We start from the raw sequence: 256,500 nt of genomic DNA on the forward strand, positions 1-256,500 counted from the left end.
AGGGACTAAAAAGTCCTAGGAACTTTTGGTGGAAACCCGGCTTTTGTCACAATAACCCAACATTAAACAACCACTTACCCACAAATCCTGATTCATATTTGATCAGCGCTGCCTAGTTTGACTGTTTGATCGGAGTTCGCAGTTTTATGAGCAGTGATTGACAGCTGGCCAGAGACTGCTGCGCTCTGATTGGTTGTTTCTGTTCAGGTGTGGTGTAATGCAATTAGGAGCACTAGGAGAAGGACCCTGATTTTTTTCACAGATTATATGTCTCGTGCACTACTGTCAGGATATAGTGACAATTTTATAAAAATAACTTTTGATCATATTTGCTCAAAGTTACCAACTGCAGCGTTAAATGCTATTCATAGTATTCTACCCTGTCTATTGTATTTTTTGACTTTGTCCGAAATCGCATACTATGCACTACATACTCAATATGTGTACTATCGTTCAACATACTTTTGTGTGAATAAACGGTAGTATGTATGTTTTTGTACGTACTGAGCAGTAATTTACGTCGTCACTTCCTGAGAGCCTCCTTGCTGGTTGGAGATGTGTAACCATGGTAACCCGTGCCAACCTCATGTGACCAAACAATTATTTGTGAGAATCAAATTCTGAATAAATTAAAAATATATATTACACCAAGCAAAGTGAAATTTTATACTTACTTTTAAATTGTGGGATATTTATGCAGTCGTAGTGTTCAGTGTTGCATACTGTCATATTTCACCGTAAATAGTATGCAATTCGTGTACTATTGGTTTCGTACTAAGGTTTCGGACATACAAAAATATCTCACATACTGTCTTAGCATACTAAATAGCATGTAAGTATGGAATTTCGGATGTAACCTTTATGTTTTGTTATAAATTGTTGTGCATAACTCTACATTTCTGTTTGTCCTGAGGGTAAAATATTGGAATCAGAGAAGAGAAGCGACACAATGTGTTACAGGGCAGAAACACATGTAGGAGGTAGACAGATTTTGAGTGAAGGGGCAATCAAAATCAAATTAAGACATCAAAGAATATGCTAAACATGCAGCTAAGAGAATTTCTCTCAAAGCATTTGCGTGTGCCCTGTTGGCTGCCTGCCTGTGGTTTGAATGAAAATGAGCCAGCAGCAGCTCCAGGAGTCTATTATGAAGCAGACGTGGTGCACTGTACTTTTTGAAGGCTGCAGCGTACAGCTTCCAGTGGGGCGAACATTGTGTGTGTGTCAGCCGTGGTGCCTTAGCCACCGTTTACATCCAATAAAAAAAGAATTCCTCATATTTAGTCGAGCCGGCCCGTTTCCATGGTTACTGGCCAGGGGTTTTCATTCTTGATTCACTTCCTCACCCTGAGCGCCCGTTTTTTCTTTTTCTTTTTTTCTTTCCCCTCCCTCGCTGACATTACTACATTTAACTCCAGTTCTCTCCTCACGTGATTTCTTCTCCTCTTTGGGAACATTTCTGCTCCTCCTGTTTCCTGCTCAGTGCCACCCCTGCGTTTATGTCGCCCCCACAAAGCCTCGCTCTCTCAATGAAATCCAGACATACACACACTGTACTCTTGCTCAGAGTCTAAAGAAAACAACTCCTGGCTGTAGCTAGGCAACTCCAAATATGAGTCATCTCACTGCCGCGCCCATCATCAACTGATCGTCCCTCCCCCCCCCCCCCCCCCCCCACACCATTCACACACACAGCTTCAGATCCTCTTTATGAAGTGTAGTTGTTCGAAGCATTCAAACTGTGCGGCCGTGGTGGTTCATCTAATTCCTCGCCGCTCTCCTCTAACCTAGCGTTGAGGTAGAGGTGGAACGACAGCCCTCAGAAGTGAGTAACCGTGAGAACATTACCAATCTGCCCTCAGTAGATAACATCATGACCACAGTGTGATGACTGATCACAGTTTGGCAGAGTCACACTAATTGTCAGATAGTGGAGCTGGCAGCAAAGCAACAATGCTCCGGTTTCTTGGCGGTTTAGTTGCGTACAGTAGTTCGCAGACGATATCTGTCTTTTTTCTCACGAATACAAGGAGCATTTAGAGTTTATTAGACTTTTATTAGATGCATTTATTTCCAGGCCAGATGGTAGTTGGGAGGAACACTGGCAATGGAGATTTCATTTCAGTTAAGTGTATAAAACCAAACAATGAAATGCAAATTAATGTAAATGATATTCAGGAGTAAATTAATCTTCCAACCTGACTTACTGTACGACTTATTTTCTATTTCTAATCAGATGATATGTTCAGCTTGACACAACAGAGAGGAAATTATTTAAAAAGAGGTCAAAGGTCAAAGGAGCTGAATGTCAGGGTGGTGTGAGATCTAGCAGAAGGGCAGATATGTATTTGAGTTAAAGGCAGGGTGGGCGATCTTGAGAAACTAGCAAGAGTACACTAGATTTTTTTAAATGATCCAGACAAAAAAAGACAGCCCAGTGTTGCCAATTCTTTTTCAATGAAAGCTGCTAGTAGCACTAGCTGGTCCATAAAAAGTCCATAAATCTATCAAGACAGTTGCAAAGTCTGCAGCACTGACGGTACATTGCTTCAGGCCTCCCTCCAAAGCCACTCCCCCACAATTATCATTACGAACATAATCATATCATAATGAACGTGAACGGCGAACATGACTATTGTTAGTACTAACAGCTGCCAAGTTAGCAGCTTGTGGAAGACTCTAGTGACGCGCAATGTGCACGCAGGTAGGTAGGTAGGTAGGTAGGTAGGTAGGTAGGTAGGTAGGTAGGTAGGTAGGTAGGTAGGTAGGTAGGTAGGTAGGTAGGTAGGTAGGTAGGTAGGTAGGTAGGTAGGTAGGTAGGTAGGTAGGTAGGTAGCCCGTCCAATCATTTCATTTGGGCCAAATGAAATGATTGGACGGGTTTATTAAAGTCCTGCAACAGCCACAGATACTGCACTACTAAACTGTTTGATTTATTGATTGCTGTCAAGATGTAAATAAGAATTTCAACTAATATAACAAAAATGTTTCTAAATCTTTACCAACCCTGCCTTTATTACAGGTGTAAATGTCTTCATTTTTTTAAGAATAATTAAATTATTCATTATGGTAAACAGTATCAAACAGATGAAAAAGTTATTTTCAAGATAAATATTTGTTGAATAATTTGTGTGTGTGGATGAGTCTAACATGATTTATCAGTGAAAATGACACTCTCCAGTTGCTGACTTAGTGCAATGTAGTACCGCCCTCTAGTGGATAGAAAAGCAGATTGTGTTCAAAGTTTTTTAATACTCAATGGGTTTCAAAATCCTACTAAAGTAAACGTACTTATGTAGAAAACTGTCCCTTGTGACTGATCATTTATCATATTTTACATTATTAGATTATTTATACTGATTGAACATTTTACTGTTGTAGCTGGTCCAGGTGGAGCTGGTTGGCCCCCCTCCAAAAGGTCGCAAAATAAATCTAAGGGGGTGACAAATCTATATTCTTTGTTTTGTTTTTACTTTATTGTTATCTTTGCTTTTTTTTTTTTGTTAAACTTTGTATAATTTTGGAAGCTATTTAAATAAGGCCCTCTGACGTTTAGAGGGTAAATCTGTCTTTAGAGGATCTGCTGCTCACGGACATCTGAAACAAGACAAGCCAACCAGACAATGTTGTTTTGTGAGGAGTCACAGGTAAGGAATCACTTGTTTAATCTTTAACAATGCACTATGTTTTTTTTGGGGGGAGTTTTTCTCTAAAATCTAAAAACCTTGTCATACTAGTCGCAAAAGAGGAAACTAAATTTTGGCGAGGAAAAACTGGCATGGCCATTTTCAAAGGGGTCCCTTGACCTCTGACCTCAAGATATGTGAATGAAAATGGGTTCTATGGGTACCCACGAGTCTCCCCTTTACAGACATGCCCACTTTATGACATTCACATGCAGTACCTGTGGGGGTTTCTGGACAATATTTGTCATTGTTTTGTGTTGTTAATTGATTTCCAATAATAAATATATAAATATATACAGTACATACATTTGCATAAAGCAGCATATTGGCCCACTCCCATGTTGATAAGAGTATTAAATGCTGGACAAATAGTGCGTATATGTGTATGTATGTATATATGTATACAGTATATATATAAATCGATTTTATTTTATTTTATTGTTTTAAATTGTATTTCTTTTACTTGTGTATATTCTTTTTACTCATATATCTATTTTTTGTAAATAATATGTTTTTCCTGTATCTATGCTGGCTTATTTTATATTAATATAAGGTTTATTAAGTTTCTTTGTACCGGGAATGTTATTATTGGGGACGTTTGTGAATGTTTGTTCTGTTGTTTCAAAATGAACAAAAATACAATAAATATAATATTGAAAGAAAAAAAAAAATACTGGACAAATCTCCCTTTAAGGTACATTTCGAACAGATACAAAAATTAATTTGTGATTAACTATATGCACAATCATGCGATTAAATATTTGAATCGACTGGCAGCACTAGTAGGAACTACATCTGCCAGATAAATGTAGTGGAGTAAAACGTTTAATATTTCCCTCTGTAGTGGAGGAATAGAAGTGTAAAGTAGCAGAAATGTAAATATTAAAAATTTCAATAGGCCTACTTGAGTAAATGTACTTAAAATCACTTCATAATTTGATTAATACATTTGAACCTACTGCTACCTTTTGCGCATGCGCCGCCTTGCTCAATTAAGGCCAATTAGTGAACAGGCGTGTTGGCAGGAAGTCTACTAAAACACTGTCTGCTACTGTTCCCTCCTCTGTGCCAGTGTGTTGGTGCACAGAGATAAACTCTTATTTGAAATGCATTTGAAACAAACAGGATACTGCGTCGGTGTCCTTCTCATTTACTCCATCACAACTATAACTTTACCTTCAGGGAGCTGGTGTGAGACACGGACTGAAAGGACCTCTGGAGGGCCTGAACAGACACTCAGACCCAGAATGGCGTCCACTTCAACTAACAAAAACCGGAACAAACCGAAGCCAAACGAAGGGGAGTGGATGTATACTTCACTTAACCCGCCAAATGAAGACTGTAGCAAAGGGAGAGTTGAGCATATCATCCCAGGGACGTTTTATATTACTGGTCAACTGGAAACACGCACTAATGTGGGCTACCAAGCAGATGCTGCTGTTTCAGGTAAGCTCAGCTAGCTGGGGTCTGCTCACAGTTTCCAGGTTCAGAATCAGGTGTTGTGTCCAATATTGTTTCCGGGTCAATATATGTACCCTCCCTACCTAAACCTGTACCAATCCTAACATGAGGGAAACACTATTCAACGGGGAACAGACTAGAACATAACACCTGTTTATTATTGCCAAGTAGGTTTTCACATGCAAGGAATTTTCCTTTGGTGCATAGACAATAAACATAAAACAAAGAATAGAAAAATAATAATACAATAAAAATACAACAAATACTATTTAAAAATAAAGAAATATGTACAATACAACTGTTTAAAAAGAGAGAGCTAGGCAGGAATGTGCAAGAATATATACTAGACCAGGGGTCAGCAACCTTTACTATCAAAAGAGACATTTTAGGCTCCTTTCTGGAGCTGCAAAACATTTGCGCACTGTGATGAAGGTAACACAGTTTATAGTCTAAGTATATAATATATAAGTCTAATGCAGTGAGGGCCAAAGAGAAAATGTACTACGGAGTATTAAAGCCACATTGAGGGGGGAAAAATCTGAGATTTCCAGAATGAAGTCATAATATTACGAGAAAAAAGTCATAACTTTACAAGAAAAAAAGAAAATAACATGTAAAAATGACAACTTTATTATATTATGACTTTATTCTCATAATATTCCGACTTTTTTTTCTCGTAAACTTCTGACTTTATTCTCATATTACGATTTTTTTTCTTGTAAAGCTATGACTTTATTCTCGTAATATTATGACTTTATTCTCGAAATCTCAGATTTAGTTATTTTCCTCAATGTGGCCCTAATACTCCGTTGTACTGTCGTACCATAGACCTACAACAATGATAAATAAAAATGAAAATGTAAACAAAAAACATTTATTCATTTCCATTTTTAGAAACCCACAGGGAGCCACTGGAGAGGAGCTGAAGAGCATAATGTGGCTCCGAAGCCGCAGGTTGCTGACCCCTGTTCTAGGGGAATTGCAAAGGTTCACAGTATTAATAATAAAAAGAATATGCAATGTACAGAGATAATGGTTCAAAAAGATATCTGTTAATGTATGTTTAATATGTAATTTTTATGTCGAACCTCCCTAAATGCAGGGTAGAAACTTTCATCAAAACATCCTTGCATATTCTTTCACTTACAGGGATTGTATAACTGTTTTTTTGTACATGTTCATTACAAATTCTAATCTCAATATGATATTTTTTCCTGAATCTGAAAAAAACATTGCAGTCAGTGATTCCTTTACTGGGAGGCACTGTGTCTACATTGTGAACTCCTGAGGTTGTTTGTTTTTGTGCACCAGTCCAGGCTCAGCGAGGTCAGGAGAGGACCAGAGGTCAGCTGGTCAGCGGCTCAGAGGAGAGCTGGCAGAGGCTGCAGCCCGTGGTGGCGTGTGGAGACGATGCCATGACCCTCACTGTCAGGAGGAGACGGGCTGTACAACTACGGCTGGACCGAGGTGAGGATACAGCTTCTCCATTTACTAATATTCCAGCTGTATGTCTGGGATAGAATTGTTATACATAGCTTGAATTTGGAGATATACTACACTGTATAGTAGCAGCTGGTGTTGACTCGAGTTTAGACATGAATTTATTTTCCCTTTTTTTGTCTTCAGAGTTAAATTTAAGGTTTTGTTTTGGTGTCTTTTTGTGTCTCAGTGAACGAGTCATCTTTGCCCCTGTCCCAGCTACCACCACAGTGTGGCTACTCTGTTCTGACCACATGGAGAGACCTCAGTCTAATGGTTCAGTATGATGCCTGTCATGTCACACAGGAGGTATGAGGCTGTCAATTGATTAAAATATTTAATCACGATTAATCGCACATTTTTTATCCGTTCAAAAAATGTATCCTAAAGGGAGATTTGTCAAGTATTTAATACTCTTATCAACATGGGAGTGGACAAATATGCTTGCTTTATGCAAATATTTGTGTATATTTATTCTTGGAAATCAATTAACAACATAAACCATGACAAATATTGTCCAGAAACCCTCACAGGTACTGCATTTAGCATAAACAATATGCTCAAATCGTAACATGGCAAACTGCAGCCCAACAGACAACAGCTGTCAGTGTGCTGACTTGACTATGACTTGCCCCAAACTGCATGTGATTATCATAAAGTGGGCATGTCTGTAAAGGGGAGACTCGTGGGTACCCATAGAACCCATTTTCATTCACATATCTGGAGGTCAGAGGTCAAGGGACCACTTTGAAAATGACCAGTGCCAGTTTTTCCTCGTTTGCAAGGTTGGAGCGTCCCACTACTAATCCCACTGTAGCCTTTCTGTTGATCATAGTCTTTACACTGAGAATGACCGTTCCCTTGCACCAAACACAATATCTTTTTAGTAACAGGGTTGAGATGAATCATATATTACAACTGAAATGACTCTTACACTGTGATGTCATCTTGACAGGATAGTTCGGGACTTTCATGGATTGTTGACTCATGTTTTTAATGTTTATGTAGTGAGGAAAAGTTTGTTTCTTGATTATAGACATGTCTTCTCTAGTGGATGTGGAATGTTTTAGCCAAAAGCAGTAAAAGGTATAAAAGCATGCTGTTTAAAACATGTTCAGGATGACCGTTACGTGTTGCCTCTGCTGTGGAGGGGGACTCCAGTCAAGATGTCCTGTCCAGCTTCTCAGATCCATCCTCAGGCCTTGGGCCCTTTCTCTCTCTGCTGCTCTCTGTATGGTATGACCGTCAAAGTGCAGGGACTCTACGCTACAGAGGAGCTGAGGGTAAAAGGTAAACACAAACCAAATTTCCTTTTTCATTCTATTAGCACTCAGTTCACTCTGTGGTTTTCCACAATTTTTCAAATACATACGACTATTTTTTTTTCCCTTTTCACTACAGTCAGAGGAGAATGGACCCCTCTGGTGGTGTTAGCTGAGCAATGTGGCTACACACTGGACAGACAGGATGCTGAGATGGTTATCACTGCTCCATTCATTGCGTGTGGCGTCACAGTAAAAGTGAGTTTCAGAAAAGTCACTATTCATGACACATTGAAATTACATTTCCAGTATGTGGAAGAGCACAAAGTGTCTTTTTTTATGTCCCAATAGCACATTTATCCTAATATCTGTAGGAAGTTGAGGAGTTTATATAAGTTAATACTAACGACTCAATCAGCAACTACTTCACAGTGAATGGTAATGCCAAAAGTCTGTGACTGATGTCACATGATATCGCACTAGAATTACCACCTTGTGGTTCACTAACTGTCAAGATGCAGTTTACATCCATGTCTGTCCAAAATGACATCACTTCATCATCTTATCCTGTTAAACATTTGTGTGAAATTTTCATAATTAGCATATGAATTCTTGAGTTATGGCCAGAAGCATGTTTTGTGAGGTCACAGTGACCCTGGACTTTGACCACTTAAATCGAATCTGTTAATACTTGAGTCCATGTGGACTTTTTTGCTAAATTTGAAGAAATTCCCTCAAGGCACTCCTCAGATATTACGTTGAGATGTACATAGAGATGGACAAGCCGAAAATATAATACCTCCGGCCACAGCTGTTGCCGGTATGGAGGCATAAAAATCTTGTTTATATTTATGTAAAATTTAAAAACATGTTGATGGATGAGTGAACAAAGTACAACTTCTGAGGAAATATTAAAAAAAACTATATATATATATATATATATATAATATAAAATTGCTGTAATTGTTATCTTGAATGACTAAATACGCTCTGTCATATGACTGGCATCTAAAAATGCCACAAAATATTACAGTTGTTACTGCATCTACTTAGAATAGAATAGAAAACTCTGCTTTTTGCGTACAAAAGGCAGAATTTAGTCTTTGGTTTGCATGCGCAAAAAGTGCTATTAAAAAGGATACATTACAACACAACATATCACATCCAGACAGGACACATTAAATCACATTCACATAAAAACTGAGTTGAGACATTTATTATCCAGTCCTAAATGTGATTATTTTCTACACAGTCTCACACAGAAAACCTCATCTTTTTTTCAGGATGGAAAATACACCCTTTCTCTTCAGATGGGAGAGAAGACGTTCACGCTGGCCTGTCCTGAAGAAGTCCCACTCACCCATCAGCCTCTGGTCAACAGCCCTCAGCATCTAACCAGAGGGCCAGCTGAGCATGTACCTTTACCATGGGCTCCACCTTTCTACCTGGCCCCGCCTTACTATCCCCACCCTACATATCACCACAAGTATCCCAGTCCTGATGGACATGATGCGTATAACCCTCCTACTCCCTCACCCTTGACTCCTGATCCTACATCTGGCCCACAGCCTCTCTCTCCTGTTGATTCCCAGCGAGACTCTCAGGACTACTACCCCGACCAGAATCCTGTCAGGGAGTCTTATAAACATTTCCACAGTTCGCTGTCTTCTACGGACGATGCGGAGGATTCAGGTCGGGTGGATCCAGATCTGCAAGAACCTCCCGTCTTAGTTGTCTCTGAGATGCCCAGTGCTGCACATCCTCCCCCCTCAGATACAGGCTTACTGAGTCAAGTTGAACCACCTCGTCTCCAGCCCCCGAGCCACGCCTTCAATCCATACTATCACTACTACCATCACCCTAAAATCCCTCTTCCTGGCCCACCTCAAGACCCTGATCCAGGTTCTGAGCTTCCTAGAGAACTGTCTTTAACTAATCCTCATCACCCTGAATATGTAGTGTTGCCCCCCAGCGTGCAGCAGTCTGAGGCTCTCCGCAGAGTTAACTCACACCAGTTCCTTCAGCCTACGCCTGAGGCTGCCTCTCATCCTTACACCCTTCCGACAAGTCCTCCCAAAACCTCCGCACATTATACACCTCATCCTCCACAGCCCTATCCGTACCACTACTCCTATTACTTTCCACATATTGCTAGGGGCGAGACCAAGCGACTGGCTCCTCTCAGTACCGACACGGCTGCAGAAAGAAATTTGTCTGATGATCAAAACACAAAGTCAAGCATCTTTGTTCGTCCACGTCCTCACTCATCACAAGTTCATGACAAATACAATGTAAATCCTTACACTGATTCACAAAACTCAGATGAAATGATTGACTTTCAAAAAACCAGCCCAGAAGGGATCAAACATCCACTTTTTGATGATGATGTAAAAGCAGAGCTGGATGACAAAGAGAGACGCTCTGCCCCTGAGACTCCCCTCCCCCCTACTCACCCTCCTGGACCAGATCCTGCTGCAGCTCCTCCTCCTGAACAAACCTCTCTCCCCAATCCACCACCCAACCACAATCTCCCTCCTTACCCACACTACCACCACCCGTATTATCACTACTATCAGATGTATTATGGACCTGAGAGTTTACTCAGCGCTGACAATCATGTGTCTCCAACCTCATCCAAAGAAGCTTTAGACCCTCTGCCGCATGCATCTTCCTCCCCACCACCACCACGGCATCCGCCCTATCGCAAACATCAAACCACTACTCCACCCACAAAGCCAATGTATGATGCTCACAATGGCCCCCTACATCCTTACTACTACTATTACCACCTGTACTACCAGCCTGAAGTGTCGGCGCACAAACAGGATGTACATCCTGCAGGCAGTATGAACTCTGAAAGAGCATCAAAATCAGACGACCGTGGGATGGATTGGATGGTTCACGCTGCTGAGGAAGGATATCCCAGCATCCCTCCGCTATTGCACAGTTCCTTTCACAGCCTCAATTCCCATTATATCACTCAGCAACATCCATATGATCCCCATGGGCGTCCTGGTGGAGAAGAAGCAGAAGAGAGGCTCGATACTGAAATGAAAGGTGACAGAGAAATCCGAGCAGCTATAAAATCTTGTGTTGCCTTTGTATAAGTTTGACTTCAGATGACCACAAGGGGGCAGAACCTTATTCAGTCCTGGCTAAAGGTCTAGCATCTGGTCCTGGCTGTAACTAGACACCAAAACCAATTCTGACTTTATGAACCTGTCATCTCTCATGTGGCTGAATAGAAGCATTCAAGTGTAACTGTCTCTCCTCTCTTTGTTTACTCTGTGCGCTCAGATCACCTCAAGGCCAACTCGTCCACTCCCTCTGCCTCGCCCTGTGGCCTTGGCCTCGTGTCAGATTTAGACTCTTTGGGCTGCTGCTCGTATTCTGTGAAGGGTGAGTCTCTCCCAAAAACCGATCCTGTCAACACACGCCTGACAAATGAATTGACAATGAAGAAAATCTGTAAATTGGATGATTGATATGTGATGATGTGTGGGTTTCCAGGGTAGAAGCCCATGCCCAAACCACTCCATTCAAAAAATTTATTTTTGCTTATGCTTGAATATTTATGCTTGGTTTTAATCAGTGTGTTTTGTTTTTTTATTGTCAAGATCAAAACAGTGCAGCTCAGGAATGACTTTTGTGTGTGTGTGTGTGCCAACAGACTGTACAAAGGGACAGCATTTAATCTTCGCGGTGCCAGACTCTGTGCTGGAGCCCACAGTGGCCCCCCCTGCTCATCCCTTTGAGCTCAGTAATGTGTCCTGCATGCTGCAGAAGCTGACCTCTGACCCTGACATCTACTCTGTCCCCCTGGAGGGCTGTGGAGTAAACAGATATGTAAGGAACACTTCTATGTATACTACAGTTATTCAACTTTCATGTGGCTAAATAGAGTGATGAGGCTTTGGCTGATCTCACTTCTGATCACTTGCAGTTGACGGGAGAGACATGCATCACATTGTTGCTTTGTGAAACGATGGAAATAATTTTTCCAATATCATATCATCCTTGTTAGGTGTTTGGTCAGACAGTGGTTCATCTGTTGGAAGTCCATGGTGTCCACTCTCTTCAACAAGACCACAGTTCTGTGCTTGAGAACTCTCCTGTCAGGTATGGCATTACTGTCGAAGGGAAACTTGAAATTAACTTTTTTATATAAACATTCAGAGTAATATATTAACTTTATTTTAAAAGGGCACCTGTTGAGACCCTTTATTGTTTGGGAAATTGTTTTTCTCTCTCGTTCAATTATTAAGTCAAACATATGCATTGCAAACATTGTACTAGAGGCAGGCCTTTGGTTGGCTCAGCTCTGAGCTCTGTTTTGATTTTTTCTTTTTTACCATATTGATCATTTTTGATTGTCTTTTACAGGCTGACATTTTTCCTGCTGTTGGCTTTGTGGCCCAAACTATTACTACTGCTTTAACCCTTCTGTTGTCTTCGGGTCAATTTTGAGACTTTTTCAAACTTCATTATATCATAAATATGAATGTCTTTCACCTAATTTCCCCCAAATTACATGGATGGTTCCCTTATGGTCTTTGGAAACTGTCACTGTCATTAAACATTTTTTTTATGTTATAATATTTGTAATATTCTGACTAAACGTTGACATTCACCGGTCTGATAATCCATCTACATTATTCCTCCAATTTTGAGTATAATCTAAATAATTCATAATTTCTGCATTTTTTGCTAAAAAATGAGGTTTAATTTCATATAAATGAGGTTTATTGACCATGAATTCCAAAAAAAAGTGTAAAACTTGTGGTAATGAGTTGGAATGAAGTTGGCCAAAAAGGTGTAATACAGAATTGGGTGATAATTTATAATGTATGCTTTAAAAACAGTCAAACCAGACCAAAAGTTGCATGGTCGACGGGAAGACAACAGGAGGGTTAAAGCTGTTTATTCCATTGTTTTAGATCACTGAAATGTTTCTTTTAGTCGGGGGTCGTCAGTTTATTCAATGATAGAGAAGAGAAAAAGGTTGGGAACCACTGTTTTAGATCAAATTTCTTTTCTCACCCAGAACACACTAGAATGAATTCCTCGGCCAAGGACTTCCACAAATCATGTACAGATTGTACTCTGCTGGTGTGTTAAACATCGAAATGCAATCAGTCAAATGCATGAAACCTAACAGAAAATGGAAGGAAATTAAATTACACAAAAAACCCATCCATATAATATATGGTACCTCAAATGCTACAGGTATTTACAGATGCATGCAGTTACCCTGAAATCACAGCTTCACAATCTCAAAGTGTCAACTACCTACACACAAGGTTACTAAAGTAATTAGATTACAGAGCTGTAGATGTGTTTGATGGGAGGTGGAAGGCACAAATAAGCATTGTCTGATTTGATCTGAGGAAATACAGCAGCAATCATTCAAAGCAGCTGCTCGCAAAAAAACACAGAGCTGCAACATTAATGGATAAATGATAATCATTGTTTCAAATGAACAAGATGTGGCACATAGCCATATGACATATGAAATATAACTGTCAAAGATGCTCAGCTTAGTTTGAGATGTTGACACACTCTGCATCCACTCTGTTGTTAGATTTGTTTCTATGACCCACTATCTTCCGTGCGTCAGCTGCCTGTGTTGATCCACAGGTTGATGGTGGAGTGTAGTTCCTCTCCAGGTTCTCCAGGTGAAGTGAGGCTCCATGTGATGGATCGACCTCCACCACCTCCCGTTCAGTCTACACAGGCCACCATCGCTGTGCAACTGAGAATTGCCACAGGTGATTGTCTTCTCTGTATTCTCTTTAAATAGCACATCATACCTTTGGACATTTTCATCTGGTGTTCAAAATCAGCAAGTTGATGTCTGAGCAACAACATTTTATTAACGTTAGAATATTCTTTAACTCGTAGACGAGTCCTTCACCAGCTTCCACCCTGAGCCTCACCTGCCTCTCAGCCTCATGCGAGGCAGACTAGTTTATGTGGAGCTGAGCCTGCTGGACCCCCCAGAGCCCGGCCTGGTGCTGTTGGTTCACTCCTGCCTGGCTTACACTCAAGCTCCGGACCCCAGCTGGATGCTCGTCTATGACGGGTATGTCATACAGACATGAATTGAATTGTTTGTATTGTGATCAGTCTTGGCAGTTTCAATCGTGAGCGTTAAACACAGACTAAACAAGATAATGATTTGACATAATCCCATGAAACGATTATAGCAAGTTGTACTCAGTAGTTGACTTTGTGTTGTTGTTGTTATTATTATTATTAATAGTCTGTGCTGAGTCCCCCTGAATGTTGCATTATAGTTGCAAATAAGTTTTAAGAACAACCAACCAATTAGTTTATCCCCTTTGGCTGGTTAAATATGTAGCGTTAATACTTTGCATCGTTGAGTGAGTGTGTTATTGCACTACACCAAGCTTTTAACTTTATCCATACAGTATGTCGTATAATGTGACTGTTTGAATTTCACATGCAGCTGCAGGAGTCAACAGGCCATGTCAGTATACTATAATCTATTGTCCTTCATTTACCAATATAGTTTGAATTTTCAATGAATTTAGATGAAATCTGAGCAGTTGGCAGAAAATTATGGAAATGATTGTTGTCCCTCTAATAATGGGCCTAATCCCAGGATCAGACTACACAGTATCAATGTGATAATGGCCTGATCTGACAGACGCTGGGTGTAAACCTGATTTTTGACATCTATTGGCCACATTGCCATGACATTTGGCATTTACGATCCTGAGGAGATGATTCATAAAGAATTTGGTAACTCCCTTTTTATTCATCACCATAGTCAAGTCAGCATTTCCCCTATAAACTCTTTCATTGTGCCAAAACATCTCCAAAGTGTACCGGGGGCATTAATGGTGGATGGATCAATCCTAATGTTCTGGAGAAATGTAATGAAATCTAATTGGCAGATGATCAAAATGACGGGTTACATCTCTGCTCATACTCCTTTTGATTTAAAAATCTCATGGCCTCTTCTCTAGAGCCAGGGTGTAAGTTATTGCAGCAGTAAATCCAAAGGAGTAAATTCTGCTTTTTGCACGTTTCTTTTTGTAGAGATTTTCAGTTGTAACTGTGCTTTCTCCACTGTGTGTCGTTCAGCTGTCCCAGCCCGGGTGATTCACAGCTACTTCCTTCCCCAAACCCTGACCCCCACCACATCCGGAGGATCGTGATCTCTGGCTTCCTGTCTCTGCCCGCAGAAAGTCCCTCCCACATGGCTGAAGGAGGACACGCTCACCTGGAGGACCCAGAGGTACCTCCCACTTACCAACCTTCCTCATACAAGTAAACATCTATTGTTGTCTTGGGAGTGACTTATAATGTGGCTGTTAAAATAAAGACCATCTTTAATGGTGGAGACGAGGATTACTGTAACTATTATGTTGTAAAACCATTTAATTTTTTTCCTCCCCTCAGATCTACTTCTTGTGCTTGACAGAGGTGTGCTCTGCTGCAGATGGTGACTGCACTGTCGGCTGCATCAACAGTAAGTTTCACACAGTGAAAACACACAGGAGAAACAAGGTTCTTAATTAGAAATACATTCATTATAATTTGAAGACGTGTGGGTTCCACACTTGAAAGGTCTGACTAAACAAAGATTTTGTCCCTTCCACAATTAATCTGATTCACTGAGCATTTACTACACAAAAGCTGCACAGATGGGTTCCTTTTGAATGTACTAAATGTATTGTGGCTACAGTTTTCCTTCCCATTACCCAATTAAGTCATTATATTTCACTTTGTATTGCATAATTAATTCCAAAGAGCTTTACAAACAACATGGTCTGCTAGCAACGGGCTCAGTCAGTCTCGAGGACTCACAACTGTTTTTCTCCTCATAGGTCCCAACAGTGACGTGTGAGCAATGAAATAAACACTTAACACAACTGCACTCTTGTTTTGTTTCATGGAAATAACCAAATCACAAGTCTTTAGTGAAGAGGAGGGGAAAATCCCTCTATGGAACATTTATTTAAAAACTTGTGAACGTAAAAACAATAGTGCAATGCAATAGTTGGTAGTACAGAGAAAGAAAACACAAGCAATTCTGCTGTCTCCTTTCTATAAAGGACACTTAATACACTTCTATTTGGTCACAGAAGATATTGGCATGAAGCTTTTCACATGAGGGAATGAAAAAGATTAACTATAATGTCAAAGGGGAACTTTGGTATTTTTCAAACTGGACCCTATTTCTTTATGTAATTGTGTCTAAGTGACTAACGGAGACAACACTTTTTTTAAATTGGTCCATTATTGAAGGAGAGTGCTGTAACTGGGAGCTGCTATTCAAGCTGTAATGTAATCCTATTGGGGCAATCTGGCACCGTCATTTACGTCCACTAAAAGTGCTTGTTTTTGCCACCGACGGGCTCAGATTGTTATTTTAAATGTCTGATAACAATATGGAAAGGACCATATAGAGAAATTAAATGTTTTTGTTTTTTTACCTATTGCTTTCCGTTTGTCATTGTCATGTGAAGACAATGGTGGAAACGTAAGTGAGAGAGTAGGAGGGACACAGTTGTTGTCAGAGTTTGTTGTGTTGGACTATAGAAAGCGTAGCTTATCTAAAGGGTTTTCAATGTCCTGGCTGAATATTTAGATGATTTCTACAATGTGGATGCAACGTGAGATTTCAGAGTAAGGCTTCTCCGAGACTTCTTTCAAGCGAAAGGTAAGAAAAACGATTTATATCTCTGTAGGGTCCTTTCCATAACACAAAAACATGGGAAAATAGGGTCCAGGTTGAAAAATACCGAAGTTATCCTTTAATGTTAGTGTGCTTGTCTGTATCAGACCAGCGTTTACAGGAAGGCAGCACTTCACAGCTCTAAACAGCCACTTTAAATGTTTATACAGTCGGTTTAACAGCCTCAAACAGTACCTGATGACTACAGAATATTTCTGTCACACTCGAGAAGGTCCTTGACTTTACTTTCTGACCCGTGGCCCTCTGGGTGCACAAACATGAACAGAAGAAATAAAGTGGAATGCAACTTTTGCAAAACTATAGCAAAGGAAAAATGACTGGCGTAACATTGCACCTCTAGCATAAAAATTATGTAACAATAAGGAGAAAGTGATGGTAAAGTAAAGCTCTCATTTCAAGGCGTCAACACGATCATGTGACCTAACCTTAAATGAACACTTGAAATGGCTTCAATGATTTAAAGATTTTTAAAGATCCCTTTTGCATTTATATTAATTAAAAACCGTGATATTTGCCACTGGCTCAGTGAGTATTTAACTCTTCCACATGTGGCAACAGACAAAAGCATAACACTTAAGCAGCAATGTCATTATGGTACAAAACACTGCTTATTAACATAACTGCTGAAATGTGTAACAGACACATGGAAGTTAAATTTAAACAAAAAGTCGCCCATTCTCTTCCTAACAGTTTGTTAATAACCGGATGTGTCAGATTACTTATCGTATGCCCACAATGATGTAGAGGCCCGTCAGGCCAGAACGCACTTGCTGTCTAGCTGTGACTGTTTCTAGCTAGATGAATAATAGCTAATTATAAAGCAACATCCATTTCACCAAGAGTTACTGCAAGACTATTTACGAAAAAAAAGTCACAAAAAAATATGAATGCTGCTCACAATGGGTTGAATTATTAGTACAGTGTGATGTTTTAGGATATAAAATAAAATTCTAGTTCAGTTGTAAAACTAGTGTGATCAGTAGTTCACATATAGACAAATCTGTAAACGTTTATTTGCTGGTTGAGCCTGAATTCCAGCGATGGTCTTTGTCGTCGATGAGGCAGAGGAGGTTAACGGTTGAATCCTCTTGTTAGTACACATTGGAATAGTACGCAGTGACCTCCTGCTGGTTTCTCTTGGTCTGTTGCAGGAGGATAATGGTGCAGACCAGGGCAATGATCTGTCATGCAGACACAGGAGTAGGGGAGGTAAAGAGCAGGGTTGGGACAAAAAGCCTGCTTCCTGCTCCTTATCACCTCTAGGATTAAACCAGCCACTGAATGAGATGGTGTGAGAGAGGTACCAGCCAATGATTTCAATTTGCATGCAGCTATGCAAAGAGAGGCTTGTGTGGAATTAAAAAAGAAAGCCAAAAGGTTCAATGAGGAATAAGTAGACACTTGAAGGAAAAATCCAACCCTGGATTTGTATTCTTTAACTGTAGATATACAGATTAGGGCTGTTAACGCAAAAATAAGGCGCTAACGCAAATTTGTTTTATGCCACTAATTTCTTTAACGCAACTTGTAATTGTTAGGTTTTAGCGGGCTCAGTTTTAAATCTACAGTGAAGATACTGGTATCATGTGGAACTACAAAACTTAATGAATCTATTGGTACCAACCATGTCATACTAGCTTGTTGCGAATGAGGCTAAATAACGCTCCAAACTTGACCTTGACCTCAAGATATGTGAATGAAAATGGGTTCATGGGTACCCACGAGTCTCTCCTTTACAGACATGCCCACTTTATGATAATCACATGCAGTTTGGGGCAAGTCATAGTCAAGTCAGCACACTGACACACTGACAGCTGTTGTCTGTTGGGCTGCAGTTTGCCATGTTATGATTTGAGCATATTTTATATGCTAAATGCAGTACCTGTGATGGTTTCTGGACAATATATCATTGTTTTGTGTTAAGTGATTTCCAATAAAAAATATATACTTTCGCATAAAGCAGCATCTTTGCCCCCTCCCATGTTGATAAGAGTATTAAATACTTGACAAATCTCCCTTTAAGGTACATTTTGAACAGATAAAAAATGTGTGATGTGTTTCAGGATGGATTTTTCCTTTTTAAAAGGGAGACACCTGCAGTAGCCATGCAGAGAAGAGAATGGATTAAATATTAGGGCTGTCAAACCTAACGTGATAACGCAAATTTGTTTTAACGCCACTAATTTCTTTAAGGCATTAAAGCAACTTGTTATCTTTAGGTTGTAGCGGGCTCAGTTTTAAAGCTAGAGTGAAGATGATTTGAGCATATTTTTATTTTTATTAGTACCTGTGAGGGTTTCTGAACAATATTGAATTGATTTCCAATTATAAATATTAAGCATATTTGCATAAAGCAAGCATATTTGCCCACTCCCATGTTGACAAATCTCCCTTTTAAGATCCATTTTGAACAGATAAAAAATGTGCGATTAATCATGGACAATCATGCGATTAATCATGATTAAATATTTTAATTGATTGACAGCCCTAATAAAAATATATAAAATGTGTATTGTCTATGCCAGAGCGTAATGGAATAAAATCAAGACAGCATGACGGTGAGAGTAAAAACATACAAGAGCGCACTAAGCCTGAGCCACAGGGATGCTGGTCACAGAGAGAGGGGTGAAGAGAACCGGATCCTGGTAAGGGTGGGAGTAGGAGGTGGAGGCCAATTCATGCTGGGATTGTTGAGGGTTAGCCAGGACAGATGTGGCGTGAGTCAGGATGATGTACTGAGCGGATGAGGCGGACTGACGGATCTTTCTACTGAGGGTTGTGCTGCAAATCAGAGCTATGATCTTTGGGAACCAATGATGGGGGAGAACGAAAGGGTGAAGGAAGAAAAATATTTTTTTAAAGCAAGACAGGGGGAGGACGGGAGCATGGATTAAAACAAACAGAGGGGTGTAGACTGATTAGAACATGGTCATTAACTTTATGAACAAGAGCAAAAGTCAAAATTCAGCTTGTCTATATGCAAGAAACTGAAGGGAGCTATTTTTTCACCAAGATATAAGTCTCACTTTTCCTCCTTGTCCCAACATCAGTCAGTTGTGACTAATTTAACGCGAATTAAACGCTACATAGTCTTACATTATGTACTGTGTTGTATGCAGTGAATGTGTACGTCTGCAATACAATATTAATAAGGCTCATTGTTTTTGTTTTTTAGGGACGACAATTTTCAAAGCACTTTACAGTGAACAGGAAGAGTTGTGGTGAGGCGTGTCAGACTATGGTTTCACTTATAACAACACTAAGAGTCTACAGCTGTGTGAGACTGTATCTAAAGTGCGGGTCCATCTGTGTTATTTTCAAGTTTTTTTTTTCCAAATGGAAACGCCACTCAGCCGCGAGCAAAAAGCGGTAAGTAGGTTACCAAAGTAAGCTAATCAATAAGGTTATGAATAATGTGAACACTAGCACTAGCTGAGTCGACGTTAGCTGTGCTAAGTTTGGAAATAACAAAGGGTTAGTTTGTATTTTTTGAAGTGGGGTTGTATATAGCCAGTGTTCTGTGAGGTAAAATTACTGTTTTTATGAATGTAGTCTGGTGGCTTTGAAGACAGAGATAAAACGGCAGTTCCCCGTTTGAAAGGGCCGTCCGATGGTGAGGTAAAGCAGTATTTGTATTTTAGCCACCTAAAAAAATCAGTAGCAGTTCAAGTGTACGCTATATAAAGAATATTTCACCTCGCCGTCAGACAGCCCTCTCCGACGGCGAACTGAAGCAGTTATATCGTTGTCTTCAAAGCCACCAGACTACCTTCACGAAAACAGTACTTTTACCTTGCAGAACACGGAAGTTGCTGGTCTACCGCCGCATCAATCGGTTAGTGTGTGTTGTGTTATTACAGTATGTATAATACTGACAATAAAGGATGTGTATATATACTGTAACTTATGTAGCAGGGTCATCATGCAGAAATCTTTGTCAGGTCACGTGGGAAAAGGTTTTTAGAAGGGCTTGAGAAAATTACATTTTGATGCTAAAACATACATACTTTGACCCAAACTTGAATTTTGGGATTTGAATCCATAAGGAACACCACTGCGAAGCTACAGAACAACATGAACATCTGAAAAACTAAACAAATAATGGACCCGCCTTTTCAGGCACAGCAGTGCTTAGAGCTAAATGCTAATGTCAGAATGCCAACATGCGCACAATGACAATATTAACATGCTAATGCAAAGCAGGTATAATGTTTATAGTGGTTATCATTTTAGCGTGTAGGCACGCTAACAAATATTAGTTGGATTGCCATGAAATTTGGTAGGATACAGACATTCATGGTTCCTAGAGGATGAATCTTATGACTTTGGTGACTTTAGTGAAATGTCTTGACAACTATTCGATGGATTGCCGTCACTTTTGCTACCGATATCCAAGGTCCCTAGAGGATAAGTTCTAATGTGACATCTAGCACCACTGTCGAGTCAAAAATTACAATTTGCCCAATACTTTGGTTTATGACTACATACCTGCAAAACTAATGACATTCCCGACAGCCTCAGCTGTACTTTGTATTTAATGAGAATTAACTAATGTTGGTATGCTTACAGGCTAAACTAAGTCGTAAACATGACAAATATTATACTGATTAAACACTTGAATGTTAGCATTGTCACTGTGGCCATATTAGCATTTAGCTCAAAGCACAGCTGTGCCTCCAGTCTCACAGAGCTGCTAGCATGGCTGTAGACTCTAAGGCTTATTAATAATTGGATTAGCAATCAAGGTTTTTGTATATATATATATTTTAGTTTTTGTATATATAGTTAAATTAATAATATATTTTAATTAATAATATTTAAAAGAAACAATACATTATTTAATTTTTTTTAATTATAAAAACTCAAAATAATGAGCCATTGGTATGAAATGTTTGAATGTAGAATCTGATAGCTCCTCCAGATAATGTTTTTGGAGAATAACACATTGCCTCAGTCTTCGTCTCTGCAGACCGCTGTGTTTTATCTACGAGCCAATCAAAGCACAACAAAGCCAATTATCTATAACTGGCTGCTGATTGGCTGTCTGATTTCGTGGCTCTACACAATCCAGTAGCATCTACAGTACATCTCTGCTCTCATTTGCATTTTGTTGCACTTTCTAAATACAAAATAGCAATGAAAATGGGCAGAGTGATATTTTTACATAAAACATAAAAATGTAAATTAATAATTTTTTGGGTAAATAATAATTTTCCTTTCATCAGCTAGTTCAGCCGAAACATTAACTTCATTAACTGCGTTTGAGTATGGAAATGTGCAACATGCAACACATTTGCTTACCAAAAGAGCTCCAGTTCCAACGAAGACGCCCATCACCAGTGGTGCTTTACTGTCAAAGACACTTAGGATGATCCCAGGACAACTCTGTAGGAAGACAGGAGAAACTGTTAGCATCCTCTATACTGTAGCTAACCCAGAGTCTACAGAATACAGCAGTTCAGTTTCCAGAGATAGGAACAAGAAAAGGGGTCACCCTACATCCTACTAGTGTCTTAAGTGAACACAGTAACGCAAAGATGAACTCAAAACCATACAAATTTTGACACATATACCCTCATTAGAACAGATTTGTTTCTTGGCAACAACTTACATCCATCTTGATGTGCTCAAAAAATCCATCTGGTTTCGGGCAGGTTTTTTGAGCCAACTCTACCAACGAGATCCCTGTTAATCCACAGCAGTGAAGCTACAGAAGGGAGATGAAGAACACACTCAAAATGAATAACCATTTTTGATATTTCATTTTATATCATCAATATGGAGCCCTAAAGTGTTAAATATTATATAAAGAAATTAGTAATTATTAGGGCTGTTAGCAAAAATTTATTTTAAAGTCACTAATTTCTTTAATGCATAAACACAATCGATCTTTTGGAGGTTATAGCTGGCTCATTTTTAAAGCTAGAGTTAAGATACTAACCACGTGGTACCAATGGCTAGTGGGAAGGAGGCTAAATAACGCTCCAAACTTGGGGCTGTTTGGAGCCATTTTCAAAGGCCATTTTCAAAGGGTCCCTTGACCTCTGACCTCAGATATGTGAATGAAAATGGGTTCTATGGGTACCCACGAGTCTCCCCTTTACAGACATGCCCACTTTATGATAATCACATGCAGTTTGGGGCAAGTCCTAGTCAAGTCAGCACACTGACACACTGACAGCTGTTGTTGCCTGTTGGGCTGCAGTTTGCCATGTCATGATTTGAGCATATTTAAAAAAAAAAAAAAGTCATATTAATTAATTGTCCAAAATATATAAATGAGGCAATAATTTAAGTAATTTAATAAATTAAAAAAAAACTCATCACTTTTCACTTTGGTGTTGTCACTAGTCACAACTACCAGATTTAGCCAGTTAGCACCGGTTAGCTAAAACAACAGACAAATTAAAGTTACTTTGAATCAACTCGCTGCTGCTGCTGTAAATAAACACATCCCTCTTTAGCTGGTTAATTCTGAGTTTTAATTGTGATTAGCATTTCAGGCTCCCTCGTCTCGAAGTCAGTGGGTTTAAGAGGCCTGAAATAAGGTCTGTGGTTAATACAAGCTTAAGAGATTTTAATGTTTTGTGGTACCATATAAAATACGTCAGTAAATATCCCACTCGTGCATTTTGAATTCTTTGAGTCTTAAAAAAGGCGGTTGCTAACAAGTGGCTAAATGAGATTACTAAACTTCACCACGCTGACTCGTCTGCCTTTACATCCTCGTTGTGTATACTTGCGCTGATGTAACCGTGGTGTAGCTCGTTTATAGCCTAACGTTCGCTTTTTACTTCTGGTGATTGTATTCACGCTTCAGAAATCATAAAGTGGTGTTTATTTGTGGAGATTATCTTGCTGAACAAAATGTGTAAGTATCATAAACCTGTGTTTGCCACAGAACTTATTTTCTGCAATAATCCAAAACCCAATGGAAAAATCCCATTGGGTTTTTGTTGAGGGAACCAAGGCGATGCTAACTTCCAGGTTGGCCTGCAAAGTACGTCATCCCTGCACCACTCTATAGGAAGGAATGAAATAGGGTTTGTGCTTACCGTCTTGTGGATGAATGTGAGACTGACACCAATGACCGGGTCTCCACCGTTAGTCAAATACAGGCCATACATGCTGATGTAGAACTCCGCGAAATTTGATCCAACCTTAATAATAAAACACAATATCATGATCATAAATATAGGGTATTTACTTTTTGATGATTTTATTTTTGACTATTTTTCATCCTATTTTTGTGTCCCTCTCTTCATCCCTTTCCCTCTTACCACATCCCTTCTGGAATATGCAAGCACTCCAACAGCAACTAACGCCAACGCCAGAAGGGTCAGAAGAACGGAGAACTGAAAGGAGAAGATAAGGTAAATAAACCTAATTAGAACATTTTAATGGCACAGGTTAATACACAGGAACAAATATTCAAACAGCATAACTCCACAACACACCATTTTCTCCCACTATTATGCATATGCATAAGAAACAAGGATCTGCAAATGTATGCTTGTTTTTGTTTTAACCGGTAGGAAGAACGCTTAACATTGCACTTCACAAAATATTAGGGCTGCCAAAGTTAACGTGATAATAATGCTAATTTGTTTTAACACCACTAATTTCTTTAACACATTAAGGCAACTTGTGATTTTTAGGTTGTAGCGGGCTCAGTTTTAAAGCTAGAGTGAAGATACTGGCATCATATGAAACTAGAAAACACAAAGAATCCATTGGTACCACCCATGTCATACTAGCTTGTCGCGAAGGAGGCAAAATAACGCTCCTAAATTAAGCTACATTTTGGCGAGGAAAAACTGTCATGGCCTTTTTCAAAGGTTTCCCTTGACCTCTGACCTCAAGATATGTGAATGTAAATGGGTTCTATGGGTACCCACAAGTCTCCTCTTTACAGACATGCCCACTTTATGATAATCACATGCAGTTTTGGGCAAGTCATAGTCAAGTCAGCACACTGACACACTGACAGCTGTTGTTGCCTGTTGGGCTGCAGTTTGCCATGTTATGATTTGAGCATATTTTTTTTTGCTAAATGCAGTACCTGTGAGGGTTTCTGACCAATATTTGTCATTGTTTTGTGTTTTAATTGATTCCCATTAATAAATATATACTTTATATTTGCATAAAGCAAGCATATTTGATAGCCCAAAATAATATGTAAAACAATTACTTAAAGAGTAATATTTTCACCTCTTTCATAAATCATCTATAAAGGTTGGTGGCTATCATAAAACATGTTGAGGTAATCTATTCATTTCACTGGCCACTGAGCCATGTAACTCTCAAGACTCTGAAGTGCAATAAGTAATGATTTAGAGCCTCTAAGACATGTTCAGGCCGATACATTTCATAAAACATATACAGAGAAGTTGGCAGTTTCATTGTGTTATTAGTTGACTCGAGCCTGAAATCAGCTTCACATTCCCAATTCGAAATTAAGCGTCGCAATTTGTCGCTGTTCAAAGCGTCTTTGCTGCATTACAGTTCTACATTGTGAATCAAGAGTTTTCAACAGTGACTCAGCCTGTTTATTCCTACAGCACACAAGTCCCCTCAGCCTCCCGCCCTTGCGCTACGTAACAGTTCAGAAATGCCTCTGAACTTTCCTACAAGGACACTGAGATGAGACTGAGATAAAACTGGAAAATACCATTAAACAGGAAATCAGGAAAAACACTGAAGCATTGAGCATTTGATTGCGAGACATATTTGAACCCCACTGTTTATAGTTTAATGAATTAATTAATAGTTAACTATACCCACATTGTTGGGGATATAGTGTTGCACACCAGACTCTGTATTTGTGCATGAAAAGAGCATAAATCTTTTCACTTGTAGAAAGGAGGATGAATGAAAAGGAGATTGCCAAATCAAGACGAAGGCCAAAAGTGCAGTTCACCCGAGGCAGATCTATGAGTAATCAAAGGATCTTTTTTACATTTCCCATTCCTCCCTCGCATTCATTAGTTTCCCACCACTGTGCTGTGGGGGTTTCTCAACATGAAACTTAAGACAGTTTCAATACTTTGTGGTTACAATTCTGGAGAAAATATGTCTGCTAGTTTAGGGCTGGGCCAAAACCTTCTATCCTGATCATCCTTTCATATCTCAATAACGATATATATCACGATATGGCATGTTTTCTGGTAGTTCAATAAATGAATAGTCTATATGAAATAACCTATTGTTGTATACTCCTGTGTGAATTGAATACTTGACAAATAAAAAGTATGAGTATGAGCTTGTTATCAATTTAGACGAAATTTGGTATCACGATACCTCGATATTAGGGCTGTCAAAGTTTATAACACATTGACTCAACTTGGGATTTTTAGGTTGTGAAGATACTGGCATCATATGAACTTGGAAAACCTAATGAATCTATTGGTACCAACCATGTCATACTAGCTTGACAAAGGAGGCTAAATAACGCTCCGAACTTGCACTAAATTTTGGTGAGGAAAAACCGTACTCCCTTGACCTCTGACCTCAAGATATGTGAATGTAAATGGGTTCTATGGGTACCCACGAGTCTCCCCTTTACAGACATGCCCACTTTATGATAATCACATGCAGTTTGGGGCAAGTCATAGTCAAGTCAGCACACTGACACACTGACAGCTGTTGTTGCCTGTTGGGCTGCAGTTTGCCATGTTATGATTTGGGCATATTTCTTATGCTAAATGCAGTACCTGTTTGTCATTGTTTTGTGTTGTTAATTGGCTTCCAATAATAAATGTATACATACATCTGCATAAAGCAAGCATATTTATCCACTCTCATGTTGATAAGAGTAGTAAATACTTGACAAATCTCCCTTTAAGGTACATTTTGATATATTTTGATATGGAAGTACAATAATGAGATCATTTTAAGCAGAAAGTGATGAGATTAAGTGGTACCAAGAGACAACTGACACTAAGAATTTAAACTCCTCCATGTTACTTTAACCCTTTGCCCTTAAAAAGCAAAGAGGGAACAGAAATGTTCTAACAGTGTGTTCAGATGTTCGGCTGGCCTTATCTACTAGATAACTCTGAACACTTGGCCTTGAATGAAAAATAGGCTTCTGTTTCTGAAAAGAAAGCAGCTCACCAGTCTTCTTAAAAAGAGCCCTGCCTCAGTTATTTGCTTATCACTTGAGAAAACGTTATGTAAGACCTGCTAGCTCAATGAACTTGTGTAGACGAAGTCATCTAAGATCTGCACTTGAACAAGTATCTAGTAACTTTTTATTTTGCCTGATTGTTGATTTTAAAAGACAAGAATAAGCATGTTGGTTGATGTGGTTTGTTGTGCTCAGGTTTTAGTCTGTTGAGCTGTTCTGAAACATCACAGGACTGATCAACTCGCCCATGTCACCTCCACTGACCAGCACCTATTAATCACTGCTACATATCTTAGCCTTCCAGGTGAACTGACAAATCTTTGACTGTCTGACATTTAACCAGTCTGCTGATGAGGAGGCAGGGTGAGCATAGCAGTGACTACATTATTTAAGCTGCAGTTGGTATCTTTGATCAAATATGAAAAAAAAGTTATTTTTATTAAACTGTCACTATATCATGACAGTAGTGCATGACACAGATAATCTGTTAAAAAATAACGTTCCTCTGTGTCCTCCGGTGCTCCTAATGGCATTTGCCATGTTTCACCGTGCCCGAATTAAAAACAACCAATCAGAGCCGAGGAGTCTCTACAGCAACTGTCAATCACTGCTCGCAAAACTCACAAACTCTGATCAAATGGTCAAACTAGGCAGCTCTGATTAAATATGAATCAACATTCTGTTACTGTAATGCTTATTTCTCGTCTCAAATTTTAGTTTACTGTTTAGTGTTTAAACTATGACGAAATATGTTCCTTTTTCCATGACTAAGACGAGACGATGACGAGACATCAAACACTACATCATTAAACACAAACGGTGACGATATCAAACATGCAATCTTGTTGACGAAATAGGCATTACAGTAAAAGAATATTGATTCAAATTTGATCAGAGCTGCCTAGTTTGATCAGAGTTTGCGAGTTTTGCGAGCTGTGATTGATAGCTGCTGTAGAGACAGCTCGGCTCTGGTTGTTTTCCTTTGGGCACATCGAAATCTTGCAGATGCCATTAGGAGCACCGGAGGACAGAGGAACATGATTTTTTTTCAGATTATCTGTCTCATGCACTACTGTCAGGATATAGTTCCCTTTTTATAGAATAACTTTGTCACATTTGCACTTTCTAGCGGCTGTTCCTCAAATTTTAAAGATTTTTCACATGAACACAAAGTTAGTTTTGCACTAGTTACAGTAATAGAATTGTGAACCGCAGGCTATTGTAATCACATAACAGGAAGGCGGTTACCCAACCTTAGAAGGAAGTTATTGTGTAAAGACGTCTCACCACTTGCAGAGAACATCTTTTCTCATTGCAGGCACCGTAGTCTCCAAACACCACCACAATCAGCATCAATGCGCCGAGAGCTATCAGTACAGTCACAACTGATAAAAAAAACAAAGAGACAGAGACACAGATCTATGATTGAATATGTATCAGAGGCAAAATGTCTTCATGTATTTATTTTGGAGAAATGACACAAATGTGCGTAACATAAGTACTGACCTATAACAAATCCACCTGAGTTGAGGTCTCCTATTTCGAAGATGCCTCTGGTGCTACCGCTGAACCTCAGCCACAGGCCGAGACCCAAAAAGGCAAACCCCAACACCTGCCAAACCACAGACATAATAATAAAACCAGTTTCACTGTGCAGTACGTCAACATTCCTGGTTACACGGTTTCACATCTTCAAAACTATAATGTTCTGTACGTGGTCGAGTCCGATGTGGTATTTTCGGTGGTGAGGCAGCTGAAGATGAGTTTTTAATACACATTGTGTAAAATAACAGGTGGCGTGTAGGTGAACAGACAAAAATATTATTTCAGAGAACAAAGTGCAGAATGAGAGCAACTGTGGGACAGCTAGGTAAATACCTGTCAAACAACAGAAATACACTGAAACACAATGCAACAGTTGACAAGACAGCACATGAAAAGCAGAAAAGGGCGGGTTAAAGAGGACCTATTGTGTTTTTCCCCCCTTTCCTTTAGTGTGTTCTACTGTTTTTTGTGTAGGGATGTTAATAATTAACATGTAATAATTAACTGTTAACCAACAGTAAGAATTTTGACCGATTAACTGGTTAAAAGAAATATTAAACTAGACTCGGTCAAAACCGAGTATATGTCTGGACAGTCTATGGTCAGTCTGTGAATTTGTGGCTAAATTGTTACACAAATAGTCAGTGGTCATGTCTATAATGTTAAATGCGGCGGTACATGTCCACCATATCCGGCGAGGACACTAGGAAATGAAAGTAACCCGAGTTGCTACTCTGCAGAAACGAAACCTAATGGGAGCCAACCGAACTACACTGGAGCTTTTAATTTGACCAACAACAAAAAACTACAAATAAACTATTTGGCTTTTTACCCCATGGGAACTTACAAACACCACAATACTGTATCAAATAAGATTAAAAATATATAGTTTTTCCCCCATTTTTTGTCAAAACTACGCAGTAGACTACTAATGACCTGACAGACTTACCGCAAAGACGATGTTGAAGATGATGAGGATATATTTGCAGACGAGGCCACATCCATCCAGAGCCATGATGACCAGCGGGTTGTTGAGCTGCGTGTACTTGAGAATAAGTCTGTAAAGGTGTATAAACGCATTACCTCATCACTTGTGCAGGCCGTGGTACGCTGTACTAAGCCTATAATAAACATACACACATGTACACACACGTACTACAACCTTTATATTTCACATGTAACGTTAAGTAAACGCTGTATTAAGCAAATTAAACATCTTAACAGCGCTCTTTCTTTTAAATATATCAAAGTAATATGGCAGCTATCCTACACACGATATTATCTGCAAATAGAATAAATACCTGTACGTGTTAAACGGCTCTTCAAGCTGTTAGTGGGTATATAAACATCTACAGGTTATCAGTGTGACTGCGTGCTCTCCTTCGCCTTTTTAGTGCCCAGCGTTCGGAATGTCCCGCCTCCTTGACCACGGTCGGTCATTTCATTGGCTGAAAGAAATGACTGACACGAGGATACACGTATGAGCAGGCGGTGACGTATCGAGGGGGAGGGTCCACAAGGACATTACAGCAAGAACGAAACTTTAGGAAATCAGAGCTGATGATTATGTAACGAAAGACAGTAAACTACCGGAAAAGCTATGAATATAAGTCCATGTTTGAGTGTTAAACTGATTTGATGTGGTTACAAATATCATTATAGACGAATGCAGGGTCAAACAGAGCATTGAAGCATATTGCAATTCTTTATAATAGCCTACATAAAAGCAGTTTTGATTAATTGTAGGCTAAATGAATGAAAGACTTTATTTCGAACATAAAAATAAATAAAAACAGATACAAAATAATAACAAACACAACAAGAGTAATAGTGTCCAAAAGGAGTAGGTAGAAGTAAAACTTATATTTCCCTATACCCCTTTCTCACTTCTCGTCTAATAACTCATATATCATAGAATGATAGAATGATAATATAATATAATATATAAACTATCCCAGATTTATTTACATCCCAAATTTAATATATGAACAGCATCCCAAGTTTATTTACAACCCACATGTCCATCCGGATTTAAAAAGTAGATATAAACCAACCCTTAACACAACCCTTATCACAACTCTTCCTCAACCATATACCTCCCAAACATATCTTTTTTGTATAGCTTTTTAAAGTGATTCATATTTGTGCTCTGCTTCAACCCATCACCTAACCCATAAATGTGAAACTTAAACCCCAGCTGAGAACGAAGAAAGGAAACAAAGGGCAGGAAATGTGTTGTGAATCTCTCCCTCCCCTCTCTCTCTGTACCCAGTTACACAATTCAACAGGATGCATTGCACCCTTGCAAAACAGACACACTTTGTATGAGAGACCCTGATTGTATCTCAGGGACTAGTGGCCTATCTTCATGCAAAAACTCCTGTTGATTTACATATTCTGCACGTCATACAATTATTTTGAATATATTTAAACTACTGTAATCCTACCTGCACTACCTCTATCTTTTCTTCTACAAATGTGTGAATAGTACAGATAGACACCGATAGACACACATGGTTCTGCAGTACAGATAGATAGATGGATGGATAGATAGATAGATAGATAGATAGATAGAATTTATATATATATATATATACTGTGTATATACTGTGTGTATATATATGTATATATATATATATATACATATATATATATATATATTCTATCTATATAATAAAATATATAATTCATAAATAAATATATAATAAATAATTAAATTTGAATATATATATATACAAATACAAATACAAATTTTTTTATTTGAAAAAATAAACAATATATATACTGTATATTCTATCTATATAATAAAGATATATAATAAATAAATATATATATAATGAATAAAAATGAATTGTATAAATATATATATATTTTCTTTGAAAAATAAATAATGTATATATATTCTATCTATATAAAATTATATTCTATCTGTATGTGTGTTTAAAATGTATTTGTTATATTGTGATTACTTCTTGTGTGAAATGTAATAATTCATTAGTACGTAATTTAGCTTTTGCAATAATGTAACCAGAACATTCATGCCAATAAAGCTTATTAGAGAGAGAGAGAGAGAGAGAAACAGAAACAGAAACAGAAACATTTACTTTGACAAGTTCAGCTCTGTAATTCCAGATTTCAAAGAAGTTAATGACCTCTCAAAATTAAAGAGACGAGAAGAGGATGCCACATGCCCAACACATCACTGGGTGCGAGCTGCCCAGCCTGCAGGAGCTGTACACCCAGCGGTGCCTCAGGAAGTCCCTTAGGGTCATTAAGGACACGACACACCCCCACAACAGCCTGTTCTCCCTCCTGCCCTCTGGTAGAAGATACAGGACCCCCAGAACTCACACCAGCAGACTGAGGAACAGTTCTTTCCCCCGGGCCATCAGACTTTTAAATCTATAATTCATTCGACACATTCTTACACAAAAATATATCCTATACTGTATATACTGTATATATTCTTAATACATATGTTCTTAATATGCCCTTGTATAAAGTATTTCCTTTTATAATTGTAATGTAAATGTAAATGTAATATAATTTATTATTTTAATGGAGCTTCCCAGCAAAAAGTATTTCACACGTTTGTACCTGTACAACCGGCGTGACAATAAACATCTTGAATCATCTTGAATCTTGAATCTTGAATCTTGAACATCCTGAGGGAAAGTGAATGACCTAAACTAGTGGTTCCCAAACTTTTTCATGTCAAGGACCCCTGAACTAACACACATTAGACCGCTGACCCCCATTTGATAAGATTTTGTCACAAGGTACCCCATCTGATAGTTTTTTTGCTTTTAGATGTGTTATTACTAGGGCTGTCAATCGATTCAAATATTTAATAATGATTAATTGCATTTTTTATATATTGAATATCTCCCATTAAAATACCTTAATGGGAGATATGTCAAGTATTTAATACTCTTATCAACATGGGAGTGGACAAATATGCTGCTTTATGCAAATGTATGTATTTATTTAATATTGGAAATCAATTAACTGTTATGTTCTGGTTCAACAATGGCATGGACTCAAATGCAGACACAACAAAAGTCTCTTTAAAGGTGTAACAAAAATATTTATTTATAAATATGAAATGTAAGCTGGACAGGGCTGGGGTTCCTGGAGGTCCGAACGTGGCAGTAATAATGTCAATACTTAGTACACGGGACGGGGGGCACGGGGAGGGGGTGTCCAGGAATCCTTCCACTGCCAGGTGGTATAATGACATTACCAACACAAAACAATGACAAATATTGTCCAGAAACCCTCACAGGTACTGCATTTAGCATTTAAAATATGCTCAAATCATAACATGGCAAACTGCAGCCCAACAGGCAACAACAGCTGTCAGTGTGTCAGTGTGCTGACTTGACTATGACTTGCCCCAAACTGCATGTGATTATCATAAAGTGGGCATGCCTGTAAAGGGGAGACTCATGGGTAACCATAAAACCCATTTTCATTCACATATCTGGAGGTCAGAGGTCAAGGGACCCCTTTTGAAAAAGGCCATGACAGTTTTTCATCGCCAAAATTTCCATGGTTGATACCAATGGATTTCTTATGTTTTCTAGTTTAATTTGATGCCAGTATGTTGACTCTAGCTTTAAAACTGAGCCTGCTAAATTAAATTTGTTAAAACAAATTTGGATTAACGCGTTATCACATTAACTTGTGTATGAAGTTAAGTGTGTGAACCCCATGACCACAATAGTCGCACATTCTGTTATTGTGTTACTTGTCGATGGAATTATAGTGAAAATAAATGATTCCCTTTTTTGCTGGGGACCCTCTGGAACCCCCTTAAGGACTCCTGGGGGTCCCGGGACCCCACTTTGGGAATCACTGACCTAGACCCTGTGCGTAGGAAGCATTGAAAATTTGGGTGGTCCTCCCTCAGGAGTAGATGTCGTTTCCTGTATCCTGGTGTTTTTTTTACAGGCGGTTTGATACTTAAAAAGAAAAGCATGAGAAAAAGTATGGGTACATTTTGTAATTTCATCCAGAGGAAGAGGTTAGCCCCAGATCACATATTCGAAGATATTAGAAAGCTAAAAGAACAGAAATTGATTTGATGAAAAATCATTGTCTTGTTTTAAAATAATGTGGACTGGTCCTCACAGAGGCTGTTGCTGGACAGCACCAGTTTTATTTCATGCAGTGGGGGTTTTCAGAATCAGGATCAGATTTATTTGCCAAGTACGTGTGCACAAACAAGGAATTTGACTGTTTGCTTTTTGGGGTTTTTTTTTTTTGCAACTCTTTCAATGTACTAACACGGGAGTATAAATAACAGCTAGAAACAAGGACAACAAAGCTGGACAAATAAAAAATAGACAGCACTGTTACAGTATGTACACAAGTATGTGAAAAAAGTGACGCATATCAAAATATTATATTATATTATAAATATATTAAATAAATATATATATAATAATAATATATATTATATTATATTATAAATAGATTATATTATAAATATATATAAAAATAATAATAATATATATAAAAATATATATATAAATATAAATATATATAAAAAGCACCAATGGCCAACAATAAAATTAAAATAAAGCATCGAATATATGTACATATAAAAAATATTTGCATTAAAGACTGTATAGTTTTTTTTAATTTATAACATCAGCAGCTGATATTTTGGTGTTAGTGTGTTATTGACAGTGTATGACTGATTTAAGTGTTCATCAGAGTGATGGCCTGAGGGAAGAAAGGTTGTGTTCAGGCAGTGAGGGGTCTGCAGTGATGCTTCCTGTCTGTTTCCTGACTCTGGAGGTGCATAAATCCTGGATGGAGGGCAGACTGGTCCTGATTGACCTCCTCCTCCCCTCTCCTCTCCTCTCCTCTCCTCTCCTCTCCTCTCCTCTCCTCTCCTCTCCTCTCCTCTCCTCTCCTCTCCTCTCCTCTCCTCTCCTCTCCTCTCCTCTCCTCTCCTCTCCTCTCCTCTCCTCTCCTCTCCTCTCCTCTCCTCTTCTCTCCTCTCTTTATACAATAGACAAGGGGAAATAAAAGTTAACATTTCAAGAGAATAAAGGTGAACAGATTAATAATCCATCTGTATCAAAAAATTATTTAAAGAAATGTATATTTGCCTTTTACATTAGAGGATTCACGCTATCCCTCCTCTCCTCTCCTCTCTTTATAAAACAAATACAGACAAGGGGAAACAACAGTTAAAAGCTTAAGAGAATAAAGATGAACAGATTAATAATCCATCTGTATCTGAAAACAATAAAGAAATTGATATTTACCTTTTAAATGAGAGGATTCACGCTCGCCCTCCACCTCCTCCTCTCCTCTCCAGTGTTTTTGCACAATGAACATGACACATGGTCATTCATGCTCGCACCTTATGAACGTGGTGTAGAGAAATAGGCATTACAGTAACAGAATATTGATTCATATTTGATCAGCGCTGACTAGTTTGACCGTTTTATTGGAGTTTGTGAGTGATTGACAGCTGCTCAAAGACGGCAAGGCTCCAGCTCGGCTCTGATTGGTTGTTTTCCTCCGGTCTGTGAAATCTTGCAGATGCCATTAGGAGCACCGGAGGACACAGAGGCACATGATTTTTTTCAGATTACCTGTCTCATGCACTACTGTCAGGATATAGTAACTGTTTTATAAAAATAACTTATTTTAATCATATTTGCGCTAATCTTGCCTACTGCTGCTTTAATTGATAATGAAATAGTTTTACATTTTCTGCTGATCAACTAAGTGTTTCAGCTCTCAACCAAACATTTTGTACTGCGCACAAACACACACTGATTCATTATGAAAAACAAGACTAGAGGACATAATGATACCAGTAAAGTGCGCAATGTGAATACTACAGGAACTGCAGAACAGATACACAGTCCCACTATAAAATACAGATGTTCCTGCAGATACAGCGGTGTATTTTTCACAACCAACATCTTCTCATGACCCGTGGAAGTCTGCGTCGGTAGGCTATAAAAGAGAGTAATGGCTCCTGCGGCTCTCACAGCCTCCGTCAGTGAAACAGGCGCCTGTGTGGAGTGATGTGACCTCACTGACACCGTCCATCATTGCAGCTTCAGTGGTTGGCGGAGGGACAGGTAGCAGGAGACAGACACAGGTTGATAGAGTGAGTGACTCAGAGGGAGAGAGAAAACACACACACACACACACACACACACACACACACACACACAATACACTCAGCTGCTCATATGCACACACATTTACACACATTTACACACCGGCAGTCGGCCTAAAGTGACAGCAATCATGTGTTCGGAGGCAGGCAGGTGAAGTGAGGAATCAGATTTTATCACATAGGTGTGTGTGTGTGTGTGTGTGTGTGTGTGTGTGTGTGTGTGTGTGTGTGTGCGCGTGCGTGTGTGAGACAGCTGTGACACAGTATCTCTCTCTTTGATGTATCCCCCCCTCTCTGTTATTGCAGCTTTGCCACTATAAACCTTTCTACACACCAGCAGCCCTATTTGATTGGTGTTGCTTTTGTATGAATTATATGACAACAATTTCACAAGAGAGTAGTGATTTTTTTTTTTTTCATTCAAGATGGAAATGCCCTTCCCTTCCCTTCAGACGCTCTGTCATATAAGACCCACCAGGGGGCGCAAAAACATTAAAAAACATGACTGCACTGTATTTCATTCCTTCAAACATAATAATCCAACCCACTGAAGGAGCCAATTTGCTGCTCTTTTTGATTTATGTTGATTTGTATTTTATTTTTGTCTTTGAAGCTTTTGTTTATTTATTTAGCCTAGCAATAAATAACAAAAGTTGACTTAGCCATGCTCCAAAAATACGCATACAAACTACAAATATAACTGAATGTATAAACTGAATGTGTTTATAGATGACTGAAGAATGTAATCAGATACATATGTAAAAACATTAAATAATTTTTTTGTGTGTGTTTTTGACACACCAGATACATATTGTGTTATGATACTGCCTTGCATTTTTATTATTATTATTATTATTATTATTATTATTATTATTATTATTATTTTACCACTTCATTTTGAAGCATCATTCATTTTTCGATATTATATTTATTGTTTTTTTGTTCATTTTGAAACAACAGAAAAAACATTCACAAACGTCCCCAATAATAACATTCTCAGTACAAAGAAAACTTAACAAACCCAATATTAATATAAAATAAGACAGTTTAGATACAGGAAAAACATATTATATATAAAAAAAATAGATGAATAAGTAAGAACAATATACACAAGTAAAACAATTAAATTAAAAACAATAAAATAAAATAAAATCTATTTATGTATACATATATATCCCTGTGTACATGTTATTATACGTTATTTTGTCTAGGCAGTGGGGTTGAGAGAAAGTGAAAATGTTCTATGTCAAATAATTGTGAACAATACCCTTACCCTTAATTTAAAAAAAATTATACTGCGGTTCAGACCTTACATGTAAAACAATAAATGTATAACTCATCTGCTTACGTATATAACATACAATATGTAAAAAAAACAAAAAACCTCTTTGAGTCCTGTGGTAAAATGTAGCCTTTATTTTATTTAGCCTACTTTATAGTTATCTGTCTTGTTTGTGGAAATTTTTTTCATATATATACCACTATTATTTAATTGTTCGGAAATATTTAGTAGCAAATGTTAGTGTTTTGAGCAACAAAATAGTAAAATATTAATTCTAATTGGTTTAAACATTGTAAATACGTGAGGATAAAAAAAACAACCTCTTTGAGTCCTATGGTAAAATGTAGGCTTTATTTTATTTAGCCTACTTTATATTTGACTTTTTGTCAATAATTTTCATATATATCATTATTATTTAATTGTTCTGAAATATTTAGTAGCAAATGATAGTGTTTTGAGCAGATAAATAGTAATATAATTATTGTAATTCGTTTAAACATTGTAAATTTTGCCTACTTTATATTTGTCTGTCTTGTTTGTGGACATTTTTTTCAAATATATACTATTATTAGTTAATTGTTTTGAAATATTCAGTTGCAAATGTTAGTATTTTGAGCAGCAAAATAGTAATATATTTATTGTAATTCGTGTAAATAGGTGAGGATAAAAAAACAAACCTCTTTGAGTCCTCTAAATGTAGCCTTTATTTTATTTAGTCTACTATATAATTGACTTTTGTCTGTCTTGTTTGTGGAAATTTTTTTTTCATATATATATACCATTATTACTTAATTGTTCTGTAATATGTATCTATTTTTATATCAGACTGTAATATTTAGTAGCACATTTTATTGTTTTGAGCAGCAAAATAGTAATATATTCATTCTAATTCGTTTAAACATTGTAAATACGTGAGGATACAACAACAACAAAAAAAAACTTATTTTATTTCACCTACTATATAATTGACTTTTGTCTGTCTTGTTTGTGGAAATTTTTTCATATATACCATTATTATTCAATTGTTCTGAAATATTTAGTAGCAAATGTTAGTGTTTTGAGCAGAAAAATAGTAATATAATTATTGTAATTCGTTTAAACATTGTAAAGTTAGCCTACTTTATATTTGTCTGATTTGTTTGTGGACATTTTTTTCATATATATACCATTATTATTGAATTATTCTGAAATATTTAGTAGCAATTGTTAGTGTTTTGAGCATCAAAATAGTAATAAATGAATTATAATTCGTTTAAACCCTCTTTGAGTCCTGTGGTAAAATGTAACCTTTATTTTATTTAGCCTACTATATAATTGACTTATGTAAAAAAAAATGTCATATATACCATTATTATATAATTGTTCTGAAATATTGAGTAGCAAATGTTAGTGTTTTGAGCATCAACACAGTAATATATTCATTGTAATTGGTGTAAACATGGTAATAAATAGGTGAGGATAAAGGAGGGAGGGGTTTTGTAGCTCTGGTGGTGGTTGGTTGTTGGTGGTTGGTGGGAACTATAGGGGGAAAACACGGAGACATCCAGGAGGAAGCGCAGACCTCAGACCAGCCCTCCTCACCTCACCGTCCTCTCTCTCTGCTCCCGGTGTCCGCAGACGAATCTGACCGCGGATCAGCTCCAGAGTCACACACCAACCGGGACTCAGACTCAGACACCAGAGGAAACCGTGCAGCCAAGTCGTCAGTCAGGCACGCCAAGACAAGACACACATCATCCAGAGCAGAGCAGAGCAGAGCAACGGACGAACCGGACTGGAACCTGGTAGGAACAACACCGGGGGTTTAACGGAAACACGTTGAAGAAGAAGGACCGCCTGGCTCTGTACAAGGAGAAGTAATACACGAAGCTAATTTCCATCTATTCCTGGCAGCGAGGAGAGGAGTGTACGCTCCCACCCCCGAGAGAGAGAGAGAGAGAGAGAGACATTTATAACCAGAGCTAGCGGAATGTAATGCTAGCGCGCTAGCTACTGTTAGCTAGCTAATTAGCTTGTCAGTTATCAAAGAGTCCGGATCTTTTATTGAAATAGGTCACTGCTGTTTGGCGACTTTCTTTTTCTGAGGGGAAAAAAACAGCTGTACTTAATGTGCTTCTTTTGTCCAGAAACATAATGTTCAGCCTCGAATAGTTAGACACTAAACAGTACCAGCTGCTTATATATATTTATGTAAACCAGTTTTTTTTGGGGAGAAATCCAGTGTGACTATCGAGAGCTGAGGACACATCCTAAGAAGACTTTTTTTTGACTGGTGACTTGTCTGTCTGCCGTCCAATGTTAATGTCGACCGACGTTGCTTCTATAATGCTCCCCGTTAGTCGGGGGATAATGGAGAGAGACATTGATCCAGCAGCAGCAGCCGGAGCGATGGTTGCAAACAACGCGGCCGGAGGTCCAGCAGCAGCAGCGGCGGCAGCAGCGGCAGCAGCTGTCCGCGGGATGAAGCGAGGAGACCCGGAGCCCGACGCTCAGACAGCCGTTGTCCTCACTGACTTAGCCGGGGCGGAGTGCAAAAGACCCAGGATAGACGGCACCGGGGCTGTTGTTGTTGTTGGTGACATTGGACAGGTAAGAATATGCAAATCTATCTATAGTGTATTGTGTAGTTTCCATTTGAGCTCCCATGTGTGCAGCTTTTGCCACAAAAGTATAATCTGCCCTCCCCTTTCTTCTTCTTCTTCTTCATCCTAAAAGCTTTTGTTCCCAAAAGCATCAGCCATGGGAATGATGATAATGTTTTTTTTGACAGGCCCATTTCCCCCCCCTCATCTACAACATAATCATGCATCATTGCAGCAAATAGTCCTTTAATTGAAACCAAATGAAAGACTTGGAAGTGGCTGTAATACTGTAGCTGTAGTGCTCCTGGAGCTGCTGCTCAGTGAGGGAGCATGACCAAGCCAGACAAAGGTAATATGATACAGGCTCCATTGCTATGACAGGCAGCAGCAGCAGCACAGCAAAGATCAGACCCATTCATCATGCCTGTCTCACAGAGAGTAACCCAGTGCTTTTCTCACACTGTATTTTTGTTTTATTCACGTGGATGAAATCACCCAGACCCCTATGATGATAATTTACAGTGAGTCATGGCATCAAATCCTGATACACACAGCATGTGCCATTTATCGCCCCCCTCTCCTGATTGTCGCTAGGTGTTAAGAGAGAGAGGCAGACAGGGATTGGGGGAGGGGTCACCACAGTGAAAGACAAAGAACAGAGCCTTTTTGGTGATGGCTGAAGGAGCAAGGGGGCTCAAGGGGGGCCCTCCTTAACACGGGTCTTCCCTTGCTTTCATGACTCCACTGCTGAGGCAGCATCAGCAACCGTTCGTGCCTCCTGCCGGACTAATCTGTGTGTATTACAGTAAACCAGGGGACTGCCGAGGCACCGGGTGCACCTCTCACGCTTGCTCTATTACTATTCATCTCTCTCTCATAAACACATGCACTACACATCGTTCTTACACCTACACACACACTAGCTTTGTTTGAAGTATCCATAATCCGACAGCACAGGGGAAAATTTTAGCTGACGTGTGGTGTTTTAGTCCGGTGGAAACAGCACGAACAGTAGTCGAAGGGCAGGCGGACATGGTTTGAGGTCATCTGCAGGTAATTGAATCCAGGGGAACTGGTAAAATACTTTAATTGGCTGTAGCGGCTGACCTGCTGCAATGACAAATAGGTCCGTGATGCTCGGCGAGCCTCGCAGAGGATGGATGCTGATGATGGGGTAAGGTTAGAACCCGCCGGCAAAGATGACGTGACAATGAGTAGCGTGGCGTGGGGAGGATTCTCGCTGCCCATCAGTGGTATTGATCGCTGGGCACTGGTGGGGGTTTGGGGGGGGGGGGTCAGGCTGGAAATAGGATGAAGAGGAGGAGCAGAGACGGGGAGAGTTGATGGATGGAAAGTGATCGGTGGATGCACATGGGAAGAGAGAGGGGGCGAGGAGGTGAAGGACAAAGAGCAATAAAGAGTGGGGTTTGAATGGACACAATATTATTTGTGTGTATCACAGGAGGCTCAAACAGATAGTGGCCTTGATGGATTAGATGTAGGGAGAAATGAAGGGTGGATGCAAGGAGAGAGCGGACAGAGAGGAAATCAGAGCCATTAGTTTACATCCAACAGGGACCATGATAAAGGATGAGAGGAACGTGATGGATGGCAGGAATGACACCATCAGTTGGGCTGGAGGAGAGATAAGCAGGAGGATGGGCTCCCGAATGATGAATTGTTGAATAACACTTTATGCAAAGGGTAAATAAATAAATAAAAAAAAGAAAATGACATTGAAGGCTAATGCAGTCATGGTAGTTGCAATGCAGTGTCTCGCTGTGCGTGCTCAGGATGAGGAAGAGGAGTTGAGCGGATGCTCCCCATAACTAACCCAACAATTACCATAGTTCTCCCATTGAGGGCTGGAGGTAGTAGATTGCTGACCTTCCAGGCTGACTGTAAATCAGGACTGTAATAATAAATGAGAGTGCTGCCTCCTCTCCTCTCTTTTGTTGCTCCTGCTCTCCTCCCCCACTCTGCCTCATAGACCCCCTCACACCCTCCTCTCCCCTCCTAGCTGTCCTCTCATTTCTCCCCCAAGCATATTTCCAGATTGCTAATTGACTCCTGGTTCACAGGGCTTACAGTGTGCCAATGAGGTGAACCCCCCGACCTCCATTCCCATCTCCCCCCCACGCCGTCTTTGATTAGCCTTCCCATTCTCGGTCCACCTCCCATCATTCAAATCTACGCAACATCTATCACTGTCTCTTGTTTTCCTCCTCGTCTACTTCTCATCTATCCCCTCCTCTATCAATCCATCTATTTTAATTTTGTATCCCACTCTCTCTGTAGTATGATGCTTCCCCTTGAGGCAGTGCTGTGGTCCACTCAGATGCAGTGGCAGATCAGTTTATAACTCTCTCTCTCGGCCCGTCTCTCTCTCTCTCTGTTTCGGAGAGCCGATTTGTCCTATCGTTGGCAGTAAAGAGGCTTTGTGTCGCGCTAACGAGATCAAAGCTCATTTAGGAGAGGGCATTAACCAGACTGATCGCTTTAACGGGCCAGAGCAAAGGGAGGGGGTAGGGAGCAGGCGAGGGGTGCGTTGATATGAACGGACAGATTACTGAGATAGCTTATTACCAGACCAGTAGTGAGTTTTAGTTTCGGAGGGCCCACCACAGTTTTCTGAGTGTTTCTTTTTTCTGTAGAAGACTTATGTACACTTTTTTTGTCCGCCCAGGAGCCCGTTGAGAAATTTAGTGTGTCATATTGGTCGCTAATGAGAATGTATTGCTGCTGACAGTCGGCTCCAGACCACTTGCCTTAGAAAACAGCCATTAAAGGATGCTCTGGAGATGTGTCTTGACTTTTTTCATTGGTGCTAGAAGTAAATTGCACCTAAAATTTAAAATAGTTTCTGCTATTAAGTGTACAAAATCTCATTCTCTGACAGGAATATCTCGTTTTGATTTTAAGCTCATACAGTATATTATTTATTTTTACAGTAAAGTCAATAGAAATACATCAGTGACATTTTTTTTCATAATTGATTGATTACTAAAATAATTTATTAAAATATTTATAAAAGGAATGTCACGATACCAGAAATTTAGTAGTCGATAGCAATACCAGTGAAATTCCAAGATTCTCGATACCAATACGATACCACGGTAAAAACGACAGTAAAACAATACATCCCATGTATTTCAACATTCACTCCTTTATTACCGTTTGCATGCTGGTTTTTGTTAGGAAGTTAAACAGGTCATAATTCCCTCTCTATTATCTATTTTATATTGCTGACAAACAACTGTATTTATTCAAGTTTCTCGCAAAAACAACATTTTACAAGATTACATTTGAACACATCATGATAATGTTAGAATTTACCTCCGTCCAATACTCATTTTTACTGATTAGAGCCTGAACGCATCATAATGTAAATGGAACCTCCCGTGTTGAAATCGGCAGGGCGAGAGCAAGTTAACCTTAGCTGTTAGCAGCCGATGAGCTGCACAGTCCTGCACGGAGCTAACAGTTAACGTTAAGCATTATCAGAGAAAAAATAGGGTGCGTCCCCTGGACACGTGAATAGTACATTTACTGCGGCCCAAACACATTTAATATTGTCCCCGGGGCGACGGGACAACGTTAATCTCAAGCCCCGACAGTACCTACGATACTGTAGAAAAACGAGTACCGCCACAGTTTCAGAATTTCGGCCTCGGCTTGCCACCAAAGTATCTGTTCTTGTGACATCCCCATTTTATAGATGTGAAAAGTAGGTTTTTATCAGTTTCATATATTAAAAATCACTAACTAACTAATCACTAATTAACTTGTATTTGACTAGTTGGACAAACTGTACAGCATAAGATATCAATTTGGTCTTTTTGATGGGCGTTTATTATTTTTGTCATGTTATAGACGTAGCAAACTAAAGTTACAAAATAATCGTTGCTCGGTGTCCCTAATCATTGACTGTAAAATAGCAATATAAAAATGCTATTGCTGCCTTTACTCATAATTGCCGATAAGCCCAGTGCAGAGCTCCAATAGTACCGTTCATGTACCCAGAGAGCCCACGTGTAACTGTAGCCTAAGAGTCCTTCCGAAGTCAGCCGCCTGAATTATTCACAGAAAAGAAGAAAAATCCACAGAAGGGGAAGAGTATTACAGCAAGGCAGATTGTGTTAACAGTGGTTACAGAGGGTCGTACACTATACTCCCTCGTCTCACGTTGTGCTCTCTACTGCTGTTTAATGATTGCTGTTAAACTTTGAGCCGTAGCACAGCGGCGGAGTCACCCTTGACTTTTGAACTGGCAACGATAAGCTAAAAATTACCCACGCAAAGTTGCTCAACTCATATTTTTTCTCTCTCTTTCTGTGTATATGTGTGTGTTCAGTTCTTTTCACGGTGCTTTATTGTGCAACAGCCGTATTGTCAAAGCATAAAGGAATAATCAGATTAAAGAAAAAAAACGAGGAAAGGCACCATTCATAAAAAGAAAATCGAGCAGATATCTCTTGCTGTACTCTTGTAAAGCACACTGGTCTCAGCTCCTTAACATGACACTCGCATGTTAACTCTCCCTTTATGGTCATCATGTCACCACTCCCCCCACCCTTCATGCCTCCTCCCCACGGCTGCCCCCAAACTGTCACATGTGCTCCCGTCTCCACCCACCCACAGAGTGAAATGTCAATTCAGTGTTTCCCTTACATGGGGGTCATCTGTGATGCACTGCCTCAGTGTTGTCAGCGGCCACAGCGGCATGAATAATGAAAAATTCAGTTGTGAAATATACCCGGATCCATTAAGTTGTGTGTAATGTGTTGTCCTCTTTAAGGTCAGCCATCAGCCATGTCTAATACAGAGTCAGAATCTGTGTACCAAGTTCTTCATTAAGAGGATCAGTTGATGCTAAGTACTCTGATGTGACACATTACCAACTAAGTTTACTACTGGCTGATCTGTTAGAGCATGAAATGAAAACCTCACATAGACGTGTGTTCTCGTTTCAATTATTAGGCCCCGTAACATAATGCAAACTGAAATAATTAGATCCGACAACAATCAAGCAGCCTGTGCAAGTTACGGGGTAAAAAAAAAACAGACAGACAGCATCTCACTTTTTAAATGACGTAAAATGTGGAAATACAATAAAATAATTAAATTAAATAAATAAAACACACTGCCAGGATTTTAGTTGAAGGGCTGATCCATTATTCAGTTGTTTTTTTGGGGGGAGGGTATTTACAGTATATCATTCTGTAGCTTCCAACATTCAAGTTTTGGTCGAAGTATGTATGTTGTAGCGTCAAAATGCTAGTTTCCCAAGCCCTTCTAAAACCTTTTTCCCCACATGACCTGACGTAGGTTTCTGCATGATGCAGTATATATACATCCTTATGTTCAGCGTATTAACGTTACATACAGTAACTTAGATGGCAGCCTCACCATCAGACAGCCCTTTCCGACAGTGAACTGAAACTGTGACATCGCTTTCTTCAAAGCCACCAGACTCCATTCACAAAAATAATAATTTTAGCTCGCAGAACACGGGAGTATACATCTAACCCCACTTAAAAAAATTCGATCCAACCCTTTCAGTTAGTTCCAAAGTTAGCACAGCTAACGTTGACTCAGCTAGTGCTAGCATTTACATTATCATAACCTCTCTGATAAGCTTCACGAAGTTATTCAGGTATTCATACTCACAGTAAAAGGTATTTATTCCACAAACGACAAGTGATTAAGGTGTCGTGATATCTGAAACAGGCAAATTAATTAGCCAGTGCTGACTACTAAGAAGCTACAGTATATTGCAGTGAACTCTGCTATTCACAATTGCAATTGTAATGTTTTTTTTTTCTCACAAACATTTTGGAAACAATGCAGCCCAAGCAGAGGTGACTGTCTCCTGCTGTAGGAACCCTTGTAGCTATGTTTAGGGTGCTGCAAGTAGGTGTAGCCTACTCACCTTCCCACTCATTCTTAACTCCAGATCATCTGTTGTTATTAGCAGGCCACACAGTCATCAATAAATCCATCCAGCTGATGCCCTACAGCCACATGTTTTGTCAGTGTCAGATTGGAAAAACTAACTTGTATCCTGTTCATATCAGAGGCATCCAACACTCCTACTGTTTTAGAAAGAACATAAACTATAACTAAAAAAGAGCGAATTTAATATAATCCATCAATCTTATTTCCTTATATGTATGTTGTATATACAGTTCCTTTTGTAAACATCTTATTTTGAATACTGGACGTAGTCACACGTGTATACATCCTCTAACTTCTCCAAGGTCTTTGCTAGCCTTCCTGTCAGCTCCGTTCTCTTTATACGTCAGCTATGATGTCACTTTACTCTGATTGCAACAATAAAAGCTGTAACTTCCCTCTACCTCCACATAGACCCAATTGAAGCGAATATATTGATTCTGACATTAAAAAAGAAATTTCAAAATGGTTAAAAAAAAAATCGTGATACATATGTCAAACGATTTTTTCCCCCACCCCTAGTAGTTGTAGCTTTCCCCATTCTGAAAAAGGTTCTGTCTTAAGAAATATGCTTTCTGTCTGAGGTGAAACACTGCAATTCTTGGCTTTCTCCCCTTCCTCTTGGTTGTCTTTATGTCCCCACATATATCTCCATTGCATTTGTCATTTTCAGCTTCATCATTTGGCTTTGATACCTTTTTAGAGCAGATCACATTGATAAATCACATCCATCACTTTTGTGTCCTGTGCCCTTCAGCCTGGTCTCTTAATTCCTTCAGTTTCTGCATTTTATGGTGGCTCTGTTTGATCCTCTCCAACAGTGTTCATCTCCATTTGTTTCCCACTGATTTGTTGACTTCATAGAGTAACACTTGATGGATGAATGGTTTTCCATGTCTCAGATCCTCTGATGTTAGTGAGGCTGTTAAACAGTAATTTGACCTGATTCTGGCTCCTAGATCTCCCATCACACCTTCTGTTTAGGTGAGAGAGGGTGTCAGGATTTTGGCCTGTTGGGTAATGATGGGTTTGTGGTGGCAGGTGGGATTTTTCGTACATTTGGTGATGAGATTGAGGCCATAATAAAGCCAAACCCAGTCCACCTCCTCAGGCTGTTCTGTTAGGGACCACTGGATGCCTGCAGCAGTAATTACCCCGCTCCCCTCCTCCCTCCGTCCCCCTCCCCTCTCACCATCTGTTGACCTCATGTCATTTTGCCTTCCTTCACCACTGCTGCTCCTTTTTTCTACCCCTGCTCCGAGTCCTACCCGTTTGCTCCAGCAACTCCACCAACTTCTTTTCCCTTCTCCTCCTAAAATAGCAAGTCGGAGAGAGTGAAAATAAACAAGAGAGACGCCCTTTTAGTTTTGCCCTCCGTGGAGTCGGAGAGGGGGACAGACAGCAAAAGAGAGAGCGTGTGTTTATGTGTGTGTGAGACTGGTTTTCTGTGCTTTTGCTGATCCCTGCCAGTGTGCCAGTCTGAAGCGCTCACCGTCAGCCAGCCGGCCGGCGCCTTCAAAGGCTCCTCCTCGCTCACAAACTATATGGAATTAACTTAATGGAAACTTGCAAAAAAAGTGCAGCGCAAAAGCCCGGCTTTCAACCGGGACAGGCTTAGTGCAGCATGCCGTGTTCGTTTGCCATTTATTTATTTAAAAAAAGTATGGCAGGCATAAATGAGGGTGCCTTTTGTACACTTTTCAAGGCATGTAATATACTTAAAAGCAATGCCATGGAGCAGAGGGTGTGTGTGTGTGCTTTAGTGAGAGTAAATAAGAGTCTCTAAAAACTAGGTATCAAGTTCAGACCCCCGCTCCCCTCCCCCTCCTCCACCCCTTAAGAAAATATAAATCACATGGCATTCCTCACTTATGACTCATTGTCTCCATTTCGCAAACGTTTTTACTGCTTTATATTTCTCTCCCCTTTCTTGGCTTTGGCCGTCTTATTCCCCACATTCCTCCACCTCCTGCGTGTGTCTGTCTCTGCCTTTTATTTTCATTCTGTTCTTTCTTTTCTTTCTCCTCTGTCCTCCCCCAATCCATCCACCCTGCTCCCTCCCTCCTCCTTCTCTTGCAGACAGATTGATTCCAGATGTTGCTACCCTACTCTCCCTCCTGCTCTGCTCTTCTAACGTAAACTCCTCCTCCTCTTTCTCTTTTCTTCTTTCCACTCCGTCCACTGCAGAAACAGTGACTCTATAATTTGATGGTTGGGTATAATTTTGGTTTAGGTTTCACTGGCGTTCCAGGTTTCCTCCCAGTTTTTCTAGCTAGTGCGGCGCCTTCGCCCTGACTGCAAATGTGATAAAAACACTGAACATTTTAATCACCTGCTGCAATTGTACTTATTTCAGCTGCTTTGGCCCACCAGTACAATGTTAAGCTCCAGTTTTTGGTACACTGACTGAAACCAGAGTGTCCGTTCAGTCCTATTTGAAATGCAGTGTTGGTAACTCCCAACATGCATCTCTTTTTTTATTTGGAATAGGAAGAGTTTTCTCATTCCCGTTGACATTGCCCAAGGCTTTGTAGACGTGAGATTCTGCTCTGAACAGCCTCCTTTCCATCTGTGGCGTGGCGAGCACCAGCAGCTTCTTTACACAGTCCGTATTTCGCTGAATATAAGCTTGTCCATTCCCCCCTGTAATTGCGGCGCACCAAGGAGAGCGTTCCCCCTGGGGACGAGGCACGAGGGGGAAATTGGTTCCAGATGAAACAGGAAGTGGAGAGTGGAGGAGACAAAGAAAGGGCTGTTTGAGACAGGGGGGGAAAAAGGAGGACAGCCCCCCGAGTGTGGACACAAATACACACAGAGTCAGAGTTTACTGCATCAAAAGAAAAAGTCTCATCCTTACCTATTGTTTACATATGAGCCCGTTTTTTTCCCCCCTCATGCTCTCATTCCACTTTGGCTTCCCTCTATCCCACTCCGTCTAGACACTCCTTCATTCATCCATACACCATCACCACATCTGTTTTTGCTCTTAGCCAACACATCTCCGAGTTCTAGGCTGTATTAGAGGCCACATACTATTCTAGCAGTACGTACTGATTTGGCCAAAATGTACCATGTAGTATACAGTATGTGAACAAAAGCCAAATCTACAGTATGCCAAAAATGCCCGGCTGTCATACTGACTTGGAAAAAATCTCCAGTATGCATCGGACCAGTCTACCTCACCTACTGTATCCCATAATGCAAAGCGCTGGAACGGTAAAGGCTACGGTTATAACAGCAGCAGAAAAAAACGGCTCGTTTTTTACATTTTTCGTAGCTATTTCATCACTAAATTAACCTCTGAAAATTTAGGCGAGAATTCAACTGTATAGATGTTGAATATTGGCAGTTTTACAATATTAGTTGGCGAATCGAACATTTTCGGAACTTAGTGGCTCCACAAACTGCCGTGACAGCTAGCTGGCGCCTGCCGGGGTCGCTACCTCATCAGCCGGGCAGTCACACTCACAGACCGCTATGAGCTGGCTGGAGCTCTCTAGAGACCGGTCTCGTAGACGAGGGGCTCTTATTTCCTTGTTGACGGATGGTTTGTTTAAATATCACAACACAAATGTCCATTATAAAATTAAAGGGAACCTGTGATTATCTGCCTTTTTGGGGTTGGAAAGCTCCACAATCGCCCGCAGGCTTAGCGCGCTGGAGAGCTGGTCAGACACGCTCACAGACTGGCTACAGACTGGCTACAGAGTGACAAAGGAAGAGGCGAGGGAAAGAGTCGACTCTGACAAGGCAGAGAGATACCTGCTGAGACAACATGACCCTTTTTTAACATCACTCTAATATTTGTAGGGATATCATTCCACTATTTTGTTGCTGTAACTGAAAAAGCGATTTTGTGGAGAAATGTTTTATATGTAGGGCCTACTGTCTCTCTTTGTCTTACTTCACCATGAGCTGTTAGAATGTTTAAGGGGCTGTTTGAGGGGTGGTGGAGCTAGTTAGTAGTATGCAGTATGCAGTATGCAGTATGTGGTTTTGAATACAGCCCTAGTCTCTCAAAAGAGTCGCAATGCATTTATAAGCTAGCTCTTTGGGATCAGCTTTGATAGCCATGCGTATGTTTAGACAAACAGTGTGTCATTCTGCCGTCGCCGTGGCCCTCCGTCTCAGACACTTGGCCTTGATTGGCTGGATGAATGTTATCAGGAAGTGATTTCCGGCAGGAGGCAGCTCGAGGTCAAGGCCGGGAGGTGAACTGTGTTGACACTCTTCAGGAGCCAAATCTGCCCCTCTCATTGCCGCGGCATCACGCAGCCCACTCTCAAGCTGCTTGCTGAATGGAGGAGTGCGTTCAGGCGCATGGATTTGAAACATTTCGTCCGCTCCTCGCAGTCCCGCAGATTAACTGTAATGAAAACATCAGCAGTTCTATGGGACTACCACCCCATCCCCCAACGCATATATATACACACATCTTTCTTTCTCTCTTTTACCCCCTTCAGACCCTGTCTCCCCCTTCCCCCCCCCTGCTCGCCTTGTGATGCCTCAAGGAGAGCTGAGGCATGAGTCTCGCTAGGCGGTCATGTTTTCTCTGCGAGGCATGCCAGCAGGATAAACCGCGCCGGTGTCATCTCTCTCCCCCTCTCCCTCTCTTTCTCTGCTGTCAAAATATCATCGTTTGGTTAACTTTGCCCATTGTTCCAGTCCTCTTCCTGCTCCCCCTCTTTGTCTTTTCTTTCTTTCGCCGCCTCCTCCTCCTCCTCCTCCTCTTCACCTAGCTCTGCAGCAAACAATGGCCGCTCGCGCCGGGGCAAAAAAAATGACACGGAGGGGAAAATAATAGTCGGAGAGAAAAGAGACAGAAATAATCTAATTAAAAGTAATTACAGCGCAATTAACCACAACACTGGTTTCTGGGGCAGGGTCGGCGAGGGATGGGGGGGCTCACCCTCTGCTAGTGGATTTTGATTGGTTCGTGCGGCTGGATATGAAAGCTCTGTCGTAGTGGTTCACCAGTCACGGCATCCACACAGACTGCTGTTAACTGTTAACTTAGTTCACTCCTCAGGGAAGTGTCTTCTGCCCTTGTTTGAACTTTATTCTGCATTTTAGTTTTTCATAATCGTGGGCGTTGAAAAACCAAAGCATTGTAGTAATTATTGGAGATTGTTTAAGGTTTTTGAAATGGTTGTGAATTGTAGTGAGTTGTGCTCAGATACATTAATACCTCTCGCTTTTTCTCTAGTTACTTAGAAAAAAGCTAGATGGATATTTTTTTGTGCATTTCACCCAAAATGTAAAAGTTGCCGTGCTGCAGCCACTCATTTTTCAAAAGCACTTAACACCGCTCTCTCCCCTCCTGTTGTCTCTTGCAGAACAACGAGCCTTTAAACCCCGGTTTCCATGGCTACCCAACTCACAGTCAGGTAAGAGATTAGTGATGGCTTGCAATACCTCTGTAACAAGAAACCTTAAAAAATAATAGAACACAGAAACCTTGAGTCACTTGAGATAGTTTTCAGCCACCCAGCCCCCCTTTGAATAACCATAAATCAAAAGCTCATTGAGTTTTTTTTCTCAAGAGATGTAAAAGAAGATAGAAAATTGAGACCAGCATGAAACCGTGAAAGGATAGTAGCACTCTTGATAGTCTGGTTCCTCTCAAATTTGGAACAAAGTGGCATTTTTTAGTGCCATTTTTTTTGTGTACAGTATAACGTGCATACTTTTAGTAACCAACAATTAAAGGGCGGGTCCATTCGCGTTCTTTTCCGGGTTTTTTTCAAATGGAAACGCTCACTCAGCTGTTAGCAAAAAGCAGTGACGTAGGTTACCAACTTAAGCTAATCCATAAGGTTATGAATAATGTGAAGCTAGCACTAGCTGAGTCAAAGTTTGCTGTGCTAAGTTTGGAAATAACTGAAAGGGTTAGTACAGATTTTTTGAAGTGGGGTTGTATGTATACTGTTACTAAAATTGCTTCTTTTGTCAATGGAGTCTGGTGGCTTTGAAGAGAGCGCTATATTTAGAGTATTTTAAGCGCTTTACATTGCCATCAGACAGCCCCTTTTCAACGTGGAGCTGAAGCCATTCTGTACTCTCTTCAAATCCACCAGACTCTATTGACAAAAGCGGTAATTTGACCTCACAGAACACGTGAGTTGCTGGTCTACCACTGCCTCGATCAGTCGTGTTATTGTGTGACTTTTGGATCCAAACTAACATGGCGTCCACAGCAGTATATTGCTTAGCTTCCGTGCTGGTACTCCAGTCTGCTTCTCCAAACTGGGAGCGTACCGACCGACATGTAAGTTACTGCCTGTAATACACTGGCTATAAAGATGTATAAATACTGTACATGTAGCAGCGTCATCATGCAGAGACCTACGTCAGGTCACGTGGGAAAAGGTTTTTAGAAAGGCTGGGGAAAATAAAATTTACGCTAAAACATACATACTTCGACCAAAATGTGAATGTTTGGATTTGAATACATAAGGAACACCACTGGGAAGCTACAGAATGATATAAAACCCTCAAAAAACCCAAATAATGGACCTGCCTTTTAATTCCTCTAGGCCAAGGGAACCTAGTGTTGTCGTCCATCTAGTCCTGTAGCAGACTGTTACACTACCACATCATTATGGAGACAATTCTGAAGTTCTGGTCTTTTATGTTTCCTCTGCTGCATATAAATGATGGCTGTTGGAGGAATTGATGAAAGGAGAGCTGGTAGTGATTGAGCTTCTCTTCTCAGAAAAGAGAAATTAGGCTATCACCTTCTTTAAACTAAGCTCTGCACGCTCTGTTTGCAGCACCGCTTCACGATACCGTTTCTATCCTCTCACACTTTCCCTTTTTTGATGCCTCTCTCTCCGTCTCTCTGTGTCTTCCTCATTCTGAGTGTCTCTCCATGCATATTGCTCTCAGTAATGAGTGCCTTATGTGCGCAGCGCAGCAGCAGGGTAGCTGACTATTTTCTTATCTACCTCCAAGCAGCAGAGCACATTGAGCGGCTCAGACCAGCTCAGTACTCGCGTGTGTCGAAGCCCATTCGAGTGTGTTTTTGAGAAAGGCCTGTGTATCTGAGAGCTGGCGTGCGTGCGCCTTTCGTCTCTTGTTTGTGTGCATGCGTGCATGTGTGCATGTGTTACGTGCGCATCTAGTTGGTGTTTGGGATGTGCAGCTCTCTGGCAGTGCCACAGGAGGGGAGTGTTGGTCTGTTCGCCCCAGACTCCATCCCCAAATCACAACATGGGAGATTCTCACAGGCCTCATCCCCTCTCATATATTCTCCAATCATCGGCATCCCCTTTCTTGGGAACACAGCTCTCTGAGAGTGCGAAAAGGAGATTCAAGGAGCGTTTGGCTTTCAGGTTTAAAGTTAATTTTATGTAGATTTCAATTTGTGTCCAGTATTTTGTTTGGGTGTTGATCTGACATCAAAAAATAAAGATTGAGAAAGAGAGAGATTACAGCCGAAAGAAGGAATGTGAGGATGAGGCAGAGAAGTGGAGCAGAGGTAAAACAGAAATGGAAGCAAGTTATTTAAGATGGCTCGCCTGCAGGGCACAGAATCATACAATAGTCAGTTACACAATCGGAGCAGACTTATATTCCAGTCTTGGCCCGACCTGGGTTCATCTGCTCATAAGACAAACACCTGGGAAGAAAGCACTTCTGATCTGCAGTACGTCTGAACTCCCCCTTGTCATCGGTTAAATTCAAAGCCAGCGCACACCGCTGCTGCATTTGTTTAATAAATGATTTAAAAAGTCGTCCCTGCTAATGTATTCTGCCCTTGAGCACACATATTAGCAGACTCCTGCACTGTAGCTGCTGGTTATCATGCAAATGGAGCTAGCCCAGTCTCGCTTTAGCTGCCGGATTGGCTTGTTCATTGCTGCAGTACATTTGTCTTGGTAATGCTCCTGTCTAGTGTTGTCTAATGTATGCATTGTTTGAACTGCCTGCAGGTCTGCCTGTGTCAATATGAGTGTGTTAAGTGGCGACAGGCTGCTGTGGGTCCCTGCTGCTGCACACTGAGGGGTAAATGTATGTGTGTGTCAATGGCCATTTTGACCCCTGGGGGCCATACATGTCAGTCACATGTTGTTTAGGTCACAGAAATGATCAGGGTTACCAACAAACACACACACACAAACAAGTCATATACCCTTTTTCCAGCAAAATTAGCACAATATGCCGATTTTTTTAAAGCCAGGAAAACCCACTAAAATAAGCGATAGACTCCTTTCCCATTGTGAGTATGCCGTTGCACTGGCCTTTCTGTTGTGATTTTTTCTGGCGTCTCGCTCGACGTCACAGAAACAGGAAGCAGGATTAGTAAATAGTAGAACGTTATCGGCTATTTATTCAGTCTCTTTCAAACTCTCAAACCAGAGTTGGTGATTGTTGGAAAGACTCACAAAGATGGTTTTGGTGAGTTTTATTTTGTTTCTGTCGAGTTTGAATAATGTGTGTTTTACCACAATCAGCGAGGTCAAATTACTGTTTCTGGCAATGGAGTCTGGTGGCTTTGAGGAGCACATAAAACGACTGTTTTTTTTCCACATCTAACTTGGTAAATTAAGGGTTTATTTCGACAAAGTGAGGAGTTTTAGTTTGTTTCTTACTTTTGAATGAAGTGTGTTTTACCACGAGGTAAAATTACTGTTTCTGTCAATGGAGTCTGGTGGCTTTGAAGAGCACATATAACGGCTGTTTCTTTTCACATCTAACTGAGAATAAAGTGTTTTTTTTTTCAACCAAGTAATGAGTTTTAGTTTGTTTCTTCTTTGAATGAAGTTTGTTTTACGACGATGAGCGAGGTAAAATTACTGTTTCTGTCAATGGAGTCTGGTGGCTTTGAGGAGCACATAAAACGGCTCTTTTTTTCACATCTAACTCTGTGAATTAAAGGTTTATTTCGACCAAGTGATGAGTTTTAGTTTGTGTTTTCCTTACGCTTGAATGAAATGTGTTTCGATGATCAGCAAGGTAAAATAAAATGACTGTTGTCTGACTGGAGTGTGGTGGCTTTGTGGAGGAGCATATTACTTGTATGTTTTGTACGTCAAATTATAACAATTGTTCAAATCCCATTGGTTTTATGTACTATATATTCACTTCAACAGGGGTGAAAATTAGCATGTCCACCTGGGTGTCATGTTTCTATCACTGCCGATCGGAGCTGGAGCCGATGAATACCCATGACTGCTGCAGAGTCATTTGTCCCGGGAATGATGCTGATAGTAACCTTTCCCACTAAAGACAAAAGCCAGAAGTCAGAGGGTGTTAGTGGATTTTTAGTCCAGTAGGGAAAGGGGCTATAGAGGCTTCACACTTGAGCATTTGTTTTAGAAAATAGCAATACTGCATTAAAATCTAATTGCAGGTCATGACCCTCACATGGGTAATTGGAATTCTCCCATAGAAAAGTTGAGACTGCCCTATTGATTAACTGTAGATGGTGTGTTTGAAGGAGCAGGCCTTTGTTTGAATTAGCTGATGAGTGTGTGTGGTGGGTATATAGCCCTTTGTTTGGGCCTGTGTGTGTCTGCGTGCCAGCCAAAGTGCAGCAGCATGCATATGATCACAGGCACATCTTTGTGTACATTATGTGCATGTGTTTGTGTGTGTGCGCGACTGCGTGTGTTTATCACAGTGTTCAGTCTGTGCGCTTAATCCTCAGATCATCCCCTATTCATCCTCTCATCCTCCTCACTTACAGTCCTAATCCTGTCATCCCTGGCTCTTTTTTTCCACCCAGCCCTTTTATCCATTTATCCCTCTATCCCGTTATCTCTCGCTCGCATCCACTGCCCCCCCCCCACTGCGGCCCAGCTCCCTTCTCTTGCCCCCTTTTTCCCCCCACCACCTCCAATCACTTATCTTGCCCTTCCTCCATCCCTCCATCCCTCTGGACCCAGTTCTCGCCAACCTCAGCAGATGTCTGAAAGCTTGGCATCATGGCTTTTTTTCCCCGCAGAGTTCAGTCCCTCCCATATGAAAATGCGGTGCAAGGAACTGCACTCTCATCTCTGCAAATTAAGCGCCTCCTAACAATACGGTGGTGGGAAGTGGAGGGATCTGAGCCCGAGCCAGAAGGAAAAAGGCGCAATGCAGCGAAATACAGATTCATGTGCAGGTTGAGGTTTAGATGCTGGAGTCGGGGGGGCTGGCGCTCTCTCAGTTTTGTGAGACTTTCCATCTGTGTGATGAAGGCGGCCGCAGCAGAGAGCTGGTGATCTAGGAGCCTACCCACGCAGCTAGCTACCTAGCTGTCTACCGACTTACCTACTTACCGCTGCTTTTTGGAGCTGACAGGCTGCCACGCAATAAATAAATCATCAAAAAAAGCTGCAATGCAGTGGGGGTCGCATTTGTGTTCTGTACTCTCAGGCAGCCAGTGCGTGGATAGAGAAGACAGCACCTCCTTCCTTCCTGTTCCTTTTCTGTCTCCAGGGGTTTGAGGAGACGGCAACAACCGCTTTCTGACTCCATCCAGAAGCAGGGTTAGGTGGCTACATGGAAGGATGGATGCTTTTGATGGATAGGAGGGACTGAGGCTGAGAGGGAGGGAAAGTTTTAAAAAAGAGGGGGCGGGAACCAGAAGAAGCAGAGGGGGAGAGAAGCAGGACGTGTAAGGCGAGCGTGTGAATGACAGACGCAGAGCAAAGAGAAGGAAAGAGACAGGAGAGAAGAGACTCGGGCTGTCAGGAGGAGAGAGACAGAAAGGCCCGAGGGGGATCAGAGCAGCAGGGCCGCGGAGACGGAGAAAAGCGAGGCTGAGGAGTGACAGGCTTGCGTGCTGGAGAAGTGGAAGAAGGGAACGCCGGCAAAAAGGGGAAGGAGGAGGAAGAGGGAGTGAACGAGGGAGAATTTGAATGTGCGAGACAGACGTGGACTGAAGCCACCGTCGGCTCATGGTCTTAGAGCACAGGCAAAGCAGAGACACACGGGGAGAGAAGGAAAGTGGAGAGCTGGTCAGCAGTTGTTCCTCTAGATCAGACAATGATGGGGCTGTACTACCAAGCACTGCTACCGGTAAGTTACAGCTTCTTTCTATCAACAACTTTGTGCACATGTCGAGAACTGCGAGACCAGAACTAGATAAACGAGATAATTAATGATATAGTTTCATTAGTTTAGTTGGCTCGGCGCTGTTTATGGTTTGGCCTTGTTTTCGGTTCGCTGTGTCTTGGCCCAGGTGAGGCCTTTTGTCACATAGTTGGCAGGGCATCAGATTAACAGCAGGGCTTGTCCCTGCAGCTCTGCTCCTTTCACTTTTTAGCGCTCAAGTTGTCTTTAATTATTTTGAAGGAAATCGTGCTAATGGCTCATTATTACCACTCTGTAGTCATGCAACACTTGTGTCGCTGCAGTGGAGACGATACGCGGAGAAGCATCGGTCGAGTTGTGCTGCTGACATTTGACTATATTAAAATACACTGCAGCGTGTAATGTTTACAGTTGATGTGTGCTAGGCTGCTCTTAGCATATGGTGGGCGTGTCTGTGCTACTTTAGCTGAGAGACAGCCCGAAGGATGAGAGCTGTTCTCTGGCTCTGTTCTAGCACGTCTGCTGGTCGCGGGTTTCTTTGGGCCTTTCGGGAGTTGTTGGGGTAATAGAGCTGTGTATTGGCAAGAATCTGGTGATACGACACGTATCATGATGCAGGGGTTACGATTCAATATATTGCGATACTGTAAGCAACGTGATGTATTATAATAATTTTTGTATCTAATTTTAGGAAAACTGTCATAGTATAAAGAACACCACCATATGCATAAAATCTGAGTTTAAAAAGTTTGCTTTTTTTATGCAATCAGAACAGTGGGATCTACATTTGCATTTATCACACTCCCTGTAACATCCAACATCACAGCACTACTTTGAGAGGGCACATACACTGAGAGTGTGCATATCTTTGTAAATGAAATCAAGTATTGACTTAGTTCATCTTTGCATGTAAACTATTTATTAGACATCAATGCATTATTTTTGAGAATCGATACAGTATCACAAGACATAATATCGCGATATTCGATATTTTCTTACACCCCTAGGTGGTACAGGGAGGTACATGCAGACACGAGGTAGCAGCAACCACCGCTCGGAACGGGGCGCCCGCGTTGACGTGCATGCACAGCTGGCGTTGCATGCTCTCGCCATGCTGACTGCACACAGTTGTCATGTTATATTTCTTATGTATATGTGCGTGTGTCATGTCACGTCACGCACAGAGGACGGAGGCGGAGGCTGAGGTTTTGTCAAGCGTTTCAACGTTGTCATCCAAGCTGTCCATGCCGTTTAAACTTCATCTGCGTCTGGAGTGAGGGAGACAGGTGTCAAGGCACAGTTGTTTCTGCGCTCACACATACAGCAGTTGTTGCCCAGAATACTTAACTACCCCGCCCCCCTCTCTTATGGTACAACGGACACATAGATACTATAAATGAATACACACAGCAACACTGTCTTTTGGGAACCGACACACACTACCTGCATTTGAGCAATTCATAGGACATTCTCTCATTGGTTAATCCCTTGCTCATCTGCGTTGACGCATGACCCGCAGTACCAACCAATACTAATAGTAGCCACTGCAGTGTTTATACTTAAGATTCAAAGGATAGACAGTGGTGCAACTTTGTAGAATATTATTCTTTATTTGTTACACAACTACTTCAACATGGTGAAGTAGAGGTTGTTGTTCTCTTTTCACTCTCCCTCTTACCCACTCCCCTGCCCCCAAACCCCCCCCCTGCAGGCGAGAGCAGCTGTAAGCTAAACACATTATTCGTCTTCAAAGAGAATGACGCCAAATGGAGGATGGCGGTGGTAACTAGAAGGGTGTAAGGGGGTGGGGGCCTTAGCTCCATATGGGAATGCACTTTGAAGGTGACACACCACCAGTCACACCGTCCTCCATAAAACTTTAAGGGCACCGTCCTCTATTTTGGGTGACACAGCTCTATACTGTAGTCACTGTGTTATGTTTACAGTGGAAACCACTTATAGTGATAACGGTTACTGCGATCAACCGCCTGGGACTGAATCACTCCTATACAAATGTCTTCGTCATCTCCGTTCTTCATGCACGCTCGCGCTGCAGAGCCGGCCAAAAACTGCAATGCCTCGCCCTCGGTGAGCCAGTAAATAGCGAAGCGGTCTGTTTCATAACTTTGTATTCATGTAATAAATATACAAATGTCAATTAGCTAGATGTTAATCTGCATGAGAAATGATGCAGACAACAAAAATTCAGTTACACTAATCATTCACTCATCTATTTGACCCAGACAGATGTGATCACAGTAAGCGGTTTCAACTGTATTCATGCAAACATCCAACACCCTAGGTGCAACAACTACTTTAGTCTGTGTTGCAATGGCAACACATACAGTAAAGTTCCTATTGTTACAGGCGACCCCTCCGCCAGCTTTCTCCTCATCCTGTTTCTTGCGCTCTCATTGGTTGTAGCTCCCCAACAGTTCCAGATATTTAGCATGCTAGATAACACAAATGTGTTTTTATGTTGGATCATCGGCTCGCATCTTTGAGCAGTTCACACATAACGCTCGAGCACCGATGTGTGTGTGTGCTGAGCCAACGTCGATTTGCCCCTGATCTAGGGCTTTTGTCGGGGCTAAAGTCGTGTAGTGGGAACTAGTCATTACCCTACTGTGGAATTTAGGGCTGGTTGATGTATCAAATTAATTTGATTCATTTAAATTTTGGTTGTTGCAAGATGTGTATCTACTAGGGCTGCACAATTAATCTGAATTTGATCTAAATCTTAGTATGGCTTACTGCAATTTTCAAATCGCAGGAGGCACAATCTTTGTTAAAGGCCAAATGTGTGGCAAAATTCCATATTAAATTAGATATTGTCGTGATGCAGGGATGTCCTGGCCTACACATCATATTCTACACATCTTTGTTTGGTACACATCCCCGCAAAAATCCTACCATAATCATTCATTTTTATGTTTTTCAATGAAAATGAGAATAATGATGTAAAAATGATCATATCGCGAACCATAACACCATTACAATATCAGTAAAAATAATCGTAATTGGATATTTTTTCAAATGTGATCCTGTAAAATGTAGTTTTTGGCGAGAATTATGACCTGTTTAACTTCCTAACAAAACCCGGTATGCAAACGGTAATACAGGAGTGGATGTTGATGTACACGGGATTTACTGTTACTGTTTACCGTGGTATGGAATTGGTATCGAGAATCGTGGAATCTTACTGGTATTGGCATCGACTACTAAATTTCTGGTATTGTGACCTCCCTAGTTGAGTTGTTCCAGATGTGGTGTGATGTTGGGACTGTGTGGAAGCCCCTCATACTGGGCTGGGGGTGGACATTGCTCCATGTCCCGCTGATGTGCTGATTCTGAAAACTCCTGTTTGCCTGCGTATTTCCATTCCTTTCTTTCTTTTCTTTCTTTCTAAATTTCACAGTTCAACAACAAAACATGTCAGCGTTACCGGTTGCCAGAAATCCTGTGTGCACACTCAGTGCACTAGCATTTTATCCCACGTCTCTCTCTCTCTCTCTCTCTCTCTCTCTGTATTTGTAGATGTCCAAAGTTGTTGCATCATCCCTATAACCCACCTGCTTAGCGCTGAGCCCATGAGGAAAGGTGTCAAGCCGCTGTCACACCGAGTGCTTTTGCAAGGCACCTAGTGGCATCTGAGCGTTTAGGCTGCTTAACTTTTCCACCTCCCGTATTATCTCCACAAGACTGCTCGGTTAGCCAGCGACAACACGGCAACACGACAACAGGCCTTCAAGGAATTTGCAAGGGATCCACACCCGGGTCTTTTACCCTCAGGGTGCTCTGTGTTTGTGAGTATAGCTGTACAAACACGAGTATTGGACAGAGTTGTGCAGCTGCACTGTCATAACAAATTGACAGGTACCTGTGTGTTTTGCTGCAAGTGTCATGTTAAAACAGCACAAATCACTCACAGTTTAACCAACAGTACATTTAGCTTTATTCATTATAATTATCCTGTGGGATTATGGGTGTTTTCTCTGTGTGTAGAAAGTGACGGATACGTCCGATCTTGCAGAAACACAGTCAGATAGAGCACTAAACCAAAGGGCAGAGTCCTCAGTATTGGTGGTCTAATGCACTGTGTGCCACTACTCCACCTCAGGGTTAACCGTTCTCCCTCTGCCCATACAGCCATGATGATATTGTCCGACACTAACGCTGCTCTAAACTGCTACTGCCCAAGGCTTTATGCAGTGGGTCGAGGTGTGAAAACACTTACCTCACACCAGAACGCACATAGATACACAACAGAAAGGCACATTGCGAGCGATGCGATGCACAGACGTGGTGCAGCAGAGCCCTAAATGTATGCAGTATCTCTTCGGATACCTACTCCTGCATGACAAGCAGCACTGTAACGTTGTACCTCTGCACACACACGCTGTACCCTATCTAACACTGCAGCAGCAAGTCAGTGCCGTTGGGTTTTTTGATTTTAAACTTCTTCTGCAGAAGTCGTGACAGCAGCAGTGTACAAAAACCCCATCTTGGTGCATCTACTCTAGAATTAGCAATGCAGGATTTTACCTAACGATTCCTCTTGCGGGACTGGCAGCGCAGCAAGCATATTAAACCATTCAAATTCTGTCTTTAGTATTGGTTTTATGGATTCTTGGCGTAAATTAGTCTGGATAAAAATTGGGGAAAAAGTGTAAATGTAGGTATGAGCGGTGTGGATGATAGTGAGCACAAGAGTGCTACAGATGTAGTCCTTCACTGACACATGATGAAACGTCATGCCTCTGTTAGGTCAGGCTGAGAACCAGAGGGAGGTTAAGTGTATTTGGACTGAGTTTGCCCTTTTCACCATTTAGTTCAAACATTTTAAGGCACTTCATCATGTTTCAGCTGAGGGTTGTCTGCATCCTGTCAGGAATATTTAGCTTCTCTAACAGCTGTTCATAAGTGCCTCTAGCCTGGTACTCAGCCTCACCATAATATATTAGTAACTGACTGAATTAAGCCTGATAAAGAAGGATTCTGTGTTAGTCCATTTTACTGTATTTGTATTTGTTAGTTCTTTTTTATTTTGATTTAGATGCGCTTTTGAAATTTTGTTATAGTTTTTATTTAAATTAACCTTTTTATTATTTTTTTAAGCCTGCTACAGTTGTCATCATCTATAACTAACGATTATTTTCATTAATGAGTAATCTGCTGATTATATTCTAAATTAATGGATTAATCGTTTTGCCTATAATATAATAGTAATATATAAATGCCAGTAAGGCTGCCTCCTCTTAGCCGATTAGTCGACTAATCGGTCGTTTTGGTCTCAGTTAGCTCAGATTTCTTTAGTTAATTAGTTGTTTTTTATGCTTTTTTCATGCTGAATGACTTATTACCAAGAGACTTATGAGCACATCTCTGGTAAATACAAGATTTAAAGTGGTGCTTTTGTGTGATTCTTTGTGGAGAAACTCAGTTTTACAGATCTGTCGATTAGTTGACAAAATTGTATTGAGTGTTGAGTGTTAGTCGACTAAGAATTTATTTGGTCGAGGACAGCCCTAAATGCCAGTTATAATTTAACATCCCAAGAAACCTCTTTAAATATCTTGTTTTTTCCGACCAACAGTTCAAAACCCAAAAATATTAGACAAAATATAGACAAAGAAAAGCATCAGATTCTCACATTTGAAAAGCATGAATCAGCAAATGTTTGACTAAACAATTATATGATTATTGGGGCTGACCCGATTGCTTTGAAGCTTTGGCCGTTGCCATGGTATTCAACCTCCAAATTACTATTAGAATGCTTTGTTTTTAATTAAAAAAGAAAAAGGTATATAAGTATGTAATAATAATGTATAAATCCCCAAATAGACGATGAAATAAGGAATAATTCCACAACATTATTCATATTCAACATTAATTATTATTTATTATTCTCAAACGGATATCGTACAGTATCAGCAATATGTGTACAGTAGTGCAGCAGCGGCGCTGAGACGGGGGAGATGGAGACAGACAGCTTCAAATATATCTCTCCAAAGCTTCGAAGCCCAAATAATGGTATTCAGGACAGCCCTAATGATTATCTAAATCATTTCAGACCAATTTTCTCTCAATCGATTAATCGACTAATCATTGTAGCACTAGTAATAACCGTGGTCTTTATACATAATTATGACAGCAGTACGTCTCTACTCATCTCGACTCACTCTTTTTTTCGGTTTTCTATTAGCAAAAGTTGTGGCTGGTACCTGGTACCTGGTACCTGTTACTGTTTTTGGTACCACCGCTGAGGTTCTATGCGAGCTGATGTGAGCCGATACTAGAAGGTGGAGTTAAAACACTGCAGACCTCTGATTGGTCAGAGAGAATGGTCATGGGACATCTTGCACAAAGCCACCGTTCTCAAATAGCCAAGATACTGTCAATAGTATTCACTCGACCCAGATACAAAATGACAGCCCACAAAACTGCACCATACAATTGACGAGGTGCAGACATTCCTCTGTTTGGTTGCCAATAAAAGGATTCAGCGAGTGCCACGTTGAAGATGATGTCAAGGCTGGGATGTCACTGAGAATACCTGGTACAAAAAGTGAGTCGAGTTGAGCCGACCCCTGCAGTGGAAATGAGACAATGGTTCCCTAAAACATCTGGCGTGGTTGAGAGTCTCCCCCTGTCTCTGCCCTGCTGCTCTTTTATTAGCAGCTGTCAAATAAAGCCCGAAAAATGATGACAGCCTTGCAAGCGGTGCCGTTCTTTTGTTATTCTATTGCACAGGCAAGACGTGTTGCTACTAAAAACGCAAACCTATAATTAGTTTTATTTCTAATGATTCATGTAATGATGTTGTAATTGTTGTAATTTCTCACAAAATAATTAGAATTGTGCACGGGGATTTTTATTTTTCGGTCCTATTGCCCTGCCCAAGGTGAGCCAGAGTGTTAGAGAAAGGGCTGTCAGTGTGATTATGATCATGATGCTGATGGTGATGATGATCTGAACTGTCAAAAACAGACGAGCTGTATGTCACAGATCTCAGCACAGCCACAGAGCTGCTGACACTGACAAACGGCATCGGGACTGCCTGTAGTTTAAATGGGAATGAAATAGGGCTGAGTATTTGCGATAATCTAGAGATATGATAGGTATCATGATACAGGGGTAATATATATAATATATCGTGATACTGTAAGCCAGGCGATATATTGGGTTTTTTTTATACAATTTTGGGAAAACTGTCACAATATAAAGAACACACTACCATCTGAGTAAGAAAGTCACTATATGAAATGACTACTATGAGCACTAACATCATCACACATACAATTGAATACTACTGGGCTCATTGGATCCACAAGAGTCAGAGACCCAATTCATACAGTTCCAATACTGTTTAGGGACCCCAGTATGCAGGAATATTCAAATACACCATTTTTAGAATAGGCCAAGTTAACACGTTTATACTACATGCAAAAAACTGCATGTGATTATTATAAGGTGGGCATGTCTGTAAAGGGGAGACTCGTGGGTACCCATAGAACCCATTTGCATTCACATATCTTGAGGTCAGAGGTCGAGGGACCCCTGTGAAATCTGGCCATGGCAGTTTTTCCTCGCCAAAATTTAGCGTAACTTTGTAGCGTTATTTAGCCTCCTGAATGTATGACATGGTGGAAACGATGGATTCCTTAGGTTTTGTAGTTTCATATGATGTCAGTACCTTCACTCTAGCTTTAAAACTGAGTCCGCTCAGCCTCCAAAAAACTGAATAGCGTCTGGGTCCGCCGGCGGGCCGTCAGATTATAATTAAAAATCAATACAGTGTTTTGAAGAATCCGTACAGTATCGCAAAACATAATATTGTGATACTCATGTATCGATATTTTCTTACACCCCTAGAATGAAAGCATTTTAGATCCCCGTTGTTACATCATGACATTCATCTTTTTGATTTGAGGGAGGGACATTTTTAAGTTTTATCATTGCCTACAGCGTATTAAGAGTGTTCTCTGTCATTTTTCCTGCCAAATGATCATCAATGTGTCCTCTGGTTCTGAGCCACTGAACTACTGATGTATCTCTAAAGACTCGCCTTTCTGTAATCTGATTGGCCCGCAGTCAGGAAAGAGAGAAGGGAGCCTCTGCACAGAGGCGACCGTATAAGGAGATGGGCGGTGGCCTACGCTTTGATGGACATTACGGTGCAGTAGGAGCTTTGAGTGACTTGAGGGGCGGGTGTAGGTGGTTATAAAAGAAGAAGAAGAAGAAAAAAAATATCTCCCTCTGGCTTTCATCAAGTGTGGCAGGCAAGCATGGAGAGGGAAGGGGAAAAAGGAGGGTGTGTGTGTGTGTGGTGTGTGTGTGTGTGGTGTGTGTGTGTGTGTGTGTGTGGGGGGGGGGTGATGCAGGCATACTTAGTCCTCCAACCAAAGGAAAAGAAAAGAGACGGATTGCAGAGGGAGAAGAAGCTGTAAAGAGAATTTCTGTCTTCAGCCAGGCAACTTTACAGATAGTTCCAATAGACAATTTGTTATGAATATTTGCATGATTGATGAGTTTCAGTATCATCCCCACCACTTGGCTGTGTCTCTGTGGCTGGTGTGTGTTGGATGCTTAGAGGCTAACGTCAGCAGACCGACGTAGACAGACGCACGCTTGAAAGGTTTGCCGTGAAAAAGGCCTCTCCTCCCCCCCGTCATCCTCTCCGTGTATGGAAAAACATATGGTGTCTCAGGTAACACAACTGCTGCGGGTTTGTGTGCGTGCATGCATGAGGTGAGAGTGAAACCGTATGGATGAATAGGTCCTTCTCCAGATGGTCCTTTTTTATATTTGTAATATCAGATACATTTCAGTCGATACTTCTTCTGTTTTCAGCTTTGCTCCGATCGCTTTTCTTGTCGTTTTTAATACGGAGCTTGTTTAAATGTATCATCCAATCCTGTATCTTATCTCACAATGTCAAAATTCAGTCTGGAAAGTTTGGACCAGATATAACTCTTAATAGAGCGCGTCATTATTTCCCATAATCCCCTTCCCCCCCTCCCCCTGTTTCTTTTTCCATTATTTTTTTTTTTTCCTTTCTCCCCCGCTCCGTTTGACTATATGATGCTGCCATGTAGGGCAGTGCTGCTCCTCAGTCTGCGGGTCAGGAATGCCTGTGTAGACTTAAGGGGGTACTGTTCTCATCTTCTCAGCTTCCATTCGTCTGCCTGTTTATGAGTTCATCAATTAATCCGATTCAGTATTGTTTCGCTAAAACGAACCCTCAAATGAAAATGGTCACAAGCACCATGTCTGTGTTCTTTAAACCTCTGCAGTAAATATTATAAAATGTTTTTGTTTTTTTCACATGACTAATCATGCGGGAGCATTGTGTTGTGAGGTCTATTCCAGTTGGCTCAGACTTGGCAGTGCTTTATTCAGCTGGGAACCATGTGGTAGAACAAACAAAGTTGCTTTTATGAACCGCGGGCTGCTTCTTCTCTGGTGTCCTAAAGTGGTCTCTGAGAAGCACATGATGATCAGCGTTAATGATACGGCATCTCTGTTAATGAAATGTGTCAGTTCAGGGAGACCCAGTCACTGACAAGTCGAGTCAAGACGTCAATTTTTATTTACATAGCCCCGTATCACAAATCACAAATTTGCCCCGAGGGACCAGCTCTCCTTGACTCTCTCTCTTGTTCTGTGAGAATTAAAACATGGATGAGCACTCTTGTTCATACACGATAAGGTCTAATCAAAGTGCTAACCTTCTTGTTCTGTTGTCACCCTTTTCTCTAATTCTTTTACTCTCTCTAATATCCCTCTGCCTGGTGTGTGTGTGTGTGACTCAGCCCTGGGCTACGATATGCATATAGGGACACACCCTTTAGTGGCTTAACACAGGCTGCTGCATGTTTATGAGCTCACATGCCCTAACAAGTACATTTAGGCTTTGATATATACTAGCCTTGGTTGGTTAAGGCCTAACCACCAAGTCTCTTTTTGAACAGGATTTTGATGGTTCCACTTTTATCACTTGTACGGGTGTAAGAAAATATGGATACACACGAGTAACACGATATTATGTTTTGCGATACTGTATCGGTTCTCCGAAACTCTGTATCGATTTTTTAACCTCTTAAAAATCTGATAGTACGCAATTCCATCTTTCGGAGGTCGTAGCAGGCTAAGTTTTAAAGCTAGAGTGAAGGTACTGGCAACATATGACACTAAAAAATCTAAGGAATCCATTGGTACCAACCATGTCATACTTGCATGTTGCATAGGAGGCTAAATAACACTCCAAAGTTGCGCAAAATTTTGGCTGTCCTCAAGATATGCGAATGAAAATGGGTTCTATGGGTACCCACGAGTCTCCCCTTTACAGAAATGCCCACTTTATGATAATCACATGCAGTTTTGGGCAAAACAGTGCAGTTTTTTTGTGCATGCAGTACAAATGTGTTATTTTCACCTATTCTAAAATGGTGTATTTGAATATTTCTGCACACTGGGGACCCTAAACTGTTTTGGAATTGCATTAATTGGGTATCACTGTAAAGCTAAGACTCTTAGATTTTATACATATGGTGGTGTATTCTTTATACTGACAGATTTCCTAAAATTAGATTTGAAAAAATCACAATATATTGCCTTGCTTACATTATCGCATTATATTGAGTCTTTACCCCTGTATCATGATGCGTATTGTATCGCCAGATTCTTGGCTATACACAACCGTAATCACTAGATACCGTAGCAGATGGGAAACACAATCAGCTTTCACACATTTTTCCCTAACATACATTCAGCCTCACCACGGCGAGAGTGGCAGCGGACGAGTTTCCCAGATTTTTTTCCATCCTGTTTTTTGGATCGCGCAGCACTCTCTCTCTCTGATGCCGCCTCTATCTTTTTGGGCCAGACCCCAGAAGCTGTCTGTCTTGCAGATGGGGCCTTTTAGCCTCAGCTGGCTGTTTACAGCCAATGCGGTAGACACTGCAGAAGAACAGCGAGCAAGTCAGGCTATAGGATTAGAGAAAGGGAGCGGGAGAGAGAGAGAGAGAGAGAGAGAGAGAGAGCTCGTTTGCTTTGCGGCATCTTAGTTACTCTGTCTAATTAAAAAGGCTGTCTGGAGACCGAGTGTCTCTAGGCGTCACCCAGCCCACGGCAGAGACCAGACCAGTGGTTAATGGTGCTGGATGCTGCGTGTCATGCTGCCTGGCCTGGTGTGAAGGGAGCAGCCTTGACCCCAAACCCACTCGCTTTTTCTTCCTTTTACAGCTTACCTATTCATCTCTCTATCCATCCCTTTCTTTTACTCTTTGCTGTAAAAAGGATTTTGTGAAGTCCAAGATGCCCTTGAGTGTGTGAAATGATTGAAGCAAGCAGCAACATTGCAGAGTCACCACACACACACACGCAAACACATACAAGATAAGGTGTGTGTGTGTGCGTTGTAGCAGCAGCTATAATAATCTGTGGACGATCCTGCTGCTGATAGAGTTGTAACAGCGCAGAGAGAAAGAACCTGAGGCTGAAGTCCCAGCTGATACACAGTTAATCTGAATTATAGATGGCCTCTAAAAGAAATCCCCCAAAAAATACAGGAACAAGCATTCGCACAATGCAGCAGCAGCTGTAAACATGTCACGGTTAACATGGCACAGTTGGTGTTTATCTCCCCGCGTGTCCATCCATCCCATAAGCATCTTTGTATCTCAAACCGTGTATCGAATTTTCTGACTCTTAATAATAGATGTGTTTGCTGTAAATATTTCATGGTCGGCTGACTGAAAACTCATGCCTGTCAGAGATATGGAGGTAGAGGGAGGGGGAGAGGATAGCAGGGAGTGGTGAGGGAGAGAGAGTGAAATTTAATAGGCAGGATTTTAACCCCTTCATTCTGCTTTCATCAGGAAACACTGCTTACGGAGTACATTTGTTAAATTGTCTCCTCTCCTCTCCTCCCCCTCCCTCCCCCCGCTCCCACAGGGCTCTCAGGATTCGACAGGAGGACAGGAGGGATTGGTGGCCCCACCCTTTTCAGCGTTCCCCCCTCCTCCCCCTCCTCAAAACGGGCTACCAGGGACAGAGTTTGGCCCCGGGGCCATGTTTGGTGCTGGGGGCCAAGTCACAGCAGAGGTAGGGGTTGGTGCTAACGGAGCCGCCACCACTACCACCAACAACAACAACAATGTAAGCACTGTCTTTATAAAGCTAGTTTAGTAATGTCAGATGTTGAGGTATTTTTCCATTATAGTTTGTCGTGTCTGTTTTTCTCATATTTGATCTTGATGTCTTGAAGTTGTGAAGGAACTAGGGCTGCACAGTTAATTGAATATGAATAGCAATCACGATTTTGGCTTCCCCCAGTTAAATGAACATGATCGACTGCGATATTGACGTTTAAAATGCGTGCTCCGCTGCATATGAAACGCACACTGCAACGGCAGCCTTTGAAAAACTTCATTAAATGTTGCAGCTGCAGTCCAGAATATAAGAGTAGAAGAGAAATACACTGTATGTTACGTATAAAATGCACTGAATTCAGGTGAAGAAGAACCTTATTTTAAGTCTTATTTTGATGCAAAGATTTGTTAATTAGCATGGAAGTGAGAGCGGTGCTCTGTTCATTTAATTTTGGGTAATGTGATTATTCAAATGTGAAATTATTTTGTCCCTTAAATCAATGAATAATCATGATAAATAATCGTGATCTTAGTATTAATCAAAATAATTGTGATTGTCATTTTGGTTATAATCGTGCAGCCCTATAAGGAACTGTACGTTTTTAAATAGTTTTATTCAATAAAATTGCAGTTAAAGTCCTACACTAATGATAACAGTCCTTACTTTACCTGTAGCACCTCAGCAGGTTGACATTTTTATTAGATAGTGAAACATCTGAATAGATTGGCATGAAATCTTGCACAGGGAGGGCGAATCATAATGACTTTGGGGATCCCTTTTTTGTGTGTGAAATATCTCAAATACTTTTGAATGGATTGCCATGAACTTTGGTAACAGTCAGTCACAATCCCCTCAGGATGAATTGCAACTTTCGTAATCCCTTCACTTTCCAAATAGCGCTGTCATCAGGTCAAAATGTTGTCCAGTACTGTTGATGACCAAACACCTACAAAACATTCCCATCAGCCTCAGCTGCACTTTGTGTACTGATTAGTAATTGTTAGCATACTAACAAGTAGGGGTGGGAGTCACTAGAGGCCCCACGATACGATATTATCACAATACAATCTTATTGTGATTTTAAACATTTTACGATATGCTGAGTATTGCGATAATATACAGTATATTACGATATATTGCTATATATTACCTTTTGTCAACTGCAAATTAGGCAGTTTGGCCCCTTTTGAAAATGTACCTGCCAGTTTTTCCTCGCCAAAATTGAGTGTAACTTTGGAGCAATATTTAGCGTTCTTCCCAACAAGCTAGTATTGTTTTCTAGTTTAATATGTTAACAGTATCTTCACTCTAGCTTTAAGACTGAGCCCACTACAACCTCTGAAAGTCAGAATAGCATCGGATTGTTAAGAGGTTAATAGTATCTGTGTATCGATACAATATTGCCACGCAAAATATTGTCATACTATGCTGTATCCATTCCCCTCCACCCCTACTAACAAGCTGAACTAAGATGGGGAACATGGTAAACATTATACCTGCTAAACATAAACATGTCAGCATTGTCATTGTGAGCTATTAGCATTTAGCTCCAAGCACCGCTGCTAAGTACAGCCTCACAGACCTTCTTTTCTCCCCCCCTCCCTCAGGGAAAGACAGAGGAGGCGTCCCAGGGTGAAGCGGGAGTACAGTGCGGCACAGGAGGTTCAGGAGGAGGCTCTGTGGGGGACCCCTCAGAGGCCAAAGGGACCCCGAAACGCCTCCACGTCTCAAACATCCCCTTCCGCTTCCGGGACCCTGACCTCAGGCAGATGTTCGGGGTAAGACGCTGGGAATGTTTTGGGCCTCTTTTTTAACGGGGTGAATAAATCAGTCTAGACTCCCAGGTCTTACACGGAAGGGGCGCCTCACGAGGGGTGTGGTTTATAGGGAGAGATGAAATAGTCAAACTACCACAAAGTAAAAGACACTCATGGGCGTTCTCTTGATTCATGAGGAGCTGCTATTTGTATCAGTGTGTTAGCATAAGAGACGAAGTGAGAGGAATAAGGGTATGGAGGATGGAACCTGCAAAAATCAAAAATAGATAAATAAATGTCATTAAATGTAGCAAAAATAATATTAAAAATAAATGTTGCCATTAATTAATTGATAAAATGATTAATTGATATTTCTGTTTTTATTTTATTCTTTATGTATTTATCTTTGTATTAATTTCCTTATTTATTAGATTTTCCCTTTTATTTATATATGTATTTATTTTTTAAATAATATATACATTTAAAAATGAATAAAATATAAATATCAAATATATATATATAAATAACAAGAATTATTTTTAATTAAACAGAATAGTAAATAAATAAGGAAATTAACACAAAGGTAAATAAATAAAAAAGCAAATTAAAACAGAAATATCAATTTATGTCACATTTGATCAATTAATTAATGGCTACAAATATTTTTTATATTTTTGATACATTTAATGAGTGAAATCGAGTCATTTATTTATTTATTTATATATTAATTTAGTTTTTATTTTGGCAGGTTCCGTCCTCCATTTAAGGGGACAGAGCAGAGTTCAGGGCAGAGGGATAGAAGGAAGCACATTGAAATGTGGGAAGTCGTCTTTTGTGTAATAGTGACACCTAGTGCTGAGCAGTGGTAACTCACACAATGTCAGAAGCTTCTGATTTTGTCCTAAAAGACTGAGATGTTAGGATCCTGAGACAACTCAGAGATGTCATTGACCACTTTCTTTGCTTGTATATGTTTGCTAATTTCTTCCCTCACATTTATTTGCAGCAATATGGGAAGATTCTGGATGTAGAGATTATTTTCAATGAGAGGGGTTCAAAGGTAAGTGCACAGATTTGAGTCCCTGAAACTACACTAGAGTTCTTCCTTACTTTAGATGCTTTTTCTCTGTAAATGTGATGTGGTATCAGCACGCCACATGGGGAATCTTTGTTATGAAACTCCAATTATCTCTTAAAGGGCGGGTCCATTATTTAATTTTTTTTATATCATTCTGTAGCTTCACAGTGGTGTTCCTTATGTATTGAAATCCCAATGTTAAAATTTTTGTCAAAGTATTTATGTTTTAGCGTCAAAATGCTATTTTCCCAAGCCCTACTAAAAACTGCATCATGACGCTGCTACATGTACAGTATATATACGTCCATATAGTCAGTGTATTACCTACAGTAACTTAGATGACAGCTGGCATGCTCCCAGTTTGGAGAAGCAGACGAGTAAGCAATGTACTGTTGTGGACGCCACGTTAGTTCAGATTTGAAAGTCACACAATAACACAAACAACCTAATCGATGGATGCAGCGGTAGACCAGCAATTCCTGTGTTCTGCAAGGTAAAATCTAAATTTTTATGAATGGAGTCTCGTGATATATAAGACGGCGATATAACGGCTTCAGTTCCCCGTCGGAAAGGTCTGTCTGATGGCAAGGTAAAGTGATGAGAATATTCTAAATATAGAGTACACTTAAACTGATTTTGATTTATTTTTTTCGGTGGCTAAAATATGTGTACGTCCACAGCCGCTTTACCTCGCCATCAGGCAGCCCTTCTCGACGGGGAACTGAAGCCGTTATATCACTCTCTTCAAAGCCACCAGACTACATTCACAAAAGCAGTAATTTTACCCCGCAGAACACGGGAGTATATTCAGAAAATACGAACTGGCCCTTTCAGTTATATTCAAACTTAGCACAGCTAACGTTTCCTCAGCTAGTGCTAGCGTTCACATTATTCATAACCTCATTCATTAGCTTACTTTGCTACCCTACGTCACTGCTTTTTGAAACGGCTGAGTGGGCTTTTCCATTTGAAAAAAACCAGAACAGAACACAGATGGACCCGCCTTTTAATCAATGTCAGAGTGCACCCCAAGGTCTAAGGATTCAGTCCCTTATGATGTGCCCCTCCACCAACCTCTTTAACCTCTGCCGTGTACTACAGGGTTTTGGCTTTGTGACATTTGAGACCAGCGCAGACGCAGAGAAAGCCAGGGAAAAGCTCCACGGCACATTGGTGGAAGGTCGTAAGATTGAGGTAATTTTCCTCTCCCTCTCCCTCTCTCTTCTTCTCCTCTATCTTCTCTCTGTACTTGTAATTCTGCTTGATGACTGACTGCTAGCTAGCTCCCATCCTCCCTGTAGTGATATGCTCTGATGCAGCCCACTGGTATCCCACTCCCTGGTCCTCTGCAATATGTTTTAAATTTCAAAAGACTTGTTTCCTCCTTTTTTTGTTGTTGTTTTTGTGGTGGGAATGATCGGGGGTGCAAGAACACTACATAAGGCATGCTGGGTACTTTTTTCCTCTGCAGCATTTTTATTTTTTCATATTGAGCTGTTGCCTCTTCACCTTTTATTTCCCCCCCCCCTCACTGATTCGCAACTCGTAGCCACACTGACGTTACAACTTCTCCCCGCAACATTGGAATGATGTTTGTGTAGTCGGCACCGGAGGGCACGAGAGGAACGCAGTGAAAGGATGATGCATGGCAGATTGCTGTCAGATGCTCTTATTTTTCTCCCCTAGTGTAGAAATCCTTCTGTGTTCCCCCCTCTCTCCCCGGTGCTGTGGCTAAGTGGTTGTGACAAGCTTATGGCTCCTGGTGCAACAGCAGCATGCTGGGAAATCACAGCAACACTGACGCATGTTCACTTTATGGAAGTCTGGATTCTTACCAAAGATCTGTGCACTTTTTTTTATGTATGTAAAGTCTTTTGTGTGTCGAGGTTATTTTATTTAATATTTGTTTAACTGAAGCATGTGAGTTTTTGAAAGCACTTTTCTTTTAATTGGGGTGTCATTCAGCCAGTTGTGTCCATATTGGATCTTTGACCCACGTCGCTGTAAGCCAGGATTTCTGCATGGGCTTACTGTGGTGATTTCCTCGTGGTGTGTGTGTGTGTGTGTGTGTGTGTGTGTGTGGGTGGATGGGTGTGTGCGAGTCCTGCATGATGGATGAGGCTGGCTAGTTCTGTACTCTCAGTTTTGCTGCAGTGTGGTGGAGAATGAAAGACAGCCACCTGCATCCACCACTGGTACAACATACTCCCTCCGTCCACCTCCACCTTCAGTCAATCAGCAAGCTGAATGGATACTGATGGAGCCAGTTTAACCCCGCATCAGTCTCGCTCCTTGCGTTCAGTCAACAAACCTGTGTTGTCCCCTGGCATCGCTGTAACCTGATTCTCTTGTTTCTCTCCCAAACCTTTTGCATGATATATCAGTCACTTATCAGCGAGTAGTATGTCTTTGTTTCCAGTCGTCACTTTGCATGTCGTGCTCCAGTAGTGGTGTCGGGCTGATAGCGAGTCATGCATCGGCTGCATGGTGGGGCCGGGAGTCTGTAGAGTGTGTCTGTTCATGGTGCATGGGGCTTGAAGAGAGACAAAAGGCTGGCGCAGGACAAATCGCGGATTTGTGTTTATACATTCTTTTCAACTGAGGAGAAAGGGACGGACATTTCTGTTTGAGGCAATGCCATCTGGCGGTTCTCCTTTCTTGCAGATGTTGCTGCATTACTCTGGCTTTAATCGGTCCTATCATTTCAGAGTTTGTTGAATTATGTCTTTAGTAGGGCTGTCAATCGTTTAAAATATTTAATCACGATTAATCGCATGATTGTCCATAGTTAATCGTGATTAATCGCAAATTAATCACACTTTTTTTATGTGTTCAAAATGTACCTTAAAGAGAGATTTGTCAAATATTTAATACTCTTATCAACATGGGAGTGGGCAAATATGCTCGCTTTATGTAAATGTATGTATATATTTATTATCGTAAATCAATTAACAACACAAAACAATGACAAATATTGTCCAGAAACCCTCACAGGTACTGCATTTAGCATAAAAAATATGTTCAAATCATAACATGGCAAACTGCAGCCCAACAGGCAACAACAGCTGTCAGTGTGTCAGTGTGCTGACTTGACTATGACTTGCCCAAAACTGCATGTTATTATCATAAAGTGGGTATGTCTGTAAAGGGGAGACTCGTGGGTACCCATAGAACCCATTTTCACTCACATATCTTGAGGTCAGAGGTCAAGGGACCCCTTTGAAAATGGCCATGACAGTTTTTCCTTGCCAAAATTTAGCGTAAGTTTGGAGCGTGATTTGCTTTCTTTGCGACAAGCCAGTGCGACATGGTTGGTACCAATGGATTCCTTAGGTTTTTTAGTTTCATATGATGTCGGTATCTTCACTCGAGCTTTAAAACTGAGCCCGCTACAACCGCAAGTTGCATTAAAGAAATTGGTGGCGTTACAACGAATTTGCGTTAACGCCTTATTATCGCTTTGACAGCCCTATTTTTTCGGGAAAATGGTAGAAAAACAACGATCATATATTTGTATAATAATTCAGAAACTCTGAAATATAGGCCTATTGTATACCATGGTTATACATAAATACTTGGCTATTATTGTGTGTGACTGTGTTGTTCACTGCTATCCACTGGCATGAGTTTAGTTGATGTACTGTAGGCTGCATGGTTGGCATTTTAGTATGGTAATATAATATGTAGCCTAACTGAGGCAGTACTGCTGGATGTTTTTTTCTTGCATGTTTATTCTGTACAGTTATTTGTTGAGTTAGTTTTGGTGATGGGACTGTTAACTTACTCGTTCAGTTGGCATGAAATCAGTTGCACCTGGGTGCCTCATAGTCTTGCTCCACTCACTGAGAGAAAGGCTGAATTCTTAGTTTTCAGTTTGTTTTTGATTGAATGATTTATGAAGGTACGCTGAACTTCGAGTGCTGCTGACATTTCTTATTCTTTGTGCATGCCAATGGGAGTCAGTTTGTAGTTCTTCTCATAGCTCAGCTGCCCCATAGCGTGCATGTGTTGTGTCTAGCCTCTATGAAACAGAAAGAGAATTGTTGTGCTTAAAGTTATACTGTACTTCTCTTTGTCTGGAATAAAACTCTGCGCTTTGAAGAAGTCAGTTTCCTGTGTGCTTCCAATGTATCCATGTAAGTGGCCCAACTACAATTCACTTTGTCTCTACCTGCTTCTCTGTGACCCCATCTCATCACCATTCATTCTATATATAGAGTCCTATAGGCCTATATATAGGTGCAACAGTGTGTATCACAAACATACACACCTCAATGCATCTCCACCCACTCATCATGGCTGTCTCTGTGATTGTGCGTATGCTCTAACATAAATGGTTGAGCAGTTCTCACTCATAACATCTTTCTGCCTTGGGCGGTAACATTTTGGCATCATTGACTCCTGTTACTTTGACTGTAGGACACCCTACTACAAAGAGAATCTCTCCAAACCATTTAGTCACATATGTGTAGTCACATATTTCATTCTTATGCTGCAACGACTAGATGTACAGAAAGTGCAGTAGGGTCCCTGCATGGTCTCATTTGAGCAGCCGCATATCAGGAAATCATTACGTTTATGCTGCATAACCTTAATGAAATTTAAAATAATGCAGTCGGTGATTGCGCCAGCTGCGCTTCTTACTGATGATCGAGTCCTGCTATGCGGAGAACAACATTCTTTTGTCCAGGTAACACACTTTTAACATTTCTATACTTGTTTCACAATAGGTAACAATTTGAAGGTAAAGATGTTTGCTGGCTAGTAGGGATGTCACAATACCAGAAATTTAGTTTTCAATTTACCATGTCACGGCAGCTGGATTCTTGCAATGTCACAAGATCATGGGAGAATCGCAGGATCACATAGCAAACAAAAATCCATCTTGTCAGACTTCAAGTAATGCGTTTGTGTTTGGCAAGCCAGAGCACGGATCAATCGGAGTCCTATGAGGATCTGTGATACAACACAGAGAGGTGACTGTTCTGAACAACAATAGTGACTCCTGAAGGGGTTAGCGTAGCTGCTGCAATAGCATCAGTTATATCAGAACTGGAGTGTTTCTATATTGAAAGAAGAGCAAAGAACGACACTGAAGGCTTTTCTCGATGGAAAAGATCTTTTCGCTCTTCTCCCGGCTGGCCTCGGCAAGAGTTTGATTGACAGCTGGTTCAGCCAATCACCTGGCAAGTATTTTTTTGAAAGTGCCTGCCCTTTTCCAAACAGTCTTCAAGGACGGCTTCTCAGATGATCCTCTGTAATAAACTAATTGGCAAGTCAGGTTAGTAATCCATACCAATACCAGTGAAATTCCACGATTCTCGATACCCCATTGGATACCACGGTAAAAAACAAATACAAAACAATAAATCCCATGTACTTCAACAAACACTCTTTTATTACCATTTGCATACTGGTTTCTTGCAAATGTATTCTCGCCAAAAACAACATTTTACAAGATTACATTTGAACACATCATGATAACGTTCTAATTTACCTTTGCCCAATACTCATATTTACTGGAAAGAGCTTGAATGCATCTTAATGTAAATCAATGTAACCTCCGTACGTTAGCTGTTAGCGCTCTTATTTAGCCAAGCAGGACTGTGCTGCTCACTGGCTGCTAACAGCTAACGTTAACTAGCTCTCCTCCTGCCGATTTCAACACAGATATCTTGTTCACAATGTAGCATTATCATGGACATTTTCTATCCTACCCGGGACGCCGTTAGTCTCGAGCCCTGATCCTCGGCACATGCAGTACTGTAGAAAAATGTGTACTGTCGCGCTTTCAGAATTTTGGCATCGACTTGGTACCGAAGTATCCGTTCTCGTGACATCCTTACTGGCTATTATAATTGAAATTTATCATACATAACCAAAATAGTTTAATTCATTTTCTCTGGGAATGCAAGGCAAAATAAAGAGACTATAGTGAACACAGGTTTTTTTTTAATCTAATCAGCACCAAACAGTCAGCATTGCACAAAAGCTTTACCTTGTTTTACACCGATTTCCTGGGTAGTTTTCTGGTCTTCTTGCTGTAGATGAGTGCACAGTGCAAACTACCGTGTGGGAGGGCTATGGCAAGGACAAAAGCACAGCAGTTTGTGCTTGTCAGTGGTTGCAGACAGTGCGCACACGGCCAGCGAGGAGATGGTGCTAGGGCAGGCACAGAGACCATGCTAAACCCCTATAGACTCCCATTCACTAACTCCTGCTCTAAGGTTGTGTGTCTGTGGTTGATCCGTGTGGCTTGAGTGTTACGAGAAGTGACTGCTCCTCCGCAGCGCAGAGTTTTAGTCAGACGTTTGGACACAATAGAGCAGAATAGCTGAGGTGTGTGTGTGGTGCAGCTCTGCATGCAAAGGGGCGGGGGGAACTATTAGATTAAAGAGTGTCATCATCAGTGCATGGATGTGTGCGGTGGAAAAGGATGAGAGGAAGTTGTGCCTGTGGTTCTGCATGCCCAGTGACCATGCACATCCTCACCAACCACGCACGCCTCAACGGGACACAGTTGGCCTTCAGCTCACTCTGGCCTGGACCTTAAATCATTTCCATAAACACTCTGAGCCTTTTGGATGATTGTATTCAGTATTACTATTGTTTGAATTGGTATGATAGTGAGTCGCTGGATGGGCGAAGGCCTGAGGTGAAGGCTTACCAGCTCCTTGTGTCCCAGTTTCATAAAGATGACCCTCCCCCCCCTCCCCCCGGCTTTGGATTTGACCGGTCGTGTTTTGTTATCGGAGCTTTGTTACTGCATGATTTTAACCGATTAATGAATGAAATGTTCGAGTATCCACGTGTGTTTGCTTTGTACATGAGTGAAAATGTAGAAAAGGTTGAAAGTAAAGGGGAAAGAGAGTTTGCACTTTGCCCTTTCCAACCCTCTTTGTGTGTCTCTCTCTCTCTCTCTTCCTTATCACTTCATTCTCTTGTTGCCAGTCAAGTTTGTCTTCCTGTCCTTTTGTGTTTAATCTGAAAATAGCTGTTTTTCTAACTTTAACCTTTTTTTTGCCATCATCTCTGTCTGCCTTATTCATGTTTCCATTTACCGTCATCTGTTTTGTTTTCTGTCTTATTTTTTATTGTTTGACTATCAAACAACCTTCAGTATGTTATTTTGTGGTGACAACTGGAAATTACAGACGCTCTACCCACTACCAATTTCCAAACACGCGCTCTTCTCTTGTGGCTTAACCTTACCACACAAGAATGAGTCACAACCAAAATACGTCCACTTATCCTTTTTGACTGTGATAGATCCAGACAGCGCTAAACCAACCTTTTACTATTCTGCTCTTATGAAGGAGGGTGTTGTGTGTTTGTATCTGCTCTTCTGACTTTGTCATTGGAAGTGTTCCAATTCGCTGTACAGGCTAGTTTTTTGGGGTTAAGGCAACGTTGCCCCATGTTTCCATTCTCCTTTTGTTCTCTAGAGCACCGACTACCTTCCTGTCACTGGTCTGATGATGTTCTGAGCTCCGTTAGAGCTAGCATCCTCTCTCCCTTTTCTTCCTCTTTCTTCTCTCTCTTATATTCTGTTCTGAGCTGTAACACTGCTGCTATCAGGTTTTTATTTCACATGGGGCAAGGAGGAAGAGGAAGAGGAGGGGGGCATTTAGGTTTCTTTTGTTACCCGGATTATTTGTTCCTTTATTTATTATATTTTTTCTGTTTCCCTGACGACTTCTGTGTGTTGTTGTCAGTCTCCACGGTAACCACTCGCTGTTTCTACGGCAACGGTAAGTTGTGTACAAACATCTATCACTGAACTGATCCCCCTTCCCACCCCACCCCTGAAATGGGCATTTGATACAGTAGTATGTACAGTACAATATTTATCAACTGACTCTAATGTGACGGGCCCACGCAGTGTAATGCCCTAGAAAAGCTATTGCTGTTATGTAACGTTCCAGTGCACAACACAGTATCACAGGCACACAGACAGACGGACACAGCGTCTTTCAACAGATTGGATCTTTTAGCAGTAATATTTTCTCCACATGCCCGTCCCCCCCCCCACCATGTCATTAACACCTCACTGGGAATGACCGAATGTAATCACCCTCCTCTATGCAATGACACGGCTATCCACAATCCATCTGATTAATTCTCCATTTGGACTCAATGTATATGGTATTCATTTTCTTTGATTAACAAATATAAAAAAAATCAACATAAATGATATGAAGCTTTGCTCCCCGTTGCTGCCTACGATTGCTTTGAGTGAATGCAGGCCCCCCCTGAGCTGCAGGGCTAATAACGCCGCTCTGGTTTTGAATTTATTTTTATTTTATTGACATGCCTGCTTTTAGCTCAGTGTACATTTGTCAAATATTAGCCAATTGGACTCAATGTGCATTTGGAAAAATGTGAGTTAAGACATCACAGGTTTAGGTAAGGAGTGTATTCGGGCTTTGAGCTAACGAATGCAGTGCCCGTTCAAAAACATGCCTGTTCAGAACAGGCTGAATTCTTCGCCTGTGGTGTTGCTGCTTGCAGCTTTCTCGAGAACCGCTCATACAAACAACTTCACAACTCGACTCTGCACTTCCTAAGCAATACACCTGCCATGACATAGTTGCATCACACACCCAAGTTGCGTCAACTCACGGTCAGAAACACCAGTGAAATACACTCTGGTTCACAGAAAAGAACACACGGTGAAATACACTTAGTGGAGGTAATGTGAAATATGTGAATCAGTTGCTTGCTTTGACATAACCACTGCGGTTATAAATTAGAGCAGGGATTTGATTAGCAGAGGTATTTTGCTGGCAGTAACGTTATTAATGTTATGTAGTATCAAGTCTTACAGTGGGGAAAAACAGTCTTACTCAGGGGGGAAAAACACACCCAAGTCACGCAAGTCGTACTGGCTGTAACATCGGTGAAATACACTTAACCACCGCGGTTATAAAGTTGAGCATACATTTAATGAGTGGAGGTATTTTGCCAGGGGTAAATGTTATATATTTGGTATACTAATATTTATATGATATTATAACATTATAAGTTAATGTGGCAAAAACGTACACAATTTGAGTTGCAATGGCAGAGTGACGCTGTTCCTGTTGGCTATCCGCTCATGAAGGTTGATTCCAGGGAAGTGAAGAAAAGTTCGGTTGTAACGTTATCCAGCATCCATGTAACGTTAGCCAGCTATATACAGCATCCAGCAGCAAAAGCGAACTGTAGAATGAGCTGCAGTCTGCCCACTGCAGATGATACGCTCAATGCAGCCGGCGGAGCCCTGAAGCCCCGCCCCCACTGCTGCACAGATCTCTGTCCGCATGTTTATTCAAAGTTCATTCATATTTAACTTGTTGCATGTCCAAATTGCACCAAATTTGGCACTGCACGTTCTTGGCTCCCCAGCAATGCACCCGGCAAGTGTGAAGTAGATCGGATGAGCGGTTCTCGAGATAAGTGAAGGACACACACACATACCAATAGACAGACGGAGATTCCTTGCTTTAGAGTTAGATAAAGAAACGTTCAGCCTGTAGCTAGCCAGCATCCTGGCATACCATATTGCAGACTGTTAAAGGATGCTATGACGCTCTTGTCTTGACTCCCAAGACAAAGACTTTCCAAATGTACATACCTAAACTTGCAAAAAACATCATTTTTTGCAGTACCATTAAAAATTCAACTGGAACTGTTATTTTTTTATTTTTATTTATGTAATAATAAAAACCTGTTTAGAAACCATGCTGCTTCAGATGTGGTCACTTATCAAATCAGTGTCGCCAGTGTTGTGTAACCATATGCATTTCTAAACCGATATGGGGTTTACCTTACTGTGTTTTGGGTCTCTATTATGCTGCCATTTTGTTTTTCTCTTTTTTGGTTTGGTTTTCTTGTAGTGGATTGTCTGTGTACTAGTAGTTGTAGTCGTAGTCGTAGTGTACTGGTCTTAGTTTGTGACACACAGTTCTAATGCCTGGCATAGTGTCTCATGTTTATTTGATTTCTCTCCTTTTTTGGGAATGAGGATTGCTCTCTCTCTCTCTCTTTCTCTCTCACTCTCTCTCTCTCTCTCTCTCTCTCTGTTCCCTCCATCCTTTGGTGCTCTGTTTCTCAACCCACCACATATAATGAGATTTTCAGGAGAATGGTCACCAAATCTAATTGCTTTATTTGAATGATGCACCTTGGGATATATGTTTTGTTTTACAACAGTTAATTGTTATTAGTTATTTTTTTGTGTTGCTCATGTAAACTTTCTCCCTTTTTTCTCTTTCTCTTCACTCCATCTTTATGTTCTCCTGTTTTTTTTTGTATATGGACTGGCTCTGTCTCTTTACTTCTCACCTGCATCCCTTCCTCTTAACTTATCTGTCCCATCTTTGTCTCGTATGTGTTCGATGTGGGAGTGCTGCGATTGTTTTGATTGGTCTCTATGCTGCATCCGACGCTTGCTGATTGGCTGAATTTTTTACTTTTTTTGGTTTGTTACTCACTCTTGGTCATGTGTTGCGCCCATATTTGGCTGCGTGTAATTTCTGTGTTATATAATTATTAATTTTGTCAAACAAATGTTTTTGCACCCCCTCTTTCTCTCCCTTGTATTTTTTCTTTTTTCGAATATTTCTTTTTAGGTATGTAAACCCCACAAGTTTGGTTTCATATGGAAATGTGACTTCATTTTGTCCTGGTTTATTGTTCAGGCTGGACTGGGAGGGCAAACGTGGGATGAGAAAGGCTGAATGTTTTATTAATTATTAACACTATGAGATTTGCCTTCCATATTCTGTTGATTTGCATGTGTTCCTGTCAACCGTTTACCCAATTTCATTGATTGCACATGACACAAACACAGGTTAATACAGTTTACTGTACACACTCAGACCCAACATTAACATAAACTAAACTCTTCATTATCATTAACTGTTACTAGTCAACATAAAACTTCTTACAAGTCTGGATGAAATGTCACCATGACACAAAAAAGTTAATTAGTTTTATTCATTAACTTAACATTTCAAAATGTCTCCTCTCGGACGCCCGCAGACAGTTGTGTTCATACAAGTAGAATAGGAGTAGAACGGACATTAAACTGTTTTTCCGTGGTCATTTGACTAGTACAAAATAATGGTGACAACACATGCCGGAGATGGATGGCTTGCTGGTTAGCTAGGTAGCTTGATCTTCTCCGGAGCCAAAGAACATACTGTATATTGCCAAGAGTGAAAGTTAATTGTTCGTTCCATTGCAACATCAGCGCGCAGCAGCAAAGCTACGCTTCCGCCATTTTGGACTGAAAGTGACTACTGGACGCCACTAAAACGTCCACCTAAAAAGTGCCGTACAAAAGTAAAACTAAATTATTTCTATTTTATCATATTCTGTCACATTCTACCAAAATAACCTGTGTTGAACAATAAGATATTATAAATATATTCAGTCCAAAATGGCTGTTGTCAAAAAGACACTGGAGTTCCGTCTCTTGGCTTTTATACTCTTTGCCGCAGCAGCAGGGAATGAGGTGGAGGGACTGCCGCTGCCCACCAGCACATTTTCTGTAACCACTGTAGCATTAAAGAATGGCTGAATTAGTAGGCTAGCCAGCTAACTGGAGGACAGCGGGCTAGTTAGATAGCCAGTTAGTCACTTAGTAGCTAGTTAGCTAATAGCACTAAAGCAAGGTAGAATTAGCAAAATAGCCAGCTGTCCGCTAGTTAACTAGCTAGCTAGCTACACTGGTTACAAAAATGAGCTGAGCAAAGTTGTCACTCTTCTGGCGATAGCAGTTTGTGCATGAAGCATTAAGTTGTTACATCTCTGTTTCATAATGCGATATAACTACTCCACTGCTCGTGTGAGTTGTTACTGCAAAACCATACCTTAGTGAGTGGGTTTAGTTTATACAGAAGTTAGCCCGCTACAATGGTAGCGATGGCAACAGTACGCATAAAAATAGCCTAGACTCTGACCCCCCGTGCTACGTTGATTTGAACGTGACTGTCTGTTCTATTCCTGTTCTATTTCTATGGGTTAAACTCTTCATTATCATTAACAGTTAAACGGAAACATAAAACTTCTGACAAGTCTGGATAAAAGTTGATTAAAAAAAACGTTACCTCCACTCGGACACCTTCGGACAGATAGATAGCTAGCCAGGCTAGGCTAATTGAATCATTTGCCACTGACCTTGTCATTTGCAATGAGGGAAAAATGAGGTAAACCTCATTTCCATTTGAATGAAGCTCTGCAGATAAAGACCATGACTCACTGAGAGAGGCAGCGCGAACGGCAGTCTCGGCCTTAATGGTCTCCTAAATGGGAGTGCAGCGTGTATGTGCACACACAAGCACTCTCATTCCTCAGTCGCTCTTTCTCTCCTCCTTTGTCTCACACGCTCTCTCCCCTCATTTAGCCAAAAGGTCATTAATCTTTAGCTCCCCGCACAGTCAGATGCAGAGCTTCAACATCACACCGGGATAGTACGGGTTATTATGGAGAGCTACAATCTCCTTCTCTTAAAACCCATCAAAGGAAGATGAGGATAGATCAAGGGACCGGAGTGTGAGCCTTTGAAGCTCAGAGTGGAGACTATCAGCCATCTTGGATTGAAAGCCTATAAGCATTAGACTGAAATGTCAGCCAGCATGCGCAGAACATGTAAAAAAGCCACTATACTTTCACCTGTGCATGCCAAAAAAATAAATAATAAAATACTCCTCAGTTTCTTCTGCTGTGCTCCCATCCCCCTTTATGTGCAGTCACAGCTGCAACATAACCAATGTCACCCATGGCAGCCCTTATATCTCTCCACAATGAATCACCAAATCTCTACTGGGCTACTTGCTTTTAATTGCATGATGACTAAAAAAAATCCCCCTTAACAGCCCCCACCCACTTTGACACACAAACACAGAACACTGAAAGAGTTAGCAGCCATGTCAGGAGTTAAATTAGTTCACATTGATCACACCGGTTAAGTTTAAGTCACGTTTTATTCTCTTTTTTGTGCGCAGTATTATACACATGACGCCAACATTCAAGCCAGCTTTTACGCTGCCAAGTGTGCATTTTCACAATAAAACAAGGTGGTGTGACAGATTTTATTATGTAGGGTAGAATGATGTGTAAATTAGATTTTGACACAAGTAAATGGGCAAAAACTCCAAATGACAGTATTCACTTTTAATGACCCAGTAATTGTTCACAGATAATAACATTGTCAACATAGGAGATGCACGAGTACAAAAATGGAGGCAATAATCCTAGTAATTCTACAGTAAAAACACACACACACACACACACATATCAGCCTTGTTAATCTAGTCCCCTGCGTTTGAGTCTGTGTTGTACTTTTTTACTTTCCTGTGTCGTGTCGTTGTGTCTGCGTCTTTGACCGTCTGCCCCTCCGTCCCCCAGGTGAATAATGCCACCGCCAGGGTGATGACCAACAAGAAAATGGTCAGCCCCTACCCTAACGGAGAGGCTCTCAGCACGCTGCCTTACGGTAACAACCACACTGACACACACTAACAATGAAGCGCGGCCCGCCTCATAGTCCAAACAGCATAGGTACACACAGCGAGAGGCAGATGTGTAGGCAGCGTGAAACACACAGTCCAGCCACAGTGTTCCCTCCCCGCAGGCTCTGCTGCAGACCACATTATGTAAGGCCGCCAGCAAACCAATCTCATGCAGTTTATTTTTATTTTTATTATTTTTACCACCAGCCATGATGTCAGCTGAGAGAAAGAGGTTTTGTTAGCTTAACCCCAGTCCCCCCTTTTTAGCATTTTAGTATACAAAACATGTAATAGTTTATAACACACTGTAATGTAGATTCATCATGCAGCTATAAGGACATGTTTGAATGTTGATTAATATATTGTATTTGTCAGCAATTATAACTTCTCCTATGTAGACATGTTTTACATCATTACAACTGTGTTTTACTACTTACTTCTTATTACTTACAACTACATTAAAGTGTGTTGTAAAACGTTTATTAAAAGGCGGGTCCATCTGCGTTCGGTTCCTTTTTTTTCCAAATGGAAACGCTCACTCAGCTGTTAGCAAAAAGCAGTGACGTAGGTTACCAAAATAAGCTTATAAATAAGGTTATGAATAATGTGAATACTTGCACTAGCTGAGTCAAAGTTAGCTGTGCTAAGTTTGGAAATAACTGAAAGGATTAGTTCTTTTTTGAAGTGGGGTTGAATGTATACTGCCGCGTTTTGTGAGGTAAAATTACTGTTTTTGTGAATGGGGTCTTGAGGCTTTGAAGAGAGCAATATAACGGCTTCAGTTCCCCGTCAGAAAGGGCTGTCTGACAGCGAGGTAAAGCAGCTGTGGAAGGGAGCAGCAGAAAAACACATTTTAGCCACCTAAAAAATAATTAATATCCGTTTAAGTGTACCCTATGTTTAAAATATTTTAACAACTTTACCTTGCCATCAGCCAGCCCTTTCTGACGGGGAACTGAAGCCGTTATAGCGCTCTCTTTAAAGCCACCAGACTCCATTCACAAAAACATAATTTTACCTTGGAGAACACAGGAGTTGCTGGTCTACTGCTGCATCGATCAGTTAGTTTAATTAGTGTTATTGTGTGACGTTTGGATCCGAACTAACGTGGCGTCCACAGCAGTACATTGCTTAGCTCCCGTGCCGGTACTCTAGTCTGCCATCTAACTTACTGTATGTAACGTTACTACACTGACTATAAGGATATACTGTACATGTAGCAGTGTCATAATGCAGAAACGTCAGGTCATGTGGGAAAAGGTTTTCAGAAGTGCTTGGGAAAATAGCATTTTTACGCTAAAACATTCATACTTTGACCAAAATTTGAATACATAAGGAACACAACTGTGAAGCTACAGTATGATATAAAATCCTGAAAAAAAGTCCAATGGATCCATCCTTTAAATGTTTATATACTGCTTATAAATGCTAAATAGAGGGGGTTAAAACTAAGTCTTGCCAACGTTGACCTGCTCTATCTGACCAGGTCGTCCAGCCTCCCAGCTATTCCTCTGTCATGGCCTTGCTCATTTGTACCATCTGTTTGCAAGACAACACACAGGCCCTTAACAAAAAGAGCAGCCAGAGCTGAATCCAGTGTCTGTGCTGCTTCACCTCGCAGATTAACATAGGCAGAGCTTCCAGTGTAGTTTAGAGTTAGTCTTGCAGTCTTAGTCTTATGAAAAATAAGGTAGCGCTCTGTTGGGCAACCTCAACACAAGCAGCCTTTACAATCAATTTTTAAAGAAACGCTGCTCTGTGGTGCTCGACTATTGTCCTATTTCTCCTTTTGTGTCGCCGTGATTAAACTGGTCTTTAAGCACCTGGTGAGCTATGAATGCCAACACATAAAGGTGAATGACAGCGCTAATAGTGTAGTGAAATGTGTTCCTATATAAAGACTCCATGTAAGTGCAGCAGGCATATACTGTAGGGTCTTTGTGAACTGCCCATATTAATGAAGTTCCTCTCTGTGTGACTATCAGCGGGGTGGAAATTGAGTCCTATGATGGGAGCCATGTACGGACCAGAGATCTACGCAGGTAAGGCCTGTCTCCATCTCCCTCACACACACTAAAATCTGTCTCTACAGCCTACTTTACATTTTAATCACATTCCCATCTGTAATTTATATTAATGCACTGCTTGCCTTGCATTTCTCCTCGCTGACACTTTTATTGATATCAAGCCCTCGAGGCTGCAGCGGGATTATTCACCTTCTCCCTTCGCTCTTTCTCTCCTCCTTAATTCATCCTTTTTTTCAATTCACATTGTCCTTTTCCTGCCTACGTCGTTATCTTTCTTCCCTGAATCACTATCGTTCTCTCCTTATCTCCACCTCCTCCTTCAGTCCCAGGGTTTCCCTACCCTTCAGCAGCAGCGGCCGCCACTACAGCGGCAGCGTTCCGCGGCGCCCACCTCCGGGGCCGAGGCCGGCCCGTCTACAGCGCTGTGCGGGCCGCCGTGCCTCAGCAGGCCATCCCTACCTATCCTGGGTAAGATACGCCGCTTATAAACGAGAGTGATTGACTTTATATACATTGTAGTACGGATGTCACAATACCGGAAGTTTAGAGGTCGATACAGATACCGGTGAAATTTCACAATTCTCGATACCAATTTAATACCACAGTAAAAAACAACCCATCCCAATCCCATGTACTTCAACATACACTCCTTTATGACTGTCTCCATATTGGTTTTTGTTAGGAGGTTAAACAGGTCATAATTCCCTCTCTATTATCTATTTTATATTGCTGTGAAAACATCTCCTTCAAACAACCGGATTTATTCAAGTTTCTAACCAAAAACTACAATTTACAAGATTACATTTGAGCACATCATGATAACGTCAGAATTTACCTTTACGCAGTACTCATTTTTACTGAATAGAGCCCAAACACACCACAGTGTAAATCTATGGCACCTCCCGTTAGCTGTTAGCTCCATGCAGGACGGTCTCATCCTGCAGATTTCAACACAGATTTGTTGTTCACTATGTAGCATTATCAGGGAAAATATAGGGTGTGTGAGTTACTGCATCCAAAACACATTTTCTATCATCCCCGGGACGGTATCTGCGGTACTGTAGAAAAATGAGTACCGTCACATTTTCTGAATTTTGGCATTGACTTGGTATCAAAGTATCGGTTCTCGTGACATCCCTACTTTGTAGCTGCCCCTGGTCTGCAGTATGCATTTTATACAACCCATTTTAGAAATAAAAGTCAAGATGAGTTGTTTAGTTTAGTATCTAGTAAATCTATTGAGGAGCACCTCATGAATACCAATTTCCAGATCCTATTTGACCAGATTCATACACTCCTCATGCTCGCACATTACTCACTCTCCTCAGCGGTCCAACTGGCACATTGTCAGTCGGTTCACAAGCTATTCAGCAGAGTGTGACACACTGATGGGATTGCACCATTGAGGGTTCATTTGAATAAACTCGCAGATAACCGCCATCAGCAGATTTGCATAGACACACACACACACAAACCTCATTCAGCCATTATGCAGAAGCAGTCACCCTGCTCACACATTTGCTACCAATTATTCACGTCGACTGTGATCTGTTTTTTGTGTACCGTGCATGTCGTCGCTGTGCTGTGATGATTGGCTAATGGGGTTTGCGACTGCAACGATATTCAGATCAAAGCGGGATTGATTGGTTAATGGGCCTCGCGGCTGCTTTACTGTGATGATATTCAGATGACGCTAAACAAGATGAAATTGCGGGGCTGCAGGAAATACCCCTCTCCATATCTGCTCCACTGAAAAACTCTCAGACATCATAAACCGATCCATTCAAAGCACTCTTTACTGCCTCATTTTTCCTTGTAGCTGGGGAACAATAGCACTTTATGGTCTCATTTCAGCTCAGTGAACTTAATCTATTAGCCCCGCGAGTCTATTGTTTAATGGTTTTAGTTTCAGTTGTGGAGCTTAAATGGAAGTTGTATTTCCTCTGCATGCTGCATGGGTGTGAAATAACTATTTTTTCTCTCTCTCTCTCTCTCTCTTTCTTTCCCTCTCTTCCTGTTCCATCTTTTGTTTTTTGCTGTGTTGTGACCTTCATCCACTCTGGTTTTTGGGACTGTGCACCACTCCGTTTGCACCCCCTCCACAACACCAACCCCCCTACTCCTCTTCCCCCCCCTCTCCGCCCCTCCCGTTTTCTTCTTCTTCTTCTCTCAGCGTGGTGTATCAAGATGGGTTTTACGGAGCTGCCGACTTATATGTAAGTAAACTCACCTCCCACCAACACACCCTCTCTATCCCCCCCCCCCCCCCCCCCCCTCACGGCTTTCTCCTGCTCTGTTTTTCCCTCTCGGGGTTGATTCTGCATGTGCGTCCAGTCATGCGCTGCACAGAGCTGCCTGCATAAAGGTGAATGATAAATGCTGTTTTCTTGCCAAAAACATCCCTTATTATATAGTTTGAACGCAGCTCAGGTCAAAAATAGGTCGAATTGATTTATAAATAGCTGCGAAACCTTAATAATGATAGGATGGAGGGTGTCAAACACCGCTATAAGGGCTGCTCTGTGGGCGGATGCGGCAGCGTGCGTCAGTGTGTCTGAGCGTATGAACAAGAGTGTGTGTGTGTGTGTGTATCCAGGTTGACGACGGTTGTTTCTGTTCTCTCTATAGACTAGTGTTTCAGGACTCAGTCCTTAGTCCCAGATTGCCTCAGGTAGGGTCAACTCAACACCAAACCCACAGTGTGCATTGTTTTACTGTACTACCTCCTCTGATCTTATGAATCATCTTCTGATCTGATCTGGACCATGTTGTCTTTTTAGTTGTTTAAAACAAAATTACCACTGCTTTGAATTGTTTTCTTTATTTTTTCTACTAACTGAAATGTGCACTCTTTTCGATTGTGGGGAGGGGCTTTGCTTGTTTGTTTACTAAACTACTAAATTGTATTGAGTGTGTATTTGTTTTCCTACCAGTTTTGTACAAAAGAGAACCTGGTCTCTTTTGTGTTGTCGGCTTGTTTTGGAGAAACTCCTTATTTTGTTCTCTTGTCGGCAAAAATGACAATACACCTACATTATATACATAGAAATACAGGAAAATACAAATTGGATGCAACCATGATGGTTTATTCTGAATTATAGGTTTCCTGCATCATTCCTTTAAAGGGATAGTTTGGGTGTTTTGAAGTGGGGTTGTATGAGGTACTTGTCCATAGTCATTGTATTACCTACAGTAGATGATGTTCGCCACGCCCTCAGCAAAGCAATGTGCTGCTGTTTGTGCAAAACGTATTTCAGCCACCTAAAAGAAAGATCCACCAAAAATATCATTATCAGTTTAAGTGTACGCTATAGAATATTTTCACAGCTTTACCTTGCCGTCAGAAAGCCCTTTCTGACAGGGAACTAAAGCCGTTGTATCCATCTATGCTCTTGCCAAAGCCACCAGACTCCATTGAAACAAAACAGTAATAAAAAACAGTAATTTTACCTCACAGAACACGCAAGTTCCTGGTCTACCGCTGCCTCAATCGGTTAGTTTGTTTGTGCTATTGTGTGACTTTGGGGAATCCGAAGTCACACAATAACACAAACAAACTAACTGATCCAGGCAGCGGTAGACCAGGAACTTGCGTGTTCTGAGAGGTAAAATGAGTTAGTTAGTTTTTTCAATGGAGTCTGGTGGATTTGAAGAGAGCATAGATAACGGACTCAGTTCCCCGTCAGAAACATAGACTGTATAGCTGTCTCACGGCAAGGTAAACTAGTGAAAATATTCTAAATATAGAGTACACTTAAGCTGATGTGGATTTTTTTAGGTGGGCCTTTCTTTTAGGTGGCTAAAATACATTTTGCTGACGGCCCCGTCCACAGCAGTACATTGCTTTGGTTCTGTGCCGGTAACTCCTGTCTGCTTCTCCAAGCTGGGGGCGTGCCGACCTTCATCTACTGTAGGTAATACACTGACTATGAATAAGTACCTCATACAACCCCACTTCAAAACACCCAAACTATCCCTTTAACATTGGCCCATTTTTGCAGAAAGGGTCCAGTCAGTGTTAGCCCGGGATGTGAGATACTCCTTCAAGTTGAAACGGAGAACATGGTCTCTTCCTGAATTAACCACCTCCCGACCCCCTCCTAGGATGATTACTGAAGCATGTGCTGATCAGCTGCTGCATGCAGACATACTGTACTACTACTCCACGTCCTCCTCTCCCACCACTCACCCAGAAGGCCTTGCTCTCTCTCTCTCTCTCTCTCTCTCTCCCTCTCCCCCTCTCCCTAATAACATCCGTTTTCTCTGTCCCGCCCCTCCGCCGGTGTCCTGCAGGCGTCTCGGAGAATGCCGGAACCGTTTCTGTTGTTTGCTTTGCTGTGCTCTGTTCTGATCAGGCCCAAATGCAGTGGTGTTGTGTGCTCCTTTTTGAGTAGGTTTGAACTTTAATTTGGGCTCATGCATGCGGTCTCAGTGCAAGGAGATGATTTTTAGTCAGCACAGGCTTGTGTGGGTGTGTTTGTGTGTGACTTCCCCCCCCCCCCCCCCCATCTTCCTCTCTTTTTTTCTGTCTCCTGAATCCATGTGTAAGAACACAAATAATCATAATAATAATAATAATAACAAATGCAGTTATTTTGTGTCATAAATGTGTTTCCACTAGAACTTTAGTTTCCTCAAACTGTAGGCGCTCTCTTGACATATCCAATCATTACTTTAATCTTCTGTCCTGACGAGACAATGAGCTTTCTATGCGGCCTCAGCTGTGTGAACATTTTGTCTTCCACTGTTTTACCTCCCCGTCTCCCGTAGTGGTAATAATACAATCTAACTCAACCTCGACAGTCCAATTTCCTCCCTCTGTCTCACTGATAAAGCACTCCTGTCCCACATCCAGCACCACGCCACCCCCGTCTTTCCCCATACAGAAATGCAATATACTGACACATGCTGTATTTCAGTTGTGAATGTATATATTTATATGATAAACAGGTTTGGGCATACATACAGTATATGTAAGGAAATGTTATTATTAAAGTTATTTTTTCACTGAACACAAGGAAATGTGTAATTTATATGCGTTATTTTCAAATTTTATGTGGAAATATACAGTAATTATGTTGTAATATCTACAGAATTCATTCAAAAAAGACACATAGTCACAAATATTTGCATATATATAGTATTTCTTAGAATGAAATGTCAGTATATTCTATCTCTATATGGCGCCCACCCCTCCCCCTCATTTACACACCTTAGCCCAGGTGTCTTCCTCCTCAGAGGCACGTGACTTAGTTGTGTTGCGTGTGTGTCTCTAGGGAGGCTACCCTGCTGCTGCTGCTGCCGCCGCCGCCGCCTATCGCTACGCCCAGCCGACCGCCGTAACCCAAGCAACCGCCGCTGCTGCCGCCTACAGTGACAGGTGAGGTCAACCCAGGACACACACACACACACACACACCTGACTGTACAACAGAGCTGCTGAGATGCAGACTGTAAAGATCGTCTTTAGTGTCAGAAATGTCTTTCAGTACAGATGCGAGCCTGATTGGCTGAGGAGAATCTGAAGATGAATCCAAGGCCCCTGGGTTAATACATCATGCCATGGTTCTTTGATAACAGAGAGACAATAGTGGTAATAGAATTAATGGATGCATAAGGACGTTTATGTTCAGTAAGCCACTAAGTACTAATGGATGGATACTAATGGATAATGATGAGTGAAAGCCAGCAGGACTTTAACCATTAAATGTACTCTTGTATGTTAGAAGATTGGATGCAGTGTTGCATTTACCTGAATGGCAACATGATCAGGCAGCCAAATTAATGTATTTGAATGATAACACATGCATAATAACCTGATTGAAACCATATCAATTCTTAATAGAAAAACAGCATCTTCTTTTAATGGGCCTTCTGGAGCAGCATTTTGTGCCAGTTGCGCATAAGAAACCACAAAACACTGAGTTTAATACAGGACAAAACAACAAAACTGCATCACAGCCAACATCTGGTAAGGAGTGTGACCAACAGCTCAGCTGACCAAGTGATTCTTTTATGGTTACAACATCATCTGACAAAAGCAACATAAATACAGGTTAATGGCAACTAGGAATGGGTAATCGTTAAGATTTTATCGATACTCCTTATCAGTTTGGTTCTTTATCATTACTAAATAATTGTTTTTTAATATATTATTTGAAAAACAGGAATAGAATTTGTTTTTATATTTTAAATACAACTATATGTTGTTTCTAGAGCAGCAACATGAATGTTAACAACAGCAAATCATTATATAAACTCAATAATATCTTACTGGAAACAAATAAAAACAATAATCAATAATAATAATAAACCATAATCAGTCAGTATAAGTCCTTCCTCCTGTCCTCTGTCCTTCCTCCCTCTGCTGATGTGATTCACTGCCTGTAGAGAGAGGAGGGGCTGCTTTGTCTCAGCCAGCTGATCAGTTTACAAGAATTTGCCAAATTTTTAGATACGTGGCAAACTACGCTAAAGAGCTACAGTTACAGTTCCTGAGTTTTGGTACACATCCCTAACGACAACAGCTGCACTGTGTGATCGGCGCTATACATAAATAAGTTTGAGGCGACAGAAAGTACTTCTTAACTCTACTACCACATAGCCTCTGACTGCTCATGTTATTGATTTGCAAGAGCTCACACACTGAAACACCAAGTCAACATTATAATATGTACACACTCAGTGTATCACATCACCTGCATGCACTTACATGTGCATCTTCTCACTCATGCATCATGTAAACAAACAAAACGTGTACCCAGTCATAAAGCTTTGCTCCACAGCACTAGTAGTGGTCAGAAACTCCACAAGGTACCTTTTTAATCATTTCATTTGTTTTAACTCAAATGTATAATTTCTTCTTGTCTATTGTTTGTGTTTCTAGTTACGGCCGGGTGTACACTACAGATCCCTACCACGCTTTATCTCCAGCTGCTGCTGCTTACGGAGTGGGAGCCATGGTGAGTAGAGAAGCTCTACAAAATCAGCCAGCGTGTAACATATTATATAAGCTGTATTTTTAAAGATACCCATCACTCTCTTTATTGAGAGGTTCTGCATATGTTTAGCTCTTCTTTGGATCCACTATGGGACTTTGTCTTGTATGTCCTCAGCAGGACATTGCAATGCAAGTGGTTCCAGACAAAATGATGTAATTTTATGGATTTGTAGCACAGCTGTCTACATTTAATAGATCCCTATATTTTTCACAAAACAACAATAATATGTAGCTGTAACGTCATTGTTTCCACTCCATGACTGTGTTGTCCCTTCTGTCTCTTTCAGGCCAGTTTATACCGGGCAGGATACAGTAGGTTCGCTCCTTACTAAAACCACAAAATCACACCCGAGGAATTTCACAACGCTCCCAAAAACCCTTTTTTCAAGCTCTTTGTTTGGCAGCAGCTCCCCTCCATTTCTCTGCAGGCGGACTATAGTGACAACTCATGTGTTTTTTGTTTTTTTTTCTTTCTTTTTGTGGCGAGAGAGAGAGGTCATTTGCCACATCATCAACTCAAAGTCTCAAACTTTCTCTACTCTTCTGTCTGTCGCTGACACGGAAACAAAGACAAAAACTGCCAGCGAGTGTCTCCCTGCGTAGAAAGCCGGAGCCTGCTACTTTTGAACTACGGGGCACAATTTAGGACGGTTTTTAAAACACTACGGGACCTGGAAGGAGACAGACTGCTGTTCTTGTGTGATCCTGCACACCCTTTTTTTCCCCTATAAGTCTCTGAACTTACAGTATATCCACTGCCCTATCAGACCTAATCAGACCTATATTACACTCAGCACCAAGTATACGGTTTCCTCTACATCTTCCTTTAGTGTTGGCCTGCACACAATGACGCCACAGCACAGCGTTACTATAAAAAGGTACTTCTGTTTTTAAACACTACATTGACGTAAAGCTCCTGTACAGCAGAGACGTCCCTCTGGTTTAGCATCGTGGTATAATAATGACACTCGGACTGCTCAATACAGAAGATGTAGGAATTATTCTTGTTGATTTTTGTAAAGCTGGAACACTTAGCCGGAGGGAATTTGGAGCATCTGGCCTGCAGAAACCACTGTTGTCCTGGCAACAACAAACACGGCATGGGAAAAAAAAAACTCCAGCATTTCACAACTTCCCCCTCCGAATTTAAAAGGAAACACAAAAAATTCAAAAAAGCGTGAAAATGACAAGGAAAAAAAAAAACAAGTGACTTTTTTTCTGCATTACCTCAGTTTCTCTTGCATCTATTTAGTTTCGCTGTTATTGATAAGAAGAAGTTGCATAGAAATGTCATTATATATAACGTGGACGCGTTGAAACTGTCCATTATCTTCAGCGACGGAGCCGTTCGTTTGTCCTTATTGCTGGTCCACACATTTATTACTGTAACTGTAACACTAAGATGGGAGTCAGTTTGAACTGACTCTATATTACGTATGTCCATTTTGAGAATTGAGTGCACCTCCCCTCTAAACATCCTGGATCTGCTCACAGCGCTTCTTCCAAAAAAGGACTCGGCCCATTTCTCTCCGTCTCCTAAAACCGTCAGACATTCCAGCTGCAGCAGCAGCAGCAGCAGCGATGCGGCGAGTGTACGGGTCAGATGGACAAAGAACCCAACGAACACAAATGAACTAGATTTAGGAACACCCACACGGGATACTAATCATCTATCTGCCAGTCAGCCAAATGGGAATCCCTCCTGGCCAATTGAGATATTTCTGCCTCCAGGCTTCAGGCAGTGCCGCTCTCTCTCTCTCTCTCTCTCTGTGTGCGTGGAAACTCGGCAGATCCCAACAGAACGGCCCAGATTAGAATACGTTTGAAACAAGTCGTGTAATGGAGTCTTGAAGTAATGAGAATTTATCAGTTTTCTATTTATATTCATCATTTTTAATGTCCACATCATTTCGTAATTTTAAATCCTCCATTATGCTCTCTGGGATTGTTCGAATAGTTTTAAAGTTACCCGTCTGTGTGAAGGCATCATAAAACGACCTAGAAGTCTCTGTCCTGTATGTATCACATCTCCATATACTCTCACTACGTTGTTATTACTATTATTTGCCTTTTTTTGGTTCCAAAGATTTTTCTGAAGAAAGCACATTTTTTTTTGGTCCTGATGTATTTCTTAGTTTTGTGGTTGATTTTTTTTTTTTTTTTTTTGTTGTGTGTGTGTGTGTGCCTTTTAATTTGTTTTTAATCTGTGGGTTGAAGCTGTATTTTTCAGTACAGTGTTGAAACAGCAGCCTGGGAAATGCCATTGAAGCAGCATCTACAAAAAGACGAGAACACATGTAAACGGTCGGGGAATTCTGACCCACAAACACCAAAACAAACCCGGTTAAATTGAATTCAGTTTAATTTATTGGCTTTTTTTTTTTTTTTAGTTAACACATGAAACACGCCGTCGATGCAGAGGTGTTTGCTGCAGACAAGGGATATCAGAGCAGACGGAGTCATGAGGGATATGCAGAAAGACAGGAGCGGATATTTTGAATTACATTTGCCATTAGGGCCAAATTACAGGCAAAGTAAATGGAGGGAAGCATCCACACAATGTCGAAAGCGCCCCGTGGCCCAGCGGCGGCCAGCTTTTTGAACAATGAAACAATGTGTGGGTGGTTAGCGGAGGGACATTGTGGCTGTGATGGTGAAGGTGAGAAGCTGAGCCATTAATCATTAGCTGACAGGATAACAACGTCCCCTGCTGTCTTTTCTTTTTTTTAATTATTTTTCAGGGGGGGTACAGTGCGCTCAGGGTGGAGCGGACAGTGCGAGGAAGAGGAGGATGGGGGGGGTAATGATGTTTTTGTATGATTGTGAAAACTGTGTGCAGTAGGTCCAATGAGTATTTTTGACGCGCATTACCTCTTTTTTTGTCTTATTATTCCTTACAAGTATTATCAGAAGTGTTGCTATGCATGCTTTTGTGAGAGAGGAAGGGTGTCAGTCAAGAGAATCCTTTTTTTTTCCCGTTTGTGCATGAATTCAAATCATAGTGCTGGAGGAGGAAGATCAGGAGGAGGATGGGGGGGTGTTTACATAGCAGGAGGAGGAAAGAACTCGGATGTGATGTGATGGGGACAGCACAGTCGCACAGCGGTTCGTGAAATAGTCACGAAATGTAATGTTTTGATTCGTGTACATAGACACAAATTTACCATGTTTTTTCGTGATGGTCAGCACAAAATCAAGTTGTATGTAATCAACGTGACCCGAGAAGTATAAAGAGAACAAACGCAGTGTACGGTGGATGGGTGGGTCAAAAATAAAAACCTGGACTTTCACCCAGGAGGCCGTTGTTCGTGTACCGTGTGAAACCATAACTCAACATTGATTTATTTCTCGCATAATTTCTGTACTTAAAGCTACATGCGGTGTTATTTTAAGATAAACCATGACCTTTTTTCTAAAGCTAACCCAAGTAGTTTTTGTCATGTAACTTCCGTACTTAAATTACGCCACTTCCGGTGTTATTTAAACCCGAACCACAATCTTTTCCCAAACCTAACCAAGCAGTTTTGTTTTGAAAAGACTAGAGCACAAAATCATATTAGTAAGAAAACACATGAAAAGTACATGGTTGGAAATTGTGCTGAGCGTCACGAAAAAAAGAAAAAGGGAAATTCTGACATATACGATTAGATTTTGTGACTATGTGACGAACTGTCGTGAGACTGTGTTGGATGCGAGGTGATCGGAGTGATCTCAGTGAAGGTCCGGTAGAGAGTGTCTGGGTGAGGAGGGGAGAAGCAAGCGGCCCGCAGTCCGCTTTATGGGAGCCGATTCGGTCCGCTTCAATAACCCGGGTTATCGCTGCTCTGTGCCTCTGTAGTCGCTGCGGTAATCACCAGCCGTATCAGATGCGTAAAGTTTAATTTGGTGTGTCTGGACCCCCCGTGGTTTGCTTTTATAATGACAATAAAACCCCGAAAAACATTAACGACACCTAACGATAACTCAGCTTTTAAGATGTGAAAAGATCTTGCATGCAGAGACCGAGGCTGGTGATGCGGCAGCAGCTGCTACAGAGCGTTTATTAGGAACCCGCCCCACAGAGATGCTCATTTAGCAACGTCTCCACCTCGCTCATCCAGTCGGCAGAAAAAAAGCGTTGCATTGAGGTGGTGTAATAATCGTTATTGAGCAGCTGCAGCGGCTCCTGCTGCGGGGTTGCCTTTGCTTGTTTTTGTCTCTTCTAATTGGAGTAAATCTCATTTGGAAGGCTGCAAAGGTTTTGCTGGAGCAGACACACAAGCAGAAGTTCTCCTCAGCAGCTGACCCCGACTCTCCTGCACTGTGCTCAAGTCAACCCAGTGGGAGTTTAGTTTTTTTTGTACAGGGATTTCATAAATGAGTTTGAATTGCATGTGGATTCTTTTTTAAATGTCACATGCTCTTAAAAGCTCATTTATCCAAGTGATTTTTTTTTTTTTTTCAACAAGTGACATGTATATTTCTCACATTGTTTTATTTTTTGCCATCCTTGTGTCTGCCTTTCTGTTTATTCTCTTCATTATTATTGAATGTATATAATAAATAAACTGTTTGGTTTTTATACTGGTCTGTGAATATTCTATTATTACCTGTGCTTGTCATTGTGCACTCGTATATCAGAAGGCGATAGAGCACACTACCCAGATATGTCTTGATTTTGCAGCTGGTAACCATTATGGTATTTCCTTCCCACCATTGTGTTCAGGCTTATCATTTTCTTTTCCAGTGTTTGGCTGGAACGAGGTTATCCAATCAGGAGAGAGGCCGCTTTGAATAGACACCCAAAGGAGATAAAGCTGTTTGTGATTAAACGCAGTATAGGAGGTGTGAGGAATGTTGCAACCTTTTGATTAGAGGCTTGCCGAGAATCACTGCTCACACTGAGCACAAACTTCTCCTCAGACAGTGTGAGTCAGATGATTGATGGGAGGCAACGGCGATTAACGCCGCTCGGCTGGGCTGCTCTGACCAAAAATCTACTGTGCGATAAGCTCTTCTGCCACCTCCAACTTCCTCATCGCTTTGGGCCGGGGGGGGGGGAGACACAATCTGGAACAATCTTTAATTGCATCTGGAGTTAATGGCCGTAAATGGGTTGGATGTGGCGGGAAACCTCATATCCCTGCTAATTGCTCTAATGCACAAGAGGCCAATTGCCAATTTGATGGCACGCTCTGCTCTGAGTAATTGAAGTCGGGCTAATTGGAAGAATAGATTGAAGGCTGTCTGATAAGAGGTGGGGAGTGTGTGTGTGTGTGGAGATTGTATCTATTGAAGTGAGGAATTGACCTTTTGTGGGTGGCAGGGTCACTACAGGCAGGCCTGCCGTCAGGGGGGGATCAAGTACAACAATTTACTTACTGACCTATATCACTGACAATAGAAGTTAAATGTATTTACATGATAAATAAATGTATTGTTATCATTAAAACACCTTTCAACTTGTCATCTGACACCCCAACACCCTGGTCGTAACTCGACCCGGGAAGCAGTGAGGTTTGATAGAGGGATGCGCACCGCACAGAGGAAAGTGAGAAAGAAGAGTGAAGAAGCACCTGGTATGACAGAGTCGGGGTGGAAGAGGGGCTCAATTTGGGAAGTCTGTCCCCCTGTCCATAATTCCTACAGGCCACTGTGGGAGACTGAATCTATCTTAAATTATTCCTGCTGTTGGATCTGAATAATGTTATATATTCTTTATTGTGTAAATTATATCATAGGCAAGAGGTGTTACATGGTATTACACTGCTACTATTGCTTAAACACTCCTATTCTTTCACACAGTATAAGTTTGGCAGTCTCTTCTGACTAGTTTTGTCTTGGTATGCCTAAACACTGCCCCCTGCTGGTTAAAGTGTGGTACTACACCTCTGCTCCCTGTGGTTGTATAGGCATGGCTGAGCCATCTGTGCAGATTGTGAGTGGGATAAACAAAAGGTTTGAGAATATGACAAACATCTTTTAAAGACAAACCTTTTATTGATAACACCAACATGTGTAGAAAGTCATTACGTATTGCCGGAAAGAGGCTCATACACCTGGTATCTTTCTATGCACAGAACACATCCATTGTTTTTTCGGTGCAGCAGCAGCACCAACAGAACCCAGCGACTGTAACTTTGAATATGAAGATGTTAATCAGTGGTGGCACGAGCCTCCCATGGTGCTGACAGGTCTCCTGTCCTATCCTCCTCCTGTCTTGTCGCATCTCATCTCATCTCCCTTCCTCATCTCTCTCTCTCTCCTCCTTTCATCCCTCCTCTCTCTACGGCTCACAGATGCCTCTGCTCCGCTCAGCAGTTTGGCACCTTCAGAGTGACAGTTTCACGCCTCCTCCATCACCTCGGGGCTATTATATACCGTCTCAGAGCAGCACACACACACACACACACACACACACGCACACACACCATCATAAAGACTCACTTCTACTAAGCATTTGTTATGTGGATTTCCCGCCAGAAGAAAGCTGGACTATCTGAACCCATCCAGCCTTCATGATGAAACTCCAGCAGATGAGTCATTCTGCTGAGTCTTTCTTCTTTTTTGGAGAAGAGGATTTTTCACATCCTTCTGGCACATTTGAAAATAACAGTTCTTACAAAAATATTTACATTTGCACAAGAAAATGAAAACATGTGCCAAGTACAGATTAGTGCATGAGTTGGGTCACCCCCGGCTTTGGTTGATGTTGTATATCAGGTTATGTGTGTTTGTGTAAGAACCAGACATGAAAATTAATTCAATCAAAATTCATCATAAGGTTCCAGGAAGTTGGTGGTCTGCGGGCGAGGGATGGTGTAATCTCTTTCAGGGTCAATGTCCTGAAACGCACACAGAAACATGGAATCACAAATTCATCATGTCAGTGCGGTTAATTCCCATCATACAACTGTGCTTTCATTAACCTTACAATATGACTTGGCTATTAATTGCCTCCAGTATAGTGAAAGGTCACGGTGCTTAATTGCAGAGCGTGTGAAGTGGGATTGTTAATCCTAATGGTTTATTACTCACTGTCACGGAGAATTCAGACTCGTAGGGTGATCGCAGCGATTGCTCATTCCTCCTGCCTGAGGGGGAGACACATGATGCAGTCGGCTAATTATCGGTTCATTATATATACTGTTCATCATATAGACCCGCAGTGAGAGCGGAGCTGACTGATAGTGGAATTCATTTTGTAGTTTTGGACATCGGCTCTGTATTCATTCTGGCTTGTAGTTATAATTCAGCATAAAAGATGTTTTTCAGCGCATTTAAAACACTTCTGCATAACCAGTACTCGTCCGGACTCGCATGGAAGAGTAGCGCGTCTGCACAAGCGTGAGACTGTTTATGTGGAAATGTTTTAAACTGTAAGATTTTGGCGAAGTGTGTGGGAAGTAATGAGCACACGACTGGATGAATGAGACTTGGATTATAGTGCACGAGTTGTGTGAGAGTTTGTAAATGCATGTTCATATAGTTTTGCTGTTGTTAAACGCGGCTCCCCATTCACTTCAATTCATAAAAGCTCTTCTCCATTTTTGGATTCATTGTTCACCGTGAATACCAGCAAGAAAAACAAAGTTTTCTTCACAAATCCAAGGTAAGGCAGGGTGAGTAATTGATGTACTAATTATAATTTTGGGGGTGAAGTATGCCTTTAAAGAAGCAGTGTTTTGCAACCGACTTAATATCCCTCTGCTCACCCCTCGCTTTCCAAGCATGTCGGAGAACTACAGTGGCCTTCAGGTAACTTAAAAACATGAAAGGCTCTCTCTAGAGCCAGTGGTTTGTCCACTCTGGGCTACTGTAGAAACATGGTGCTGCAACATGGCAGACTCTGAAGAGGACCCGCTCCCTATGTAGATATTAAAAGGCTCATTCTAAGCTAACGGAAAGACAATGATTCAGGTGATTTCTGACACCAATTCCCCCTAAACCCTACACACGGCTCCTTTAAAGCAAGACTGAAGCAGAAGGAATAAAACATTTTTCCTTTACAAATGAAAAGTTGAATTCATAAGTAGTAAAACACACCAGTGCTGAATTTAATACACCCAGGGGTTTTCCTGCTACAGCCACTTGGTCTGGTTTGACCACTAGCTCAGTGGTTCCCAACCTTTTCCTAAAGAGACCCCTTTCTATCATTTGTCGTCATTGAATAAACTGATGACCCCTAACTAACATATTTTATGGATATTTAATATTATATTCAATGCATAATAATAACAGTACACAACAACTGATAAATTGTACAATTAACTCAAATACTAAAAGCAATAACTGCAGGGAAGTTTGTGTAAAAGGAGCGATTTGGTTGAATTTTGAGCAGATTATTTCTTCTGAATATTGAATCAGAGACGAGTTTTCCCGTTATTTTTAAGGACTTTTAATACAATTCTGTTTTTTTAAAAATATTTTTTAACAATCATGCAGATTTAATGGGCTTCGTTTTTGACAAACGCGGTGTTTTCTTCTCCCTGACACTTGGCCATTGTTCTATTAGCTCTTTGGTTGTTTGGACATATATACGTGTATATGTCTATGGTTTAAACTGCAAATTTCTTCTAATGCAGGACGAGGCTGCTTAGCTAAACTTCAGATAGATATTGCTGTATAACTGACAGTACAGTCAGTTTGTGAACTCTTCTCTTGTTGTGTTACTGTTTTATGTACTTTTATTCCATAATAGTCACTTGTGTTCACAGGTCAGAAAAAAAGTTACATAGTTTTAAAGTCATTAACGCAGTGGAAAAAAAACTTCAACAAGACGGCTTCTACTCCTGTAGGCCCTGATCAGACAGTCTGGGGCGGCTTGTTTTCAATGACAGTGAAGGGTTTTGCGTGCTGCTTTTTAGTGGAGCGGATAGTGGAAAAATCATGAAAATAGTGATACAAGCACAAAATTTGGCATGATGATTCCTGAGGGGACGCTTAGCAAATATGAACGATTGGCCACTTGAAAATCCCTGAAAGACCGGATAAGCAGGAATATGACAAGCTCCATATCCAACACCAGGTGCTAGAACTGGAACTGTGGACTCTCAAGCCGCCAAAACCACAAAGCAAAGACACCCCCGAGTACGACCAGAAAGTAAGACGAAACTTACCGCAGGATGTTAAAGCTGTAAAAATTAGATCAAGCAGACAAAAAAACATATTACTATACATCAGACATTCAAATTGACCAAATACATGCATTTCCTTAAGAAAAAAAGTAAATTTGACAGCCATCTTGAAAAATGGCCGCCACATTGCAGTTAGAAATTGTTAAAATTATCAAAATTAGATCCAGCATGCCCGAAAACATATAATTTGACACCAAGATCACTCAAATCGATCAAGTAGATGAATTTCTATGAGATAAATAAGTCATTATCAGCAGGTCAATTTGGCGGCCATCTTGAAAAATGGCCGCTATCTTGGATTTTCAAGTGGCCGATGGTTTATATATTGCTTAGCGACCGCTCGGCAATCATCACGCCAAATGTGATGCTTGTATCACTGTTTGCACGATTTGATTGAAAAATGGATGTTATCCGCTCCACTATTTGTGTTGTTGCTGAACGCGTCTTGTTTTTACCGGAGCCCCTGAACGCCTCTTGTTTTTACCGGAGCCCCTGAACGCCTCAAGTTGAAAAAAAATGCGGGAAAGCGCCCTGACGTCATTAACGGTTTGTTTTTCTCTCATTGTGGTGACTTAGCTACCAGGAGCTAAAAGACTTCACCAACCGTAGCTACCATGGTTTTAACAGAAAGCAGCAGGCATGGAGGCAAATTAGTGCGCTACTTGAGATTTGGGGTAAGTTGTTTTCATTAACTAAACTGTACTATTAGCTATTAGGCATACAGGTCAGGGTTTGTGCTAATGTTAGCACTCATATGGTCATTAGCATGTTAGCATTCAGCTAATGCCAGTTTGTCGTCATTGTGCCGGTATTTACAGCACATAAATGATTAAGTGACTTCATTCTATGAGGTGTTACTATTATTATTGTTAGAGCTGAAACAATTAGTTTCTACATTGAGTAGTCGATAAGCGGAAAATATCCCCAAATTCATTGGTGCTGCTACAAGACTGGTTTCTGTGCAGCGTCATCACCGAGATGCGCACGCAGCCAGGGGTCAGGCATCAAGCCCCCAGGAAGTGTGCCGGTCGACGATCCCGACTTTCGTAGTTTCACTTCTGTGTTCGTCACGTGATGCCTTGGGCCAAAAAATACTTTTTCCCATAGACGTACGTGGGGAAAGAGACGTCTGTAACTCAGCGGATCATTATTTTTGAGGTGAATCAACTTCCCAGTACCTTATTTAAAAAATACGTTTTTAAAGTTGTAAAATGCACTAATAGCTGAATCCAGAGTTATTTCCCTTCCTCCGTTCATGTGAGTGAGACCCAGACCGAGGCTGGAGCGCAAGCCGTGATGACGGCGTGACGTAGGGACCCCGTGACCGAGTCATGTGACCGAGCGGATGCTACTGCGCATGTCCTAGTTGCCCAAGATCCGCCAAGATACGGTTACTTTTCCAGACGGAAGTCGAGCCATTTAGGCTTCATGCGTCAATGAGCAACTCTCATAGGAATGACCGGGGCCCCGCCTCCAACGCTGTATCCAGTTCTTTTAATACATCCATGGGTAAACTGCACCAACCGCAGAAAAGATGGATTGAAAATGTTTAATAATCTGAAGGGATCACGTCTTTGCTAAAAACCAGAAGGAGATTATGGATCCAGGCTTGATGGGCAAAAGCATTCTAGTCACACAGCGCTAGCAAAGCTGCAGGCAGCCGCTCCGCTTCCCTCGTGGTCACAACAACAAGCGGCCTTGGAAGCTAACGTTAGCTAATGTTCATTTACATTTGATTCGGCCATATCTGCAATATTGTATTGACTTTTGGTGTTACATTTCCGACATACAAAGAGCTGCTGTGTGACTGATTGTACGAATAACAAGACAAAAATCCAAGTCTCCAGTTTTATTTCAACGTTACACCTGTTGAGGAGTCGCTAAGGAAAAAGTGTCTGGCAACGGCCATCAAGAGGGACTCACGTAAATTAAACTCTGACCGGAATGTCAACCAAACAAACACAGATCCCCCAAGACAAATCACACTTATGTCTGATCTAACGTTACCCATTTCATAACGGGTGATAATAATAAACAAATCTCATACTAATACATCATATGATAATGGTATCTGGTCGTCGGACTCTGCAGGGGTCTGGTATAGTCAACAAGAATGTACAAACAATGTGAAATCTACGTTGATTACAACGATTGCCAAAGCGGTTTGCCTCCTGGGAGCGCACATGGCCAGTAATATTTGTATACAAGAAACCCGTCTATGTGATAGTTATTTGGACTGTTGGTTGAACCGAGCCAGCAATGTGAAGATGTCAACTTGGACTCTGAGAAATGTGATTGAGATTGTGTCATAATTTCTTACATTTTATCCACCAAATCAAAATTGATTGATTGATCGATTGAGAATAGAGTTGTTAGTTGCAGCCTTAATCATTTTCATCTAGCTTTGCCCCTTAGCATGATTCACAACCTTTCAATAAGCACCACTCAGTTTGGCTAATGAGGACAGACAGCCTCTCACCTGTCCCGTTCTCACCGTCACTCTCAAAGCTCCCGTTTTCTCTCCCCGACTTCGGGCTGGCCAGTCCTGGGACTTCAGCGTTGGGGCTGGTCCAGCCTGCGAAGCTCAGAGGGATGTCCTTGGACTTGGCCTCCCCCCTGCAGAAGAAGGCGATCTGGGCCAACCCGTGCCCCATCAGCAAGACCCAGCCATTCGCCACCAGGGCAATGCTGAGCACTGGGTCGTCCCACTGTGGCCGGCGGTCCAACTCGGGGTTCCCCCTGATGAGCATAGTGATCCACACCACCCAGATGAAGGCGGAGAGCAGCAGTGTGAGGAAGAGCAGCGTGGCCTGTCCTCGGCTATGCTGGCGGGCGGCAACCGTGTAAGTGTAGCTGAACGTGAAGCAGGAGCGGTGCAGGAAGTGTAGGGAGAGGATCAAGCTGATAGCCAGCAGGCACAGCACGTAAATCTGCAGCATGACAAATTCCTCCTGGCTGTAGCCGCACGGCTTCTTGTCCCGGACCAACACGAGGATCATCCACTGGGTAGAGATGATAACCTGCACGGTGAAGAGCCCCAGGGCCAGGGCGGGCTCCCCCCAGCCGCGGGCCGCCGCGAAGCCCAGCAGAGCGAGGCAGCGAGCCAGCAGGCAGGAGAAGGCCAGGGAGAAGAGCACGCTGAAGAGGAAGAGCCTGGTGGGGCAGGTCTGAGGGGTTAGGCGGACGATGAAGGCAAAGGTGATGGCGAAAATCCCAGCCGTGGCCAACAAGTACATGGACATGCAGGCTACGGTGCCGCCGATGCTGCTGTGCTGGTTCTGTGATGAAATACAGATCCACAGGGACCAGATCAGCAAGCCTACGAGGAGAACCATGCTGAACAGGAAGCCTGAAGAGGCCAGGGTCTCCAGTACAATACCCCACGCTGCCCGGCGGTCACACAGGTACCTATAAATGGGGTTCAGTCCTCTGCCGCAGCCTCGCACGCCCTTCATGGAAGTAACATTTGAGGAAGTGGATGGGGTGCTGGTTGTGGTTGTGGCATTGATTGAGCTGCTGTTGGTTGACTGGCACAGACAGGTGAGAGGGACGTAGAGGAGGAGGAGGAGGAGGAGGAGGGGGAAAAGGGTTGTGTGCTTCTCGGATGAAAAGGCCATATTCATTTTAGCAATCCCCGTGGGGATTCAGTCTTTCCTTTTTATGTGTCCTTTGATATAGAAGATCCTTTTCTCCTGAGACAAAAAAGCACAAAACATTTCAACGACATCAAATAGAAGTGTCCTTAAGCACGTTAACAGCGCACTGACTGACTGCGCAAAACAAGCAGGATGAAATGGAAGACACAGAGGTCACAGCGTGGAGAAGAAAAAAGGGGAGAGCGGTTTGACAGCCAGAGTGAAGAGCGCAGGAGGAGGGAGTGCGTAAACATGCCAGAACAAGGCAGAGGAGTGTGTTAGACCAGGGTGAAGAATGGAGGGAAAAAAATACTGCAACACGGAGGTGAGGCTGGGACAGAGCAGCAGACATGAAAGGCAAATCTTGTGCTGCATCAGCTCATAAAACTGCCACAGACATACAAGAATACACACACAACAGGGGGGGTTGTGGTTTATATGCTGTACAGGTGAGAGATATTCACTCCTGATAGCTGATTGCTACTTCCTCCAGCCTGTAACAGAGCCTTTGTTTCAGCATCAGAGAATCAAAGATGACCTTTAGTCGGATTAATCACTCATTAAATATGACCCACGCCCTCAACTTTGGCTCAACACTGGCCTTCATTTGTATAGACAGGAGATCACATAGTGGGGAAAGATTTGTATAACAATGGCTGCAAAGCACACCACTTAAGGAGATTATTTCCATCTTATTATGAGTTCCCAGAGGCTTTGATTAGCCTATTGTAATGTCATTTTTATGCTGATTATCAGTTAATTATAATCGCAGTTATTAGACGAAACCAATAACATAGAGTGCCCATAAATTCCAGAAATGTCATTGAGTGTTATAAGGAAAATAGATGTACATGTTTGGTGACGATGACTTAAATCAGAGGTTCCCAACTTGGTGTCCGGGCCCCTCTTAGGGGACGACAAAGATCACGGGGTGCGCCAGGATTTGCCTGAGTTGTCACAATTAGATTTGCTCATGTATAACTAAAATCATCATAACACACTTACTGGATAATTTACACAGAAGTGTGTACATCAAAAACTATTTGAGAAAAGTATTTTTTCCTACTTAGTGGCAAAATCTAATGAAATATTCAGTTTCAATCCATATTTGTTGGCATTTAGCCTTTCAAAAACAAAATTTTCACTGCGGTGAAAAACCTATTGACGCACCTGTGGGCTGGGCGTTCTAGCAGCAATCTAGCAACATCGTGAATTACATTTATTTAGCCACAATAACAAAAAAATCTGTTTCGGCTCTAACACTATTATAGTAAATTAATTAAATCGTAAAAAAGACAAATCCGTCAAGACGTCATCACTTTATTCATGTTGACAAAACTGATGAGTTCTATTCATCAAAGAAAGTTGATTTAATAAAAAAAAGACTAACTCATTTAATATTTAATACACTGAATCGACTTATTCAAATTGAGGATCAGGGGCTCAGTTTTTCTTAGACACAAGTAGGGGCGGCTTTAAAGAAAATAGGTGGTGAACCACTGATTTAAACTATTAAAGCTACACCCGACAATAAGAGGCCATCTCCAAAGCTGGACCAAAAGTTTATAATAAAAACAATGGAGCTTACCTTTTATCCTTTGGGATGTGAGAGTAAACACTTCCAAATCCCACTGCAAAAGTCTAGAGTCTTTCAAGTTTGGCTTGAAGTGTTGCAATAAACGGCTTAATGCGCCTCCTAACCTAACGATGTTCCCATATCTGTGCCAGGTAACAGGAAGAGCACGCAATGAGGAAGAGCGGGAATGAGATGGAGTCGCTGAGGTCCAGAGCCACCGGGAAAGAGGATTGCTTTCACCTTACATAAACAGATTGGGTAAGAGCAGAGAAACCTGCAACTCCACTCATACCTTCCTGTCAGTCAGACCCCTCCTGTGTTTCCATGCCCCTCCCTCAGACTAAAGGTGGGGCTCACACACACCTGGAGGTGATGATACACACAAACACCCACGGGGAGGGAGACTTCACTCCTCCCTAGTTATGAATTCATTTCCTATAAGAATTTGCATCCCAGCTCTCGATAACGTGTGCACTTTATGTGGAGCAACCAGAGTGTGAATGAGATATTCACATGCTCAGAAGGGGTGAGGGGCTTGTTGTTGTGAGGGAGTTAAGGTGAGAATCCGACTGACTCATCCCAGTCTCATCGGGATACAGAACAGGATTGGCCGTCACCTTAGTTACTAGTAAATCACAGCAACAATATTTGGAAGTGTTGAGTTAGCCTCAGGGGATGCGTCAAGAATGGAGAGTGCTTTCGACTGTTGCCTCTCACAAGGCCAACTCATGCCTCTACACGTACAGAGTTTACAGGGTGTGTCCGGTTAAGTCACTTTTTCAACTGTAAAGTCACTGTACTGCTGCAAAACACAGCTTTATGTTTTTAATCATCAAGCTTGTTTGCTGCAGGAGCAGAATGAATGCAGGTTTTGTATATAGTATGTAACAACATTAATGTCTTAATTACTGAATACTTCAAACCTTAAGTCTCCCTGATGTGTAACCTAATACCAGAGGTATTCAAGCATGACATAATTTATTTGGAATGTCCCACACAAATCCCCGTCACTATCTTTAGGTTGGGCTGAAGTGGAAAGAAGTGAAATATTTGTGTACAGTTTCACTCAGTGCTGATAGCACGTCATTATTTTGAAAGAGAAACCATAGCAACCCAAGTGTCTGGGGAAAAGCTGTCGATGGACAACAGTGTTAAAGGATGTTGACAGAACATCCATGTGTTAGTGTTTCTGTGGTGAATTTAACAGCTTCAAATCTTCATTTTTCCAACCTGTTTGCAACCAGATTTCTGTTTTTGATGTTTTAGCAACGCTAGCAGCATCACTGTAGTCCAGTGGGTAACCTCCAGGTCTGAAAAGTGAAGCCAATGTGGAAGTGCCTTAAATTTGCATTCTTTCTAACAGCCAGCAGGGGGCGACTCCTCTGGTTGCATTTATGTCCACGTCAGGGAGTAAAAACGTTGGTGACCCCCTGACCTTTCGTCTAGCGCCATCATCAGATCAAATTTTCAATTTGTCCAATACTTTGGTTCATGACCAAATGTGCGCTGTGTTTACTGCTAATTAGCAAACTTTAGCATGCTAACATGCTCAACCAAAATGGTGATCATGGTAAATGAAGCATGTTAGCATTGTCAGGGGCTATAATTAAATTAATATTGAAGAAAGGATCCATTTAAAAAATCCAGGACCGTTCCCCAAGCATTGAAACAATGAGTAAAAACATTGCAATAACGTAGCTAGATTACTAACGTTAACTAATGGTTGCTAACAGTTAGCTGGCTATGGCCCGCTAGCTAACGTTAGCCTTGTGTGTGGGACAGACTGTCACTGTGTGCACCTGCAACTTATAACATTAGTTTGTTTGCAACTGAGCCAACCAGTATCTGTAATTTAACTACAAAGCAAACACTGATGGTGTCACCTACTATTTTAGTCGGTTTGTAATATTAGTTAGTCTCGGGTCAAGAGGTCTAATGGACAGGACGGGCTGGCTCGCTATCTGCAGCGTTAGTCTGATCTAACGCTATTTTGAGCTGAGAGCGAATCTGGCAAGAAAACACACTGACAAGTCATCATTCTAACAAGTGAATTTAAAGGGGACATATTTTGCTCATATCCGGGTTCATATTGGTATTTTGGGTTTCTTTTAGAACATGTTTACATGCTTTAATGTTCAAAAGAACATTATTTCTCTCATAGTGTCTGTCTGAATATACCTGTATTCACCCTCTGTCTAAAACGCTCCATTTTAGCGGAAAAGCCCAATCTGCTCTGATTGGCTTGTGAGGAAAAATATGGTGCACGTTTGCAAAGACAGTTGTGTTTTCTGTTCTAGGCCGCCCACAAAAAACTGACTGGGTTGTCTTATTTTACAGAAAATTATTATATTATTGTATATAACATCTTAAATATCATATTTTCAACAGAGAAATATAACATCATAAGTCCCAGGGCTTACTGTTTGAATACCATGAGGGGTTTGATTTGTGAGCTAGATCTTATACTTAGTAGATAATTTATTTTCCTTGTGAGAAGAGAAAGAACACAGTTCATTGTTAATATCATGATTTGTTTTCTTTTTCCAAACGAAGAACCTCGTGGGAGCGTGTTGCTTTCAGGAAGCCTTAAAATGAGTGGTAATTATTATTAGACAGCATTTCAGATAAGACACAGAAGTCATCAATTTGAGTTAGGAGACTGCTAGGAAATGTTTGAGAGTATTGTCATTTTGTTTCATATTAGTGATATCAAGTCATGATTGTTGTTTGTTTGCCTTTGTTTGACATATTTTTGCTTGTGATTAATTTCAAGACTGCCATGATTTTTTCCATCTTTTATTAGGTGTTCCAGAAAAGAAAGAGATGGACAACATGTGTACTAAAATATACACATTTTACTGCAGCTATCGGGACATGCCAGCTCACAGTACAGCTACTGTGGTATTGTGCTTGCAACGCAAAACATTGAGTATCATCCTTTTGTTTTCTCTAAGGAGGGACGTGGGTTCAGATAGCAGCAAGGAGAGAGAGATGGGATAAAAGGGAGTACATCCTCCATGATCACATGAAAGAAAGTGCATTGTAGTTTTCACCATCACAGCATATTGCACACTCTCCTCGCACCCCCGTGGTGTTTACAGTAACCTTGTGCACAAGGAGTAGAAAATACAACGCAAAAATAAAAGCGGGAGGAAATACAAAAGGTGGGACGGGAGTCAAGGTCAAAAAGTTCAAACGCTGAGAACAAAATATTTACATTTTAATAGACAGCTAGAAGCAAATACAAGCTAGTCATAACTAGTGTTTTGCTTGCGTCCATTGCCGTGGGACAGGAGTGGCGGGGTGAGAGTGGGGAGTCCGAATGAGGAGGGAGGGAGAAGACTATCATAGATGGATGAAGGGGAAAAGGTATGTGGAGTTCTTTTTCTCGTCTTCTCATTTCAAGTATATATATATATATAAACAGTATCGTATAATCATATAAAAACATTATTATGCTTCCTATCCACTTAGTGGAGTGCAGCATGAGGTAGATAGACGAGAGGGCATTAGGGGGTTTGCTGGCAGCCTTATCACGGCGTGCCGAGCCGGGGCGGAGAGAAGGCCGGGCAGAGAGGATTAGAGGTGCAGGCAGGTCAGGAAGGCAGGAGGCAGCAGGTTTAGATGATGCCGTATTTGGCCAGGTCGCTGAGCTCCATGTCGCCGAAGGCTTCCCATGGGCACACCACTGTGATGTCTGTGCCGAGACCCTCCATGCCTGGGATGTCGTCGCCAAAGCTGGAGGAGAGAAAACAGCGAGGTCAGTGGCCTGATTTCATTGTTTGCATTTATGTATCAATATAAATGTTTTTGTCTTTACCCCTTCTGGCCTGGCTTTGGGGCCTTGCTCTTGAATGTACGGGTCTGCCGCTGCTTGAACTTGGGTGGTCCCTTCTTGGGTGTGGTGGGGCCGGTCGATCCGCCGGGGGCCAGGGCGCTTCCCGCAGGGGGGTTGGCGTTCATTGCTGCTGAGGGTCTCTAAAAAGACAAGAAGGAAAAAAAGTGTCATCAGACACACAGAGATCACAGTTTCCTCTTGTGGCTTCCTCTTTTGTTTCTCTGCCCTCTTTCTCTCTGTTGCCCTCTGCTAATCCTGTTTCCTGCCAGCTCTTAATGCCAATCAGTGGAGATCATGCAGATTAGTTTAAACAACCAGATTAGCTCTAATCCCGCTCTGATCCGCAGCGGACTAATTGCCCTTCTTGAACAACAGGGATGCCAAATGGGACCTCAGACTTTTCCATTAGGTCATCAATTTAGACACACATTCACACACACTTTAGATATCTCATTTTAATTACTAAATTATTAACTATTCCAGTCAAAGAAATTCACTGATCACACACCTGACCTCTCCTTTAAGTTTCTACTCATGTCTTTGAAGACTCTTTCTTTGTTGTTGTTTTAAACTATTGAATTTCTTAGTCACATCTGTACTTCAACCTACACTTTGCTAATTTTTTATCCACTTTTTTAGCTATTTAAAGTGCCACATCAAACCACGTTGCTAGCACAGGATACAGGATGAACATGTCATAGTTTTCAGTCATTCATCTTCCTTGTATCAGTTTAGAGTTTTAGCTAGCAATGCACAAATGCATATCTACGTTAAAGCCATCCTAACCATCAAACTATCATCTGAATTCATGCATTGTCTACTAGTTCAGCGCTGACATGACTCATTTGATTTATAACCAGTCCACAAGTAGTTACTATTACCATGGAAATATTATAAAAGCTGCTAGGCTATAATTAAAGGAGTCAAGTCAATGAGGTTTTTCTCACCTGTTGTCACAGATATCCCAAGAGGCTACCGCCGATCTCTGCTCTGAGAGATTGCTTCTTTGTTCTTCTTGAGTTTGTGAAGCGTGTTGTCCTCCTTGTGCTTTTATACCTCCATCTGTAATCTCCACGTCCTCCTCTTTCCAGTCACATGGGCCCTGGAAAAAGGTCAAACGTCTCCACCAAAGCCAGCATCTTCTCCCCCCTCCCACCCTACCTAACTCTAATTGTCCTTGTTCTCATCACCCCGCCCGCCGCAAACCTCCCTACCTGGGTAGACGGTGTCAAAGATCAATCTGGAAGGATTTGATCAGGCTTATCCCTCTAAACCTCAGCACGCCTGCATTCAGCTTAGCTGCGAGGAGACGACCTGCTGGTCGCGTTTCAGGTCCATGTGAGATGCTGTTTTCACGTGTTGGATGTTGGAGCCACCATTGAACAGTGGTCAACACTCTTATTAGATTACTTCCGTTATATGAAAGATTATAATCTCCTTTGACTTTTAATTTGATAAATATTAAAAGTTCAATAAAAGTAGCCTCTTCTTTCTGCAATATAAGTTACGTCTTTCAATTGTGAATTAGAGGACGTTTTAAGAAAGTGTTTTGATAAATCATTGCCTTAATCGGGTTTTGGCTCTGAGTCGAAGTGCCAAGCTGCATCTCTAGATGTGTAAACGTTGTTATTGTTACACCAAAAAGTGTAGGTGACCTGCTTCTCCCTCCCCCATGATGCCAAACAATGTCAAACATCACATTTTTCTGTTCACTTTCAGCTTTAAGTAAGCTTGTTTTCAAAGTATTTCTTCCAAATTCGAGTTGATTACATGTCTATTTGTGTCTGAGCTTCACAGCATGGGTTTTGCACCCGCATGTGGAAGGGCCAGTGGTGCAGTGATTAAACGGATTAACACCAGTCATCTAACTAGAAGTGCAAAATCAATCGCCACATGCACCTGGAGTTTTAGCAGGTCCAGTTGCCTTCGTCTTCAGGCCTCTAGATAGTTAGCTACTCCTTCCTTGAGTGAGGTGAATGAAAATCCTCAAAAAACAGTATTTTTAACTTCCTTGCCAGTATTTAAGGAGAGGTAAAATAACGCGTTTAAAGGGGAGCACCACCTAAATTAAGTATTCCAATATATTATTTCCATGGCCTAGTAAAGTTCAATCAATGTTAGTGAACATGAGCTCCTCTTTCTCAAAGCCAGAAACCAGAGAAGTAAGTCTCAAACTTGTGATGTCATCAGGGGAAAGTCTGGAGCTGCTCTATAGACAATGAATGGGAGACATTGCATGTTTGTTTTATTTTTTATACCCAAATTAGGTTTATTCTATTGTAGTGTTCACAGTTGTGAAACAGAAAATGTTCCCATATACTCATGACATTCCCCTGGGTGCTCTCAGTGTCATCTATAACACCTCAACCAATTCATCGTCTGTGGAGCAGCTCCACACGTTATACTTGATGACATCACAAGTTTGAGTTTTAGCACTCTAGTTTTTGGATTTGGGAGAGAGTTCATGTTAAATAATATTTTTTTTAACTGTATTTGACCATAAGATCAACATGTATGAATTTTGAAAATTGGCATAGTTCCCCTTTAAGATGTCGAATAATATTAAAATGTACCACGCCTGATTGGAACAGTACATCTAAACTGGTGTGATATAATGATTGAAAGTTGTCTCTTAATGGTTTGGCCGCTGCGTGTGGAACATGTTGATCTAGAGGGAGGATCCCGGATTAGCTTGTTTGGATGCGGGACAAGTACCGAGAAAGAGTCATGACACAACCACAGAGCGCTGATGGGAAGTTATGTAAGCAGGCATTTTAGTCTTCAAATTATCAAACAACCATTTTTTGAAACTCGTCAGTCATTTACAGACTTAGAGACGTTAACACTAACTCACATAGACACAGAAAAAACTCCTCACAGAAGGCCTCAGTTTGTTCCTTGTTTCATTCTTTTGTTCTTCATGTCTTTTATTCATGAATTAATTGATTTCTCCTCTCATTGCATTCTATCTTGAATTATTATCTTATATATTCTATATGTTTTTAAGGGAGATGAAACCGAGGTGACAGCATCACATCAAACTACAAACGTGCTATAGCCTACATGACACTGGACCTGAGAGATGACAAAAAGGTGAGGTGTGATATGATTTATATAAATAAATTGAATTGAATTGAATTATTTAGACACAGCGTTGCTGTAATCTAAATGCCAACATCAGCATGCTACCATGTTCACAATGGAAATGCTAACATGCTGATGTTTAGCAGGTAGGCCTATAGCCTAATGTTTACCATGTTTGTTTAGTGTGTTAGCATGTTAACATTTGCTAACTGAAAAGTCAGAAGATCTCCAAAGTCATTGGGATTCGTCTCCTGGGGAACATGAATGTCTGTACAAAATGTCATGGCAATCTATTGAGGATATTTCAGCCTGGACGGAAGTGGGGGACCAACTAACTGACATTGCCAAAACTGTAACAAAATGAGCAACTTGTTTAGCAATGATCTCCATGAAATGCTTTCCAACGGGTGATAGCATAATGCTCATAATTACAGCTACATCTTTAAAGTCACTACGAGGAACTTTAATTTTATGTTGATTTTTGCGGTCCCTGTGAACAAAAGCGATAGTGTTTCTGACCTCCAGAGTCCCTTTAGATCAGTGATTCTCAAAGTGGGGTCCGGGGACCCCCAGGGGTCTGTGGCACTCTGTCAGGGGGTCCGTGAAATAATTTGCCATATATTAAAATTGTGCTGTATCATTAAAAAGTACACATCTACAGATGGGGACTATTTCCGCCAATAAAACATGCATATTGTGTGTCCATTACTCCCACCCATGTTAACTTTCGACCAATAGAAACTCTGAAATGATTGTGACACATTACGTCAAGTCATGAATCAGTCACTTTACTCAGGGCAACGAACTGTTCCTGCTGCTGCTTAGCGTGACTTATAAGCTGGCAAGCATGGAGAAATATATGAGTCAGTCCACATCGTCAAGTCACGCTAAGCCCAAACTAGCTAAATTGAGAAAATATGACGACAGTTATATCGAGTTTTGTTTTATTGAGAACAGTGACGGGAGACCAAAATGCGTTGTGTGTTTTCAGGTGCTGGCGAGCGAAGCCATGAAGCAAGCCAAGCTAAAACTACATCTAATTACAAAACACCTGGAATATCAGGGCAAAACATAGTGATATTGACATGATTCAAACTGAAATGTGGTTCCGTTTATCACTACGAAACAGGTCTGAAGTATTTTGTTTGGAAAGTTTTAGAATAGTTCCAATGGCATCTAAGAGTACAAATGGCATAATGCTTAATCAGTGTTACAATTACGAGGGGGTTCTTGGCAAATCTTCTCCCTGTAAGGGGTCCCTGGCCCCAAAAAGTTTGAGAACCTTTTTTCGATAACCTTTCATTTTACTGCAACAGGGTCTGACAGTTTGCCCGTCGCAGTCCTGGCTCTGATTCTCCTGTGCCTCCGTCCCCTCCAGCGGGCCCAGCAAAACGCCCTAGGTCTCCAGCAGCATGGTGTGTGTGGCGCAGAGCTCTCTACTTCCCGCCGGAGCTCCGACTGCAGGTCTGGATCTGGGTCTGTCCACGGCGGGCTGTTCGCTGCCGGAGGCCCCACTGGAGGCCCCTCTGGGGGCCCCACTGGAGTCTGAGCTGAAGGAGTTTCTGGTGAACCTGTAAGTCGTTTTGTCTGATTTTGTTTCATTAAGAATAACTACAGTACATAGAAAACGCCAATATTCTTGCTGATGGTCTTGTTTGCTTCTATAGGTCATAAAGAGGCATCAGTATTAAATTGAGAGTGTTTCATAACTAGTTAAAAGTTCTTTATAGTAACTTTAAGTGGCTCTAATCATACTTATTAAATATCTATTTAGTCATGTATTCTCTCCAACTGATTAACTCAAGTGTAATTGGAAGCAAGGGCCACTAAATGGTGATTAGAGTTATCTGTTTTTTTTAAATAATGATGAAATGGTTTTCAAATTTCAAATATCCTTTTACAATGAAAACATTTACACTTATTTTGCGATTTTTTTTATCATTTCATATTGGTTTGGGATAGGGGTCTATCATATGCTGCACATTGATCGGCTGAGGTTTTGAGGGCAAGATGGGCATCTGGTCCCTAAAGCAGCCCAGGACAATGACTAAGCCTCTTAAACAGTATGTAGGCTGGAGGTAGGACAGAGCTGGCTTCTTTAAGTACACAGGCTGTTAATGTAAACTCTGGATTATCAGCCTATAGGTTGGGAACCACAGTTATGAGCAACAGGCCTGTTTCATCAATGTATTCACATCACAAATCTACTATACTTGCCAGTATGCTGAAAATGTTTATGGAGACTTTCCAGAAATACTTCTGTAGGTACAGTTAACTCACCTAAGCTTGTCGCCTCTTTAAGTATGCAGGCAGATAATTAGCATAATACTCCTCAGTAATGAACTGGGCTGAACTGTACCCTGTGCAGGGTTGAGTGTAAGTCAATATGTCAATCCTGGAGCCCACTCTTCTTACGTCGGCGTAGAACACGCTAATGCGTAGGCTACTAATTAGCTTAACAGAGGGACTCAGAGTTGAAAAAGCAATATTACACAAGTGGTACTGGGTTTGTTCAGCTTCACAGGCAGCATGTTACAGCTTGTCAAACATCAGCTAAGTACGACTTCAACAGACAAATCTGTTCTTTCATGAAGCTCATGAATCGCAGTGTTTGTGTGTGTGTTCAGAGGAAACCATACTCTTTTTACGTCCAAGCTTTCTGGCTCGAGGACCGTCATATACAGTGCAGGCATACAGTAGCCAACATATGGTCTGTTGAATGTATGGAGGTTTGCTTCCCACCCCGCAAAAAGCTCAAAGAGACCATGAATGACTATTCTCGGCATATAAATGCACCTTTTTTTTTTTTTTTTAAGCGTAAAGGGTCTAGACGGGACTGAACCACTGTCTCTACTGTCACTTTGGATTCAGATGCTGAACTCACGCTTTGTGTCCAAGACAAATTTATATGTGTAAATTCTAAGCCATCTCCTCCAAAAATAGGAAAATGTGACCATTAGCACAAGATTTAAAGATAGAATTAAGGTTTTAGGGAAGAGACCCCAGACACATTAAAATTCACTCAGCTTCAAGTCGACCCTTTACTGTGCTCTGATCCTCTCTGCACACACTAAGGGTGAAATGTAAACTGTATTTCCAGCAGCTTTGTATGGCTAAATAATGACCCATCTACAGTGTGGTTGATGATGTTTGTGGTTACAGTAGGATAGAGGAAATGGTCTTCATAAAGATAACTCTATTAAATTATGGGTGGAGAGAGATTGTATGTTCCAAACACTCATAACCCAATATTTCTGCATGCTGGTGGACTTGGGGGTGTGACTGCCCACCCTTGGTGCCCTCTTGAATTCCCCTGTGGTAGATAAAACACGATGCAATGCCCTTTAGGGTGCCCTTCCAGTAGAGGAAATGTGATGAAGTGCCCTCTAGGGGGCCCTTAAATGGCGAAAACATGATAAAGTGCCCTCTAGGGTGCCCTTCCAGTAGAGAAAGTATGATGAAGTGCCCTCTAGGGTGCCCTTCCAGTAGAGAAAGTATGATGAAGTGCCCTCTAGGGTGCCCTTCCAGTAGAGAAAATGTGATGAAGTGCCCTCCAGTGTGCCCTTCCAGTAGAGAAAGTGTGATGAAGTGCCCTCTAGGGTGCCCTTCCAGTAGAGAAAATGTGATGAAGTGCCCTCCAGTGTGCCCTTCCAGTAGAGAAAGTGTGATGAAGTGCCCTCTAGGGTGCCCTTCCAGTAGAGAAAGTGTGATGAAGTGCCCTCTAGGGTGCCCTTCCAGTAGAGAAAGTGTGATGAAGTGCCCTCTAGGGTGCCCTTCCAGTAGAGAAAGTGTGATGAAGTGCCCTCTAGGGTGCCCTTCCAGTAGAGAAAGTATGATGAAGTGCCCTCTAGGGTGCCCTTCCAGTAGAGAAAGTATGATGAAGTGCCCTCTAGGGTGCCCTTCCAGTAGAGAAAATGTGATGAAGTGCCCTCCAGTGTGCCCTTCCAGTAGAGAAAGTGTGATGAAGTGCCCTCTAGGGTGCCCTTCCAGTAGAGAAAGTGTGATGAAGTGCCCTCTAGGGTGCCCTTCCAGTAGAGAAAGTGTGATGAAGTGCCCTCTAGGGTGCCCTTCCAGTAGAGAAAGTGTGATGAAGTGCCCTCTAGGGTGCCCTTCCAGTAGAGAAAGTATGATGAAGTGCCCTCTAGGGTGCCCTTCCAGTAGAGAAAGTGTGATGAAGTGCCCTCCAGTGTGCCCTTCCAGTAGAGAAAGTGTGATGAAGTGCCCTCCAGTGTGCCCTTCCAGTAGAGAAAGTGTGATGAAGTGCCCTCTAGGGTGCCCTTCCAGTAGAGAAAGTGTGATGAAGTGCCCTCTAGGGTGCCCTTCCAGTAGAGAAAGTATGATGAAGTGCCCTCTAGGGTGCCCTTCCAGTAGAGAAAGTGTGATGAAGTGCCCTCTAGGGTGCCCTTCCAGTAGAGAAAGTGTGATGAAGTGCCCTCTAGGGTGCCCTTCCAGTAGAGAAAATGTGATGAAGTGCCCTCTAGGGGGCCCTTAAATGGCGAAAACATGATAAAGTGCCCTCTAGGGTGCCCTTCCAGTAGAGAAAGTATGATGAAGTGCCCTCTAGGGTGCCCTTCCAGTAGAGAAAATGTGATGAAGTGCCCTCCAGTGTGCCCTTCCAGTAGAGAAAGTGTGATGAAGTGCCCTCTAGGGGGCCCTTAAATGGCGAAAACATGATAAAGTGCCCTCTAGGGTGCCCTTCCAGTAGAGAAAGTATGATGAAGTGCCCTCTAGGGTGCCCTTCCAGTAGAGAAAGTGTGATGAAGTGCCCTCCAGGGTGCCCTTCCAGTAGAGAAAGTGTGATGAAGTGCCCTCTAGGGTGCCCTTCCAGTAGAGAAAGTGTGATGAAGTGCCCTCCAGGGTGCCCTTCCAGTAGAGAAAGTGTGATGAAGTGCCCTCCAGGGTGCCCTTCCAGTAGAGTAAATGTGATAAATGGCCTTAAAATTGAGAAGATGAGATGCACTGCCATATAGGCTGCCCTACAAGCTAGACCCCCACCGCATGCAGCTGGTGCCCCTCAGACAGCCCTAGCCCATCACTGTTTCTGCATGTATTTAGCCATATTGGAGAAAATACAGCAGAGAAGTGGATTATGCTGGAAGAGTGATTTCGAGAGGTTTTAATGGATGTTTTTTCTAACATGAAAACCTGACACCATTGAAACCTTTCAATGACCGAAACTACAAAGTTTTAACAGCCACCTTTCAAGCCTTCGTGGGGTGAGTGTTAAAATATCAGTTTAAATGTGTGTATAATGTAGCATAGACTAATAATAGTCTTGTGCATGAACCACACGTATCCTAACATGTCTGCACCATATGAATAGGGGCAAAGAGTTCAGACTGTCTGCTGGTAAATATGAGGTCAGATGGTGGTGGGCCAGTATTGGTGTTGACAGTTGTACAACACGTTCAGAGAGCGACGTACAGCAGATCACATGCACACGGGACACTTCCTAATCCCATTTGAACACTTGCTGACGGGACATTGACAGCCATATTGACCTCTGACTTCACACTGCACACTCATACGCTAAGTCAGTGCTTCCCAACCTTTTTTTTTTTTTTCAGATACACGCCCACAGCACAGTCAACTCAAGTAGCCCTTCAACAACACCTCCAGTCATGATCCAGATATGTTCATTTAAAATCATTTAAACATTTCATACAGTTGAGCTGTTAGTGGTTGTGTTAGTCAAGTTTGCTTTCGTTCTTCTACTACTACCGGCAGAAGCTTGACATTTTTTCGAACATATACTTTTAGCTAATGTTTCAACCATTTACCTACTTATTAATTATTAATTATTTAGCTAACTATTTCAACTGTTTATCTATTACTTTTAGCTAATATTCTAACTGTTTTAATTATCACTTTTAGCTAATAAGCCCATTTCAACCATTTATCGATTAGACTACTTTAGCTAATATTTCAACCGTTTATCCTTCAGACTACGTTTAGCTAATATTTCAGTGGGTACGTAATGTAATCGGTGTGTGCCCGACCGCCGTGTAACCCCGGTAACACCGACTACCGCGACAAGCCTAGTACACGTCACATGTACGCAAATGTCACTACAGAAATGTAACTTTAAAAACAAAACGCTGGTCTCCTGGTTGAAAGTCCTGTGTTTGTTGGACCCGCTCGCCATAAGCAGTCTTTCTCCCTTTTTATTCTACGTCACTAGCTCTGAGCGTAGCATATTCACACGGATGCATTTTGCAGACGGTACAGACTACATGGCATACAAATTGCCTAAAACAAGAACAGCGTTCTTATTGCCCGCTTTTGCCTAGAGCGTTATCATGTCATTCATATGTCTTCCCCCTGTTTGGGAATCATCGGTGACACACTTCACAAGCCTACTTGTGGTCACATGCATGCACACTACACAAACAGTTACTGTACATGTATCACAGATGCATACTCCTGTGTTTGTGCTGTCTGTGAGTATTTTTTATGCTATTCAGTTTAGGCTGATCCCTCATACGGAGCTCCTGTTTCACATGAGACACCGCTGTGACTCTAGTAAGGAGGCTTTCAACCACATGAGATGGGAGCCTATCTCCTCTGGCTGGCTGGTTCTGGATTCAGGATCTCCTGATCCTTCAGACAGACTCAACGATGAGGCTAGTCAAGCTTTTTTGGTCATGGCTCTGCAACTCTGAAACAAAGAGTCAGTAGTATCATCCTGTTCAATCTCTTCGTAAAAACTACTCATGTAAAGTTTCTTATTCTGTTTGATCTGCCAGATCTGTGATGTTGTTTTTTTTCCATTTGTTATGGCCTTGATGCCGCAATCCTCTATTTATTCTATTTCATATTTTCATATTGTGTACCTAGTTGTTATCCTGATCTATGTCATCTGCCACCTCTTTTATATCTCTTGATTAGGCTACTTTGTAACTGCTTTCAGATGCGCCACATACATTATTCATAAGAGATCACCGCTGTTTCTGTTGCATTAATATTAGATATTAGAATCTTAACAACCCTGCTTTGTATTTTACATAAGTCATTTTAATTTCAGTTCAGTCAGTATTCACGGGCCTCTCCTCTCCCGTTCAATTGGAATTCTATGGCATGGCTCACAGAAATTCACTTCAAATGCAACTAATGATTTTACTCATTCATGCAAACACATTTTGCATTTCCATTTCCTATCTGCCACGCTTCTTTAAGCTTTGAAGTGCAAAATCCCTTCAGTTTTAGCCTAAATCTTTTACTTTCATGGCATCTAGCAGATTTATTTTACATAGGGATTTGCCTGTAGTAAATATAATCATTTTCTATTTGATTAATTTAAATTTTCCTTTTAAAAGCATTCCAATTTCTTCGTATTTCTCTGTTGATGAATAAGCATTAAAAAAAGAACATGCTGGCATTGCCTGTAAAGTCATAGTGTTGACTTGTTAGCATATTGATTGAGGTACTTAGCTTTCAGCAACTTGTGGTTTTATTTGACCAGTTTACCTTGCAATAGAGACACATATTTTTACTGCAGTAATAAAAAGACGAGTTGTCCTTTTCATTGTTATTGCTAATCTCTATTTCTGTTCCTGGGATCGTTCCAGGGATGCTGGGAATTTTCCTTTGTGTGTGTCAGTGTTATGTAAGACTTTAAGAAGCCAGCTTGCTGAACTAATTGGACACTGGGCAGAATTCTCTGAAGGGCAGATTGACCTGAATCTCATTTCATTGGCTTATGTCGCTTGTCGTCACGAGGCGTTCCTCAAAACATTTTCAGGAACTGTTTAAGTCTTGTTTTCCTCCTTTGCAGAGCGCAGGTTGTATTTCTATGTCTTCGTGCGTATCCTTTCTGTCAGTGTATTTGTCCATGACACAAAGCTGTCAGGTGAAAATCATATAGAAGACATTTATGAAGTTATTTATCGCAGGGAGAATTTCTGCAATTGCTGCAGTTGTGTTTGTTTGATTTTTGTGTAACGTTAACACACAAATGTCTCATCCATCAACATGCTGAAAATTGTCATTGAGAATTTGTTGCACTCCTATCCCAACCCGGTCTCATGAGAAAGCGTATAAATGGCACAACATTTTACACGGACAGTCCGCGTGTCATGAGGACGCATTTTAGCCATTCCGCATGTCATTTGTGCGCCACGAAACAAAACTATGTTAACGCCCGCAGTTAGGTTGAGGCAACAAAACCACTTATTTTAGGAACAACTTCATGGATGGGCTTAAAATAAGTACGGAAACTAAGTAAAATACCTGCGGAAACAGCGTAACATAACTACAGAAAACACGTCTCAAACGTAACTTACAAAACAAAAACACCGTCTCCTGGTTGAAAGTTGTGTGTTTGTTGGACCCTTCCAACTCCCCACCCATCCACCATCTTACTTGCTTTTTATTTTGCGTAACTAGCTCTGAGCGTAGCATGTTTACGCAGATGCGTTTACATTGAACTCAGTACAGACTACTAGCTAAAGACCCAGCTCTTTCATGAACACCTCCGCACCTAATGACATTGATGCTATTGATGATATTGATGTTATTGATGATATTGATGACATTGTTGATGTTGTTAAAGCTTCAGTAGGCAGAATTTTTTTTGGCATCATTGGGCAAAAATTACATAATAACCTTTCAGCATATTGTAATTCAAGTGAGTGCTCTGGGAGAAAACTAGACTTCTGCCCCTCATCATGGCTCTGTTTTCAGACTTTTAAAAGTGCTTGGTATTTCTTCAACTGATCTCAACATGGCTGCCGGGTCACAAACTTTCTCATTTTACAGCGTAACAGTACACTACAAGATGTTTGTGAAAACATTTGAGGTGAGAAATAGACATTACAGTAACGGAATATTGATTCGTATTTGCAAGTGATTGACAGCCGGCTCTCATAGATGGCAGCTGGACGGCAGACTCCAGATCAGTCTCATGCACTACTGTCAGGATATAGTGACCGTTATATAAAAATAACTCATTTTAATCATATTTCCTCCGTTTCTACCCACTGCAGCTTTAATGATGATGATGATGACAAAAAAAAATCTGCTTCTATACACCCTGTGCACTGCCTGTCGGCACCTGTGTCCGATCTTGAAGCTGCTGTTGGTACTTACTCATGTTGCTCCCTCCTATCTAGATCCTTGTTTGTGTTGTAAGAACTCTCAGATGTACGTCGCTTTGGACAAAAGCATCTGCTAAATGAAATTGTAGAATTGTACATGGCGTACAAATGACACTCCAAAAGCAAGAAAGGCATTCATATCACACGCTAAATGCTTTGCGCATTAACATGGCATTCTTACACCTTTTTGTGCGAACGGGCTGCCTGTCCGCCTGAGGGGGGAAAAAATCAATCTTACCGTTTGACTCTCCTGTGTGCCCATGCATTTTACATACAGCTAAAGTGTTCTTCCCTGGCAGGCACTTTGCCAAACTATCCCACTTTTCTTCTGAAGCTCCTCAGCGAGTCTCAAAAAATTGGGATTACGCTGCAGAAATGCAGAACTTCTCACAGAAGAGTCACAGCGAGGCCCCCTCTGCCATAAAATCCTGTTATTTTTCGCCTCACAGACCGAGGCGAGCTGTGAGCTACATGTGCAGCAGCAAGTGTGTGGGTGTGCAATTATTAATATGCCATATTTCATTTGAGGCAGGAATGAAAACATTGTGCAAAAGGAGAGGAAGGAGGCAGCGGACGACTTTGCTATCCTGCAGCCATTATAGCGAAGTCAGAATATGAAACAGGAGAATAAACATTGAGATTCATGTTGCACAGCGTACGCTGAATACTATTTGTTGAACCCCGACCTTGGCTTTGATGTTATATGAATCAGAAATTAAAGCAAGGACAAAATGAGAATTTCTTCAATGGAAAACGTGCGCCTCACTGATTGTACAGTGTTGCATCCGTCCACACAACGACCGTTTTCATAAAGATGTAAAGATGAGTAGGCTGAACTGATGTGAGGTCGGACATGAAGGATGATTGGTTTCAGTCTCGGTGAGAGGAAAGCATGTTATTGTCTGAAATTCAACACATAGTATCACACAAACTTCAAGTAGTATAGAGAGACCGAGAGAAAACGGATGCAAATGTGACCTTGGCTTTGATGTGATAGAAATGATAGAGGAGAAGCAAGATAAGATAAGATAAGAAACACTTTATTGTCTGTCACAAGTAACTAGAATTACACAAGTAATTTGTCTTTGACAGGCTCAACAATAAATTGATAAAACACATATAAGACATAGCCAAAACAGAGATACACACTTGCCCATAGGGCACGATATACAATTATAACTGACAAGAACAGTGTGAGAATAGACAAGAGTTAAGTATGTTGCCTATTTTAAACTGTTCAAGGTGATGATGGCAGTGGGAATGAAAGATCTTTTATGTGTATTTTTCCGGGCCAGCGGCACTCTGTAGCGGCGACCTGATGGAAGTATATACAGCTGTTTAGGATGCAGACTGAGAAGTCCAGACATTTCTAGAACTATTTATATGTGAAAAACGTTTAAGTATATATTATGTATAAAGCCTTTTGTGGCTCCAGAGGGAGCTGAGTGAAGTCTGATACATTGCCTCGGGTGATGTCACTTTAGTCAGCGGCAGTTGGGTTTGAAGACCACAAGTTACCACACCTCTGTAGCTGACCCCTCATCTCTGCTTGAGGTTAGCAGCTCGAGGCTACATTAGCCGCTACTAGCATAACACACCTGAATCTCTGAACGAACCATCGGCGTTCGATTTGTGTCGCGGGTAACGTAGGTTTTGACATGGAGGAAGAATGCCAGCCCTGTCTCCTAAAAATGACGTTCCCCTACAACGAAACTGTTGTTGTGAACAATTGATTAATTTGTTACAATATATAACAGATCATTTGAAGAATACTCCACCAAGTATTGTGCTTTTATAACATTGTCAGACTTGTATGTAATGTATTTCATACGTTGTTCTTCCATATCAAAACATTACCCACGATGCAATTCGACCGACGGTTCATTCAGAAAATCCAGGTGTGTTATGCTAGTAGCGGCTAATGTAATCTCAAGCTGCTAGCCTCAACCAGGAGCAGCTACAGCAACCCTGTCTCCTACAATATCACATTCCATACAACTAAACTGCATTAGTTGCAGTCGCATTTGAAGAAGCAAAATAAATCGGAGCCTAAATTAAAGGCAGAAGCAAGACAAGTTATAATTACACATAGCCACGCTATTATTAAAAACAAAGGTCTAGGAAAGCAAGTAGCTCACTACAACTGAATAAAACGCCTTTCTGCAGATCTTTTGGCCTCATCAAATGCCATATACACACAAACTGCAAAGCAGTTTACAAAAACATGAGATTGAGGAGGGTTCTATACAGGTGAAGAGTCACTGAGGAGAGAAGCACACCAGAAAGATGAACTAACTAAACTAGGCTTACCCTGCCCTCCTCTCTGTTTAAAGATTAAATCATTTACTGAGCAGAGAGGAAGATAGTCGCAGGAGTGGATAGGTTTCTTAACAAATACCAACATCATTATAAGTAACGGCTGTTTCATCTGTCTTCCTCAAAAGCTTCCCAGCCTCCTATGCATTTTTCATGACTTTAACCCCCGTAATAACAAATGAATCCGCTTTCCTCATTACTTACATTTGAATTGATTACTCCCTGAGGGACTGTATATAGCTGCAGTGAGAAACATGAAAACCCATTTACACATAATGCTGAGGAACATCTGCATCATACGCATGAGGTGTGCATGAGGCTCAAAAAATGACTGCAAAGATGCATAAAATTACAACAAAGAGACACAAAAATAACTGCAAAGATACACACACTGACCTAAAAGATACAAAACATGACTACAAAGAGACACAAAATTGCAACAAAGATACAAAAAATGACCACAAAGGGACAAAATTACAACAAAGAGACACAACATGACCACAACGACCACATTTGAATTGATTACTCCCTGAGGGACTGTATATAGCTGCAGTGAGAAACATAAAAACCCATTTACACATAATGGTGAGGAACATCTGCATCATGTGTGCATGAGGCTCGAGAAGGGGCCAAAATGTGTTCAGAGATAAGAGAGACAATCACTGAGAATAAACTTGACCTGACAAGGGAAGCGTTTGTATTTTTTTTCATCCTCCTGAAAAACCTCTTTCACACTTCGGGATGCCCACGTTGTGATAGTAGTCGAGCCAACTGCTCAGAGTGGGTGTAGAGCAACGGAGAGAGGTTTAGAAAGCAAAACAGTGAAAGTGAGGTACAGTAGATTTGAAAAGAGAGGGAGCGGGGAGGTTGGGTAAGGCTGTAATCTGGGCTTTAAGGCTTCCATTGGTATTAAGGGAGGATACTTATTAGATTGGAAGCGGCGAGCGTTTTCTCCTCAGAGGGAGAGACTAATTGGATATCACCAAATCAGAGAGGCTGACGTTGTCATGACACAGGACAGGATAGAGAATGGATGACGCTCGCACGGGCTCCAAAGCAATGGAAACGGCATTTATGGCAATTAATAGAGGCTGAGGCAACCCAGAAACAGAAATACACACTAACATGCACGCACACACACTCATGTATATGCTACTGTAGCACAAGTGCTTTATTTTATCACATTCACACATATAAGAAGGAACATGTTTAGAGATTAATGTGCGTCTCTGTGTGTTGGCATGCGCACCACGTCAGGAGAATGAATGCTTTCGCTGTAATTAGGTTCCTCACTGCCTGCCTGCATATCACACAAATCTCAGGCATCGCGTGCAAATCAGTCCACTACACTGCTGCAAAAAGCTGCGAGGCAACCAGGAGAAGAAGAAGAAGAAGAAGGAAAAAGAGGTGGGAGCAAAAGGGCAGAGCAGATAGAGGATGGATTCTGCGCGTCTGAATGCAGAAAGGAGCGCTAAAAGATTAAAGGAAGCAGGTTGAATTGAGGAGAAATGAGGAAGCAAAAAGGTTATTCAGCGTAGCAAGTGCTCAGAGACATCCCTCTGAGGCTTTTGCACACCAGGGGGAAATTAGTCCTTTGAGTTGATGTGATGTGATTTTACATTCGGCGGTGTCACGCAGCCGTGTTTTCAGTCTTATATCGCACGCTGTGAGACTAGAACGGCCCCCGCATCTCTGTTCCCTTTAATTTTACATTGTGCACATGTTTCCTGCGTTTGCCTGCAGAGCTTATAAATGCTGCATTCATTTCTGGATTGGAATGAAAAGGAATGATACATGAAAAGGAAAAGCTTATTCATGAATGTTTTTTATTTTATTTCCAAAAGCCTCATATTTACTGTATATATTAAAAAAAAGATAGGAAAAATTAGAAATTAAAAAGTTTCATTGCCCATCTGTCAATGCTATATACTGTATGTTTAGCATTAACAATAAATGTAATTAATTATTTTACTGCTCTAAACATCCTAGGAGCTTTTAACGGGAACATTGAACTAGTGTTCAACAGATTTTCAAAAAACACTATTGCACTATTACAGTCCGTGCAGTTTTTGTCGCACAATGACTACAAAGAGACACTGAATGACTACAAAGAGACACTGAATGACTACAAAGAGACACTAAATGACTACAAAGAGACACTAAATGACTACAAAGACACAAAATGACTACAAAGAGACACTAAATGACTACAAAGAGACACAAAATGACTACAAAGACACAAAATGACTACAAAGAGACACTGAATGACTACAAAGAGACACTAAATGACTACAAAGAGACACTAAATGACTACAAAGACACAAAATGACTACAAAGAGACACTAAATGACTACAAAGAGACACAAAATGACTACAAAGAGACACTAAATGACTACAAAGACACAAAATGACTACAAAGAGACACAAAATGACTACAAAGACACAAAATGACTACAAAGAGACACTAAATGACTACAAAGACACAAAATGACTACAAAGAGACACTAAATGACTACAAAGAGACACCAAATGACTACAAAGAGACACAAAATGACTTCAAAGAGACACAAAATGACTTCAAAGAGACACTTAATGACTACAAAGAGACACAAAATGACTTCAAAGAGACACACAGACTACTAAGAGACACAAAATGACAACATAGAGACACTAAATGACTACAGAGAGACACTAAATGACTACAAAGAGACACTAAATGACAACAGAGAGACACTAAATGACTACTAAGAGACACAAAATGACTACAAAGATACACTAAATGACTTCAAAGAGACACAATGATTACTAAGAGACACAAAATGACAACAAAGAGACACAAAATTACTACAAAGAGACGAAAAATGCACTTATTAAGTAATTCATTATTTTACTCCTCTAAACATCCTGGGAGCTTTTAACAGGAACATCTGTTTGAACTTGTGTTAAACACATTTTCAAAAACACTATTTAGCTATATCAGCGCATGGTGTTTTTCTCTCACACCAGAAATACCAGTGCCTATTTTTGCCGCATAACTTGATATACTGTTGATGAACACGATTAATGCTTATTTATATGTTTATGTCTTCGGTCGCAGACCATAAATTCACAATCTGTTCAGCTTCATTATTCAGTCCCATGTGTGCGTACAAGGCAGGATACGCCCTTGGCTAGCTAAACATCCCATTTCCAGCCCACAGTGTAGTAATGTACTCATTAATACTTAACAGAGTCTGTAACAATGCGATGCGGTGATTGCCGCTCTTAGGCAGCCATTAAAACCCAGGAAGCCGAGGAATACACATTATAGCTCCTATAGGTTGTGAGAGGCTGTGAGATAATAAAATCGACAACATGCCGAGTATTTTAGAACAGAAAACAAACCCTGTGACCTCACAAAGCACACTTGGAGTTTAGTCCATAAAGGTGTCTCTCTGCTCAACAAAAAGTTCTGCCTAGAAGAAGCCCCTGAAGAGTCTGAGAGTCTTTTAATACTGAGTGTGCCAACCAAATCCAACCCAATATTTGTTTTTGTTTTCAGAAGTCAGAGCGTCTCTCTTCATCTCCAGTGTGCAGTTCTTTTTTCAACCGACAGCAGAACACGATAGTTCTGCTTCACCTGCAAAATGTCACTGAGAGAGATTCAAAGTGACACAAAACGACAACAAAGATACACAAAATGATTACAGAGACAAAATGACTACAAAGATACACAATATGACAACAAAGAGACACAACATGACCATAAAGATACAAAAAATGACTGCAAAGAGACACAAAACAACCACAAAGACACACAAAATGACTACAAAGATACACAATATGACAACAAAGAGACACAACATGACCATAAAGATACAAAAAATGACTGCAAAGAGACACAAAACAACCACAAAGACACACAAAATGACTACAAAGATACACAATATGACAACAAAGAGACACAACATGACCATAAAGATACAAAAAATGACTACAAAGAGATACAAAACTACAACAAAGAGACACAACATGACCATAAAGATACAAAAAATGACTACAAAGAGATACAAAACTACAACAAAGACACACAAAATGAATACAAAGAGACACAAAACAACCACAAAGACACTCAAAATTAATACAAAGAGACACAAAATAGCTAGAGATGCAAAATGAACAAAAAGAAACACAAAAGAACCAAACTGAAAAACGTAGCTCCCAAAAACGTGATATTAAAAAACATTTTTATAATGCCAAAACCTTCTACATCAGGCCTTCCATCCTGCGCTATGACTTGTTATTAAAACAGCAGCAAGAATTTGAGATCAATGTGTCCATGGGGACATTTTGCTGTATATTTGTACAGTTTGTTAAATGGCTCAGACATAAATCTGCTACAGTATATTTAGTTTCCTGTACACTACAGTGAACTTTGACAGCCTCCTCTGCACCTAGATCCCAGCTGTAAGGCATGTGGAGCCAAGGTGGAAGTTTCACTTTAGTCCATCACCCACTCACACTGTTACAATGTGCAGACACATGGCAACAAAAGAAAGGTGGAGTGAGAAAGCGATCCTATAGAAAAACCAGGGGGACAGAAGAGACGTTAAGCTATAGGAGAGGAAAGAGTGAGGGGAATAAAGAAGAGATGCTACAGCTTCCTACAACAGTGAAGGGAGGTAAATCTTCCGACGGTGCTCGGAGAGAAGAGAGAAAAGAGGAGAAGAGATAAGGGAATAGCACTCTCCCCTGTTACCACTGTCAGGGCTAATATCTCATTACCAGTCTTAGCTGGCGGCTCTCAGGCAGTCAGGGAGAGGTCAGGAAAGCTCCAGAGAGACAGGCTAACAGTGAGGCTCTCATTGAGCTTAATAGCATAAAAGTCCAGAGACATGGAAAGACTCAGAGGAGTGGTCTCGAAAGAGGATTCATGAGCAGATGCTTTTCATATAGCTAATTGTGGGAACTAAAGTACATGCAAACACTCGCATGAATATACCCATTCATATGTTGCTTTAAAATGAGCGGAAAAGCCAAAAATACGTCAAGAAAATGGAGACTTCTCATGCCCACTGGTGTCTATCGTACTTTAAGGGACATGTTTGACATTTCATTTGGCAGGAGAACCGGTGCAAGAATACAGAAAATGAAGCTTTAAGTGAAGAGTTACTGCGTTGGCCACAGATCCGAGACCACAAGCAGGAGAAAGAGACAAACAGGGAAGCCAAGAAATCCAAATAAAGGAGTGGCCCTCATGAAGTATGAACTCACTCGTTTGGATAAGGGCTATATCTTCTAAACGATTACATATATACACGTATGCTTATATCAGTCAGTAAACAATAGCGTTTGTTAATGCATGCATGTTGGTGTCATTACCACTGGTAATCACTCCTTTACACCTGCAGGGGGCAGATGAGTCTCACTGTTGCAGCCATCCTGCAGGTGAAAATCTCTGCTTTAGTTTAGAGGTTGAAAGAGGACAGATGAGGTTTCACACCTCTGTATATCTGACCACAGCTCAGCATCACACAAACTCCATGCATACCAGTCAGCTATGAATAAAGTATGTGGTATAGCGCTCTCTGTGTGTGGACTTCTAATCCTCTGCACAATATTATGTGGGCTTTAGCTGCAGTGGATAGAGGCTCCTCTGCTAAGGCCTGAGCTTATGCATAATTGCTTTAGTTATAATATATACCAATACATGTTGGTACAGACCACGCCATGCTATATTCCACTGTGTAAACCTGTAATTGATTTGGTTTACGACATACAGCCCACGTATTTATGCTATATCTGGTCAACTAGTTTCTATCTTTGACCTCAAGGGGGCAGACAAACTTGAAAACAAAGTCAACAACATAACTTGATATACAATCAGCTTATTAAAGCTAGGGTTGGTAATCTTCTTCAAATACAATTTTTGTTATATTATTGACTCATTTAATTTGAGAAATATTTGATTGACATGAGTTGTATTCAGTTGTGGTTAGGGATAACGAAGGACCTACTCACCTTGACGTCATCATCATTGACATGAGAATTTGTGTATTTGGTTGTCTGACTGCACTCTTTGTGGGTTGCGATAGCCTATTTATCCAACATGTTATCTTTTGTTATTTGATGCAGATGTGAAGCCTTCCATGCTTACGATGTATTTTCTATTGTGCATAATGTTTTTACTCTTTTACACAGGTTTCTAGAAAGGTTGTGATTTGGGCTGGTTTTTATTGAATTGGGCGGATTTTAAGTCGTGATTGGGCTGGAAACTGTCTGATCTGGCAACATTGGCTATTTAATTGGAAACGATTTGGCAACACTGGGCTTGGTTTTTCGGTTGGATATGTTTTGAAATCTAGCGTACTCTTGCTAGTTTCTTAAAAAGACCGACCCCAGCTTTAAGTGCTTATGTGCTGTGTTATGTTATGTATCTGACTAATGTCCAAAGTCCAATGTTTATTGGCGTTTCAACTCGTGACTGTTCACAGAGTCCGTCATGTTTCTCCACCATGTTTCTACAGTAGCGCAGAACGGGCGAACCAAACACTGGCCCGAGAGAACCTTTCACGTTTGTACGATACCTGAAGGCCACCGTAGTTCTCCGACACGCTTGTGAAACTGCGGTAATGTGACCCGCAGAGTGCAAAACCGTGGTACCGCCAGCTGCCGTCTGACTTTCGTTGCTCCTAAAGTAGTGTTATTATGGTAATGATGGCCAACATTTTTAAAGAAAATATGTTGAACTAATATTCGATTTATATTAAGTTCAACCGGTGAGGCTGCAGGAACCAACCTTGTACCAATTTCAAATGAATAAAACTTATTTTGGTCCCTGATCTCATCTGTAACTTACTAGTAAGGAACGGGCTGCTCAAGATTATGCAACTTTATCATGACACGTCCTGCCTTGGTAATTCGGGGATGGAGGTCTTGTAGGTTTTTTTTCTCTGAGACAGTGCTACCCTAAAATAAGATGACAGCTGAGAGAATGTGAGCCTGAAAGAAGCTGAAGGGGTTGTAGGGTGCAACTGGCTCCCTGTCACTCTGTACACTGGCTGCCTGCGTGTCACCACTCGGTTGCAGACGATGTGTTGGTTCGTCGCTCGGCCTGTTGTGTTAGTGGCTGCATACATGTGATTACGCTGACCGCTTTTGACAACCACAAAGGGAGAGAAAAGATAGAGGGCTGCAGAGAGATGAAAAAAGTGGCAGATAAAGAGAGGGCGACACACACAAAGAGATGACAAGCTGAAATTTCAGTAGCAGAATATTGACAATATGACAGAGAAGGGCAAAATTGTTTAGGACAGGTACTGTAGCAGCCTTTAAAGGAATACTTCACCCCCAACATGACAATTTGTATATCAATTCCTCACCCTGTGTTACCTTGAATTCTTGAAGAAAACTTTATTCCTCTCGCATGCCTCCACGGTGAACGGAAAATCCAGGAACAGAGAAAAGTCTTGATGAACTGAAGTAAATGGGGTCCACATTTAACAACAGCAAAACTATATCAAAACAGCCGTTTACAAACTCACACAACTCGTGCAGTATAATCCAAATCTCATTTATCCTGTCGTATGCTCACTACTTCTCAAACACATGCATCTTTGCTAAAACCTTACTATTTAAAAAATCTTTGGACTTGCACGGACAAGTATCGCGCCTGCACAAGCGTGAGACTGTACACTGCAAAGTGTTTTAAATAGTAAGGTTTTAGCGAAGATGAATGTGTTTGGGAAGTACTAAGCATATGACTGGATAAATGAAACTTTTGCAGTACTGTAGGAGAGGACACTGTAATTTGGGCTGGTAGTTGCTTGTAGACAAGAGATGGGGTGAAAAGGTCAGCCTTTGCTTCCTTTTTTCTCCAATACTACCTACTTTTGGTTTGAATATAATAATATAGCCTATGGTTATTTATGGTAGAGGCAAAGCTATTAAATGAAGGCTGAGACACAGTCTCTGACCCCACCCGATGTTGGAGGGTTACAGCAGACGGCGCTGGAACTAAAGGGATGGTGTCCACTCAGATGCTTTCTGGGTGAACTCGGCCTGACAGAACTTTTTGGGTACGCTCGAATGAATGGTGGCCATTATAGACATATCTTTATTGTCGTATAAAATATATTTCGACCCAAGGCTGACTACAGACGCCCCGGTGAAACGAATCAATCATCTCCATGTTCTATGATCGTGTGCCAGCCTTTCGGCAAGTGCAGACAAGATTTTACTGCCCAAGTGTTGCACCCCAATGATATGACGCAATATGACGCTGTGACTTCTCCTCTATTTAAGCCTCATGGGATGGAGGAGAAATAACAAACAATCCCTTAGTGACTACTCGCTGGGCTACTTAAACTCCCGTAGCTGGAGAGCCAACCACTAACGCGATAGCCAGCAAGTGCTCGTCAGTTACAACAGCTCTCGGAGCGTCTCTCTATTGTATCTGTAGCCTATAGGGGGCCATTCCCCTGACATTTGTTCACCATTGTATACCATTTTTGTTTAAGAAAAAGTTATTTCAGAGGAAATTAAAGGAGAAAATAAAGGTATCCAAACTCGTTAGCTTGTTAGCTTAGCTTGGTCACTAAAGAGACGATACGTTAGGGTTCAGGTAACTGTCTGTAAACCATTCCTGGAGTAGTTTATACTCTGACAGAGGAGGTTAAATAAAAGTGCATGGTGCAACACAGCTAATAAGCTACGATAGCGTCCTTCATTTTGGACTGTCCGGCTCTCAGTTCTCTCAAAGGGTCGTGTCTTGAAGGTAACCCGCAAATTGTGAAATCTGATCTGAGATCTGCAAAAACTCTCGCAAGACTCGCTGCTCAACGACCTGTCCTAAACTTAACTATTCAATGAGATCAATGCCTGACCGTAACCATCTCGCAAGAGTTTCCCCAATTAGCGGGTTCCCTTGTAGACACTATCTAGCACTGTCAAGTCCGCTTGCTAGTGGTCAAAGGTGCAAATTTGCAAGTCCGAGTTTAACCACGTTAAGCTTGACGCGAACATTTTGTTCAGTTTGAAATGCTGGTGTGACCAGTTCACGGACACATAAACCCGTTTACATACTGTGTCTGGCTGCACAGTCAGCTTAAAGCTGTAACGTTTAAGTTTAGAATCCCAAAGAGAACCGGTGAGGAGTCCAAGACTTATGGGTTTGCATAATTGGCAGGAATACATAGCCAAGAGGAAAAGATGCAGAACAACAACGGACAACGACACTGTTGTGTTTGATGGAGAGAGGGGGAAAGTTGTTAAGATGATACGAAAGATAGAAGGAAATGGAATGAGAGACTTTGCTAAAAAAGGAAGATGGAGAGGAAAGGAGCCAGAAAGAGGAAAATAGAAGCTGTTTATAGATGAACAGATTGCTGCAGTTAGTGAGTTTGTGGCCGCGCATAACAATCACTGTGGGGATCTTGGTTCGTGGAAATTCCTCCACAGCAGAGCAATCTGCCGCGCTTTCATATAACTGCGTTCGTCTGCCTTTCATAAACGGAGTCCGCCGTCTGCGATGGCTTGTTTGTGCTGTCTGTTTGTGCTGTCTGTTTGTGAACGCTATCTGATGCGGTGCATTTCTGTGTGTGAATGTGTGTGTGAGATTCCTGACAGGAGTAGGTGGGCGCTGGTCGCATGCCCTGCAGGTCAGTTTGTTAGAGTTGGCACCACAGAAGAGCAGTGGGCCACCAAAGCAAACAGCACATAAAAAGAAAAAGTTGGCTAGTGCTCTTATGAGAAATAGAGGCAGATTATACTAAAACACGTACACACACACACACACACACACACACGTGCAGCGTCTCCTGAATTGGCCCCTATTATTGAAGCATTGATTGAAGACATACTTTAATAATGAAGTCTGTGTAAAATTGAACAGCTCACATGCCAAAGCCAAGCACATCCAAATCCTGGTAGGGTTAAATGAAGACTTCTAGATAGACGTAAAATAAGGTTTAAAAACAACTATGCACCTGCGTGGGCTACAGATGAACGTAGAACGATCTTGTGAAACCAACCTCTCACTGAAGATTAAACCCAAAATCATGCAGGACTCAACCTGATGCCATTTTTCTCGCACTGAAGCAAACTATTTCCTAATTGGAATTATGTGTACTTATGTGATCTCTGTGTAATAACAGGTTGACTGCAGCAGTGTGAGATTAGAGGAGATGGAGGGAAAGAGGTGAGACGGTGCACAGCGTTTCAGCAAGCTCGTTCGCTTATCCCCACCACCAATCAGCTTGACAGTTAGAAGATTTGTTTGGAGAGAAGGATACTCTGGATCATGAGAGTGTTTAAATATTATGAGTCATTTGTGGCTCGAGATCCAAAATCCACCTCTAAACCTCGATTCAGCCAGAGGAATTAGCGATCCAAATTTATTTCTACTCAGTCATGTAACAGCAGGAATTACGTTAATGAAATGATTGCCGGAGTAGAAGCTGTTCTTTATCATAAGCAACGTGCTCTGGTTAGCACTGCATTGTTACGTTTGAGGAACATAGGAAAATGTGGTTGATTTTAGGACTGATGGGCAAGATGCAAAGGTGCATGAATAAAAAAGCAAAGAAATTGAAAGGAATCGTTCAACATTTTGGGAAATATGCTTATTCATTTTCTTGCCAAGAGTTTAAGTACAATTCGGCAAATATGAAGCTGCTGCCAGTTAGCTAATCTTAGACTGCAAACAGGGGCAAACAGCTGGCTTGGCTTTGTTCAAAAGTGACAAAACCTACCAGCGGCAGGCAGCAACCTCAGGGTCTGAAAAATGAGGCCAATGCAGAAGTGCCTTAAACTTGCATTCTTTCTAATAGCCAGCAGGGGGCGACTCCTCTGGTTGCAAAAAGAAGTCTGATTGTATAGAAGTCTATGAGAAAATGAGCCTACTTCTCTCTTGATTTATTACCTCAGTAAACATTGTAAACATGAGTTTATGGTCTCAATCGCTAGTTTCAAGTCTTCTTCAATACAGCATGATGTTCATTTAGTAAATGATGGTCCCATTTAGAGTCAAATAGACCATAAAGCAGGGGATGCTTTAGGAGGTGGCTACCTTGTGATTGACAGGTCGCTACCACGACGTTATCCGGTCTGGGAGTTGTCCGTGTTTTTGTCTTACAACTTTAACCCTTTCACAGTGTGTTTTCAGTTCATGAAAGTTAATTGTAACATTTTGGTTGCCTAAAAATGAGTCTTATTCAGCGTTCGGTTGTACTTAGCTCCACCCTCTTGTGTCACTTCTTGCTGCAAAAAAAACAAGAGGGCGCCGGCCAAAATGCCGAACTTGAGGCTTCAAAACGGCAGTCCACAAACCAATGGGTGACGTCACGGTGACTACGTCCACTTCCTATATACAGTCTATGACCAGCGGGGAGATTCTTTTTTCGTTTTTTTTGTGAAAGGTTAAGTTGCCCTCCCCACCTCAAGAATTTGTGTACAGTCCCTAATCAGCTGCTGGCTCCAGCTACATATTTACCGTCCAGACATGAGAGTGGTATTGACCTTCTCAACTAACTCTAGGCAAGAAAGCACCGAAGCGTATCTCCTAAAATGTTGAACCAATCCTTTAAGTCTATGCAGCTTTTCGTGAAGAAAAATTTCAACTCCAAGTTTAAGAGGTCAGTTTTGGTGTCCAAGCATAGAGTATGTAGGCATGTAGGTAGGACCCGGATGCATGATCCTTGTTCATCACATACTTACACTGTATGTGTGCCCTGGATTTTGTTAATCGGTGATGAGGCCTTGGAGAGACACCAAATGGAAAAAAGAACTGACGGGAAAAGACTGCCTTTGGTTTCAAATGACTTCCCGACAAGAAAGATAATGAAACAATTTATCTCTGCGTGTGCAAATTCCACAGATTCAGATCAAATCAGTCAATAACAAACAAGCAGACTTGAAGATCCATGCCAGCGTTATGCAACAGTCATAAATCTGCACGATGACATGTCGACATTCATGTGTTAAAATTCACAGCCGCAGGACAACAGGGCCATCAGAGGCTGAGCGAAGGAGGACAGTCCTGAGTAATGTCTGTCCTCTGTCTAGTCTGGCCATCCTCCTCCATCCCACAGACAGAGTTTACCTCACATGATGTTTTCTATCTGAGTCACTCACTCCTTAATGTTTCGGTCTACTGTTTTCAAATAGAATTCTTAAAAAGTGAATCACAGCAATGAGAAAATAAGACGTAAAAATAGGGGAAAAATATCTGGGCTTGCCAGTTTAGGGCTAAAAAACGTTGTTTGGGAGTTGTTGTTGCATTACTGTTTGTCTGCGTTCTGACCTACAGCCACGGAGCAGCCACAGCTACACCTGCCCAACCACTGAGGGAAATACGAGCCTGCCCAAACAGGTTGCAATATGTGTTTTTGCAGACATTTCTTGGGTAGTTTACACATTTGTGGTCATGCCCTCCTTATGAAATTCATGCACTTTCCCTCACTTTTTTTCGCATTAATTCTCCCGCCAAACGCTCATTCTTTCCTTCCATTCCTCCGTCTCCCATCCACACCCTGCAGTTCTTCTTCCACAGACTCTTGCTATCAAATGTTGACCCTCAATAGAGTCTGATCCAGTAATTTACCCGCCTCCAAGGTCACATTGCTTACTTGAATTCCTGCTCCCGTAATGTAACTCTCTCTTCAGGCCAAGTCCAGATGTACTGCACAGGTGCTCTCTGTTAGTCACAACCATCATGCTCATATCCGCTGGGCGTATCCCATCCTGTTTTTCCCTTCCCTCTGTTTTTCATTTATCATTTATCTGGGCCTCTGGCACACTTCACTGCTTACAAAAAAACATCTAACACGCATTCATAACATTTCTCAAGAGCTGGATATCGTCTCGCATCGAATAGACGTGGAAAGGCTGAGGGGGAGTCTGGTCATAGCAGGACGTTGACTGCATAAGAGGGAGTGAGAAAAGGGAAAAGTACTGAAGAGGGGGATGCAGATGAGGAGAACAGCAGAAATATGACTTTAGAGAGGGCATAAATAAAAGAGAACATATGGAGGAGAGGGGTGAAGACTCTATTTGACTATTTTTTTCCATGCAATCACCCACTCCACCTTTCAGTTTAGGAACAAATTCAAACTTTAAAAATCTTGACGAAAACAGTCCCTCTCATTCATCCTTCTTTCCCTCCTTTGTTTTGGTATCTGCCTGTGAAAATTTTACATCTAATATCTGCACTTGAGGACCAAACCGCTGCTCAGTGGTTCCAGAGTTAACAACCTAATACAACCACATCACTGAATATGTCTGCAGCCGCAGCGCCAAAAACATCCAGTAACATGTGCTTTCTTTCTCTCTCTCTCTCTCAGCTCCGTCTGAATGTCTCTCTTATCTGACAGAGGGGTTTATCTCCATCTTTATGTCTGTCTTCATGTTTATCTCTCTGTCTGAGTCCAGCTGATTCCTGGCATGGCCCGTCCTCCTATTCTGGTTTGTTTACTGTTGGGAGAGAGTCTGCTTTTCACGCAGCTATTCACAGATGTTTTACCTCAGCCAAATGTGATGTGGTGTAACGTAACTCCTAGATATAGCCTACACCATGGGGTTTGTTGTTTTGTATGTCTACTTTCTCTTCAACGTAGGTGCACTAAAGACTTGCTGAGTCGTTAAAAGGTTAGTACATTCCAGAGAGTAAAGTGTCCAAAATGGTGTTGTGTTGTGTTGCTAGAATAGCAGCAGTAATACAGTGGACTTGCATGTTTTTATCAACCCGATCCCGTGGGAAGACGTATAAATAGCACGACATAGAGCGGTGCAGGGACAACATATTTTTGTAGGCTCAACCAGGAAGTTAGAATCGCACTGCTTCCCTCGACAAAAAGCCAATGTGGATTTTACCGTTGGGTTTTGAATTATTGCAGAAAACAAGTTCTGTGGCAAAATGATACTTACACATTTTGTTCAGCCAGATAATCTTCACAAATTAACACCACTTTTATGATTTTTGAAGCGTGAATGCAATCGGCAGAAGTAAAAAGCTGACGTTAGGCTGTAAACGAACTACACCACGGTTGCATGATTTCACGTCGCCACCACTAAGCTAAAGGTGGACTAGTGCTCGCCGTGATGACGTTTTGTATTCTCATTTAGCCACTTTATATCATAGAACAAAACGTTATAATCTCTTAAGCATGTGTTAATCACAGACCTTATTTCAGGCATCTAATTAAACACCCATTTAAAAAACCCATTGACTTCCAGACGAGGGAACAGGAAAGGCAAAAATGCTAACTCATTTCCCAACACATCCTCACTCCCAACTCGTCAAATACCGCCGCTTTGTCAGTGCCCCTCGGCATCGGAGACCAACGCACGGGGTAACCCTCTTGCGTTACTTTTGCACCAGGGACGGCGTGTCAATACACACCCGTTACACGCATAGTGTCCTTTCAAAATAAACTTCAGTTTTCACAGGGAATTAGGTTTAGGCAACACAACCACTTAGTTAGGGTTAGCAAACGCAAGAGGTTTTTGACGAGTTGGGAGTGAGAACGGGTTGCATTTCCAGGTTTGTACACCCCTTTTCACGTCATTTGTGCGCCACACAACAAAACTACAGTAACATCCGCAGTTAAGTAGGTTTAGGCAACAAAACTGTCATGGTTTGGCTTAATATAAAAACATAAACTAAGTAAAATATATACGGAAACAGCGTAACATTAACTACCGAACACACTAACGTAAGTTACAAACAAAACACCGGTCTTGAATAAAGGTCTCCTGGTTGAAAGTCCTGTGTTTGTTGGACCCATCCACTCTCCCTCCCGCCCGCCATAAGCAGTCTTTCTCACTTTTTATTCTACATCACTAAAGCTCTGAGCGCAGCATATTTACACGGATGCATATACATTACAGTCAGTACAGTCTACATGGCGTACAAATGATACACGAAAAGCAAGAAAGGTGTTCTATATTGCCTTGCGCATTAGCGTGTCATCCATACTCCTTTTCCTGCAACTGGGCTGACTCCCAAACTGAGTTCATTGCCTAGATGAGAACACAGCTTCTATTCATGAATGTTAAAGGGATAGTTCCCTCCTTATCTGCCTTTAAACAACGGTCCGTGTTCTCTGGAGAACAAAATACCAACCCAAGCTTTGCTGAGACATTCGGGGTCAAAAGGTGTCAGTCAGTCCGTGTTGTGTGTGTATGGATGGTCTTTTAATATCATGCTGCCGTGCTGGCAAACAGCAGCGAATATTATCATGTACCTGCTACGAAGCAGGTTAGATGTCCCCGTGCCAGCCTTACCCTCACCCTCCTCTCTGTTTACCCCCTACTTGTTTTTCCCTCGAATTCCTCCATCTCGCCTTTCCGTCACCCTCTGTGTTTTTCGGTGGAGGGAGTGGGAGTCTGGGAGAGAGTGAGCTAATACCCCGGTCTGATGAAACGGTGGAAAACAGGGGCTGATAGTATGAGGAGGGAGGAGAGAGAGGGCGAGGGCTAAAGGGGGAGGGAGTCGGTGGGTAGAAGTGAAGGGGTGGGGGGAAGAGAGGTGAGTATAAAAGTCTCGCTGTGAGGAATTAGGGGATATTCCTTGGGAGAAAAACACGCACAGAGAGATATTTCCAAGACTTCTCACTCCATAATTACCTTTTCACGGTGAGTAAAACAAATCATCTCAACGGCAGGTGAAAAGTAGAAGTTCTTTTTAAACAAGCCAAACTTAGGCTGCTCACTTTATTTATTAGCTGATGCATTTTTGTAATGTTGTTGTATAATGCTGCACTCCTCATAGCACAATAGGCCTATACAGTCTGTTTGTGTGAAGAGTACTTAATATGTAGCCTCAGGTTGGTTGTGTGCGTGCCCAGCATCATGCCTGTGGCTTTTTCCAATGTGGTGGGCACATTCTGCTCGCAGGGTATACGAACCCACCGGGACCCCTACTAAGACTCAGACAGGCGTAAAACTCTGTAGACACTGTTGTCAGCACCTCTCTCACTCACACACACACACACACACACACACACGCACACACACACGCACACACACACTTGTCTAGATGTCTCTGCCAGTCTCTGTGAACATTTGGGCTCGAGGCTCTCTGTTTCTTCGCCCGCCGTGAGCCTGGGTACGACTGTAAGCCAAGATATGCCTGAGGGGCTGATGTTATGCACAGCGTATGTGTGTGTGTGTGTGTGTGTGTGTGTGTGTTTATGCATAATGAAAGCTGCTATTGACGGTGAAAAGGAGGGCTGCTGAAACAGAATCCCATCCAAATCCCACAAACAGAAGACGGGGATGAAAGCTTTTCTGGAGTGCAGGCATGCGAGTAGCGTGTGTGTGTTGGCCTGTTGCACACATCTGCCGTTACTGTTTGTACAGGTGTCACACACACAACTTACCTTAGGTCACTTGTGCATGTGATTGAGTGCAGATGTGTGTGTGTGGGTCTGCCTCTCTATAATTACCACTTATCTCCCTGTGTTAAGCTTCAGTCTTTGTGGACTCTATTAGCTGTTAGACAGATCTTCTCTTGTGGTTGTTCCCTAGAAACTGAGATTACTAGAGATTCAGTGGCGTTTGTGGCCCTGGTCTTATGAATATATATATAACTTTGGTTTGTCCACTGCAGTAACTCGCCAGCATGTATAGATGTATATATACGGGTCATATGCACAAAACCACAGGCACCAATTTAGAAACGCTGCCACTTTCAGGCATCTGTGGTTCTTTCCTGTTTACCCTCACTTTCAAAACCTGAGCCTCTTTCTCTCTCTCTCTCTCTTTCATTTTTCTCCTTCTTTTCCCATATAACTCTTAACTTCAGTGCCGACATGACTCACATGAAACACCTTTCTCCTCTCTTCCAGCACGACAGACACATAAACAAGCCCCAGGATGAGGAACCTTCTTCAGTTTCTGGCACTCTTCGCCGCGGTCTCTTTCTGCGTCTGCTATGGTACGGATCCCTCCGCCGACATCCTCACTTCTCTATCATTCATCTATTCATAACATATAATATACATCTCATTCATCAGTCATTTATGATTAACCTGATTCCATGTTTTTCCCGTAGACTCTAGTGAAAGCTCAGAATCCGCTGAAGGTGATTAAACGTTGTCTCTCGTTCGTGGAAAAACATGCATGCAATTCTAACAGTTAGACACCGCCTGTTTATACAGTATAAACCCTCACTAACATACCCCCTACCCTTAACTCAGATCAGTTGCACGATGGGCATGCCTTTAGTCGATTGAAATAGGGATTTTTTGTCTAGTAAACATTTGTGGTTCCAGATCTGTTTGTGCCTCCGAACCGAGCCAACTCGTTCATCACGCCGCAGAGGGGTAATGTACAGAACCCACCCAGAGGGAACGGCCACAACCATTACAACTTGATGAGGTATAGACGACACGACCACAGACATGCATACGCAGCACATAACATATGTAAAACCACAGAGAGGCACAGACATTATAGTAAGCCATTAAGGCAAAACCTAGTAATTACACTATTAAACGTCTACATCCTAGAATGAAAGAATTTAACCCTAACCCTAAGAAAGGCGACAAAACAAAAACACAAGCTGTTTCTGATTACAATCCTCTTCCTTCTCCTCACCATCCTTCCCTCTAACTATCTCTGTCTAGCCTTTGTGATGTATATCTGTCCTCCCCTCTTGTCCAGGAAGATAAAGTCTCCGCAGGAGAGGCGTGCAGAGACCTGCGAGGACCACTCTCCCTGCCGCTTCTACGCCTATAACCACGGCTTCCAGCGGGCCTACCAGAGATACTTTGGCGCCCAAACTCAACCCCAGAGACCAGCCGCGACCCGTCGATACTGAACAGAAAGCATCTGTCTGTCAAACGCAGAATCATCGTTATCGTCTGCGCGTTCCTTCATTCCACATATGACGACTTTTTGTATAATTTATGTGGCTGTTTTTGTGGCCTCTTCTGGACGACTCCTAGAAGAAAACACATTTTTATAAACACAGTGTGGCTTGCAACCCATCATTACACCCGTGTAGAGAATTCACGGCCCAGCTCTTGTGTAATCTCAAGATAACTTTATATCCACTATTATCACACCTTCACAGCATTTATGAGCTTTATGTGATCTGTGCACGAGTGAAGTGCTTTTTTTCCGCTCACTATCCACTAACCGTTTCTCACATTATCCACTTTTTTTTTATCCAGGCCGGCACTGCTGTCAGTGATTATTTACACTGCTTTGAAATGATTCAATAAAATCCCCTTTATTGGGTTTTCTCTTAATCCTGTTTATGCAATTTCTTTGCCACATGGGTGTGTGTGAGAACATGTGGCGTTCAGTGTCAGTGTTTGCAATGCGTGGCAGATGTTAGAATGATAGTATTGGTCCAATTTCTGTGACTGCTCAAGATAACTTTACAGCTCCATGTGTTTTAAAGGCCACACCAAGAATAGTGTTGAATGGGTAAGTTAAGCAAATAGATTTTATAGGGCTGTCAATCGATTGAAATATTTAATCACGATTAATCGCATGATTGTTCATAGTTAATTGCAATTAATGAGAAATCAACCGCACATTTTTTCTGTTCAAGATGTACCTTAAAGGCAGATTTGTTAAGTATTTAATACTCTTATCAACATGGGAGTGGGCAAATATGCTGCTTTATGCAAATGTATGTATATATCTACCTATATATCTTGAGGTCAGAGGTTAAGGGACCCCTTTGAAAATGGCTATGCCAGTGTTTCCTCGCCAAAATTTGCGTTATTTAACCTCCTTTGCGACAAGCTAGCATGACATGGTTGGTACCAATGTATTCCTGAGGTTTTCTAGTTTGATACCAGTATCTTCACTCTAACTTTAAAACGTCTACTAGTTTAATCAGCCCAGTTGCAGGTTAAAGGGTTATGAAAGACACGGTAATCGCAAGTCATTTTGTGTGTTATAAGAACACCATTCTCGCTTTTGGTGTGTCATTTGTACGCCATGTAGTCTGTAATGACTACAATGTAAACGCATCTGTGTGAATATGCTACGTTCAGAGCTAGCGACTTAGAATAAAAAGTGAGAAAGACTGCTTATGGTGGACGGGAGAGGGAACAAACAGCACTTTCAACCATGAGACCGATGTTCGTGTCCCAAAGTGTTGTTGAGTTACTTTGAAGTTACGTTAGTGACGTGTTTTCTGTAATTCTGTTACGTTGTTTTTGTACATATTTTACTTAGTTTACGCACTTATTTCAAGCCCTAACATGATGTTTTTCCTAAACCTAACAAACACAGGACGTTCAACGAGGAGACGGTGTTCATGTCCCAAAGTGTTGTTGAGTTATTTTGAAGTTACGTTAGTGACGTTTGTGACATGTTTTAGAGGTTAGTGATGTGTTTTTCGTACTTCTGTTACGTTCTTTCCATACGAATTTTATTTAGTTTCCGTACTTATTTTAAGTCCAACCATGATGGTCTTCATTAACCTAACTAAATGGTTTTGTCGCCTAAACCTAACTGCGGCTGTTACTGATTTGTTGCGTGGCGTAAAAATGCCACGCGAAAAGCCTAAAGAAAAGCCTAAAATGCCATCTCATGGCACGCGGAATGTCCTTGTAATCTTGTGGTATATATATACGCTTTCCCATGAGATCGGGTTGGGTTTAATCTTTAACAATGTATTTTATCTTATGAACTGTTGATGTTTTTAATGTAAAATCAAAATCTGCAAAGTAACTAGTAACTATATTTTTCAAATAAATGTAGCACAGTAAAAAGTACAATATTTACCTCCGAAAGCAACTTAAAAGTACCTCAAAACCGCACTCGAGTATAGTACTGAAGTAAGTATTTTATTTCGTATCCAACCTACTGCTGATTTTGTAGTGAAGACGTGGTTGATTGTAACCTCAGGAGGAATCTGCAATGCATCCTCGCTGCTGCTGCAGACAGTCACACAAACAAAGACAGGTCAGCACTCAGTAGACGTCAGCATGGCACCGTCCTCAAAAGACTGGATGTTTGTTTGTTCATGTTGCCACAAGGCCGCAGATGTGCACAATTAAAGTTGAATCCTTGAGGTCCGTCGAGGCACCGACGTTGACCCAGACAGTCAAATTACACCCCGGTAGAATACTGTCAGGACCGGTCCAGAATCTAAATATCCAGTCAGAAAAAGCAACAAGAAGAAAATCTGAGAGGACATTTTCACATCATAAATCAAGGAAGTTCTTAAGTTTTTGGAAATGTAATAATATGTTGTAAAGTGAGTTGTGTCCTACATTTAGCATCAACATCCCTTTCTAATTAACCAATAAAATACAAAAGAATTACATGTTTTAATGAATATGTTCCACTCCACTGTATGAAGCTCTCTCTGACACTTCATTGGCAAACCACCCTCTTGTTTTGGGTAAAAATAATATTTCCATTTCAAACTGCCCTCCCACAAATCTTCAAACACGTTGGGGTTTTTTCTCTAAATGTTGCTTTTCTTTCTGTAGGAAATCGCAGCGGTCTGCAATAAAACAGAGAGCCCTCGGATTCAAATCATGTCACATCGTGTGGGACTGCGGTTTCTCCCATTCAGTTTGCCTTACATGCTTTTCTCTGCTGTGTGCACTTAGTGACCTGCATGTAAAAGTGTGTGGGTGCGCTGGAAAACTCTGACCTCTCCAGGCTGCCAACTGGCATTGCATCCCTTATATTCAGATTCAGATTCAGATTCAGACGACTTTATTGATCCCAAGAAGGGCAATTCAATTCACAGCTTACCCCATCACAAACACACACAGACAGACAACATCCAGACAAACATACAAAATGTAATGTCAATCACAGATCAGTAAAACTGACAAACAGAGGTCGGCAGATAAGTTAATAAAATATAATAAATAAGTAATAAAATAGATAAAAAGAGAAAAGAAATAGATGATAAATAGACATTGTTACATTCCTAAGATTTCATTCAATGTTTTATTACTGACAGCGAGTATTTCACATCATTCTACATCTTTTTAAGCATTTCTTCTTTATTTCTTTTGCTACTTTTCTTTCATCTTTGTACAAAAAAACCTTCCATTTCAAGATGTAGAAGAAGAAAACTGCACAAGGACGATCTGGTTTCTCAGCAGCTAAAATGACCTGAACAAGGTGTCAAATGTTTTTCTTTGAAAGACACCCAGTGGCTGATATATTTGTGGCTGTGATTCACCCACATTTTATTCCTCATCACCTCTGCTTTAAAACAAATACCCACCTTTTGGAAGCACACATTCTTTCTCAATATGCGTTTACTTGTGTGTCCATTTATGCAAACGGATACATTAAATCAGTTTTTGCGTACGTGATTTTTGTGGAGCTTTGTGTCTCTGCATCGGCGTGGGTGTGTGATACATGATTCCCTAACCAATCGCATACCCACGTCACAGTGAGGGCCGCATCTATAAAACCACTGTGTATTTATGCATAAATTTGAGAAAAGAACGAGAGAGAGAGAGAAGAGTAACAGAGCTGTTGAACTTTGCTGCCTGATACTGCTGACGCTGAAGAAAGAAGCTGAAAGATGAAGACTTTGGTCATCTTGGTTCTCTGCTCCCTGGCTGTCATCTGTCTGACTTCAGGTAAGAAGTAGAAAAGATCATTATTATAGTGTATTATTATATTATTTCAAGTATATCTGCAAACAAAGTTTAAAAAATACTACTACTACTAATAAAGGTCCGGACAACTGACTTGTTATTCATATTTATCCCCTCAGATGCCTCCACCGGCTCCCAGCCTGCTGACAGCCCCGCTCAGGAGGGTAAGATTATGATTCAGCAATATTGTTTTTGACTGTTTGATCAATGTCACATTAATATGTGACATATTTGAGTCAGTTTGAGTGGAAAACGTTTCCACATGAAACAGTAAAATAATTTAACAGATTATTAGTTTAACATTTAGTTTAATACTAATCTGATTTCTTAAATTGATGGTTCATTTATTTTTTTATTATTTCATTGTTTTGTGATTATAAAATTATTTTATGTATGATATTCAGCCATGGCACCCGTGAGACCTCGGTCTCAATGGGTCTTTTGCTAAATAAAGGTTTAATATATATATATAATCTGTTCAAAATGTACCTTAAAAGGGAGATTTGTCAAGTATTTAATACTCTTATCAACATGGGAGTGGACAAATATGCGGCTTTATGCAAATATATGTATATATTTATTATTGGAAATCAATTAACAACACAAAACAATGACAAATATTGTCCATAAACCCTCCCAGGTACTGCATTTAGCATAAAACATAATGTTCAAATCATAACATGGTAAACTGCAGCCCAACAGGCAACAACAGCTGTCAGTGTGTCAGTGTGCTGACTTGACTATGACTTGCCCCAAACTGCATGTGATTATTATAAAGTGGGCATGTCTGTAAAGGGGAGACTCGTGGGTACCCATAGAACCCATTTTCATTCACATATGATGAGGTCAGAGGTCAAGGGACCCCTTTGAAAATGTCCATGCTTGTTTTTCCTCCCCAAAATTTAGAATAAGTTCTGAGCATTATTTAGAAGCTACAAGCTAGTATGATATGATTGGTACCAATGGATTCCTTAGGTTTTCTAATTTCATATGATGGCATACATTGACAGCCCTAATATATATACACACACAAACTTATAGAATATTGATAAAGACAGTTTAAACATATATTTCAGTCTTCCACACGCTGCATTAAATCTACATTAATCCATATTTTAACACTGATTTCTGCTGAGTTGCTAGGTTGAATCTTTCACATGCATTTGATTTAAGTTGATTGATAGACATTTTGTGTGTTTAAATACAATTAAAAAAACAGTTATGTTAAATGTGCAGGTCTGTTTGTGGAGAGGGAGCAGGCCTCCGAGGTGGTGAGGCAGAAGAGAGCTGCCGGACAGTTATCCCTGACTCAGCTGGAGAGGTACAGTGTGTCCCTCCAATAGCATACAGCATGTGCTTTTTAATCTAACGTTAATCTAACATTTTTGACTCAAGAATTACACAGAAAGTTCTCTATGTATAACTTGAAGAACCGTCTGTATGAATAGCATCTATGTTGCCTCTCTGTGGTCGTGTCACTTTCTCTCTGTCTCCACTCAGCCTGAGAGAAGTGTGTGAGGCCAACCTGGGTTGTGAGGACATGATGGACACGCAGGGAATCATCGCCGCCTACACCGCCTACTACGGACCAATCCCCTATTAGACGCCAAACCACTGCAACTGATTTTCTTTGCAGTTAAGCCAAAAAAAAAAAGCATGAGTAAACAAAAAAAAGTGTGCCAGTATGTCAAAGTCTTGCACAAAGTGAGAAAAGTGGGGATAATATCTGCATGGGAATTTTATGTTTCCATCCTGCACATAATTGTCTCTGTAATTATATTATTTCTGTAAGTCTGTAGAGTAGTGTGATGAAATTAAATAAAGATGAATAAAGCTCTGCTGTGTGTGCTCTTTTATAACCTGGGACTCTGGATATAAAACATGCACTTACTACTGGAACTGCTTTGACAACTTGTGGCCACTAGATGTCCCTGTTGATCATGACATATCATAAAGTGAAGAAGCATTTACTGGACTATAAGAGATACATATTACTCACTTTTGTCCTCAAGAAAATCAAAAATATGCCGACTTTGTCTCCTTGAGGTTTGCTTGGTTGTGAAGTGTCACGTAGTTCACATAATCTGTTTTCCTCCTGAATATTTGTAAATCTGCCAACTCGAGGAAGAGAGAGAAAACAAGTTATCAACTGTGCAACTTAAGATCCTCGGCTTCTAGATAAGAGATTAGAATCAAAGAATAACAGAGATAAGAAACATATGAATCAGGCCAACATCAGACCTCTTTCTCTCACTCTTCTCTGTTTTCTTCCTCATGTAACAGGGTCATTATGAACCCTATATCTATCTTGTTCACTGGTTTTTATAATTACACAAAATTGATCTGGTTACAGTTTATCTTGACTGAGAGAACCTCCAAACTCCAGTATATGTGAAGTTCAGAGCCCCTCCTCCATTTCTTCTTCTGTGGTCCCTGCTATAAATCCCCGCTCCCCTTTTGTGCAGTTATCCTGTGGGAGAGGTGGCTGTCATTTGTTTTGGTCCATTTATTATCCTTATCCATCCCATTAATTATCGTACTGTTTTGTTTATATTTTTGTTTCCTATAATGTTAAAAAAAAGGTCTATCCAAACCTGTCAATATATTGATTTCAACGAACTTGCATTTAAAAATAGTTGTTTTAAGAGTAAATGCTGCTAGTTTAAAGTTACGGCGAGTTCAGCTAACTTCCGTTTTGTATACTGTAATCGTGTATGTAGGAGCTGTAGCGGGTGGTAGATTTAACATGGAGGTTTTGTTTTCCTGTGTGTTTATCTGGTATGTTTTACTGTATATTTGACTTTATTCCAGGGTTAATATTTTTGCCACTGTGCTTGCCCTTTTGTACAATTATCCTGTGGGAGAGGAACTTGAGCGGGCGATAGATTTAACATGGAGGATCTGTTTCCCTGTGTGTTTATCAGAATGAACAGAGGCCAACTATGGAGAGATCCCGGTGTCACGGCAACTTTGCTATCTAACCAACACAACGCAAAGTCCACCGGTTACACTTCTGCACCTGAAGGCTTGGACCTTTTCATTGTGAAGAAATAAAATGTGAAAACAATAGATCTGCGCCTCTTGACATTTGTCCGTCTAGAGATCTTACGTCCTGACCCGTCCTCGGGCTGGTGTGATGCGCACGGCACAGTGCAGGGCAGATGAAAAAGTGTGAGAAAGAGTTACATGGGTGAAAAGTGTATTTCTTTCTTTATTTGTTCATTTGTTACCTTAATGCAGAAAATGAGATTTTTTAGAGGGGGACCAGCGCCCCCCAGAATATGGCGCCCTATAGGCGACCGCCTATAGCCTATTCCTTAAGGCAGCCCTGCCAAACAAAGGGCCAAACCTTTATTTGATATGCACACATGTCCTTTACGTTTGGCTTGGATAAGATATTAAAGACGATTTTTTCTTCAAAGCTTATTTTGATCATATTTCGCTGACATTCAGCAAAACCCACCGCCTCTGATCCAACAACTGATGTTTCTACAGTTGATAGATACCTCTTGAATTCAGAGTAAATACACTTTTCACAGTGGCTCCACATATAAACCAGATACTGAAAGTGGATATTAAGTTTGGTTTATTCTTTTCCTTTAAACATTACACAAATCACGAGCCTCTGTGGCACATTTTATGGAGACCTGGGGATATTTTTTCTTGCCTGAAACTGCCTCTTGTGAAGTGTAGCCTGTTAATCTGTTTTGTTGCAGCTGTCAGGGGTGCGGCGAGGCTCTGCAACATACTGGCCTTGATGCTTACAGACCTGGAGTATCTAGACAAACAAGTCTGTTACGGACTCCAGTCTCCTTACCTTTGTCAGTTTTTGTTTTTCTTCACTAATGCAAAAGGACAGTACATTCAACTGTGGTGTGACGGAGATAACAGAGAGAGAAACAGAGAAGAGGGGGAGCTTTGTAACATTTTATAGTTACTTTATTAGCATAAAAAGCTAAATGACACATAACCCAATGAATACTTTAATGTGTGATGAACACTATTATTAATATGTCATTTGGACAAAATAAAGCTTGATTATTCAAGAAGATCGATACCACTCATAAAATGTAGCCAAAGCCAGCAGCGTAATATTACGATTTTGTTTCTCATAAAGTTATGACTTTATTCTCGTAATGTTACTACTTTTTTCTCGTAATATTACGACTTCATTCTGGAAATCTCTGATGTTTTTTCCCTCAATGTGGCCCTAATACTCTGTAGTACATTTGCACTTTGACCCTCACTGCATTAGACTTATATACTATATACTTAGACTATAAACTGTGTTACCTTCATCACACTGCTCAAATGTTTTGCGACTCCAGACAGATTTTCTTTTTTTTGTTTTTGCCTAAAATGGCTCTTTTGATAGTAAAGGTTGCCGACCCCTGGCTTAGCACAAAGACTGGAAACAGGGGGAAACAGCTAGCCTGGCTCTGAAGCCTCCGCTGGTTGTCACACTGCAGTTGATTGTTAATTGGGGAGCTTTAGAGGGGCTGGTTGGCAAATTGTGTTCCCTCTGGATAGAGCCAGGCTAGCTGTTTCCCCATGTTTCCAGTCTTTATGCTAAGCGGCTGGATGTGGCTTCATGTTTTCTTTATAAACTTGTTGTCAATCTTCTTGTCCAAATAAGGCTTTGTGTGATTCTAATGAAGTGGTTATTTCCTTATCCGAAAGGGAATAATCAAAACCTCTTTTCCCCCACCCTCTGGAGATCCCCATGCCAGCGTTTACCACACACTGTATAGTATCACTGTGATCAAGGAAGTACCTTTCACTTGATGACAAGAGTTGTGACAGGTAGCATGTGAGTCACTATGTTGGCAGTAAAGTTTGTTTTGTTTTCAGTCCAGCTGCTGGCTGAGCTGCTGAACCCACTAACATAATACCATGACAGATTGTGAAATATCTTGTGTAGTCAGTATTCCTTTTATATTTATATATATATGTATATATAGGCCTAGTGTAAGGATCTCAGTCTCTTGTGAGGCATTTGTATTGAAGATTGCTGCTTTATTCCTCCAATTTCATCCAAGTTGTAGCTTATATTGACACCGAAATTTCATAATTGCTAACATTTTTTACATAAGAGTTGTAAGATTCATGTATTTTAGTTTGTTCTATTTATTATTGTTTTGAACAGATCAGAACTTCCGACGTTTCATCTCTAGCGCCATTATCAGGTCAAATTTTGAATTTTCCAGTACTTTGGTTTATGACCAAATACCTGCAAAATGAATAACATTCCCATCAGCATCAGCTGGAGGCTACTTTGTGTTGTATGCTGATTGCTAACCTAACATGGTAAACATGATAAACATTTGAACATGAAATACTTAAAGGTGCTAAACACGGGATTGGGAGCATTTCTATTGCCTCTCAACGGCTCTCAATATGGCGACAGCGAGCCAGCTGCGACAACGCCGTTGATTGGGGCAGTGTTATCAGCTGTAACCGCTGTATGAGAGCAGTGCAGAGCGGCGGCCGTGAGCTAGCCAGTGGGGCACGCTTCCATGCACTAAAAGCTCGCACGGCCGGCCCGGCTATGTCAACAAAGTATGGAGAAGTTCAAATTAGGCTACTCATTATGCAGAACATAATAATGACCCCTGTCAGTGTATTATTATTATTATTACTGGATCATTATTATTGATGCATTAACATGAAAGCCATCATTTTAATGTCGTAATTGATGGAGGTGTAGCTAATTTGAACTGTTTTATATATTGTTGGGTGTTTAATCTATAACAGTGTATTGTGTTTTAAAGCTGATCATACTGTATGTTTTGCATGTAAGTTCCTTATCTAAATATTTAACTAGCAACTGTGTCTGTTAAATAACTGCAGAGGAGTAAAAAATACTTTATTTTCCTCTGAAATGTGCTACAGTGGAAGTACAAAGTAGTATCAAATGTTAATAATGAAGCACAAGTAGCTCAAAATTGTAGTTACTTTTCACCTGTTATTGTTTGCTCTGAAATTGCCGAGTAACTTCTTTAACTTTAAAAACACATAGGCCTATATCCTAAATAAACAGACTTGTAAGTGTACTTCAACATGTTGCCCCACACCTCGCCCTATTTCTCGTATAACGTGTTTGTCTGCAATGAAGTCCCATTGAGTCATCATCAGGAAACAATCCTTTATAAGACTCCACCCAACCTGCCGCTGACACCTTGTTCATGTGTGATCTCAGTGCTACGACAGACATTCGGTCACCACGATGGACCTGTTAACGTTTGAGAGGGAGAACATTGAGCGTATCCAGGCGGTTGAGAATTCATTTGGTCCGACAGGAAGGCCTTTATCCAAGCCAGGTCGGGTTCTGATGGGACAGGGCCGCCTGATGAAGCAGGGTCGCCGGAAGTCCCAGCCTAAGGTTTTCTTCCTCTTCAACGACGTGCTGGTGTACGGCAGCATCATACTGAACGGCCGCTGGCACAAAAAACAGAAGATGATCCCTCTAGGTGAGCAACTGCATCTGCTCTTTCCTGTGGCCGAGCAGAACACTTTTATCCAGTCAGGCAGAAAGATAGTGATCAAACTAGCATTTGTATCTAAAGCTCCATACAAGATATAGTGACCAAGTATTTGCTGTTGCTTTGGTGTTGCCTTTTCACAACAAGACAATACAATGGAGGTCAATTTAATTAAATTTATGCTGCGCAAAACAATGAAAACCTTCATTGCAAGTCAAGGCAAAGTCAGAACAGATGTTGATTTGTTGATTGAACTGCATTCAACTCAATTCATGCCTGGTCCTGTTGTGCAGAAATGAGAAGTTTACAGGTAGAAAAGCACAGAGATCTGTTTTTCTGGACAAGCGTGTTGACTATACTATAGTATCCACATATTTTTTGCGCTGTTACCAATATGCCATCTTCACTGTCATTTCAGAGGACATCCAGATGGAGGACATGGAGAACAGTGAGGGATTGGGGAACCAATGGCTGATGCGTACACCACGCAAGTCGTTTTTTGTGTCCGCCGATACTTGCGAGGAGAAGCGGGCCTGGATGGAGCACATCGAAGACTGCCGGTCAAAACTGCTGCAGGGCGGCAGCATCAGCCGACCCACTTCCGCCTTAGCCGTCACCTGGATCCCAGACCAGGCCGCCTTCAAATGCATGCGCTGCCTCAAGAAGTTCACTACGACCAAACGCCGGCACCACTGCCGACAATGTGGCTTTTTGGTCTGCAATGCGTGCTCCAAGAAGCGTGCGGTTTTAGGCCACATTCACCCCACCAAGCAGTTGAGGGTCTGCAGCCTCTGCCACACCAGGAATAAGGAAGATGAGCTGTCTCGCCTGAGAGGAGACAGCGCTGGAAAGAACAGCTCAGAGGAGGACTATGAGGCAGCATCCAGTGATGAAGAGGAGGGAGAGGAGATGATGCAGAAGCACGGTGATAGCTCCTGGCTGAACTCCCGCATGGGCACCTGGGGACACACGGGCACCTATGTTTACCCAAGGCCAATGAATCAGCGGCCCCAATCAGAGCCGGCCCTGGGCATGGGCATCATAAGCGGATGTTAGGGGTGTCATCCATCCATAAGGGCAAACCAAATGACGGACAAATTGTTTTTACATATATAACTTTTATAACTTTTTTTTACTCATACCATTTTAATATTATTATTTTTACACTAAAATCCCACAACAACATAACTACCTAGCCTTACATTAGTCAGGGCTGGCTCTGGCCCCAATAAAACACAACCACATCAAGACTAGTACAGTCTCTCAGATATGTTCACCATCAAACTGTATATATGTATATAATGAAGAGTATTGGACTTTTGAATGGATTAAGATGACACAAAGCTGATCCAATGCAATAGCAGTGGGTGAAAAGTCAATTGAAGGATCATTAAAAAGAGAATTATGTGTTCAATTTGCTGCCGTCATGACTGCACCTTTGACGTGCTTCATGCTTCATGGGAACACTTGGAGTGACAAGGCACCAATTATCTTCTCAGAGTGTAATTATTATTTGATGTCAGAGGATGTTGAGTAGAACATTTTATTCAGGCGTTGGCAAGTGTCGGCCGCTGTTTACATATAAGAAAGCTTTTGCACTTCATACTGTATCTGCTCTTTCATTTGGCTTCGAAATGAGCTAATAAAACCCCCCAAAAAGCACTTACAAAACAGATAAAGGATTTGTGTTTGTTGTGATTATTTGATTATTGAGAGTCATGTTTGTTTGTCGAATGCTGCTATACCAAGTGAAACTGTTAATATGACAATTACTCCTGCATCTTTGTAATTATTTGTTTTGTTTGAACTTTACTCCTACACTTTACACTGTATATTTTTTATATGTAAAATGTTTTCAGCCCTAATATCTAAAATGTATCTGTGATTTTTGTCATGATAGTTATTTTTACCTATTGTATGTCCTTTGGGTGTAGTTTTTTATAAAAGTCATTATAGGTTTCTACCACACCCTTTTTTTATGTTTTATACGTGTGAAACAAATAAACAAACATACATACTAAACATGCACCAATCTTACTTTTTGTGTCATAATTCCAATACTTATACATTGTCTTCCTAAATTTACAATATGTAAAACTTGCTGTTGGTATCATTGTTCAGGAGCTCAAATAAATAAATAATTATGAAACTAATAATCACATGAATAAATTAGAAGAAACACAATAAATAATTACAAAATAATTGATAATATTAAACTAATTAATAATTAATTTAAGGAATAATTAAAACTCAACTCATTATAAAATGTTATCATTCCTTCTCAAATTTCATAATTACACTCATTTAGAGGACTTTTTTTCCATAATAGACATTTTTATTTCAAAATGCCCTTCTTAAAAAGTCTGCTTTTATTTCATTATGGCATTTTTCCCAATGACACATTTCATTACAAGCTTGAGATGAAAAATATCTTCAATGAAATAAAAAATGATATCTTATAAATTTAATTTATGAAAATAAATGACGAAATAACATTTCATAATTGAGTTGAGCTTCAATATTTCTCCAATTATTTAAAAAAATATTGTTTCATTTAGATATTTTACATGATTTATTCATATGATTATTTCATAATGTTTTTATTTATTTAATGTTGAACATGTTAGGATTCTTTATTTTGTTCTGCATACATGAGGCTGAAATCTCACATCACTTCTTGATTACAAGTGGAGTTGCATGAATTAGATTGCTCCAGGAGGTTTATAAGACTGCACTGTTGTTGATTTAAATACACAGGGTGTTAATGCATAAGATACGTTTAACAGGAGTAGCCCATAGAGACCAGAGCTCCCAACAATTAGAGCAGGGACATTTTATTGTCAAGGGAGGACAGTAACATTATTGACATTTTGGAATAACTGGTGCTTTCCTAAGAACTAATAACAGGTTTTATGAACAACTCACAACGTCAAATCCTTTCTAATCTTAGGGTGAATCTTTCCCTTGAATGTACTGTGTCAAACCTGTTTGACTTCTCCTCACCAGAACGAGGAAACGTGAACTATTTTCCTGCAAAAAGACAAATTTGCACAACTGGAGCATTGTCAGTAATGCTGGTAAATGCAGGTGTTGTTTTTGGAGCATGTCATCAAGAAGCACTTCTGTATTTATACAGTAAACACACATAATCTGCTGTCACTCAAGTCTTTAGAGACGATGTGAAAGCTTCTCTGAGAAATGTCCACTCTGCTGTTCTGTATCATAACTGAAAAACACATCACATTTGAGAAATACAACCTCAAGCCATTACTGTGTACCACTAAAACACAGTCTATCTTCACAATGATCTGACAAAAAGGGGACATTAATGAATATATAGAAATTGAAAAAAATTCAGAAGTATGTAAACCAGTTGTGGTTGCCTTTAGAGTTATTATTTAATTAAATGAAGCAAGTTTGACAGTCAATACAGCGACATCTGTTGGCCAAAATCTGGTATTGCATTGTATGGAAGAAGAAGGATCTCATAAACAGCAGACAGTTTAATAAGCATAGAGTATGAATAGGGAGAGAGAATAGGATAATGACTGAATTGTACACTGATTTTAAATTGATTATATATTTATTTTTGTATGTGCATATACTGTATATGTGCATGTATATATATAGAAATACATTTTATTTGATTCTATTCTTTTTAATTTGTATCTTTTTACTTGTGTATATTCTTTTTATTTTATTTGTATTTATTTATTTTTGTATATGTATGTTTTTCCTGTATCTATAATGTCTTATTTTATATTAACATTATGGCTGTTAAGTTTCTTTGTACCGAGAATGTTGTTATTGGGGACGTTTGTGAATGTTTACTCTGTTGTTTCAAAATGAACAAAAGACAATAAATATAGTATAATAAGCATAGAGTAGAGATCTCTGGATTTTCACTAAAAACTGAGCTTCTAACTGAGCTCTTCTGAGTCTATTGGACTTATTTTATACCGTCACTGGTAGGCTTACACTAAACTGGATGTTTAATATAAGATAAGATAAAATAAGATATTCCTTTATTAGTCCCACAATGGGGAAATTTGCAGTGTACAGCAGCAAAGGGGATAGTGCAGAAAACAAGATGTATCAGCTAACACAGTAAAAAAAGAGCTAAACAAAGTGTAACAAAGTATGAACCATTTAAATAGAGGGAAGTATAAAAATAGTAGCAGTATATATAGTATTGACAGTAAACAGACTATTAACAAAATTGCACAGGTGGAAAATGATATTGCACAGTGAGAATGAATGAATGAATGAATGAATGAATCAATGAATCAATGAATGAATGAATGAATGAATGAAATTCCACCTGAAAATATCAGGTTATTGTCAGTTTTTTGGTGTGTAAGTGGTCTACTGGGAGCAGTGCTGGTTGTGGAGTCTGACAGCTGCAGGAAGGAAGGACCTTACATTAGCAGGTGTTCTCATAACATTATCACGTGGCTAATTACAATAAACAATAAATAGAGAATAAAATGTAACACAATAACTATTTACAATGCTTTACCTCCAGGTATCACTTGGTTCTTCCCGGAACGTTTCTTTCTGCGTTCGTACCCCCCAGGGACTCTTTGGGCCGAACACCCTGGAGCAGACGCAGCACAGGTGGGCGGTATGAACCCAAAATAAACAGACTGTGCTCTGATTTATTTGCAATAAACTGATCAAAATGATGCCGAAATAACGAAATTATGATGCCGATTTGTAAAAAGACCGAATTTATGCTTTGTCAGGTCTGTCCGCAACACAACAAGCAAACAACTTTTAAAATGCTTGTTTTCTGAACGGAGTCTGGATCATCAATACCAGGCTATGCTAGCATTGGAGCTACTCCATCAACACTCCACATAACGTCATCCAGGCATGAATATGACAGTTGTTGTAAACGGATCAAAAGTTTGCCGAAATAACTACATAATGATACTGATTAGTAAAAAGTCTGAATTCATGCTATGTCAGGTCTGTCCACAACACGACAAGCAAACAATTTTTAAAACGCGTGTTTTCTGAATGGGGTCTAGTATGTATTTTGTTACACACCACTTATACGAATGCTTTTGATACACATGCTTTAATAAAAAAACTAAAATACTTTTAACCTTGCTTATGTCATGCTAATACCTTTTCACCTTGTATAAAATGTATGACTAGTAAATGTTATCATTTACTATTACTGAATGTCATTTGCTTCATTTTAAGTTGTCTTTCAATCAAATATTAAGGTATAAGTGGGAAAAACTGTTCACAAAACACGATAGACATGACCACTGACTATCTGTGTAACAATTTAGCCACAAATTCACATACTGACCATATAGCCTACGATCCAGCCATAGTCTTGTTTTAATAAACATCACATGGTTTAGTACCCAAGAGATCCAAATACTGTATTTTCCATGGTTTACTATGGGATGGACATTTCTATTCCTATCCAGTACTTGATCCTAAAAGAATGAACATTTATATTGAAATATTATAAATTGAACTGATGTGACTTTTACCGTCTGAAAACATCTGGTGTTGACATGTTGGTTGGTGTAAACATATTTCATGTATTAATAAGAGAATTTAAGACGTTATTATTGTTTATTATTTAAAGATAATAATATATTTAAATACAATAGTATAGCATTGATACAATTCTGCATGAGTCAAGCTTTAGCTATATAAAACTTTTTGTAATAACGTTACACATCTGGAAAAAAGCAGAGATATCATACATGCTGTTATTACTAATGCTAATACTAATACTAATATAGGGAGGCCGGTGACGTCACACATGACACAGAACATAACTGGTAGGACTGCTGACATCCTCTGTGACGTCGTACATGACATCACAGAACATAAGAATTCCCACAAGAATTGTGACGTCACCTCACAGATATCTGCACTTAATTATAGTCAAATCAAATGGAATAATCCAATAATCTGACCATGCTCACTTTGATTAGTGGCCTGATGATCAAATGTTGCTGCCAGCAGCAGGTGGAGTTAAGGGAAGCTTCAATAGCCTAATGCCAAGCTAGAGGGAAATGTTGATTTACCAGAAGATAAAGGAAGAAATCAATAATATGTTTTCAGTTATACTCAATTTATGTTGACTTACACTGTAGCCTATTCAAGGTGACATTTGATGTGACTGCATCATTAGAGCTAAATAAATGCAGTATTGCCTTTGGTATTCTTTCTCATTATCCAATTCAATCTGTAAGCCAACAGATATCATATTTTCAGTGGGTTTCATTGTAGCATATATGCAATATCATATTTGTTTACAATTTGACTTATATAAATAGCTACATAAAAACCTTTTTACTAAACAAATATAGCCTACATTTATGTACAAACTGTGGAAATGTATGTTGTATGAAGCCTAATGTAATGCATACAAAATGCATTTGAAGTAGGATATATTGCCAAGATATGCGTATAAATATATCCAACACACATGCTCAGATATTTACTTGAATGCAGTAGCTTTAAGTAATAATCCATTAGGTTTTCATATGAATCATTCAGTGCATTATCTTCTGATTGCTATATGCAACACAAATGCTATGAAAGGTCCTCTTATTTGTAGTATGTATTTCCTAATTAGAAACGCTGTGAAGAGAGAGGGTAAAAGACAGAACTTACAGAAACACAAACTTCAACAACAGAAAATCTCACAGGACAGGCCACACTTAGGGTAAATAAGCTCATTGGTGTTGCAGGACAAGCAGACAAACATAAATGTCCTGTTAGACAGGAGAAATGGTGAGACAGAAGCATCATGCTATTGTTAGACAGGTCTCTCAGCCAGCAGTCCCTGAGTAAAGACACTCCCTGAGTTACAAACGCTCCTCTACTGCCTCCTGCTGGCCAGGACAGGATCCAACACTGATCCACAGTGGACTAACACAATAGGAATCCCAAAAATACACTTCATCTTACATCAAAACACAATAAATACTTAAACTTCAATGTGATTACATTCTTCTTCCCAAGACCAAAATATAAACTCGACTAAATATCAGTATACAGCACCGCAAATATGAATAGAAAAGCAACCCACATTTATTATACAGCATCCCAAATACGCTTTCTAGGGAATATTTGAGCTTCTGTGTGAGGAGACACATCATGCAGTGTGTGTATTTTGTAGGGGACGATTATATCTGTGGGTTACAAGTTGAGGTACAAACATGTCTTTTATTATGAATTGATAAAGTTGCTGCATCAAGTTACATTTCCGTGCTGTGCTCAATACTACCTCTATTGGAGCCTAAATACTGTGTAATCTGGCTGCTTACATGATGCATAAAGTGAGAACTGCTGACATCTCAGAATTGATTAGTACTTGAGTAAATGTACTTAGTTACATTCCACCTCTGGTGACAGTTATGAAGCTGAGACACATAGACTATTCAGATATATTCTATATGTCATCTTATTTCATTTGAGAAAGAAAGAAACTCTTTTCTTTTCAATCAATCAATCAATCAATCAATTAATGAGCTAAATGCAATTTTGTGTGATGTTTTTTAAATATTAATATTAATAGTAGCGACAGTAGCTTGCTATATACAGTCAGTGCAATGGCACTGTATGTGATGCAGCTCATACAGGTTTCATGACATCCCAGTTTTCTGACATGTCTGTGACTTCTACAACATGTACAAAGCAGCAGCAGTGGTTCTTTCTTTCATGGTTGATGGAGGAAAGAGAGGCGGACATTTGAAGCACAACATAACGTAACTTAAACGAACATAAACAATAGCACATGCTCAACAACAGCACTATGTAATGATGGAGAAGATGCCTGATGCAGAGCACCACCTGATGCTGGCGCGCCCTGAGCAGAAAAGCCCCAATCAAGCGATGCTCTCTCTCTCTCTCTTTCTCTCTCCTTCACCTGGACTCATCCCTGCCAGAACCTGCTGCCTTTGTTTGTCTTTTCTTTAGTTTTCACTCACAACACATCACACTTCATCATGCTCACACATCCACATCTACATTACTGATGTTACTGACTGACACACTCCACATTGGTAGTTACTTCTGTATATCTTTAATTTATTTATAATAAATATCTTTAATTTACAATCATTCACTGCGTCCTTTCCCGTATTTGTCATGTCCTAGGAGCCGGGCTATGACAGATTGAGGGCTCGTCCAGCTGTTTCCTGCCGCGACGTGTAGATAAGATCTGGTAATGTGTATTTTTGTGCTTTTGGGCATTTTGATAATTAGTCGAGCTCTTTGTGATTTGTTTGGACCATTTGGGTCAGTTAAACGGTAAAAACTGTCTGCAGCAGAAGTTTGATCGTGGCCTGTTTGTGTGTTTCAGAAAATTTGGTGCGCGTGTGCGTAAAGTTGGTTTGGAGCGCCCGCAGCACGGCGCGCTCTGCTCCTCTGTTAACCTGCTGTAGTACCGCAGGTAACCGGATCGGCTTGTGAGTGCGCGAATGTTGGTTTGAGGGAAAGGACAACGCATTTGGACTTTACAGGGTAAGTTAAGAAAGAAAACGTAAACAGAAAACTGTTCTCCGCTTTTCATTTTGAAATAGCAACAATGAGTCATGATCATTGGTCGTTGACCAGAACTGTTACTTCATCATTCTCTCAGTCAATCCGGCCGACCAGTCCTGAGACTAACCAGGCTCTCTCTCTCCAGAGGAGGTCTGAACCTGGTCTCCGCGGGCTCCAGGCCTGAGAAGGGCTGATAGTCCTCATGTAGCTCAGAGGAGAGCCGGTCCGAGCCTCTACTCCAGACTGACGCATTGTCAGAAAGGAGCTGTCCTCTAGGCTGACCTTCAGTGACCTTCAGTCAGCCTAGAGGAGAGGTTCCGGCCGGATCTGCTCCGAACAACCTAGCTTTCCAGCCAATCCCTTACACGGGTTCCCCCTTTAGAAAAAGCTGAAAAAGCTTTTCAGCAATCTCCTAGGTACGGAATTTGAACCTGATCGCAGAGCGGGTTCTATAAGTAAACTTTTCGAGCGAGGACTGTGACGTCAGTTATGACGTCTGTGTTGTCATGATGTCAGTCATGACGTCTCTGTTGTCATGATGTCAGTCATGACGTCTGTGATGTGATGACGATGATCTCCGATCAACCAATCAATGGGCTAAATGTGATAGTTTATTCAACGTCAGCATAAACATAATTTAATGATATCATGAATAGCTCTGACCCAAAATCAGGGTTATTAAATGACCGTATTCCAATGATGAAATATCGTCATTTAAATGCTGTTGAAACAACAGTTATACTGGATGTAACCTGGACATTTCATCCAATATATCTATATATATCTATATCTATATATATCTATGTCAAATGTATTTTGTATGCATTACATTAGGCTACATACAACATACATTTCCACAGTTTGTACATAAATGTAGGCTATATTTGTATAATAAAAAGGTTTTTATGTAGCTATTTATACAAATCAAATTGTAAACAAATATGATATTAGCCCAATACCAAAGGCAATACTGCATTTATTTAGCTCTAATGATGTAGTCACATCAAATGTCACCTTGAATAGGCTACAGTGTAAGTCAACATAAATTGAGTATAACTGAAAACATATTAATGATTTCTTCCTTTATCTTCTGGTAAATCAACATTTCCCTCTAGCTTGGCATTAGGCTATTGAAGCTTCCCTTAACTCCACCTGCTGCTGGCAGCAACATTTGATCATCAGGCCACTAATCAAAGTGAGCATGGTCGGATTATTGGATTATTCTATTTGATTTGACCGTAATTGAGTGCAGACTATCTGTGAGGTGACGTCACAATTCTTGTGGGGATTCTTATGTTCTGTGATGTCATGTACGACGTCACAGAAGATGTCAGCAGTCCTACCAGTTATGTTCTATGTCATGTGTGACGTCACCGTCTGCCACATGGCCTGATTTAGCAGCTGTCATAAAGTCATAAAGAGTTTATGTTTTGATTTGACTCTATAATTACCCAATAGTAATTACAGGTAATTCTAATACTACAACTTGTCATTATATTGATTTTGCTCATCTTACTTTACTGTTATTTCCTGACAATTTCTGCACATTACTACGTACAATGTTAAAGGGCTATGACGCTCCAACCTGATTCCACACAACAAGTTTTTATGAAATGTCCAGGTTACATCCAGTATAACTGTTGTTTCAACAGCATTTAAATGACTATATTCAAGATTCAAGATTCAAGATGTTTATTGTCACGCCGGTTATACAGGTACAAACGTGTGAAATACTTTTTGCTGGGAAGCTCCATTAAAATAATAAGTTATATTACATTTACATTACAATTATAAAAGGAAATACTTTGTACAAGGGCATATTAAGAACATATACATTAAGAACATATACATTATATACAGTATAACTGTTGTTTCAACAGCATTTAAATGACTATATTTCATCATAGGAATACGGTCATTTAATAAACCCTGATTCTGGTTCAGAGCTATTCATGATATTATTAAATAATGTTTATGCTGACGTTGAATAAACTACCGCATTTAGCCCACTGATTGGTTGATCGATCATCGTCTGTGATGTCATGACTGACGTCATAGTCCTTTCCTACCTAGGAGATTGCTGAAAAGCTAGGTTGTCCGGAGCAGATCCGGCCGGAACCTCTGCTGTAGGCTGACTGGAAGGTCACTGACTGAAGGTCAGCCTAGAGGACAGCTCCTTTCTGACAACGGGGTCAGTTCGGAGTAGAGGCTCGGACCGGCTCTCCTCTGAGCTACATGAGGACTATCAGCCCTTCTCAGAACAGGAGCCGCGGGGACCAGGTTCAGACCTCCTCTGGAGAGAGAGCCTGGTTACACACAGGACAAGGCCGGAAAAACATGCAGTGAGAGCAGAACCAGCAATGGGCAGAAGAGCCAAAACTTTATCACCCACTACAAAGTGGCGATAATCAGCAGAACGATCAGCTTGAGTTTTCATCCCAGATTGTGAGCTAATCAGCGCATTATTCCAGTCTACACCTTCCTCACTCATGAACACATCACTATCAACAAAGTAACCGACATCTGCCTCTTTGAGCTGTTCTCCTCTCACCACAGCCGCGGAACATTTCTGAGGACTCTGGTCCACCTTTTTATCCATAACGAGCTGCCCTCGTTCCAACTAACCGGGGTTCATCAGGAACGGTGGTTCCGCGGTACCTCGGCCGTTTTGATGTCCACACAAGACTCTGACACCGGTTCACTCTCCGGTTCTGTCTCTCCTGCAAAGATTGGCATACAAACACTGTCAGACAACATTATGTCCTGCTGTTTCTGTTGCCTGATCGCGCGTAATTACGCACGAAGGGTACAGTTTGGCTGTACGTCGGCCTCAAAGTGATCAGCAGATGAATTAAACACCTCCAGAGCAGGAGATACTTTTCCTCCGGTAATATCGTTTCCAGTGGCGGCTGGCGGAATTGTTTCTCGGTAGGGCTGTGCCACATCCAATCAATTTCAGCAAAATCCCGGTATGATTTAATGCAAAAAAAAGTGAAGGTATCAAAAACACATTACTACTTTGCAGTTAAATAATTAACACTTATTTTATTCCAACAGGAAGAGTAAATAATGCTTTGAAAAAACACAACAGTATAAAATGTACTCAGTGGCGGAATGTAACTAAGTACTTAAATACAATTTTGAGGTATACTTCTACTTTAGTTGAGTATTTCCATGTTCTGCTACTTTCTACTTCTACATCTCAGAGGGAATAGTAGACTTTTTACTCCACTACATTTATCTGACAACTTTAGTTACTTTACAGATTCAGATTATTAACACAAAATATAATCGCATTACAATCAAATTACACATATTACTGGGTGCATTCCATATTTAAAACACAAATATTGACATTTTGTATAATTTTTATTATTATTATTATTAGTATTAGTATTATTATTATTATTATTATTATTAGTAGTAGTAGTAGTAGTAGTAGTAGTAGTAGTAGCCGGTCAGCACTGATAGAATCACAGACTACGATCCGCCCGTGACGCGTAAAATACGCCCGGGTGTCTGGTCCTCTTGCTCACCTGTCAGTGACACCAGCCCGTCCAATACAAAGGGCTTAAAACATCTGGATCTGGACTCTCAACATCATGTTCACTCTGGCCAGCTGGAACTACAGGTGATACTGATTTAATCAAACCTATATGTCTTTGGGTTGGGACACATCAGGTGAAGATTGCTGCTGCTCCTTTCGCGTTTGAGGAGCAAGCAACTGACAATAATGTGTGTGTGGTCTGATGACAATAAAAACACTCTCTCTCCTCCCGGTGGAAAGAGGGAGCTTTTGGAAAATTGTCCGCCGTGGCTGATGGAGGAAAGAGAGGCGAACATTTGCTTCAAGCTTGGTGTGAATGCACGATAATACAATACGAAGCACAACATAACGTAACTTAAACGAATATAAACAATAGCACATGCTCAACAACAGCACTATGTGATGATACATTGAACCACTGACACACTCCACAGAAAACCTAAACACAGAACTGTTCTCCTCATTTTCATTTAGAAAGAGCAACTATGAGGAAACTCCAACCGTCTACCGACTGATGGAGTTTCCTCATTGGTCGATGACCAGCACTGTTACTTCACCACTCACTCACTCACTCACTCACTCACTCACTCACTCACTCACTCGATCACTCGCTCACTCGCTCACTCACTCGCTCACTCACTCACTCGCTCACTCGCTCACTCACTCACTCACTCGCTCAGTCAGTCACTCAGTCACTCAGTCACTCACTCACTCACTCAGTCACTCAGTCACTCAGTCAGTCACTCAGTCAGTCAGTCAGTCAGTCAGTCAGTCACTCACTCAGTCAGTCAGTCAGTCAGTCAGTCAGTCACTCAGTCAGTCAGTCAGTCAGTCACTCACTCAGTCAGTCAGTCAGTCAGTCAGTCACTCAGTCACTCAGTCAGTCACTCAGTCAGTCAGTCAGTCAGTCAGTCAGTCACTCACTCAGTCAGTCAGTCAGTCAGTCAGTCAGTCACTCAGTCAGTCAGTCAGTCAGTCACTCACTCAGTCAGTCAGTCAGTCAGTCACTCAGTCAGTCAGTCAGTCAGTCAGTCAGTCAGTCACTTACACCCCCCCCCCACGTTGCTTCTTCCGTCTTCAGTCTTCCGTCTTCAGTCTTCAGTCTTCAGACTTCCGTCTTTAGTCTTCCGTCTTCTTCAGTTAACAGCTGATAGTCCTCGATTGCTCAATGTTGATCCGGAGAGGCCTCATAGAGAACCCCGACCGGCACCGAACAACCCAGCTTTCCAGCAATATTAACCATGATGATCTGAACCTGATCGCTGCGCGGGTTCTATAAGTAAACTTTTCGAGCGAGGACTGTGACGTCAGTTATGACGTCTGTGTTGTCATGATGTCAGTCATGACGTCTCTGTTGTCATGACGTCAGTCATGACGTCTCTGTTGACATGATGTCAGTCATGACGTCTGTGTTGTGATGACGATGATCTCCGATCAACCAATCAATGGGCTAAATGTGATAGTTTATTCAACGTCAGCATAAACATAATTTAATGATATCATGAATAGCTCTGACCCAGATCAGGGTTAATAAATGACCGTATTATTACAGTGATGAAATATCGTCATTTAAATGCTGTTGAAACAACAGTTATACTGGATGTGTTACAACCCAGAGGTGGTGTAGGGGTGAAGGAAGTAACATACAGCCGGTGTTATCAGGCAATCACTTGTTTTATTGCCGTGAATGAAATTAAAGTAAAATAAAGCATACAATGGTTTGAATTATAATAACCAAAAACGAGGGTTTCGGGTGGCGCAAAAAGGAAAAAACAAAGGCACACACCCTAGCCCTGAATATTATTAAATGACCGTATTCGGATCGGTATCGGTGCATCCCTACTATTCATGCCACTTAACTTCAGATACGATGAAGTGTTTCGGGTGAAGAATGGATGAACACTTGATCCGTTCATGCCCAGAGAGAGGAGGTGAATGCCGGTCAGCTGCGTCTGTAGTAGAGCCGGCGTCTGTCAGGGCCAACGCCTGCATCCCTGAGTGAGACACAGAGCGACATACAGGACACACAGGGAGAAGAAATCTGAAAGTATATTAAGAATATATACAGGCATATTAAGAACATATACAGTATATACAGTAGAAGATATATTTTGGGCTAAATGCGATAGTTTATTCAACGTCAGCATTTACATTATTTAATGATATCATGAATAGCTCTGACCCAGAATCAGGGTTATTAAATGACCGTATTCATTATTACTCTACATCCTATATATCACTTTATAGGCTGCACATATGCACATATTACATGTATTTATTGACGGACTGCACACACTATGTTCACCCATTCACTCTGTATCTTTTATATCTCTATTTATTGTTTTTATAATTTTTGTATACCTTTACCTCTCCTTTGTTTCACTCTGTTTGCTGATGTTGCTGCTTTGACACCTGAATTTCCCTCCGGGGATTAATAAAGGTTCATCTTATCTTATCTTATCTTATGTTATGTTATGTTCTTAATGTATATGTTCTTAATATGCCCTTGTACAAAGTATTTCCTTTTATAATTGTAATGTGAATGTAACTGTAATGTAAATGTAATATAACTTATTATTTTAATAGAGCTTCCCAGCAAAAAGTATTTCACACGTTTGTACCTGTATAACCGGCGTGACAATAAACATCTTGAATCTTGAATCTTGAATATAGTCATTTAAATGCTGTTGAAACAACAGTTATACTGGATGTAACCTGGACATTTCACAAAAACTTGTTGTGTGGAATCAGGTTGGAGCGTCATAGCCTTTTAAAATTTTACGCAGTAATTTGCAGAAATTGTCAGGAAATAACAGTAAAGTAAGATGAGCAAAATCAATATAATGACAAGTTGTAGTATTAGAATTACCTGGAATTACTATTGGGTAATTAAAGAGTCAAATCAAAACATAAACTCTTTATGACTTTATGACAGCTGCTAAATCAGGCCATGTGGCAGACTGATGCTTTGGATAAAAATATAATCAAATAATCAAAAACGGGTGTAAGGTGATCCACAAATATGCAGAAAACATTCAAGTATAGTATTGATACAATTCTGCATGAGTCAAGCTTTACCTATATAACACTTTTTAAAATAACGTTACACATTTGGCAAAGTGTGCTGGCAAAAAGCAGAGATATCATGTATGCTGTTATTACTAATGCTAATACTAATCTAATATAGGGAGGCCGGTGACGTCACACGTGACACAGAACATAACTGGTAGGACTGCTGACATCTTCTGTGACGTCGTACATGACATCACAGAACATAAGAATTCCCACAAGAATTGTGACGTCACCTCACAGATATCTGCACTTAATTACAGTCAAATCAAATAGAATAATCCAATAATCCAACCATGCTCACTTTGATTAGTGGCCTGATGATCAAATGTTGCTGCCAGCAGCAGGTGGAGTTAAGGGAAGCTTCAATAGCCTAATGCCAAGCTAGAGGGAAATGTTGATTTACCAGAAGATAAAGGAAGAAATCATTAATAATTTTTCAGTTATACTCAATTTATGTTGACTTACACTGTAGCCTATTCAAGGTGACATTTGATGTGACTACATCATTAGAGCTAAATAAATGCAGTATTGCCTTTGGTATTCTTTCTCATTATCCAATTCAATCTGTAGGCCAACAGATATCATATTTTCAGTGGGTTTCATTGTAGCATATATGCAATATCATATTTGTTTACAATTTGACTTATATAAATAGCTACATAAAAACCTTTTTACTAAACAAATATAGCCTACATTTATGTACAAACTGTGGAAATGTATGTTGTATGTAGCCTAATGTAATGCATACAAAATACATTTGAAGTAGGATATATTGCCAAGATATGCGTATAAATATATCCAACACACATGCTCAGATATTTACTTGAATGCAGTAGCTTTAAGTAATAATCCATTAGGTTTTCATATGAATCATTCAGTGCATTATCTTCTGATTGCTATATGCAACACAAATGCTATGAAAGGTCCTCTTGTGCACAGAAATTGAGTGTTTTTACAGCAGCAATAACTGTGTATTTCTTATTTGTAGTATGTATTTCCTAATTAGAAACGCTGTGAAGAGAGAGGGTAAAAGACAGAACTTACAGAAACACAAACTTCAACAACAGAAAATCTCACAGGACAGGCCACACTTAGGGTAAATAAGCTCATTGGTGTTGCAGGACAAGCAGACAAACATAAATGTCCTGTTAGACAGGAGAAATGGTGAGACAGAAGCATCATGCTATTGTTAGACAGGTCTCTCAGCCAGCAGTCCCTGAGTAAAGACACTCCCTGAGTTACAAACGCTCCTCTACTGCCTCCTGCTGGCCAGGACAGGATCCAACACTGTTCCACAGTGGACTAACACAATAGGAATCCCAAAAATACACTTCATCTTACATCAAAACACAATAAATACTTAAACTTCAATGTGATTACATTCTGTGTGGGTCACATTCTTCCCAAGACCAAAATATAAACTCGACTAAATATCAGTATACAGCACCGCAAATATGAATAGAAAAGCAACCCACATTTATTATACAGCATCCCAAATACGCTTTTCAGGGAATATTTGAGCTTCTGTGTCAGGAGACACAGCATGCAGTGTGTGTATTTTGTAGGGGACGATTATATCTGTGGGTTACAAGTTGAGGTACAAACATGTCTTTTATTATGAATTGATAAAGTTGCTGCATCAAGTTACATTTCCGTGCTGTGCTCAATACTGCCTCTATTGGAGCCTAAATACTGTGTAATCTGGCTGCTTACATGATGCATAAAGTGAGAACTGCTGACATCTCAGAATTGATTAGTACTTGAGTAAATGTACTTAGTTACATTCCACCTCTGGTGACAGTTATGAAGCTGAGACACATAGACTATTCAGATATATTCTATATGTCATCTTATTTCATTTGAGAAAGAAAGAAACTCGTTTCGAGAGTGACAATATCGACGTCTCCGATCAATCAATCAATCAATCAATTAATGAGCTAAATGCGATAGTTGTGTGATGTTTTTTTAAATATTAATATTAATAGTAGCGACAGTAGCGACCGGTAGCTTGCTATATACAGTCAGTGCAATGGCACTGTATGTGATGCAGCTCATACAGGTTCATGACATCCCAGTTTTCTGACATATCTGTGACTTCTACAACATGTACAAAGCAGCAGCAGTGGTTCTTTCTTTCATGGTTGATGGAGGAAAGAGAGGCGAAAATTTGAAGCACAACATAACGTAACTTAAACGAACATAAACAATAGCACATGCTCAACAACAGCACTATGTAATGATGGAGAAGATGCCTGATGCAGAGCACCACCTGATGCTGGCGCGCCCTGAGCAGAAAAGCCCCAATCAAGCGATGCTCTCTCTCTCTCTCTTTCTCTCTCCTTCACCTGGACTCATCCCTGCCAGAACCTGCTGCCTTTGTTTGTCTTTTCTTTAGTTTTCACTCACAACACATCACACTTCATCATGCTCACACATCCACATCTACATTACTGATGTTACTGACTGACACACTCCACATTGGTAGTTACTTCTGTATATCCTTAATTTATTTATAATAAATATCTTTAATTTACAATCATTCACTGCGTCCTTTCCCGTATTTGTCATGTCCTAGGAGCCGGGCTATGACAGATTGAGGGCTCGTCCAGCTGTTTCCTGCCGCGACGTGTAGATAAGATCTGGTAATGTGTATTTTTGTGCTTTTGGGCATTTTGATAATTAGTCGAGCTCTTTGTGATTTGTTTGGACCATTTGGGTCAGTTAAACGGTAAAAACTGTCTGCAGCAGAAGTTTGATCGTGGCCTGTTTGTGTGTTTCAGAAAATTTGGTGCGCGTGTGCGTAAAGTTGGTTTGGAGCGCCCGCAGCACGGCGCGCTGTGCTCCTCTGTTAACCTGCTGTAGTACCGCAGGTAACCGGATCGGCTTGTGAGTGCGCGAATGTTGGTTTGAGGGAAAGGACAACGCATTTGGACTTTACAGGGTAAGTTAAGAAAGAAAACGTAAACAGAAAACTGTTCTCCGCTTTTCATTTTGAAATAGCAACAATGAGTCATGATCATTGGTCGTTGACCAGAACTGTTACTTCATCATTCTCTCAGTCAATCCGGCCGACCAGTCCTGAGACTAACCAGGCTCTCTCGCTCCAGAGGAGGTCTGAACCTGGTCTCCGCGGGCTCCAGGCCTGAGAAGGGCTGATAGTCCTCATGTAGCTCAGAGGAGAGCCGGTCCGAGCCTCTACTCCAGACTGACGCATTGTCAGAAAGGAGCTGTCCTCTAGGCTGACCTTCAGTGACCTTCAGTCAGCCTAGAGGAGAGGTTCCGGCCGGATCTGCTCCGAACAACCTAGCTTTCCAGCCAATCCCTTACACGGGTTCCCCCTTTAGAAAAAGCTGAAAAAGCTTTTCAGCAATCTCCTAGGTACGGAATTTGAACCTGATCGCAGAGCGGGTTCTATAAGTAAACTTTTCGAGCGAGGACTGTGACGTCAGTTATGACGTCTGTGTTGTCATGATGTCAGTCATGACGTCTCTGTTGTCATGATGTCAGTCATGACGTCTGTGTTGTGATGACGATGATCTCCGATCAACCAATCAATGGGCTAAATGTGATAGTTTATTCAACGTCAGCATAAACATAATTTAATGATATCATGAATAGCTCTGACCCAAAATCAGGGTTATTAAATGACCGTATTCCAATGATGAAATATCGTCATTTAAATGCTGTTGAAACAACAGTTATACTGGATGTAACCTGGACATTTCATCCAATATATCTATATATATCTATATCTATATATATCTATGTCAAATGTATTTTGTATGCATTACATTAGGCTACATACAACATACATTTCCACAGTTTGTACATAAATGTAGGCTATATTTGTATAATAAAAAGGTTTTTATGTAGCTATTTATACAAATCAAATTGTAAACAAATATGATATTAGCCCAATACCAAAGGCAATACTGCATTTATTTAGCTCTAATGATGTAGTCACATCAAATGTCACCTTGAATAGGCTACAGTGTAAGTCAACATAAATTGAGTATAACTGAAAACATATTATTGATTTCTTCCTTTATCTTCTGGTAAATCAACATTTCCCTCTAGCTTGGCATTAGGCTATTGAAGCTTCCCTTAACTCCACCTGCTGCTGGCAGCAACATTTGATCATCAGGCTACTAATCAAAGTGAGCATGGTCGGATTATTGGATTATTCTATTTGATTTGACCGTAATTGAGTGCAGATTATCTGTGAGGTGACGTCACAATTCTTGTGGGGATTCTTATGTTCTGTGATGTCATGTACGACGTCACAGAAGATGTCAGCAGTCCTACCAGTTATGTTCTATGTCATGTGTGACGTCACCGTCTGCCACATGGCCTGATTTAGCAGCTGTCATAAAGTCATAAAGAGTTTTTGTTTTGATTTGACTCTATAATTACCCAATAGTAATTACAGGTAATTCTAATACTACAACTTGTCATTATATTGATTTTGCTCATCTTACTTTACTGTCATTTCCTGACAATTTCTGCACATTACTACGTAAAATGTTAAAGGGCTATGACGCTCCAACCTGATTCCACACAACAAGTTTTTATGAAATGTCCAGGTTACATCCAGTATAACTGTTGTTTCAACAGCATTTAAATGACTATATTCAAGATTCAAGATTCAAGATGTTTATTGTCACGCCGGTTATACAGGTACAAACGTGTGAAATACTTTTTGCTGGGAAGCTCCATTAAAATAATAAGTTATATTACATTTACATTACAATTATAAAAGGAAATACTTTGTACAAGGGCATATTAAGAACATATACATTAAGAACATATACATTATATACAGTATAACTGTTGTTTCAACAGCATTTAAATGACTATATTTCATCATAGGAATACGGTCATTTAATAAACCCTGATTCTGGTTCAGAGCTATTCATGATATTATTAAATAATGTTTATGCTGACGTTGAATAAACTACCGCATTTAGCCCACTGATTGGTTGATCGATCATCGTCTGTGATGTCATGACTGACGTCATAGTCCTTTCCTACCTAGGAGATTGCTGAAAAGCTAGGTTGTCCGGAGCAGATCCGGCCGGAACCTCTGCTGTAGGCTGACTGGAAGGGCACTGACTGAAGGTCAGCCTAGAGGACAGCTCCTTTCTGACAACGGGGTCAGTTCGGAGTAGAGGCTCGGACCGGCTCTCCTCTGAGCTACATGAGGACTATCAGCCCTTCTCAGAACAGGAGCCGCGGGGACCAGGTTCAGACCTCCTCTGGAGAGAGAGCCTGGTTACACACAGGACAAGGCCGGAAAAACATGCAGTGAGAGCAGAACCAGCAATGGGCAGAAGAGCCAAAACTTTATCACCCACTACAAAGTGGCGATAATCAGCAGAACGATCAGCTTGAGTTTTCATCCCAGATTGTGAGCTAATCAGCGCATTATTCCAGTCTACACCTTCCTCACTCATGAACACATCACTATCAACAAAGTAACCGACATCTGCCTCTTTGAGCTGTTCTCCTCTCACCACAGCCGCGGAACATTTCTGAGGACTCTGGTCCACCTTTTTATCCATAACGAGCTGCCCTCGTTCCAACTAACCGGGGTTCATCAGGAACGGTGGTTCCGCGGTACCTCGGCCGTTTTGATGTCCACACAAGACTCTGACACCGGTTCACTCTCCGGTTCTGTCTCTCCTGCAAAGATTGGCATACAAACACTGTCAGACAACATTATGTCCTGCTGTTTCTGTTGCCTGATCGCGCGTAATTACGCACGAAGGGTACAATTTGGCTGTACGTCGGCCTCAACGTGATCAGCAGGTGAATTAAACACCTCCAGAGCAGGAGATACTTTTCCTCCGGTAATATCGTTTCCAGTGGCGGCTGGCGGAATTGTTTCTCGGTAGGGCTGTGCCACATCCAATCAATTTCAGCAAAATCCCGGTATGATTTAATGCAAAAAAAAGTGAAGGTATCAAAAACACATTACTACTTTGCAGTTAAATAATTAACACTTATTTTATTCCAACAGGAAGAGTAAATAATGCTTTGAAAAAACACAACAGTATAAAATGTACTCAGTGGCGGAATGTAACTAAGTACTTAAATACAATTTTGAGGTATACTTCTACTTTAGTTGAGTATTTCCATGTTCTGCTACTTTCTACTTCTACATCTCAGAGGGAATAGTAGACTTTTTACTCCACTACATTTATCTGACAACTTTAGTTACTTTACAGATTCAGATTATTAACACAAAATATAATCGCATTACAATCAAATTACACATATTACTGGGTGCATTCCATATTTAAAACACAAATATTGACATTTTGTATAATTTTTATTATTATTATTATTAGTATTAGTATTAGTATTATTATTAGTATTATTATTAGTAGTAGTAGTAGTAGTAGTAGTAGTAGTAGTAGTAGTAGTAATAGTAGTAGTAGTAGTAATAGTAGTAGTAGCCGGTCAGCACTGATAGAATCACAGACTACGATCCGCCCGTGACGCGTAAAATACGCCCGGGTGTCTGGTCCTCTTGCTCACCTGTCAGTGACACCAGCCCGTCCAATACAAAGGGCTTATAACATCTGGATCTGGACTCTCAACATCATGTTCACTCTGGCCAGCTGGAACTACAGGTGATACTGATTTAATCAAACCTATATGTCTTTGGGTTGGGACATATCAGGTGAAGATTGCTGCTGCTCCTTTCGCGTTTGAGGAGCAAGCAACTGACAATAATGTGTGTGTGGTCTGATGACAATAAAAACACTCTCTCTCCTCCCGGTGGAAAGAGGGAGCTTTTGGAAAATTGTCCGCTGTGGCTGATGGAGGAAAGAGAGGCGAACATTTGCTTCAAGCTTGGTGTGAATGCACGATAATACAATACGAAGCACAACATAACGTAACTTAAACGAATATAAACAATAGCACATGCTCAACAACAGCACTATGTGATGATACATTGAACCACTGACACACTCCACAGAAAACCTAAACACAGAACTGTTCTCCTCATTTTCATTTAGAAAGAGCAACTATGAGGAAACTCCAACCGTCTACCGACTGATGGAGTTTCCTCATTGGTCGATGACCAGCACTGTTACTTCACCACTCACTCACTCACTCACTCACTCGCTCACTCACTCAGTCACTCAGTCACCCAGTCAGTCACTCAGTCAGTCACTCAGTCACCCAGTCAGTCACTCAGTCACTCAGTCAGTCACTCAGTCAGTCACTCAGTCAGTCACTCAGTCAGTCACTCAGTCACCCAGTCAGTCACTCAGTCACTCAGTCAGTCACTCGCTCAGTCACTCAGTCACTCACTCACTCACTCACTCAGTAAGTCACTCAGTCAGTCACTCAGTCACTCAGTCACTCAGTCAGTCAGTCAGTCAGTCAGTCACTCAGTCAGTCAGTCAGTCAGTTAGTCAGTCAGTCACTTACACCCCCCCCACGTTGCTTCTTCCGTCTTCAGTCATCCGTCTTCAGTCTTCCGTCTTCAGTCTTCCGTCTTCAGGCTTCCGTCTTCAGTCTTCCGTCTTCAGGCTTCCGTCTTCAGGCTTCCGTCTTCCGTCTTCAGTCTTCCGTCTTCAGTCTTCAGTCTTCAGACTTCCGTCTTTAGTCTTCCGTCTTCTTCAGTTAACAGCTGATAGTCCTCGATTGCTCAATGTTGATCCGGAGAGGCCTCATAGAGAACCCCGACCGGCACCGAACAACCCAGCTTTCCAGCAATATTAACCATGATGATCTGAACCTGATCGCTGCGCGGGTTCTATAAGTAAACTTTTCGAGCGAGGACTGTGACGTCAGTTATGACGTCTGTGTTGTCATGATGTCAGTCATGACGTCTCTGTTGTCATGACGTCAGTCATGACGTCTCTGTTGTCATGATGTCAGTCATGACGTCTGTGTTGTGATGACGATGATCTCCGATCAACCAATCAATGGGCTAAATGTGATAGTTTATTCAACGTCAGCATAAACATAATTTAATGATATCATGAATAGCTCTGACCCAGATCAGGGTTAATAAATGACCGTATTACAGTGATGAAATATCGTCATTTAAATGCTGTTGAAACAACAGTTATACTGGATGTGTTACAACCCAGAGGTGGTGTAGGGGTGAAGGAAGTAACATACAGCCGGTGTTATCAGGCAATCACTTGTTTTATTGCCGTGAATGAAATTAAAGTAAAATAAAGCATACAATGGTTTGAATTATAATAACCAAAAACGAGGGTTTCGGGTGGCGCAAAAAGGAAAAAACAAAGGCACACACCTTAGCCCTGAATATTATTAAATGACCGTATTCGGATCGGTATCGGTGCATCCCTACTATTCATGCCACTTAACTTCAGATACGATGAAGTGTTTCGGGTGAAGAATGGATGAACACTTGATCCGTTCATGCCCAGAGAGAGGAGGTGAATGCCGGTCAGCTGCGTCTGTAGTAGAGCCGGCGTCTGTCAGGGCCAACGCCTGCATCCCTGAGTGAGACACAGAGCGACATACAGGACACACAGGGAGAAGAAATCTGAAAGTATATTAAGAATATATACAGGCATATTAAGAACATATACAGTATATACAGTATAAGATATATTTTGGGCTAAATGCGATAGTTTATTCAACGTCAGCATCTACATTATTTAATGATATCATGAATAGCTCTGACCCAGAATCAGGGTTATTAAATGACCGTATTCATTATTACTCTACATCCTATATATCACTTTATAGGCTGCACATATGCACATATTACATGTATTTATTGACGGACTGCACACACTATGTTCACCCATTCACTCTGTATCTTTTATATCTCTATTTATTGTTTTTATAATTTTTGTATACCTTTACCTCTCCTTTGTTTCACTCTGTTTGCTGATGTTGCTGCTTTGACACCTGAATTTCCCTCCGGGGATTAATAAAGGTTCATCTTATCTTATCTTATCTTATGTTATGTTCTTAATGTATATGTTCTTAATATGCCCTTGTACAAAGTATTTCCTTTTATAATTGTAATGTGAATGTAACTGTAATGTAAATGTAATATAACTTATTATTTTAACGGAGCTTCCCAGCAAAAAGTATTTCACACGTTTGTACCTGTATAACCGGCGTGACAATAAACATCTTGAATCTTGAATCTTGAATATAGTCATTTAAATGCTGTTGAAACAACAGTTATACTGGATGTAACCTGGACATTTCATAAAAACTTGTTGTGTGGAATCAGGTTGGAGCGTCATAGCCTTTTAAAATTTTACGCAGTAATTTGCAGAAATTGTCAGGAAATAACAGTAAAGTAAGATGAGCAAAATCAATATAATGACAAGTTGTAGTATTAGAATTACCTGGAATTACTATTGGGTAATTATAGAGTCAAATCAAAACATAAACTCTTTATGACTTTATGACAGCTGCTAAATCAGGCCATGTGGCAGACTGATGCTTTGGATAAAAATATAATCAAATAATCAAAAACGGGTGTAAGGTGATCCACAAATATGCAGAAAACATTCAAGTATAGTATTGATACAATTCTGCATGAGTCAAGCTTTACCTATATAACACTTTTTAAAATAACGTTACACATTTGGCAAAGTGTGCTGGCAAAAAGCAGAGATATCATGTATGCTGTTATTACTAATGCTAATACTAATCTAATATAGGGAGGCCGGTGACGTCACACGTGACACAGAACATAACTGGTAGGACTGCTGACATCTTCTGTGACGTCGTACATGACATCAATGCACATAAGAATTCCCACAAGAATTGTGACGTCACCTCACAGATATCTGCACTTAATTACAGTCAAATCAAATAGAATAATCCAATAATCCAACCATGCTCACTTTGATTAGTGGCCTGATGATCAAATGTTGCTGCCAGCAGCAGGTGGAGTTAAGGGAAGCTTCAATAGCCTAATGCCAAGCTAGAGGGAAATGTTGATTTACCAGAAGATAAAGGAAGAAATCATTAATAATTTTTCAGTTATACTCAATTTATGTTGACTTACACTGTAGCCTATTCAAGGTGACATTTGATGTGACTACATCATTAGAGCTAAATAAATGCAGTATTGCCTTTGGTATTCTTTCTCATTATCCAATTCAATCTGTAGGCCAACAGATATCATATTTTCAGTGGGTTTCATTGTAGCATATATGCAATATCATATTTGTTTACAATTTGACTTATATAAATAGCTACATAAAAACCTTTTTACTAAACAAATATAGCCTACATTTATGTACAAACTGTGGAAATGTATGTTGTATGTAGCCTAATGTAATGCATACAAAATACATTTGAAGTAGGATATATTGCCAAGATATGCGTATAAATATATCCAACACACATGCTCAGATATTTACTTGAATGCAGTAGCTTTAAGTAATAATCCATTAGGTTTTCATATGAATCATTCAGTGCATTATCTTCTGATTGCTATATGCAACACAAATGCTATGAAAGGTCCTCTTATTTGTAGTATGTATTTCCTAATTAGAAACGCTGTGAAGAGAGAGGGTAAAAGACAGAACTTACAGAAACACAAACTTCAACAACAGAAAATCTCACAGGACAGGCCACACTCAGGGTAAATAAGCTCATTGGTGTTGCAGGACAAGCAGACAAACATAAATGTCCTGTTAGACAGGAGAAATGGTGAGACAGAAGCATCATGCTATTGTTACACAGGTCTCTCAGCCAGCAGTCCCTGAGTAAAGACACTCCCTGAGTTACAAACGCTCCTCTACTGCCTCCTGCTGGCCAGGACAGGATCCAACACTGATCCACAGTGGACTAACACAATAGGAATCCCAAAAATACACTTCATCTTACATCAAAACACAATAAATACTTAAACTTCAATGTGATTACATTCTGTGTGGGTCACATTCTTCCCAAGACCAAAATATAAACTCGACTAAATATCAGTATACAGCACCGCAAATATGAATAGAAAAGCCACCCACATTTATTATACAGCATCCCAAATACGCTTTTCAGGGAATATTTGAGCTTCTGTGTCAGGAGACACAGCATGCAGTGTGTGTATTTTGTAGGGGACGATTATATCTGTGGGTTACAAGTTGAGGTACAAACATGTCTTTTATTATGAATTGATAAAGTTGCTGCATCAAGTTACATTTCCGTGCTGTGCTCAATACTGCCTCTATTGGAGCCTAAATACTGTGTAATCTGGCTGCTTACATGATGCATAAAGTGAGAACTGCTGACATCTCAGAATTGATTAGTACTTGAGTAAATGTACTTAGTTACATTCCACCTCTGGTGACAGTTATGAAGCTGAGACACATAGACTATTCAGATATATTCTATATGTCATCTTATTTCATTTGAGAAAGAAAGAAACTCTTTTCTTTTCAATCAATCAATCAATCAATCAATCAATCAATTAATGAGCTAAATGCGATAGTTGTGTGATGTTTTTTTAAATATTAATATTAATAGTAGCGACAGTAGCGACCGGTAGCTTGCTATATACAGTCAGTGCAATGGCACTGTATGTGATGCAGCTCATACAGGTTTCATGACATCCCAGTTTTCTGACATGTCTGTGACTTCTACAACATGTACAAAGCAGCAGCAGTGGTTCTTTCTTTCATGTTTGATGGAGGAAAGAGAGGCGGACATTTTGAAGCACAACATAACGTAACTTAAACGAACATAAACAATAGTACATGCTCAACAACAGCACTATGTAATGATGGAGAAGATGCCTGATGCAGAGCACCACCTGATGCTGGCGCGCCCTGAGTATAAAAGCCTCAATCAAGCGATGCTCTCTCTCTCTCTCTTTCTCTCTCCTTCACCTGGACTCATCCCTGCCAGAACCTGCTGCCTTTGTTTGTCTTTTCTTTAGTTTTCACTCACAACACATCACACTTCATCATGCTCACACATCCACATCTACATTACTGATGTTACTGACTGACACACTCCACATTGGTAGTTACTTCTGTATATCCTTAATTTATTTATAATAAATATCTTTAATTTACAATCATTCACTGCGTCCTTTCCCGTATTTGTCATGTCCTAGGAGCCGGGCTATGACAGATTGAGGGCTCGTCCAGCTGTTTCCTGCCGCGACGTGTAGATAAGATCTGGTAATGTGTATTTTTGTGCTTTTGGGCATTTTGATAATTAGTCGAGCTCTTTGTGATTTGTTTGGACCATTTGGGTCAGTTAAACGGTAAAAACTGTCTGCAGCAGAAGTTTGATCGTGGCCTGTTTGTGTGTTTCAGAAAATTTGGTGCGCGTGTGCGTAAAGTTGGTTTGGAGCGCCCGCAGCACGGCGCGCTGTGCTCCTCTGTTAACCTGCTGTAGTACCGCAGGTAACCGGATCGGCTTGTGAGTGCGCGAATGTTGGTTTGAGGGAAAGGACAACGCATTTGGACTTTACAGGGTAAGTTAAGAAAGAAAACGTAAACAGAAAACTGTTCTCCGCTTTTCATTTTGAAATAGCAACAATGAGTCATGATCATTGGTCGTTGACCAGAACTGTTACTTCATCATTCTCTCAGTCAATCCGGCCGACCAGTCCTGAGACTAACCAGGCTCTCTCGCTCCAGAGGAGGTCTGAACCTGGTCTCCGCGGGCTCCAGGCCTGAGAAGGGCTGATAGTCCTCATGTAGCTCAGAGGAGAGCCGGTCCGAGCCTCTACTCCAGACTGACGCATTGTCAGAAAGGAGCTGTCCTCTAGGCTGACCTTCAGTGACCTTCAGTCAGCCTAGAGGAGAGGTTCCGGCCGGATCTGCTCCGAACAACCTAGCTTTCCAGCCAATCCCTTACACGGGTTCCCCCTTTAGAAAAAGCTGAAAAAGCTTTTCAGCAATCTCCTAGGTACGGAATTTGAACCTGATCGCAGAGCGGGTTCTATAAGTAAACTTTTCGAGCGAGGACTGTGACGTCAGTTATGACGTCTGTGTTGTCATGATGTCAGTCATGACGTCTCTGTTGTCATGATGTCAGTCATGACGTCTGTGTTGTGATGACGATGATCTCCGATCAACCAATCAATGGGCTAAATGTGATAGTTTATTCAACGTCAGCATAAACATTATTTAATGATATCATGAATAGCTCTGACCCAAAATCAGGGTTATTAAATGACCGTATTCCAATGATGAAATATCGTCATTTAAATGCTGTTGAAACAACAGTTATACTGGATGTAACCTGGACATTTCATCCAATATATCTATATATATCTATATCTATATATATCTATGTCAAATGTATTTTGTATGCATTACATTAGGCTACATACAACATACATTTCCACAGTTTGTACATAAATGTAGGCTATATTTGTATAATAAAAAGGTTTTTATGTAGCTATTTATACAAATCAAATTGTAAACAAATATGATATTAGCCCAATACCAAAGGCAATACTGCATTTATTTAGCTCTAATGATGTAGTCACATCAAATGTCACCTTGAATAGGCTACAGTGTAAGTCAACATAAATTGAGTATAACTGAAAACATATTATTGATTTCTTCCTTTATCTTCTGGTAAATCAACATTTCCCTCTAGCTTGGCATTAGGCTATGGAAGCTTCCCTTAACTCCACCTGCTGCTGGCAGCAACATTTGATCATCAGGCTACTAATCAAAGTGAGCATGGTCGGATTATTGGATTATTCTATTTGATTTGACCGTAATTGAGTGCAGATTATCTGTGAGGTGACGTCACAATTCTTGTGGGGATTCTTATGTTCTGTGATGTCATGTACGACGTCACAGAAGATGTCAGCAGTCCTACCAGTTATGTTCTATGTCATGTGTGACGTCACCGTCTGCCACATGGCCTGATTTAGCAGCTGTCATAAAGTCATAAAGAGTTTTTGTTTTGATTTGACTCTATAATTACCCAATAGTAATTACAGGTAATTCTAATACTACAACTTGTCATTATATTGATTTTGCTCATCTTACTTTACTGTTATTTCCTGACAATTTCTGCACATTACTACGTACAATGTTAAAGGGCTATGACGCTCCAACCTGATTCCACACAACAAGTTTTTATGAAATGTCCAGGTTACATCCAGTATAACTGTTGTTTCAACAGCATTTAAATGACTATATTCAAGATTCAAGATTCAAGATGTTTATTGTCACGCCGGTTATACAGGTACAAACGTGTGAAATACTTTTTGCTGGGAAGCTCCATTAAAATAATAAGTTATATTACATTTACATTACAATTATAAAAGGAAATACTTTGTACAAGGGCATATTAAGAACATATACATTAAGAACATATACATTATATACAGTATAACTGTTGTTTCAACAGCATTTAAATGACTATATTTCATCATAGGAATACGGTCATTTAATAAACCCTGATTCTGGTTCAGAGCTATTCATGATATTATTAAATAATGTTTATGCTGACGTTGAATAAACTACCGCATTTAGCCCACTGATTGGTTGATCGATCATCGTCTGTGATGTCATGACTGACGTCATAGTCCTTTCCTACCTAGGAGATTGCTGAAAAGCTAGGTTGTCCGGAGCAGATCCGGCCGGAACCTCTGCTGTAGGCTGACTGGAAGGGCACTGACTGAAGGTCAGCCTAGAGGACAGCTCCTTTCTGACAACGGGGTCAGTTCGGAGTAGAGGCTCGGACCGGCTCTCCTCTGAGCTACATGAGGACTATCAGCCCTTCTCAGAACAGGAGCCGCGGGGACCAGGTTCAGACCTCCTCTGGAGAGAGAGCCTGGTTACACACAGGACAAGGCCGGAAAAACATGCAGTGAGAGCAGAACCAGCAATGGGCAGAAGAGCCAAAACTTTATCACCCACTACAAAGTGGCGATAATCAGCAGAACGATCAGCTTGAGTTTTCATCCCAGATTGTGAGCTAATCAGCGCATTATTCCAGTCTACACCTTCCTCACTCATGAACACATCACTATCAACAAAGTAACCGACATCTGCCTCTTTGAGCTGTTCTCCTCTCACCACAGCCGCGGAACATTTCTGAGGACTCTGGTCCACCTTTTTATCCATAACGAGCTGCCCTCGTTCCAACTAACCGGGGTTCATCAGGAACGGTGGTTCCGCGGTACCTCGGCCGTTTTGATGTCCACACAAGACTCTGACACCGGTTCACTCTCCGGTTCTGTCTCTCCTGCAAAGATTGGCATACAAACACTGTCAGACAACATTATGTCCTGCTGTTTCTGTTGCCTGATCGCGCGTAATTACGCACGAAGGGTACAGTTTGGCTGTACGTCGGCCTCAACGTGATCAGCAGGTGAATTAAACACCTCCAGAGCAGGAGATACTTTTCCTCCGGTAATATCGTTTCCAGTGGCGGCTGGCGGAATTGTTTCTCGGTAGGGCTGTGCCACATCCAATCAATTTCAGCAAAATCCCGGTATGATTTAATGCAAAAAAAAGTGAAGGTATCAAAAACACATTACTACTTTGCAGTTAAATAATTAACACTTATTTTATTCCAACAGGAAGAGTAAATAATGCTTTGAAAAAACACAACAGTATAAAATGTACTCAGTGGCGGAATGTAACTAAGTACTTAAATACAATTTTGAGGTATACTTCTACTTTAGTTGAGTATTTCCATGTTCTGCTACTTTCTACTTCTACATCTCAGAGGGAATAGTAGACTTTTTACTCCACTACATTTATCTGACAACTTTAGTTACTTTACAGATTCAGATTATTAACACAAAATATAATCGCATTACAATCAAATTACACATATTACTGGGTGCATTCCATATTTAAAACACAAATATTGACATTTTGTATAATTTTTATTATTATTATTATTAGTATTAGTATTAGTATTATTATTAGTATTATTATTATTATTAGTAGTAGTAGTAGTAGTAGTAGTAGTAGGAATAGTAGTAGTAGTAGTAATAGTAGTAGTAGCCGGTCAGCACTGATAGAATCACAGACTACGATCCGCCCGTGACGCGTAAAATACGCCCGGGTGTCTGGTCCTCTTGCTCACCTGTCAGTGACACCAGCCCGTCCAATACAAAGGGCTTATAACATCTGGATCTGGACTCTCAACATCATGTTCACTCTGGCCAGCTGGAACTACAGGTGATACTGATTTAATCAAACCTATATGTCTTTGGGTTGGGACATATCAGGTGAAGATTGCTGCTGCTCCTTTCGCGTTTGAGGAGCAAGCAACTCACAATAATGTGTGTGTGGTCTGATGACAATAAAAACACTCTCTCTCCTCCCGGTGGAAAGAGGGAGCTTTTGGAAAATTGTCCGCTGTGGCTGATGGAGGAAAGAGAGGCGAACATTTGCTTCAAGCTTGGTGTGAATGCACGATAATACAATACGAAGCACAACATAACGTAACTTAAACGAATATAAACAATAGCACATGCTCAACAACAGCACTATGTGATGATACATTGAACCACTGACACACTCCACAGAAAACCTAAAAACAGAACTGTTCTCCTCATTTTCATTTAGAAAGAGCAACTATGAGGAAACTCCAACCGTCTACCGACTGATGGAGTTTCCTCATTGGTCGATGACCAGCACTGTTACTTCACCACTCACTCACTCACTCACTCACTCACTCGCTCAGTCAGTCACTCAGTCACCCAGTCAGTCACTCAGTCAGTCACTCAGTCACCCAGTCAGTCACTCAGTCACTCAGTCAGTCACTCGCTCAGTCACTCACTCACTCACTCACTCACTCGCTCAGTCAGTCACTCAGTCACCCAGTCAGTCACTCAGTCACTCACTCACTCACTCACTCAGTAAGTCACTCAGTCAGTCACTCAGTCACTCAGTCACTCAGTCAGTCAGTCACTCAGTCAGTCACTCAGTCACTCAGTCAGTCACTCAGTCAGTCACTCAGTCACTCAGTCAGTCAGTCAGTCAGTCAGTCAGTCACTCAGTCAGTCAGTCAGTCAGTTAGTCAGTCAGTCACTTACACCCCCCCCACGTTGCTTCTTCCGTCTTCCGTCTTCAGACTTCCGTCTTTAGTCTTCCGTCTTCTTCAGTTAACAGCTGATAGTCCTCGATTGCTCAATGTTGATCCGGAGAGGCCTCATAGAGAACCCCGACCGGCACCGAACAACCCAGCTTTCCAGCAATATTAACCATGATGATCTGAACCTGATCGCTGCGCGGGTTCTATAAGTAAACTTTTCGAGCGAGGACTGTGACGTCAGTTATGACGTCTGTGTTGTCATGATGTCAGTCATGACGTCTCTGTTGTCATGACGTCAGTCATGACGTCTCTGTTGTCATGATGTCAGTCATGACGTCTGTGTTGTGATGACGATGATCTCCGATCAACCAATCAATGGGCTAAATGTGATAGTTTATTCAACGTCAGCATAAACATAATTTAATGATATCATGAATAGCTCTGACCCAGATCAGGGTTAATAAATGACCGTATTACAGTGATGAAATATCGTCATTTAAATGCTGTTGAAACAACAGTTATACTGGATGTGTTACAACCCAGAGGTGGTGTAGGGGTGAAGGAAGTAACATACAGCCGGTGTTATCAGGCAATCACTTGTTTTATTGCCGTGAATGAAATTAAAGTAAAATAAAGCATACAATGGTTTGAATTATAATAACCAAAAACGAGGGTTTCGGGTGGCGCAAAAAGGAAAAAACAAAGGCACACACCCTAGCCCTGAATATTATTAAATGACCGTATTCGGATCGGTATCGGTGCATCCCTACTATTCATGGCACTTAACTTCAGATACGATGAAGTGTTTCGGGTGAAGAATGGATGAACACTTGATCCGTTCATGCCCAGAGAGAGGAGGTGAATGCCGGTCAGCTGCGTCTGTAGTAGAGCCGGCGTCTGTCAGGGCCAACGCCTGCATCCCTGAGTGAGACACAGAGCGACATACAGGACACACAGGGAGAAGAAATCTGAAAGTATATTAAGAATATATACAGGCATATTAAGAACATATACAGTATATACAGTATAAGATATATTTTGGGCTAAATGCGATAGTTTATTCAACGTCAGCATCTACATTATTTAATGATATCATGAATAGCTCTGACCCAGAATCAGGGTTATTAAATGACCGTATTCATTATTACTCTACATCCTATATATCACTTTATAGGCTGCACATATGCACATATTACACACTACACACTATGTTCACCCATTCACTCTGTATCTTTTATATCTCTATTTATTGTTTTTATAATTTTTGTATACCTTTACCTCTCCTTTGTTTCACTCTGTTTGCTGATGTTGCTGCTTTGACACCTGAATTTCCCTCCGGGGATTAATAAAGGTTCATCTTATCTTATCTTATCTTATGTTATGTTCTTAATGTATATGTTCTTAATATGCCCTTGTACAAAGTATTTCCTTTTATAATTGTAATGTGAATGTAACTGTAATGTAAATGTAATATAACTTATTATTTTAACGGAGCTTCCCAGCAAAAAGTATTTCACACGTTTGTACCTGTATAACCGGCGTGACAATAAACATCTTGAATCTTGAATCTTGAATATAGTCATTTAAATGCTGTTGAAACAACAGTTATACTGGATGTAACCTGGACATTTCATAAAAACTTGTTGTGTGGAATCAGGTTGGAGCGTCATAGCCTTTTAAAATTTTACGCAGTAATTTGCAGAAATTGTCAGGAAATAACAGTAAAGTAAGATGAGCAAAATCAATATAATGACAAGTTGTAGTATTAGAATTACCTGGAATTACTATTGGGTAATTATAGAGTCAAATCAAAACATAAACTCTTTATGACTTTATGACAGCTGCTAAATCAGGCCATGTGGCAGACTGATGCTTTGGATAAAAATATAATCAAATAATCAAAAACGGGTGTAAGGTGATCCACAAATATGCAGAAAACATTCAAGTATAGTATTGATACAATTCTGCATGAGTCAAGCTTTACCTATATAACACTTTTTAAAATAACGTTACACATTTGGCAAAGTGTGCTGGCAAAAAGCAGAGATATCATGTATGCTGTTATTACTAATGCTAATACTAATCTAATATAGGGAGGCCGGTGACGTCACACGTGACACAGAACATAACTGGTAGGACTGCTGACATCTTCTGTGACGTCGTACATGACATCAATGCACATAAGAATTCCCACAAGAATTGTGACGTCACCTCACAGATATCTGCACTTAATTACAGTCAAATCAAATAGAATAATCCAATAATCCAACCATGCTCACTTTGATTAGTGGCCTGATGATCAAATGTTGCTGCCAGCAGCAGGTGGAGTTAAGGGAAGCTTCAATAGCCTAATGCCAAGCTAGAGGGAAATGTTGATTTACCAGAAGATAAAGGAAGAAATCATTAATAATTTTTCAGTTATACTCAATTTATGTTGACTTACTCTGTAGCCTATTCAAGGTGACATTTGATGTGACTACATCATTAGAGCTAAATAAATGCAGTATTGCCTTTGGTATTCTTTCTCATTATCCAATTCAATCTGTAGGCCAACAGATATCATATTTTCAGTGGGTTTCATTGTAGCATATATGCAATATCATATTTGTTTACAATTTGACTTATATAAATAGCTACATAAAAACCTTTTTACTAAACAAATATAGCCTACATTTATGTACAAACTGTGGAAATGTATGTTGTATGTAGCCTAATGTAATGCATACAAAATACATTTGAAGTAGGATATATTGCCAAGATATGCGTATAAATATATCCAACACACATGCTCAGATATTTACTTGAATGCAGTAGCTTTAAGTAATAATCCATTAGGTTTTCATATGAATCATTCAGTGCATTATCTTCTGATTGCTATATGCAACACAAATGCTATGAAAGGTCCTCTTATTTGTAGTATGTATTTCCTAATTAGAAACGCTGTGAAGAGAGAGGGTAAAAGACAGAACTTACAGAAACACAAACTTCAACAACAGAAAATCTCACAGGACAGGCCACACTCAGGGTAAATAAGCTCATTGGTGTTGCAGGACAAGCAGACAAACATAAATGTCCTGTTAGACAGGAGAAATGGTGAGACAGAAGCATCATGCTATTGTTAGACAGGTCTCTCAGCCAGCAGTCCCTGAGTAAAGACACTCCCTGAGTTACAAACGCTCCTCTACTGCCTCCTGCTGGCCAGGACAGGATCCAACACTGATCCACAGTGGACTAACACAATAGGAATCCCAAAAATACACTTCATCTTACATCAAAACACAATAAATACTTAAACTTCAATGTGATTACATTCTGTGTGGGTCACATTCTTCCCAAGACCAAAATATAAACTCGACTAAATATCAGTATACAGCACCGCAAATATGAATAGAAAAGCAACCCACATTTATTATACAGCATCCCAAATACGCTTTTCAGGGAATATTTGAGCTTCTGTGTCAGGAGACACAGCATGCAGTGTGTGTATTTTGTAGGGGACGATTATATCTGTGGGTTACAAGTTGAGGTACAAACATGTCTTTTATTATGAATTGATAAAGTTGCTGCATCAAGTTACATTTCCGTGCTGTGCTCAATACTGCCTCTATTGGAGCCTAAATACTGTGTAATCTGGCTGCTTACATGATGCATAAAGTGAGAACTGCTGACATCTCAGAATTGATTAGTACTTGAGTAAATGTACTTAGTTACATTCCACCTCTGGTGACAGTTATGAAGCTGAGACACATAGACTATTCAGATATATTCTATATGTCATCTTATTTCATTTGAGAAAGAAAGAAACTCTTTTCTTTTCAATCAATCAATCAATCAATCAATCAATCAATTAATGAGCTAAATGCAATAGTTGTGTGATGTTTTTTTAAATATTAATATTAATAGTAGCGACAGTAGCGACCGGTAGCTTGCTATATACAGTCAGTGCAATGGCACTGTATGTGATGCAGCTCATACAGGTTTCATGACATCCCAGTTTTCTGACATGTCTGTGACTTCTACAACATGTACAAAGCAGCAGCAGTGGTTCTTTCTTTCATGTTTGATGGAGGAAAGAGAGGCGGACATTTTGAAGCACAACATAACGTAACTTAAACGAACATAAACAATAGTACATGCTCAACAACAGCACTATGTAATGATGGAGAAGATGCCTGATGCAGAGCACCACCTGATGCTGGCGCGCCCTGAGCAGAAAAGCCCCAATCAAGCGATGCTCTCTCTCTCTCTCTTTCTCTCTCCTTCACCTGGACTCATCCCTGCCAGAACCTGCTGCCTTTGTTTGTCTTTTCTTTAGTTTTCACTCACAACACATCACACTTCATCATGCTCACACATCCACATCTACATTACTGATGTTACTGACTGACACACTCCACATTGGTAGTTACTTCTGTATATCCTTAATTTATTTATAATAAATATCTTTAATTTACAATCATTCACTGCGTCCTTTCCCGTATTTGTCATGTCCTAGGAGCCGGGCTATGACAGATTGAGGGCTCGTCCAGCTGTTTCCTGCCGCGACGTGTAGATAAGATCTGGTAATGTGTATTTTTGTGCTTTTGGGCATTTTGATAATTAGTCGAGCTCTTTGTGATTTGTTTGGACCATTTGGGTCAGTTAAACGGTAAAAACTGTCTGCAGCAGAAGTTTGATCGTGGCCTGTTTGTGTGTTTCAGAAAATTTGGTGCGCGTGTGCGTAAAGTTGGTTTGGAGCGCCCGCAGCACGGCGCGCTGTGCTCCTCTGTTAACCTGCTGTAGTACCGCAGGTAACCGGATCGGCTTGTGAGTGCGCGAATGTTGGTTTGAGGGAAAGGACAACGCATTTGGACTTTACAGGGTAAGTTAAGAAAGAAAACGTAAACAGAAAACTGTTCTCCGCTTTTCATTTTGAAATAGCAACAATGAGTCATGATCATTGGTCGTTGACCAGAACTGTTACTTCATCATTCTCTCAGTCAATCCGGCCGACCAGTCCTGAGACTAACCAGGCTCTCTCGCTCCAGAGGAGGTCTGAACCTGGTCTCCGCGGGCTCCAGGCCTGAGAAGGGCTGATAGTCCTCATGTAGCTCAGAGGAGAGCCGTCCGAGCCTCTACTCCAGACTGACGCATTGTCAGAAAGGAGCTGTCCTCTAGGCTGACCTTCAGTGACCTTCAGTCAGCCTAGAGGAGAGGTTCCGGCCGGATCTGCTCCGAACAACCTAGCTTTCCAGCCAATCCCTTACACGGGTTCCCCCTTTAGAAAAAGCTGAAAAAGCTTTTCAGCAATCTCCTAGGTACGGAATTTGAACCTGATCGCAGAGCGGGTTCTATAAGTAAACTTTTCGAGCGAGGACTGTGACGTCAGTTATGACGTCTGTGTTGTCATGATGTCAGTCATGACGTCTCTGTTGTCATGATGTCAGTCATGACGTCTGTGTTGTGATGACGATGATCTCCGATCAACCAATCAATGGGCTAAATGTGATAGTTTATTCAACGTCAGCATAAACATTATTTAATGATATCATGAATAGCTCTGACCCAAAATCAGGGTTATTAAATGACCGTATTCCAATGATGAAATATCGTCATTTAAATGCTGTTGAAACAACAGTTATACTGGATGTAACCTGGACATTTCATCCAATATATCTATATATATCTATATCTATATATATCTATGTCAAATGTATTTTGTATGCATTACATTAGGCTACATACAACATACATTTCCACAGTTTGTACATAAATGTAGGCTATATTTGTATAATAAAAAGGTTTTTATGTAGCTATTTATACAAATCAAATTGTAAACAAATATGATATTAGCCCAATACCAAAGGCAATACTGCATTTATTTAGCTCTAATGATGTAGTCACATCAAATGTCACCTTGAATAGGCTACAGTGTAAGTCAACATAAATTGAGTATAACTGAAAACATATTATTGATTTCTTCCTTTATCTTCTGGTAAATCAACATTTCCCTCTAGCTTGGCATTAGGCTATGGAAGCTTCCCTTAACTCCACCTGCTGCTGGCAGCAACATTTGATCATCAGGCTACTAATCAAAGTGAGCATGGTCGGATTATTGGATTATTCTATTTGATTTGACCGTAATTGAGTGCAGATTATCTGTGAGGTGACGTCACAATTCTTGTGGGGATTCTTATGTTCTGTGATGTCATGTACGACGTCACAGAAGATGTCAGCAGTCCTACCAGTTATGTTCTATGTCATGTGTGACGTCACCGTCTGCCACATGGCCTGATTTAGCAGCTGTCATAAAGTCATAAAGAGTTTTTGTTTTGATTTGACTCTATAATTACCCAATAGTAATTACAGGTAATTCTAATACTACAACTTGTCATTATATTGATTTTGCTCATCTTACTTTACTGTTATTTCCTGACAATTTCTGCACATTACTACGTACAATGTTAAAGGGCTATGACGCTCCAACCTGATTCCACACAACAAGTTTTTATGAAATGTCCAGGTTACATCCAGTATAACTGTTGTTTCAACAGCATTTAAATGACTATATTCAAGATTCAAGATTCAAGATGTTTATTGTCACGCCGGTTATACAGGTACAAACGTGTGAAATACTTTTTGCTGGGAAGCTCCATTAAAATAATAAGTTATATTACATTTACATTACAATTATAAAAGGAAATACTTTGTACAAGGGCATATTAAGAACATATACATTAAGAACATATACATTATATACAGTATAACTGTTGTTTCAACAGCATTTAAATGACTATATTTCATCATAGGAATACGGTCATTTAATAAACCCTGATTCTGGTTCAGAGCTATTCATGATATTATTAAATAATGTTTATGCTGACGTTGAATAAACTACCGCATTTAGCCCACTGATTGGTTGATCGATCATCGTCTGTGATGTCATGACTGACGTCATAGTCCTTTCCTACCTAGGAGATTGCTGAAAAGCTAGGTTGTCCGGAGCAGATCCGGCCGGAACCTCTGCTGTAGGCTGACTGGAAGGGCACTGACTGAAGGTCAGCCTAGAGGACAGCTCCTTTCTGACAACGGGGTCAGTTCGGAGTAGAGGCTCGGACCGGCTCTCCTCTGAGCTACATGAGGACTATCAGCCCTTCTCAGAACAGGAGCCGCGGGGACCAGGTTCAGACCTCCTCTGGAGAGAGAGCCTGGTTACACACAGGACAAGGCCGGAAAAACATGCAGTGAGAGCAGAACCAGCAATGGGCAGAAGAGCCAAAACTTTATCACCCACTACAAAGTGGCGATAATCAGCAGAACGATCAGCTTGAGTTTTCATCCCAGATTGTGAGCTAATCAGCGCATTATTCCAGTCTACACCTTCCTCACTCATGAACACATCACTATCAACAAAGTAACCGACATCTGCCTCTTTGAGCTGTTCTCCTCTCACCACAGCCGCGGAACATTTCTGAGGACTCTGGTCCACCTTTTTATCCATAACGAGCTGCCCTCGTTCCAACTAACCGGGGTTCATCAGGAACGGTGGTTCCGCGGTACCTCGGCCGTTTTGATGTCCACACAAGACTCTGACACCGGTTCACTCTCCGGTTCTGTCTCTCCTGCAAAGATTGGCATACAAACACTGTCAGACAACATTATGTCCTGCTGTTTCTGTTGCCTGATCGCGCGTAATTACGCACGAAGGGTACAGTTTGGCTGTACGTCGGCCTCAACGTGATCAGCAGGTGAATTAAACACCTCCAGAGCAGGAGATACTTTTCCTCCGGTAATATCGTTTCCAGTGGCGGCTGGCGGAATTGTTTCTCGGTAGGGCTGTGCCACATCCAATCAATTTCAGCAAAATCCCGGTATGATTTAATGCAAAAAAAAGTGAAGGTATCAAAAACACATTACTACTTTGCAGTTAAATAATTAACACTTATTTTATTCCAACAGGAAGAGTAAATAATGCTTTGAAAAAACACAACAGTATAAAATGTACTCAGTGGCGGAATGTAACTAAGTACTTAAATACAATTTTGAGGTATACTTCTACTTTAGTTGAGTATTTCCATGTTCTGCTACTTTCTACTTCTACATCTCAGAGGGAATAGTAGACTTTTTACTCCACTACATTTATCTGACAACTTTAGTTACTTTACAGATTCAGATTATTAACACAAAATATAATCGCATTACAATCAAATTACACATATTACTGGGTGCATTCCATATTTAAAACACAAATATTGACATTTTGTATAATTTTTATTATTATTATTATTAGTATTAGTATTAGTATTATTATTAGTATTATTATTATTAGTAGTAGTAGTAGTAGTAGTAGTAGTAGTAGGAATAGTAGTAGTAGTAGTAATAGTAGTAGTAGCCGGTCAGCACTGATAGAATCACAGACTACGATCCGCCCGTGACGCGTAAAATACGCCCGGGTGTCTGGTCCTCTTGCTCACCTGTCAGTGACACCAGCCCGTCCAATACAAAGGGCTTATAACATCTGGATCTGGACTCTCAACATCATGTTCACTCTGGCCAGCTGGAACTACAGGTGATACTGATTTAATCAAACCTATATGTCTTTGGGTTGGGACATATCAGGTGAAGATTGCTGCTGCTCCTTTTGCGTTTGAGGAGCAAGCAACTCACAATAATGTGTGTGTGGTCTGATGACAATAAAAACACTCTCTCTCCTCCCGGTGGAAAGAGGGAGCTTTTGGAAAATTGTCCGCTGTGGCTGATGGAGGAAAGAGAGGCGAACATTTGCTTCAAGCTTGGTGTGAATGCACGATAATACAATACGAAGCACAACATAACGTAACTTAAACGAATATAAACAATAGCACATGCTCAACAACAGCACTATGTGATGATACATTGAACCACTGACACACTCCACAGAAAACCTAAAAACAGAACTGTTCTCCTCATTTTCATTTAGAAAGAGCAACTATGAGGAAACTCCAACCGTCTACCGACTGATGGAGTTTCCTCATTGGTCGATGACCAGCACTGTTACTTCACCACTCACTCACTCACTCACTCACTCACTCGCTCAGTCAGTCACTCAGTCACCCAGTCAGTCACTCAGTCAGTCACTCAGTCACCCAGTCAGTCACTCAGTCACTCAGTCAGTCACTCGCTCAGTCACTCACTCACTCACTCACTCACTCGCTCAGTCAGTCACTCAGTCACCCAGTCAGTCACTCAGTCACTCACTCACTCACTCACTCAGTAAGTCACTCAGTCAGTCACTCAGTCACTCAGTCACTCAGTCAGTCAGTCACTCAGTCAGTCACTCAGTCACTCAGTCAGTCACTCAGTCAGTCACTCAGTCACTCAGTCAGTCAGTCAGTCAGTCAGTCAGTCACTCAGTCAGTCAGTCAGTCAGTTAGTCAGTCAGTCACTTACACCCCCCCCACGTTGCTTCTTCCGTCTTCCGTCTTCAGACTTCCGTCTTTAGTCTTCCGTCTTCTTCAGTTAACAGCTGATAGTCCTCGATTGCTCAATGTTGATCCGGAGAGGCCTCATAGAGAACCCCGACCGGCACCGAACAACCCAGCTTTCCAGCAATATTAACCATGATGATCTGAACCTGATCGCTGCGCGGGTTCTATAAGTAAACTTTTCGAGCGAGGACTGTGACGTCAGTTATGACGTCTGTGTTGTCATGATGTCAGTCATGACGTCTCTGTTGTCATGACGTCAGTCATGACGTCTCTGTTGTCATGATGTCAGTCATGACGTCTGTGTTGTGATGACGATGATCTCCGATCAACCAATCAATGGGCTAAATGTGATAGTTTATTCAACGTCAGCATAAACATAATTTAATGATATCATGAATAGCTCTGACCCAGATCAGGGTTAATAAATGACCGTATTACAGTGATGAAATATCGTCATTTAAATGCTGTTGAAACAACAGTTATACTGGATGTGTTACAACCCAGAGGTGGTGTAGGGGTGAAGGAAGTAACATACAGCCGGTGTTATCAGGCAATCACTTGTTTTATTGCCGTGAATGAAATTAAAGTAAAATAAAGCATACAATGGTTTGAATTATAATAACCAAAAACGAGGGTTTCGGGTGGCGCAAAAAGGAAAAAACAAAGGCACACACCCTAGCCCTGAATATTATTAAATGACCGTATTCGGATCGGTATCGGTGCATCCCTACTATTCATGGCACTTAACTTCAGATACGATGAAGTGTTTCGGGTGAAGAATGGATGAACACTTGATCCGTTCATGCCCAGAGAGAGGAGGTGAATGCCGGTCAGCTGCGTCTGTAGTAGAGCCGGCGTCTGTCAGGGCCAACGCCTGCATCCCTGAGTGAGACACAGAGCGACATACAGGACACACAGGGAGAAGAAATCTGAAAGTATATTAAGAATATATACAGGCATATTAAGAACATATACAGTATATACAGTATAAGATATATTTTGGGCTAAATGCGATAGTTTATTCAACGTCAGCATTTACATTATTTAATGATATCATGAATAGCTCTGACCCAGAATCAGGGTTATTAAATGACCGTATTCATTATTACTCTACATCCTATATATCACTTTATAGGCTGCACATATGCACATATTACACACTACACACTATGTTCACCCATTCACTCTGTATCTTTTATATCTCTATTTATTGTTTTTATAATTTTTGTATACCTTTACCTCTCCTTTGTTTCACTCTGTTTGCTGATGTTGCTGCTTTGACACCTGAATTTCCCTCCGGGGATTAATAAAGGTTCATCTTATCTTATCTTATCTTATGTTATGTTCTTAATGTATATGTTCTTAATATGCCCTTGTACAAAGTATTTCCTTTTATAATTGTAATGTGAATGTAACTGTAATGTAAATGTAATATAACTTATTATTTTAACGGAGCTTCCCAGCAAAAAGTATTTCACACGTTTGTACCTGTATAACCGGCGTGACAATAAACATCTTGAATCTTGAATCTTGAATATAGTCATTTAAATGCTGTTGAAACAACAGTTATACTGGATGTAACCTGGACATTTCATAAAAACTTGTTGTGTGGAATCAGGTTGGAGCGTCATAGCCTTTTAAAATTTTACGCAGTAATTTGCAGAAATTGTCAGGAAATAACAGTAAAGTAAGATGAGCAAAATCAATATAATGACAAGTTGTAGTATTAGAATTACCTGGAATTACTATTGGGTAATTATAGAGTCAAATCAAAACATAAACTCTTTATGACTTTATGACAGCTGCTAAATCAGGCCATGTGGCAGACTGATGCTTTGGATAAAAATATAATCAAATAATCAAAAACGGGTGTAAGGTGATCCACAAATATGCAGAAAACATTCAAGTATAGTATTGATACAATTCTGCATGAGTCAAGCTTTACCTATATAACACTTTTTAAAATAACGTTACACATTTGGCAAAGTGTGCTGGCAAAAAGCAGAGATATCATGTATGCTGTTATTACTAATGCTAATACTAATCTAATATAGGGAGGCCGGTGACGTCACACGTGACACAGAACATAACTGGTAGGACTGCTGACATCTTCTGTGACGTCGTACATGACATCAATGCACATAAGAATTCCCACAAGAATTGTGACGTCACCTCACAGATATCTGCACTTAATTACAGTCAAATCAAATAGAATAATCCAATAATCCAACCATGCTCACTTTGATTAGTGGCCTGATGATCAAATGTTGCTGCCAGCAGCAGGTGGAGTTAAGGGAAGCTTCAATAGCCTAATGCCAAGCTAGAGGGAAATGTTGATTTACCAGAAGATAAAGGAAGAAATCATTAATAATTTTTCAGTTATACTCAATTTATGTTGACTTACACTGTAGCCTATTCAAGGTGACATTTGATGTGACTACATCATTAGAGCTAAATAAATGCAGTATTGCCTTTGGTATTCTTTCTCATTGTCCAATTCAATCTGTAGGCCAACAGATATCATATTTTCAGTGGGTTTCATTGTAGCATATATGCAATATCATATTTGTTTACAATTTGACTTATATAAATAGCTACATAAAAACCTTTTTACTAAACAAATATAGCCTACATTTATGTACAAACTGTGGAAATGTATGTTGTATGTAGCCTAATGTAATGCATACAAAATACATTTGAAGTAGGATATATTGCCAAGATATGCGTATAAATATATCCAACACACATGCTCAGATATTTACTAGAATGCAGTAGCTTTAAGTAATAATCCATTAGGTTTTCATATGAATCATTCAGTGCATTATCTTCTGATTGCTATATGCAACACAAATGCTATGAAAGGTCCTCTTATTTGTAGTATGTATTTCCTAATTAGAAACGCTGTGAAGAGAGAGGGTAAAAGACAGTACTTACAGAAACACAAACTTCAACAACAGAAAATCTCACAGGACAGGCCACACTCAGGGTAAATAAGCTCATTGGTGTTGCAGGACAAGCAGACAAACATAAATGTCCTGTTAGACAGGAGAAATGGTGAGACAGAAGCATCATGCTATTGTTAGACAGGTCTCTCAGCCAGCAGTCCCTGAGTAAAGACACTCCCTGAGTTACAAACGCTCCTCTACTGCCTCCTGCTGGCCAGGACAGGATCCAACACTGATCCACAGTGGACTAACACAATAGGAATCCCAAAAATACACTTCATCTTACATCAAAACACAATAAATACTTAAACTTCAATGTGATTACATTCTGTGTGGGTCACATTCTTCCCAAGACCAAAATATAAACTCGACTAAATATCAGTATACAGCACCGCAAATATGAATAGAAAAGCAACCCACATTTATTATACAGCATCCCAAATACGCTTTTCAGGGAATATTTGAGCTTCTGTGTCAGGAGACACAGCATGCAGTGTGTGTATTTTGTAGGGGACGATTATATCTGTGGGTTACAAGTTGAGGTACAAACATGTCTTTTATTATGAATTGATAAAGTTGCTGCATCAAGTTACATTTCCGTGCTGTGCTCAATACTGCCTCTATTGGAGCCTAAATACTGTGTAATCTGGCTGCTTACATGATGCATCAAGTGAGAACTGCTGACATCTCAGAATTGATTAGTACTTGAGTAAATGTACTTAGTTACATTCCACCTCTGGTGACAGTTATGAATCTGAGACACATAGACTATTCAGATATATTCTATATGTCATCTTATTTCATTTGAGAAAGAAAGAAACTCGTTTCGAGAGTGACAATATCGACGTCTCCGATCAATCAATCAATCAATCAATTAATGAGCTAAATGCGATAGTTGTGTGATGTTTTTTTAAATATTAATATTAATAGTAGCGACAGTAGCGACCGGTAGCTTGCTATATACAGTCAGTGCAATGGCACTGTATGTGATGCAGCTCATACAGGTTCATGACATCCCAGTTTTGTGACTTCTACAACATGTACAAAGCAGCAGCAGTGGTTCTTTCTTTCATGGTTGATGGAGGAAAGAGAGGCGAAAATTTGAAGCACAACATAACGTAACTTAAACGAACATAAACAATAGTACATGCTCAACAACAGCACTATGTAATGATGGAGAAGATGCCTGATGCAGAGCACCACCTGATGCTGGCGCGCCCTGAGCAGAAAAGCCCCAATCAAGCGATGCTCTCTCTCTCTCTCTTTCTCTCTCCTTCACCTGGACTCATCCCTGCCAGAACCTGCTGCCTTTGTTTGTCTTTTCTTTAGTTTTCACTCACAACACATCACACTTCATCATGCTCACACATCCACATCTACATTACTGATGTTACTGACTGACACACTCCACATTGGTAGTTACTTCTGTATATCCTTAATTTATTTATAATAAATATCTTTAATTTACAATCATTCACTGCGTCCTTTCCCGTATTTGTCATGTCCTAGGAGCCGGGCTATGACAGATTGAGGGCTCGTCCAGCTGTTTCCTGCCGCGACGTGTAGATAAGATCTGGTAATGTGTATTTTTGTGCTTTTGGGCATTTTGATAATTAGTCGAGCTCTTTGTGATTTGTTTGGACCATTTGGGTCAGTTAAACGGTAAAAACTGTCTGCAGCAGAAGTTTGATCGTGGCCTGTTTGTGTGTTTCAGAAAATTTGGTGCGCGTGTGCGTAAAGTTGGTTTGGAGCGCCCGCAGCACGGCGCGCTGTGCTCCTCTGTTAACCTGCTGTAGTACCGCAGGTAACCGGATCGGCTTGTGAGTGCGCGAATGTTGGTTTGAGGGAAAGGACAACGCATTTGGACTTTACAGGGTAAGTTAAGAAAGAAAACGTAAACAGAAAACTGTTCTCCGCTTTTCATTTTGAAATAGCAACAATGAGTCATGATCATTGGTCGTTGACCAGAACTGTTACTTCATCATTCTCTCAGTCAATCCGGCCGACCAGTCCTGAGACTAACCAGGCTCTCTCGCTCCAGAGGAGGTCTGAACCTGGTCTCCGCGGGCTCCAGGCCTGAGAAGGGCTGATAGTCCTCATGTAGCTCAGAGGAGAGCCGGTCCGAGCCTCTACTCCAGACTGACGCATTGTCAGAAAGGAGCTGTCCTCTAGGCTGACCTTCAGTGACCTTCAGTCAGCCTAGAGGAGAGGTTCCGGCCGGATCTGCTCCGAACAACCTAGCTTTCCAGCCAATCCCTTACACGGGTTCCCCCTTTAGAAAAAGCTGAAAAAGCTTTTCAGCAATCTCCTAGGTACGGAATTTGAACCTGATCGCAGAGCGGGTTCTATAAGTAAACTTTTCGAGCGAGGACTTTGACGTCAGTCTGACGTCAGGACATCAAAGATGATGATCTCCGATCAACCAATCAATGGGTTAAATGTGATAGTTTATTCAACGTCATCATCAACATTATTTAATGATATCATGAATAGCTCTGACCCAAAATCAGGGTTATTAAATGACCGTATTCCAATGATGAAATATCGTCATTTAAATGCTGTTGAAACAACAGTTATACTGGATGTAACCTGGAGATTTCATCCAATATATCTATATCTATCTATATCTATATATATCTATGTCAAATGTATTTTGTATGCATTACATTAGGCTACATACAACATACATTTCCACAGTTTGTACATAAATGTAGGCTATATTTGTTTAATAAAAAGGTTTTTATGTAGCTATTTATACAAATCAAATTGTAAACAAATATGATATCAGCCCAATACCAAAGGCAATACTGCATTTATTTAGCTCTAATGATGTAGTCACATCAAATGTCACCTTGAATAGGCTACAGTGTAAATCAACATAAATTGAGTATAACTGAAAACATTTTATTGATTTCTTCCTTTATCTTCTGGTAAATCAACATTTCCCTCTAGCTTGGCATTAGGCTATGGAAGCTTCCCTTAACTCCACCTGCTGCTGGCAGCAACATTTGATCATCAGGCCACTAATCAAAGTGAGCATGGTCGGATTATTGGATTATTCTATTTGATTTGACCGTAATTGAGTGCAGACTATCTGTGAGGTGACGTCACAATTCTTGTGGGGATTCTTATGTTCTGTGATGTCATGTACGACGTCACAGAAGATGTCAGCAGTCCTACCAGTTATGTTCTATGTCATGTGTGACGTCACCGTCTGCCACATGGCCTGATTTAGCAGCTGTCATAAAGTCATAAAGAGTTTTTGTTTTGATTTGACTCTATAATTACCCAATAGTAATTACAGGTAATTCTAATACTACAACTTGTCATTATATTGATTTTGCTCATCTTACTTTACTGTTATTTCCTGACAATTTCTGCACATTACTACGTACAATGTTAAAAGGCTATGACGCTCCAACCTGATTCCACACAACAAGTTTTTATGAAATGTCCAGGTTACATCCAGTATAACTGTTGTTTCAACAGCATTTAAATGACTATATTCAAGATTCAAGATTCAAGATGTTTATTGTCACGCCGGTTATACAGGTACAAACGTGTGAAATACTTTTTGCTGGGAAGCTCCATTAAAATAATAAGTTATATTACATTTACATTACAATTATAAAAGGAAATACTTTGTACAAGGGCATATTAAGAACATATACATTAAGAACATATACATTATATACAGTATAACTGTTGTTTCAACAGCATTTAAATGACTATATTTCATCATAGGAATACGGTCATTTAATAAACCCTGATTCTGGTTCAGAGCTATTCATGATATTATTAAATAATGTTTATGCTGACGTTGAATAAACTACCGCATTTAGCCCACTGATTGGTTGATCGATCATCGTCTGTGATGTCATGACTGACGTCATAGTCCTTTCCTACCTAGGAGATTGCTGAAAAGCTAGGTTGTCCGGAGCAGATCCGGCCGGAACCTCTGCTGTAGGCTGACTGGAAGGTCACTGACTGAAGGTCAGCCTAGAGGACAGCTCCTTTCTGACAACGGGGTCAGTTCGGAGTAGAGGCTCGGACCGGCTCTCCTCTGAGCTACATGAGGACTATCAGCCCTTCTCAGAACAGGAGCCGCGGGGACCAGGTTCAGACCTCCTCTGGAGAGAGAGCCTGGTTACACACAGGACAAGGCCGGAAAAACATGCAGTGAGAGCAGAACCAGCAATGGGCAGAAGAGCCAAAACTTTATCACCCACTACAAAGTGGCGATAATCAGCAGAACGATCAGCTTGAGTTTTCATCCCAGATTGTGAGCTAATCAGCGCATTATTCCAGTCTACACCTTCCTCACTCATGAACACATCACTATCAACAAAGTAACCGACATCTGCCTCTTTGAGCTGTTCTCCTCTCACCACAGCCGCGGAACATTTCTGAGGACTCTGGTCCACCTTTTTATCCATAACGAGCTGCCCTCGTTCCAACTAACCGGGGTTCATCAGGAACGGTGGTTCCGCGGTACCTCGGCCGTTTTGATGTCCACACAAGACTCTGACATCGGTTCACTCTCCGGTTCTGTCTCTCCTGCAAAGATTGGCATACAAACACTGTCAGACAACATTATGTCCTGCTGTTTCTGTTGCCTGATCGCGCGTAATTACGCACGAAGGGTACAGTTTGGCTGTACGTCGGCCTCAACGTGATCAGCAGGTGAATTAAACACCTCCATAGCAGGAGATACTTTTCCTCCGGTAATATCGTTTCCAGTGGCGGCTGGCGGAATTGTTTCTCGGTAGGGCTGTGCCACATCCAATCAATTTCAGCAAAATCCCGGTATGATTTAATGAAAAAAAAGTGAAGGTATCAAAAACACATTACTACTTTGCAGTTAAATAATTAACACTTATTTTATTCCAACAGGAAGAGTAAATAATGCTTTGAAAAAACACAACAGTATAAAATGTACTCAGTGGCGGAATGTAACTAAGTACTTAAATACAATTTTGAGGTATACTTCTACTTTAGTTGAGTATTTCCATGTTCTGCTACTTTCTACTTCTACATCTCAGAGGGAATAGTAGACTTTTTACTCCACTACATTTATCTGACAACTTTAGTTACTTTACAGATTCAGATTATTAACACAAAATATAATCGCATTACAATCAAATTACACATATTACTGGGTGCATTCCATATTTAAAACACAAATATTGACATTTTGTATAATTTTTATTATTATTATTATTAGTATTAGTATTAGTATTATTATTAGTATTAGTATTAGTAGTAGTAGTAGTAGTAGTAGTAGTAGTAATAGTAGTAGTAGTAGTAATAGTAGTAGTAGCCGGTCAGCACTGATAGAATCACAGACTACGATCCGCCCGTGACGCGTAAAATACGCCCGGGTGTCTGGTCCTCTGGCTCACCTGTCAGTGACACCAGCCCGTCCAATACAAAGGGCTTATAACATCTGGATCTGGACTCTCAACATCATGTTCACTCTTGCCAGCTGGAACTACAGGTGATACTGATTTAATCAAACCTATATGTCTTTGGGTTGGGACACATCAGGTGAAGATTGCTGCTGCTCCTTTCGCGTTTGAGGAGCAAGCAACTCACAATAATGTGTGTGTGGTCTGATGACAATAAAAACACTCTCTCTCCTCCCGGTGGAAAGAGGGAGCTTTTGGAAAATTGTCCGCTGTGGCTGATGGAGGAAAGAGAGGCGAACATTTGCTTCAAGCTTGGTGTGAATGCACGATAATACAATACGAAGCACAACATAACGTAACTTAAACGAATATAAACAATAGCACATGCTCAACAACAGCACTATGTGATGATACATTGAACCACTGACACACTCCACAGAAAACCTAAACACAGAACTGTTCTCCTCATTTTCATTTAGAAAGAGCAACTATGAGGAAACTCCAACCGTCTACCGACTGATGGAGTTTCCTCATTGGTCGATGACCAGCACTGTTACTTCACCACTCACTCACTCACTCACTCACTCACTCACTCACTCACTCACTCACTCACTCGCTCAGTCAGTCACTCAGTCACCCAGTCAGTCACTCAGTCAGTCAGTCAGTCAGTCAGTCACTCAGTCAGTCAGTCACTCAGTCAGTCAGTCACTCAGTCAGTCAGTCAGTCAGTCAGTCACTCAGTCAGTCAGTCAGTCACTCAGTCAGTCAGTCAGTCAGTCACTCAGTCAGTCAGTCAGTCAGTCAGTCAGTCAGTCACTTACACCCCCCCCCACGTTGCTTCTTCCGTCTTCAGGCTTCCGTCTTCAGTCTTCAGTCTTCAGACTTCCGTCTTTAGTCTTCCGTCTTCTTCAGTTAACAGCTGATAGTCCTCGATTGCTCAATGTTGATCCGGAGAGGCCTCATAGAGAACCCCGACCGGCACCGAACAACCCAGCTTTCCAGCAATATTAACCATGATGATCTGAACCTGATCGCTGCGCGGGTTCTATAAGTAAACTTTTCGAGCGAGGACTGTGACGTCAGTTATGACGTCTGTGTTGTCATGATGTCAGTCATGACGTCTCTGTTGTCATGACGTCAGTCATGACGCCTCTGTTGTCATGATGTCAGTCATGACGTCTGTGTTATGATGACGATGATCTCCGATCAACCAATCAATGGGCTAAATGTGATAGTTTATTCAACGTCAGCATAAACATAATTTAATGATATCATGAATAGCTCTGACCCAGATCAGGGTTAATAAATGACCGTATTACAGTGATGAAATATCGTCATTTAAATGCTGTTGAAACAACAGTTATACTGGATGTGTTACAACCCAGAGGTGGTGTAGGGGTGAAGGAAGTAACATACAGCCGGTGTTATCAGGCAATCACTTGTTTTATTGCCGTGAATGAAATTAAAGTAAAATAAAGCATACAATGGTTTGAATTATAATAACCAAAAACGAGGGTTTCGGGTGGCGCAAAAAGGAAAAAACAAAGGCACACACCCTAGCCCTGAATATTATTAAATGACCGTATTCGGATCGGTATCGGTGCATCCCTACTATTCATGCCACTTAACTTCAGATACGATGAAGTGTTTCGGGTGAAGAATGGATGAACACTTGATCCGTTCATGCCCAGAGAGAGGAGGTGAATGCCGGTCAGCTGCGTCTGTAGTAGAGCCGGCGTCTGTCAGGGCCAACGCCTGCATCCCTGAGTGAGACACAGAGCGACATACAGGACACACAGGGAGAAGAAATCTGAAAGTATATTAAGAATATATACAGGCATATTAAGAACATATACAGTATATACAGTAGAAGATATATTTTGGGCTAAATGCGATAGTTTATTCAACGTCAGCATTTACATTATTTAATGATATCATGAATAGCTCTGACCCAGAATCAGGGTTATTAAATGACCGTATTCATTATTACTCTACATCCTATATATCACTTTATAGGCTGCACATATGCACATATTACACACTACACACTATGTTCACCCATTCACTCTGTATCTTTTATATCTCTATTTATTGTTTTTATAATTTTTGTATACCTTTACCTCTCCTTTGTTTCACTCTGTTTGCTCATGTTGCTGCTTTGACACCTGAATTTCCCTCCGGGGATTAATAAAGGTTCATCTTATCTTATCTTATCTTATGTTATGTTATGTTCTTAATGTATATGTTCTTAATATGCCCTTGTACAAAGTATTTCCTTTTATAATTGTAATGTGAATGTAACTGTAATGTAAATGTAATATAACTTATTATTTTAATAGAGCTTCCCAGCAAAAAGTATTTCACACGTTTGTACCTGTATAACCGGCGTGACAATAAACATCTTGAATCTTGAATCTTGAATATAGTCATTTAAATGCTGTTGAAACAACAGTTATACTGGATGTAACCTGGACATTTCATAGAAACTTGTTGTGTGGAATCAGGTTGGAGCGTCATAGCCTTTTAAAATTTTACGCAGTAATTTGCAGAAATTGTCAGGAAATAACAGTAAAGTAAGATGAGCAAAATCAATATAATGACAAGTTGTAGTATTAGAATTACCTGGAATTACTATTGGGTAATTATAGAGTCAAATCAAAACATAAACTCTTTATGACTTTATGACAGCTGCTAAATCAGGCCATGTGGCAGACTGATGCTTTGGATAAAAATATAATCAAATAATCAAAAACGGGTGTAAGGTGATCCACAAATATGCAGAAAACATTCAAGTATAGTATTGATACAATTCTGCATGAGTCAAGCTTTACCTATATAACACTTTTTAAAATAACGTTACACATTTGGCAAAGTGTGCTGGCAAAAAGCAGAGATATCATGTATGCTGTTATTACTAATGCTAATACTAATCTAATATAGGGAGGCCGGTGACGTCACACGTGACACAGAACATAACTGGTAGGACTGCTGACATCTTCTGTGACGTCGTACATGACATCACAGAACATAAGAATTCCCACAAGAATTGTGACGTCACCTCACAGATATCTGCACTTAATTACAGTCAAATCAAATAGAATAATCCAATAATCCAACCATGCTCACTTTGATTAGTGGCCTGATGATCAAATGTTGCTGCCAGCAGCAGGTGGAGTTAAGGGAAGCTTCAATAGCCTAATGCCAAGCTAGAGGGAAATGTTGATTTACCAGAAGATAAAGGAAGAAATCATTAATAATTTTTCAGTTATACTCAATTTATGTTGACTTACTCTGTAGCCTATTCAAGGTGACATTTGATGTGACTACATCATTAGAGCTAAATAAATGCAGTATTGCCTTTGGTATTCTTTCTCATTGTCCAATTCAATCTGTAGGCCAACAGATATCATATTTTCAGTGGGTTTCATTGTAGCATATATGCAATATCATATTTGTTTACAATTTGACTTATATAAATAGCTACATAAAAACCTTTTTACTAAACAAATATAGCCTACATTTATGTACAAACTGTGGAAATGTATGTTGTATGTAGCCTAATGTAATGCATACAAAATACATTTGAAGTAGGATATATTGCCAAGATATGCGTATAAATATATCCAACACACATGCTCAGATATTTACTTGAATGCAGTAGCTTTAAGTAATAATCCATTAGGTTTTCATATGAATCATTCAGTGCATTATCTTCTGATTGCTATATGCAACACAAATGCTATGAAAGGTCCTCTTATTTGTAGTATGTATTTCCTAATTAGAAACGCTGTGAAGAGAGAGGGTAAAAGACAGAACTTACAGAAACACAAACTTCAACAACAGAAAATCTCACAGGACAGGCCACACTCAGGGTAAATAAGCTCATTGGTGTTGCAGGACAAGCAGACAAACATAAATGTCCTGTTAGACAGGAGAAATGGTGAGACAGAAGCATCATGCTATTGTTAGACAGGTCTCTCAGCCAGCAGTCCCTGAGTAAAGACACTCCCTGAGTTACAAACGCTCCTCTACTGCCTCCTGCTGGCCAGGACAGGATCCAACACTGTTCCACAGTGGACTAACACAATAGGAATCCCAAAAATACACTTCATCTTACATCAAAACACAATAAATACTTAAACTTCAATGTGATTACATTCTGTGTGGGTCACATTCTTCCCAAGACCAAAATATAAACTCGACTAAATATCAGTATACAGCACCGCAAATATGAATAGAAAAGCAACCCACATTTATTATACAGCATCCCAAATACGCTTTTCAGGGAATATTTGAGCTTCTGTGTCAGGAGACACAGCATGCAGTGTGTGTATTTTGTAGGGGACGATTATATCTGTGGGTTACAAGTTGAGGTACAAACATGTCTTTTATTATGAATTGATAAAGTTGCTGCATCAGGTTACATTTCCGTGCTGTGCTCAATACTGCCTCTATTGGAGCCTAAATACTGTGTAATCTGGCTGCTTACATGATGCATCAAGTGAGAACTGCTGACATCTCAGAATTGATTAGTACTTGAGTAAATGTACTTAGTTACATTCCACCTCTGGTGACAGTTATGAAGCTGAGACACATAGACTATTCAGATATATTCTATATGTCATCTTATTTCATTTGAGAAAGAAAGAAACTCGTTTCGAGAGTGACAATATCGACGTCTCCGATCAATCAATCAATCAATCAATTAATGAGCTAAATGCGATAGTTGTGTGATGTTTTTTTAAATATTAATATTACAGTTTTTCTCGATTGTTTACACACATTTTCTGAAAGCATGCCTCATACTCTCAGAACTCTACACACAAATCAAAAAACACACACACAATGGGCAAAAACCCTCAATTCTCCTGCAAAATGAAACTTTACATTCAAAACAATGTTATTTCTTCTCAAAATGGTATTTTGTTTTCAAATGACACACACAAACCATCATATGAATAGACATTTATAAGAACCAGTTGAACACTGATGTGCTCAATGTAAAACACTATGATGAATGGAAAACACTTCTTCTCCATTCATCATAATGACTTAGGCCTTTTTTTTGTTCAGTGTTACACTTACTACAGACAGTACATACATAAGTGTGTTGTAAAATATTTTAGAATATTGTTTTTATACTCAGAACACACAAATACACGGTAACAAATATATTTTATTTCCCCCACAAAAACAATGTACACAGTGTACATCCCAACCAACACAAAGTTGCACATACAGTGGTCTACATACAAAACAACAGAAGAATTTACTGTATACAGTTACAGTAAAAAAAACTATGCTGCATCCTCTCTTCTGTTTCGGTCTGGCCACAGCACCTCATCCACATCACAAGCAATGTTTTCCCTGGCCAAGCAGCGGGGGAAATATCGCTTAGCATGTCGAATCCAGCCATGAAAAGCATCAACTGCTATATCTCCACATGCGTCTTCCATAGCTTGGAGAAGGGGTATACGCGTTTGTGGATTTCGGTCACACACTTTCCATGATTGCTAATTGTAACACTGTGTGACAGGTGTTTGCCCATGTGATGAGTCAGTGTGCATAGTAGGGCAATTGACTTTAGAATTTTGAATGACAGTGTGTTCCTTGTGAAAACGAGATTTTCTTCATGAAAATTGTGCCAAATGCAGAGAATTGTGTGTAGTGTTTTGAAAAAAGTGTGTTTTAGAACTGCAATTTGAGTGTAAAGCAGGAATTGTGCTTGTAGTTTAGCAGAATTGGTTCAGGGGGTTGGTGCATGAGTTACATGTTGTGGTCATTGTGTGTCAAGTACCAGTATTTGTGTGTAAACAATTGAGAAAAACTGTAATAGTAGCGACAGTAGCGACCGGTAGCTTGCTATATACAGTCAGTGCAATGGCACTGTATGTGATGCAGCTCATACAGGTTCATGACATCCCAGTTTTCTGACATATCTGTGACTTCTACAACATGTACAAAGCAGCAGCAGTGGTTCTTTCTTTCATGGTTGATGGAGGAAAGAGAGGCGAAAATTTGAAGCACAACATAACGTAACTTAAACGAACATAAACAATAGCACATGCTCAACAACAGCACTATGTAATGATGGAGAAGATGCCTGATGCAGAGCACCACCTGATGCTGGCGCGCCCTGAGTATAAAAGCCCCAATCAAGCGATGCTCTCTCTCTCTCTCTCTTTCTCTCTCCTTCACCTGGACTCATCCCTGCCAGAACCTGCTGCCTTTGTTTGTCTTTTCTTTAGTTTTCACTCACAACACATCACACTTCATCATGCTCACACATCCACATCTACATTACTGATGTTACTGACTGACACACTCCACATTGGTAGTTACTTCTGTATATCCTTAATTTATTTATAATAAATATCTTTAATTTACAATCATTCACTGCGTCCTTTCCCGTATTTGTCATGTCCTAGGAGCCGGGCTATGACAGATTGAGGGCTCGTCCAGCTGTTTCCTGCCGCGACGTGTAGATAAGATCTGGTAATGTGTATTTTTGTGCTTTTGGGCATTTTGATAATTAGTCGAGCTCTTTGTGATTTGTTTGGACCATTTGGGTCAGTTAAACGGTAAAAACTGTCTGCAGCAGAAGTTTGATCGTGGCCTGTTTGTGTGTTTCAGAAAATTTGGTGCGCGTGTGCGTAAAGTTGGTTTGGAGCGCCCGCAGCACGGCGCGCTCTGCTCCTCTGTTTACCTGCTGTAGTACCGCAGGTAACCGGATCGGCTTGTGAGTGCGCGAATGTTGGTTTGAGGGAAAGGACAACGCATTTGGACTTTACAGGGTAAGTTAAGAAAGAAAACGTAAACAGAAAACTGTTCTCCGCTTTTCATTTTGAAATGGCAACAATGAGTCATGATCATTGGTCGTTGACCAGAACTGTTACTTCATCATTCTCTCAGTCAATCCGGCCGACCAGTCCTGAGACTAACCAGGCTCTCTCTCTCCAGAGGAGGTCTGAACCTGGTCTCCGCGGGCTCCAGGCCTGAGAAGGGCTGATAGTCCTCATGTAGCTCAGAGGAGAGCCGGTCCGAGCCTCTACTCCAGACTGACGCATTGTCAGAAAGGAGCTGTCCTCTAGGCTGACCTTCAGTGACCTTCAGTCAGCCTAGAGGAGAGGTTCCGGCCGGATCTGCTCCGAACAACCTAGCTTTCCAGCCAATCCCTTACACGGGTTCCCCCTTTAGAAAAAGCTGAAAAAGCTTTTCAGCAATCTCCTAGGTACGGAATTTGAACCTGATCGCAGAGCGGGTTCTATAAGTAAACTTTTCGAGCGAGGACTTTGACGTCAGTCTGACGTCATGACATCAAAGACGATGATCTCCGATCAACCAATCAATGGGTTAAATGCGATAGTTTATTCAACGTCATCATCAACATTATTTAATGATATCATGAATAGCTCTGACCCAAAATCAGGGTTATTAAATGACCGTATTCCAATGATGAAATATCGTCATTTAAATGCTGTTGAAACAACAGTTATACTGGATGTAACCTGGACATTTCATCCAATATATCTATATCTATCTATATCTATATATATCTATGTCAAATGTATTTTGTATGCATTACATTAGGCTACATACAACATACATTTCCACAGTTTGTACATAAATGTAGGCTATATTTGTTTAATAAAAAGGTTTTTATGTAGCTATTTATACAAATCAAATTGTAAACAAATATGATATTAGCCCAATACCAAAGGCAATACTGCATTTATTTAGCTCTAATGATGTAGTCACATCAAATGTCACCTTGAATAGGCTACAGTGTAAGTCAACATAAATTGAGTATAACTGAAAACATATTATTGATTTCTTCCTTTATCTTCTGGTAAATCAACATTTCCCTCTAGCTTGGCATTAGGCTATTGAAGCTTCCCTTAACTCCACCTGCTGCTGGCAGCAACATTTGATCATCAGGCCACTAATCAAAGTGAGCATGGTCGGATTATTGGATTATTCTATTTGATTTGACCGTAATTGAGTGCAGACTATCTGTGAGGTGACGTCACAATTCTTGTGGGGATTCTTATGTTCTGTGATGTCATGTACGACGTCACAGAAGATGTCAGCAGTCCTACCAGTTATGTTCTATGTCATGTGTGACGTCACCGTCTGCCACATGGCCTGATTTAGCAGCTGTCATAAAGTCATAAAGAGTTTTTGTTTTGATTTGACTCTATAATTACCCAATAGTAATTACAGGTAATTCTAATACTACAACTTGTCATTATATTGATTTTGCTCATCTTACTTTACTGTTATTTCCTGACAATTTCTGCACATTACTACGTACAATGTTAAAAGGCTATGACGCTCCAACCTGATTCCACACAACAAGTTTTTATGAAATGTCCAGGTTACATCCAGTATAACTGTTGTTTCAACAGCATTTAAATGACTATATTCAAGATTCAAGATTCAAGATGTTTATTGTCACGCCGGTTATACAGGTACAAACGTGTGAAATACTTTTTGCTGGGAAGCTCCGTTAAAATAATAAGTTATATTACATTTACATTACAATTATAAAAGGAAATACTTTGTACAAGGGCATATTAAGAACATATACATTAAGAACATATACATTATATACAGTATAACTGTTGTTTCAACAGCATTTAAATGACTATATTTCATCATAGGAATACGGTCATTTAATAAACCCTGATTCTGGTTCAGAGCTATTCATGATATTATTAAATAATGTTTATGCTGACGTTGAATAAACTACCGCATTTAGCCCACTGATTGGTTGATCGATCATCGTCTGTGATGTCATGACTGACGTCATAGTCCTTTCCTACCTAGGAGATTGCTGAAAAGCTAGGTTGTCCGGAGCAGATCCGGCCGGAACCTCTGCTGTAGGCTGACTGGAAGGTCACTGACTGAAGGTCAGCCTAGAGGACAGCTCCTTTCTGACAACGGGGTCAGTTCGGAGTAGAGGCTCGGACCGGCTCTCCTCTGAGCTACATGAGGACTATCAGCCCTTCTCAGAACAGGAGCCGCGGGGACCAGGTTCAGACCTCCTCTGGAGAGAGAGCCTGGTTACACACAGGACAAGGCCGGAAAAACATGCAGTGAGAGCAGAACCAGCAATGGGCAGAAGAGCCAAAACTTTATCACCCACTACAAAGTGGCGATAATCAGCAGAACGATCAGCTTGAGTTTTCATCCCAGATTGTGAGCTAATCAGCGCATTATTCCAGTCTACACCTTCCTCACTCATGAACACATCACTATCAACAAAGTAACCGACATCTGCCTCTTTGAGCTGTTCTCCTCTCACCACAGCCGCGGAACATTTCTGAGGACTCTGGTCCACCTTTTTATCCATAACGAGCTGCCCTCGTTCCAACTAACCGGGGTTCATCAGGAACGGTGGTTCCGCGGTACCTCGGCCGTTTTGATGTCCACACAAGACTCTGACACCGGTTCACTCTCCGGTTGTGTCTCTCCTGCAAAGATTGGCATACAAAAACTGTCAGACAACATTATGTTTCTGTTGCCTGATCGCGCGTAATTACGCACGAAGGGTACAGTTTGGTTGTACGTCGGCCTCAACGTGATCAGCAGGTGAATTAAACACCTCCAGAGCAGGAGATACTTTTCCTCCGGTAATATCGTTTCCAGTGGCGGCTGGCGGAATTGTTTCTCGGTAGGGCTGTGCCACATCCAATCAATTTCAGCAAAATCCCGGTATGATTTAATGCAAAAAAAAGTGAAGGTATCAAAAACACATTACTACTTTGCAGTTAAATAATTAACATTTATTTTATTCCAACAGGAAGAGTAAATAATGCTTTGAAAAAACACAACAGTATAAAATGTACTCAGTGGCGGAATGTAACTAAGTACTTAAATACAATTTTGAGGTATACTTCTACTTTAGTTGAGTATTTCCATGTTCTGCTACTTTCTACTTCTACATCTCAGAGGGAATAGTAGACTTTTTACTCCACTACATTTATCTGACAACTTTAGTTACTTTACAGATTCAGATTATTAACACAAAATATAATCGCATTACAATCAAATTACACATATTACTGGGTGCATTCCATATTTAAAACACAAATATTGACATTTTGTATAATTTTTATTATTAGTATTAGTAGTAGTAGTAGTAGTAGTAGTAGTAGTAGTAGCCGGTCAGCACTGATAGAATCACAGACTACGATCCGCCCGTGACGCGTAAAATACGCCCGGGTGTCTGGTCCTCTTGCTCACCTGTCAGTGACACCAGCCCGTCCAATACAAAGGGCTTAAAACATCTGGATCTGGACTCTCAACATCATGTTCACTCTGGCCAGCTGGAACTACAGGTGATACTGATTTAATCAAACCTATATGTCTTTGGGTTGGGACACATCAGGTGAAGATTGCTGCTGCTCCTTTCGCGTTTGAGGAGCAAGCAACTCACAATAATGTGTGTGTGGTCTGATGACAATAAAAACACTCTCTCTCCTCCCGGTGGAAAGAGGGAGCTTTTGGAAAATTGTCCGCTGTGGCTGATGGAGGAAAGAGAGGCGAACATTTGCTTCAAGCTTGGTGTGAATGCACGATAATACAATACGAAGCACAACATAACGTAACTTAAACGAATATAAACAATAGCACATGCTCAACAACAGCACTATGTGATGATACATTGAACCAATGACACACTCCACAGAAAACCTAAACACAGAACTGTTCTCCTCATTTTCATTTAGAAAGAGCAACTATGAGGAAACTCCAACCGTCTACCGACTGATGGAGTTTCCTCATTGGTCGATGACCAGCACTGTTACTTCACCACTCACTCACTCACTCACTCGCTCACTCGCTCACTCGCTCACTCGCTCAGTCAGTCACTCAGTCACCCAGTCAGTCACTCAGTCAGTCACTCAGTCACCCAGTCAGTCACTCAGTCACTCAGTCAGTCACTCGCTCAGTCAGTCACTCAGTCACCCAGTCAGTCACTCAGTCACTCAGTCACTCACTCACTCACTCACTCAGTAAGTCACTCAGTCAGTCACTCAGTCACTCAGTCACTCAGTCAGTCACTCAGTCAGTCACTCAGTCAGTCAGTCACTCAGTCAGTCAGTCAGTCAGTCAGTCAGTCAGTCAGTCACTCAGTCAGTCAGTAAGTCACTCAGTCAGTCACTCAGTCACTCAGTCACTCAGTCAGTCACTCACTCAGTCAGTCACTCAGTCACTCAGTCAGTCAGTCAGTCACTCAGTCAGTCAGTCAGTCAGTCAGTCAGTCAGTCACTCAGTCAGTCACTCAGTCAGTCACTCAGTCAGTCACTCAGTCACTCAGTCACTCACTCACTCACTCACTCAGTAAGTCACTCAGTCAGTCACTCAGTCACTCAGTCACTCAGTCAGTCAGTCACTCAGTCAGTCACTCAGTCACTCAGTCACTCAGTCAGTCACTCACTCAGTCAGTCACTCAGTCACTCAGTCAGTCAGTCAGTCACTCAGTCAGTCAGTCAGTCAGTCAGTCAGTCAGTCACTCAGTCAGTCACTCAGTCAGTCACTCAGTCAGTCACTCAGTCAGTCAGTCACTCAGTCAGTCAGTCAGTCAGTCAGTCAGTCAGTCAGTCAGTCACTCAGTCACTCAGTCAGTCAGTCACTCACTCACTCACTCACTCAGTCAGTCACTCAGTCAGTCACTCAGTCACTCAGTCAGTCACTCACTCACTCAGTCACTCACTCAGTCAGTCACTCAGTCACTCAGTCAGTCAGTCACTCAGTCAGTCACTCACTCACTCAGTCACTCACTCAGTCAGTCACTCAGTCAGTCACTCAGTCACTCAGTCAGTCACTCACTCACTCAGTCACTCACTCACTCAGTCACTCACTCACTCAGTCACTCAGTCACTCAGTCAGTCACTCACTCACTCAGTCACTCACTCAGTCAGTCACTCAGTCACTTAGTCACTTAGTCACTCAGTCAGTCACTCAGTCACTCACTCAGTCAGTCAATCAGTCAATCAGTCAATCAGTCAGTCAGTCAGTCAATCAGTCAGTCAGTCAGTCAGTCAGTCAGTCACTCAGTCACTCAGTCACTCAGTCAGTCACTCAGTCACTCAGTCAGTCAGTCAGTCACTCAGTCACACCCAGTCACCCAGTCAGTCACTCAGTCACTCAGTCACTCAGTCAGTCACTCAGTCACACCCAGTCACCCAGTCAGTCACTCAGTCACTCAGTCAGTCAGTCAGTCACTCAGTCACTCAGTCACACCCAGTCACCCAGTCAGTCACTCAGTCACTAAGTCACTCAGTCAGTCACTCAGTCACTCACTCAGTCAGTCAATCAGTCAGAGTCAGTCAGTCACTCAGTCACTCAGTCACTCAGTCACACCCAGTCACCCAGTCAGTCACTCAGTCACTCAGTCACTCAGTCAGTCACTCAGTCACTCACTCAGTCAGTCAATCAGTCAGAGTCAGTCACCCAGTCAGTCACTAAGTCAGTCAGCCCCACCACCCACCACGTTGCTTCTTCCGTCTTCAGTCATCCGTCTTCAGTCTTCAGACTTCCGTCTTTAGTCTTCCGTCTTCCGTCTTTAGTCTTCCGTCTTCTTCAGTTAACAGCTGATAGTCCTCGATTGCTCAATGTTGATCCGGAGAGGCCTCATAGAGAACCCCGACCGGCACCGAACAACCCAGCTTTCCAGCAATATTAACCATGATGATCTGAACCTGATCGCTGCGCGGGTTCTATAAGTAAACTTTTCGAGCGAGGACTGTGACGTCAGTCATGACGTCTGTGTTGTCATGATGTCAGTCATGACGTCTCTGTTGTCATGACGTCAGTCATGACGTCTCTGTTGTCATGATGTCAGTCATGACGTCTGTGTTGTGATGACGATGATCTCCGATCAACCAATCAATGGGCTAAATGTGATAGTTTATTCAACGTCAGCATAAACATAATTTAATGATATCATGAATAGCTCTGACCCAGATCAGGGTTAATAAATGACCGTATTACAGTGATGAAATGTCGTCATTTAAATGCTGTTGAAACAACAGTTATACTGGATGTGTTACAACCCAGAGGTGGTGTAGGGGTGAAGGAAGTAACATACAGCCGGTGTTATCAGGCAATCACTTGTTTTATTGCCGTGAATGAAATTAAAGTAAAATAAAGCATACAATGGTTTGAATTATAATAACCAAAAACGAGGGTTTCGGGTGGCGCAAAAAGGAAAAAACAAAGGCACACACCCTAGCCCTGAATATTATTAAATGACCGTATTCGGATCGGTATCGGTGCATCCCTACTATTCATGCCACTTAACTTCAGATACGATGAAGTGTTTCGGGTGAAGAATGGATGAACACTTGATCCGTTCATGCCCAGAGAGAGGAGGTGAATGCCGGTCAGCTGCGTCTGTAGTAGAGCCGGCGTCTGTCAGGGCCAACGCCTGCATCCCTGAGTGAGACACAGAGCGACATACAGGACACACAGGGAGAAGAAATCTGAAAGTATATTAAGAATATATACAGGCATATTAAGAACATATACAGTATATACAGTAGAAGATATATTTTGGGCTAAATGCGATAGTTTATTCAACGTCAGCATCTACATTATTTAATGATATCATGAATAGCTCTGACCCAGAATCAGGGTTATTAAATGACCGTATTCATTATTACTCTACATCCTATATATCACTTTATAGGCTGCACATATGCACATATTACATGTATTTATTGACGGACTGCACACACTATGTTCACCCATTCACTCTGTATCTTTTATATCTCTATTTATTGTTTTTATAATTTTTGTATACCTTTACCTCTCCTTTGTTTCACTCTGTTTGCTGATGTTGCTGCTTTGACACCTGAATTTCCCTCCGGGGATTAATAAAGGTTCATCTTATCTTATCTTATCTTATGTTATGTTATGTTCTTAATGTATATGTTCTTAATATGCCCTTGTACAAAGTATTTCCTTTTATAATTGTAATGTGAATGTAACTGTAATGTAAATGTAATATAACTTATTATTTTAATAGAGCTTCCCAGCAAAAAGTATTTCACACGTTTGTACCTGTATAACCGGCGTGACAATAAACATCTTGAATCTTGAATCTTGAATATAGTCATTTAAATGCTGTTGAAACAACAGTTATACTGGATGTAACCTGGACATTTCATAAAAACTTGTTGTGTGGAATCAGGTTGGAGCGTCATAGCCTTTTAAAATTTTACGCAGTAATTTGCAGAAATTGTCAGGAAATAACAGTAAAGTAAGATGAGCAAAATCAATATAATGACAAGTTGTAGTATTAGAATTACCTGGAATTACTATTGGGTAATTATAGAGTCAAATCAAAACATAAACTCTTTATGACTTTATGACAGCTGCTAAATCAGGCCATGTGGCAGACTGATGCTTTGGATAAAAATATAATCAAATAATCAAAAACGGGTGTAAGGTGATCCACAAATATGCAGAAAACATTCAAGTATAGTATTGATACAATTCTGCATGAGTCAAGCTTTACCTATATAACACTTTTTAAAATAACGTTACACATTTGGCAAAGTGTGCTGGCAAAAAGCAGAGATATCATGTATGCTGTTATTACTAATGCTAATACTAATCTAATATAGGGAGGCCGGTGACGTCACACGTGACACAGAACATAACTGGTAGGACTGCTGACATCTTCTGTGACGTCGTACATGACATCACAGAACATAAGAATTCCCACAAGAATTGTGACGTCACCTCACAGATATCTGCACTTAATTACAGTCAAATCAAATAGAATAATCCAATAATCCAACCATGCTCACTTTGATTAGTGGCCTGATGATCAAATGTTGCTGCCAGCAGCAGGTGGAGTTAAGGGAAGCTTCAATAGCCTAATGCCAAGCTAGAGGGAAATGTTGATTTACCAGAAGATAAAGGAAGAAATCATTAATAATTTTTCAGTTATACTCAATTTATGTTGACTTACACTGTAGCCTATTCAAGGTGACATTTGATGTGACTACATCATTAGAGCTAAATAAATGCAGTATTGCCTTTGGTATTCTTTCTCATTATCCAATTCAATCTGTAGGCCAACAGATATCATATTTTCAGTGGGTTTCATTGTAGCATATATGCAATATCATATTTGTTTACAATTTGACTTATATAAATAGCTACATAAAAACCTTTTTACTAAACAAATATAGCCTACATTTATGTACAAACTGTGGAAATGTATGTTGTATGTAGCCTAATGTAATGCATACAAAATACATTTGAAGTAGGATATATTGCCAAGATATGCGTATAAATATATCCAACACACATGCTCAGATATTTACTTGAATGCAGTAGCTTTAAGTAATAATCCATTAGGTTTTCATATGAATCATTCAGTGCATTATCTTCTGATTGCTATATGCAACACAAATGCTATGAAAGGTCCTCTTATTTGTAGTATGTATTTCCTAATTAGAAACGCTGTGAAGAGAGAGGGTAAAAGACAGAACTTACAGAAACACAAACTTCAACAACAGAAAATCTCACAGGACAGGCCACACTCAGGGTAAATAAGCTCATTGGTGTTGCAGGACAAGCAGACAAACATAAATGTCCTGTTAGACAGGAGAAATGGTGAGACAGAAGCATCATGCTATTGTTAGACAGGTCTCTCAGCCAGCAGTCCCTGAGTAAAGACACTCCCTGAGTTACAAACGCTCCTCTACTGCCTCCTGCTGGCCAGGACAGGATCCAACACTGATCCACAGTGGACTAACACAATAGGAATCCCAAAAATACACTTCATCTTACATCAAAACACAATAAATACTTAAACTTCAATGTGATTACATTCTTCTTCCCAAGACCAAAATATAAACTCGACTAAATATCAGTATACAGCACCGCAAATATGAATAGAAAAGCAACCCACATTTATTATACAGCATCCCAAATACGCTTTTCAGGGAATATTTGAGCTTCTGTGTCAGGAGACACAGCATGCAGTGTGTGTATTTTATAGGGGACGATTATATCTGTGGGTTACAAGTTGAGGTACAAAGATGTCTTTTATTATGAATTGATAAAGTTGCTGCATCAGGTTACATTTCCGTGCTGTGCTCAATACTGCCTCTATTGGAGCCTAAATACTGTGTAATCTGGCTGCTTACATGATGCATAAAGTGAGAACTGCTGACATCTCAGAATTGATTAGTACTTGAGTAAATTTACTTAGTTACATTCCACCTCTGGTGACAGTTATGAAGCTGAGACACATAGACTATTCAGATATATTCTATATGTCATCTTATTTCATTTGAGAAAGAAAGAAACTCGTTTCGAGAGTGACAATATCGACGTCTCCGATCAATCAATCAATCAATCAATTAATGAGCTAAATGCGATAGTTGTGTGATGTTTTTTTAAATATTAATATTACAGTTTTTCTCGATTGTTTACACACATTTTCTGAAAGCATGCCTCATACTCTCAGAACTCTACACACAAATCAAAAAACACACACACAATGGGCAAAACCCCTCAATTCTCCTGCAAAATGAAACTTTACATTCAAAACAATGTTATTTCTTCTCAAAATGGTATTTTGTTTTCAAATGACACACACAAACCATCATATGAATAGACATTTATAAGAACCAGTTGAACACTGATGTGCTCAATGTAAAACACTATAATGAATGGAAAACACTTCTTCTCCATTCATCATAATGACTTAGGCCTTTTTTTTGTTCAGTGTTACACTTACTACAGACATTACATACATAAGTGTGTTGTAAAATATTTTAGAATATTGTTTTTATACTCAGAACACACAAATACACGGTAACAAATATATTTTATTTTCCCCACAAAAACAATGTACACAGTTACATCCCAACCAACACAAAGTTGCACATACAGTGGTCTACATACAAAACAACAGAAGAATTTACTGTATACAGTTACAGTAAAAAAAACTATGCTGCATCCTCTCTTCTGTTTCGGTCTGGCCACAGCACCTCATCCACATCACAAGCAATGTTTTCCCTGGCCAAGCAGCGGGGGAAATATCGCTTAGCATGTCGAATCCAGCCATGAAAAGCATCAACTGCTATATCTCCACATGCGTCTTCCATAGCTTGGAGAAGGGGTATACGCGTTTGTGGATTTCGGTCACACACTTTCCATGATTGCTAATTGTAACACTGTGTGACAGGTGTTTGCCCATGTGATGAGTCAGTGTGCATAGTAGGGCAATTGACTTTAGAATTTTGAATGACAGTGTGTTCCTTGTGAAAACGAGATTTTCTTCATGAAAATTGTGCCAAATGCAGAGAATTGTGTGTAGTGTTTTGAAAAAAGTGTGTTTTAGAACTGCAATTTGAGTGTAAAGCAGGAATTGTGCTTGTAGTTTAGCAGAATTGGTTCAGGGGGTTGGTGCATGAGTTACATGTTGTGGTCATTGTGTGTCAAGTACCAGTATTTGTGTGTAAACAATTGAGAAAAACTGTAATAGTAGCGACAGTAGCGACCGGTAGCTTGCTATATACAGTCAGTGCAATGGCACTGTATGTGATGCAGCTCATACAGGTTCATGACATCCCAGTTTTCTGACATATCTGTGACTTCTACAACATGTACAAAGCAGCAGCAGTGGTTCTTTCTTTCATGTTTGATGGAGGAAAGAGAGGCGGACATTTTGAAGCACAACATAACGTAACTTAAACGAACATAAACAATAGCACATGCTCAACAACAGCACTATGTAATGATGGAGAAGATGCCTGATGCAGAGCACCACCTGATGCTGGCGCGCCCTGAGTATAAAAGCCCCAATCAAGCGATGCTCTCTCTCTCTCTCTTTCTCTCTCCTTCACCTGGACTCATCCCTGCCAGAACCTGCTGCCTTTGTTTGTCTTTTCTTTAGTTTTCACTCACAACACATCACACTTCATCATGCTCACACATCCACATCTACATTACTGATGTTACTGACTGACACACTCCACATTGGTAGTTACTTCTGTATATCCTTAATTTATTTATAATAAATATCTTTAATTTACAATCATTCACTGCGTCCTTTCCCGTATTTGTCATGTCCTAGGAGCCGGGCTATGACAGATTGAGGGCTCGTCCAGCTGTTTCCTGCCGCGACGTGTAGATAAGATCTGGTAATGTGTATTTTTGTGCTTTTGGGCATTTTGATAATTAGTCGAGCTCTTTGTGATTTGTTTGGACCATTTGGGTCAGTTAAACGGTCAAAACTGTCTGCAGCAGAAGTTTGATCGTGGCCTGTTTGTGTGTTTCAGAAAATTTGGTGCGCGTGTGCGTAAAGTTGGTTTGGAGCGCCCGCAGCACGGCGCGCTCTGCTCCTCTGTTTACCTGCTGTAGTACCGCAGGTAACCGGATTGGCTTGTGAGTGCGCGAATGTTGGTTTGAGGGAAAGGACAACGCATTTGGACTTTACAGGGTAAGTTAAGAAAGAAAACGTAAACAGAAAACTGTTCTCCGCTTTTCATTTTGAAATAGCAACAATGAGTCATGATCATTGGTCGTTGACCAGAACTGTTACTTCATCATTCTCTCAGTCAATCCGGCCGACCAGTCCTGAGACTAACCAGGCTCTCTCTCTCCAGAGGAGGTCTGAACCTGGTCTCCGCGGGCTCCAGGCCTGAGAAGGGCTGATAGTCCTCATGTAGCTCAGAGGAGAGCCGGTCCGAGCCTCTACTCCAGACTGACGCATTGTCAGAAAGGAGCTGTCCTCTAGGCTGACCTTCAGTGACCTTCAGTCAGCCTAGAGGAGAGGTTCCGGCCGGATCTGCTCCGAACAACCTAGCTTTCCAGCCAATCCCTTACACGGGTTCCCCCTTTAGAAAAAGCTGAAAAAGCTTTTCAGCAATCTCCTAGGTACGGAATTTGAACCTGATCGCAGAGCGGGTTCTATAAGTAAACTTTTCGAGCGAGGACTTTGACGTCAGTCTGACGTCATGACATCAAAGACGATGATCTTCGATCAACCAATCAATGGGTTAAATGCGATAGTTTATTCAACGTCATCATCAACATTATTTAATGATATCATGAATAGCTCTGACCCAAAATCAGGGTTATTAAATGACCGTATTCCAATGATGAAATATCGTCATTTAAATGCTGTTGAAACAACAGTTATACTGGATGTAACCTGGACATTTCATCCAATATATCTATATCTATCTATATCTATATATATCTATGTCAAATGTATTTTGTATACATTACATTAGGCTACATACAACATACATTTCCACAGTTTGTACATAAATGTAGGCTATATTTGTTTAATAAAAAGGTTTTTATGTAGCTATTTATACAAATCAAATTGTAAACAAATATGATATTAGCCCAATACCAAAGGCAATACTGCATTTATTTAGCTCTAATGATGTAGTCACATCAAATGTCACCTTGAATAGGCTACAGTGTAAGTCAACATAAATTGAGTATAACTGAAAACATATTATTGATTTCTTCCTTTATCTTCTGGTAAATCAACATTTCCCTCTAGCTTGGCATTAGGCTATGGAAGCTTCCCTTAACTCCACCTGCTGCTGGCAGCAACATTTGATCATCAAGTGACATGGTCGGATTATTGGATTATTCTATTTGATTTGACCGTAATTGAGTGCAGATTATCTGTGAGGTGACGTCACAATTCTTGTGGGGATTCTTATGTTCTGTGATGTCATGTACGACGTCACAGAAGATGTCAGCAGTCCTACCAGTTATGTTCTATGTCATGTGTGACGTCACCGTCTGCCACATGGCCTGATTTAGCAGCTGTCATAAAGTCATAAAGAGTTTATGTTTTGATTTGACTCTATAATTACCCAATAGTAATTCCAGGTAATTCTAATACTACAACTTGTCATTATATTGATTTTGCTCATCTTACTTTACTGTTATTTCCTGACAATTTCTGCACATTACTACGTACAATGTTAAAGGGCTACGACGCTCCAACCTGATTCCACACAACAAGTTTTTATGAAATGTCCAGGTTACATCCAGTATAACTGTTGTTTCAACAGCATTTAAATGACTATATTCAAGATTCAAGATTCAAGATGTTTATTGTCACGCCGGTTATACAGGTACAAACGTGTGAAATACTTTTTGCTGGGAAGCTCCATTAAAATAATAAGTTATATTACATTTACATTACAGTTACATTCACATTACAATTATAAAAGGAAATACTTTGTACAAGGGCATATTAAGAACATATACAAGCATATTAAGAACATATACATTAAGAACATATACATTATATCCAGTATAACTGTTGTTTCAACAGCATTTAAATGACTATATTTCATCATAGGAATACGGTCATTTAATAAACCCTGATTCTGGTTCAGAGCTATTCATGATATTATTAAATAATGTTTATGCTGACGTTGAATAAACTACCGCATTTAGCCCACTGATTGGTTGATCGATCATCGTCTGTGATGTCATGACTGACGTCATAGTCCTTTCCTACCTAGGAGATTGCTGAAAAGCTAGGTTGTCCGGAGCAGATCCGGCCGGAACCTCTGCTGTAGGCTGACTGGAAGGTCACTGACTGAAGGTCAGCCTAGAGGACAGCTCCTTTCTGACAACGGGGTCAGTTCGGAGTAGAGGCTCGGACCGGCTCTCCTCTGAGCTACATGAGGACTATCAGCCCTTCTCAGAACAGGAGCCGCGGGGACCAGGTTCAGACCTCCTCTGGAGAGAGAGCCTGGTTACACACAGGACAAGGCCGGAAAAACATGCAGTGATAGCAGAACCAACAATGGGCAGAAGAACCTGTGGTATATTTTCAGGTCTGGTACCGGACAGAGAGGCCCCTAATTGTAAACATATGTGAAAGAAGTAGGGCAAAGGCCAGGGGCTGAAAGATAAACATGTAGGAGATACCTAAGACATGTGGTCATACCTTAGCTCAGGGATTGGAGGACCTGAACCCGATATAAGGGGGTGCGAGCCCCCAAGCTGCAGGACTTTCAGATTCGACTTGAGACCTCCGGGCGCTCTAGACGCCCGTATGACATGTGTGGCTTGTTTGTAATAAACTCTATTTTACCAGCAAGAACAGTGTCCTCGGAGCATCCTTCATCATCACTTCAACAGCACTGTCGCAGAAAAGATACGACATAAATTGGCGTCACGAGACAGGATCGGAGGTGACCATCAGCACAACTTCACAAAACGGTGAGATCACTCATTGAATGCTGGTCATTAATTGGGGCTGTTATGTGGAGTTGTGTGGACACACCGTAAATTAAGAACCTTCTTGTTACAGACATGTGCTGTTGATTTGATGTTTAAAGTGAGGCTCCGTGCTAAATTTAATGAAAAAAGGGGGAATGAATAGAGAAAAGATATAAAGGGAAGAAAAGAAGTATGAGAAATACAAGGAATAGTTTAGAATAGCTTTATGGTAACGATAAGGTGAGTTAAAAAGCATCGTGCAAGATTAATGAAGAGGGGCCCTAAACTTCTTAACGGTAAGACGCATGCATATTAGCCACTGCGTAACGATGGCTCTGACATAGTCCGGAATTAACTTAGAAAGACAAAATTGGGAAACCTGGATCCAGGTAATTTGAATAAATAAATGTAAAGAGTGTTAAGAGAGATAAGGAAATAAAGGAAATAAAGGAAATAAAGGAAATGATCATATGACAAGCCGCAAATCGGATAGGATAGAGCCCTCAGGTGTAGGAGCATTGTAGTACGGGCCATTAAAACCTGAAACAACATCGGATGGTCAGTTAATAACTGGAGAGTGTAGAATCACAATTCGATTGACAGTTACCACTCTGACGCTGTTGACGAACGGTGTTCAAGAAGCAGCTTCTCGTCGAAAATTTTACATCTCATGGGTAGCAGAAATTTTACGAGAAAAAGTAAGGAAATAGCGGCAGAAAGCATGCATAGGAATATATCTAAATGTTCAAGTGAAGAAAATGTGGGTGCGTGTTTACTTTGGGATGGAAGGGTGCAGTTGAGAAAAATGTGTGTGCGTTGTAGTTTGGAGTGAAGAAAATGTGGGGGTGTGTTTACTTTGAGAGGAGCAGAAGGGAAAAATGTGGGTGCGTAAATGTGTGTGACATTTGGCTGCTGATGGAGTCCAGATGTGGGCCATAAAATGGTTAGAAGACTAAATGAATTGAATGATATATTGTGTAAACCAATGAGCTTCTTGCCTTTTTCTAAGAAGACTGTTGAATTGAATAATGTAGTGTATAAAACCATGAGCTTCTTATAAAAGACTAAAACATGAGCTCTTCTTAAAAGGGACGTTATATAATAATTAAAGCTGTTAAAGCACAAAATGAACTTCTCTAAGAAGGGTAGTGATTGAAACCTCTCTCTCTCTCTCTCTCTCTCTCTCTCTCTCTCTCTCTCTCTCTTCCCAAAATTCCTTTCGATGACCCTTTCTTGGGAGATACAGAAAATTCCTTTGCCATTTGAACTGTTTGGTCCAGGGGGGTTCTTTAATGTTTAGATAAGGGGTTTAAGTTAGGAATATAATGTATGATGCTGTTAAAGGGACCTATGGGTTCACAAGAGACTAAATCATTGCCTGTTCCTTGTCTGTTATGTCATTTATGGTGAGTGAGAATTGAGACGGGAGGCAAGGCAGAGGGCCGGCACATCACGGAGGGTGGATTGCTGACGTCAACTTGGAAGGCTTTCCAGGTCAATCTACTAAAAAGGCCGGTACAATTTATACACAAACTCTTTAACAAAAACAAAACCTGCATTTCCATATGTGTATGTGTTCTCAGTCATAAGCAATATTGATGGTACACATATAGACCTGCTTTCATTTATTAAGCCTAAGAGGAAACTGACCTGCTCAGTTAGGAGAAATAAATAAATGAATTAATAGAAAACTTGGCAACGGATTGATCAGTGAATGCATTTGATTAATTAATGGCATATGATTGTTGAGTCTAACCTCTGCTGACAATTACAGAAGTTCATGTATGTTATGGTGCGTAGTTTGTCTGATCTGTGATGTGGTGGACATTCAAGGTGGTGACTGTTTGAAGATTTGAGCTGAATATTGATTGATTAGATGACGGGTTAATTTGTTGATTAATTGAGTAGTTGGATAATCGGATAAATTGTTGATTGACTGATTGGTTAGTTGATTAATTGGTTAATTGGTTAATTGGATAATTGGTTAACTGATTAGTTGGATAATCGGATAAATTGTTGATTGACTGATTGGTTAGTTGATTGATTGGTTAATTGGTTGATTTGAGAATTGGTTGATTGGTTGAATTGGTTAATTGTTTAATTGGTTAATTGGAGAATTGGTTAATTGGTTAATTGGTTAATTGGTTGATTGGTTAATTGGTTAATTGGTTAATTAGATAATTGGTTAATTGATTAATTGGGTAATTGGATTTAAAAAAAAAAAAAAAAAAAAAAAAAGGGGGGAAGTAATCTAAATAAGCCTTGAGTAGTTTTAATTTCAGCAATTACTTCTTAAAGTACAATAACGGAACATAAGGAAGCCGTTATAATGGGGAAGAAGAACACTAAAAATCCGAAAGTAATCACTCCTGTTGAGATAGTACAGAAGAATAATCCTTTAATTAGGGGCATCGCAAACATTGAAAAAATATCGGAAAAATGGCACAAACGCTGGCCTGAAATTGACCAACCATGGCCAATGGAGGGGACGCTTAACCCAGATGTAATTAAAATAATGCTAGTACTTGTATCGACATACAAAGCTGAGCAAAAGAAGGGAAAAAAGGGGATAAAACGCAAAGAGAAGAGGCAAGTGGAGCTTGGCATTCTCCAGTTATTTGGAGATGAGGGACAGAAACTGATCAAAGCTGCAAACGATAAGAGGGATAAAGTTGCAGAAGAAATAAAACAAAACACAGAACAAACCGAAAAACTAAGGAAAGACACCAATTCATCGTTCTCACACATGAACCCAGTGAAGGGACCACCACCCTATGAGGCAAAGACGAAGGCTAAGAAAATCTATCCTCAGATCCCGGTGATCAGTCAGGAAGGTGACTACCGTATCAGAAATAAGGAGGACAGAATAATAGAAACAGGACGAGCGGAGACAACTATAACGATGTATCCAAGATCCAAAGGTAAGAATAAAACAAAGTTTGGGTCTAGGAAGCAAAAGTGGGACCATGGAAACGAGAGTGACCAAAGCGATCAGGAAGGGTGCAGAGGAGGATATGACCCTGAAGTCAGGCGGATGTTGGCAAGAGCGGAAATAAGAGGAAATGATAACTCTGATGACAGTGAGGAGGAAGAGGGCCATGAAGAGGGCCGTGAAGAGGATGCCCGGGAGACTATAAGAAAGATCGAAATAAGCATAGACCGATGCCGCCGTGACCACCAACAAACTGATAATCCAGAAGAACTAAGAGAACTAGAGAACCACATAGACGAATTGTGGAGGAGGAAGGAAGAGATAGAGAAGGAAAACTTCGAACAATATACCCTGACATCCAGAGGTCGCTCTAGAAAACAGTCGAATCCCAAAAAGATCTGTCCAGTCATTATACGAGGACGGAATTTGGAGTACAAGCCTTGGCAGAATACAGATATGTCAAACATACGTGAAAAGTTACCTACTCTTCAAGATGGAGCACATCCTTGGATCTCGAAGTTGGAAGAAATCACAGTGGGAGAGCAACTGGCCATGGGAGATATAAAGAGACTCTTGGCCAGCCTCGTTGGAATTCCCGCTATGGAAGAGATTCTACAGAAAGCTGGACTTAATCGATATGTGGGAACTGCTGTGAATGATTCAGAGCTGTTTGCTGCAAGTAGAGGCCAAGTGTGCAGGGCGCTGAAAGACACATTTCCGACAAACGTACATCCTGACAATATTTTTATTGATCCACTGGGACAAGAGGAAAACCCGAGGGCCTATGTGTCGAGAGTTCATCAAGTGTGGAGAAATATCACAGGAAATGACCCGGATTTGAATCAAATGGAGCAGTCGATTTTGCGAACCAGAATACAGAAGGGGTTGCCCCTGCCAGTGAGAAACAAATTGGCAGAGGTGGTTGGTCTTGGAAGCATGGCAAAGAGTGGTTATACGGATCATATAGCCCACCAAGTTGAGCTGTATAGGAAAAAAGAACATGATCAAAAAGACCTGGACCAAGAGACCCTCAGGAAACTTAATCACATGCAACTGATGGATAATAAGAGGATGGAGAAGAAGCAGGCTCTGGTTATGCAGAATCAGGCTCCACTAAATCAACTAGTCTGATGATTCAGGAGGCGCATGGCTTAGCTCACGTTGCAAGGGGGGAAGTTAAGAGAAAGATTACCAAAGAGTATGGTTTTTGGGCACCATGTTTGCTTGAACAGATTGATTATGTCATAGGCAGGTGGAACTAGTTATAGACTATGTTGACATGATAAAACCGATTGAAGGGAAAAGGTACATGCTAGTCGTGGTGGACAGATTTTCACGATGGCCTGAGGCCTGTCCAACAAAACGAAAGGATGCTCAATCGGTTGCCAAGTTCTTAAGCAGAGAGGTCATAAGCAGGTGGGAACTTCCAGATCGAATATCCTCAGACAATGGGAAAGAGTTTGTGGATAAGACGGTGAAATTGATTTTGCAAAAAAAAAATTAGGAATTAAACAGCGTCTTGGAGCAATCTATAGCCCAAGAAATCAGGGACTAGTAGAGAATGAATGGGGTTCTGAAGAATCGTATTGTCAAAATATGCCAGCACACGGGGTTAACCTGGATAGCAGCACTTCCATTGGCGTTAATGGCAAACTAAGGAGGAGGTGCAGGAGAAGCTCGATGAGCAAAAAAGGATCACAGTGCAACCTGGAGACACGGTTTTCGTGAAGGTGTTTAGACGAAAGTGGTATAACGAACGCCGTGGGGGACCGTTTGAAGTGGTTCGCGGTACCGGAACCGCGGTCCAGGTCAAGGGGTTTCCCACATGGTATTATTTATCACATTGTGTCAAAGCACCAAGTGAAGGGGCGCCACATTCACTGATCCAAAATGTTGAAGGCTCAAGAGAGCCCGAAGACAATGTGGAAGAATACACATCAGAGAGGGAGATGCATGAAAATCCCCAGAGTCAGAATTCAGAAGGAGAGATCACCCAGGGTGGGGACAATGTTGATGTGTCTGTACACATTCCTGATGATGCCAGAGATGACTCGGCAGTTGATGGACAGGACAGAAGATTTAGAGACATTGTCTTTCAACATGTCCCAGACCCAGCAGGACCTACTTCAGTTGCCTGCAAAGCGCCAGAGATATCAAAGGGCGGTGACTCCGCTGCAGGACAACCCAGGGATCCAGTTAGACCAAGGAGCCCGAGACCAGTTAGGAGAAGAGTCAAACCAGACCGTTATTAGAACCAGGGTTGAAGTAACCTTGGGAGAGTCAGTTAGGCTTCCATGTCAGTGTACAGAAGAAAATAGTGGTAAAGGGAAACTCAGAGTTCAGTGGGAAGATAGCCATGGTAAGATCCTAGATCTGTCAGAGACAGTACCATTAGGGAAATATACATTAGTTAATGACAAAAGGAGAGTGAAGGTTGAGGGAGACTGTAGTCTCTATGTATATAAGCCTCAACAGGAAGATCAAGGTGATTACAGGTGTTCTTTTTACGATCGACATATTGGAAGTGAGCGGTCCGAGTTAGGATTTGGAGTTCGCGTGGTGTCTCTAGTAATACTAGGGGGGAATAAGAGTATAGATTCACAAGAGGTTGGGGAAACAAGAGAATTGACAACGATGACATCAACTCTCCAGACGAAAGCTGGACAGATGGAAGAGAAATCTACTCCTTCAATGGCAAAAGCTATTGAAAGTATAAATGCATCACATGTAACTACAAAGGCGCCTCAGGTGATATCTATAACGTCACCTCCTTTGAGTACTGTGATCAGAGCTAGGTTAGGAGGAACAGCTTACCTTCCTTGTCAGTGTGGGAGATGGAATAATGGAGGGAACTTGTTTCCCAAATGGGAAAATAGTCGTGGTGAAGATTTGTTGTTGACAAGACCTGAAGATGACGTTGTGCCTCGTGATCAGAGGAAGTATATTTTGTTTAATGAGGTTAGGTGGATGAAAATTAATGATGATTGTTCCCTGGTCCTGCGTAACGTTACTCGGGAAGACGAAGGAGAATACATGTGTTCTTATGAAGATCCGGAGTTTAAATTTGTTCCATATCAAAATTATTGGATCACAGGTCGTGTGACTCGTAGAGTGTCACTCCTGATAAAAGATTTGGGGCCTATTGGAGTTTCTAGGGGTACTAAAGAAGTTCAGAAACAATTCACTACAGTAACCACTCCAAAGGTGATTAGTACACAGATAAAGCTTGTTACATTAATTCCAAAAACAACTAAGAATGTTCATACACCTACTCAGGCTACTACTCTAGTTATGACTTCAAAGGGGATGAATGCTACAACAGTGACGACATCCGTGGCATCTACGACATTTGTAAATACAACGCAGACATCTAATATGACATCTTGGACCTTTAAGGATGTGGTTAATTTAGTCGAGAAGCAAGTGTCAAAAATAGAGCCTAGCGTGAACAGAAGTAATGACATTGTTGAAGTTAGAGAACAGAGGATAGAAGAGAAGGATGTAGAGTCATCTACGTCCAGCTCAGAGGCTGCTACTGTAAATTTGAAATCAATAAATAATGATAATGCTTCCAATCAGAGTACTACCTTGGCGACAACATTGACGCCTAAGAAATTGGAGAATGTGACACAGACACGGGACAAAGTATCCTTGAAAGTGAAAGAGATGGTAAATGAGAGCCGGAAGTCTATGTTGGAGATGGGGATTAGTGTGAGTAGTAGGAAGGAGATTGAGGAAGTGAAGGTTGGAAATTCATCTGAGACTGTTCAGAGGAATATTGTAGATGTGGGAAAGGAGTTTGTTGACTCGGATCAGATATCACAGGAGATGGTTGAACAGAACCATGTAATGCAGAAGAGAGAAGCTAAGTGGAAAGCGTATGGATTTGATGCTTTAGCGTTGGGAATTGTAGACCCATGGGCAGGTAGAAATTTATGGTTTCAGCAGTTAACACACTCAGTGAGATCAATCAAGAAATTGAAGGGTCCATGTGTGTTGAAAGTACCAACACCAGGTACATGGCCTTCGATTTTAGAGACTATACCAGAACCACTAACCACTATGTGTCAAAATTATGCATTATCATGGCTCTTGTATCAACAGCAATCATCAGTGGATAAAGTGATGGCGTTAGCAATGAACCTTTTTAAGCCTAGATTGACTTGTTCTTGGTTGGCAGGTTTACCATATGTAAATGTACGTGATCAGCATGAAGATATCAGAACAGCGGTCCCTGATATAATGGAGGTGACAGCAGTGGGCGCTACCAGCTGTTTTTGTTCAAATACAACTCATGAAGGGCCGGGAACGTTTATGGGGTTATCAGAGTGTGATGAATATATGATGGACTTGGGTAAAAGGGAACGTGGGAATAGTAATGATTCGTATGAAGCATCTTTTCAGGCACCACAACACAAAAGGAAGACAATTTTAAGGGTACATAATCAGATATTGCCAGGGAATGTGACTATTGGGAATTTCAAGGATATTTGGTGGGTCTGTGGTAATAAGGCATACATATTTCTACCATATGGGTGGACAGGATGCTGTTATATGGCACTGTTGAAACTTCCATATGAGGTTCTTACTAGCAAGAAGGGAGAAGGGCCAGAGGGGGTCCAATCTGATGTCGCTTCAAGTAGTAGGAGAAAACGTGAGTTGGCACAGTTGCACAAGTTGGAATCCTTCCATTGGAGAATAAGTTTAGGAGAGAAGTGGGGTATAGGATTTTTTCCGTGGTATGGTGTGACATTCTTAGCAGATCACATCGACAACATTACCTACACCTTGCAAGGCTTTGCGAACGAAACCATAAGAGGTTTCGAATTGTTGTCAAAACACCCAGAGAAGTCACAGACTGACGTTGCTGAAACATGACATGGCTCTTGATTATATTTTGGCCAAACAAGGGGGCTTATGTGTTGCTTTAAATTTATCAGGAGATGCTTGCTATACGTTGATTCCTGATAGTTCTGACAATATGACTAGTGTCATAGAGGCATTGAAGCTCATAAGAGATGCGTTTGGCCCATCAGAAGACGCGGGATGGTCTGCAAATGCTTGGTTGCAGGATAAATTGGGGCCACTAGGAGCAGTGTTAGTTCAGGTTTTGGTAGCGCTCGTTCTGTCGTTGTGCGTGATGTTTTGTTTTTGCACGATGTTGTTGACCTTTGCAAAGGCCATGATAATTAAATGGGTTGGAGTTGTGCTGCCCGGCGATCAAACGCTGATGCCATTATTACACGAAGCTGACACGGACGTGGATGAGGATGACGCCATAAAGATCGAATTGGTGGAGGAATATCCATTTTAAATATCTCATATGATTATAATCATATTGTTTACCTCTGTTTTTGCTTGTGTAGTTTGTAGTGTTGATGTTGTGTTGCTCTTTCGGGACTTTGTTTAGTCTCGAAGGGGGGATATGGCAACAAATGAACAATATGATTAATGGACAATATTTACATTTTTACTTATCTTATTCTGTGTTTGATGTTTTAATTTGTATCTGTTCTGTATGCAAAAGATACTGGTTTTCTTTTCTTTCATTCTAGAATATATTGGGGAAGAACACTGTGAGGGTGGTGGATTGTCAGGGACTCCGAGGGGCTGAATGGATTCAGACACTTCAAACATGAAAATACGAATGGCCTGAAGAACTCTGAACGTGGACTGTCGATACAACATCCAGAGTCAAGACGTCATCGATACTACACCGGCGTCAAGGCTGCTGAGAAACTACAGCGTTATACAGTCTTATGTCTTCTCTGAGATGTTACCTTAGTGTTATTGAAAAGGAATTTTCTTTTTTGTGTATTACATGCTTGAGAAATTATGGTTTCTAAATATAATGGGACCTCAGATGTTTTCTTTTTCTTTTTCTCGATGGTTAGGGACAGTGGGGTAGGCAGGAAAAGGTCCATAGAAGGTGCGATGGGTCGACCAGCCTGACTTTGGACATTGTTTTGTTTTAATTTGCTGAGAGTTCCATATGCATTTGCTTGAATCATTTCCATATACAAATTGCTAAAATTCTGTATTTCAGTGTTATGGAGTATTACGTATGGTCGCCTTGGCAGAGGGACCGTGAGAGAATTTTCCTGTATACATTGTTTAATACATTGTTCAAGAAAGATTAGCTGCCTGACAGGTTTTTCACTCTCACTTTTATACTCCATACAGTTGTTTCAATGGTAATAAGGACAGGTTGTTAAATTTGTCATGTTAATACACCTGTATGTTTCTTCTCTTATTTTTTCGAGACTTTGTTAAGTCTCGAAGGGGGGAATATGTGGTATATTTTCAGGTCTGGTACCGGACAGAGAGGCCCCTAATTGTAAACATATGTGAAAGAAGTAGGGCAAAGGCCAGGGGCTGAAAGATAAACATGTAGGAGATACCTAAGACATGTGGTCATACCTTAGCTCAGGGATTGGAGGACCTGAACCCGATATAAGGGGGTGCGAGCCCCCAAGCTGCAGGACTTTCAGATTCGACTTGAGACCTCCGGGCGCTCTAGACGCCCGTATGACATGTGTGGCTTGTTTGTAATAAACTCTATTTTACCAGCAAGAACAGTGTCCTCGGAGCATCCTTCATCATCACTTCAACAGCACTGTCGCAGAAAAGATACGACAAACCAAAACTTTATCACCCACTACAAAGTGGCGATAATCAGCAGAACGATCAGCTTGAGTTTTCATCCCAGATTGTGAGCTAATCAGCGCATTATTCCAGTCTACACCTTCCTCACTCATGAACACATCACTATCAACAAAGTAACCGACATCTGCCTCTTTGAGCTGTTCTCCTCTCACCACAGCCGCGGAACATTTCTGAGGACTCTGGTCCACCTTTTTATCCATAACGAGCTGCCCTCGTTCCAACTAACCGGGGTTCATCAGGAACGGTGGTTCCGCGGTACCTCGGCCGTTTTGATGTCCACACAAGACTCTGACACCGGTTCACTCTCCGGTTCTGTCTCTCCTGCAAAGATTGGCATACAAACACTGTCAGACAACATTATGTCCTGCTGTTTCTGTTGCCTGATCGCGCGTAATTACGCACGAAGGGTACAGTTTGGCTGTACGTCGGCCTCAACGTGATCAGCAGGTGAATTAAACACCTCCAGAGCAGGAGATACTTTTCCTCCGGTAATATCGTTTCCAGTGGCGGCTGGCGGAATTGTTTCTCGGTAGGGCTGTGCCACATCCAATCAATTTCAGCAAAATCCCGGTATGATTTAATGCAAAAAAAAGTGAAGGTATCAAAAACACATTACTACTTTGCAGTTAAATAATTAACACTTATTTTATTCCAACAGGAAGAGTAAATAATGCTTTGAAAAAACACAACAGTATAAAATGTACTCAGTGGCGGAATGTAACTAAGTACTTAAATACAATTTTGAGGTATACTTCTACTTTAGTTGAGTATTTCCATGTTCTGCTACTTTCTACTTTCTACATCTCAGAGGGAATAGTAGACTTTTTACTCCACTACATTTATCTGACAACTTTAGTTACTTTACAGATTCAGATTATTAACACAAAATATAATCGCATTACAATCAAATTACACATATTACTGGGTGCATTCCATATTTAAAACACAAATATTGACATTTTGTATAATTTTTATTATTATTATTAGTAGTAGTAGTAGTAGTAGTAGTAGCCGGTCAGCACTGATAGAATCACAGACTACGATCCGCTCGTGACGCGTAAAATACGCCCGGGTGTCTGGTCCTCTTGCTCACCTGTCAGTGACACCAGCCCGTCCAATACAAAGGGCTTAAAACATCTGGATCTGGACTCTCAACATCATGTTCACTCTGGCCAGCTGGAACTACAGGTGATACTGATTTAATCAAACCTATATGTCTTTGGGTTGGGACACATCAGGTGAAGATTGCTGCTGCTCCTTTCGCGTTTGAGGAGCAAGCAACTGACAATAATGTGTGTGTGGTCTGATGACAATAAAAACACTCTCTCTCCTCCCGGTGGAAAGAGGGAGCTTTTGGAAAATTGTCCGCTGTGGCTGATGGAGGAAAGAGAGGCGAACATTTGCTTCAAGCTTGGTGTGAATGCACGATAATACAATACGAAGCACAACATAACGTAACTTAAACGAATATAAACAATAGCACATGCTCAACAACAGCACTATGTGATGATACATTGAACCACTGACACACTCCACAGAAAACCTAAACACAGAACTGTTCTCCTCATTTTCATTTAGAAAGAGCAACTATGAGGAAACTCCAACCGTCTACCGACTGATGGAGTTTCCTCATTGGTCGATGACCAGCACTGTTACTTCACCACTCACTCACTCACTCACTCACTCACTCGCTCAGTCAGTCACTCAGTCACCCAGTCAGTCACTCAGTCACTCACTCAGTCACCCAGTCAGTCACTCAGTCACTCAGTCAGTCACTCAGTCACCCAGTCAGTCACTCAGTCACTCAGTCACTCAGGTTGTCACCCAGTCAGTCACTCAGTCACTCAGTCACTCACTCACTCAGTCACTCACTCAGTCACTCACTCAGTCAGTCACTCAGTCACTCACTCACTCACTCACTCACTCACTCACTCACTCACTCACTCACTCACTCACTCACTCACTCACTCGCTCAGTCACTCAGTCAGTCACTCACTCACTCACTCACTCAGTCAGTCACTCAGTCAGTCACTCGCTCAGTCACTCAGTCAGTCAGTCACTCACTCACTCAGTCAGTCAGTCACTCACTCAGTCACTCACTCAGTCAGTCACTCAGTCACTCACTCACTCACTCACTCACTCACTCACTCACTCACTCACTCACTCACTCACTCACTCACTCACTCACTCACTCGCTCAGTCAGTCACTCAGTCACCCAGTCAGTCACTCAGTCAGTCACTCAGTCACCCAGTCAGTCACTCAGTCACTCAGTCAGTCACTCGCTCAGTCACTCACTCACTCACTCACTCACTCGCTCAGTCAGTCACTCAGTCACCCAGTCAGTCACTCAGTCACTCAGTCAGTCACTCAGTCACCCAGTCAGTCACTCAGTCACTCAGTCACTCAGTCAGGCACTCGCTCAGTCACTCACTCAGTCAGTCACTCAGTCACTCAGTCACTCAGTCACTAGGTCAGTCAGTCAGTCAGTCAGTCAGTCAATCAGTCAGTCAGTCAGTCAGTCAGTCAGTCAGTCAGTCAATCAGTCAGTCAGTCAGTCAATCAGTCACTTACACCCCCCCACGTTGCTTCTTCAGTCTTCCGTCTTCAGGCTTCCGTCTTCAGTCTTCCGTCTTCAGGCTTCCGTCTTCAGTCTTCCGTCTTCAGGCTTCCGTCTTCAGTCTTCCGTCTTCAGGCTTCCGTCTTCAGTCTTCCGTCTTCAGGCTTCCGTCTTCAGGCTTCCGTCTTCAGTCTTCAGTCTTCAGGCTTCCGTCTTTAGTCTTCCGTCTTCTTCAGTTAACAGCTGATAGTCCTCGATTGCTCAATGTTGATCCGGAGAGGCCTCATAGAGAACCCCGACCGGCACCGAACAACCCAGCTTTCCAGCAATATTAACCATGATGATCTGAACCTGATCGCTGCGCGGGTTCTATAAGTAAACTTTTCGAGCGAGGACTGTGACGTCAGTTATGACGTCTGTGTTGTCATGATGTCAGTCATGACGTCTCTGTTGTCATGACGTCAGTCATGACGTCTCTGTTGTCATGATGTCAGTCATGACGTCTGTGTTGTGATGACGATGATCTCCGATCAACCAATCAATGGGCTAAATGTGATAGTTTATTCAACGTCAGCATAAACATAATTTAATGATATCATGAATAGCTCTGACCCAGATCAGGGTTAATAAATGACCGTATTACAGTGATGAAATATCGTCATTTAAATGCTGTTGAAACAACAGTTATACTGGATGTGTTACAACCCAGAGGTGGTGTAGGGGTGAAGGAAGTAACATACAGCCGGTGTTATCAGGCAATCACTTGTTTTATTGCCGTGAATGAAATTAAAGTAAAATAAAGCATACAATGGTTTGAATTATAATAACCAAAAACGAGAGTTTCGGGTGGCGCAAAAAGGAAAAAACAAAGGCACACACCTTAGCCCTGAATATTATTAAATGACCGTATTCGGATCGGTATCGGTGCATCCCTACTATTCATGCCACTTAACTTCAGATACGATGAAGTGTTTCGGGTGAAGAATGGATGAACACTTGATCCGTTCATGCCCAGAGAGAGGAGGTGAATGCCGGTCAGCTGCGTCTGTAGTAGAGCCGGCGTCTGTCAGGGCCAACGCCTGCATCCCTGAGTGAGACACAGAGCGACATACAGGACACACAGGGAGAAGAAATCTGAAAGTATATTAAGAATATATACAGGCATATTAAGAACATATACAGTATATACAGTAGAAGATATATTTTGGGCTAAATGCGATAGTTTATTCAACGTCAGCATCTACATTATTTAATGATATCATGAATAGCTCTGACCCAGAATCAGGGTTATTAAATGACCGTATTCATTATTACTCTACATCCTATATATCACTTTATAGGCTGCACATATGCACATATTACACACTACACACTATGTTCACCCATTCACTCTGTATCTTTTATATCTCTATTTATTGTTTTTATAATTTGTGTATACCTTTACCTCTCCTTTGTTTCACTCTGTTTGCTGATGTTGCTGCTTTGACACCTGAATTTCCCTCCGGGGATTAATAAAGGTTCATCTTATCTTATCTTATCTTATGTTATGTTCTTAATGTATATGTTCTTAATATGCCCTTGTACAAAGTATTTCCTTTTATAATTGTAATGTGAATGTAACTGTAATGTAAATGTAATATAACTTATTATTTTAATGGAGGTTCCAGCAAAAAGTATTTCACACGTTTGTTCCTGTATAACCGGCGTGACAATAAACATCTTGAATCTTGAATCTTGAATATAGTCATTTAAATGCTGTTGAAACAACAGTTATACTGGATGTAACCTGGACATTTCATAAAAACTTGTTGTGTGGAATCAGGTTGGAGCGTCATAGCCTTTTAAAATTTTACGCAGTAATTTGCAGAAATTGTCAGGAAATAACAGTAAAGTAAGATGAGCAAAATCAATATAATGACAAGTTGTAGTATTAGAATTACCTGGAATTACTATTGGGTAATTATAGAGTCAAATCAAAACATAAACTCTTTATGACTTTATGACAGCTGCTAAATCAGGCCATGTGGCAGACTGATGCTTTGGATAAAAATATAATCAAATAATCAAAAACGGGTGTAAGGTGATCCACAAATATGCAGAAAACATTCAAGTATAGTATTGATACAATTCTGCATGAGTCAAGCTTTACCTATATAACACTTTTTAAAATAACGTTACACATTTGGCAAAGTGTGCTGGCAAAAAGCAGAGATATCATGTATGCTGTTATTACTAATGCTAATACTAATCTAATATAGGGAGGCCGGTGACGTCACACGTGACACAGAACATAACTGGTAGGACTGCTGACATCTTCTGTGACGTCGTACATGACATCACAGAACATAAGAATTCCCACAAGAATTGTGACGTCACCTCACAGATATCTGCACTTAATTACAGTCAAATCAAATAGAATAATCCAATAATCCAACCATGCTCACTTTGATTAGTGGCCTGATGATCAAATGTTGCTGCCAGCAGCAGGTGGAGTTAAGGGAAGCTTCAATAGCCTAATGCCAAGCTAGAGGGAAATGTTGATTTACCAGAAGATAAAGGAAGAAATCATTAATAATTTTTCAGTTATACTCAATTTATGTTGACTTACACTGTAGCCTATTCAAGGTGACATTTGATGTGACTACATCATTAGAGCTAAATAAATGCAGTATTGCCTTTGGTATTCTTTCTCATTATCCAATTCAATCTGTAGGCCAACAGATATCATATTTTCAGTGGGTTTCATTGTAGCATATATGCAATATAATATTTGTTTACAATTTGACTTATATAAATAGCTACATAAAAACCTTTTTACTAAACAAATATAGCCTACATTTATGTACAAACTGTGGAAATGTATGTTGTATGTAGCCTAATGTAATGCATACAAAATACATTTGAAGTAGGATATATTGCCAAGATATGCGTATAAATATATCCAACACACATGCTCAGATATTTACTTGAATGCAGTAGCTTTAAGTAATAATCCATTAGGTTTTCATATGAATCATTCAGTGCATTATCTTCTGATTGCTATATGCAACACAAATGCTATGAAAGGTCCTCTTATTTGTAGTATGTATTTCCTAATTAGAAACGCTGTGAAGAGAGAGGGTAAAAGACAGAATTTACAGAAACACAAACTTCAACAACAGAAAATCTCACAGGACAGGCCACACTCAGGGTAAATAAGCTCATTGGTGTTGCAGGACAAGCAGACAAACATAAATGTCCTGTTAGACAGGAGAAATGGTGAGACAGAAGCATCATGCTATTGTTAGACAGGTCTCTCAGCCAGCAGTCCCTGAGTAAAGACACTCCCTGAGTTACAAACGCTCCTCTACTGCCTCCTGCTGGCTAGGACAGGATCCAACACTGTTCCACAGTGGACTAACACAATAGGAATCCCAAAAATACACTTCATCTTACATCAAAACACAATAAATACTTAAACTTCAATGTGATTACATTCTGTGTGGGTCACATTCTTCCCAAGACCAAAATATAAACTCGACTAAATATCAGTATACAGCACCGCAAATATGAATAGAAAAGCAACCCACATTTATTATACAGCATCCCAAATACGCTTTTCAGGGAATATTTGAGCTTCTGTGTCAGGAGACACAGCATGCAGTGTGTGTATTTTGTAGGGGACGATTATATCTGTGGGTTACAAGTTGAGGTACAAACATGTCTTTTATTATGAATTGATAAAGTTGCTGCATCAGGTTACATTTCCGTGCTGTGCTCAATACTGCCTCTATTGGAGCCTAAATACTGTGTAATCTGGCTGCTTACATGATGCATAAAGTGAGAACTGCTGACATCTCAGAATTGATTAGTACTTGAGTAAATGTACTTAGTTACATTCCACCTCTGGTGACAGTTATGAAGCTGAGACACATAGACTATTCAGATATATTCTATATGTCATCTTATTTCATTTGAGAAAGAAAGAAACTCGTTTCGAGAGTGACAATATCGACGTCTCCGATCAATCAATCAATCAATCAATTAATGAGCTAAATGCGATAGTTGTGTGATGTTTTTTTAAATATTAATATTACAGTTTTTCTCGATTGTTTACACACATTTTCTGAAAGCATGCCTCATACTCTCAGAACTCTACACACAAATCAAAAAACACACACACAATGGGCAAAACCCCTCAATTCTCCTGCAAAATGAAACTTTACATTCAAAACAATGTTATTTCTTCTCAAAATGGTATTTTGTTTTCAAATGACACACACAAACCATCATATGAATAGACATTTATAAGAACCAGTTGAACACTGATGTGCTCAATGTAAAACACTATGATGAATGGAAAACACTTCTTCTCCATTCATCATAATGACTTAGGCCTTTTTTTTGTTCAGTGTTACACTTACTACAGACAGTACATACATAAGTGTGTTGTAAAATATTTTAGAATATTGTTTTTATACTCAGAACACACAAATACACGGTAACAAATATATTTTATTTTCCCCACAAAAACAATGTACACAGTGTACATCCCAACCAACACAAAGTTGCACATACAGTGGTCTACATACAAAACAACAGAAGAATTTACTGTATACAGTTACAGTAAAAAAAACTATGCTGCATCCTCTCTTCTGTTTCGGTCTGGCCACAGCACCTCATCCACATCACAAGCAATGTTTTCCCTGGCCAAGCAGCGGGGGAAATATCGCTTAGCATGTCGAATCCAGCCATGAAAAGCATCAACTGCTATATCTCCACATGCGTCTTCCATAGCTTGGAGAAGGGGTATACGCGTTTGTGGATTTCGGTCACACACTTTCCATGATTGCTAATTGTAACACTGTGTGACAGGTGTTTGCCCATGTGATGAGTCAGTGTGCATAGTAGGGCAATTGACTTTAGAATTTTGAATGACAGTGTGTTCCTTGTGAAAACGAGATTTTCTTCATGAAAATTGTGCCAAATGCAGAGAATTGTGTGTAGTGTTTTGAAAAAAGTGTGTTTTAGAACTGCAATTTGAGTGTAAAGCAGGAATTGTGCTTGTAGTTTAGCAGAATTGGTTCAGGGGGTTGGTGCATGAGTTACATGTTGTGGTCATTGTGTGTCAAGTACCAGTATTTGTGTGTAAACAATTGAGAAAAACTGTAATAGTAGCGACAGTAGCGACCGGTAGCTTGCTATATACAGTCAGTGCAATGGCACTGTATGTGATGCAGCTCATACAGGTTCATGACATCCCAGTTTTCTGACATATCTGTGACTTCTACAACATGTACAAAGCAGCAGCAGTGGTTCTTTCTTTCATGTTTGATGGAGGAAAGAGAGGCGGACATTTGAAGCACAACATAACGTAACTTAAACGAACATAAACAATAGTACATGCTCAACAACAGCACTATGTAATGATGGAGAAGATGCCTGATGCAGAGCACCACCTGATGCTGGCGCGCCCTGAGTATAAAAGCCCCAATCAAGCGATGCTCTCTCTCTCTCTCTTTCTCTCTCCTTCACCTGGACTCATCCCTGCCAGAACCTGCTGCCTTTGTTTGTCTTTTCTTTAGTTTTCACTCACAACACATCACACTTCATCATGCTCACACATCCACATCTACATTACTGATGTTACTGACTGACACACTCCACATTGGTAGTTACTTCTGTATATCCTTAATTTATTTATAATAAATATCTTTAATTTACAATCATTCACTGCGTCCTTTCCCGTATTTGTCATGTCCTAGGAGCCGGGCTATGACAGATTGAGGGCTCGTCCAGCTGTTTCCTGCCGCGACGTGTAGATAAGATCTGGTAATGTGTATTTTTGTGCTTTTGGGCATTTTGATAATTAGTCGAGCTCTTTGTGATTTGTTTGGACCATTTGGGTCAGTTAAACGGTAAAAACTGTCTGCAGCAGAAGTTTGATCGTGGCCTGTTTGTGTGTTTCAGAAAATTTGGTGCGCGTGTGCGTAAAGTTGGTTTGGAGCGCCCGCAGCACGGCGCGCTCTGCTCCTCTGTTTACCTGCTGTAGTACCGCAGGTAACCGGATCGGCTTGTGAGTGCGCGAATGTTGGTTTGAGGGAAAGGACAACGCATTTGGACTTTACAGGGTAAGTTAAGAAAGAAAACGTAAACAGAAAACTGTTCTCCGCTTTTCATTTTGAAATAGCAACAATGAGTCATGATCATTGGTCGTTGACCAGAACTGTTACTTCATCATTCTCTCAGTCAATCCGGCCGACCAGTCCTGAGACTAACCAGGCTCTCTCTCTCCAGAGGAGGTCTGAACCTGGTCTCCGCGGGCTCCAGGCCTGAGAAGGGCTGATAGTCCTCATGTAGCTCAGAGGAGAGCCGGTCCGAACCTCTACTCCAGACTGACGCATTGTCAGAAAGGAGCTGTCCTCTAGGCTGACCTTCAGTGACCTTCAGTCAGCCTAGAGGAGAGGTTCCGGCCGGATCTGCTCCGAACAACCTAGCTTTCCAGCCAATCCCTTACACGGGTTCCCCCTTTAGAAAAAGCTGAAAAAGCTTTTCAGCAATCTCCTAGGTACGGAATTTGAACCTGATCGCAGAGCGGGTTCTATAAGTAAACTTTTCGAGCGAGGACTTTGACGTCAGTCTGACGTCATGACATCAAAGACGATGATCTCCGATCAACCAATCAATGGGTTAAATGCGATAGTTTATTCAACGTCATCATCAACATTATTTAATGATATCATGAATAGCTCTGACCCAAAATCAGGGTTATTAAATGACCGTATTCCAATGATGAAATATCGTCATTTAAATGCTGTTGAAACAACAGTTATACTGGATGTAACCTGGACATTTCATCCAATATATCTATATCTATCTATATCTATATATATCTATGTCAAATGTATTTTGTATGCATTACATTAGGCTACATACAACATACATTTCCACAGTTTGTACATAAATGTAGGCTATATTTGTTTAATAAAAAGGTTTTTATGTAGCTACTTATACAAATCAAATTGTAAACAAATATGATATCAGCCCAATACCAAAGGCAATACTGCATTTATTTAGCTCTAATGATGTAGTCACATCAAATGTCACCTTGAATAGGCTACAGTGTAAGTCAACATAAATTGAGTATAACTGAAAACATATTATTGATTTCTTCCTTTATCTTCTGGTAAATCAACATTTCCCTCTAGCTTGGCATTAGGCTATGGAAGCTTCCCTTAACTCCACCTGCTGCTGGCAGCAACATTTGATCATCAAGTGACATGGTCGGATTATTGGATTATTCTATTTGATTTGACCGTAATTGAGTGCAGACTATCTGTGAGGTGACGTCACAATTCTTGTGGGGATTCTTATGTTCTGTGATGTCATGTACGACGTCACAGAAGATGTCAGCAGTCCTACCAGTTATGTTCTATGTCATGTGTGACGTCACCGTCTGCCACATGGCCTGATTTAGCAGCTGTCATAAAGTCATAAAGAGTTTATGTTTTGATTTGACTCTATAATTACCCAATAGTAATTACAGGTAATTCTAATACTACAACTTGTCATTATATTGATTTTGCTCATCTTACTTTACTGTTATTTCCTGACAATTTCTGCACATTACTACGTACAATGTTAAAGGGCTACGACGCTCCAACCTGATTCCACACAACAAGTTTTTATGAAATGTCCAGGTTACATCCAGTATAACTGTTGTTTCAACAGCATTTAAATGACTATATTCAAGATTCAAGATTCAAGATGTTTATTGTCACGCCGGTTATACAGGTACAAACGTGTGAAATACTTTTTGCTGGGAAGCTCCATTAAAATAATAAGTTATATTACATTTACATTACAATTATAAAAGGAAATACTTTGTACAAGGGCATATTAAGAACATATACATTAAGAACATATACATTATATACAGTATAACTGTTGTTTCAACAGCATTTAAATGACTATATTTCATCATAGGAATACGGTCATTTAATAAACCCTGATTCTGGTTCAGAGCTATTCATGATATTATTAAATAATGTTTATGCTGACGTTGAATAAACTACCGCATTTAGCCCACTGATTGGTTGATCGATCATCGTCTGTGATGTCATGACTGACGTCATAGTCCTTTCCTACCTAGGAGATTGCTGAAAAGCTAGGTTGTCCGGAGCAGATCCGGCCGGAACCTCTGCTGTAGGCTGACTGGAAGGTCACTGACTGAAGGTCAGCCTAGAGGACAGCTCCTTTCTGACAACGGGGTCAGTTCGGAGTAGAGGCTCGGACCGGCTCTCCTCTGAGCTACATGAGGACTATCAGCCCTTCTCAGAACAGGAGCCGCGGGGACCAGGTTCAGACCTCCTCTGGAGAGAGAGCCTGGTTACACACAGGACAAGGCCGGAAAAACATGCAGTGAGAGCAGAACCAACAATGGGCAGAAGAGCCAAAACTTTATCACCCACTACAAAGTGGCGATAATCAGCAGAACGATCAGCTTGAGTTTTCATCCCAGATTGTGAGCTAATCAGCGCATTATTCCAGTCTACACCTTCCTCACTCATGAACACATCACTATCAACAAAGTAACCGACATCTGCCTCTTTGAGCTGTTCTCCTCTCACCACAGCCGCGGAACATTTCTGAGGACTCTGGTCCACCTATTTATCCATAACGAGCTGCCCTCGTTCCAACTAACCGGGGTTCATCAGGAACGGTGGTTCCGCGGTACCTCGGCCGTTTTGATGTCCACACAAGACTCTGACACCGGTTCACTCTCCGGTTCTGTCTCTCCTGCAAAGATTGGCATACAAACACTGTCAGACAACATTATGTCCTGCTGTTTCTGTTGCCTGATCGCGCGTAATTACGCACGAAGGGTACAGTTTGGCTGTACGTCGGCCTCAACGTGATCAGCAGGTGAATTAAACACCTCCAGAGCAGGAGATACTTTTCCTCCGGTAATATCGTTTCCAGTGGCGGCTGGCGGAATTGTTTCTCGGTAGGGCTGTGCCACATCCAATCAATTTCAGCAAAATCCCGGTATGATTTAATGCAAAAAAAAGTGAAGGTATCAAAAACACATTACTACTTTGCAGTTAAATAATTAACACTTATTTTATTCCAACAGGAAGAGTAAATAATGCTTTGAAAAAACACAACAGTATAAAATGTACTCAGTGGCGGAATGTAACTAAGTACTTAAATACAATTTTGAGGTATACTTCTACTTTAGTTGAGTATTTCCATGTTCTGCTACTTTCTACTTCTACATCTCAGAGGGAATAGTAGACTTTTTACTCCACTACATTTATCTGACCACTTTAGTTACTTTACAGATTCAGATTATTAACACAAAATATAATCGCATTACAATCAAATTACACATATTACTGGGTGCATTCCATATTTAAAACACAAATATTGACATTTTGTATAATTTTTATTATTATTATTATTAGTATTAGTATTATTATTATTATTATTATTATTAGTAGTAGTAGTAGTAGTAGTAGTAGTAGTAGTAGTAGTAGTAGTAGTAGTAGTAGTAGTAGTAGCCGGTCAGCACTGATAGAATCACAGACTACGATCCGCCCGTGACGAGTAAAATACGCCCGGGTGTCTGGTCCTCTTGCTCACCTGTCAGTGACACCAGCCCGTCCAATACAAAGGGCTTATAACATCTGGATCTGGACTCTCAACATCATGTTCACTCTGGCCAGCTGGAACTACAGGTGATACTGATTTAATCAAACCTATATGTCTTTGGGTTGGGACACATCAGGTGAAGATTGCTGCTGCTCCTTTCGCGTTTGAGGAGCAAGCAACTCACAATAATGTGTGTGTGGTCTGATGACAATAAAAACACTCTCTCTCCTCCCGGTGGAAAGAGGGAGCTTTTGGAAAATTGTCCGCTGTGGCTGATGGAGGAAAGAGAGGCGAACATTTGCTTCAAGCTTGGTGTGAATGCACGATAATACAATACGAAGCACAACATAACGTAACTTAAACGAATATAAACAATAGCACATGCTCAACAACAGCACTATGTGATGATACATTGAACCACTGACACACTCCACAGAAAACCTAAACACAGAACTGTTCTCCTCATTTTCATTTAGAAAGAGCAACTATGAGGAAACTCCAACCGTCTACCGACTGATGGAGTTTCCTCATTGGTCGATGACCAGCACTGTTACTTCACCACTCACTCACTCACTCACTCACTCGCTCACTCACTCACTCACTCACTCACTCACTCACTCGCTCAGTCAGTCACTCAGTCACCCAGTCAGTCACTCAGTCAGTCACTCAGTCACCCAGTCAGTCACTCAGTCACTCAGTCAGTCACTCGCTCAGTCACTCAGTCACTCACTCACTCACTCACTCAGTAAGTCACTCAGTCAGTCACTCAGTCACTCAGTCACTCAGTCACTCAGTCAGTCAGTCACTCAGTCAGTCACTCAGTCACTCAGTCACTCAGTCAGTCACTCAGTCAGTCACTCAGTCACTCAGTCAGTCAGTCAGTCAGTCAGTCAGTCACTCAGTCAGTCAGTCAGTCAGTTAGTCAGTTAGTTAGTCACTAAGTCACTAAGTCACTAAGTCAGTCAGTCAGTCAGTCAGTCAGTCAGTCAGTCACTTACACCCCCCCCACGTTGCTTCTTCCGTCTTCAGTCATCCGTCTTCAGGCTTCCGTCTTCAGTCTTCCGTCTTCAGGCTTCCGTCTTCAGTCTTCCGTCTTCAGGCTTCCGTCTTCAGTCTTCCGTCTTCAGTCTTCCGTCTTCAGACTTCCGTCTTTAGTCTTCCGTCTTCTTCAGTTAACAGCTGATAGTCCTCGATTGCTCAATGTTGATCCGGAGAGGCCTCATAGAGAACCCCGACCGGCACCGAACAACCCAGCTTTCCAGCAATATTAACCATGATGATCTGAACCTGATCGCTGCGCGGGTTCTATAAGTAAACTTTTCGAGCGAGGACTGTGACGTCAGTTATGACGTCTGTGTTGTCATGATGTCAGTCATGACGTCTCTGTTGTCATGACGTCAGTCATGACGTCTCTGTTGTCATGATGTCAGTCATGACGTCTGTGTTGTGATGACGATGATCTCCGATCAACCAATCAATGGGCTAAATGTGATAGTTTATTCAACGTCAGCATAAACATAATTTAATGATATCATGAATAGCTCTGACCCAGATCAGGGTTAATAAATGACCGTATTACAGTGATGAAATATCGTCATTTAAATGCTGTTGAAACAACAGTTATACTGGATGTGTTACAACCCAGAGGTGGTGTAGGGGTGAAGGAAGTAACATACAGCCGGTGTTATCAGGCAATCACTTGTTTTATTGCCGTGAATGAAATTAAAGTAAAATAAAGCATACAATGGTTTGAATTATAATAACCAAAAACGAGGGTTTCGGGTGGCGCAAAAAGGAAAAAACAAAGGCACACACCCTAGCCCTGAATATTATTAAATGACCGTATTCGGATCGGTATCGGTGCATCCCTACTATTCATGCCACTTAACTTCAGATACGATGAAGTGTTTCGGGTGAAGAATGGATGAACACTTGATCCGTTCATGCCCAGAGAGAGGAGGTGAATGCCGGTCAGCTGCGTCTGTAGTAGAGCCGGCGTCTGTCAGGGCCAACGCCTGCATCCCTGAGTGAGACACAGAGCGACATACAGGACACACAGGGAGAAGAAATCTGAAAGTATATTAAGAATATATACAGGCATATTAAGAACATATACAGTATATACAGTAGAAGATATATTTTGGGCTAAATGCGATAGTTTATTCAACGTCAGCATTTACATTATTTAATGATATCATGAATAGCTCTGACCCAGAATCAGGGTTATTAAATGACCGTATTCATTATTACTCTACATCCTATATATCACTTTATAGGCTGCACATATGCACATATTACATGTATTTATTGACGGACTGCACACACTATGTTCACCCATTCACTCTGTATCTTTTATATCTCTATTTATTGTTTTTATAATTTTTGTATACCTTTACCTCTCCTTTGTTTCACTCTGTTTGCTGATGTTGCTGCTTTGACACCTGAATTTCCCTCCGGGGATTAATAAAGGTTCATCTTATCTTATCTTATCTTATCTTATGTTATGTTCTTAATGTATATGTTCTTAATATGCCCTTGTACAAAGTATTTCCTTTTATAATTGTAATGTGAATGTAACTGTAATGTAAATGTAATATAACTTATTATTTTAATAGAGCTTCCCAGCAAAAAGTATTTCACACGTTTGTACCTGTATAACCGGCGTGACAATAAACATCTTGAATCTTGAATCTTGAATATAGTCATTTAAATGCTGTTGAAACAACAGTTATACTGGATGTAACCTGGACATTTCATAAAAACTTGTTGTGTGGAATCAGGTTGGAGCGTCATAGCCTTTTAAAATTTTACGCAGTAATTTGCAGAAATTGTCAGGAAATAACAGTAAAGTAAGATGAGCAAAATCAATATAATGACAAGTTGTAGTATTAGAATTACCTGGAATTACTATTGGGTAATTATAGAGTCAAATCAAAACATAAACTCTTTATGACTTTATGACAGCTGCTAAATCAGGCCATGTGGCAGACTGATGCTTTGGATAAAAATATAATCAAATAATCAAAAACGGGTGTAAGGTGATCCACAAATATGCAGAAAACATTCAAGTATAGTATTGATACAATTCTGCATGAGTCAAGCTTTACCTATATAACACTTTTTAAAATAACGTTACACATTTGGCAAAGTGTGCTGGCAAAAAGCAGAGATATCATGTATGCTGTTATTACTAATGCTAATACTAATCTAATATAGGGAGGCCGGTGACGTCACACGTGACACAGAACATAACTGGTAGGACTGCTGACATCTTCTGTGACGTCGTACATGACATCAATGCACATAAGAATTCCCACAAGAATTGTGACGTCACCTCACAGATATCTGCACTTAATTACAGTCAAATCAAATAGAATAATCCAATAATCCAACCATGCTCACTTTGATTAGTGGCCTGATGATCAAATGTTGCTGCCAGCAGCAGGTGGAGTTAAGGGAAGCTTCAATAGCCTAATGCCAAGCTAGAGGGAAATGTTGATTTACCAGAAGATAAAGGAAGAAATCATTAATAATTTTTCAGTTATACTCAATTTATGTTGACTTACACTGTAGCCTATTCAAGGTGACATTTGATGTGACTACATCATTAGAGCTAAATAAATGCAGTATTGCCTTTGGTATTCTTTCTCATTATCCAATTCAATCTGTAGGCCAACAGATATCATATTTTCAGTGGGTTTCATTGTAGCATATATGCAATATAATATTTGTTTACAATTTGACTTATATAAATAGCTACATAAAAACCTTTTTACTAAACAAATATAGCCTACATTTATGTACAAACTGTGGAAATGTATGTTGTATGTAGCCTAATGTAATGCATACAAAATACATTTGAAGTAGGATATATTGCCAAGATATGCGTATAAATATATCCAACACACATGCTCAGATATTTACTTGAATGCAGTAGCTTTAAGTAATAATCCATTAGGTTTTCATATGAATCATTCAGTGCATTATCTTCTGATTGCTATATGCAACACAAATGCTATGAAAGGTCCTCTTATTTGTAGTATGTATTTCCTAATTAGAAACGCTGTGAAGAGAGAGGGTAAAAGACAGAACTTACAGAAACACAAACTTCAACAACAGAAAATCTCACAGGACAGGCCACACTCAGGGTAAATAAGCTCATTGGTGTTGCAGGACAAGCAGACAAACATAAATGTCCTGTTAGACAGGAGAAATGGTGAGACAGAAGCATCATGCTATTGTTACACAGGTCTCTCAGCCAGCAGTCCCTGAGTAAAGACACTCCCTGAGTTACAAACGCTCCTCTACTGCCTCCTGCTGGCCAGGACAGGATCCAACACTGTTCCACAGTGGACTAACACAATAGGAATCCCAAAAATACACTTCATCTTACATCAAAACACAATAAATACTTAAACTTCAATGTGATTACATTCTGTGTGGGTCACATTCTTCCCAAGACCAAAATATAAACTCGACTAAATATCAGTATACAGCACCGCAAATATGAATAGAAAAGCAACCCACATTTATTATACAGCATCCCAAATACGCTTTTCAGGGAATATTTGAGCTTCTGTGTCAGGAGACACAGCATGCAGTGTGTGTATTTTGTAGGGGACGATTATATCTGTGGGTTACAAGTTGAGGTACAAACATGTCTTTTATTATGAATTGATAAAGTTGCTGCATCAGGTTACATTTCCGTGCTGTGCTCAATACTGCCTCTATTGGAGCCTAAATACTGTGTAATCTGGCTGCTTACATGATGCATAAAGTGAGAACTGCTGACATCTCAGAATTGATTAGTACTTGAGTAAATGTACTTAGTTACATTCCACCTCTGGTGACAGTTATGAAGCTGAGACACATAGACTATTCAGATATATTCTATATGTCATCTTATTTCATTTGAGAAAGAAAGAAACTCGTTTCGAGAGTGACAATATCGACGTCTCCGATCAATCAATCAATCAATCAATTAATGAGCTAAATGCGATAGTTGTGTGATGTTTTTTTAAATATTAATATTAATAGTAGCGACAGTAGCGACCGGTAGCTTGCTATATACAGTCAGTGCAATGGCACTGTATGTGATGCAGCTCATACAGGTTCATGACATCCCAGTTTTCTGACATGTCTGTGACTTCTACAACATGTACAAAGCAGCAGCAGTGGTTCTTTCTTTCATGTTTGATGGAGGAAAGAGAGGCGGACATTTGAAGCACAACATAACGTAACTTAAACGAACATAAACAATAGTACATGCTCAACAACAGCACTATGTAATGATGGAGAAGATGCCTGATGCAGAGCACCACCTGATGCTGGCGCGCCCTGAGTATAAAAGCCTCAATCAAGCGATGCTCTCTCTCTCTCTCTCTTTCTCTCTCCTTCACCTGGACTCATCCCTGCCAGAACCTGCTGCCTTTGTTTGTCTTTTCTTTAGTTTTCACTCACAACACATCACACTTCATCATGCTCACACATCCACATCTACATTACTGATGTTACTGACTGACACACTCCACATTGGTAGTTACTTCTGTATATCCTTAATTTATTTATAATAAATATCTTTAATTTACAATCATTCACTGCGTCCTTTCCCGTATTTGTCATGTCCTAGGAGCCGGGCTATGACAGATTGAGGGCTCGTCCAGCTGTTTCCTGCCGCGACGTGTAGATAAGATCTGGTAATGTGTATTTTTGTGCTTTTGGGCATTTTGATAATTAGTCGAGCTCTTTGTGATTTGTTTGGACCATTTGGGTCAGTTAAACGGTAAAAACTGTCTGCAGCAGAAGTTTGATCGTGGCCTGTTTGTGTGTTTCAGAAAATTTGGTGCGCGTGTGCGTAAAGTTGGTTTGGAGCGCCCGCAGCACGGCGCGCTCTGCTCCTCTGTTAACCTGCTGTAGTACCGCAGGTAACCGGATCGGCTTGTGAGTGCGCGAATGTTGGTTTGAGGGAAAGGACAACGCATTTGGACTTTACAGGGTAAGTTAAGAAAGAAAACGTAAACAGAAAACTGTTCTCCGCTTTTCATTTTGAAATAGCAACAATGAGTCATGATCATTGGTCGTTGACCAGAACTGTTACTTCATCATTCTCTCAGTCAATCCGGCCGACCAGTCCTGAGACTAACCAGGCTCTCTCGCTCCAGAGGAGGTCTGAACCTGGTCTCCGCGGGCTCCAGGCCTGAGAAGGGCTGATAGTCCTCATGTAGCTCAGAGGAGAGCCGGTCCGAGCCTCTACTCCAGACTGACGCATTGTCAGAAAGGAGCTGTCCTCTAGGCTGACCTTCAGTGACCTTCAGTCAGCCTAGAGGAGAGGTTCCGGCCGGATCTGCTCCGAACAACCTAGCTTTCCAGCCAATCCCTTACACGGGTTCCCCCTTTAGAAAAAGCTGAAAAAGCTTTTCAGCAATCTCCTAGGTACGGAATTTGAACCTGATCGCAGAGCGGGTTCTATAAGTAAACTTTTCGAGCGAGGACTGTGACGTCAGTTATGACGTCTGTGTTGTCATGATGTCAGTCATGACGTCTCTGTTGTCATGATGTCAGTCATGACGTCTGTGTTGTGATGACGATGATCTCCGATCAACCAATCAATGGGCTAAATGTGATAGTTTATTCAACGTCATCATCAACATAATTTAATGATATCATGAATAGCTCTGACCCAAAATCAGGGTTATTAAATGACCGTATTCCAATGATGAAATATCGTCATTTAAATGCTGTTGAAACAACAGTTATACTGGATGTAACCTGGACATTTCATCCAATATATCTATATATATCTATATCTATATATATCTATGTCAAATGTATTTTGTATCCATTACATTAGGCTACATACAACATACATTTCCACAGTTTGTACATAAATGTAGGCTATATTTGTATAATAAAAAGGTTTTTATGTAGCTATTTATACAAATCAAATTGTAAACAAATATGATATTAGCCCAATACCAAAGGCAATACTGCATTTATTTAGCTCTAATGATGTAGTCACATCAAATGTCACCTTGAATAGGCTACAGTGTAAGTCAACATAAATTGAGTATAACTGAAAACATATTATTGATTTCTTCCTTTATCTTCTGGTAAATCAACATTTCCCTCTAGCTTGGCATTAGGCTATGGAAGCTTCCCTTAACTCCACCTGCTGCTGGCAGCAACATTTGATCATCAGGCCACTAATCAAAGTGAGCATGGTCGGATTATTGGATTATTCTATTTGATTTGACCGTAATTGAGTGCAGACTATCTGTGAGGTGACGTCACAATTCTTGTGGGGATTCTTATGTTCTGTGATGTCATGTACGACGTCACAGAAGATGTCAGCAGTCCTACCAGTTATGTTCTATGTCATGTGTGACGTCACCGTCTGCCACATGGCCTGATTTAGCAGCTGTCATAAAGTCATAAAGAGTTTATGTTTTGATTTAACTCTATAATTACCCAATAGTAATTACAGGTAATTCTAATACTACAACTTGTCATTATATTGATTTTGCTCATCTTACTTTACTGTTATTTCCTGACAATTTCTGCACATTACTACGTACAATGTTAAAGGGCTATGACGCTGCAACCTGATTCCACACAACAAGTTTTTATGAAATGTCCAGGTTACATCCAGTATAACTGTTGTTTCAACAGCATTTAAATGACTATATTCAAGATTCAAGATTCAAGATGTTTATTGTCACGCCGGTTATACAGGTACAAACGTGTGAAATACTTTTTGCTGGGAAGCTCCGTTAAAATAATAAGTTATATTACATTTACATTACAATTATAAAATGAAATACTTTGTACAAGGGCATATTAAGAACATATACATTAAGAACATATACATTATATACAGTATAACTGTTGTTTCAACAGCATTTAAATGACTATATTTTATCATAGGAATACGGTCATTTAATAAACCCTAATTCTGGTTCATAGCTATTCATGATATTATTAAATAATGTTTATGCTGACGTTGAATAAACTACCGCATTTAGCCCACTGATTGGTTGATCGATCATCGTCTGTGATGTCATGACTGACGTCATAGTCCTTTCCTACCTAGGAGATTGCTGAAAAGCTAGGTTGTCCGGAGCAGATCCGGCCGGAACCTCTGCTGTAGGCTGACTGGAAGGTCACTGACTGAAGGTCAGCCTAGAGGACAGCTCCTTTCTGACAACGGGGTCAGTTCGGAGTAGAGGCTCGGACCGGCTCTCCTCTGAGCTACATGAGGACTATCAGCCCTTCTCAGAACAGGAGCCGCGGGGACCAGGTTCAGACCTCCTCTGGAGAGAGAGCCTGGTTACACACAAGACAAGGCCGGAAAAACATGCAGTGAGAGCAGAACCAGCAATGGGCAGAAGAGCCAAAACTTTATCACCCACTACAAAGTGGCGATAATCAGCAGAACGATCAGCTTGAGTTTTCATCCCAGATTGTGAGCTAATCAGCGCATTATTCCAGTCTACACCTTCCTCACTCATGAACACATCACTATCAACAAAGTAACCGACATCTGCCTCTTTGAGCTGTTCTCCTCTCACCACAGCCGCGGAACATTTCTGAGGACTCTGGTCCACCTATTTATCCATAACGAGCTGCCCTCGTTCCAACTAACCGGGGTTCATCAGGAACGGTGGTTCCGCGGTACCTCGGCCGTTTTGATGTCCACACAAGACTCTGACACCGGTTCACTCTCCGGTTCTGTCTCTCCTGCAAAGATTGGCATACAAAAACTGTCAGACAACATTATGTCCTGCTGTTTCTGTTGCCTGATCGCGCGTAATTACGCACGAAGGGTACAGTTTGGCTGTACGTCGGCCTCAACGTGATCAGCAGGTGAATTAAACACCTCCAGAGCAGGAGATACTTTTCCTCCGGTAATATCGTTTCCAGTGGCAGCTGGCGGAATTGTTTCTCGGTAGGGCTGTGCCACATCCAATCAATTTCAGCAAAATCCCGGTATGATTTAATGCAAAAAAAAGTGAAGGT

At 40.8% G+C, this 256,500-nt stretch overlaps 8 protein-coding genes and 1 long non-coding RNA gene across 22 annotated transcripts; 6 read left to right on the forward strand and 3 right to left on the reverse strand.

Annotated features, from left to right (window-relative positions):
- Window positions 1-4,695: 4,695 nt before the first annotated feature.
- LOC141780341 (uncharacterized) lies at window positions 4,696-15,794 on the forward strand. Its single transcript, XM_074655519.1, has 14 exons — window positions 4,696-5,132; window positions 6,459-6,614; window positions 6,817-6,935; window positions 7,745-7,916; window positions 8,028-8,146; window positions 9,172-10,945; window positions 11,186-11,287; window positions 11,559-11,734; window positions 11,913-12,007; window positions 13,526-13,656; window positions 13,790-13,970; window positions 14,999-15,152; window positions 15,317-15,386; window positions 15,745-15,794. The coding sequence occupies exons 1-14, from the start codon at window positions 4,793-4,795 to the stop codon at window positions 15,762-15,764; spliced, it is 3,609 nt and encodes a 1,202-aa protein (XP_074511620.1). The 5' UTR covers window positions 4,696-4,792; the 3' UTR covers window positions 15,765-15,794.
- Window positions 15,795-15,833: 39 nt separating this feature from the next.
- cd9r (CD9 molecule related) lies at window positions 15,834-138,418 on the reverse strand. Of its 3 annotated transcripts, XM_074655533.1 has the most exons (10): window positions 138,413-138,418; window positions 29,240-29,352; window positions 28,252-28,357; window positions 28,033-28,130; window positions 23,897-23,971; window positions 23,672-23,776; window positions 22,228-22,323; window positions 21,918-22,001; window positions 19,193-19,417; window positions 15,834-17,797 (listed from the first exon to the last, which is right to left on the reverse strand). In XM_074655533.1, the coding sequence occupies exons 2-9, from the start codon at window positions 29,303-29,305 to the stop codon at window positions 19,202-19,204; spliced, it is 846 nt and encodes a 281-aa protein (XP_074511634.1). In that variant the 5' UTR covers window positions 29,306-29,352; window positions 138,413-138,418; the 3' UTR covers window positions 15,834-17,797; window positions 19,193-19,201. The 3 variants fall into 3 exon arrangements, with proteins under 3 accessions (XP_074511634.1, XP_074511635.1, XP_074511633.1); XM_074655534.1 differs by lacking the exon at window positions 19,193-19,417; XM_074655532.1 differs by having other exon boundaries at window positions 15,834-19,417.
- On the forward strand, window positions 38,236-98,361 carry LOC141780342 (RNA binding protein fox-1 homolog 2-like). Of its 8 annotated transcripts, XR_012596627.1 has the most exons (14): window positions 38,241-39,314; window positions 50,599-50,649; window positions 68,243-68,446; window positions 70,048-70,218; window positions 71,204-71,257; window positions 72,377-72,469; window positions 84,671-84,758; window positions 86,760-86,816; window positions 87,125-87,269; window positions 88,975-89,017; window positions 89,430-89,472; window positions 92,078-92,181; window positions 93,687-93,762; window positions 94,088-98,361. XR_012596627.1 is itself a non-coding variant. In XM_074655521.1 (13 exons), the coding sequence occupies exons 1-13, from the start codon at window positions 39,021-39,023 to the stop codon at window positions 94,130-94,132; spliced, it is 1,428 nt and encodes a 475-aa protein (XP_074511622.1). In that variant the 5' UTR covers window positions 38,236-39,020; the 3' UTR covers window positions 94,133-98,361. The 8 variants fall into 8 exon arrangements, 5 of the variants coding, with proteins under 5 accessions (XP_074511622.1, XP_074511624.1, XP_074511621.1 ...); XR_012596626.1 differs by lacking the exon at window positions 94,088-98,361 and having other exon boundaries at window positions 38,236-39,314; window positions 68,243-68,455; window positions 70,054-70,218; window positions 93,687-93,722; XM_074655521.1 differs by lacking the exon at window positions 88,975-89,017 and having other exon boundaries at window positions 38,236-39,314; window positions 68,243-68,455; window positions 70,054-70,218.
- On the reverse strand, window positions 99,760-110,674 carry LOC141780344 (retinoic acid-induced protein 3). Of its 4 annotated transcripts, none has more exons than XM_074655527.1 (5): window positions 108,140-110,674; window positions 105,411-106,608; window positions 102,899-102,913; window positions 100,818-100,873; window positions 99,760-100,624 (listed from the first exon to the last, which is right to left on the reverse strand). In XM_074655527.1, the coding sequence occupies exons 2-5, from the start codon at window positions 106,537-106,539 to the stop codon at window positions 100,547-100,549; spliced, it is 1,278 nt and encodes a 425-aa protein (XP_074511628.1). In that variant the 5' UTR covers window positions 106,540-106,608; window positions 108,140-110,674; the 3' UTR covers window positions 99,760-100,546. The 4 variants fall into 4 exon arrangements, with proteins under 4 accessions (XP_074511628.1, XP_074511626.1, XP_074511629.1 ...); XM_074655525.1 differs by having other exon boundaries at window positions 105,396-106,608; XM_074655528.1 differs by lacking the exon at window positions 102,899-102,913.
- Window positions 103,458-116,563, forward strand: LOC141780357 (uncharacterized). 2 transcript variants are annotated; one of them, XR_012596631.1, is made up of 6 exons: window positions 103,458-103,594; window positions 108,293-108,385; window positions 110,681-110,725; window positions 110,931-111,887; window positions 114,973-115,058; window positions 116,428-116,563. It is a non-coding gene; the product is annotated as an uncharacterized LOC141780357 (long non-coding RNA). The 2 variants fall into 2 exon arrangements; XR_012596632.1 differs by lacking the exon at window positions 103,458-103,594 and adding an exon at window positions 106,637-106,876 and having other exon boundaries at window positions 108,287-108,385.
- pde6hb (phosphodiesterase 6H, cGMP-specific, cone, gamma, paralog b) lies at window positions 111,335-113,073 on the reverse strand. Its single transcript, XM_074655539.1, has 3 exons — window positions 112,913-113,073; window positions 111,948-112,105; window positions 111,335-111,865 (listed from the first exon to the last, which is right to left on the reverse strand). The coding sequence occupies exons 2-3, from the start codon at window positions 112,088-112,090 to the stop codon at window positions 111,748-111,750; spliced, it is 261 nt and encodes an 86-aa protein (XP_074511640.1). The 5' UTR covers window positions 112,091-112,105; window positions 112,913-113,073; the 3' UTR covers window positions 111,335-111,747.
- A 3,500-nt stretch (window positions 138,419-141,918) lies between the features above and the next one.
- mgp (matrix Gla protein) lies at window positions 141,919-144,693 on the forward strand. Its single transcript, XM_074655538.1, has 5 exons — window positions 141,919-142,072; window positions 143,287-143,375; window positions 143,493-143,522; window positions 143,713-143,818; window positions 144,104-144,693. Exons 2-5 carry the CDS (start codon window positions 143,315-143,317, stop codon window positions 144,258-144,260), a joined length of 354 nt encoding a protein of 117 aa, XP_074511639.1. The 5' UTR covers window positions 141,919-142,072; window positions 143,287-143,314; the 3' UTR covers window positions 144,261-144,693.
- Window positions 144,694-147,738: 3,045 nt separating this feature from the next.
- bglap (bone gamma-carboxyglutamate (gla) protein) lies at window positions 147,739-149,858 on the forward strand. The gene is made up of 4 exons (XM_074657456.1): window positions 147,739-148,020; window positions 148,158-148,202; window positions 149,275-149,359; window positions 149,539-149,858. The coding sequence occupies exons 1-4, from the start codon at window positions 147,963-147,965 to the stop codon at window positions 149,639-149,641; spliced, it is 291 nt and encodes a 96-aa protein (XP_074513557.1). The 5' UTR covers window positions 147,739-147,962; the 3' UTR covers window positions 149,642-149,858.
- Window positions 149,859-154,200: 4,342 nt separating this feature from the next.
- Window positions 154,201-156,542, forward strand: LOC141780346 (pleckstrin homology domain-containing family F member 2-like). The gene is made up of 2 exons (XM_074655530.1): window positions 154,201-154,508; window positions 154,939-156,542. Exons 1-2 carry the CDS (start codon window positions 154,265-154,267, stop codon window positions 155,574-155,576), a joined length of 882 nt encoding a protein of 293 aa, XP_074511631.1. The 5' UTR covers window positions 154,201-154,264; the 3' UTR covers window positions 155,577-156,542.
- Window positions 156,543-256,500: the final 99,958 nt, after the last annotated feature.

This window comes from Sebastes fasciatus, chromosome 13, assembly GCF_043250625.1.
Source record: "Sebastes fasciatus isolate fSebFas1 chromosome 13, fSebFas1.pri, whole genome shotgun sequence".
NCBI lineage: Eukaryota > Metazoa > Chordata > Actinopteri > Perciformes > Sebastidae > Sebastes > Sebastes fasciatus.

What these genes read in the sequence shown, in the direction of transcription:
- LOC141780344 (XM_074655525.1), bottom strand. Translation starts at nt 106,539, where the DNA reads ATGAATATGGCCTTTTCATCCGAGAAGCACACAACCCTTTTCCCCCTC. An exon ending in AGTCTGAATTCTCCGTGACA is followed by an intron (nt 100,625 to 100,817) that starts GTGAGTAATAAA and finishes TGTGCGTTTCAG; the next exon opens with GACATTGACCCTGAAAGAGA.
- LOC141780342 (XM_074655521.1), top strand. Translation starts at nt 39,021, where the DNA reads ATGTTAATGTCGACCGACGTTGCTTCTATAATGCTCCCCGTTAGTCGG. An exon ending in TCTCAGCACGCTGCCTTACG is followed by an intron (nt 84,759 to 86,759) that starts GTAACAACCACA and finishes TGTGACTATCAG; the next exon opens with CGGGGTGGAAATTGAGTCCT. An exon ending in CTTACGGAGTGGGAGCCATG is followed by an intron (nt 93,763 to 94,087) that starts GTGAGTAGAGAA and finishes TGTCTCTTTCAG; the next exon opens with GCCAGTTTATACCGGGCAGG.
- mgp (XM_074655538.1), top strand. Translation starts at nt 143,315, where the DNA reads ATGAGGAACCTTCTTCAGTTTCTGGCACTCTTCGCCGCGGTCTCTTTC. An exon ending in AAGCTCAGAATCCGCTGAAG is followed by an intron (nt 143,523 to 143,712) that starts GTGATTAAACGT and finishes TTGTGGTTCCAG; the next exon opens with ATCTGTTTGTGCCTCCGAAC. An exon ending in AACCATTACAACTTGATGAG is followed by an intron (nt 143,819 to 144,103) that starts GTATAGACGACA and finishes CCTCTTGTCCAG; the next exon opens with GAAGATAAAGTCTCCGCAGG.
- cd9r (XM_074655533.1), bottom strand. Translation starts at nt 29,305, where the DNA reads ATGGCTCTGGATGGATGTGGCCTCGTCTGCAAATATATCCTCATCATC. An exon ending in TCTTCAACATCGTCTTTGCG is followed by an intron (nt 28,358 to 29,239) that starts GTAAGTCTGTCA and finishes GTGGTTTGGCAG; the next exon opens with GTGTTGGGGTTTGCCTTTTT. An exon ending in AAAGATGTTCTCTGCAAGTG is followed by an intron (nt 23,972 to 28,032) that starts GTGAGACGTCTT and finishes TTCTCCTTTCAG; the next exon opens with TTCTCCGTTCTTCTGACCCT.
- LOC141780346 (XM_074655530.1), top strand. Translation starts at nt 154,265, where the DNA reads ATGGACCTGTTAACGTTTGAGAGGGAGAACATTGAGCGTATCCAGGCG. An exon ending in ACAGAAGATGATCCCTCTAG is followed by an intron (nt 154,509 to 154,938) that starts GTGAGCAACTGC and finishes CTGTCATTTCAG; the next exon opens with AGGACATCCAGATGGAGGAC.
- pde6hb (XM_074655539.1), bottom strand. Translation starts at nt 112,090, where the DNA reads ATGAACGCCAACCCCCCTGCGGGAAGCGCCCTGGCCCCCGGCGGATCG. An exon ending in CCAAAGCCAGGCCAGAAGGG is followed by an intron (nt 111,866 to 111,947) that starts GTAAAGACAAAA and finishes TCTCTCCTCCAG; the next exon opens with CTTTGGCGACGACATCCCAG.
- bglap (XM_074657456.1), top strand. Translation starts at nt 147,963, where the DNA reads ATGAAGACTTTGGTCATCTTGGTTCTCTGCTCCCTGGCTGTCATCTGT. An exon ending in TGTCATCTGTCTGACTTCAG is followed by an intron (nt 148,021 to 148,157) that starts GTAAGAAGTAGA and finishes TTATCCCCTCAG; the next exon opens with ATGCCTCCACCGGCTCCCAG. An exon ending in TCCCTGACTCAGCTGGAGAG is followed by an intron (nt 149,360 to 149,538) that starts GTACAGTGTGTC and finishes GTCTCCACTCAG; the next exon opens with CCTGAGAGAAGTGTGTGAGG.
- LOC141780341 (XM_074655519.1), top strand. Translation starts at nt 4,793, where the DNA reads ATGCATTTGAAACAAACAGGATACTGCGTCGGTGTCCTTCTCATTTAC. An exon ending in AGAGGAGCTGAGGGTAAAAG is followed by an intron (nt 7,917 to 8,027) that starts GTAAACACAAAC and finishes TTTTCACTACAG; the next exon opens with TCAGAGGAGAATGGACCCCT. An exon ending in CTGCTCGTATTCTGTGAAGG is followed by an intron (nt 11,288 to 11,558) that starts GTGAGTCTCTCC and finishes GTGTGCCAACAG; the next exon opens with ACTGTACAAAGGGACAGCAT.